Source organism: Leptodactylus fuscus, chromosome 3 (assembly GCF_031893055.1).
Source record: "Leptodactylus fuscus isolate aLepFus1 chromosome 3, aLepFus1.hap2, whole genome shotgun sequence".
NCBI lineage: Eukaryota > Metazoa > Chordata > Amphibia > Anura > Leptodactylidae > Leptodactylus > Leptodactylus fuscus.
Window position 1 is genome coordinate 49,391,859 of NC_134267.1, and position 230,198 is coordinate 49,622,056.

The 230,198-nt window shown below is 43.4% G+C and overlaps 3 protein-coding genes across 11 annotated transcripts; 1 reads left to right on the forward strand and 2 right to left on the reverse strand.

Annotated features, from left to right (window-relative positions):
- The first annotated feature begins 6,769 nt into the window (after positions 1 to 6,769).
- Positions 6,770 to 48,544, forward strand: RTN4 (reticulon 4). Of its 6 annotated transcripts, none has more exons than XM_075267549.1 (9): positions 6,770 to 7,290; positions 19,843 to 19,910; positions 21,264 to 23,394; positions 39,643 to 39,850; positions 44,487 to 44,625; positions 46,171 to 46,240; positions 46,893 to 46,939; positions 47,068 to 47,126; positions 47,407 to 48,544. In XM_075267549.1, the coding sequence occupies exons 1-9, from the start codon at positions 6,906 to 6,908 to the stop codon at positions 47,447 to 47,449; spliced, it is 3,150 nt and encodes a 1,049-aa protein (XP_075123650.1). In that variant the 5' UTR covers positions 6,770 to 6,905; the 3' UTR covers positions 47,450 to 48,544. The 6 variants fall into 6 exon arrangements, with proteins under 6 accessions (XP_075123650.1, XP_075123645.1, XP_075123646.1 ...); XM_075267544.1 differs by having other exon boundaries at positions 6,772 to 7,290; positions 19,843 to 19,899; positions 22,066 to 23,394; XM_075267545.1 differs by lacking the exon at positions 19,843 to 19,910 and having other exon boundaries at positions 6,773 to 7,290; positions 22,066 to 23,394.
- An 11,693-nt stretch (positions 48,545 to 60,237) lies between these two features.
- Positions 60,238 to 196,819, reverse strand: EML6 (EMAP like 6). 4 transcript variants are annotated; one of them, XM_075267531.1, is made up of 45 exons: positions 196,237 to 196,819; positions 172,941 to 173,100; positions 172,199 to 172,297; positions 169,630 to 169,698; positions 169,018 to 169,203; positions 168,754 to 168,889; positions 164,854 to 165,055; positions 163,591 to 163,728; positions 161,642 to 161,898; positions 159,901 to 160,113; positions 153,830 to 153,997; positions 145,837 to 145,943; positions 141,830 to 141,948; positions 140,187 to 140,373; positions 136,966 to 137,071; positions 122,143 to 122,236; positions 121,873 to 121,973; positions 120,833 to 121,035; positions 118,905 to 119,016; positions 117,451 to 117,578; positions 113,371 to 113,512; positions 112,556 to 112,708; positions 107,634 to 107,765; positions 105,549 to 105,637; positions 105,179 to 105,355; positions 102,816 to 103,017; positions 101,160 to 101,286; positions 100,093 to 100,200; positions 90,751 to 90,765; positions 82,286 to 82,294; positions 78,865 to 78,943; positions 77,858 to 77,987; positions 77,536 to 77,634; positions 75,797 to 75,817; positions 71,961 to 72,134; positions 70,331 to 70,539; positions 67,995 to 68,152; positions 66,670 to 66,784; positions 66,396 to 66,584; positions 66,129 to 66,301; positions 64,948 to 65,110; positions 64,521 to 64,624; positions 63,962 to 64,115; positions 62,052 to 62,152; positions 60,238 to 61,217 (listed from the first exon to the last, which is right to left on the reverse strand). In XM_075267531.1, exons 1-45 carry the CDS (start codon positions 196,431 to 196,433, stop codon positions 61,193 to 61,195), a joined length of 6,030 nt encoding a protein of 2,009 aa, XP_075123632.1. In that variant the 5' UTR covers positions 196,434 to 196,819; the 3' UTR covers positions 60,238 to 61,192. The 4 variants fall into 4 exon arrangements, with proteins under 4 accessions (XP_075123632.1, XP_075123629.1, XP_075123630.1 ...); XM_075267528.1 differs by lacking the exons at positions 82,286 to 82,294; positions 90,751 to 90,765; positions 100,093 to 100,200; XM_075267529.1 differs by lacking the exons at positions 75,797 to 75,817; positions 82,286 to 82,294; positions 90,751 to 90,765; positions 100,093 to 100,200.
- Positions 196,820 to 216,788: 19,969 nt separating this feature from the next.
- LOC142196603 (uncharacterized) lies at positions 216,789 to 218,646 on the reverse strand. Its single transcript, XM_075266575.1, has one exon. It carries the CDS (start codon positions 218,574 to 218,576, stop codon positions 217,035 to 217,037), a length of 1,542 nt encoding a protein of 513 aa, XP_075122676.1. The 5' UTR covers positions 218,577 to 218,646; the 3' UTR covers positions 216,789 to 217,034.
- Between the last annotated feature and the right edge of the window lie 11,552 nt (positions 218,647 to 230,198).

The window sequence follows — 230,198 nt, forward strand, 5'->3', positions numbered from 1 at the left end:
CTCTGTTCGGCGAACTTCGCCGAACATACTGCGCATGCCCGCAGACATAGTGCCAACACCGCAATTTTGCGCATGCGCAGTACGTTCGGCGAAGTTCGCCGAACAGAGCGTACTGCGCAGGCGTCCGACGTCAAGCCAAAGAAGGAAGGTGCGGATGCAGAAGAAGACAGAGGTGGCGCTGGAGTCGGTTTTCGAGCAGCAATGGGGACGCCCCCATCGCATCTCCTGCGCTGGGGGACGCCCCCATCGCTGCAAGAGAACTAATAAAGACTATTCCGACGTGTTACCTAGAAAAAAAGTTTTTTAATGGTAGAATCCCTTTAAGGAGAAAAATGGGGTCTGACAATGGGAAAGACTGACCAAAGAGTCACTGGGCCATTCTATGTATCTAGAAGCAACAGGTATGTGAACTGGTCCACCGAATATGGAAAGTAGTACCTAAGGCGTTGCATTCCCTGAACCATAGGAGGGAAACTGTAGGATAAATGCTACATAAACAATGAGGGGCTAAGTAAGTCTTACAGAGGATTTTCAGAGAGGATTTCATGAGGGCGACCTGCCAAATGCCCATGTAGAACAGTCAGACCACTGGGCTGGGGTTTAAGTAGAAATGAGTCCTCGCTCCCAAGCTTCCATAAAATCAAGATTAATATCGCAAGGCTATATATAAATAAATCACAGAACTGATAAATTGATCACAGAACTATACAGAGAGAGTCTTTCAAAGACATAACCGACACATTTAAATGTGACAAAACAAGTATTCATTGACTTCTCCATGTATAAGGACCATTACACTACGACTTAAGGCTAAGGCCCCCAAATAGCAGGCTGTAGCCAAAAAGCGCTGCAGGTAAACCATGGCAGAAATGCATCTGTAATGTGTGTATGGGATTCACTAGAAATAACACTTTGCAGGGACTGTAAAACATTGTAGTTTTTGCCGCTGTGTTTACACCACATGAGGCCCTGGCCTAAAGCTTGCACGTATCACATTGAAAGCAATAGGTAAAAAAGCCTCCCATTGAGTTCAATGGGTAGCGCGCGTAAGACGGCACCCATTGAAGTCAATGGGATTCTGTTTTACATCGCTCACTCTGACGCGTGTTTACGTGTCAGAATGAACGGCGCATTACTCCATGTGAACACAGCCGTTATCCTTATACAAGTCCTGAAAAACCCCATTAGGCTAAGTCCCTACGTTGTGGAAAGCTGTAGGTTTTTTTGCAGATTTTTCTGCATAATTTTAAGCTAAAGCAAAGCCTGGAGTGGCTACAAGATGAATGGGAAATATATAGCAAGCATTTATACTTCTCCCTTCTGATCAATACATTCCTGGACTTGGCTAACAAAAAAAATGCAGCAAATAAACAAGTGAGCAAAAGAAAAGCGGCGTTTATGCCCCCCTACACCCACATACAGCTTATTTATAAACTAGACCCTCACTATGAACAGACAGTATATAGCCGACATACATGTAAGCCGCAGCAGCCTCATTCCATCTGTATGATAGCAATGACATTCTTTCCATAGCGAACTGCTCATATCAAGAGCTCAGAATAATAACCTGACAGATATCCAAAAACAAATTACTCTTACTAGAAAACAATGAATGACTCTTTCGGTGTCAGTCACTGTGATAATGAAGGCTGCAGCATGACAGTAATCCACGTGGAAGAATACGGAAGGATTTACAATGTAATGAAACCTTCTAAAAGGCAAACAGCTAGAGATCTGATGTAATGAAGCTACTGTTTATATGGAGTCATTGTAGCCTGGGGACATTGTATCCAGGCAGCCAGCGAGGCCGAGAGATATTGGGATCAGTGATAAACATGACCCTATAGTGACATGATCAACCAATGAGTCCTGGATAAGTCATACATATACTAATCTCATGTTTGATAAATCTTTGTACATCACAGGAGTTTATTATATTTGTTTTATATGTTTTGCATACCGTATGTAAACCCTCCAATGTAAAGCACCATGGAATGAATGGTGCTATATACCGTAAATAAATTATGGGCACTTCATGGTATAAGTGGTCAGTGGCTTTACAAGGTCTCTGGGGTTTGCATCATAGTAATCAGAGATATTCTGTGCCTTCTAGTATGTGTTCTAAAAAGACATTTAAGGGCTAGTTCACACGGGGCAAAATGGTAAGGATTTTGATGCAGAATCCGTGTCAAAATCCTGCTCAAAAAAACGCCTCCCATTAAAATCAATGGGAGCCGGTCATTTCCTTTTTACACGAGTGGTTTGCTCCAGCTCGCGGAAAAAAAGAAACAAGCTGCCCTTTGTTCAGGCGGATTCCGTGGCTGATTCAGCTGTGGACGTCCGCCTCGCGACACCACCCTCCAGACTAGGCCCATTCATTTGGGCCTAATCTGGAGTGGAAAGCCGCAATTGTCAGAAGCCGCAGCAGGCGCATTTTGGTCTGGATTCTGACGCAGCTTCCCGCGTCAAAATCCAGACCAAAAAACTCACATGTGAACTAACCTTAAGGGGTTTTACAAGCTAAACAATTGACAACCTACCCATAGGATAGGTCATCAATTAAAGACTGGCATGGTTCTGACAGCTATGTGAAATGGATGTATTTGGATAAGCCTCTTCAATACTTACCTAGCCTAGCACCATTCATTTATACAGGAGCTATGCTTGGTGTTACTTGAATAGGACAGAGCTTTGATCAGGCCTTGTGACCAATGAACATGACTTCACATGACTTGTTAAGCAGAAGAAACACTGCTGTTGTTTCATATAGCTGATCGGCTGGGGTCCCAGGTGTAAGATGGTAATCAATTATGAAGTCTTGGAACATCCCTTTAATGAAATATATAGGCAAACTTTTCCTTTTCATTGCACTGCAAAGGCACCTTACCCTATATTTTTATTGTGCACACATCCTATCCATCCTTCTCAGTGGACACCCTTCTCATTCAAAGCTGTGGAGTGGAATTGATTATTGGGGCTTATGTCCAGTCATTTTAGGTAATCTCTATAAATGCCTCTTCAAGGGCATGTCTATACCTTGGGACTATAGACTACACAGAGCATGGTCTTGTTCCACTGACATTATTTATATAGCACCAATATATTCTGCAGATGTTTACAGGTGAGAAAGTGACGAGAAAATAACAAGTGATTGAAACTAATGAACAAACAATAAGAAAAGGAGAGCTGTCCCTGCCCCACAGAGCTTATGCTAAGTTCACACTAGTGTCCAGCTTTCTTCTCCTCACGTGTGCTTGGGGACCTGAAAAGTGGAAAGCTAACCTGCTTAAAAAGCAGTTATCTGCAGACTGCATAGACAGTAATGGGGTCCGTCTGAAAAATGCAGAGAAAAGTCCGGCTTGCAGTACTTTTCTCTCTGCATTTTTCAAGTGGATTCGGGGATGAAAACCCCGAACATAGTATAAACGCTGGTGTGAACCCAGCCTTACAATCTAAATGTAAGAGGAGCATGGTGCAATAGTTATGGCATTAGTTTTGTCCAGGGAACGAGTCCCTTACAGTGGGTACGGAAAGTATTTAGATCCCTTTAAATTTTTCATTCTTTGTTTCATTGCAGCCATTTGCTAAAATCAAAAGGGTTCATTTTATTTCTCATTAATGTTCACTCAGCACCCCATCTTGACAGAACCCCCCCCCCATAAATGTAGGTATTTTTGCAAATTTATTAAAAAAGAAAAACCGAAATATCACATGATCAAAAGTCTTCAGACCCTTTGCAGTGACACTCATATTTAACTCACATGGTGTCCATTTCCTTCTGATCCTCCTTGAGATGGTTCTACTCCTTCATTGGGTCCAGTTGTGTTTAATTAACCTGATTGGACTTGATTAGGAAAGGCGCACACCTGTCTATATAAGACCTCACAGCTCACAGTGCATGGCAGAGCAAATGAGAATCATGAGGTCAAAGAGATCTGGCCAAGGTTACAAAAGAATTTCTGCAGCACTCAAGGTTCCTAAGAGCACAGTGGCCTCCATAATCCTTAAATGGAAGAAGTTTGGGACGACCAGAACTCTTCCTAGACCTGGCCGTCCAGCCAAACTGAGCAATCGTGGGAGAAGAGCCCTGGTGAGAGAGGTAAAGAAGAACCCGAAGATCACTGTGGATGAGCTTCAGAGATGCAGTAGGGAGATGGGAGAGAGTTCCACAAAGTCAACTATCACTGCAGCCCTCCACCAGTTGGGGCTTTATGGCAGAGTGGCCCGAAGGAAGCCGCTCCTCAGCGCAAGACATATGATAGCCCGCATAGAGTTTATCAAAAAAACACATTCCCAGACTACGAGAAATAAGATTCTCTGGTATAATGAGACGAAGATTGAACTTTTTGGCGTTAATTGTAAGCAGTATGTGTGGAGAAAACCAGGCACTGCTCATCACCTGCCCAATACAATCCCAACAGTGAAACATGGTGGTGGCAGCATCATGCTATGGGGTGTTTTTCAGCTGCAGGGACAGGACCACTGGTTGCAATTGAAAGAAAGATGAATGCGACTATGTACAGAGATATCCTGAAGAAAGTCTCTTCCAGAGTGCGCTGGGCCTTAGACTGGGCCGAAGGTTCATCTTCCAGCAAGACAATGACCCTAAGCACAAGGCTAAAATAACAAGGGAGTGGCTTCGGAACAGCTCTGTGACCATTCTTGACTGGCCCAGCCAGAGCCCTGACCTGTACCCAATTGAGCATCTCTGTAGAGACCTGAATATGGCCGTCCACCAATGTTCACCATCCAACCTGACGGAACTGCAAGGAAGAATGGCAGAGGATCCCCAAATCCAGATGTGAAAAAATTCCCAAGAAGACTTATGGCTGTACTAGCTCGAAAGGGCGCAAATGCTCAATACTGAGCAAAGGGTAGGAATACTTATGACCATGTGATATTTTAGTTTTTCATTTTTTAATAAATTTGCAAAAATATCTACATTTGTTTTTTTCTGTCAGGATGGGGAGCTGATTGTACATCTATCCCCTATAAAATGAGCGGGACAGGAGCAGATATTTCTGCAACAAATTGGCTGTGTGGACTTTACCCTGTACAGAGATAACATACTTGATTTTAGCAAAAATGAAATAAATAAAAACTCATAAAAAAATTGTAAAATCAATTTTGTACATTTATTACCATGGCCAAAACTGGAGTTACATCACAAATAAGGTATGTGACCTTTATGTCTCCTGAACCCATCCCCTAACCACACCTTCTCACAAAAATATGTAGCAGAAGTCCTTGTTTTACAGAGCAGAATCTAGGACTCGTACTCCGCACATCTCACAACTTCCTAATAAAGGAAAATCTGTGCAAGGAAGATGTGCAAGGAAAACAACCACCTCAGACTCAGCTACTTAAGCCTGGCTGGCTGGTGTTATACCTAGCATTCTGAGCAGTCTGTGTATATTGTCATAAGGAAATGTTAATGGCGGTCTTCAATCTTCTATTTGGCGGTGATATGTATATTCAGATATGGTAATATCCAAGATGCCGTATCCTTATTAGACCAGCTTGTTTCCTAGGTGTCTGGACGTAGCCGGGCCGCCCTGATACACATTGGACCTAGTCACCCATTATCGTTACGTATGGCTAGATGCCCCATCTACTAATGTGACTGAAGACGCACTCGCCCCGTCATACAGAAGGGATCACTTTCAGATGACAGCCGCTCCTTTTATTAACGCGTTTCACATGTGCTGTTATTTTATACAACAGGTAAATCTGCTGCAATACATCTTTGATACAGATTTAGACTCTTTGCATTGATAGACATCTGATGGTCCCTCCTTAGAAGATAATGGCTTCCTTCAGGTACTGACTTTTCTGGCGTAACATTACATTATGTGTGAATCAATCCTTAGGATGAAGATCGCTGGAAAGCTTCACCATTGTGATCCTCTGCCTACATGTGGCCACTTACCTCTCTACTAACATGACCTGGCCACAGTACAAGCCACTTACAGAATAGAGCTACGACCCCTCCGCTACATTCACATGGAGGAATCTGGCGCTGATTTTGAGGTGTATTCTGCCCGCTGCTCCGCCTAACGTTTGTCCCCATTGTTTTCCTGTCTGAATCTGCTGTTGTGTCTACGACTGCAGGAACCGCGCGGCGCGCCCGCACACCTGATCACCCCCATGGCTGATTAGTACGTGAAACCCCATCTGAAGGCTTTGGATCAACTGCCCAGAGGGATGTGTGTGAACAGGTCCTTAGTGTTTACATGACAAGGGAGTATTTTAGCATATGGGCACCGGGGATATAAATAGATGGTCCCTCTCCAGTCCTGAAGGGAGCACAAAGGACCCCAGTACACGACCCCAGTACACTACAAGACACCCCGCCGGTGGAGGGCGCTGTTACAGACTTGCTTGTCATGGACACCATGTCACCATCCTCCCTGCACATGAAGCCTCGGCCTGCACACGCTCGCTCCTTCCCTCGCCCTCACTCAGTTCCGGAGTGTCTGCTATTTGCCCGTGTCCTTCCAAAGCGCTGAGGCGTAGCCGTTCCTGTCGGTTACCATGACAACCACCATCCTTGGCTAAATTGCGACCCCTCATTAGCTAGCTGAGCCCGCAGGCCACACCCACTCGACCATCCGAACTTTCTATTGGTAGAACAGAACGTCAGTCAAGCTGTGGTAGTCCCGCCCCCTGCGCGGCTGGTTGGCTCCTTGTAGTCAAGGTGGGGACAGCAGCATCCCCGCCATGATGCCTGCTCCTGGCAGAGTCTGAGTCACCAGGGCGTGGCGCAGTCCTCCTCCTCCCTCCCCTCTCTGTATTGTTATCGCTCCGTTCCCTCTGCCGCTCAGACGGGTGGCGCACTTCTCTCCAGCCGGCATCGCAGGCAGCTCATAGTGTCCAGCCGGTCATAGCCCCGTCCCTCACCCGCCATGGAGGACCAATCCCCGTATGTAACATCCAGCAGCTTTGGGAACGATGCTGTGGAGACGGCTGAGGATCAGTACCGGGCACCTGGGGAGGCCAAGCCCCGTGTGCAGCCCTGGGATGATATGGACGATGTCCTGGATCTGACCGGGGGAGCGGGGCAGCTCGCGCATCCCTCATTCTCCGTCAACTTCCCCGGTAAACCCGCCGCACATGAGGAAGAAGAGGAGGAGGAGAGGAAGAGTTACTCCGACAGCCTGGAGCCTTCACCCGAGGACGAGGAGCCCAGCAGCATCGGCAGCGACGTGCCCAGGGCGCCAGTCATCCCTAGCGCGCCCGAGGAGGAGCACGACAGGCCGTACAGCGCCCCCTCCAAGTCCGGCTCAGTGGGTAAGTGACACATGGCAGGCACATGTATCCATCCTGGTGAAGGTCACCCCTCTGCCCCCGACCTGGACTGCCACATGTAGGCTGCTGCCTTGTTCAGTGGGTGGCCACCCTGGCCTAGATACTGCCCATATATATTCTGCTACATCTCAGTCTGAGCCTTCTGTCATACACTTATCCTATATAGTGCCCCTCATGGCCAGTAGGGAACACTGCAAGAATGGTCACCAGCTACAGTATCCATCTGATGAAGTTCTGGTACTTGTAGTCCATTGTTTATAGGAGCTAGTTATGGGGGTGCTAGTTATGGACACCCTATATGTTTCCCTTCCCGTTTTTCATGTGGTCCTGACTATACACCCGCACAGGTAGGTGCACCTTCTCCGGAGTTGGCCTCACCTTAAGCATTGGAAGTCAATTACGTTCCAGATTTCTGTATGCCAGTAGATGCGTCCATTGCATGCCCATGTCTTGGCACACAGCATGCTGCCACCCCTTTTGCCCAGTATATAATGATTAACTCTTGCTGTCCTGCTTGGCTGCCCATGCGTCTTGCTTTGACGGGTGGAGTGTGGGCAGTGAGTGTGCATAATAGAGATGCTGGGGTGGGGTCTGATGTGTGCCAGCTGCTGGAAGAATCCTGATTCCTAGCTGAAGATGACCTGGGGGTGTGCCCGGTGTCAGGCGGCCCCGTCACATCATTATCTGCTGTCATCTCCTTCTTTGTATGCAGCAGACGGCTGCGTCACTCTCACTTTCTAGTAACAACACCAGTACAATGTCTGGCCTTCTGTATGCCTGGATGCTATAACTTGTATTTATTCCTTTTACCTTTTATACAGTGAGTAAACCGTAAGAGGGTGATTTTATTTGGGCTTTTAGAGCTTATATGAAGTAGTGGGTTTCAGCCAGGTGGGCAATATTCCAAATTACCTTTATACTACTAGATGATTTGGGGGGGGGGGCAATCTTTGGGACTCTTGCCACCTGCTACTACAGGGTAGGGGAATAAGTGTCTAATTCTGACCTCAGGAAATCCATCAGTCACAAGGTTGGGGGGGACTCAAGACCCCTGTTTGGATGGAGTGACAGTCGCACCTATAGGCTGCTTCATTCAGTTCTATTCTGGAGATAGCCGAGTGCTATACTTGGTTTCTTTTGGACAGTCCCATATAGATGAAAGGAGCAGTGTAGTGCATGTGCGGACTGTGGATAGGGGATCATTTGTGGTACAGGTCCTTTAACTGTTTAGGGTGTTAGGCCCCTACAGCCTTTAAGTCATTGAATATCCTTGTAGTGTATTGGAGAATAAAGATCCAAGATGCGGGCTGCTTTTCCTTGGGGGTCCTCACTTTAGAGCCCATTTTTCTGTAGACTTGCTGAGAAGAAGGTCATTTCTTCCATGGTCAGCGCTGGTTTACACCAAACCTATATCTGTCCTCTGTTTGCTGCCCAGTTGGGTTCAATCATTGGGAGTGACTGTTTTAGGTTGTAAACTGGTGAATTGTACCATTCTCAGTCGGTGCCCACAGAAAAGAGCCCCATGCCTTGGCTCCTTGAAACTTAGGGCCATTTACACATTGAAAAGTGAAGGGGAATTTGAGGCGGTTTTCACTGACCACAATGGGTGGTAGATTGTAGGCAGGATTTGCTGCCGATTTTTGAGGTGCGAAACACTTCAAAATCCTCACCAAATTCCACTGTGTGAATTTACCCTTATGAGGGTGCCCTTGCTTAGGCCTCATTCATATGTTTTGAGTTTTTCATAGACGTGTACAGTAGACACTGTCATGCACATGTGGCCTAGCTAAAAGTCCATATGCTATAGAATGTTTTTTCTTCCATGTCTGAACTTGCCCTAAGCTACATACTTATTCACTTTATAAGTGGCTTATGTCATGAAGATATCCCAAATGTAAACTGCAGGCACTACAGCCAGGTCCTCTGAATACAGCGGCTCCAGCTAAAGGTGGCATGGCCACCCATATAATACATGGACTAAGTCCGTCACTGCAGATGTTCTCTGCTTTGGCTCATAGAAGGGGGTTCCTCAGCTTGATACTGTCATTGGGAATGTGGAAGGTGTTGTCCTGACCCCCTCGTGTACACTTCCACCAACAGGTGAGGAGGAAGGAGAGATTTGGGACCTCAGCAATCGCTTGAAGCGGAGACCAAGTAGTAGATCTGTATGTGTTAAAGACAATAGCTTGCCCAAATTGCACTGACCGTGGGGCGTTTACCTTGGCAGCTATGTATATTTGTACACAGTCTATTGATGGCCATTGGATTACCTCCCATTGCCCGCGCTCTCTGTGCCCTCCGTCTGATGCAGGACAATCTTGCTCCTGTGTTTTTGGCTTGGCAGCCGAGTCTCACTGCAGATCAGACTGTCAGATGTGAATACAGCTGCTCCATCACAAGACCTCGGGGCACAAATGGAGAAATACAAGGAGTGCTTGTCCCTACCAGATTTTTGCAGTTTAGCATATCATGTTGTCAGATACGCATTCCTAATTCTTCCAAAGTGTCGGCTATACACAAGAGGGTACTCCGCTGTGCTGAGCGCTGTATACCTTCATGTATATTTTGACAATTCACTTTGCCATGTAGTTTAATCCTGGGGTATAATAGAGTAAGTTTAAGGATACTTAAGGACTCACTCAGGAGTTGTCACACGTGGGTGGGTGGCCATGTGCTGCCAGACCCTATACTTATCTTTAGGTATGATTGGTTGAGGCCGTATATATTGTTCCTTCATGTCCAACATTGCAGCTTTCCATGCTTGTGCAGACATCCACCAATAACAATAACACTAATCAACTGAATTGGCTTTACAGTTGACTATGGAGTTGGATTATAATGGAGAAAATTGACAATTACTTGCCGTTGGGCCCTGGGTTGCAACCTATTCTGGCATGGCTTTGTAAAACTGTTATGGCCTTAAGTAATCCTCATTAATAGTAATTGAGGTAATATGTCCAATTAATCGTGACTTTGATTTGGATCATAATCATCCCGACCTAGTCTAAAGGGTGTATAGTGTATATGTCTAAAGCTGGAGCTATACAGAAGTAGCAGAATTAACCCGAACTGCTGCAGCCTTATCTCTTATCACAGAAGACAAGAAAGAATAATTGTCATTGAAAAATGTTTTTACAATGACTTTTTATGGTTTTTGGTTGTCTCCTGTGATAAGATATCACGCTGCATGAGTTTGACAAATGGCTTTGCAAATTCCAGGAGGCAGGTAGCCTCTGTAACTAGGTCAGCAATTCCCAATTTTCTTGCCATGAAACGTTTTTACCCCTGAAAGGTGCAGTAGGTTGCAGAGAGTCGCACTAGAACCATAGTGGTCTAACCAAAGATTACTGTGGGCCTACTGCGTTATGCGAGGGATTGAGTTGGGGCATCGAAATGACTAAGGCCGGGGCACCACGGGACATTAACGCCGCAAGATGCTGCGGGAAAAATCGCGGCGTTTTAGAGTGCAAGCAAAGGGGATAGGATTCATGCGAATCCGATCCCCACTTTGCGGAAGAAATCACAGCGCGGACACGCAGCGATTTGCAAAGCCGTTGCAGCTTTTCAAATTGCAGCATGTCAATTATATCGACGGAAACATCGGCGGCTTTCCTGTAGATATAATAGGAAGAGAAAGTCCGCAGTGGAAAACTCTGTAAACTTACTCTTAAAAGCGCTGCGGAAAGAACCGCTGTGCGTTCACGCCGCGGTTCTTTCCGCAGCGCTTTAGCGCTGTGATTATGGCCCATGGGGCCTTAGCCTAAAGTGGTTTTCCTACTAGTAACATGTATTCCTTATCCACAGTATATATAAGGGTCTGATCACAAAGGACCCGACTTCTGGGAATTCCAGGGGTCTCCATGTGCCCTATTTACAATGTAAGCAGTGTCTGCCGATCCTATAGAAGTGATTTGGGTGATGGCTGTGCATATGTATTATACACAAGAAACTTGACTACAATGGGGTCCGTGTGCTTTTACAGCAATTCGATTGTATTCCGTCTGGGAGGGGGTCTCCGTATGGACTCTAACTGGACGGAATACATACGCAGATGTGAACCCACCTTTAGGTGTATTGCCAAGTTAAAGAATTGACCTCAGATTTTGGGAGGCAGATTGAGCACACCAGGAGACAATTTTACATTAGACACTATAAAATAAGAATAAAACAATGGCGGCGGATGCCCTGACCACCCCTCCCTGGCTGAGGTGTCAGTCTACGGGTGATTAAACACTGCAGTCCTTTTCTTACGGTTCGCCTGTAACTGAATATGACGTCTCGCCACCAAATTCCTTCTGATACAGTTTCCGAGTAAACATTTTAGCTAATGACTTGGCAAGTGGCGGAGCGCTGTTTGCCGCACGTGACTAATGCTGGCTGAACTTTCCAAGGCCCGCATCCTCTGGTTACTCTAGGGTGTTTCTGACATTAATCCCATAAGGGACAGCCTGTCATCATAGTCATATAAACAATATAAAGAAGTTCTCACATGTTACAAGGCTCAGGAAATCTCCAGTAAAGTGCGGTGGTTTTCCTTATCGGTCTAGTTATATTTCTATTGTATTGGGGTCAGTTGTAGGTGGAGTTGGGGTAAAGGTGACAGATTCTGGCTGGAATATAGAAAAAGATGCTCTTTGATTCTATTATGCAATAATTAATATTGTATAATTAGATGTATAGTTTGTTGCATTTTTACCTCCATAGGCGTTGTATAAAGGTGTTGGAAGTCAAAGGTCTGACATATGATGGTGAGGGTCCTGCTTACCCTGCCCATACATTGACAGCTCTCCAGCTCCCTGTATATAGGTGGGGCAAGCAGGACCCCGTCTCCTCTAGGAGTCCCGTCAGGATTTTACTCTGCTTCTTACTCAGAAATTCTCCTCCAAATCATATAAAGATATGTAATACTGAGCTCTCTGTCATATCCTACTCTCAGGTATATCAGTAGGCTGTAGGCGTCTCCACTTTTTCTCTTGTCTAAAGGTGGTCATTTCGTGGCCATATAGACAACTAAACTCTGGCCTTGGGTCTCACTTGCGTTCCCCATATTGAACACATCTCCCCAGCAATGGCAGGTATTTGGAGTGTAGTAAGAAAGTGAAGGGTCTATTTTGGAGCAGTTACGGCTTGGCTTATACATTCATGTTTTAGGTTACACCTCTGGTTTCACGTTTCCAGCACACGCGTACAGACATTATATGCATTAGCCGACCTTGCGTCCATAGTAAATCATGGCCTCAGTGTCTTCTTCCAGCCTTATTTGGTTCTTGTCTCACTTGCATCTTCTATTTTATTTACAGGCTATACATTTTTAGCACAATATCTTCAAGGAGAAGGTAAAGTAATGTCAATGATGAATAGCCGATGATCACCCACAATTCCACTAATATGTAATAATCTCTAATGATTCACCGGCCATTATACTGAAATACAAGTCACTTTCTGTTGCTGCTGTTTGAGTTACGCTGGGTTCACACCAGCGCCCAAACTCCGTTTGCATGTAGAAGACGGAAACCTGTCATGCCGAGTCCGGCTGTGAGCGTTTTATGCGCTCCACAGCTAAACCGTTTTTTTTAAAAACCGGACACAAAGTACTGCATGACTCTGTGTCCGGTTAAAAAAAAAAAAAAACTGTTTCGCCGCGGAGAGCATAAAACTCTCACTGGCGCACACGACCGGAGACTTTTCAAGCCCATTTAAATGAATGGGATTGAAAGATGCCGTCAGGTTTCCGTCTCCTGCCCCTGTTTTGTGCAGGAAACGGAAACTTGCAGAACGGACTCCCAGGCGCAGATGTGAACGAGCCCTTACCTGCACATGTTAGAGTACGTTCACATTTGCGCCAGAGACCCCCTTGCAGTATCTGCTGAAAATTGATGCCACCTCTGTATGCTCACCCATAGACCCCGCTCTCTGACTCAAATACTTTAGAAAATGCAAAGATATAAATGACAGATTATACTGAATCTTTTCCCATAAATCTATATATCAATCTGCTTGGCTCCAACTTGTCTATAACATACTGCCTGCAGATTTCACTGCATTTTCGTGATAGGTTCCCTGTAAGCAGCTGCCACACACCTCTGGTGGTGGCTTATGTCCCATGAGACCAAGGATTGGGCCTGCTAATATCCTTCTTTACCATCGGGGAAAGTCGGACCACCCCCATACAAATTAGATGGTTGTACCGTCCCACTGAGACTTGTGGGTTCATCTAATGTGTGTGGCCTCCTTTACAATAAGTTTCTGCAGACCCATCTGAGATCGATAAGTAGTATATGCTTTTATCCTTCTACTGGTAGGCCCGGGCACTTACTCATGGCTTGTATTTTAGGAATAGTGGCCTTTCTTAATTTAATTTCTGCAGAAGAATCATAGTACGGATGTTCTGTGGATAATTGAATATGGAAAATCTGTAGAAGCGCGTGTAGCACAGGCATTCGTGAAACGTGTGGGTGTTAATTACTGGCGGTCGGAGCGATAGATAATGTTTGAGATGTGATTTTACTCTGCTTTTTCCCCATTGTTTATAATTTGTGATCTGAAAAAGCAAATCTGATCCTATCTTGAGAGGGGGGTACAATAGTGTTTGTCCTGAATTGCATGATTATTGAATTTAATATTAAAGAAGTTTTCTCACTATCAAACATTATATATTGTATAGATCTTAAAAACTGACACTTTGCCCTTTAATGTTGTTAGAAGGATGATCCAGTGAGTGTTCTGGCGTCTTCTTGGCGTCATGTATATAGTACAAAGTGTTTCTCTCTGCACATCCAGATCTTGTGATCCCATGCTCTCTGCAGAATAGTCAGTAGAGCTTTCTCTCTCAGGAAACAGCAGATCCTCTGCAGTAATACAAAGGAAGTTTGTCAGCTGCCAGAGGGGGAAGAAGTCTGATTCTGCCCAGAATTTCCTCTTGACACCCCACAGGGAAAAAATAGGTAGGGTTATTAAGCTAGTGGTTACTTTACAACTGCCAGTAACGGCCATTCAAACATTTTTGTATGAAAATGATTCATTCCTTTAATAAGCAGAAATGAGTAGATGGCGCGCATTGACTTTACCAAGTTTTTATTGGAGCCCATCTTATACTCTACATTTGCACCATGGTTAACACAACACCCTGCCAATTCGTTCTCACAATGGCCGCCAGTGGTGTCCTATGGACCCATTTGACTTCTAACAGGGCCGATTGAGCCCTACTGAGAATAACATGTAATTGTGTCCCTGAGCCTAAGGCACAAATGTGAACACTGCCTGAACTTTAGCTTGATATCTTATCCTGTTATTCACTTCCTCTAAAGGCCGGGTATTTTCAGCTTGTAGGTTTAGCAGTGGGGTTGAGGATTGCTCCATTGTAGGGATTGTGGTGAATTGAGTTCTTGTGTAAGACCATTCACTAAGGGCTATACCCTAAATCATGGCCACCTACCAGGCTCTCCTGTCTGTCAGCACCTCCCTTAGTTCCCCTATTGTAGTCATTTAATGTGTGATGTCATGGTGTGACTGTCCAGTCTTTACAGGTGACTTTTTCAGTCATCTTGAGAAAGCAATGTAATCCCCCCCACCTCCCCCAACTGTACAACCACTATAATACAGCGCTATATGTGTGTCACACACTGCTCCTAGTGCTATTGGGTAACACCATTGTCCTTTCTGATGTTCTCCACATTATACTGGACAGTGGCCTTGGAAGGAGCAGTCCCAAAACTAAGTGTAGTGCTGGCCTATAGTACGATAAAAAGTCTCCCTGTCTCTCTATCCTGCTGATAAAATATGAGAAACTTTTTAATGTCTTATGCGGACCTTAAGACCAGGGCTCCACAATACAAATATGCTGAGTAGGCGAAAAAACACACAACTTTTTTTTTTTTTTGCTGCAGCTATCTATGCGCCCCTGTACTTTATGCATTTCTCTTACTCCTATAGCACCAACTTATTCTGCAGTGCTGTATAAACATGCAGTCTCTGTCCCATATGGGGATCACAATCTAAATTCCCTATCAGCATGGAAGGAAATCAGAGTCACGGGGACAACACGCAAACTCCTTTCAGATTATGTCCTTGGTCAGATTTGAACCCAGGACCCTTGTGCTGCAAGACAACAGTGCTAACCACTGAGCCACCCTGCTGCCTAACACCTGCCGCATCGGTGACTTTGCGCTGGGAGTTTTAGTTGCAGCATGTGGTTGCTACTGTATATTACAGCTTATGGGAGCCTTCACACGGAGTAAACACGCGTGTATTTTTGCAAAATACACGTGTAAAAATAAGACTCCCATTGACTTCAATGACATTTTACAGGCGTATTTTTACACGTGTAAAAAATATCATTGAAGTCAATGGGAGTCTTATTTTTACACGTGTATTTTGCAAAAATACACGCGCGTTTACTCCATGTGAAGGCTCCCTAATAGAGAAGATTTCTAAGAGCATATTCTCACAGCATTTTGTTGATGTGGATTTGGCTGTGTCTTTGCAGCAATCCACATAAATAGAAGCTTAAAATACTTGTCCATTTGATCGTAATGGGAACCTTCTCTACTGCTGTGTATGGCGTGTATTTTTTTTTCCCTGTGTTGCGTGGGCAGGGTTTCCCTACATATACAGTGTAAATAAGAGGTGGCAAGTAGCCATGATATGGGGCTAATCTGTGTAAGGATCTGCCTCAGTACAAAACCACAGCAGAGATCTGAGGGGGAGCCTTGGATTTCACTGCACATATTTCCAACTAAGGCTGTGTGACTGTAATGTCATCCTTCTATGATGGCTGCTGTCATTGGTGTGTGTGCCTTTAGCCGTAAATCTTCTGATAATCTGCTGGTGTTCTTTTAGGCCTCCATCTGGCTGGTGTACATTGGTATAATGCAAATAAGTGATGGATAAAAGACTGCCATTCCATACACAGTTAAAAATAAATATATACGTTTGTCTTGCTTGTATATCGCCAACATATTCCACCGTACTTCAGACTGTCCCAAGTGGATCACAGTCTGAACTCCCCACGTCCCCCCATACAACCTCCATGCAGATGTTGCCCTTTGTTGAATTGAATCCCAGGACCATAGTGCTGCAAAGCAACCATGTGACCGCTGTGCTTCCCCCTTCAGTATACCCATATCGCTGCCTTCCCTTGGACCTGAATGTTGGGAGAATTTCCCAGTTTATACATCAGATTGCGGCCTTTCTAGCCATTGTCTGTAGTCTGCATTGCAGGCATTGGGATACTGTATTTTGTTCTTCTTCTCTCTCAGTGACGGTCTAAGGCACTGTTCACACCAAGTTTGGTGTATGTATGGGAAATATACATAGAGTATTTCATTATGTATATCTCTGAAATATATACCACTGCATAGCCACACAGGAGCACACAGCCACATGGTTTGCTGTATTATTCAGTGCACTTTCCTATACAGTGGGCCAATGCAAAAACGGAGGCCATACATTAAACATCTCAACACAGTGTGAATGTAGCCTTAGCTGTATGAATCATTTCTAACTATGTAAATCAAGCCGGATCAGAACAGTAGAGAGCCATCCATAGGAAATTTTGGAGATGGACCTAGCCGAGTCCAAGAAAGCACATTCTCTTATAGAAATGCCCAGGGAGTCCATGCTACGATGTGGATAGTATATACAGATGTAGACAAGGTTAAAGTGTTAACTGAATTCTTTTGCTAGGTTTTCAATGACTTTTTATGTCTTATGAGCGAGGATATCCCGCTGCAAGTATACTCCAAGTATATTGTCTTGTTTTTGTTTTTTTTTCTGCAAGTTCTTTATTTCCCATTTTGATGGCTCTTGGTGTGACGCAGCAAACTTCTTGCAAAATGGCCGTTCAGGTTTCTCTCGGTTTCCAGATATTATACATCCTTTTATCTTTGTGGTCATGCTAAAAGAGAAGTGGAAATGAGACAAGTTGTCATTTCTGTAATAGGAAGCTGCTCATCTGGGTAAATCTACTGTCACAATAGGAAAAAATTCACGTTGTAGGTGCACACATGACTAGATGAAGATGGATAAATGACTGTAGTGTGAACAAGTGTCTGTGTAGTGTGAGCATGTGTTTGTGTAATAGCTTCATACAGTAGGCAGAGATTTTCTACATTTAGAATATTTCTATTTCGATGTAAAGCATACCTCCAGTTGTAAGCTTTCATAAATTAATAGTACATTTTTTTATATATAAAGTGTATGTGTGTATATATATATATATATATATATATATAATATATATGCCGACCCGAATATAAGCCGAGACCCTAACTGGGAAAACTTATTGACTCGAGTATAAGCCGAGGAGGGCGGGGGTAGGGAAATCCACCATTGCAGATAATGTCTGGTCATGTGCATTGCAGCTTAGTAACTCCATGGGGATCATAGTAATAGCAGTTAACCCCATCATGTCCCTCACATTAACCCCCTGTGTGCCTCATATAAGTTACTGATATATGGGACATATGGAGGTAATAATTAGGTATCTTCATAATTAAGGTCCTTCATTAGTACCCTCATGTGTCTCCCATATTAGTAACCCTTATATGGGGCACACGGGTTAATATGAGGGACATGATGGGGTAACTGTTATTAATGTGAGGCACATGGAGTTACTGAAACTAAATTAATAACCCCAAATGCCTGACAGTAATAGGCGGAGTAACTAAAGGAAGGTCCCTGTGTGTGTCACGTTACTGGAGCTTCCTCTCCTCCATACAACAGACATCTTCCATAAGACACAATGAGTCCTGGCCACTCAGCTACAGGGTAGATGCTAAATCCTAGTGTGCTAAAGGACCTCTGATGACGTCATGACCATATAAACCTCCTGTAGTAGATTAAGGAGCTTTGTTTCCTTCACCACCTAAGCTTCATTCTTCTGTTTATATTATATCGTCTCTGTATTCAGCCTCACACATAGAGCTCTATGGAGAAGGGGTAGTAGGATACATCTGCTGGATGGTTAATTGATTTATTGCCTTATTCTGTGCACTGGCAGCCTCTTATTTACAACATAGCAGTGTTAAACGTGCACACAGTAGCAGAGTGAAGAAACGGCAATTATTTGAGTGTCTTTTCCATCTCTCCTCCCCTCTTCATAGATTGTAGAAAGTAACTCTGCCTAAAAGTGGAGAAGAAAACATATTTCATGAATAAGATATATTACAAAGCTTTTTCTATTGAGCTGCACTATTCATTTATAATAAACAGTGACAAGCATGGAGCCTTGAAGCATACCTCGTTACCAACATTCACTTGATATTGTCTTCTCTGGATCACTAGTCTAGGAGAGAATGTTTCAGGATGCTGCCTGAGGATCCTGGAAGAAGATGGCAGCTCCTAGACAGATCTTAGCTACACGTAACCTGGAAATGAAATCCTATCGCTAGGGGAGATGGCAGACCACAGTACACAACACTACTACATATATTTACCTCTATAAATGTATAAAAAATCTGTACATATATCCATTGCTAGAAGAACAAGAAAGCTTCCTGCATTTTATTACCAATACAAATCTGCATGTAGCAGCAGCGCACCCTTAGATACCCAGAGAACAAAGCTGGCTCTTAGCATAGGAAGGGCTGCAAAGAAATGCAGGCCATACATTAGGGATTTCACATGGCTGTCTGCTAGATGACTTGTCGCTCTTGGTTGCTGAGGCTTGTAGTCTTCCATAGACGGCAATATCATAAGTTATTACAATATCACCGATCAATCTCTGCCATAGTCTGTGGCCTGGTCTGGAAAGGGCTGCAGATCTGTGCACTACAGCTCCCAACATTAACCAAAAACCATCCAGTGTAGCAGATCATCTATTCAGCAGATATCTGCCATCCGTCAGCCTCTGTTATGCTTGTTTAGCATAAAATGGTGTAAGCCTAAGGCCCCACGTAGCTTATATTTTCTGGAGTGGTTTGTCACTTAGTTTTTTTTGTTACTTTCTGCATCGAATATGAACATGCTGTGCATTTTGTAAGGCTAGCTTCCTGCAATGTGTGAATAAGATGGAACAGGTACTGTAAAACGCAGCATTTTCACTGTATTTCTACAACGTGGGGCCTTAGCCTAATCCAGCCTTTTTGGAAGCCCTCAATCTCCAGTGTATTTCCACATTACATACCAGTCTAACTTCCACGTATTACATCTGCTAGTAACATTGATGTCACATAAAGGAATTCCTACCATATCCACAAGACCCATGAGCAAGAATGTCCAATGTGAGATCTCAGATGCTGAAAATGCAGGGGTGGCCACAGCTTACAGGAATCCTGTGAAGGTAACCATAGTTCTATTGCTGATCTCACAAGCCTGTATCTATCTATGATGGCTCCTTCATAGACCTATATTAAGGCTTGTCTACAGTCATATCTGAATCTTCAGATCATATGCTGGGCTACATTTTGACAGGTATCTATTGGGTTTTACTATCCAGAAGATTTGTTACTCCGCACCCAAACTAACACAAGTATGACGTGTGCTGCATGTACTGATCTGTACCGGTGCTGAGGTCTTGTTGTATTTGTTTTTCAGATGTGAATCTCTTTCCTATTCCTGCTTCATCTGCACCTCTGATGCACTCCTCTTCAGGCAAGTTCTGTGCTCTCATCGCTCTAACACTCTCGCTCTATAGCTAAAGGTCTAGACCAGCTTTCTATTCACTTCTAACTAACCTCGTTCACAGCAAAGCCGCTCGTGTGTACAGTCACCACAGGTACTCCGGTTACATCGGATATGCTTCATACCAATACTAATCCACTCCGTAGTCTGCTCTTCTGTACATAGGGGTTCTCTAGCTGGAGTATGGTTTTTAACACAGGATCGAATGGCATAAAGAACAAAGATGCCTATCTTTTGGTTTCCTGTCATGGGGGGGTGGGGGGTCTTCCTTTTTCCCTCTCATCACTATGGCCAGTAGAGACCAGAAAGTGTTAACTGTAAATTGATTTCATGGTCGTCTTCGTTTATCTCCAAGAAAATTCTAGGATTATTCTGAAACCCCTCCCCCCCCCCAAAAAAAAACAAAAACAAGAAAACAAAAAACTGGCTTATAAAATTGGACTGTATCATAGTGTTCAATAATGGCACAATGCTACAGTGCCCACAGCTGCCACTAACAAGAATATGGCGAGTGAACAGCACATATCCTATGGGAAAGTAGCTAATCTGGAGGGGAAGCGTCCTCAACAGTCAAATCCCCCCCCCCCCCTTCCAGTTAATGAATACCGATGGAGCTACACGTGCTATGCTGTTTCCTCCCATTCACCTCTATGGGTTATAGAAACGGCATAAAGCGACACTGCTGAACATTTCCTGTAAATCCTGTCCTAGGGATCCAGACTTAACAGCAGTTATTGAAACCTGAGTGCTGACATGGCCGTCTGCTGATCATTTTTCCCTGGAAAGTCATATGTTAGACAGACCTCTCTTTATGGCATCTGCAGGAGGAATGTAGTGTTAAATTGCTGGTCAGTCTGATAAATGGCTGCTGAAGTCCTCCAGATGGTTCCTGCTCAGATAGGGGTCTACCCACCCTGATAGCCATATTCCATATCTATGCTACATGGACAGACTTTGTGGGTCTTTAATACAAGGTCCCATATGCTGCATATTCTTGTAAACATTGACCTTCACCCCCATTGCAAGCCTTACACTTTAGATTGTTGCCATGCTAGAGTTATACACCAGTGTGTTAGGAGAGTGGTAAAGGTGGGTTTAGGTCTTTGCCAAGTTAGGACAAGCCCCCAGAAGAAAAGAAGGGGGGAAACAAAGCATTTCTGACCAGTTCATAAAACCTCTGTGGTGACTGGAACCGCTTTGTAATGAACGTGAAATCTTGGTCTTTTCTCTTGAGTAACTTTGTGTTGTGTGTTCTATGACGTAATTTGCTTCTTTCTGCTACTGACATCTTCCCTTTTCTGTTCGTCGTCACAGACCTTGTCATGGATTTGCAGCAGCCTTCTAGCACTTTGCCTGCTGGCCGAGAAGAGCTTTCATCTTTGCTGCTTGAGTCTGCTACTTCCCTTCATTCTTTGTCTCCTCTATCTGCCGATTCTTCTAAAGAGCAGCTTGTAGCCTTTCCTGCTGATTCCACCACACCACAAGCTATTAAAGATCCCATTAGAGATGACCATGCTGTGTCAAGGACCATAGATGATTTTCCTATAGTAGATAAGTTAGGTAGCCGCCTGGAATCTAGTTTTCCTGAAGTAACAGATCACAAAAGCACTTCTGTTGTGCCAGAGAAAGCAGAAGACCTGTTCTTTTCCGAGAGAGGTCATGCTATCGAGCACCCGACATCTTTTGCTGAATCTTCTTCTGGAGACCACACTAAATTATATGCGCAGTCTGCTAAGGAGATGTTTTCGGGAATGCTTAAATCTGTCGGACCACCTCACGAGGAGTTTTCAGAGGGTCTTGATGAACAGTATGTGGATTTCAAGCCTTTTGCAAGCACAGGGGGCCATGGTGTTGAACTTGAACCAAAAGATGTTTCTGTAGACCTTAAAAGCAGCATTATGAAGGTGAATTTTGAACCCACAGTAAAGTTTGAGGAAAAGTTTATTGAAGAAAAGGATGTAGATCTTTCTGATGATATATCTCCAGCCTCGCCTGAGGCCACCTCAGACTATGAAATATTTGCTCCCTTACAGCAGACCAATCCTTTTGCATTTGGTGGAAATCAAGTGTCTGACAATGTAACCGATGAGAAAAAAATGGAAGAACTGAAATCTCATGTTGCTTCTTCCCGTCTAGGTCCAAATGTTGCAACGGTTAACCCATTCCTTGTTGACCAGGAAGGAGATTATGTCACGACTGATACTGTACATGGAAGTGGTGCAAGCAAACCAGAAGGGCTTACTCCAGATATTGTGCAAGAAGCATATGAAAGTGAAGTCCACGACACGGGTGTATCAAAACTCGGCTATGAACCGAAAATCGATTTGGTTCAAACTGCGGCTAAAGTTTCACAGGAAGGTGTCAGTCCTTCAGTGCAGAATGTGGCGCTGTTTGAAGACTCCGAGTCGGTCTCCTCACCAGTTTTACCTGACATTGTGATGGAAGCTCCCGTCACGTCTGCCCCAGTTGGTCTTAATGCTGTGGCCCCTCAACCTGATGTTTCCCCAGTTGGTCACGTGGCCCCTGTAAGTGAAGAGAAACTAACGTTTGAATCTGAGAAGCCTCCATCTTATGAAGAAGCCACCAATAAGGCAAGCTCAAAGGAAGAACCACAAGTTCCTGTCCCTGTGGAGACTGTAAAGGAGTCTCCAGTCGAAGAACCTGAAGCATCATACATATCCATAGCATGTGATCTCGTAAAGGAAACTATACCAGAGCAGGTGGCAACTGATTTCTCCAAGGCATTAAAGAGTGAATTTGACTCTCAGTTTTCCTCACACTTTGAAGAAAGTTCTCCAGAGTCTGAACAAAGTGAACCTTCATACAAGCTCTGGGAAGCCGAGGTGATTCCAAAGGCAGCTGCTAGTACGGTGTTCGCTACCGAACGCAGCGTTACCCCAGAAAAGGAGCAGTTAAGTGATACAAAATGGAAGGAGCCTTCACCAGGCAAATCATACCTAGAGTCCTATGTTTCTGATATTGTAGTAGATGAGCCCGTTGTCCAAATATCTAAACCAGATAAGCTACTACAGATGGAAGAGTTTGGAAAGGCTGACTACTCTAAAGACTTTGAAATACCTTCTACTATTGCACCTAAAAAGGAGATTTCCGCCCCTTCTAGAGATGAACAAGTAGACCTTAAGGCACCTAAATGGCTTGAAGACCAGATCCCGAAAGAACAACCTAAGGTGAAGGAAGACGTGTTTGTGAAAGACAAAACCAAAGAAAGTTTGGACAAGGTAGTTGACTTGAGCAAAGGAGGGTTTGAGCCTTTGATCATCGAAGAACCAGTTTCTAAGCCTCTCCCTCCTGCAAAGGAAACCGGTATCGGCACTCCAGCTAGTAAGGACAAGAAAGAGAGCGCTCCAGCCAGTAAGGACAAAGAGAGCGCTCCAGCCAGTAAGGAGAAGAAAGAGGGCACTCCAGCGACCGTTCCTTTGGCCCCTTGCCACTTCACCAGTTCAGGTAATGACTTGCATGCACAGCCGCTCTTGCATATTGCTAGTGAAGCATCTACTATACTTGCCGCAAGTGTTTTCTTGGTCTTTATTCCTCTCCACCATACTCTCTGCTTGCTTGGAGACCTCTGCTGATCTACCAAGCCATGTCATTGTCCAGGGTCGCTTGGGCTTTTGTTCTATTTTCATGCAGGTCTCCAGGGAGAACAGTTGTCTCTGTTGATGTAGTGTTGTTTCTAAGAAGGCCATCTCTATAAACAGGGATGATGTGTTGCGTTGTTATGGCTGTCCGGTTAAGCAATGTTATTTGCTTCCTTTTTCAATTGGTGCAAAACAAAATAAGGCAAAAAAAAAACCTTTTTGCTTCTGATTTTTATCACTTGGCCACGTCCCTTCTCGGGTGCGTCCATGCCCACAGTCACAGGAAGAAAATGTTACATAAATGTAGTGAAGCTTATGTCCTTTGTAGAATTTTGCTATGGTAAAAACAATGTATCAAGTTTTTTTTTTTTTTTTTTTTTTTTCCACCAGTGAAATATACCAATTTTTTTTTAAATTCTGTTGTCTGCATAATTCCCATTGCAATGAATAGTAGAGCTGGGAAGCATTTCTGAGCTGGATTCCGCCTGTGAAATCCACCTGCGAAAAACAAACAAAAAAACTGTGTGAGCTTTGGCCTTATGGAAGGCTAGATGCCAGAGACACAGGTCAGCTTTGTAAACATTTGGATTCAGATACACTTGATGCTGGAGACAGCTGACATTTGTTTGTAGTAGTGTAGAGACCATGTCATAGAAGGAGATTTATAATTTGGGGGGGGGGGGGGGGTCATATGTTAAGGACTGAGGCCTTCTGGTGTGTGGGAGATGACTTCTGATGTCTCTTTGCAGTAGTTTCCTTACCCATCTCTTTAAGGATCTGAGACACGCAGAAAAAGTCTTGCATCTTGAGAATGTTGGGGAAGTCTTCAGGGATTAGATTGCCTCACCAAGGATGTTACTGTGTAGTGCAGTCACATAGTATTGCAACGTTGTCCTGTTTGTGTGAACAGGGTATAGCTGCAATACCTTGCTCCACTGCTGCTAAGTAGGGGTATGGTCACACGGGGGAAAAGGTCGCAGAAACCTTTTCCATCGTGTGAACTTTCCACATGGCTTCCCGCGAGGGGATGCCGATGCAGTATTGGCATTCTGTCGCGGCATCCTGCTCCTGAATGGGCCTAAATAGGAGCGTGTCTTGAGCTGCGGAATAGGGCATCTTGCTTTTTTTTTTTTTTTTTTTTTTTTCTGCTACTAGGTAGCGGGGGAAAAAAAGCGAGTTGCTCCTATTGAAGTCAATGGGAGCCATTTTTACAGGCGGATTTTCAGTCCTGGTGTTCAAATCCCGCCAAGGGCAAAAAAAAACAAAAAAACACCACATCTGTAAGGAGTTTGTATGTTCTCCCCGTGTTTGCATGGATTTCCATCCCATATTCCAAAGACATACTGATAGGGAAAAATGTGCATTGTGAGCTCTATGTGGGGCTTCCAATCTACATAAAAAAAAAAAAAAAAAAAAAAAATCCACCTGCAAAAGTCTGTGATCTATCCCTAGATGGTGCACATGTAGATGGACCACAGTAAACATTAAAAACGATGCCACACTTAGAAGACTTTTCCCAATCCAAGTTCTTAGCATTTAATAACCGATCCTCCGCTGATTCCAGCACAGATGGAATATATTCTCTAGCCCCCACCATTCCCAAGCAACAAGCAGTTAGTTTTAGTGTCTGTGCTGTTTAAGTTCTGTAAAGTAAAAAAAACGCTTGTGTATTTTTCTATTGGAAGAGAAAATTGTACATGCAGAAAAGCAAACTGAGAAGATGGAAGAAAGATTGTCTATATTGTTTCATTACAGTTCTGCAGGTGAGGGTGCGCGGTCTGTCAGTCATTCTATCACCATTGAAGTTTGTTGCTCTGATTCTATGATAGATGAAAGCAATGGCCTTCAATAATGCTATTGTGACAGTAATTTTACATGGAGTCAAAGAACATCAAGCAAACCTCTGGGGCCTACATTTACTAAATACACTGTAAATATAACAGGCGGTCTGAAAATGTGCCCGATTTATCACAGTGGCTGAAGTTGTATGATAGATCACATAGGCTACCTATCTCACAGGTTACACCACCAGTTGGAGGGCGACATAAATTGGGAGAAATTTGGAAGGTGACATTAAACCAGGGACAGCTGTCCCCCTCTAGTTTCTTCATACTGTGGGGCCATTGGAGGGGAACATTTATAATGTGGAGGCATGTAATATTAGGGTGAACAGAGGAGGATTATACTGTGTGGGGGCACATAGGAAAATGACTGAGAATGGACGGGGTCAATGTAGAAGTGGGTGGAGCTAAACTTGTATAGCATGCCGCACATTCTGTCCGTCTTTCTATTTTATTTTTTGGAAAGTTGGGAGGTATGTTATAAATATTAGCCCCCTTTTATATGCAATAGTCCCCTCTTAAATAAATAAGGGGGGGGGGGTATTACTGATAATGGGGACTATTATTAGAGGGAACTGTTTAGAGGGGAGAGCTATTAAAGGGGACCTTTCATAGTTTGGGGCACAGGCAATTTTATTTACTGCTGGAAAGCCGACAGTGCGCTGAATTTACAGAACGGGAATTCACAGAACGGGAAAGCTGAATTCAGCGCACTGTCGGCTTTCCTGATCTGTGACCCGGGTAAAGAGCTATCAGTCCCAGTACTGTAGATCTTTACTGTCAGAAGGGCATTTCTTTTTTTTTTTTTCTTTTTTTTAAATGTAGACTGTGAGCCCCACGTAGAGCTCACAATGTACATTTTTCCCTATCAGTATGTCTTTGGAATATGGGATGGAAATCCACACAAACACGGGGAGAACATACAAACTCCTTGCAGATGGTTTTATGCCCTTGGCGGGATTTGAACACCAGGACTCCAGCGCTGCAAGGCTGCAGTGCTAACCACTGAGCCACCGTGTGGCCCCTAGAAGGGCATTTCTGACACTCTGTCAGGTACGTCCTTCTGTACAAGCAGCACCAATAGCGCTGTACTGTGTGAGACGAGTATTATCAGGAGGGGAGGGGGCGTTCCTCCCCGCTCACACAGTACAGCGCTATTTGTGCTGCTTGTACAGAAGGACGTACCTGACTCACTGTCGGAAACGCCCTTCTGACTGTGAAGCGCTACGGTATCGAGACCGATAGCGCTTTACCTGGGGCACAGATCGGGAAAGCCGATAGTAAGCTGAATTCAGCACACTGTTAGCTTTCCAGCAGTATACAGAACTGCCTGTGCCACAAACCATGAAAGGTCCTATTTAATAAGGGGGGCTATTATTTATAAGGAGGCACAATTACTGAGAAGGGGTTCTATTTATAAGCTGGGACCCTTATTTATAAGGGGGCATTATTATTTCTAACCCAGGAATCTTTGGCCTCCTTTTAAATAATAATCCGTGCTTATAAGTAATGGCCGCCTTATAATTATTGATAAGGGTGCAGTTAGCTGTGAACAGGACATATTAGTTATAAGGGGGGACTACTATCTATAAGTGCAGGGCCATGGCCACTTATATTGTATGGGCCCGTACGCAGAAGTTATAGTATGTGGGGGGCCATTTTACTTTCAGTGGGACAGGTATATAAGTGGTGGGGATGAATCCTTTGCACTGGGCCCACCAATATGTTACAACGGCCCTGCATATACTGTGGGTGACTAGCTTGAACAGTAGGTTATATTACACTTTCTATAAGTGCCATAGGAAACTCTATATTTAGAGAAACAGTATAGATTTAGTTATAATTTACTTGGCATCTTGGTGTCACCCATCACCCATGTCGTTCTCTTAGGCTGGGCAACAGCCGGATCTATTTTGAGTGGCATCTCCTTATGGGATTTGACTTATAGGATTTTGGTGTGTGAATATAGCGCCACCTGCTGTTCAGTAAGTAGTACTACAGTTTCTTTTCAAGCAAACTGCAAAAGGTAGAACATAATTTTTGTTTTTTTATTTTGTTTTTGGCCACTTTTTAATTTTTTTTAATTTAATCATATAAAACTACTAAGCTTTATAGTTGTGTCCTAGTTTGTTTTTTTTTTTTTTATCTAACCATTAACCCATATAACACCTGTGCTGTGGCTTACTTTCTGTTTTTTGGCATTTTAGATTTTAGTACTGTGGGAAAAGTAAAATGACATGTCAGGAGTTATAAACTACATTGGAGTGCATTGATAAATCCGTTTATTCTGCACATATGTGCATGATCCCTAATGTGTCCACCTCATCCATTACTAATGCCTTCCTCTGGGGCTATGCCTATCCTGGTAAATCTTCCCTAACATTATTCCCCCCCCCCAACCCCAAAGATTCATATTAAATGTAAACATGTATCCTAAAGGAACTGTAAGGTCTCGTATGGGTGAGGGGAGTCCACTATTTTGTACTGTGGAGCTATACACATTCATCCATGGATTCCCTAGCCATTTTATAGTGACTAAAGTGAATTTAATACACAGGAAAAAAAAAAATCTGCTTGACTTGTATCGAGGTCTATGGAAATTCTTATTGCTGAATATTAAAACTTGGTAAACGGATCTTAGAATGATCTTCTTGGGCCCTGCTTTTAACCATCAGTTCAGATATTTCTTACCAATGTCAGTCTGATCTCCCCCCTTCCTCCCAGCTTTTCCTATAATTCTTATGCTGGCGATTTGTATATCTATAGAGATGAGCAAGTACTGTTGGGATCAGCCGATCCGAACAGCACGTTCCATAGAAATGAATGGATGCACCTGGTACTTCCGCTTTGACGGCGGCCGGCCGCTTAACCCCCCGCGTGCCTGCTACGTCCATTTATTTCTATGCGAGCGTGCTGTTCAGATTCTATACAGATTTATCATGTAGTCATCAGACTAAATCCATAATATCTTCTTCTAAGCTCCTTATCAGTTTTGTGGTCCAGCTTTATACCTTTCTAACAACCTCTAGGAGCCCAGAACTGAACTGCATAATCCAGATGGGCTGCACTAATGGCTAATAATACTAGAATATCCTCAGCCGTCCCTCTGCCCAGACTCCTACTTCCCGCTTCATAAAAACAAACCAGGTTAGTCTGTCTCCTTAGTAAAACTGTGCTGTCTGTAATATTATAGGATTATATACAGTTAATAATAAGAGACCGTCAACCAGACTCACCACCTTGGATCTGAATCTTACTAGTTTGACGTTACCTAGAGCCATGTTGGCAAACCTTTGACACGCATGCCAGAGAGGGCATGCAGAACCCACTCCTCAGGTACGTGCTCCGTCTCAGTCTCCTGTATCGCCCACTAACTGGGAATTTGGTTCAGGCGTTAGTGAGCGATTGCTTCTTTCAGCTGTATGTGCTGGCTATGATCCGCCGGACGGCAGAGTGTGGCCTCTGCCCCGACACGGGCATGATGAAACAAGTCATCAGCGCTTGCAGTCAGAAGGAGGAGGAGGATGCGCGACTGCTCTACATGGGACTTCAGGTAAGTATAATAGCCTGGGGGGGCTACTTTGGAGCATATAATACTGTGTAGGGGCCACTGTGGAATGTATAACTCTGTGTGGGGACTGCTGTGAAGTACATTGTACAGTCTGGGGACCACTGTAGGGCTGATTGTATGGTATGGGGGCCCCTTCACTATTTATATCACACAGTATCTATTTTATAGCAGATATGATATTAGTAACGGCTGTATTAACATTGCATGGTCACTCAAAAAAAAAAACAGATCATGCGCATTGAAAATAGTGGACATTAATTGTTCAAAAGTACCAAATGCAAATGTCTACCTTTCAGTACAAAGTTGTTTGTATTATTGAAAGCTCTGTAGTGCCCCATTCACATGACTGTAATTTGTGGGTCCGTAATTATCTGCAGTTGTGCATCCACAGAGGTTAAATTGCCATGTTGGCACTTGGGTTACAGATTGGGCACTCGGCCTCTAAAAGGTTCGCAATGACTGACCTAGAGTCTAGCACTGTGATGGCGAATCTTTTAGAGACCGAGGGCCCAAACTACAACCCAAAACCCACTAAATTAATGCAAAGTGCCAACATAAAAATTTAACTTAATACTGTGTGGATCCACAATTGCGGACAGTTACAGACCCACAAAATACAGTCATGTCAATGGGGCTTTACTGAGCTTTCCCTAATACAAACCACTTTGTACTGTAAGGTAATAGTTTGCACTTGGTACTTTTGAACAATGAATGTTCCCTATTTACATCGCACAGGATCTGTTTTATAGTGACTGTGCAATGTTATTACGGCCTGTACTAAAATCACATCTGCTATAAAACAGATAAATAGTGAAAGGGCCCCCACACAGTATTATATGCTCCACAGAGGCCCCCAGTCAGTACGATGCGCTCCACAGAGGCCCCCAGTCAGTACGATGCGCTTCAGTGAGGCCCCCAGTCAGTACGATGCGCTCCAGAGAGGCCCCCAGTCAGTACGATGCGCTCCACAGAGGCCCCCCAGACAGTACGATGTGCTCCAGAGAGGCCCCCCAGCCAGTACGATGTGCTCCAGAGAGGCCCCCCAGACAGTACGATGTGCTCCAGAGAGGCCCCCAGTCAGTACGATGTGCTCCAGAGAGGCCCCCCAGTCAGTACGATGTGCTCCAGAGAGGCCCCCCAGCCAGTACGATGTGCTCCAGAGAGGCCCCCAGACAGTACGATGTGCTCCAGAGAGGCCCCCAGTCAGTACGATGCGCTCCAGAGAGGCCCCCAGTCAGTACGATGTGCTCCAGAGAGGCCCCCAGTCAGTACGATGTGCTCCAGAGAGGCCCCCCAGACAGTACGATGTGCTCCAGAGAGGCCCCCCAGCCAGTACGATGTGCTCCAGAGAGGCCCCCAGTCAGTACGATACGCTCCAGAGAGGCCCCCAGTCAGTACGATACGCTCCAGAGAGGTCCCCCAGTCAGTACAATGTGCTCCAGAGAGGCCCCCAGACAGTACGATGCGCTCCAGAGAGGCCCCCCAGTCAGTACGATGCGCTCCAGAGAGGCCCCCCAGTCAGTACGATGCGCTCCAGAGAGGCCCCCCAGACAGTACAATGCGCTCCAGAGAGGCCCCCCAGACAGTACAATGCGCTCCAGAGAGGCCCCCCAGACAGTACAATGCGCTCCAGAGAAGGCCCCCCAGACAGTACAATGCGCTCCATAGTGGGCTGCCACACAGTAGCATATGCTACTTACCTTCCCTCCCACAAAGAGCAACCAGGTGTCGACCTTCTTCTGACTGCAGGCGCTGATGAGTGACATCATAGTGCCTGCATCAGGGCAGAGGTCACACTGCTGTCTGCATCTGCACATACAACTGAAAGAAGTGATCACTGACTAACTTGGAATAAGGTACTGGATTCCCCGTTGGTGGGTGACGGCACTAGTCTAGTAGAACTGATATACAATGTACAGCACTGGCCAGGTATACAGTGAACAGGCTACAGTTCTCACCTGGGGGCCTGGGACCCGACCACACAGATCTGCTGTTGATTCTTTTATCTAGGATAGGTCCTCAGTAGTAAAATCTCAGATAACCCTTTTAACGTGAAACCATCAAACTCTTGACTGCAAGTGCCACAAAAAAACAGCAAAAACAAAAGTTGTAAATCCTCAGTTTGCAAAAATCCATTGCATTGGACATATCGGTGTCGTTCGTCTTCCTGGGCGAGCTCTTGCGTATTCTCTCTCCGAGTTTACTGTGTATGGGCTTGTCAGCAGGGGGCATATGACATAATGAGATTTTGGCAATTGATTATGGTGCAAGGCTCCTGTTTACATCACATGCTGCACGCCCATGTGGCAGTCAGGTGACCCTTGAGCAGTCGAGCAGAGGGTAATCTGTCTGTTAGCCAGTCCACAGTCCATGTCTTAGGCTTGCAGGCTGGCTCGCTCGGCTCTCATATAGGGGCATGCTGCTCTTCTGATTTATCCAGCACGGAGTTATTCTTCCTCTGAGATGGCAGGCGAGCTGAGTAACTGGAAACAAAAAGGTAATTTCCTCCCTTTTTGTACCCCCCACCCCACGAACACTGGTAAATGACGCAGGAAAGTTCGGCACCTTGTTGCTTTACTGCCGTCTCTTGGAAAAGGTTTAGCTTAAGAGGTGATAATCAGCTTTTCCCTGTAAGACTCTGCATTTAATTGCAAGCATCTGGTTTATTTCTTGTACCATGGTCATACTGCAGTGTGTTGTCTTATCTCTGAATTTTTAGTTGTTTTTAGGGTTTTCATTCACCACCCTTTACAGAACTTTACCATATTTTGTGTGTTTTGCTGACACTTGGGCATGAAGCGAGAAATCATCCAGTGTAATGTGTTCCCTGCTGGCACTCTCCTGCTTGGCAGGGATGCGACCGTCATGTGGTCGTTCTCTACAGATATTTGGACAGATATTGCCTGCTTAAAATATGCAGTGCCGCACCAGGTACTATAGTGTGGGGCTAAGTTCTAAGTTAACCCTTGAAGTGTTGTCTGGGACATTTGATTATGACGGTCCATCTCGGAGTGATGTATGAAATATTTACAATGTGGATGGTTGGTGATGGGTGCAATCATGGCCTCACGCTGTGGTTCAGCTGCAAGGAATATGAAGACTCTTGTCTTTGCAATAAGGAAGAATAAATGTACAGCGCAAAGGTCAATCACACTCAAGTCTTCGGCATTTCCCCATCCCCTCCCGTTACTCCTAATCTTATCAAGTCATCCTGAGCTGAGCACAAATACTTGGTCGCATGGCAAGGAGCAGTGCAGGGAGCATATATAGTGTGGGCTAGTTGTGTGCTGGGATCAGAAATGGCTCCAATCTTGGCCCATAAAGCTGAGGCCATGGGTTGTGAAAATTGAGGGGTATTTTTTTTTAAAAAAAAAGCAAACAAACAAAAAAACAGCCTGGAGTAGATTTTGCAGAAGTGAGAAGTAAAACTGCTTGTTATATTTCCCTTTCCCCTTCAAGCCACTCTTGGATTTTGGCTCAAAAATTCGCAAGAAGATCTGCAACAAAATCACAGATTTTCTGCAACGTTCGGCCTAAAGGGGTATTCTGGGCCTCAACAGGGCTCCTATTCAGGTAATGAGCATAGAGCTGCAGTAAGTTGGCACCACCACTAGGGTGGATGGGGCTGCTCTGCACCAATTACTTGAATAGTAGCAGAGATGCTGCAGCCGGGACAGCTGATCGGTGCATGGTCAGGGTGTTAGGACAGGTATCAGTATCTGATCGGTGGTGGTCTGTTAGGATTTTTCATGGCAGCTAGAAACTTTGTAACTGCGTCAGGTCTGCTTAGTATTCCTATTAAGCCCTGTAGAGTAAGGCTGATGTAGGATAGGAAATGCTTAATAAAATGCAATATGAAAGAACCATGTGTAGGTAAAATTGTCTTGTTTCAGGGCAATGAGACTTTTTTTTTTTTTTTTTTTTCAGGATGTCCTTGCAATTTTTCTGGAAAACGCAGACTAAGGCAGCCTTTACATGATGTAACGCTGCGCTCATGCTGATTACGCGCGTAATACATTGAAAGCAATAGGGAAAAAAGCCTCCCATTGATTTCAATGGGGAGCGCACGTATGCTGGCTCCCATTCAAGTCAATGGGAGCCGCTTTTTACGCACTCATTCTGAACGTGTTTTTACGATCAGAATGAGAGCAGCGTTACATCGTGTGAAGGCTCCCTAATAGGATATTTGTTAGGTGGATATTTAACTGTCCATAGAGCAAATAATTGACAGTGAATTCAGAGGGTTTTCTGGAACTAAAGTTTTGATGACCCTTAGATCGGCATTGCAGACCCCTGCCGATCAGTCATATAATGTGTCCCCTGTGCTCTTGTGAGCACTAGATTGCTTGCACCTTTATCTGTCACATGGCCTGTTTGCTGCTTGGTTCGGGAGCTCCTAGCTGGCGTAATTTTATTTATTGCCTGCGTGGAGGCCAAGAGATGGCATGTCGGGTAATAAACTGGGTGCAGATCACTCCAGTGCAGAGTATAGCAAGACAGAGTATGAAACACATCCTAATGTATCCCCCCCCCCCCCCCCCATTCACACTAAAGGGGTTCTCTGGAATGAAGTGATTTAACACGAAAATATGATTCACTAATATAACCTGATGTAACACTAAACGCCCTCATGTGACTGCCCCAGGCACGTTTTCTCCCCCCGCCAAAGTGCCGTTCCATTTCCAGAAACTGAATGTAACCAGTGCCACCCCATCAGACTTATCTGTCTCCATGCTCTGACCTTCTGGGCACCATGCATCACATCCTTCACTTGTGCCTGCACAATGCAGCTGGCAGACATGAAGAGGAGAAGGAGCTCTATTATACAGTCACTGTCAGAAGAGAAGGACAAAAGAATCTCCTGTGCCCAGGAGATCCAGACAGGAAGAAATTCAAGTATGATGTGGTGGGGGTGGGCTGAGTTAGGTAGGTACGGATAGTAGTCCACAGGCTGGCTAGCTAAGGAAACTGGGAGGGAGTGAGAGGGATCTGAGTGAAAAGCAATGTATCATGTTAGTTGTAGGATAAGAGAGCAGGAAGCTACCCATGTATACAAATGCAGAGGATACCAGGAGCTCCCAGAAAATCACTCTAAACACTGCTAAAGGTATTTAGGTGCATTTATTAACCCATTCGTGTTATTAATGGACATTTTTTAAGGAAAGTGTTTTTTGTTTTTTTTTTGCATAGAAAACTGTGAAAGAGGGGCAGGATGTGAACTAAATAGACCATGAAAATGCAGTTTTATTTATGGATAGTGCCATGGAAATAAATAGAATATATATATATATATATATATATATATATATATATATATATATATATCTCATAAAAGCTTGAAGAATAGGTCATGTATCTGATGATATATTTTAAGGTAATGTATAGATGTGATATGTCCATATACAGTACTGTATACAGTCAGTACCCTATAATACCACATACAGAAGTGAAAGATTATATACGTGCCCTAGATCACCTTTCCTCTGGTAACTTCCTCAGCAGATTTTATGTAACGTCCTGTCTGCTCTTGCTTCTCCATTTCTCAATGTGTAGATCTTGATGCCAGTAAGATCTGACGGATGAAAGTTTACATAGACAAAAGTGATCCTTCCTTACATGCAGTTTTCTATTTTACATGAGCTGTCCGTTCCTGTTTCCTTGGAGTCACTAGTTATGTACCATCCTGTGACATGGTGTATTCGTATAGAAGGACTAGTCTCTGCCCACAACTTCATCTGTGTGTTTGTTGGTGTCGATGATCCGACTATATTCAGTAAATTGTTGCCTTCGATGGTTCGCCTGCAGTGTAATATAGTATATATAACAATCATGAAGCCATGTCATTTGACGGGATAAAGAGTAGCCTATGTGTTGATCCTGGTTAAAAACTATCTATGTGCCAAATTTCATTCAAATTCCGGTCAGCCGTTTTTCGTGATCGAGGAACAAACCTACTAGTAGGATAGGATAAGATAGGATAGGAGGATATATGCCTTGTGCCTCATATCGAACTAGCATGTAGGTGGGAAGCCTGAGCTCTGTTAGACAGAACTCAGTCATAAATGGTCCTTGCTAAGTGAGGTCCTAAAGCAGAACCGCACTGGTACTGAAATGACTTGGTTAAGGGACAGGAAAGAAAATTCAGGAATTTGCAGCACCATAAATCACTATACGAGTACACTTCAGACAGGGCATGTGATAGCACTGATGTAGGACATGAGGTGGTGGAGGCTCTTGTGCCATAAGTTTGATGAAAGATCTCATCTCTCTTCTGGATCCAGACTCCACCTGATGTCACAACCACATATAGAGGAGGTTGCACAATGCCCTCATATTTAAATAAATATATATTGAAAATTCCCAGGGTGCATTTACGTACAGATGTTTGGTCCATATAAAAAGTTCCCTCACCTTGCTTTGGGATTTGCCTCCTTATTTCTAGCCAAAAAAATTACACATGTAACAGACTGAAAAGTGCCCTTGGAGTAAGTATGTCGGCATGGGGCGGTGTAGTTGTGTAAAGCTACATAATGGCCTATATGATTAGAATAGTGCCATATTTGGGTTAGTGAGCACAGCTATGTGCAGGGGGCAGAAGGCCAATTTCACATGAGTGTAATATGGCCGCAAGTCCTGGCCCGACCAGACGTCTGATGGATTCTTAGTAATGTGCCAGTATTATGCTTGTGTGGAATTGGCCTGAAGAAGAGAGGTGAGAGCAACGGACATTAAATGACAGATGCGGACCGAGACTCTTCTGGTGGGTGTCCATCTGCATCTACCACCATGTAAAGAAAGCTTCCTTCCATCTTGTGTGTTGTTCTGATGTAAGGAAAAGTCATACCTGCAGGACTTTCTTCTGTTACAAAAGTAAGAAAGCGTCTGTGATGTCTTACGGGCTCTATCAGTGTCTGTTACTCTGCTATAGTCAATGTCTGTTGCTTTCATCCGTTCTAGGGTAACAGTAACGGCCATTAACAATGGCATTGTGAACATAGCCTTATTTTGTGGTTTTTCTGTTTGGTGTGGGGTACTGAGGACGCCTTCCGTTACGTACCTTTTTGTAGCCTGATGCTTACAGTCTATATTCCCGTGTTTTTGTGGATCCACCGAGGGGTGTAATGTATTTTATTATAGTACATTTCCACCTGGAGTTTTCAAAGTCTGCTGAAATTGTCTAGATATTTTCTTTTGAGCCCACGGTAGCCATGTCCTCTCTTGAAACAAGTCCCGATTGTACTGTGTAGTGTATGAGGTGTTTAACCCTTAATGTGTGCACAGGCAAGATCTTGCTATTTTTTCTCTGCAGAGAGACAAGACGTTCCTAGAAGTGTCCACATATCTTATTCATACAGAGATGTTCCCTGACCCTCTTGCTTTTGGGCATGGCCAGCACTTTTATGATATACACTACTAGTATTGTGGTAATGCTGGGTGGACTCTGTGGTAATGCGGTCATGCATGGTCTTCTTAGTATGGCTATTGTTTGGTTTCCAGCTTAGTCCTAAACCCCAATAACAACCTCTTTTGTGGAGTTTGCCCTATTTGACCCTACTATAAGCCCCTTGTGTGATCTCCCAGGGACACCAAACAATGGGCGCTGCGGGGCTGGTGCAGGCAGTCTTGGTTTTTGTCCCCCTCCCCCTGTGTGTCCATCTTGTGAGTGAATGCTGTGGCTCAGCAGCATGTTAGTCTGGGGTCTGGGGGTGTGTTCTGCCCATGGCTGAGTCACAGCAGGCACTTGCGTGTTCATTGTGACCTCCTGCACGCTCCAGCAGGAAGTGATAGGAGTTCCAGTTCGTCAGCTGTGGACGGTCCCAGTGCCTGCAACGCTGCTCCAAGATGGATTCCAAGACGGGTCAGTGCTTTGTGCGGGCTCACATGTGTGCATGAACCCCTTCTCCCTGCAGTCTTCTCCTTCTGCCTGTGTTACTGGGGATTTGGCATCTACACATTAGTTCCCCCCATGCCCTGCAGTGTAGTTCTCAGACTTTTATCTATTATCCCACTTTTTGTCCTTTTCTTGTTTTTGCATGTTGATCTGGTAAAAGCTGGGCGATTTCTAGCGTATTCCTGACTAGTATAAAGTGGACTCTGTGTTCCCGCTGTGTGAGCTGTACATGGAAGGCAGATAGATGCAGGCGGCTATTTTTAGTGCTAGCAGATGCCACTTCTCTTACATCCCTCCTTACCAAATGTCGCCAGCTGCAGCCGCTTTATTTAAGTTCTCCTTTTTGATCCTTCATATTTTGTCGATTTGCTCTTAAGAACTGTGTTTATAAAGGGTTAACGGTGACGTCTGATCTGGAATGAATGTTCTTATTGTGGCTGAGGTTGGTCGGGTACATAGAGGATCATTATAATGTTATAGACCTGTCTGCCTGTGGCTACCTGAATATTTCCATGTGCGGAAGTCTATAAGTACTGTCAACATCCTTCCCCTTTACCTATTAATAAAATGGTGCGAACATAGATTTTCCTTTTTTTTTTTTTTTTTTTTTTTTTAAATCCATTAAAAATTTAAATTTTTATTTTACTGCTTTAATATTTCGTATCAATTCCTAAGTAGGCTTTTGTGATTTGATCAGGTTTTGCATGTTACATATATGTGCGGGCTCCTTTTTCTTGCGTTGCTTGGTTGGCAGCTGTCAAGATACTTCAATGAATGAGACATCTGGTGACCCAATCGCCAGCGCTCCTGTCACTTGCCCTCTTGTATTCAAAAGTGTTTGGGGCTTTATATCGTAGACATTGGTGAATTTAATGCTGGCCCTGACATCAGGACTTGTCTCTGCAATGTTATTGATCTCTGCCCCGGTGGGGCTTTATAGGATTGCCATGTCTATGGTCCCAATATTCTTCTAGTGTGTCTTTACTCTCATGGTTACATAATTTAGTCCCTAGAGTAATGGCCGCCGCTGAGACACTAGGTGTGGGTGGGATATTGTCATTGCCTTCTATGTTCGGAGCTGCAGACCTTTCCTGGCCTCAGTATTTTGTGGATTAAAGATTACCGGAGTCAGCATGGTGTCATTTTCATGCTGCCATGTGTTCTCTTACATTCAGTTCTCACTGCCCCGTGGATCTGACTATTCCTCAGTCTCATTAGATTTGCTCCAAGCCGACCATCAGGCTTTTATTAACACTGTGCGAGGAGAACAAATGGCGGCAGCCCAGCCAGCCATCTTCTCTCCACCATTAGCCTGGCTGCATGGGGACAGCTCATTGTCTTGGGAATTTACATTAAATCCATTGAGTTGTACTTTGTGTATCTGTTGCATGTCTTAAGAGATGTCTAGAAAGACATTTTGGATTTGGAGGTAATGGCCTCCAGGTGCTGGGCAGATCGGGTCTTCTATCTGTAGAGGTCCTTCTGTACCATCTCTGTCAATCCCTTTAACTATCACTGAGGGTATCATCTGCTAATAGCAGGTTTTGCCTATTAGACTGTACACTAGGTGGCAGCATGGGCTGGAAGTAAAGAGCTCGGCCGCTCCATGGGATTGTCTTAGTTGTGGTCTTTACTGTTGGCATTTTGGGACGTATTACATGCATTACTTTAATCCACCTAGGTAATGTTATTTAATACCCACTTATAGCACGGTACACTGTACAACTATACAGGGCAGATAATTGGCATATTACTGTATGTAAGCCTGTCTCATCTATAGGCCCTTACATGAGACCCATGCCTATAGCCATGACCCTGTATCAGCAGGAAGAGTCCAGTATAGAAGATGGCGGCTTCCTGCTGTTGGCCACGGCCTCTTGGAGATGTGTAGTATTTAGGGGATATGAGAGCACGTGTTCATACTATGTTTCAACCCCATTTTTGGCACATGACTGGTGAAGCTCTTGGCCTATTTGTCAAGCCTGCCTTCATTCCCCCTGGTGGGCGGCAGCCTCCGAGCGCCATTGGAGTGGTAGGTTATGTGTTAGTATTATATATTTCCTGTACAGAGGGCCACATCAGAATATTCTTCACTGTATAGTAGGTGACATATGTTGGGGCTCTTATATCTTCGTTGAAGGGTTTGAACTTAGTGTGCAGAGAGCCTTACAATTTGGTAGTGTCCTAGTCTGTGACTACTGGTGGCCGTCTATTACTAGCCGCTCTTATATTGTGTATGATGGCGCAGTTTCCCTTTGGGTAATATAGATGAATGCTTGTCTATTGTATAGATGAATGGGATGACACGCACGCTGTCCTCTGTATTTCGGGAAATACTAGTACTTGGTGGAAATGAGCGTTCACTTGTGGCTTTCTGGCCTTTTGCTCATGTTTGGCATTTTCCCTGTGCATTATTGAGCACTGAGTCTTTGCCATGTTTATCTTACTGTGAACTAAACCATATTTAGAAGCGAGTGAAAGCCATTGTCAGACGCCCTGTGTAATCCTGGTAGGGATTTTCTACATGTGCATCTGATGCTCTCCAGTTAACACTATTTGTGCCCAGTGCCCTCTGATTCTGAATATGTTGCATTGCTTAATACTGCGCCAGGTACATAGGTTGGTTTATGCCACATCACCTTTAGGGAAGCCATCGACATCCAATGGAGTAGCGAAAGCCATAGAATAGGAAAAAGGGGGTGATGATGTACTCCATTACTCTCAATGGGACCAGCTGAATTGTTCTGTATGGACTTTGTGTCTTCCAGACTGTATGTAACTTTTTTTGTTTTTTTTCTCTCTTCCCTTTAGCTGTTGACCTCCTGTACTGGCGGGACATTAAGAAGTCGGGAGCAGTGTTTGGTGCCAGCCTGTTCCTCCTGCTGTCTCTGACCGTCTTTAGCATTGTCAGCGTGGCCGCATATATCGCCTTGGGCCTGCTCTCTGTCTCTATCAGCTTTAGAATATACAAAGGGGTTTTGCAAGCCATTCAGAAATCTGATGAAGGACATCCATTTAAGTAAGTCGTATTTTTTTTTTCCCTTGTCCCCATTATGCCATGAAATACATTTACCTTTTATTCACTGGACAGGAGATAAATTGACTTCTTTGACCCCACCTCTCACTAGAAAAGAGGTCTTGGTCTCCTCTTCACCACACAAGGTTTACAGCAGTATTGGAGCATTTGTTCTGCTTCATCAGTCAGTGGCTCATAGCAATGACATGGAGTGGCGGGGTACTTCATTCAGGCTCCTCGTTGTATTTGTGCTGCCCCCTACCCATCATTCAGACATTTATCACCTATATTGTCGATAGATGGTGACTATTTATAGCCCTTTAAAGTACTTCCAGCTATAAGAGAACTCTTCATAAATAGTGTACTTGCTTATAAGAAACTTTAACACATCTTAGCTACTCTATGTATTAAGTTGTTACTTCTTATATAGAAGTCTATGGAGAGGGGAGGTGGAGATTGCTGGAAGTGAGTCAGATAACTGCAGCTGCTAAACTCTGCTACACTGAATACTTTTCCAGCATTGCTTTATGTTCAAGATAAGACTCTACCACTGCATAGGATGAGGAAATAAATCTACCAGCAGCCGTCACCTCCCCTCCATAGACTTCTGTGTTTGAGACTAAAGACAGTATGGATGTTACATAGATAGTCTGAGTGACAGTAAGGAGGAAGAAAGTGGCCAAATAGGTGGAGAAGGAGGTGATTCCTTAATATGATTTTTAATAAAGTTTGTTATTCATCTGTATATTCTTATGAAAGGTGGTATGCATGAAGTACCATAGGGAGCCATCCTAGTATATTGTTACCACCTAGCCGACTACCCCACCCCCACCCTGTAGTTTCTTAGAGGAAATGATGTAGACAAGAGTGACTTCCACTAAGGTTTACAACTGTAGCAAATACTATTACTGTATCCGTGTCGCCATAAAGTAGTAGCCGGTGTGGTCGGGGCCACGACAGTCCAGTAATGGGGCAGAAAAGGCTCCTAAGTGGAATCTATTAAACTTTGCCTGTAAGAGGTTTTCCATTGTGCTATAAATGTGTATTTATCTGGTAGATAAGCGACAATTCAATGACGGCTTAACCTTCAGTCTTGTAGATCGCTGTCTAGATAGTGCTGGCTTTAAAAGAAGAGAAAATCTTATTCTGTAATGTAGACGTTGTATGTACAGGCAGACATTGGGATGTATTAAGGGAAAATGTATAAAGGTGGGTAACAGAGCGGCTTATTGCCTGCAGTAGCCTTTTTTAGGAGCATTAGCCTCCTGGTCTTTGTTCAGCCCTGATGTAAAGGATCATGGTGTAGAATATACTCGATAGGAATTGATAGTTACAGAGACAGAGGGATATTTGCTTATGGTTTGTGTTCTGTCCTGCTTACATACACACCCTTGTAGCACCAATGGATCGAAGTTGTGTCTACTTGGTTTGCAGCGAGGGTGGCTGAGGATGGCGAACCTGCTACAGATTTTACCCTTGTTTATTATGTTCTATCGTTCAAGTATCAAGACATCCATACACATAAGAGCAATGTCCACCGAACGCACGGATTTCTGCAGGACTGGACAATGACCTGTGTGCATAAGAGTGCGCCCAATCCTTTATTCCCAAGGAGATGGAGATCTGATTATACTCTGAGGTTGTTAGGTCAGATGATAGGAGTGTGCATGTTTCTGGGCGAGTCTGGAGGATTACTGATCATCCAAGATAAAGGGTCTTAGCCGCCATCATTTAGTTTCAGAATACAAGGTGTTACAGTCCACCAAAGTCTACCGTACAAGCGCAGAGTTTCCCAGTGAGCTGCCATACCTATATACTGACAGCTTGTGGCATACATTGGTGCACCTCTGGGGATTGCCAGACAGTTGCAAGACAGCAGTGACAATTCTTCCCTGATGGCAACTTTAAATGCCCAATCTTTTTGATCTCGAGGATATAAGGCAGTGCCAGAGGAGCCTGGAAAGAGCTTTCTCCTCTGTACCAGTTCGGTACATGTCATTCTTGGCTGAGCCAAGTGTGCATGTGTCCAGGGGAATCTCAGATTGCTGGACCACAGTATTGTGTATGTCCGTATAACCCATAGTGTGGTAAGAGCTTCTGTCCATGGTCATAACAAGGTTGTGCCCATCTGTAACTTTTTTTGACTAGAAGACTAACAGCGTTTTGCTTGCGAGGCTCCAGACTCTTAAAGCGACCACACGCCCAATCTCCGCTGCGGTTAGCTATTAATATTATGCAACGATCCAAAAGCCATTGCTCATGTTACATAAGATGTCATACACTAAACCCCTCGCATATTTATATACGGTGGGAATGACCGGCACAGCTGGTGATCTTTCACTTCCAGCAATGAAATACATATATTTAGGTCACAGGGTTAGTTTCGCCATACTGTACACTTGCATCATTTTTTATTTCAGCAGCAAGTGTTGAAATATCAGAAGTGTCGGGGTCGGAGTCCTCTACAATATAGTCGTGCAAGTCTTGGATCACCTTTCCTCCACATTACCCCCCCCACCCCCACCCTTTCTGAATCCCTCCGAGTAAGAAATATTGTATTTCCTGCCAAATGAGAGAGCGACGTGCAGCCAATTCTCATTTACTTTAGATATTTTTCTTGCTGTGGCAAAGCTCGTGATCGCTGGGACTACATGGTGACCTGTAACAGCGAGTCCTAAAATCACAATGTTACATCACAACAGATAGTGTGGTCATTTTGTGACTCAATCCCAGTTTTTAGGAACAACTCGCAGCGTGACCTTTGTGATCTTCTTGTCGCACCGCCGCAAATCACCGTGTAGGCCTAGCGTCATATAGGGAGCAAACAGGAGAGCCTTTATTAACCTGGTTCATGGAGACCTTGTATATTACTCATCCAGAGCTTCCCTATACATGACCTCTGAGCAGTAGGAGGATATCAAGCTGGCGATATACAAAGGGTGGTCACTGGCAACTACTATCAATTTTGGTGGGAAATGCCAGAAAAGGCTTCCCCTAACCCACATGGTGAGGTGTCCAAAGGAACTAGGTGGTGGATGGATTGGTGACCCGGTGTATGTTTTATTGATCTAGCTTACTTGTATAGCGCCATCATATTCTGCAGCGCTTTACAGACATTCAATCACATATAGGACTTACAATCTACATTACCTATCAGTATGTCTTAGAGGTAAAGGGACAAAGCAGCGCATACTCCAATGGGAGGTATAGAAATAGACAAGTGGTATGGGTCACTACATTATGAATCCCAGAAGTGACGCCTGCATCTGTCAGACATTACCTTTTAGTTATATTGTTAGGAATATCCCACTGACTCTGCTTCACATTACTGGGGACCCTCTAGGTCTATGGCTTCCCCACAATAAACCGCACTACAATGCGCCATTGGTAGCTTGCTTCCATTCACCAAGAAATCACAAGACTTCCATACTTGGAAAATTAGCAGATCCCTCCCCCCCTCCTAATCTTGGACAAACCCTTCAGGCGGACTATGAGCCTTGAGGTCACATCCGTTACGCATGTGGTACAGTCTGATCGCGTTTACATGGCGGCTTTATGCTCAGGAGCTGACGCTGCAGGCTGTTCCATTGATGCCCTTTTTTTAGGTGCCCTACAGTACATCTCCAGCGAATTCCCCTTACGCAGACATGCTCCACATACCGGACAGTTTAGGGTAAGCCTGCATGAATACTCAAGGTCACTAGAGGAGGAATGCCTTAACAGCCTGACCCATCTTCACCCCTTGTGCCGAAAATATCATCCCCCTTAGCACACCATTGCGATTATGTATCCTATCCTACAGTCCTGCGTTGGCACTTCAGCCTACCCTGTGCTAGTAATGTGTAACCCCCAAATCCCCCAGCACCCAGTCCTGTTAGTTGAGGGGGAACCTGGTGTTATCGAGGCTTTATTACAGAACCACTGTAGGCGCCGGGGACCAAAAACTGTGTTATCTGGACTGTTCCCTGTTCATGCTGTACTGAGTATATGTATCTGAGCGAGCACTGGGCGTCCCACGGGGCGCTCTCATTTTACAGAGGGCAGTTATTTTTGGTAACCTACTTCACAGCTCGGGCTTGATGGTGGTGGAGAGAAAAACTTGTGATGTTATATTACAGTTTAATAGCTTGACACGGGTTTGATAGGAGGACATGGAGGAGAGCAGGTTACCAGAAAAGCTCAGATGAGAACTAAATCCTACAAAGATATAAGGAGTCACAGAATGTGGACACAAGGAAAGTGAGCCGAACCTGCCAATATCCTTAGGATCCACAGACTGCTTAATGTCCCCACCATGGCAGTTGTGGGGTTAAATAGAAGTGGTCATGTTGGCTCTCCGCATGTCCAATTTCCAACAGCCCTTAGTGTGAAGGTGTCACAGAAGGGAAGATGGCGGCTGGTGGTGTCAGGTGCTGGGAAATATATTTTACATCTGTGGTCTTATGGACCCCAACCATGAGTGACTGACACAGTATTGATATACATGAATCATATATATATATATATATATATATATATATATATATATATATATATATATATATACACATTGTAGATGCATTGAAATGTGTAAAGTGCATTCACATTGCTGGTTACTTCTATTTCTTCTATTAACCCTGTCCTCTCTACTTTTGTTTAGAGCCTATTTAGATTCCAATATCGCAGTGTCTGAAGATCTGGTTCAGAAGTATTGTAATGTCGCCCTATCACACGTTAACTGCACCATCAAGGAGCTGAGGCGTCTCTTCCTGGTGGAGGATCTGGTGGACTCTCTGAAGGTAAGTGTATGGCGGGTTACATCATTATAGTGTTATTGTAGACGGCTGACCAGACATCTTTGGCTTAGATCACAACTGGTTAACAATGTTTCTTCTACTATCGGTATTCGTTTTAGATAGTTTTGCTTATATAGTGCCAACATATGCCACAGCCCTGTATAGAGGTGGTTTGTTACTTGCTGTACTCACAGGTTAAAGGGGTTATCCGGCTTTAAGAGGAGTAGCTCTGTTTGCTCACCTTGCAGGGGGTTCTGGTAATTCTGATTCTAGGTCTGAGGAGACCCCGGAGTATAACGAAACTTTAGGCAAAGGCTCGCAAATAATGAAATGACTAATGATCACAAAATCACATTGGTTAACTGGATTGGCGGTTGGTTTTGGCAACACCCGGCACATGTGAACCTTGTCTTGACCCATCATTATGTTTTTGGAGTGTTCACCCCTGGGGAAGTAAAGTTTGCCTAATGCACATTGACGTTGTTGGACAAATACGCCAGTTTGGTGGTGGGTGGGACGACGACGACGACAATTTAAGGCGAGGGTCATTTCATGTTCTTACAATACATTGCACACACAGACGTCAATGATTAAAATACCTTTATTCGCCCCCCCCCCAAAAAAAAACAAAAAAAAAACAAACAAAACAAAAACAAAAAAAAACTGAGGCCTGTATGCTGCTGTATAACCATGATGTGATCCTAGCCTTATGTGTATGGCGCTGTCCCCACTCTCCTCCAATAGATGTTATAAGGGGTTGTGGATGAATTTAGACATCCTCCAATTGTTTTGTTAAGGACACATGCATGCTGAGCCATAACCAGGTTCATGTGCTTGGAGCATCCTAAGGAATAGCTGTTGGCCAAATCAGCATCTTGCATATTTTTCAGTCTCAGAACTTCTCTCTCCTCCTGTCGCTGCAGTCTTGGCAAACCCTTTATGTTTACTGAGGGTGAAGAGGCCAACAATGGGCAAACCCTATGTCCTCCAACAAATCCTGATGCATAACGTAATGTAACAATGTATAATATCTCCACATCAAACATGCCGGTATTGACTCACGGGTGCAAATTGCTCCCCCTGCTGTCTGTCACTGGGTATAGCAGTGAGTGCGGTACATGCACCGCCCTAGCACTAGACATAGCAGCACTAACAAATGTAATGTCATAATTTAGAGAATAGAAATGAGGTTTGTCTGCGGCATTTGTGAGCGGAGCAGCCATGATATGGTTTCCGTCTGCCTTCGTCTGTAACCTGAGGACATGTTGGCAGTCTCCAGACTACACAGCCTATTCCTAGCAGCTCCTGTGTAACCCTATGCAGCCATGGCCTATGCAGGTCACTGGAAGTGACAGCGCAGACTGTCCAATGTCTTCAATCATCTTCTCGCGTCCTACTTAAAGGTCACTAAACTTTCTGCCTTATCAGCAGAGAATGTCTCACAGATGAGGCTTTGTGGCCTTTGTCACAATACAGCCCTTATCATTGTACTTGCTATATGAGGATGTTTTATTATTTGTTCGTTGTTAACCCTATCCTGCTCTTCAGTTTGCAGTGCTGATGTGGGTGTTCACCTATATTGGTGCCTTGTTCAACGGATTGACCTTACTGATCCTGGGTGAGTAGGACTGGGGGTGCTCCCATGATAATCCTGTTGTGAAGCCCCAATATATATGTTATAGACATCATACACAATAATATTGCTTTGTCCTGGAGTGTCTTGCGTTGCTCAGCCCCTGATTCCCTGGATACAGCAGCAGATGCCGGACTCTATAGATAGGGGGCCCTGTAGTCCAGAGTGCTGGGAGTCTCCGAGGCATAACCTGTCACCAGTGGTTATAACGTCAAGTATCGCTGCCTCTTATGTCAGGGGATTGAGAGAGTTCTGGGAGTTGTAGCCCTACCAATCTGCTATTGACTACCTGTTCTCTGGATAGGTCATCAATAGCAAAATAGTAGAAAACCACTTTAAGTGCATTCTGTCTGCTGCACAGGGTGACTATTGTCTGTGCCTAGTCCTATAGGTTGTACATGTGCAGACACTGACCGCAGCTACAGATGACATTATCCTGGCTTGGTCATTGTAGACAGATGGGAAGAGCCATTACAGGAGTCAGTGACTCCGCTAAAGGTTACATGTATCAGACGATAGCCCGGGGAATGCTCTATAGGTCAGCCACTGTCTGTACAGAACCAGACTCTAGTACTAGATAAGAGACAGACCCTGATCTCCTTCAGCCATTAATCCGCTTCCTTCTCTTCTTTTTCAGCACTGATTTCTTTGTTCAGTATTCCAGTAGTATACGAAAGACATCAGGTAAGCGGGCGCAGCGCCTCCTAGTGACCGGAAGTATCTGCATACACCCCTGCTATAGGTTCTGATATTATGTAGGTTTCGCCCTAAACGAAATTGAGTGAAATAATTTTTCTTTGTTTTTTTCTTAGACTCAGATCGATCACTACTTATCGCTCATAAACAAGAATGTTAAAAACACTTCAGACTTGTAAGTGTCCCCTGTATCATGTATTACTGTATATGTGGTAACCTCATAGTGTGCTATCTCAGTACTCTAGTAAATGTAAGGTGAGCCAGCAGGTACCAATGTAAAAGTCTTTCAACATTTGGAACCATATACGTTATCTAAGGAGCAGAGTATTGGTCCCTGTATCTGCAGTATACAGCCATGTTTATTGTAGCCTGTATTCTGTGAGCCCTGGCCCTTCAGCAGGTCACATAGCTCACACCCAACACATCCTGACTTCCCTTTTCTTCCTTTCCTATAGGATCCTGAATAAAATCCCTGGACTGAAACGCAAAGCCGATTAACCGCTACTAAAAAATCCAGTTTGCCGCAGATACCAATAGGAGCCTCGGAATTTGAGCGCTGTGTATTTGGATTACACGGGGTGGGCCAGCCTTGACATTGCGGTGCAATTTTCCCGATTTATTTTTCTTTTTTTTTCCTTTTTATCTTTTTCCCCCCTCCCTCCCCATTTTTTTTTGCAACGCAGTGTTACGGAAGAAACAATTGTTTTACTGCCATGTGTTTCATTCTAAGTATTGTAAGCTGCTATGTAAGGGTTTGAAACTATTTTTCTGTTTCTCCTGTGTGAAGCACCGTTTAATACAGAACTCTTTGTTTTCTAGCATGCTGTATATTGTGCTTCAGAAGTAGACTTACTGAGCTTTCATGGGCATAATGTTTAACAAGTTCTTGCACTGTGTATGAACAGCAAGTCGAGATTTGCTTCAGTGTAGACTGGGCGCCCGATGCATAGCCCTTCTGCATTTTAAGCCCTCCCAGCACTGAACCCGCTACAAAGCAAAACCCCCTTGTGATCATACCTAAAGAAACAACACGGCTTCTGTTCGGTATGATGGTAGCTCGATCTCGTGATTTTATTGTTTTATCAATTGCCAATATCTATAGTGTTTTCAGAGCGCATAGCTCCGTCAGTCGCTCTCACAGTGCTTTCCATTTTTTTTTGTTTTTTTTCTTAATTTTTAGAAGAAAAAAAAAAATCAAATGACATTCTAACTTGTAGCTCAATAGCACATACACTTAAAGGAAACCCTTCTCCTAGAAACACTAGTGTCTGTTTAATGAACAAATAAGTCATGTATACCAGTTTAGGAACTTACACGTTTTACGCTCGGTAGTTGAGTCTTTTGCGCAAACACATTTACAGTGACTTGAAACTTTTTGTGGACCGAGTGCTAAACGCTGCAAATTTGTTTGGGGGAAAAGTCAAAACTCGTTGCAAAAAAAAAAAAAAACACAAAAAAACTAAAAAAGTGAAGTGTTTCACAGCTACAGGAATGTGCTGAAGCAATCTTTGGAATGCATTGTGATACTGTATGTAAAAACAAAAGAAAAACAAGTATCAATAAAGCTTGTAGACCTTAACTTGTTTAAACTTACTACACGGGTTTTGTCTGTTTTTGATGAACTATTACAAGTAGCCCAATGGGGTTGTTGTATTCTTAGGGTCCATTTACATAGGTGGTACTTCCAGCAAGGTGCCGAAAAAGCAGAAAACTGATCCCAGGACCAATGGGTTCCCTCAGTTGTTGCACTGGATGGTATATCAGTTGTTGGCACTGGATGACACCAGATCCAAAAAAAAAAAAAAAAGTGTCTGGAACATTGGATGGACATCGTGTACCTTCATACTGACCTCAGCTTCCCTCTAGCTTTCCTGCACTACTTTATCAGGAAGCAATATATTGTGTATGTGAATTCACCGTTCTACAAATGGGCCCTTTATTTCACATGTATTATGGTAGCCTTCATTTCTCTTGTGATGGCACCACAGGGCAGGGCAGAACTGCTGGTTAGTCAGATGAATTAGTCGCTGGGACTCCAAACAGCAGGATGGTCAGGACCTGCCAACAAACCATCTTTATCACCTGTTCACCACTTAGGGCAGGTTCACACCAGCACCCGATCCGTTTTGCAGATTCCCGTTTTCTGTCGGCAGAAGATGGAAACCCGGCATTCAGTGGGTGCCCGTGAGTGTCTTCTGCTGTCCGGCGAGTTTTTTTTTTTTTTTTTTTTTTTTTTATACCAGACACAAAGTCCTGCATGTCCGACTTTGTGTCCTGTTAAAAAAAAAAAAAAAAAAAAAAAGAACAAAAACCCCCCAAAAAACACTGGTTTCACTGCGAAGAGCAGAAGATGCTCAAATGAATGGGTTTGAAAACTGACTGCCTGTTTCTGTCTCCTGTCCAGTTTCTCGGGCAGGAAACTGAAACCTGCAAAATGGAGATCAGGCGCAGGTGTGGACCCGCCCTAAGGTAGTGAGTGTATGATAAAAGTGCAACTACTGGGGCCCCCACTGATCATGGGAAAAGGGGGCTCTGAACTTTCACTTCTGTGGGACTGATGCAGTGCTAGGGGGACAATTGTAAGTTGAAAACCTTGTATCTTGCAACCGTAACTATGTTCAAAAGTTATTGGTACTGAAATGTCACTCAAAAAAATACCATGGAGCTGCTCTTACCTGGTGTCCAAAGCATCAGCGCATCGTGGCTAAGGTATGAAGCCATCCAGAACATACAGGACTGCACTATAGTCTAGAGCAGGGGTAGGGAACGTACGGCTCTCCAGCTGTTGCAAAACTACAACTCCCAGCATGCATACTTGCTCTGCTGTTCTTGGAACACCCATGGAAGTGAATGGAGCATGCTGGGAGTTGTAGTTTCACAGCAGCTGGAGAGCCGAAGGTTCCCTATCCCTGGTCTAGAGCAATGGTTCTTGTACCTGTGGTATGTGCTCCCTGGTAAGAGACTGTGTCCACCCAGTGATATTCAGTCTCCCCAGGTAGCTAATGGTAAGCTGTGCTCAGTACTCCCTACTTCTGTCTGTTTCGGGGCCTGCTATTACGTCAGCACTTGGCGGTCCGAGTACTAAATGCAGCTGGTATTACTCCAGCAAAAGTGAAGCCCCTTTACTCTAGCACAGGGGTAGGGAACGTACGGCTCTCCAGCTGTTGCAAAACTACAACTCCCAGCATGCATACTGGCTCTGCTGTTCATGGAACTCCCATGGAAGTGAATGGAGCATGCTGGGAGTTGTAGTTTCACAGCAGCTGGAGAGCCAAAAGTTCCCTACCCCTGCTCTAGCATGTCTCCACCTTGCCAACATCCATTATTGTTTTGTATAATAAACAGTAGGCACCTATCAATAATGCTGAAGTAAAGGCTCAGCTGCCCATTTATGATGTTGACATACTTCACATTACGAGATCTTTTTAGCCCAAAGATAAAGGATGGCAAGTGCAGCTTTGATCGAAACTTTGGTGTGAGACTTGCCATCTGCTGTGACTGTGGCAAAAAAACGAATGCAACTAACTGATCACTGCGAGGTTCTGCAAATTTCTTCCTCAATTGTAGCATTTTTGGCTGCCCTCCACTTCTTGCACTTGCTACAACGGAACTCTTCGTAATCTTTGTGACACATACACTTGGATCGCCTGCTGACTGTTCTGGTGCAACGAGGGGTGTCAAGAAAATACTGTTCTTGTGGTGGTTGTTGCTCAGAAAGAAGTCAGCCATTTTGACAAGCGGCGTACTTAGAAGCTGGTTACTCAGTGGATATTGGAGCACAAAGCTCCAACATACTAGGCTCAAGCTTTGTCCTAGGATCTTGCAACGCCATTTCGGCTGCTTCACAAAACTTTTAGGCTTCGCGCGCAAAAAATATAGTAAATAAAGTAAAATATTATAAAGTAAAGTTTTCAGTGTCGCACAGTATTACTCTGACCTGAAGAAGCTGACATCTCAGTAATGAAAACCGCCTCACAGACAGACTTGTGGAGTTGCCCATAGCAACCAGAGCTCAGCTTTCACTTTACCTCAGCAGGGGGACGCTAGCGAGATGTCATGTGATACATTTTTGTGAAGATGGAGACATGCTAGGGTAATGGGGCTTCACTTTTAGGTCCTGCCATTCATGTGGATGTTACTTTGACACGTCCCATGTGCCTAAACATTCAAGCAGGATAACTCTACCTCGTCATAAGTCTGATAGCTGTTTTATTGTGTTCCACTAGTGTTAGTTTTAGTGTTAGAGTTTTGAGCACTGGGAACTCCGGAGTTATTGTGCCGTCATCGATGGTGTCACATTGAGTACTAAAGTACATAGAGCATGTGATGACACCGGGAGAATTATTACATCTTATATGATGGATATAGGTGCGGTAACGCCAGTGCGGTGCTTTAGGAGAGTCGTGGGTTGCCAGGATGGAGGATTAACCATAAATCAAATCTTCCCTTTTACACAGAATTGGGACATGGCCAGATCATTTTAGGGAGGGTTAGACTATGAAGAAGGAGGCCAGAATACTTATACTGTAGGCTTTTACATAAGACGTGTGCACAGGTCTCTGACCCTTCTCACATTTGTGGATTTTGAGGTTTTCTGATCTTAATTCTTCCCCATGAATTGGTAACTATTGTTCTCTGAACCCCGAGGTTCCTTTAGTGGATATTTAGTAGGTATATACAGTATTTCAGTCCTATATAGTTATCTCCAGGTAGTCCATAACAAATGCTAGAAAGGTTTTGTGTGGGGTAGAGACAATGCTGGATTCCCATAGATCAGTGGGGGGGTCTTGAAGACTGCCCAGGGGTTTGCAAGCCCTCCGTTGTAATTATGCTGTACAACGCTGCAGTTGCAATATGGCTGCTGATAAAAATCTGTATTTGTAGCAGGCCTTCAGCGAGCAGTAACAGCAGGCCCAGGGGAGGCGAGTAAAAATAACACAGTTATTCTCATCCATTCTGTGCATCCATCATTGTCCATCCTTTTCAGACCTCTGGCTGATGTCATGTGGCCTGGGGTCACAACCTGTGACTGGGCCTCAGTGATCATGTGGGCTGCACAGTCGTCATAACATACAGTAAACTCACCGCATGTGACACCTGAGGCCCAATCACAGGCTGAATGGGTCTTAGCGATGATGTGTGACGTCAGCAAGACTACTGAAGAGGATACCGGGTGACCGCTGGACGCTGTGAATATGCCTAGGAGAGGAGAAGCAAAGCAAGTATGTGTTTGTCATGTTTCCTCATGAGCCTCCACTTATATGCTGGATTCTGGGGGTACCCTAGAATACAATAATTCAGCAAACCTTGAATATTTGTCTAAATGAGTCTTGTGAGGATTTGCCCATTTCTACTAATGTAGCGGCTTCAGATGTCCAGTCACTGGGAAGCATTTTATAGTGTGTGGATCCTCTGGGGAGCAGATTAGACTGTGTGGAACTGTTGTGAAGCATTATACTTTGGGGATGGGGGTTATGGGGAGCAGATTATACCATGTGGAACTGTTGTGAAGCATTATACTTGGGGGATGGACCCTCTGGGGAGCAGATTATACCGTGTGGGGCTGTTGTGGAGCATTATACTTGGGGGATGGGGAGCAGATTATACCGTGTGGGGCTGTTGTGGAGCATTATACTTGGGGGATGGGGGCTATGGGGAGCAGATTATACTGTGTGGGGCTGTTGTGGAGCATTATACTTGGGGGAGGAGCCCTCTGGGGAGCAGATTAGACTGTGTGGAGCCATTGTGGGCCAGTTCTGGTGCTTTATAGTTTGACGGAGGAGCATATTGTACAGTGTGGGTCCACTGTGGAGCATTATATTGTGGGAACTTCACAGCATTTTATACTGTGGGGGCCACAGGACAGGAAACTGTAAGATATATCATGTAGGAGGGAACCTCAAAATACATGACGGCAGAATTGAAAAAGAGTAGAATACACTGCTAAAAGGCAGAATACATATAGAGAGCTTTGTTTCCTATGTATGGTAGAGGGGTCCCCAGCAAAATTCCCACCTTCAGAAGACTTGGGGACCACTGCTGTAGATCATGCAACAACTTTTCCATAGTTGTCAGGGCCAGTTTTTACTTTAGTATTTGTGATGTTGACACCACCCAACTACCTATCCAGATACAGGATCTAAGTGGAATCTCTGTGTCTTCAGATTCATTGGCTGGAAATTCAAGGGAAACCAATTGGACTTTGAGGTTTATTCATCACACAATGGCTTGAGCCAATGGAGTCATCCTCTCAATAGTAGATAAAGCCATACCTCTGGATGACTACCTGGCTCTCTGGACCATTTGCCTCATAAGGATAGGCCATTAATAATATAGTCCTGGAAAACCCCTTTAAATTCATTTAATATATCACCTTTAGACATTCTTCAATAGACTTATTTCCCAACTGAAGAAGCTAAGATCTAAGTCTTTGCAACGACTTGGATGTAACCACCACTTTTTATTGTGCAGCTATATAGCCTCTTCCTAGGGAGCAATCTGCTTGTTATTCCATAAGGACTGTGAGGCCTGAACCCTAATTTTGTCAAATTACTAACCATTCCACCAAGGCTACCTGCTTTGCAACTTTTCATCCATCAAATGTAAATGCACACACTCCCCCAGCTACACTTGTACCAGGGATGTTTAAGGCTGGTCTTACACGACCGTAGTTTAAGACCGCAAATGGTCCGCAATTGTGGGTTTTAAATTGCGGACCCACTGTTTTCTATGCGGCCTCTTACACCACCGTAGATTTTGTCCGTGGTGCGGACAGTATACCGCATGTCCGTAATGGCCGTGTTTTTACGGCACGGACTGTCCCATACAAGTCTATTGGCGCGTGCAGTTATGCGGATATACACTGAACATACATCAGTGTATATCCGCAATTGTGAATGTCAACGTGTGTTTTGTGGTGTTTTTTGTGGATCCGTATAATACTGATACACACGTCTGCGGAATGAGTTTTTAGAGGGAAATTTGTGTTGCGAATCCGCAAATTGCAGACCGCAAAAACCACTACGGTCGTGTAAGACCAGTCTAACTGTCTCTGGATATCCCCTTTATTAAGAGGGCAAGAAAAAAAAAAGCCCCCAAACCCCCTTCAACAATAACCCAGTATGCAGCAAGCACTTAGGCTCCCTCTAGTGGTGGCAGCGGGTACATTTTATTTACACTTGGTAATGTTGGAATATATAATCCTAGGAGATTTTTATATATATATATATATATATATATATATATATATATATATATATATAATGTATTCACCAATGAGAGCGAATATCTATAAAGAAAAAACGTTACACAATAAAAAATGCAACACAGATTTTATTCACCACAAAATTGGATTGCACAAAGAATGATTCAAAAATAATTTTATACATGAATATATCAATTTACAGTATTGTACAGATCTTAGGAATAAAGCCTCTTTACATATAGTAAGGGGAATTCACTGAACAGCACCTTAGCTGAGATCATAAAAGTGCCATGGCTACTAATGCTAGAAATCTGATCAACTGCCCAACACACCTATTTATATATATCATTCTATCCATATATATTTCACTCTCTCTGTATATATATCATCACAGCTGTCTACGTTACAGATCCATAGATACAATCAGTATGGTTTACATTGAGACATAGGCAAGCATGGTGACCGGCATAGATATTGACAGTTCTATCTACAATCGGCCTATGTGCCTGTCCGGCACTAGGTGTTGTCTAAAGCTGGCCGTAGACATAAGGGATGGCGGGGTCAGGCCATTGTTTTGCTTGCTCGGTAGAATCCATACAAAATACATGTGAGACTATATGTAACATTTTATAGGGAAGATGGATGATCTTATTGGTTACTATCATAAGAAATGAGACGCTCAATATGTGTTTTAGGCAACGTTCACATGGCCATAATACACCTGCATCTCAGGGTCTGTATTTTGGCTGCAACGCTCCTAAAATGTGGATGTATTAGGTGAATGGGAAAGTCTTTAGTTATGATTGTAAGTACATACATATACTTTACCGTAACACATGTACCTGTCATAGTCCTTATGTATGGGCACATAAGTGGGGTAGAGCGGCTGCCATATATATGATGAGCATTTACCTCCTATTGACTTCTGCCTCTCCCAGTTGGCACTTAGAGACGTCACTCAATGGGCGCAGTTGTGCCCACTTATTCAGCTGTGAGATGTAAGGGCTTAACGCTACACTCGAGGTACTATAGCAAGAAAGATGTCGCTGTGTACACGGAACTACCATAACATTAAACCCAGGAGAGGTGAATAACATTCATTATCTTATGATGGCGTCAGTCAAGGGGTGATCTATAATAGGCAGCAAGTGAACAGTCAGCTCCAGAAATTAATGGAGAAGATTTACTAATGGAAATATCCCAGAATTCTGCAAAATCTGCACCAAAAACTGGCTTACATGCCATATTTTACATGTTTTAGACACTTGTTGCGCTTTATCTGTCAAAAGGGTGGGTCTAAGTGGGAAGAGTGAAGGAAATTGTGGCACAGTTCGAGAAATAAAAAAGCACAAACATTTTTTGACATAAACTAAGCCACCATTCTAAAAATATGACAGATTTTCCAGCATCAGTCACTAGACTAGACAGCCTAAGGCTCAGACTCCGAGGGCCCCCCTGCCATTCTGCAGAACACGTGTGCACCCATTTTATCTGCATTGTAATCATTATAAGACATGTCATTGTCACATATACGATATATCATCAAAGAGGGCTAATAAAATATTATTTGTCAATTAACCCTTGATAGACCCTAGCTCCTAAGCTATATTGTAAATGAGGTTTTCTTCTGCTAGACCTTTGGGACCCTGTTTTATAAGAGAACCCACTGGAGTCCAGTGGTGGACCAGTCTCGACCCTGGAAGAAGGCAAGTAGCAGAGGTTGGGCGATGTTCTGGACAATGTTCTGTTTGTTGGTTTTAACATTGTGACTAATCAATGCACATGCTAATAATGCTACAATAGTCACAATTGCCATTGTTCCACCCCCTTGCCACTTTTCCTGTGCTAAATTCATCAACTTTTATGCCACAAAAGTGAGATCAATGTCAATAAAGAAGCCCTTGGGTTATAACATACTCGTCTTGATGGATCCCACCCTAAGGGGGCATTCACACGGAGTAACGCGGCGCTGTTTCTTGCACAATAACTCACGAAAGAATCGGCGCTGCAAAACAGAATCCCATTCAGTTCAATGGGTTCCGTTTAATGTGCTTAACACATTGAAAGCAATGGGTTAAAAAGCCTCCCATTGCTTTCAATGTGTTACGCGCGATAAACTGAACCCATTGAACTCAATGGGATTCTGTTTGGCAGTGCTGATTCTTACACGAGTTATCGTGCAAGAAACAGCGCCGCATTACTCCGTGTGAATGCCCCCTTAGTCTTGTTGGATCCCACCCTAAGTCTTGAACTGGTTTTGATGATCCCACCCTACGTCTTGATGGTTCCCACCCTCCTAAGTCTTGAATCTGTTTACAAAAAATGTGACTTGTGTGGATTCTTTTCTAGGTTGTGGGAAAGAAGTCTCTAATATTCTCTCACTGTCTTACGTGCCTGTTATAGAAAAGAAATCGGCACAGATGGCAGTGCGGGGGAACGCAACAAAAACTAAGCAAGTGAACTGCTTAGAACAAAATTAGAGCAGCCATGATAGAGGAGGGAATTTGTAGATCTTATCTAATGCAGATAGCAAAACAAGCGAATCACTCCAGGCTAAACCTATGCACAGTATTCTGTGTGGTGTAAGGCCTAAGAGGGTGTGTACTCAGTATTTCTGTATTCTCTGGATACCCGTGTCATGCCCCCTCTGACCCTGCACTAGACATAACACGTTGTCAGTTTCCCACCATGAAGCCTATCCCGACCTATGCACTGATATAAGGCTTGATCAGACTCACTATATATAAACATTACCATACAGACTCCATGCTCTTTGGGACTATAACACACCCATTAAACTCTACGTTATGAGCACACATTGTAAAATGAGATGTAAACTGTAAACCTCCATATAGCAGAGTACAAAAAATAAAAACCGCCCTATAGTTATACACTGTCAAATACCAGACACATCATATTATGTCAAAAATCTGCATTTCAATGAAATTATATTGAATGGCATTCAGATATCTTTATACAATGCTAGATCACATCTGCAGACATTACTATTGCACATTTCCTTAGATATAAGCAGGTATAAGATTATTTTGGTCTAAACTTCATGCTCGAAGAGTAATATGCCCCTGTAGGAGGGAAAAACATGGCACATTTCATGGTCATAGTGCTTTTATTATTTCCCCTTATACACAGTATAAGACTTGTATCATGTACAAATGCTTTAGTTCACATAAATTTGGTCCCGTGGGTAGTAATGTAACTCTAAGGCCTTGTTGACGTGTCCATACAACTACCACCCCTACATAGACTCTATCACAGGCCAATGCTAGATAGCTGACCGCTATATGACGTCGCACCACATGTAGCAGCTACGCTGGTGGTTTCTGCAGGCACATTTTGATGGTGGTTGTTACCTTAACTGAGAGGTGAATAGATCAATAACAGGGCAGGGATCAGGTAAGTTTCTTTAAAAAATGCAGCTTGCCAAGAAACGGTGCCGATCAGTACCGCATACATGGGATTCTGGTAAACTCAGGTCCTAAACAAGGCCTTAGAGTGAAAAACCTTTAGAGATTTATCCTCCTTCTTATATATTGTTAGATATACTTGGGCAGCATGGACTCCCTACAGGAACCCTCAAGACTGGTCCCTGGTTGCAAACTTTGCTATTTTTGGAGCCAAAGTCATCAGTGGAGTACAGAAAAGTATAAGGGGTACTTTGTGTTTTCCATACCACTATGAAGCCACTTTTGGCTTTGGCTTTAAGGACAGAGCAAAATCTCCCTGAAAAGCCCACCCAGCTTTTCTGTAATGTATTGCCTAAGCCTAAAAGGCTCTTCTGAGATTTAAAGGGGTTCTCCAGGATTAGACAACATGGCTGATTTCTGTTTCTCAGTAAGTGACACCACATCAGTTGATCACATGGCTACGCTGCAGATCACTCTAATTTATTTTAGAGGGCTTATGCAGGACTTCAAAAACATGGCTGCTTTTTTATTCTTAGGAAGTGACATCATGTCCACAGGTGACATGGCCAAGCTGCAGCTCAGTCTCATTCATTTTAATAAGATGGAGATGTGGCGTTGCTGTGTAACCAATGGAGAGGTTGCTGAGAAGAAGAAAGCAGCCATGTTTTCAAAGTCCTGCACAACCTCAGTCCCATAACGTCAGTATTGCCATGTGACTAACACATGTGAGCTCTACTCCTGCACAACCCCTTTAAATACTGAGGAACATTAATGTCTGATCAGTGAGGTCTGACACCCCAGTGATCAGCTGCTTCTTTACTGCATGCCAAGCACAGTGCTGTACATTGTGCAGGAACTATGTTTGGTATTGCAGTTTAGCCCCATTCACTTGAATAGGACTGATCTGCTGCTGTACTGTGACAGACGCACATGAGGTCACAGTATTTCAGAGAGCTGCAGCCTTTTTAAGCAGCTGATCAGCAGGGGTCCTGGGTGTAGGACCTCCACTCACCTGATACCTATCCTAAGGACAGTCCATCAATATTTCAGTCCCAGAAAACCCCTTTAAAATTGAGCTAGGATAAGGCAAAGGAGTCTGCTTGTGCGGCTTCTCATCTAACTGCTTGGCTTGATTGACAGACTTCTCCCCCATACACAATGAAGTTAAACAAGTAGGGGAAAGGTACACATAGGATTAACCCCCACATGCCCAGATTGCAGCTTTCCAAAGTCAAACATCTGTCTTTGTCATGAGGGACCCTTGTCAGCAAAACATTTGGCAATCTGACAAGTTGTGAATATCGCACGGTTAGGCACACAATGAACATATTAGTTATTGATTTCCAGTCATTGATGAAGTATAAAGCAAACGTTCACATTGCTACATTGATGGGGGACTTGTTTGGTTCATAGTCCTATGGATTTCAATGTATCAACAAGAATGTGTCTACGGAAATGCCTCCTGCTGGGACGAATGCAGTAGTGATGGCACAGGTTGGATTCTGTCTGTCCAATCCTATTTGTTGTCAGGGGTTTGTCTATACTTTAAGGGGTTAGCCAGGAATTTAGGCCATATATCTGAAATCCATTGCCCATCCATGGATCAGAGCTGGAAACTGTGATAGAGACCAGGAGCCAGTACTACAACTCAGCTACCACTGCAATCAATGGGAGCAGTACAGGCGCTCAGCCACTATACAGGGCATGGCCATACAAAAAAATCCAACCCCTTTAACTTAAGCCATGATCTTTTTTGTATTAGATTACTTGCCTGGTTTGCCAAATTGTGAGCAAATAAGGTCTTGGAACCTGAAGTAAAATCACAACATAATATGATCAGATGAGATCCTATAAGATAGTCATGTACAAATGAACATTACTAGCCATTTGTATCTAGTCACACATCAGTCAGGGTATAATAATATATTACATACAAAAACATAGATTAGATATGAATAATTCTCTCAATATATTTAATATAGGGCTCAAGAGTGCAATTTGTATCTGAATGTAGGCACACTATATTGGGGTGCAGTAGCCAGGGCCTAATGTAAAAGGGAACCCAGGTCTCAGTGTTAGCATAAGAGATAATGGAGCAGATGTACTAATATTGTCTAAAAGTCAGGCTAAATGCACATGAAGGTGTCTGTCCGTCATGGAAGGCACACCATTAATATCTGTCAGCCGTCCATGGAACCATTCATTGTTGTAGTGAGCCCGGGCCGCAAAACCTGTCCTGAGGTTATCATAGACCCGTGATAATACATGGGTGTCTGTATGGGGCCATAGGATATAAGGGGTCAGTATGCTCTTTGAAATACAGATAGCACACTGACACAGAACACATTTGTGTGCATGGAGCTGTAGACGGTGTAAAGTTATACAAGACAGTCTTAAAGTGCACAAGATTTATTATAGTGTTTGATGCTGGATGAGAAATCTGTCGAATTATTAGACTTCCTAGTTCACCTTTATACTTATTTATTGACCACAGTGACTAAAATGTGGCAAAATTCTTGTGCACAGTATTGCAACGTAAGTCATGCCCTTTGTACAAATGTCCATGAAATGTTTTTTCTTGTTTTTTTAATGCCAATGTATTTGGGTTTTTAATCCTTTTAGCCACCCCTTTTTTTAGATGGATGCATGATCAGTCTAGTAAAAGTGCCAAGGTTTAGCTAAGTAAATCTCGCCTAATGTGATGTGTTTCATGTTCGGGTGGTATTAGATATCCATATTAACTTACGATAGTACGTGAGGCTATATCTATCTACCAGGACGGTATACAGCAGTTTGAAGACCTTCATAGATACCATGTACACAATGGGCACACATCATAGTACTTTGTGTGACGGCTATTTTCATTACACTTGATATGATCTATTACAGCTTACTGGCACAGTCTAAGATACCAGTGGAAGACTTGACTTAGGCTACACTCAACAGATAAACATACCCTACTTTTACACAGTGATCGCATATGTCATATAGAAAGTCACATGGAATAAGAACGAATGACGGAGCATCACTCCATATAAAGCCACCATCGCTGAGGATGTCATAGCACCAATGCCACGCACTGCGCTGAGCCCGGACGCCAACATATAGTTTAAGGCACTTAATGAGTCTAAAAAAAACAAAAACATAAGCAACTAAAAAGTCCAAGTGCTTGAAACATGGCTTATGTAAAATAGAAAATGTAAAAATAGCATGATCATTCTCCGATTTCTATACAAAATGTGCAATTATCATAATCACTAAGGATGCAGCTCTATTAAATCCATCAATAAAATAAATTCACATTTCACATATCAATGGCCTGCAAAGTGTACACTGATTCATACACCTCTAAAAACTCAAAAGCGTAGTGAAAGGCTAAAAAAAAATCGTGTTTGGATGGATAAGTTTCTTTGTAAGCTCAGTCTTCAGGGAAGTAAAATGCTGCGTTGTACAAAAACATTGCTTTACGGCACTCTGGAATGACACGTCCCGTCTCTAAATGGTCTTCATAGTCCAGTTGACACAAAAAACCCATGCAGCATTTTACATGGATGTGTGCAGCAGCTGACACCACGCGTTTCAAGTCACTGTGATGTAAGCAATCCTCTGCGCTTAAAGGCATCGCCATACAAACACGCTGCAACAAAAAGACAGAGATTTTATTAGCTTTCAAGATCTAACAATGACTATAGATATAGGAATACAAAGCATAACCGTACAACAAAAATATACGCACAAACACAATGCTGCAACCCCATCACTTAACAGTGTCGTCATAGGGCATATAAGCAATACACAGAGGGGAGATTTATTAAGACTAGTACATCATGTGAGGATCACATCTTTGGTGCAAGGCCCTTTCTTGAACCAAAGACACACTATATCCACCATTTTGGGCTGCGCACGCCACATTCTGGCAGAGCAGGGTGGGCCCGACAGTTCTCTGGCGTGAGTTATATAGAACATCTACGCTAGTTCCTGACTGGTGAATATTTCCATTCTGGTGCACGGGTGTGCGCCTGATTTATTAAGTCTGGGGCCCCACAGGCTGGAAATTCATGAGAATCCCATGCCCACTTTGCGTTTAAAACCACAGCGCGGACAAGCTGAGATTTCCAAAACTGGCGCAGTTTTGGAAATCACAGCCTGTCAATTATATCTACGGAAACACCGGCGGCTTTCCTGTAGATATAATGGTAACAGAAAGTCCGTGGAGGAAAACTCAGTGAACTTTCAGCTCAAAGCGCTGCAGGAAGAACCGCAATGCATTCCCGCCACTGTTTTTCCTGCAGCGCTTTAGCGCTGGTCTCGTCTTGTGGGGGCCTTAGCCTAAGAGTCTGAATTTTCTAATAATTTAGGGGCGCCTTGCACCAGTTGGGGCCTTTATTAAGACTGGTGCACAGAATGCTAGTCTTAATAAATCTTCCACATTGTAAATTTCATTCATTCCTTTTTATACTATTGATTTTACCTGCAGTCATCCCCTCCAGTGCTTATGACATACTTGTCATCATGCGAAAAGCGTACATTAGTCACATGTGCTGAATGACCAAAGTATCGCTTGTGTTTGGCCTATAAGAAACACAAAGTTATGAGCAGTATACAATATCAGGACATCTGATATACTGTAAAAGGCTTATTACTGTATGTAAGGCCACAGGAGACTGTAACATTACAGGATGCTCCATTTTTATACATAGAAACCATAATCACTATATTAATGCTAGTGTATACAACTTTCTACTATACTCAGCTCCTCACCAGTCGGCTTCCGGTGTATCAGAACACTTTTGTTTCCATTCAAAGACCAAGGAGCTGTACATAGCTGGTCCTGCTGTCAGATACGAGGACAATACAATGCAATCTAGGCAATGTTCTGTGATCTAAACAGCCTGTACTCTGGACTAATACATTGTAAGAAGCTAGCAGAGAGATTTGTGGAGCTGTTGTGCATTTAGCATTGTATAGAGCTTTGTCTACAGCAGGGGTAGGCAACCTTTTCTGTTCGGCGTGCCAATTTAAAAGAAAAAAAAATAAAAATCAAGGATGAGGTCCTCGGAGTGCCAGTGCCAGTAAGGTTGACGAACGACGAACCCTATATTAAAGTCATACACCACATAACATAACACATAGGTGCTGCCACCAGATGCTTCATGTCCAGGAGAACTGTATGGCAACAGCCTTATAGTGGAAACACACTATGTATCTGGATGCAGCTATATCCTTAGGCCACTGGAACTTTTACTTTGATGTAAAAGTGCGTTCACATGGTGCATTTTGCACACAAAATAAAAATGCCTGTGGTTTTTGTGCAAAAACACACTTTTATACAGAATAAAGTCCCATAGTGTCCCCTGCACACGGTATTATGTCTCATAGCAGCCATTGCACACGGTATTATGTCTCATAGCAGCCATTGCACACGGTATTATGTCTCATAGCAGCCATTGCACACGGTATTATGTCCCATAGCATCTCCTGAATGCAGTGTTATGTCTCATAGCAGCCCCTGCACACGGTATTATGTCTCATAGCAGCCCCTGCACACGGTGTTATGTCCCATAGCAGCCACTGCACACAGTATTATGTCTCATAGCATCCCCTGCACACAGTATTATGTCTCATAGCAGCCCCTGCACACGGTATTATGTCTCATAGTGGCCCCTGCACATGGTATTATATCCCATAATGGCCCCTGCACACAGTATTATGTCCCATAGCGGCCCCTGTACACAGTATTATGTCCAATAGTAGCCCTTGTATGCAGTATTATGTCCAATAGTGGTGCCTCCAGACAGTATAATATTCTAGCTTTAGTAAAATCCCAATTGGTTCCACTCACTAGCTATTATTATACTCTCTTCAGACCCCAGAGTATAACAAGCGGAGGGCCAAGAGATAAACATTATAATAATGTTGCTCACCTTCCCTGCGCTCTGGAGCTACTCTTGGCACGCATGCTGGGGTTGCCAACCCCTGATCTAGACTATGGCAGGAGAACCTAAGCCTTGGTGCCTAGTGCTAGCAATACTACTAGTCTCATATTGATGGTACATTGATATATAGCAGTTCTGAATATAGAATGTGTTGCCAAATACATTTCAGTGATGGCCTAAGACTATCCACTGAAGTCTATATATTCTGTTGGTCTCTATGGCAGTCAGGCAGCTGTATACTGCCTAATCTGAAACCAGCATATAACGGCGGTGGATCCTGAATCCAGCAGTTTATCACTTTTTTTTTTTACTGTATGTTTCAGAAAATCACAACTTATTTGCTGCTTGTATTGATACACTTGTGTACATTTTTTGAAGTGTTGAGAAAATGAGAAAAATAAGATTTTACAGCAGTACAGTCACACTTTACTACATCTACACTTACAAATTTTTCAGTGCAAGGAAAGTCAAAGAGTTTAACGAGGCCGAAGTCGTCTCCTGTTACCACGTTGAGTCCGGCGTGTGACACACATGCACAGTTCACATCAGCTTTATCCGCATTACGGGGCCAGATACCGATCACTTCATCTCCCAGGATGCTGATAAATATATACACATTATGCATGACTGGTTATAGATAAGACATCTTACAACTCCTGTCCTAATCTCTGAAGTATGTGCAATACTGATCGCTAATTTTCTTCCTTTGTATTTGTATCACATAATAAGATTTATCCCAATTTTAGGTGGTTCTGTCCTCAGATGACACCACCCTATATAAGGACTGCATAATAGGAGGTCAGGTCCACTCTCCTATTACTCAAGAAGACACAAAAAGCAATTGTGGAATACACTGGACACATAGTTTATGAGTCTGGTGTATTCACAAGGCAGGAGCGTGCCTTGACTCTCCCTCCCAAACATACACAGCAGACCATAAACCACTGTGAGGAGGGTGAGGGAAAGCTGAAAATATATACTAAATACAATATATACAGAATTACCTTGTCCAAGTAGCCCAGGTGATCTTCTCTATGAAGGTACCATCTATTATTTGCTTTCCAGATGGTACTTCGTGTACTTGTCTCTTATAAGCACCAGTTGCTACCTGTAGAGCCATAGAGGCAATGGAGAATACATTTACACACTAATATTCTAAATTTCACTTTTTAACAAAGTTGACTGAGGTACTGTCATGGCGTCACCACCAGGGAGCACAGACAAGAAATAGCTTACCCATAATAACCAACCAAGAATCCCATGTTATGACAGATCCTATCAATATGGCACATATGTATGTGGTTGAAAAATGTTTACAATCATGAATACTCTATGAGTACCATATTCTCATACTGAGCCATCAGTATATATAATAAACCCACTTACATATAATATTGCCTGCAGTGCTGTATCAATGCAAGGCCTATGTACCTGAATGTATTTACTATCAGCAGAGAAGTCCATTTGTATCACAAAACTGGGAATGTCCTTGCAGTAGCCAATCCTGTTCAGTGAAGAACCTTGAGTGATATCATAAAAATCTACCGTGTTTTCTGCAGAGCCCACAGCCAGGTATTTGTTATCAGGACTGATCCTATGAAAAAAGGAACCATAATGTTGAAGTTAGTTGTGTGTGATATCTTCTTTCTCCGGCGAGCCTGCGTTCGGAATCCAAATTCTGTGCCAGTTTGCTCTGCCATTGGGCAGAGCCAACTGCACATGTCTGTTTGGCCAATTTTCTGTGGCCGATTACAGGAACAGTAAGCTTGTGTAAGTGGCCACAGTGAAACGGAAGAAGACTACACGGAGGACGCGGTGGAGAGGCGTGGCTGTAGAAGATGGAGGCATTGCTGGAGTCTTCAGACAGCACAGGGAATGCCCCCTGTGCTGTCTGGAGACTCATTTGCATACTGGGAAAAACTGGTATATCAACAGAATGGCAGTGCGGAGCAGAGATATAGAGGTAGGGGACGAATAGCCTTTCTTAAGGCTATCCCGACATGATATTACCTGAAAAAAAGGGATTCCAATGATAGAATCCCTTTAAGGCCAAGATTTCTTTGATGCATTTCTATTATCCAGGACTTTACAAGTAATGGCCTATCTTTAGGATAGACAATATTGGATCTGTAGGGGTCTGGCTAGTTGCACGTCTGCTAATCTGTGTATAGTGGGGTACCCTTCTTTGTATACCAGGCACAGTTTTTGGTAGAAATTGTGCCTGGTATTAGACATCAGTCCATTTCACTTTCACATTCATGCCTGGTAAACAATGAGGGGCACCAGACACTTGCTGCAGTGCTGTGGCCCTTCAATCAGCTCATTGGCAATCATGGATGAGTCGGACCCCACTCTTAAGAGCAGTCCATAAATTAAAAGTTATATTTTAATTTTTTTATGATGCTGGAATTTTATGCCATTTTTTCCATAAATTTTGTAGCCTTGGCTAACATAGCATCAAGCATGTTGAAATCAGGATGGTAGCCCACACATTAGACTGCCATCATCAATAGGTTTGGACAACATTTATGCAATGTCTATGGTCTGCTTGACTTTGCAAGTCCCTTAGACCTTATATCAAGATCACAAGAGAAGAGGCATGTCATATATACCTGATATCCTGAATAGCTCCTTTGCGGTCTCTCTTCTTCCCCCATATCTTCAGAGAATTTACAAGTAATACAACAAACTCTCCATTTCTCATTCCAATTGTTACCATTTCTCCATTGGGGCTGTAAGCTGCACAACACGCTGCATAACCCAAACTCACTTTATTCAGAAGTTTCTGCGGAACATAAGATTTCCAATCAGATTATAAATCCCAGAGTCCCAGGGCTCTTCATCTTCACTTCCATATGACTTGTACCCTGTACACTTACTTTATCAGCAAGGTCCCATATCCTCGCTGTGCCATCATTACTTGCAGTGAGGAACATGTCTTTGGATGGATGTGTTGCAAGACCCCAGATCTCTCCCTCCACATGGCCATTAATTAGGATATTGGAAGCCGCATTTTTTTCTCCCACTTCTATTATTTCTCCATCTTTGGTCCCCACCAAAATTTTGCCCTGTAGAAAAACATATAGGATTTTCAATAATATAAGTTCAGGGCTATTGACGAAGACCGGATTTCCCAAAGTCCAATCCTCTTACCTTGCCTCTGCATACTGATCGCACACAGTCCAGGGATTGGCCTGTCTCTAGCTGGAATGCCCGGCAACGTTTCATTTCCTGATCCCATAGCTTAACAGCGCCTCCTTCTTTTGTCCTAAAATTGACAGTATTACAAGACTGGAATGACATAGCTGGCACATTATATGAAAAACCTAAATCTTAAGAAACCTTACTAACCCTAGGAATATTAAGGGATATTAGATATTAACTCATGACCACCCTGGACTACCATATATGATGGTTATCAACAATAACCCCTTCATCACCGGAGATATTACACCAGACTTAATCCAGTCCCAGTGCTGTAAACAGCCATATCTTTTGCAGAGCTATATTGTTTAGCAATGATCATTTTGGCTGTAGTATCCAATGAGATATTAATATATACAGTTTATATTAAAAGGAGTCTGTCAGATCAAAAATATCTACCAAGCCAAAAATATTGCATATATGGTGGTCGTCAATAAGGGTAGAAATATACCTCTGTAGCGAGAAATCAATAAAGTAATGCAGACATATTCATCTTTTTATGCCTATGCAACTCAGCCTAGAGATGCATGAGGAGCGGATCATATCTGCTTGTTCTATGTTGCGAGGTCAAGGGGGCGGTCCTATCAGTGGTTCACAGCTATCTCTGTAAGCATAGTAGTAGAGCGGAGGCTGACAGTCACTGATAGGACCACATCCTTAACTTCTCAACATAGGAAGAGCAGAGAATTCAATGGATAAATGAGTTTTACTGAATTCTTTTCCATAAATCTTTGTGCTCTCTGCAGCAAAACTGTTTTTTTTTTTAACTGGACACATAGTACTGCATGTTCGACTCTGTGTCCGGTTAAAAAAAAGGGTTTCGCGCAGAGAGCATAAAACGCTCACCGGTGCTCACGGCTGCACAATTTTCAAACCCATTCAAATGAATGGGTTTGAAAAATGCCTGCAGGTTTCCGTCTCCTGCCCAGTTTCGGGCAGGAAATGGAAACCTGCAGAACGGAGGCCAGAACGCAGATGTGAATGAGCCCTAAGGGGAGCGCTATGAGCCCTACTTTAGTTCAGTGCACTACCCCTATGGCAAGTGCACTACCAGGGATTTTCTGGGATATGGATAGGTCACCAATATCAGAAGGGTGAGGGAGCGAGCTAAGCTGAAGAGCTGTCTGTTTTCTGCTCCTTTCCCAATCCGATATTGCTGACCTTCCCTTAGGATAGGTCATCAATAATGTTAACACAGAAAACCTCTTTAATAATGAATCATTTCATAAAGGTGAAGGGGCCTTCATAGTTATATTGGTTTAAGATATACTTACGGTCGTTCCTTTCCACCAGTTACAATGAGTCCGTCACGTAGTGTAGTATACATTGTAAAGACTGGGCCTGTATGTGCTTTAGCCACCAGTCGGATTAGAAAGTGATCTTTCCAGACATAGACATCTCCATTTATGGCACCAGTGAAAGTGAGGCTATTCTGCAACAAGTACATATGTACAAAGTGTAAATGATATTTTCTCATCTCTGAAAACTGATAGTAGCCTTCACATCTCACAAATCTATAACATATTCAACCCGAGATGTCAACCTAGGACAGCCCTTAAAGGGGTGATTTGAGAATGGCAGATCATGGCAAAAGTGGGAACGGCCATTTCACGAGGTGGGGCGTTTAGAAAAGTGGATAGCTACGTACTAGTATATTTAGACCCCATATAATAATAGTAGACCCCAAATAAAATAAACAATTGCACTATATATATATATATATATATATATATATATTTATATTGTAAGCCGATGGCTGGTCAGGTAATGGAGGGGGTGTGCATCTCTCTCAGACTACTCAGGTAGGTGAGATGAGAAAACTCCAGGAATGTTTGTTCCCAGCAGACAACTTTCATCTGCTGAGCATTTTAGTAAATGCTCAGTATTGGGCTGGATTTTTAGGAATGGCAGGTAGGATTGGTAGTGGGACCTGTCATTCCACCCCCCTCCAGTCCACACTTTGGGAATGTTCCAGCAGCGACTCAGCTGCAGAGAGTCTGCTCATCAAGATGGCTTAAGAAGTTGCTCCAGCAGCAACACTTTGGCAGTTTGCAGCTAATATGTGAAAAATATATAGCTTTAGACTCACCCATAAATACGAGTCCAGAAGGGTGCACGATCAAATAATCCCCGGGTCCCAAGGGGATAGGCTCGGCACTGAAAAAACTTTAAATAAAGTTGATCCGCAGTCCTTGTGTCTCGCTTTTCATAAATTAACTTTTAATGGTTCGTTTTAAAAAGAAAACATGCAATCAACAAAAAAATGACAGACTCCACAAAGTGACAAAGAATAGAAAAAAACTTAAGTGCCCATAGCAATAAAAAACGCCATTATTGCTATGGGCACTTAAGTTTTTTTCTATTCTTTGTCACTTTGTGGAGTCTGTCATTTTTTTGTTGATTGCATGTTTTCTTTTTAAAACGAACCATTAAAAGTAAATTTTTAATAAAAGCGAAACACAAGGACTGTGGATCAACTTTATTTAAAGTTTTTTCACTTTGGCAGTTTGGCTGGAGAGCTGACAGAGAGGTCATATTTGTGGAGCTGTGTCCTGAATGATCCTACTGGCTTTTTGATTTCTGTTATTCTAGGTGAGGTAACCTATTATATGTTTAGTTAGAGCCTAGCCGGGCAGGGATTTATTTTTGTATGGTTTCGTTTTGTTGCTGCACTACCTTTTTGAGTGAAAATAAACTCTACCTTTGTATTGGACTAAAAGAAACTGGACTTGCATGTCTATGCCACCCCACCTAGCAACCCCAGACCCTCGCAATATATATAATATTATATTAATTTTGAGTGATTTGTAACAGTCACAATGATACTGTGTTACTTAGGGGGCGATCACACTTGTGCCCGTGTTCACCCACCGAGTCTCTGTCCTATTACCCGGGGAAACAGGACAGGTGACGGCTTTCCGGCAGTCATTTTTACAACTTATTCATTTGAATGGGTTTTTAAAAGAAAACTGCTAGTATATGCGGTATATATATGCGGCCTCTCCGGTGTCTTGGCCGGACACAAAGTCCTGCATGTCCGACTGTGTGTCCGGCCAAAAAAAAACAGTTTTCCCACGGAGAGGCTGCATACGGACACCGGCTGTTGTTAGATGTGTGTTTTACAAGGCATCACCTGCACCCACGCTATAATATACCGGCTCATATACTGTAATACTGTGAGATTTGCATTAATATTGTGTTAGCTCAAAGTTTCTCATTCTGTGGGTCATGTATCCTAGTGGGTGTGAGACACTACTCTATGGACGACATGCGGTGTCCTCAGGCCATGGTTCTGTCTTTAGTTGCCTGTGCACATTAGATTTTCTATTGTGGGGTTGGTCAGCTATCTGATGTGTTTGTGAATGTTCCAACTCCTGACATGATCTGGGGAGAAGGCTCAGACATGTTGCATTTTACATGCCTGATCCTTTTACGCTCTCAATTCAGAACAAATTCATCAAGAAACACTTAACTAACAGACTTTAACATAATGCAATGGCTGCAAGAGAGATTCCTCCGTCAAAATGCAGAGAAAAGAATAATAAAAAAAAAGTTTCAAAGCTGATTTAAGGTAGAAAATCTAATAAATGTACAGTAATATGAAACTCACAGCACCAAAGGCAACAGAAAGCATTGTTTGCATTTTGGCATTGTCTACAGATCCGACAATCCCTTTCTTATAGAGTAAAGCGCTCCCAGCCAGAGTCCAGAATTTTATGTGTTTTACTCCAACAGATACAAACTGAGTGTCCGAGTCTGGACGAAACTCTGCCACAAATATTCGCTCCACATGATTTCCTTTACTGGCAACTTTAGCACCTGTAAAAGGTAACAAAGTATGTTATAATGTGATATAGTATACAAAAGTGCAATATGACTACACTATGTGAATATTGGCATAAAAGAACAGGTTTTACATATAATGTGTCAAGGCTGTAGTCTAGGACTTGCACATGAAAGCATTCCCACTGGCCACACCATAGTCAATTTTTAAGTGTAAATGTGTTTTTAACATCAGTGAATTGGATTCTTTAAGGCGTTGTACATACTGGCTCCAGATGATAAACCACTGATTCATAAGCTGTAGGAATACTCTTTCTCAGGTGAAGGTGCTGCCATGTGAGCAGCTGAAGTTACAAATGGTGATTTATGTGCATAGATTCTGCTGCAGATTCTTTGAAGAATCACTGTGGGATGTGCCTATAGCAAATCTGACATTGATTAAAGGGGTTCTTCAAGACCTATAAATAACCTATCCCTAACATAGGTCATTAATATGAGACTGCTAGTGGTCCAATACCCAGGACCCCCACCGATCAGCATACATCACGCAGACATTAATGGCACCATATACTGTGCAATGGCCATGTTGTACTATTGCAGCTCAGCTCCAATTCACATGTTCAATGGCACATATACATAAGTATATTCTGGACCAGTTCTGTACGGATTCTGAATAGACAGTCCATAATATTGTATGAGCCTATGATGGGGCAGTCAGTAAGAAAAAAAATGAGCCTACCTTAAACATTTCTTTTAGGTGAGCACAAATACTAAGGCAAGTACAGAGAAACCTCTCCACAGGACCAGCTCTTTCATAAAACCATATCTGTCTCATATCTGTCTATATACAGTGACATTTCTGGAAAAGACCCAACTCTTAAGAGAACTACACCCCCTTGTCCAGCAGACATTTTCTATAACAGATATTTGATTTTCCATATCAACTATCTTCTTTGAGACCAACCCTAGAAAACCACTTAAGCCTGGGGCCCCACGGGACAGAAACACCATGATTTGCCCGTGGCAGAAACGCTGCAGGGAAAAATCGCGGTGTTTTACAGTAAGTGCAAAGTGAATGGGTTTCTAGTGAATCCCATGCCCAGAATGCAGTAAAAACCGCGGTGTGGACATGCCACCATTTCCAAAACCAGCGCAGTTATTCACCATAGATATACTTGCAACAGAAAGTTCACGGAAGAAAACTCCGCTAAATTTCTGTTTTAAAGCTCTGTGGGAAGAACTGCAATTCGTTGCCACAGTGGGTTTTCTTGCAACGCTTTTTTTTTTTGCTGTGGGACGTCCCGTGGGGCCTTAGCCTAAAGTGGTCATATATATATAGCCTGCAATACTGCTTCATACTGAGAACACACACGGCAGTCCGTATGGCTCTGCACGATGTGGACCATAAAAATTAGGTTGTACAAATGACAGAATGGACTGCCACCTTATATACTTACCTTCCTGCCAACGCCACACAGTTATGGTATGTTCTGGATCAACGCCTACAGACAATAATAACTTTCCTGTTGCACTAAAATTAATGTATCCAACTCCCTTAGCATGAAAGCATCGCAGTATGGACAGTGTCTGTTTGCTCATAGCATCCCAGATGTGAATGGAGGGAGTAGCTCCTGCAGTGAGAAGAAAGAATCCATAGTCAAGTGATTAACGCCAAATGTGACCGACTACAATATCTGCTAACTCCACAAACTTACAGGTTCTGAAGATTGAAACACATATCTGTCACAAGCTAAGACTACACAGAATGTGTCTGCAGTAAGATGTGCGTGGCAGACATCCCACCGTAGACCCAGCCATGGAAAAAAAAATGCTGATATCAGCTGTATTCACCTTGTCTCAGCTTTCAGCATTTGCATTGCAAAACCGAGGCCAAACCCGCAGCAATAATAGACAAGCTGTGGGTTTAAAACCCAAATCGTGAGACACTTTGTGCTGTGTGTTTTGGCGGATGAGATTTGTTTAAATCCCTTCTACTACACTGTACTACGGTATATGGCAACAGGACTAAAAACCTGCCTAGTGTGTTCCTGGTCTTGAAAGTGAATTTCCACCATTTAACTCTATTTTGTGATTTTTTCAATTTATAATTTTTTTTTTTTAAATCAACATTCTGTGCTGATTACATTCTTAACTTATGTAGAAAACACATTTTTCAGGGAGCTCCAACTCAAAGCATACATATATATTTGTAGCATTACATGCTGACTACCTGAAGGCACCACCAGGGGGAGTTTAAAGGCTTGCCAAATACTGTTACATTGAACTCAAGGATAAGGTTGTGTTCACATTTGCAGTGGTTGCTCAGTAGAAGCCTCCACTGTAGATTCTATTGAAAAGCCAAACAAAAAAGTGCACAATGCTAAGCTATAAAGACTGGTAAAATGGCAGACTCCTTCACAGAAACCTAATCTACAACACAGTTAAAGGGGTCTGTCGAGTGCTGTTCGTATCCATCATTTGATAGAATACGCTCTTCTGTATTTTTGTTATTTTGCTCAGATAATGGAGCAGAGCAAAGAAATAGGTGCCGGCATATGCGCGTATCACGTTGAAAGCAATAGATAAAAAAGCCTCCCATTGATTTCATTTCGTATGATTTCATATGCCGGCACCCATTCAAGTCAATGGGATCTGTTTTACGCCGCTCACTCTGATTGAGTTTACGTTCAGATGAGTGGAGCGTAAACTCCATGTGAAGGCTCCCTAAGACAGTAAGCAATAACTTCCCCCGCTCTCTTTAGTGGTGGTGACACATAGCCAAGATGTTCTGAAGCGAAGTTTTCAGGATCTTATAAATGTAAGTATATGAAGCCAATGAGAATATTGGAGCTCAGTATCAGAAAAACGGATTTACGACTTCTATAAAGATATAATAACATAATATAATAATTAATGAAAAGGGTTTTCCCGCATGCCAAACAATATATAAATGTGTAAGTAATTAAAAGTTCAAATTTTTTGCAAAAGCAAATGATTAAAAATTTTGCAGTTTTAAAGATTTTCTCTAGTCATCTTAGTGGTGACATTTGTTGTTTTGATCGGTTACCAGTGGATATGACCATGAAAGCAGGAACTTTCTACACTCAGAATCTCTCAGCCATGATTTCTTATTGTGGTCAGGTTATCTTGTGTTGACTGATACATGTCCACGATAAGGATCATGAGCTTCTGATCGAGACAAAAGGTGATTAGTGAAAATCTTTAAAACTCTTCAAAATGTTTAATAACTTATATTTGTACAAATGTTTCACTTTTAATTGTCTAGAAATCTACATATGGCCATGTTCATGGGAAAATCCCTTTAAGTAGAACAGGATTATGGACCTAAAATAACATGATGATGATGACGATAATAATTATAATAATAATAATATTAATAATAATAATAATAGGTGGAAATTCACTTTAACTTAAAAAAAATCATTAAAGGGTTCTACCGGGATCAGGATATTGATGGGCTATCATTAGGATTCAGGATTAGACATGTGGGAGTCTGACTCTGACCTCCTGTCAATCTGCTGTACAAAGAGGCTGCGAAACTTCTGTGAACACAATGACGTCTTCAGTGACTTCCTTTGTTTGTCTACAAGGAGGCTACTAAGGGTTGGAGATGTATGTAGATGGACAGAGGGAAACACTGCAGCACTCACACATGGGTTGTGGCCTCTCTAAAGAGAATCTGCCACCAGAACCCAGCATATCAATCCAGCCCTGCAGATAGATAGGTTAGGATCACATGAGTCAAACTGTGTTTTCACCTTGTGAATGGGGGCCTCTGTTGTCTATGTCTTTGCCAATATGCAAATGAACTCTTTGGAGCAATGAGGGCGTTACTGTTGTTCAAAGAAGTAAGAAGCAATGTATTCATTGTTCCAAAGAGAAATGGAGATAGTGATTCACAAGGAAATACAGAGTTTGATTCAGGTTACTCTAACCTATCTATCTGCAGGGCTGGGTTGATATGCTGTGGTCAGATTAGACACTGGAGGTGCTAACAGTTGGACCCATCAATATCAATATCCCAAATCCAGTAACCCCCTTTAATTCCTTCAATTGTTTCCTTCTGTCAATTCTATTCTCAGTTTTCTGTTTTAGGAAAGCTGAGTGACAACTAATTTGGACTCCTTTGAAGTTTCCAACTTTCCAAGATTTGTGAATAGCAAATCTGCAACAATAAAAGGCAGATTTACGTCTGAAAACCCACAGTAAGGCCCGGTTCACATCTGTGTTTGGTATTCCGTTCGGGGAGTTCGCTTGTGGCCCGCTCAAATGGAATACCGAACACATTAAAAAGCGGTGAGCAATGAAAGCACACAGACCCCACAGACTATAATGGGGTACATGTGCTTTCCACATGGTGTCCGCAAGAGTCATGCGGAGAGAAAAGTACTTCATGAACTACTTTCCTCTCCGCATGACTCATGTGGAGACCGTGCAGAAAACACACAGACCCCATTATATCTATGGGGTCCATGTGCTTTCATTGCTCACCGCTTTTTAAAGCATTCGGTATTCCATTTGGGCGGTCCCTAAGCGTACTCCCTGAACGGAATACTGAACGTAGATGTGAACCAGGATTGAGGAGGCATTCACATGGAGCAAAGTGGTGCTGATTCTTCCATAACTCGCAGCAGAATCAGCGCTGACAAAAAGACTCCCATTGAGTTCAATGGGTTCTGTCTTCCGCATGAAACACATTTAAATCAATGGGAGGCTTTTTATCACCACTGATTCCGCTGTGAGTTATCGTGGCAGAATCAGCGCCGCTTTACTCCGTGTGAATGCCCCCTTAGAGAGAAAACCTGTGTGAGGGCTATAGTGGTGGCCATATTGGTTATCACTCAGCACTCCCAAAAACAGTGTGATAAGGATTTTACCATCTTGACAGCCAACTAGTGATTCCTAGTGACCTCTTCTATTATTTGGCAATGTACTTTATGGAAGCCAGCTAAATAGAGGAACTTCCAGCCTTAGTGTGAACGTAGACCTACACAGACATGTACAATTTATATACAACATATAAACGAATACTAAAACAACATCTACAATTCGGAAATGTACTTTGCAAAGCTAGATTACATACTAGAAGCTCGTGATAACAGGAGTACTGTGATTTATGGAGAATGACTAAAAGTTATGAGCGGGATGGAGGTAGCCATGCAAAAAGTGGATCATGGCTGATATGTATCTGAGCCCAGTAGAGGAGCAGACATAATGACTGGACCAGAGAGGACCTGGAGCTACACACATGAAAGTTGTGGGTAAGCCTTACCTGAATATTCAGCAATTTCGCCTGCGTTGTGAGAGCAATGGCAAATGGGGAAGCGTCAGGGCTACCAACAACTTAAAGAAGTAATACTGCTAATGCTGAGGCAAGATCAGTCAGCATTAGGGGCATGCAAAAACAAAATGTTTAAAGTATGGAAATGATTGGAAAAGAAATAAATATAGAACTGTTGTTAAGTATATAATGGCATCGGCCTTAATAGAGCCGACAATACTGCATCAAGTAGTCATCATTGTGAGCTTGGCACTGACGTGGTCATAGAGCTAATGCTTTATATGGGATTTCAAGTGGAGTATGGCCACGCAAATATAGTTATAGAAAATTGCATTTACAGCAAAAGAGCTTTTTGGGGAGTAAGAATCCCATCAACAATACAGGCTTATGAAGAATGTGTACACAATACGAAAAGCCTGTCTGCTGCCTGGAACAGTGCCACACATGTCTACAGGTGGCGTGGGGTACTGCAGATCATTACCATTTACTTCAATGGAGACTAACTGCAATATTAAATGCAACTCATAGACAGGTGTGGGGTGTTTTGGGGTTTTAAAAGAATCCCTCACATTAAAAAATCCAATCCAATCTGCAGGCAGCAGGAGGGATGGACAATGAAGAAGAATCTGCCTCAGTTCCTGTTCATTTTCCACCATGTGAATAGCACGAACACCTATATTCTTTTAGCATAGACATAGTATTGAGAAGGATAATACCATGTAACCATGTTCCTGTATTACTGTGGATGAGTGTGGATCCAACTTTGCTCCTCTTGCATCTAATAGAGATGTGAAGTGGCTAATGGGAGAATGATGCAAGATGCTGCGGCAAAGTTAGTGCTATGTGCACAGTTATGTACTTATATCAAATGTTTATATTAATTCCTGCCGTTGTTACCCAATGAGATTCTATATTCCTAGAGATGAGATCCATAGTGCATATAAACATGTCAAGTTAGAAGAAAACATCCGTAGTGGCTACGAGCGCCAGTCAGCGGAAATGGCACAACACTCTAAAGAAAGGGTCACTCAGATCCATATGAATTCAGGTACTGATACTCCTTATGGAGATGCACCTATTGTAAGGAGTCAGGCAATGCAGCCTGGGAAGAATATGCAAATTAAAGTTGAAAACTGTCTCTCTAGCAGCACCTATAGGTCACACCCTGTAAGGGTACGTTCAAACGGCACAATCATTTCTCTTGAATGGTCAACTCTTTTTAGTTGATATCTCTACTCATTCTTCAAGGCCCTTTAATGGCCTGGACTTCAAGGATGGCTACCGACAGAGACAGTTTTCGTCCTGTTGAAGGACAGCTAATTTGCATGTCCGAGTAATGGGAATGCCATTGTGGTGGGTCCCTCATAGGGCACCATAGCTCCTTCATTGTGTCTTCTGACAAGTATTTATGACCAAACATTGCTTTTAGCTGGACTTCTTAGCCAGAATCACATGGTTAATGTGGCCAATAATAAATCAGGGCAGTAGAATACCATTTTCTAGAAACTCTTTTCACTATCCCTGCTATACCACTTCTTGACCTTGGCTTGGCATATACATCTTGTTATTACATTTATTTCTCATATAAATCTGTCAGGTATATTATGTGTCTTTACACAAAAACTCCTTTTGACTATACAACTGAGTGTAATACAAAGGTTTGCCATGTAGTATAAATAGGTCTAAGCCTTGGATGACAGACACGTGACCGCCATATTTGTACTTCTTACCAATTTGTCCAGTTGCTACAACATTCTTGTATTTTGGGTGTTGATTGATAGTCAGGCAAAGTATATCATCGGTGTGCTCCAGATAAAAGCTCTGACTTCCTAGAAGGAATCCCAAATAAAAGGTTCATATAGTAAGCACCATAGGAAGAAATAAAGGACACTGCAAAATATAATGTGTATGCTTTTTTTTAGCTTCTGTTTGATCTACTAACAAAACTGGGATTGAAGTTGCTGTCATTTCCCTAAATGGCGTTCAATGGATTGTCTACGTTCAGTAAAACATAAATACTCCAGATATTTAGTGAAGCTATGATAACCGTACCTGCAGAAAGGCTCTGGACAATGGCAGCGGCAGCTGTGTGATAGATGATATCAGCACCGTCATTGAGGTAATGGAGGTTATTACGACAATCAAAGCCTCGGTATCCAAATACATGCTCCAAAGAGAGTTCCTGCAACACAGCACAACATAATGGTGGTCTAAATCCAAATGCCTGTATGTGATAAGGGCAGATAATAAAGAATAAAGCCCCTATAGTAAGAGTTAAAGGGGTTGTCCAATCTGGGCTACTCCTTTGCTCTATTGGGGCATCATAGAGGATGGTTCTCCATTCACAATCCCCTCTTTGACCTAGAGTAGACAGCCATGGTAAGGAGTGGCTGCTGCTCAAGAAGAATGAAAGTGACAATGTATTGTATGGCTGCCCACCTGGAGGGTAATATGCAGTCATATGGAGCAATAAAAGCTGATAATCTGGGGCTATAGAAAAGTCAGGGCAGCTGCATACTGTACACTAACTCCCCCCACCGAGGAGGGGCTGACAAGCAACAGAGCTCCTCATATCAGGGAGGGGGAGGTGAGAGCTCTGGGATTATTGTGCTGTCTATCTTCAGCTTTTCCACTTATCAGCCAGTTTAATTGAATTTGGCTCTGTATGTAATGCAAGCTGACTCAAATCCAGCTCTGCTACATCAGTTTTCACATCAGTTTCATACTGTGGATCACAGCAGATAGCAGAGCAAGTGAAACCCCGCCCACCAATGTGCGAGAAATCCAGGAAGTGAAGAGAGTACAGAACCTTCAGGCTGCAGAACAAGAGTTATGGGAAGACCCCTTTAATAGATCCATCAAAGTCTTTGGGGTCATGTGGTGGCCTTTAATACACTGGCTAGCACATGGCCGATAAATCCTGCCATGTGAATAAGCCCTAAGACGTATTCTAGCAATGTACCATAACTTTCTGTAGTGGGCAAACCTACTTTCCAGTGTAAGTCTTATATCACTGAGGAATTCACAAGGCACAGGCAGAACGTTAGCTTTAAGTTTACCTCAATGATTTTCTTTTTCTTATTGATGTTATTCTTCTGCAGCTTTTCTGGCTGAGGAGCCGCTCGGCTAACTGATGGTCTGAAAACGGGTAAAAGGGAAACGCATCAAAAAAGTGAAGCAAATAAGAGAACAGTATGATTTCTTCCTATTATTATACCCTTCTTCACAATTACAGTGGACCCGTCTTCCCACCAGTATACCATGTGTACACTTCACATACAAGCTATGCAATGTGTAATAATACGTGTGCTGAAGTGAAACCCCCAGGACCCTCCACCCCAGCATCGCAATGAATCAGTCATGGCACTGCTGCGGGTGCTGAGACCCCTTCATGGTTAACATGTACAGCAGCTCTACCTGGTTCTCCAGCTCAGCCCATTCACCTGAACAACTTGGCCCAAGTAAATATTGAAAAGGTCGCAATATGCGCAAAAGCACTGCGGCACATTTATTGTGCTGATCGGTGGAGGTTTCCAGAGGTTACACCCTACACTGATGAAGTATGTTCTATTCTATGGATCCAATACTGCAGGAGAACCCCTTTAGGTTAAGGCCCTACGTTGCACAATGCAGCTTAAAAAACACTGTGGAAAAAAAAGTTTTTCCATTTTTGCTGCAGTTTTCTCTACATTTGGATGTGTGGATGGGATTAGTCAGAATCTCATTCACTTTTCTGGTACTATAAAATGTTCCTGCAATGTGGAGCCTTAGGGCTCATTCACACGGGGCAAGAGGGGGCGGATTCTGACGCCGAATTCATCTCAGAATCTGCCCCCTCACAATTGAGGTCTATGTAGACCACTAGCTTACATTTTCCCGTGAGCGGTATGTTCGAAAAGAGCTGCCCTTTCTTCAGGCGGATTCCGCAGCTGAGTCAGCCCCGGCGTCCGAATCGCGACAGCACCCTCCAGACTAGGGCCATTCATTTGTGCCTACTCTGGAGTGGGAAGCCGCGACAGTTGTGTCAGGCGCATTTTGGTCCAATTCTGATGTGGCTTCCCGAAGCAGAATCAGGACCAAAATACGCGGTCCCGTGCCCCGTGTGAACGAGGCTAAGGATGCAGAGTTTTCGCCTTTTCCATAGTGTAAAATCAGGTGACCTGCAATGGTCATACTCACAGCAAATTAGCTGACACATCATCATTATCAGATAACCCTCTGCCATATACAGTGGCTGCATAGTACTGCCATAACGTAAAATAACCTGCACTGAGGGTTTTACACCTTACAGATTTTAGACAGTTTTGATAAATGTGCCCCATAGCCTTTAATATTTGCTACATAAATAAGAAAAATGTAGCTTCCCTACCCTTCATCCTACTGTATTCAGTGAGGACGTGTTGCAATTACTGTGTAAAGTGCTAAACTAGTGGGCATAATTATACCGCCCTATTGAATTAAAGTGTGGTACCAAGTCCACGTATTGGCTCAGACAGCCTCCAGGTGCCACATTCTGTGGATATCCCCATCTTCTGCAGTTTTTGGAAAATCAACATCAAAGACAGTACACTGGCCCTTGGTGATTCACCAACATGGTCTAGCTGTGGGTAGAATAAATCTAACACTTACATAGTGGATGCAGATATTACCTACAAGCTGCATTATGTTTACTGCACAGAAGGCTAGGGGGTCCACCGTCACCTTAAAGTGTTTCTATATCTCCATTTTATTTATTATAAGAGGTTATAATAGTCCAAAAGGCCCCATAATCAGGAGGTACATGAAGTCAATACTAGCAGTACAAATCGGTATGCAGCTCCCTCTAGTGGAGACTACAGGTAGTCAACATTTCATCACTTAAAGGGATTTTCCAAAAATTCTGTCACATTACTATAGCATGCCTTAACTCACTAAACAATGGGAAGCTGAACACTCAGACAACCAGAGATCCCTGGAATAAAAGGGAAAGCTGTCAAAGCAGCTGTTGGGAAGAAGCCTTATATAAACTTCTTCTGCAGTCAGAGTCCTCCCTTGCCCACTAGTTTAACACTTTAGACAAAATCTTACATTTTATAACAAATATTCCCATCTGAGAAAAACATTTAGTTATTGTCTGTATTTGTTATAGTTTCTGAAAGATCCCTAAAACCATTTTCACATGTTCCAGATTATGTCAGGTCTACAATGCCTACCAAACCAATAACAAGGGCATGTAAGGGTCATTCACAGGAACAAAAACATACCTTTGTGGCCAGAAACAGATATACCCCGATTCCCTGAAAATAAGGCATCCCCCGAAAGTAAGACATAGCAGAGGTTTTGTTGAATTGTCTAATATAAGGCACCCTCCGAAAGTAAGACATCCCACAATAATAATAATCCTTCTGTGCAAAGATTGAAGAAAAACATTGCAGCCGGCTGAACAATGTGCGCAACGTTCTGTGTGCACAGGTATGCTGGCTGCTGACGTTGGTGCAATATGTTGTATCCACTGTTCCTGCTGCTGTAGGATGAGCTGGGAGATGCCCATGGACATATATTAAGCATTGTATGCGGCGGGGGGTCCACTCTCCCAGCTCATCCCACAGCAGCAGGAACAGTGGATACAACGTACGGTATCACAGCAGCGGCAGCAGCCGTCTTTCCTGTGCACACGGAACATCACACACAGCGTTCAGCCGGCTGCAATGTTTTTCGTCATACAGTCTTTGCGCAGCAAGCACATCTCAGTGTAGCGCAGTGGTGACAGCAGCACACACAAAACATAAAATAAGACATCCCCTGAAAATAAGACATAGCCTATCTTTAGTATTAAAATTTAATATAAGACACTGTCTTATTTTCAGGGAAACACAGTAGCAATGCAGAGATAAAATTTTTTATAGACATGCAAATCAGCCTGTAAGTACATTAGGGATGGGGCTGGTTTGCCAGATTTGCCCACAGACCAACATAACTCAGGTAGAGAATGGGAATGTCAAAGGACAACTTTGGGTATCAATTCTGGAACACATTCAGCACTTTGGCAAATTTGGTAATATCAGGGCCGCCCCTGATGCACTTGCACACTAATATTTGTAAAGACGGTTATCTCTGCATTGCTTCACCTGTTTGTGGCCACACAGGTATATTTCTGTTCTTATTAAAGGCCCCTATGCATCATTATTCTTGGTTTCAGTGGCATTTTAGACCTGACAGGGTCCCTTTAAGTGTGGATTGTCAGATCAAATTCTGAAAGAATCCACTAACATTCCAACAGGGGATGTGAATGGGGTGATGTACACCATGTTCACATGCTCCAAAAAAAGATCTGTGCGGGAAAACCTGTGGATTAACCCCACTGGATCCACCGGGTAATCCACAGCACAAATTTGATTTTCAGCTTTAGAATTCTACCACCAATTTTTTGATCTGTGGCGGGTTTGTAAATTTTATCTACATCATATCTGCAACAATAATTACCAGAATATTCAACGTTACCTTGATCCCCTTGTAAGCAGCAAATAAAACCAAGTGAAAAACTTAGTAAAACTTTGCTGAAGATACCCGAGCATGCGTTACATGCACAAGCGAGGGTCGGATGAGCTTTGATTTGCTGAACAAATCAAATGAACGCATGCCAGCAATTGTAAGGATACATATCATAGAGTGCACTGGTCTGGGAGGGGGGTAAGGAGGCTCACACTAGCTGAGAGATCGCAGCATTATCAATCACAATCTATGTGATAAAAGCCCAAGGGAACAGGAGAGCATTCAGACAATGGGGCCTATTTACTAAGCTGGAGATCCAATGGAAACTTTCAATTGACAATGGTACGAAATTCAATATATAGTGTAAAGGTTTCTTCTCGGGTCAGTAAAATCAGTTGGGTTATGTAGGTGATCTTTTTATTTGTCTGAAAACATGCCATGATCGTATGCATATATCTATGATGAATATTTCACCCATGAGCATGGTATCGTAATAAGATACTGAATAAGCTTCATATTCCTTATGTGTTGCACCATCTAATGAATATCAATTATTTTCCTGATGGTCTATAGATAGTAAAACGTTGGTGTGCTGCCTCTGGACTCCAGGAAGTAAAAAATTTTGGTAGGCAAATTGCATCTTTTCTAAAATACTGACCCAATCACAAGACATAGAAGGGCAAATATACTATATATTCATTATTAGACATTTTTATTATAAATTGAAAGCGTTTAAGAGCAGCTATTGAATAAAAGTCTACCATTTTTGCACATGGCTAATAATATTTGGGGTCAGAAGTGTTAAAAAATTTTTTTGTCAACTCTGAGTACACCCGCGTATATTCTCAGTGGCCATTTTATTAGTTATTTCTATACATCTGTCCATTATCTACCCAGTCAATAGTGGCAGTAACACAATACAAAGACATACAGACATGGGCAACAGGGCAAGTTATTGTTCAGACCAAGCACAATGGAAAGAAATACCATTCAAGTGACTTTGGCCTTAAGGATTCTTGATCAGACAGGGAAGGAAGGAGAGGGGTATGTATCCCAGGAATAGCTGATATCCCAGGGTTTTCAAGCCTCAAAAAGGTTACAAAGAATGGTGCACATCCAGTTGACCAATAGTCAGGTTTAGGTCAAGATGTTTGGAAGTTTACAGAAAGAGCATGTTCACACAGCTGGTTTTTCATGCAGAAAAATGAGCCACTCGTATGAAAAAGTCTGCAGCAGAAATCTTAGGTTAGTCCTTAGATCTGTAGAGTTGGAAGCAGAATGGACACATAATGGAAAAAAGCAACATGACCGATCTTCAAGTAGATTCCGCATTGAAAAAACCCACTTAAATGAATGGGAGGCAGAAAAAATGCAACACAGTTTTCTTAAGGCTCGTTCACATCTGCGCCCGATCTCCGTCTGCAGACAGAAGACGGAAACCCGACAAACAGTGTGTGGCCCTGAGCTCCGGGGAGCATTTTGTGCTGTCCGCGGCGAAATATATATATATTTTTTTAACTGGACACAAAGTCCTGCATGTCCGACTATGTGTCAGGTTAAAAAAAAAACGGTTTCGCCACGGGGAGCACAAAACAGTCACCGGCGCTCACGGCCGGACAATTTCCAAACCCATTCAAATGAATGGATTTGGAAATAACTGCAGGTTTCCGTCTCCTGTCCAGTTTGGGGTAGGAAACGGAAACCTGCATAATGGAGGCCGGGACGCAGATGTAAACCCGGCCTTACTCTGTTTTGGCAGAAACCACTCGGGTTTTTTTGGGAGTGTCTTTTCAGATCCATACAGTGTGCTGGGGTAAAACGCATCAAAAACAGTTTCATGTTAAAAAAATGCTTCTGCTCCTGCAGACTTTGGCTCAAAAAACTGCAGCAAAATCTGCAACAAAAAACAGTTTCCACAATGTGGGGCCTTAGTCTAAGGCTGGATTCACACTAGTGTTGGAGTCTCCATAGGAATCTGTGGAGAGAAAAGTCCTTCTACAAGGATTTTTATCTCCACCAGATTCAGTATAAAACTGGTAGAAATCAGGTGGAAACTTGGCAGACCGCATTGTAGTCTATGGGATCTGCGGGTTTCCGCATGTAACCGCTTTTTAAGCAGACAGAGTCTTTGTCTTTTGGAAGGACCGAAACCCGAACACTAGTGTGAACCTACCGTATTGCTGCCAGTGTGGATCACTATCTGGAAATTTCCAGGGCCTTGCTGAAATCTTAATACAAAGTATTCAGGCTGTTTTTAGAGTAGGGTACTAGACAAATGTACCCAATAAAGTGGACACATGGTTGGTACTACACAAATGTACCCAATAAAGTGGTCACTGAGGGTATATCACGGTTCCATCAACTGCAAAACAATCCAGTTTCACTGGTCTCTTCTACACTGTATTCTAGGTCGCATTAACTATAAGGAAGACATTATGCATAGTGATCAAGAAGGAGCTCGATTCTTCTTAAAGGGGGCCATTTTTCTAGAGCATACTGCTCAATTTCGACTTGGCCAACAGCAGACACACTCAGGAAAGTGCTTGTCAAGGGTCAAGTATGCCTGTAGTAAGAGAACAAACAAGCACTTGTCTGGAAGTCTACTGTCTTGGGAGACTGCTTATTACATGTATCTACAATACTGGAGTATAATGTTATGTAATAAGATGTCCACTGGCAGATCTGAGTATTTAGTAAAGGATTATTGTATTATTTTCTTGCCATCAACTTCAGAACTGTATAAAGCTTTGGTTGCTTAGTATATAGGCCCCAAGGTGCAGGCTGCTTGTAAAATATAAATCAAGACCACAGGGAAGCAGAATTTTGGGAGCATGGGGGATGCTGGCTACATATACAAGCCCTGGTCTGCTGTATACTAAACACAATGATGTCTGTTCAATATGTATTGAAGAAAACAGTAATAAAAAAAAAAAGGTAAGAAGGGAATTTTTGGATTACATTCATTTCGATGGACTATCATGTACTACATGGATGGGTCAGATTGGTCAGAGCAGAGGGGCTCTTGGGACCATCCTCTATCACATCCATGTGCCCTATTATCCTATTACCTATTGACATCTTGAGAGAACCCATTTTTACTTGAAATCTACATAATGCAATTCTGCTCTGAGAATGGGGCTTTCAATATCAGATAAAAGCAGATCAGACTTCAAGGGGTTGTCCAAAAGGGAATTTTTTTAACCCCCAAAAAACTGAGTTAAAAGCATAAAAAAGAAGTAATATTGCATCATCGCTCCCATGCTGCTCTCATTTCGCTGCTCACTGTGGTTCCTGTTGGTTTCTACTTGCCAGAAAAAGTCCGCTCAACCAGTCACCGGGTCATTTCTTTTATGTTGAGAGGGACTACTAAGTAGTGACCAGCAGGGGCCCTGGGCAGTGTTAGAACAGGAGCAGCAGGGAATCAGTGAGGAGAGTACTGCTTTTTCATCTTTTTAACCCATTCTGAGTCTGATCTGAAACTCATTTAAGGGCACGCTACACTGCAAAAGCTAAAGTCCGCAGAATAGCTACAGCAAAGTACACGTTTTACTGCGAATCTGCAGCAAAATCAATGGTTGAAAAAACAGCTGCATGACTATGTACCCTAAAGTGCCTTGAGGATGATCTGTGATGGTAGGGATTTACTGAGATTTTAAAAACATAGGCCAAAAAATCAGCTAAATCCAAAAACTCACAAAGCATACCAGGATACCTCTGTAAGGCTCTATTCACACAGAGTAACGCCAGGCGTTATTTGTGTGTAATTTGTGTGTCTTTTACGGCCGTTATAAAACGTTTACATAGAGTTCTATAGGAAAAGACGTCCGTAAATTACGGACGTCTTTTCCTATAGAACTCTATGTAAACGTTTTATGACGGCCGTAAAAGACACACAAATTACACACAAATGACGCCTGGCGTTACTCTGTGTGAATAGAGCCTAAGAATACACAGCCATGATGGTATATTATATCTCATATAAGCCTAACAATGGCACCGCAAGATTAAAATCTATTATTTTAGTTTCTACCCTTTATACTTTCTAAACCTTTCATAAACTAAAGTTAATATATATATATATATATATATATATATATATATATATATATATATATATATAATGTAAAAAATAATAAAAGGTCAGTAAAATATTCTCTCACGACAGATACACCTACAGCTCTGATATAGTGTATAATACCGTATAATACCACTACACAACATCCTCTCTATAACCTCAGCTATGTACTATGACAACTTTGCCAATTTTTACACTCTCCTCCATATTCTATAAGTTATAGAAATGTTCTAGGCTAAATAAAGCAAGCACTTCAAATGAGAAGATACAAAAGAGAAATAATAATAATACAGTAAGTGAAAGGTTATGTCCTGTCTTATGTAAGTGACGCTTAATAATAAATAACAATTGTGCAAATTATCATAACGTTTCTATTTCTTACTATTTACAAGTGTGCTGTCTTAGTTACATACTCTGAACACATACAGGGGCATTTACCAATATCGATGTATTGTACATCGGTTTTCATGGAGAACTTAATTCATGATGAGGCTACAACCTTATCATGAATTAGGCATATCCTCCCGGCGTCCTTACTCCTAGGCACAAATCTACGCCAGCCCCTTGTTGATGGAGATTTTGTTGTTATGGCATAAGTGATGATAAATGTGTTGCAGGTGGTACCCACACCCACTTTTGTAAAGGTGTCACCCCCCCACCCGAGATTATATACTGATGACCTATCAGTATGAAAAATCCATCTGAAACCAGAAAAACCCTTTAAGGTGTTGGTAATTTTCTATTTGTGCTACTATGTATGAGCCTTTACCCACTGGGAGCAGGATGTACTGGCATACAGATTGGTAGCCTCAGTATGTACCTCATGTATTCAGGTTACCGCTGAGGCCAGCAACTGACTGCAATGGCAACTTGAATAGCGGGAACATCACAAGAAGACGTCATCAGGCACTGACCAACAAGGCTGACCAGGCGGCATGGCGGGACTATAAATGTTTAGTTATGGTAGTGTTTATTTAAAAAAAAAAAAAAAAGACTATATTTCTTCTATATGTATATTTTTGAGCTGAACAACACCTTTCATACAGATGATGGGGGTAGAAGCTTATGTAAATATACAAGTCATCCCAACCTGCCAATTTCAGCAAGACTGCTCATCTGTTTTAGGGCCTCAAAATTATCACCTCAAAGTTGATGTTGACGTAAGAGTCAGTAAGTCTTCCATGATGGAAAGTGTGGGAAGTTGCTCTAGCACCACCTTATGAAAAGCAGCTCCTTATAGACCAAGCCAGAATATCTCCTCCAAAAGGAAGAGAGGACCATCCTTAGACAACTGTTTCGAGGTTACTGGCTCTCAGTACCCCTGTATGCTGCAAGGTGGCCTGAAAATGCAGTAGTCTCCTAAAGGAGAATAAAGATCTTCTGACCCTCATGTATGTTTTCTCACCCACCCTGCTTTGTACTGATGAAAGGCAATACCCTTGAAACTGAAGTCTTCCGATGGGTCTCTCTTCCTTTTGGCTTTAATCCCAATTTATGATACTAGTTTTTAGAAAAACCAGGCATTGATCTATAGGGAGCTACATTACAAAAGGTGGCGCTACAGCAAGTTTCTCCTTCTTCCACCAAAGAGGACTTATTTACATATTCATTTTGAAAGAATTCTTAGCCTCTATCTCTTCTGATAATATCCATATGCACGCATAACTGGCTCAGCCGAGCAGGCATATGTTATGAATGGGGAGAGGGGAAGAGGACTCTGCTTTGTCAGCGGTGGCTTAAAACAAAATGACATTGAAATCTTAACAGTCCAATCCTTCTCTCCCGAAATCCGCCAGCAACATCTAAATGAGAAGGTTCAGCTGACAGCATGTAATGTGTATGGCCAGCTTTACTGTCCTCTCCCCATTAAAAACAAATGCCTGCTTGCTGCTTAGCTGAGTATGTACAGTATGTGTATGGGGAAGGGGTCAGAAGGAATAGCTTTTAGCCGAACAAGCAAACAGCTATTGAAGCTACAGGGAGAAGAGGAGGATCTATATTGGGAGTTTATGTACACTGTCTATAAACAGACTGTCATAAATGGGAGAAACAAATCCGACAACTGAATTAGCAAAATAGTAATATCAGCAATGTGTGACCGGACTGTACAAACTACAAAACCCCTCTGGTAAGAAGAATGGAAATAAGCAATAACCTTTACCAGCTAAAATGTCACATTGGATCGCTTGTTCTAGTAATGGACCAACAAGGCTAGCTATTTCCAACTGATTGTTACACCACAACTTCAACTCACCCCTTGCCTTCACCTGCCTGGCACCACCTACCTGACAGTACAGAACCTAAATAGCATACGGGGAACCAAACTTAACTCCAACTATGTCAGAATCAGAGGGGCAGTGCCTAATATGAGTGATGAAGAGAGCTGGACTTGGCTGAGTTAAAGGGATTCTACCATTAAAAAAAAAAATTTTCTAGTTAACACATCGGCATAGCCTTTAGAAAGGCTATTCGTCTCTTACCCTTAGAAGTCGTCTCCGGCCCGCCGTTTGGTAGAAATACTGTTTTTTACCAGTATGCAAATTAGTTCTCTCGCAGCACTGGGGGCAGGCCCCAGCGCTCAAACAGCACTGGGGGCGTCCCCAATGCTGCCAGAGAATTCTCTCCAGCGACACCTCCATCTTCAACAGCAGCCGCGTCTTCTTCTGACTGGGGTCACACTCCACTCTTGCGCGCATGCGCAGTACGATCTTGTAGTTCTCCATAGAACTACAGGAGCGTACTGCGCATTCGCGCATGAATGCAGTGTGACTCCAGCCGGAAGAAGAAGTGGCTGCTGATGAAGATGGAGGCGTCGCTGAAGAGGGTCCTCTTGCAGCATTGGGGACGCCCCTAGTGCTGTTTGAGCGCTGGAGCCCGCCGGAGAACTACAGGAGTGTACTGCGCATGCGCGCAAGATCGGCGTGTGACCGCAGCCGGAAGAAGACGCGGCTGCTGTTGAAGATAGAGGCGTCGCTGGAGAGAGTTCTCTGGCAGCATTGGGGATGCCCCCAGTGCTGTTTGAGCGCTGGGGCCCACCCCCAGTGCTGCGAGAGAACTCATTTGCATACCGGTAAAAACTGGTATTTCTACCGAACGGCGGGTCGGAGACGACTTCTAAAGATAAGAGACGAATAGCCTTTCTAAAGGCTATTCCAACGTGTTAACAAGAAAAAAAAGATTTTTAATGGTAGAATCCCTTTACGTTCTTGGTTTTGCTAGTACATCATGGCATCCTGTTGAAACTGAGTCACATCATGCCATATTTTTGGCCCTAATGTAAAAATTAGACAGGTTTTCACTTTCTCTAGATGAGTACTTTAGAATTGTAGGTTAGACTCGATAAATCTGTATCAGTTCTTAACATTGTCATCTATATAACTAGCAGACACTCTTAATATTAGATCAAAGCCTGTGCATGGCCCCTGTACTGAGTGACCAGAAGACATGCTTCTAGGGAAGAAATATTTCATAAAATAAGGAACATTATAGTAGGCAAAGTTTTTTTTTCTCTGGCATATAGTGGCACACAACAAGGTACTGTATGTCCATTATATTGGATACCCATCGGAACTTCTGATGCCAATATTTGAGGTCTCCATTAGGAGATGTACGGAGCTATAGCTGAGTCTATACTAAACTAGTAGTGTAGTTTTACAAATCTGCAATATATTGTCATTCATAGGCCTCTGCCACGCAGTACTCTTAGCATTATGTTGGCTGACACCTCCAGTTTGGCTGCACCAGACCACCATCTAACTGCAAAAGTAAGGTGAGAGAAGGATTGGACAGTGGGATCTCAATATCCCTGACCCATTCGTTTTCAGGGGGTATAACACACGGCCAGAGGTTTACTTCCCTCTACCAATTCAAAACTGAGCTCAGCGTGCATGTGTATGGAGGCGGACTATGGGGTTACGAGGTAGAGCTGTTGGCCGGACAAGTGTTTTAAGTTTATGGCTAGCTCTAGCCCAATACTCTTGAGTGTGCTCATCCCAATGAAAGGAGGTGCCCTCTAATCCTCCAAAGGTTTCCCCAAAAATGATCATCTCATTTGCGATATCAGAAGAACTAGCAACACGGCACACTAAAAATAAAGCAATAAATACCAGATACAGACATATTTACTACATTATATTATATGTAACAGTCAAGCCTAGACGTGCAGTAACGTGGAACAGCTCTGTGCGATATTCATCTAGTGATAATGATACAATGAATATACATTTGTATGGCTAACACTATTGGAGATGCTGGTGGACTACACACACTTGATGGCTGTCATACTGAGAAATAGTCAATGACAATAATATGACATCAGATTGCAGTGTGATGTATGATTGTGTCGGCACATCTCTACTTTATATGTAAGTAAAATCACATTTTCTGTGTGGATACTTACTTGACAATGCCCTGCCTCCAAAGGAAAGCAGATTAAAACACAATACAAATATTAACCGTTTTCTTTCTTGTCGGCACAACACAAAAGGGCCGTACATTTTCATTCATACAGAAGCAGGCCAGACATGAGAGGATGAAATCAGAAGTCATTTTATAAAATATCACATAATTTGCTGGTTATTTGTATTGTGCCTACATATCAATACATTACTTATCCATTTGTCGTGTGTCGCCTAGCTACACAATATGTGAAGCATCGCTCCATTTCATATTCTATGCATCGTGTTCACCTCTCATATTCACAAAATAATAGTAGAAAGGATGAATCCTATATAGAGTTCAGTCCACATGCAAGGAGATGTTGCCGACTCATGGGACAGTGATCATTCAGAGATCTTCTGGTTTTACTTTCATTGTCTATTTAGGTCACATAATGAATTTTGAAAGGGACAACTTAGTTTCAGCCTTACGTCTCTGCTGGGAAAATCGTGACCATGATATTAAAGGGGTTTTCCAGTGCATTACATTTACAAAAGGGATATACTTAAAGGCATTGACATAACATCACTGGCAGTTGTGGTCCAGATGCTGCCCAGGTCCCCTGCTGTCTCCCAATACCCAGGCAATGCTTAGGGATGCTCAATGAACCAATCTCTGGCCAAGGTAGTAATCCTCCTTAGGTTCACACCAGCATTCAGCTTTTTATTCTTCGGGTCCATTCCATTAAGCTGGGAATATGCATTAGATTAAGGTTGGTAACACTTGACAATTTCTGCAAGATAGGCCAACCAGCTAATGTGAATTAGATGCTCCACCAGTGTTGCTCAGCAGATGTTTGGTTATAAAAAGATTGCGCATGTTGAATTTCAACATGCCCAATTGTTTGTTCTCACATTAGATATGTAAGAGAGATGAGTCTGGCTCCACCGTTGAGAATACACATGGTCAGCCAAACTGAAGGTTCATGTGTAAGGGCGGCTGGAAAGAGCAGCTAACAAGCATTCACTTACGGGATCTATTACTAAGGGAATGATATCTGCACTATACCAACAGTTATTAATGGCTTACTTGGAGGATTTCCCGGACAAGATTAAGGAAAGGTGGGAGGGGGATGTTGGTATCGTGGATGAGGTAACATGGGGAGAAGTGTTAGCCCTGACCCCTATACTGTCCGCTAGTGAAGCGCAAAGATTGTCTCATATTTATCTCTTGCATAGGGTCTATAAGACTCCACGAGACTGTTCCGTATGTAATTCCGTTCTGATGCCAAATGCCCCCGCTGTAGTATGGAACCCGCACATCTCCTGCATATGACGTGGGAGTGTCGGGAGTTTACGATTACTGGAATCAGGTACGGTCCTTGCTTGGCCGGGTGTATTCTATTGCCCTTCTGCGCTCGCTGTTAGTTTACCTCCTAGGTCATTTGGGGGAGGGTATGGACCCGGAAAGCCCAGAATTTATAGGGTTGTCTATGAGGGTATTGTACCAGGCAAGAATATTGATTGCTTACCATTGGTTGGACCAGAGCCCTCCTTCTCTGGTGGAATCGATATTTAGATTTAATAATACTATTAGGCTGGAGAGGGAAGAATATACACAAAGAAAGGCCCAAACTAAATTTGAAAAAATTTGAGGGGCATGGTAGGATACACCTGGTCTTCCCTCCCCGTCTCTGATTAGGGATAGATCTCTCACTTCTACTTTATCTGTATCCCTGATCCCCTGAGCGCTATTATTTGCTGATGTTTGGGAAATTAATGGACTACCCCCCCCCCCCCTTCATATGTCGGATTGTGTCTCCATATTTACTTTGAATTGTTGTGTTGCTGATGTTTTCTCGATCATCTGAAGTTATGTACAGAAAAATTTGTTAATACAAATTACCTGATTAAAAAAAAAAAAGCATTCGCTTAACAGCTATTGGAGGTGTAATGCCTCGTCTATTCATTTGCTCTCCATGATCATTATATCATTGTACATATCTCCAGTTATAAGATCCACCAGAAATTTTTACGTACTAGTGGCTGATACGGGAAGTTCTTTCTTCAGGCTGATCTTTTCTGAGCTGGTCATTTTACATATGGTGTTAATTTAAAGGGATGAGCAACCTATAAAAACCTTTAACCTTTTTTAAATTAAACCAGCCTGGCAATTCCTGGAATGGCGTATAAAACCCCTGTCAATCTGGCCATATAATACAAAAACCCCAAGGCAGAATTCGCTATCTACTTTAATTTATAGAGGGGGTCCTTCCTCTACAACATCCATATTCCCTAATAAGCATGTGTAAGGAGGTTATATCAAAGAAACAGCCCTTTTATGGGTCAGTGCACACAGAGTTTTCTGGTGCTGATTTTAACGCTGAATCCGCCTCAAAATCAGCCTCCAAAATAAGCCTCCCAATAGAGTTCTATTGGGAGGGTTTTTTGGAGGCTGATTTTGAGGCAGATTCAGCGTTAAAATCAACACCAAAAAACTCTGTGTGCACTGACCTTAACAGCTTTTGTCCATTCCCCATGCAACAAAGTATAGAATAAAATCCAGCAGGTATGCCGCCTCAGGATCAGGACCTTACAGAGCATTGTATAGAGTTTCTTATATATATTCGTATATACTCGAGTAAAAGCCTAGTTTTTCAGCACAGTTTTTGTGCTCAATAAGCCCCCCTCGGCTTATACTTGAGTCAAGCAAAAAAAAATAAAAAATAGTAATGTATAGAATCTCCCATAAAATAGTGAGATAAAAAAGCTTTAAAAAAAAAAAAAAAAAATACCGTATATACTCGAGTATAAGCCGAATTTTTCAGCCCAGTTTTTCTGCTGAATAAGCCCCCCCTCGGCTTATACTCGAGTCAGCAAAAAAAAAAAAAAAAAACATTTTAGGAGGGGGGGGGGGGGGGGGTCTATGACCAGCCACAATATTAATGTATGTCTCCCATAAAATAGTGCAAAAAAATAAAAAGATTTTTTTAAAAATAAATAAAAGTTCTAAATCCCTCCTTTCCCTGGAATACATAAAAAAGTAGAAAATGACTGTGAAACACAAACACATTAGGTATCCCTGTGTCTGACAGTGCCTGGTCTACTGAATATAGGGGATCTGCAGTGCTCCTGTTCCATCGGGAAGGGGTTAATAGGAGCACTGCAGTACCCTATATTCAGCCAGACTGAATTCCAAGTGTGTGTGTGGGGGGGAAACAGTCCTCAAGTTCAGGAAAGGGGCAGACAGACAACCAAAACACCACCTTCCCCTTTCCCAGCACTCAGCAACTACTGCATTTCCCCCCTAGGCTTATACTCGAGTCAATAAGTTTTCCCAGTTTTTTGTGGTAAAATTAGGGGCCTCGGCTTATATTCGGGTCGGCTTATACTTGAGTATATATGGTAATAAAAAAATAAACTAAATGAAAGTTCTAAATCCCTCCTTTCCCTAGAATACATATAAAAGTAGAAAATTACTGTGAAACACATACACATTAGGTATCCCTGTGTCTGAAAGTGCCTGGTCTACTAAATATAGGGTATCTGCTCCTATTCCGTCAGGAAGGGGTTAATCGCAGCACTGTAGATACCCTATATTCAGGCAGGCTGAATTCCAAGTGGGGGAAAAAAAAACAGTCCTCAAGCTCAGTGAAGGGGCAGACAGACAAACAAAACACCCCCTCCCCTTCCCCAGCACCCAGCATCTACTGCACCCAAAAACTCTGACCATTTTAATTTTTGAAATTTTCCAGTAGCTGCTGCATGACTCCCCCCCCCCCCCCCCTCGGCTTATACTCGAGTCAATAAGTTTTCCCAGTTTGTTGTGGTAAAATTAGAGGCCTCGGCTTATACTCGAGTATTTCCTGGATGCTTTTAGCATCAGATAATCATGTCATAAAAAGTGCTTTGCCGAGAGATATAGAGCTGAGACCAAAGCTGAGACCAGGCGTAGGCCCTATTTACATCTGTGTTCGGGTTTCCGTTTGGGAAGCCCACTTGGGGACCCCCGAAACCTATACGCATTAAAAAGCGGTTACCTGGAAAGCCTGCAGACTATAATGGCGTCCGTGTGGTTTTTGCAAGCAGCACTTTTCTCTCTGCATGTGTCATGCGGAAAATGAGCGGGAAACACACGGACCCCACAGGGCGTCCACAGATTTCCTGAAGGTAACCGCTTTTTTTTAAATGAGTAAAGATTTCCGTTTGGTGGGGGTCCCCAAGCGAACTCCATGAACGGAAAGCCGAACGCAGATATAAACTGGGCCTGGGTGTGTCCCCAAATAACTACATCCCCCCCTTCCAATTCAAAGTCATATTTGGAAACTGTAAAATCACTTCTACATGGTGGAATGGACAGGTGTATAGCCAATTTACTGCTGACAGACTCCCTTTAAAATGCTGAGGGTGGAATTACAAGAATTTCATTCGTGTTCTGTAGTAGTCAGTGCGTGAGGTGGTCATTGAGACCCTTGGGTGCTTTCACATGAGCAGGTAAATTTTATGTAACAAATGCTGATCGACAATATAACAAAAGTGGCCTTTTATCTCTGTGCAACATCCACAATAGAGAAGTGCCTATTCAAGCACAGCTCTACAAGATAAGTGACAGAGATGAGATACATTTTATACAGCCTCTCCTGTTCTTGTGTTAAGTGATTGTACCTGAGTGCGCCTCCACTTTGCTCCATTTTGTTTTCTCCTTTAGTTCCATTACATTTAGCTCTTGGCTGCTCTCGGGGTCTAAGACTGCATTTAGGATTTGGGTAGTGAAAGTGGGAGATGTCCCTAGTGAGCTATTTCCAAATACTAGCATAAGGACTAGAAGCAGACAATTGTAAAAAGTCTCTCTGTCCATCCCATACATATATTGGAAATAATGTATATATTCTGAATGCAATAACAATGAGAAAAAGATATTCTTCTCTAAGGTCTTTCCATTCAGTACACCCAGGGAAATAAGAGATCATTTAAGGCCTAGAGGGAATATTTAGCGATAGGGGTTGTTGCTCAGGTCTTCTATGCCAATATGTGCAAGTTAATCCGTGATAGCAAATTGTAAAAAATCATTGTAGAAGTTATAATCGATATTAAGGGAAAAGAGTCCTTTAATAGGGTATATACACAGATGTGTAGTTTACAGTCCAGAGTAGAAAAAGCAATTGTCAGACTACACAGTCCAGTCATATTAATGTGACCATCGCCTACTTTTGACGTCAACGTTAAATAACCAATTGCAGGCAGCACGTGTCATCAACCATCTGGGTGCACTCATCATTGTGGAAGGCACGATGGATCAACACAAGTATGCATCTATGCTTGCGGACCATGTTCACCCCTACATGCGAATTGTTTTTCCTCAGGATGATGGCATCTGCCAGCAGGACAATGCAACCTGTCATAAAGTTTCGCATTGTACGTGCGCGGTTCGAGGAGCACCAGGATGAGTCTACCGTACTCCCTTGGCCAGCAATTCCCCGGACTTGAACCCAATAAAGAATCTGTGGGACCACCTCGACCGGGTTGTTCGCGCCATGGATGCTCATAACCGCATAACCTAGCACAGCTTGCCATGGCACTGGAGTTGGCATGGCTCAACATCCCAGTGAACATCATCACAACATCCCCTCTCTTCCGGTACGTCTCGCTGCAGTCCGCTCTGAGAAAGGTGGTTATTCTGGATTTTGACAGGTGGTCACATTAATGTGACTGGACTGTGTATTACTAGATAGCTGTAGGTTTATCCATAGCTGAGAGGGGTTGTCTAAGGGAGCATATAGATAGCTTATCCTCAGAAGAGGTCAACATGATGAGATTGGTGGGGGTCCAACACCTGGCATCAACTGATATCATCACAGTGTACAGAGCCAGGAGCAGACAGCCCTATATATTGTGTAGGGGCTATGCTTCACCACTGTAGCACAGCTGAACTGCAATTGTATGTCACAGGTACTACACAGTGTACACAGACATCTGCTTCTGGCTACTTATACTGAGCAGATATCAATGATATCAGACCCTCAGCAATTTTATATTGATGACCTATTTTAAGGAGAGGCCACAAATATCTAGTTTTGGAAACCCCTTTAAAATGCTTGTGGAAGGGAAGGGCCAACGAAATATCTCATATCCTATGGATCTCGCATAGGCTCACATATCTATAGGTTATAACTTCATAGAAATGATTATCAAGCAATTGTTAACAATATGGTAAACACAAATAGAGTTTTTCTTGGACAGCGACACCTTTGGCCACCCACTGCGCAGGGAACTACACCATGCAGGTCCCTTCACAATGACTGTGCCTTTATACAGGAAAAAAAACGGGACTAGTGCCCTCCAATCTATATGCCACAAGATGCTCAGATATCTTCTTCAGCTGCTCCTGAAGCAGTACATCTCAGAGATCTGTTGTAGGTTTCCGGTGATACACGTCACACTCACATAGTGTTCCATCAACCTTCTACAGTTTTCTCCCCAAGACTAAGGGTCCATTCACACTGAGTAACGTGCCACGTGACCTGGCACGTATATGGCGTGTGAGATTTTGAGTGTCGTAAAAGCTCCCATTGATTTCAATGGGAGCCTGGATCGTATGCGCCGCGTTATTTTGTGGCCATGATTTTGCGGCGCTCAAAATCTCACACGCCGTATATGTGCCAGCTCATGCGGCACGTTACTCCGTGTGAATGGACCCTAAGGCCGGTTTGCAGACAACCATGCGGGAACCGGTTTGCCATGAATTAAAAGCACGGGTGGCACAGGGGAACATGGGATGTGCCCCGTGTGCCGCCCATGCATGGGCCATGCTTCTGCGCCTCCTTTCATTAAATGAATAGGAACCACAGAAGTACGGGCCGCAAAAAAGACAGGAATAGGACAGCACAAGGGACCGTGAAATGCATGGTCATGTTTATGAGCCCATAGAAAACAATGGGCCAGTGTGCTATCCATGACCACGGCCACGGTTGTCTGCAAGGGGCCTAAGACCCCACATTGAAGTGGCTTGAAAAGGAATGGAAAATATAAAGAAAACTCTTATAGCGATCCCTTCTGTTAAATCCACTTCTGATTCAAAAACTTGCAGCAAAATTTGCAACAAAAAACACTGTGTTTCCTAACATATGGCTCGCCAGCTTCTGTAAAATCCCAACTCCCAGCATTCCCTGACAGTCTATGGCATATTGGGAAGGGGAATTTTGTAAAAATTGAAGATCTGCTGGTTGGAGACCACTGTAATACACAAACAAAAACACACATGCATCATAAACCACATCCTTATAACTATTATAATAGACAAAACTAGTAAGTACATAAAATAAAATTCTATCTAGCATATAAAAAAGTATGCTAAATATTGTACTTAGGACTTAATAGTGTATTGTGATATACAATGGTTATATAAGGCTATGTTCACACTGAGTTTTTTGCAGGCATATTTTGACGTGGCATCCGCCTCAAAAATGGCTTCCATAGACTTCAATGGGAGCCGCTCACTTTTTTTTCCCGTTAGCTAGTAGCGGAAAAAAGAAGTGACATGAGCTATCTTGCTGCGGATTCCATAGCTGAGTCAGCTGTGGCATCCGCGACTTGAGACACGCTCCTGTTTAGGCCCATTCATTCGGGCCTAATCAGAAATGAGATGCCGCGACAGAATGCCTATGCTGCATTGGCATCCCATCACGGCTAGCCGCACGGAAAGTTCACAAGGCGGAAAAGGTTTTCGCCACCTTTTCCTCCATGTGAACATACCCTTAGGGGCGCTAAAGTTTAATTATTCTTGAGTACAGCACTCAGTTAGTAAGCCATCATGTTCTCAAAACTGGTCCACCAGAGTATATGCCCCACATTTACAGTATGGGACTGCTACAGTGGGTGTATGCTGTTCAGCTTCAGGAATTCTTCTGCTCCACCAAATTTGCTAATTTCGCTTCTGCCATGTGGTATTTTTTGACCTCCCATTCACTTGAATCTGTTATCAGGTGGAATCCTCCAGGGGCTCGAACATGACGGTTATATTTCAGAAACCGTTTGACACCCATTAAAATCAAATGAGGCTGGTATCAGGCAAAATTTGTTTCATATTTTGATGTGGAATCTGCCTCAAATTCAGTTCCAAATTTTTGCCATGTGAACATACCCTAACGTTAAGTCCCCACATTGTAGAAAAGGAGCTTTTTTGTGCAGATTTTGCTGCAGTACTTTGAGCCAGGAGTGGATTTAACAGAAGGGATAACTTTATATTTCCAATAGCTTTTCAAGCCACACTTAAAGGGGCTCTATCATTCGAAAAAGTCATTTTTAACTAATCACATGCTTGCATCGCCTTTAGAAAGGCTATTCCACACCTACCTTCTGTATGTAAATCGCCTCAGTAGTTTTTGAATGAGACCAATTTTTTTTATTCATATGCTAATTAGCCTTCTCCGTGCACCCCGGAAGTCTCTTCGTGCACTGTCTTCTGTATATACAGCACAGGCTGCTGCTGCTGACTCCTCCTCCTTGCTGTCACACACAACACACAGCACACAGCAGGGAGAGGAGTGCTGGCTGACAACTTCTTGTGCACAGAGGAGCCTAATTAGCATATGAATAAAAACGGACTTATTCAAACACTACTAAGGCGATTTACAAACAAAAGGTAGGTGTGGAATAGCCTTTCTAAAGGCTATACAAGTATGTGATTAGTTAAAAATGACTTTTGTCAATTATAGAGCCCCTTTAACTTTGGTTCACAAAATTCAGCAAAATTTGCAACAAAAAAAGTTTCTTTTCCGCAATGTGGGATCTCAGTCTAGTACAGCAGAGTCGCACGCATAGAAACCTATGCAACCCCTATATATATTTAAACATACATACATTTCATGTAACAAATCCTGAGGTCTCTCCTTTTGGGGCGCTCATAAAATTTAGAGCACTTTAACTGCACAGCCCATTAATCTTTAGTCCCATTAAACTACAGTACCCTATAGTACCCCCTAAACTATAGTCTAACAATCCCAAATTTCATCAGGCGAGATGATCTCTGTAAAAATGTAAAGCATATTTTATGTATTAGTCTTTATTAGTCTACTACTCTAAATATCTAAGAAAGCAGGAATTATGCTGAAGATGTCTTAGTAAATACAGCCTAATGACTCAATGTACGTCTTCCCAAGTGTTGCGTAGGAAAGCCACAAGTAAAACAACATGAAAAAAGGAAGAGTTGGTGGTTAGCTCAGGGGGTGGTGGATATGCATGTATTGGTGAAATGCAACATCTTGCAGTCATATTGCATTCTAGAATTCAAAGCTCTGCATCTTGTCGGATGCCACGTGCAAAGGAGGCACATGATTCACAAGAGTGAATCCATGCAGAATACTTACCTTCTCAGAAATTGCATGATCATAGAGATTAGAGATGAGCAGGGGTCAAAATACTCGCAAACACCAAAATTATCACCTGATTTTGGCAGGTTACATTGGTATCTGAACCTAATGCCCATAGAAAGGACAGAAAAATAGACGGGAAGAAGACAGAAAAAGAGAAAAGAAGACAAGATATAGAGGGAGACAGAAGAAAGAAGTACACAACTTTTCTTCTGTTCTTTTTCATTCATTTAATTAACAAAAAAGATGAAATTTGGACTAAAAAATATTTTAGCACTAATGCAGAATGAAACGATAGGGACAGTGAACCCCCAGCCGCATCACAATATTTAACGCCAGTCGCTCGCACTCGGCCACTTGGACTTGCCCTCAAGGTTTTCCAGGAACATGAAAAGTGAAACATATCCTTGGAAAGCCCAAATGGTGAAAATATTTTCCACTATTTCTGGTTGGCCAGAGAACTTGCGCTAAATAATGCAAGGTTGACAACAACTACTATGGCAAGGCATTTGCAATCTTTATGTAAGACATCTGCTTCCTAATCGATATGAAGCGAGCGTGAAATGATCCATGTGCGCTATCAGAATGATAATGATCTGCTCACTATTGTACTGAGAGACAATATCGAGGCCTCTGATATATTGCAAATAATTCTAATCATTGAGTATGAGATTCCTGAGGATGAGGTGTTGGCGTCAGATCTATGATGATGCTTATGGTTCTGGAAAGGTTAGTCGGGTGCTACAGGAACCACATCATTCTGCAAAGCATGGTTCATCATTTCCATGCACAACGATGGCCACGAGGAAGGAGTTAATTAGAACATGACCCTAATGAACTGGTAATAGATTTTGATTGCTCCGCCTGGGATTACAACATGGACTGGAAATGAATATACAAAATATAATGGTCATGGTAACAACTGACACTGGTGTATAGCACAACCAAAGGCAGTATATGGCTTCGGCGGACGCAGCTAACTACCAGATCAATCTTCTGTAAGTGTGAGCTTTACATATGTGAGACAGAGGTCACCCACACCTGGTGTCTGCACATGAATGTACCTTTCCTCCACAGAAGCTTCCTTTATCTGCTGATGTGGCTTTGTTCCTTCCATCTCTCGTATGCTCACAGCATAGATTTTCGTGGTGTAGTCAATTGATTTCTCCCTTGCAACATCACTGTCATAGCCTAGGTTAAATGAGGACATTTTCAGCTGATGAAAAAGTAATGATGTAATGAAAAAGTGAAGAAAGGGATGTTCAGGATTTTAAGACAGAACAAAATGGTATAATTATTTAAAAATAACCCATTGAATCCCCCCCACTAATGTGCTACCACTCTGGTTGTTCTGCTAGTGCTGCAGGGATGGAGTCGCATGAAACGGAGCCTCCATTGCCGAGATCTCACTGTTTTTGTCCATACACAAATGAGCTTGTTTGAGTAATGATGGGATTGCCGCTTACCTTTTTGGAACAATGGCGATGTCTCATTGCTCCAAGGAGCTCATTTGCATATTAACAAAAAATGGCAACATCTCAGCAGCAGAGGCACCAATTCATAATGGGAAAACCCAGATCAACTCAAGTGACCCTAACCTGTCTAGCTTAGGGACTGGGTTGATATGCTGACTCATATCCTCAAAAATGTGTGGTATGATATACAGCTGAATTTAGCTTTCCCAGTATGAGCCCCAGTCTTGAAGATATTGATGCTGTTAGTTATGGCACCAATATCCCTCCACTGTCAGGAGTGCAGGTCTTACAGCTCAGCGTCATCACTTCCATAGCCTTGTACTGTCAAGGGGCATTCTTCATAGCCCAGTGACAGTGAAGAGATACTGGTGCCGAAACTCAAGGCACCGATACCTCCAGCACCAGGGTGCATAATGGGAAAGCTGACAGTGCGCTGAATTTGGCTTTCTAGTAGTATATAATACTTACACAGTAAGTAAGCAGCCATTTTCTTGTGGCCTGTGGGCATGTGCAGTTGGCTCTGCCCGAGGCCTACAAGTTTCACCGAAGAAAATGCGTGAAGAGGACGTTCCTGAAGAAGATGGAGGCGTAATGGAGAGTTCTCTTGCAGCATTGGGGACGCCCCCAGTGCTGTTTGAGCGCTGGGGACCGCCCCCAGTGCTGCAAGAGAACTCATTTGCATACCGACGAAAACCGGGATGTTTACGGAACGGCGCTTGCGGAGAAGACATCTAAAGGTAGGAGAAGAATAGCCTTTCTTAAGACTATTCTGACGAGTCAACCAGAAAAAAAAAGTGTTTTAATGGTAGAAGCCCTTTAATTGGTGAGTAATGATTATTTTTTATTTAATATTATTTCTTGCTTTTAGACAACACTGTTTAAACTGTGACCTATAAAATAAAGTAAATTAAAATGGTTATCCACTTTGGACTGTCTTTTTGTTAGGAGAGTCCTATGAATAAGCTGCTCCTGCTGCTGGTATCTTATCATGTGTTGGGGAAATGTTCAATTTGTGAACTGTTGTGAACTATGGTAAAATTTGCTGTAATGCCGAGACCTGAGACTTTCTCTATAAGGAAGAAGATGTTTTAGCTGCTCTTCCCTGTGGATAAAAGATGAGGGTCCTGAATGGAGGGGGAAGGGGGTCTTCTTATTTACTCAGAATTCCAAAAAAAAGTACTGGTAATGGGTTTTTTCAAAACCAGACATCATTTTGTAAATCTATCTTTCCATCTACTTTCCTACCTCCATCTTCCTCTGCATCAGTATCAGACTCTTCACTGTCCACGGGTTTGCTCTCTAAATTGCCAAATGCTTCTCGTGTCCAGATCATCAGGGCCGTATCTGCCCCACCTACAGTCAGCAGTGTTGAGTCATCATATAACCATCTGACATTGGTCACATGAGCGCTATGGCCAACGTATTTTTTGAATTTTGCATCACGACCCTGTAGAAGACAAATAAAGCCTCATGTAGTCAACTGACCAAACTGTATTGCACATAGCATATATATAAGTATATACACATATACCATTTTATGCTGCAACAAAATTGTTATACTAATACAACTAATACTTAGGACACCCCACGACCCTGTCCGCCACCCTCCTGCTCTGGGAGACTCCTTACTTAGAGGAATCAGAAACTGTGTCTGGGTCCCTAACATCAAGTATAAGTTGCAAAAAACAACATTATGAATATAAAAATGCTCACTGAAATTCTTATTTAAAGGACTCTGACGGACTATATAAGGACTCTGATGGACTAGCAAAAAGGATCTGCTTGTGTCAAAAAAGAACCATCGTTTTCCTTAACTGTGTCCAGTATGGCAGACACAGCCCATAGACAAGGGTGGCACTGTTTCAGAAAACAAATTAGATGCTTTCACGTGACTGCAGTTCCCCAGTGACACCTACAATAGGGACCCCTAGTCCCCAGTTCTTGCTCCCTGTGCTACCAGGAAAAGAAGGGATGTTAATGTGAACGTGAACACTCCTGTTCCATTTTTCTGTGCATAAGAGACTGAATGAGATTGTAGTGCCAAGAGGAACACTTGGCTATCTCATCGAGTCCCATAGACTTTAGCAGGAGTGCAGGAACACAGCTCCATGTAAACTGCAGTCATATGGTGAGGAAGAATGTAGTGCTGGGATCTAATGGTCAGTAAGGTCACCATCAATTAGACATTCTGGCACAGTTGGAATTCTTTCTCTAGCCCCGTCGTTGCTGAGCAATCAATGCTGTTAGTTTTGGTGCCTGATATATTATTTAATCTCTGTACTGTCAGGTGTCAGGCAGGAGAAGACAAGGGGTGTTAGTCTAAGTTTTGACACTGGCTCTGAATCATGTCCCCTGCCTGACACTGCCCTTCTGACATTACAGAGCTTAGCACATCAGACATCAAAACTAACTGCTAGGGTTTGGTGGGGACTAATGAGAATCGAAAAACTAGCTTTTAATAATCCCAATTAAAAGGCATATAAGCCCAAGACAAATGTAAATAAAGTGCACACTCAATCTAAAATGCCACAAATTATGTTTAATGGATAATAGATAGGGGATATTCAGTGTGTATCATGCTTCTTGGAACACACATCCATTATTATCCGAAATAGGTTCTCAGGAGTCGGCTAGGAGACAAATGTACTTTTACTCCAAATTGCTCCTTAGATAGTAAATGTTGCAGATCTATCATGGAAAGGATCTGATATAAAACAACCGCATCAGAGCTTTAGCTTTATCAGAGGTAAGTAGAACTATTCTATAGGTATTATGCATTACCTGGGTATTTTAGAACCTCCCCGCATAGCCCCCGGTACTATTATGAGGCTGTTATAATTCTCCTATCTATTTCAGAAGAATAGTCTTATTTGTGGATAATAATGGGTGTGTTTTTACATGTGTGTTCCAAGAAGTACGATACACACCGAATATCCCTATTCTTCTATTATACACTACACATTATTGGCTGCATTTTAGACTGAGTGCGAACTTTATTTAATTACGTTTATCTTGAGTTTATACGCCTTTTACGGTAATTGGGATTATTAAAAGTTACTCTTAAGTGTACATATTCTTTTTTGAGATTGTCTATTCAGTTTAGTAAGGTCACATATCTATTTATATATCTACCCTATTTGGGAATTATTTGTGGACTAAAGAGAAAATTCCAACTGCATTAGAATCAGTGGAGCGGAGCCTATTATCAGATACAAGAGGAAAGTTGGTCCGCACTCCTTTATATTTTATAAAACTTCTTCTTTATTTCATAATTTAAAAATAAATGATTACAAGTACAAAAACGTGCCAGTGAACAAACTCCCCAAAAGTGTCTAATAAATAATCATCGCCATGGGATGGGAATGGGAAGCAGCCCATTCATTTCAATGGGGAGCGCTCGTATGCCGGCTCCCCATTGAAATGAATGGGATCTACTTTATATGCGCTGATTCTGACCGTGTTTTAACGTTCAGAATCAGGCAGCGTATTAGTAGTGTGAAGGGGCCCTAACAATGATACCAATTATTTACCAGGAACACCACACAAAGTAACAGTAGCACCAACTTCCCCTATGTACCTATTGACTTTACTTATTTTTGCACATTTACCTTTACTGGATATGAAAAGAGTTTCACAAAGCCAAAATCATCTCCTGTAGCTAAGGATTTTCTGTCTTTGGTAAGAGAGGCAGCATTTACGTCAGTCACATCACTATGAGCCGGCCAGATTCCTTCACATGTGGGGCCAAGGACACAGGTCCAGGAGTGCCATTCAATCCTTTCCATCTGCAACAAAGCACCTTACTTAAGAAAACAGACTAACAAATGTTACCAAACACAAAGGCAAGAGATGACAAAGCAATGCTTCTGATGGGAAAATTACTTGAGGTATATGGAAGAATCTGGTACCAAGGTCCTGGAGAAATAGCACTACTAATATTAATATTAAAATATTCAGTAAAATGGGGTCAGCTAATACCTCCGCAGATTTAATGACGTATCTTTTCCCCCTTGGAGCTTCGAAAAACAATTGTTCTTTGGCACCTGTATTAACTTGCAGCAGTTTACCTGTTTATAAGAGAAAAAAAAATATATATATATACTTTCTGCTTCTAAAACTCTGAAAACAAAAGGATCAACAAGACCAATTCTTCCTCCTTCCTAACATATAGAAGGCTACCACACGGTAAGATACTCTGCTGTTTCTGCTGAACTCAGCAGGTACAAATGACTTACGGTATATACTCGAGTATAAGCCGACCCGAATATAAGCCGAGGCCCCTAATTTTACAACAAAAAACTGGGAAAACTTATTGACTTCTGTATAGGCTGAGGGGGGAAATGCAGCAGCTACTGGAAAATTTCAAAAATTAAAATGGTCGGAGTTTTTGGGTGCAGAAGTTGCTGGGGAAGGGGAGGGGGTGTTTTGGTTGTCTGTCTGCCCCTTCCCTGAGCTTGAGGACTGGGATTTTTTTCCCCCACTTGGAATTCAGTCTGGCTGAATATAGGGTATCTACGATGCTATTAACCTCTTCCCAACGGAGTAGGAGCAGTGCAGATACCCTATATTCAGTAGACCAGGCACTTTCAGACACAGGGATACCTAATGTGTTTGTGTTTCACAGTCATTTTCTTTTGCATGTATTCTAGGGAAAGGAGGGATTTAGAACTTTTATTTTTTTATTTTTTTGAAAGCTTCTTTTTTCCCCACTAGTTTATGGGAGAATCTATACATTGATATTGCAGCTGGTCAGACTCCCCCCCCCCCAAAAAAAAGGGGGGCTTTTTCAGCACAAAAACTGTACTAAAAAATTCAGCTTATACTCGAGTATATACGGTATCTATTAAGTACTTGTATTGGTCCCTTTTATTTTGGACAGAGGTGGGAGTGCATTGCAGCTTTGTGTGGCATATTACAGTAATTTGCATTCTTTTTTTCAGCATTTTTGTCAAAATCAGTGGTGGAAGACACTTACAGAGCCTCCATTAAGTACTTAATAGCAAATAACAGGGTAAGACTACTACTGAAAAAGACTTGGGAATTTTGGTGGACAGTATGCAGTTGGCATCAGCCTCATGGGTGTTTTTTGCATTCCTCTGTGGGGTTATAGGTTGGACTTGAAGGACATGTGTCATTATCCAACCTCATCTACTATGTAACAATACAGATCTAAACCCAGCTTGAAGCCAGTACCCAATGTAGTATAATCACTTTATAAATATATTTAGAACAATAATGCTTGACAAAAACTGTATTATTATTGCTGCTATTATTATTATTTATAATAATAAAAACTAAGCTTTTTGTGTTTTATTTACATGTTTCTTACAATAACTAACCTTGAGGGGCTAATCCATTCATTGTTAGGGTATGCCGTCATTTGTTGATCATGTAAAATAAATTTTAATGGCAAACCACCCCTGCAGTGAGCTAGTGTGTATGTACTGCACCTCATTTACTTCTTCTATGCTGTCATACCTGTTCAGCAAGTGATAGCACATCCTAATAAATAGACCCCTTTAACACCATGACAATATGGCATCCTTACAACCGATTGTAAACTGTGCAATTGAGGCCTCCTTCACATCTGCGTCGGTAATGAATTCAGGGGAGTCCGCATGGGGACCCCTCAAATGGACTACCGAATGCATTGGCAAGCGGTGTGCACTTAAAGCACACGGACCCTGTTGTCTGTAATGGGGTCCGTGTGCTTTCCACACAGTCTCCGCACGTGTCATGCAGACAGGAAAGCAGATCGTGAATTACAGTTCTGTCCGCATGTTCCGTGTGGAGACCATGCAGAAAGCACACGGACCCTGTTATAGTCTATGGGGTCCATGTGCTTTCACTGCACACCACTTGCCAATGCGTTCAGTAGTCTGTACAGGGGGTCCCCAAACAGATTACAGACGTAGATGTGAACAAGGCCTAAGTGCTCAGCTTTATAAGAGAAAGAAACTAATAACATAAAAAAAATGTCCATAAAGTTATTGAGATGATGTTTTATCATAGTATCAAATACAGCAGTATCAAATAGTATGAAATACTACAATGACATTTTACCTCTAGAGTCCCAGTCAATATGGGTTATATAGCTGGATGCTCCTTTGCAGATACCAACTCTCTTGCTTGTAAGTACATTATAGATATCAACAAAATTATCATGGGAGGCCACAGCTAAATATTTTCCGGCATCTATGAAAGATAAAAATATGAAATTATGATACAATATCTCTTACCACATAGGCATTCCTGTAATGATAGGAGGAACCAATGATCCAAGTAACTGCACTTCTTATACATAAATCATACTACAACAACTATTGAAAGCCTATACGTAACGCACAGGCAGATTGATAAATGTTCACATGTACAACCTAATAGAAAATTATGCAGAAAATAATGATTTTTAGTTGGTAGTAGAAATACATTAAATGAAAAATCCAATTTAGCTAATTGTGCTATTTCTAAATAACAATATGGCAGATGTGGTGAATGTAAGCATAAAATACAATGTAAAGCATCCCCAGCTGATAACTTGGTAATTTTATTGTTATATGGTACTGTGATTATCCATATAGAATGACCTATTGCTTTCTTACGTTACCCTTCATTTATCTGTGGGATCATACACAATTTTGTTCAGATTTTCAAATACTAACATAACTATTCACCCCTTTCTTAACATCTTCCTCTCCTTTGATACTATTATGTCTTGTATTGCAATAAGAACTAAAATAAATACACATTAAAAATCTCCTCTATATATATCTGGGGATCCGCTATTCTGTAAGGCACTCAGAAGCTCTGCCCCACTACTTTTCCTGGGTTAGAAAATCACAGCACTGTCTGCGCCATCTGTACGATTTCTACAAAACAGCAACGGTTTTTACAACTGCAGCTGCACAAGTTTTAATGTCTATTTCTATTTACGCTAGGTTCACACCTGCGTTCGGATCTCCGTTCTGTGGTTTCTGTCTTCTGCATGCAAGAAGATGGAAAGCACAGACCAGGTCCAGCGGTAAGCGTTTTATGCTCTCCGCCGCAAAACCGTTTTTTTTTAAATCCGGACACAGAATACTGCATGTCCGACTCTGTGTCCGGATTAAAAAAAACTATTTCGCGGCGGAGAGCATAAAACGCTCACCGCCGCTCACGGCCGGACATCTTTCAAACCCATTCAAATGAATGGGTGAGAAAGAGTCCTGCAGGTTTCCGTCTCCTGCCTCTGTTTTGTGCAGGAAACGGAAACCTGCAGAACGGACGCCGGGTGCAGATGTGAACGAGTAGAGATGAGCGAACAGTGTTCTATCGAACACATGTTCGATCGGATATCAGGGTGTTCGCCATGTTCGAATCGAATCGAACACCGCGTGGTAAAGTGCGCCAAAATTCGATTCCCCTCCCACCTTCCCTGGCGCCTTTTTTGCACCAATAACAGCGCAGGGGAGGTGGGACAGGAACTACGACACCGGGGGCATTGAAAAAAATTGGAAAAAGTCATTGGCTGCCGAAATCAGGTGACCTCCATTTTAGACGAATAGTGGATTTCAAATCCGGGTCATATGAGAATGTGAACTTTGTGACTAAGAGACAGGGATAGCTGTACAGGCAGGGATAGCTAGGGATAACCTTTATTTAGGGGGGAATGTTATTAAAAATAACTTTTTGGGGCTCTATCGGGTGTGTAATTGTGATTTTTGTGAGATAAACTTTTTCCCATAGGGATGCATTGGCCAGCGCTGATTGGCCGAATTCCGTACTCTGGCCAATCAGCGCTGGCCAATGCATTCTATTAGCTTGATGAAGCAGAGTGTGCACAAGGGTTCAAGCGCACCCTCGGCTCTGATGTAGCAGAGCCGAGGCTGCACAAGGGTTCAAGCGCACCCTCGGCTCTGATGTAGGAGAGCCGAGGGTGCACTTGAACCCTTGTGCACCCTCAGCTCTGCTACATCAAAGCCGAGGGTGCGCTTGAACCCTTGTGCACACTCTGCTTCATCAAGCTAATAGAATGCATTGGCCAGCGCTGATTGGCCAATGTATTCTATTAGCCTGATGAAGTAGAGCTGAATGTGTGTGCTAAGCACACTCATTCAGCACTGCTTCATCACGCCAATACAATGCATTAGCCAGTGCTGATTGGCCAGAGTACGGAATTCGGCCAATCAGCGCTGGCCAATGCATTCTATTAGCCCAATGAAGTAGAGCTGAATGTGTGTGCTAAGCACACACATTCAGCACTGCTTCATCACGCCAATACAATGCATTAGCCAGTGCTGATTGGCCAGAGTACGGAATTCGGCCAATCAGCGCTGGCCAATGCATTCTATTAGCCCGATGAAGTAGAGCTGAATGTGTGTGCTAAGCACACACATTCAGCACTGCTTCATCACGCCAATACAATGCATTAGCCAGTGCTGATTGGCCAGAGTACGGAATTCGGCCAATCAGCGCTGGCTCTGCTGGAGGAGGCGGAGTCTAAGGTCGGACCTGAATGGAGACTGGTGTGGAGCGATCTTAGACTCCGCCTCCTCCAGAAGAGCCAGCGCTGATTGGCCGAATTCCGTACTCTGGCCAATCAGCACTGGCTAATGCATTGTATTGGCGTGATGAAGCAGTGCTGAATGTGTGTGCTTAGCACACACATTCAGCTCTACTTCATCGGGCTAATAGAATGCATTGGCCAGCGCTGATTGGCCAGAGTACGGAATTCGGCCAATCAGCGCTGGCTCTGCTGGAGGAGGCGGAGTCTAAGATCGCTCCACACCAGTCTCCATTCAGGTCCGACCTTAGACTCCGCCTCCTCCAGCAGAGCCAGCGCTGATTGGCCGAATTCCGTACTCTGGCCAATCAGCACTGGCTAATGCATTGTATTGGCGTGATGAAGCAGTGCTGAATGTGTGTGCTTAGCACACACATTCAGCTCTACTTCATCGGGCTAATAGAATGCATTGGCCAGTGCTGATTGGCCAGAGTACGGAATTCGGCCAATCAGCGCTGGCCAATGCATTCTATTAGCCCGATGAAGCAGTGCTGAATGTGTGTGCTTAGCACACACATTCAGCTCTACTTCATCGGGCTAATAGAATGCATTGGCCAGCGCTGATTGGCCAGAGTACGGAATTCGGCCAATCAGCGCTGGCTCTGCTGGAGGAGGCGGAGTCTAAGATCGCTCCACACCAGTCTCCATTCAGGTCCGACCTTAGACTCCGCCTCCTCCAGCAGAGCCAGCGCTGATTGGCCGAATTCCGTACTCTGGCCAATCAGCACTGGCTAATGCATTGTATTGGCGTGATGAAGCAGTGCTGAATGTGTGTGCTTAGCACACACATTCAGCTCTACTTCATCGGGCTAATAGAATGCATTGGCCAGCGCTGATTGGCCGAATTCCGTACTCTGGCCAATCAGCACTGGCTAATGCATTGTATTGGCGTGATGAAGCAGTGCTGAATGAGTGTGCTTAGCACACACATTCAGCTCTACTTCATCGGGCTAATAGAATGCATTGGCCAATCAGCGCTGGCCAATGCATTCTATTAGCGTGAACTGAGTTTGCACAGGGGTTCTAGTGCACCCTCGGCTCTGCTACATCAGATTGCTACATCTGATGTAGCAGTGCCGAGTGTGCATCAGATGTGTAGTTGAGCAAAACTGACTCAGCACTACTAAGTCTCTGCATTCGCATAGGAATGCATTGGCCAGCCTTCGGCCAATCAGCGCTGGCTCTGCCGGAGGAGGCGGAGTCTAAGGTCGGACCTGAATGGAGACTGGTGTGGAGCGATCTTAGACTCCGCCTCCTCCAGCAGAGCCAGCGCTGATTGGCCGAATTCCGTACTCTGGCCAATCAGCACTGGCTAATGCATTGTATTGGCGTGATGAAGCAGTGCTGAATGTGTGTGCTTAGCACACACATTCAGCTCTACTTCATCGGGCTAATAGAATGCATTGGCCAGTGCTGATTGGCCAGAGTACGGAATTCGGCCAATCAGCGCTGGCTCTGCTGGAGGAGGCGGAGTCTAAGGTCGGACCTGAATGGAGACTGGTGTGGAGCGATCTTAGACTCCGCCTCCTCCAGCAGAGCCAGCGCTGATTGGTCGAGTTCCGTACTCTGGCCAATCAGCACTGGCCAATGCATTTCTATGGGGAAAAGTTAGCTTGCGAAAATCGCAAACTGACAGGGATTTCCATGAAATAAAGTGACTTTTATGCCCCCAGACATGCTGTCCCAGTGTCATTCCAGGGTGTTGGTATCATTTCCTGGGGTGTCATAGTGGACTTGGTGACCCTCCAGACACGAATTTGGGTTTCCCCCTTAACGAGTTTATGTTCCCCATAGACTATAATGGGGTTCGAAACCCATTCGAACACTCGAACAGTGAGCGGCTGTTCGAATCGAATTTCGAACCTCGAACATTTTAGTGTTCGCTCATCTCTATGAACGAGCCCTTATCATTATTTTCCAGGTATAGCGCCTTTAACACAAATACAGTTTAGTAAAGAAAGGGCCTCCTTTAAGTGCTCAAAAAATAAGCTACATTATAATTACGGTATTTTACTTTGACAACTTTCTCAAAATTCTTATGTATTATGCTTACTTCTACAGAACCATCATATTCAGTGAGTTACAGATATCGTCGGTCACTGTCCCATATAGGACTTACAGTTTACATTCCCTATCAGTATGTCTTTGGAGTGTGGAAGGAAACCAGAGTGAACCCACACAAACACAGAGAGAACATACAAACCCCTTGCAGATGTTGTCCTTGGCAAGATTCAAACCCAGGACTCCAGGGCTGCAATGCTAACCACTGAGGCACCATGCTACCCACAGGGATAAAGAGAATCTTTTTCAAAGAAAATACTGGATAGGCAACAGAGCATCAGCACGTGGAGTAAGAATATACTAAAAGGTATATGGTAAAAAAGAAAAATAACATTCAATAAATAAAGACAACAAAACCTGAAAGCACTGGAATGATTCCTACCTGGTGAAAATTTAATATCAGATATCATCTCCTTCCTGTGGTGAAAAGACACCATGTCTTCAAGAGTGTCGCCATTTACCACTATGAAGCTGCCATCATTGAGGCCTACAGCTAAGGCTTTCCCATCTGGAGAGAAGGCACAGCATCGTCCGCCTTAAACACAAAAAGATAACTTGTCTGATTTCTGAAGAACAGATTTAAAGTACTAAACAATACGCTTATATTGTATAAAAATTAGAAATGACATTATTTTTCTTAAAAAATCTCCTATTCATTGAAACTAAAACTGCCCTTACATATCAGACCAAAGTCAGCTGAAGCAAAGTTTGCAGCACCTTTGCCACGTTTCCAAAAGCGCTGTGTCATGTGCAGTGTCATTTTATGATCATATACACCAGAAATTAGGCTGAAATGACGCAGGAAATACAATATACTTGTATACACCAACTATGAGCTGGCATACATTTTTCTGTCGGTGAGCGGCCCAGTGGAGGATATGCCTCATTTATGAGGAGACGTCTGTGTTGTCATACAATGGGTGCACCCTCCACCAACACCGGTATTCACAAATCTGTTCCATAGTTTTTAGGCCACATTTATTAGGGAGAAAATAAATGAAAACCATCTGGTTCCCTTAAACTGGCCTAAGATACACCAGTTTTAGAAAATGTGGACCAATGCCTCCTACATTACCAAACATTATGATTTTTTTCTCACCCCTGATACTTAGTGCCGGCCGCTTCCATTCATTCCTATGGGTGCGTGCTATTCGAAACGGCTGTTTCGAATAGTACTCGCTCATCTCTAATACTTACCCTTTTTCAGCTTCCGCACAGCCAGCATGCGGTGTTGGGAGGAGAGTTCCCATATCCGGAGTGTTTTGTCATCACTCACTGTGGCACTTATAGGTAGCTGTGGATGGGTTGCCAGACCCCAGACTTCTCCTTCCATATGGCCCTGTCAGAGATATCAATTAAAACAAAGAAAAAGCATATAATTATTTATGTATATTGCTTGCTTACTTACATAGCGCCATCATATTCCGCAGCATTTACAGAGATATTGTCAATGCTGTCACATGTAGGGTTCACAATCTAAGTTCCCTATCAGTATGTCTTTGGGGGTGTGGGAGGAAACCCATGTAAACAGCGGGAGAACATACAAACTCCTTGCAGATGTTATTCTTGGATGGATTCAAACTTAGGACTCCAGCCCTACAAGGCCAGTGCTACCCCTCCTGCCTTATCCAATGTTTTATCCACAGTTGTCCGGCTCCTCCTGCCTCAGGCTTCATTCACATACGATATGCGTTGGGGTCTCCGTAACAGACACCATTGCAGATTCGACAAAGAAAATCGACAAAGAGAAAAGTCTTGCACGGAGAACTTTTTTCTCCGCTGGTTTCATTATAAAACTTGCGGAAACCTGACGGACACCTGACAGACTCTATTACAGTCTATTGGCCTACGGGATCCGCTGATTTAGCAGGTGGGCTCTCTGTCAGCCAGGTTCCACGGGGACTATGAACAACATGGCACCAGTGTGAATCTAGCCTCAGGATCTTATTGAGGGCATGTGCACACAGCGGAATTTGCATTCCATGTGTGAACACTTCCAGGCGGCTAGCTGCGACGTGATGTTGGTGCAGTGCACCTGCATCCAGTCGTGGAATTCTGCTCCAATTTAGGCGTGAAGAATGGGCTTAATCGGGGAGAGCCTCGTGCCACGGACGTCGCAGCTGAGTCAGCCACGGAATCCGCGGCAAGATAGGATATGTTGCTTCATTTTTCCGATAGCTAGCGGAAAAAAGAAGTGAGTGGCTGCCACTGAAGTCAATGAGAGACGTTTTTGGAGGCGGATTTTGAGGCGGATTCTGCCTCAAAATCCGCTCCAAAAAACTCTGTGTGAACATACCTTTATCAGCAATTATTGTTTCTGGAGATATGACAATTGCACAATACCAACTGAAAACTGATGGGTGTCCACTCAACTTGACTCTCACTAATACAAGCTAGTCCTGTCAATTCTGCGTGTCATAGTAGAATGTAAAAAATGCCTTGTCTGAACAGAAGAGGACAGACTTGCGCTAAGTTAACACTAGCATTCGGGTTTCCGTTTTTGGGTTCGCTTTTGGACGCGAAAAACGGAAACCCTACCCACTTAAAAAGCGGTTACCAGTGGACTCTATACTATAATGGGGTCAACAAGGTTTCCGCTAACTTTCTGCCGATTTTATGCTGAAATTGGCAGAAAGTAAATCCTGCTTAGGGGGCCACACGGTGGCTCAGTGGTTAGCACTGCAGCCTTGCAGCCCTGGAGTCCTGGTGTTGAAATCCCGCCAAGGGCAAAAAAAAACAAAACCCCATCTGCAAGGAGTTTGTATGTTCTCCCCGTGTTTGCATGGATTTCCATCCCATATTCCAAAAGACATACTGATAGGGAAAAATGTACATTGTGAGCTCTATGTGGGGCTCACAATCTACATTTATAAAAAAAAAAAAAAAAAAAAAAAAAAGTAAATCCTGCTTGAAGGATTTTTCTTTCCGACTACTTTAAGCTGAATCAGGGCGCAGAGTCCCTGAAGTCTATGTGAACCAACCCTTACAAGCGAATTTGATCACTTGTATCCCTCCTTTTATCATATACTTTATATTATTTTTGGATCACAACCCCATTGACACTCTTTTGGCCTCTGATAATATAATGGGATACAATGGGTATGTTCAACTTAAGCACTGAGAGTTCCAATAAATGAGAAATGGAGATGCAGTATGGAAGGAGCCCAAACCGCATGGTTTGTATATAAGGAGGATGCACAGGAAGGCTTCATAACTAAGATGAGCTGCTATATACCCGGTAATGTATTCTGTAATTATAAGCCTTTCCAGAACATCCTAATTACATCTAATAGCATCTTCATTTTATGCACCAGTCAATGCATGTTCCCATTGATCCAATCAATCTACAATATAATGCTATTTGCCTCCCCCTAATCGTATTATTGTAGCTGCTTCATCTACATTTGGTTTGTTTTTGCTCACAAAGCAGATATACAATTATATTACGAAGATCTAACAACAGCATCTTCAGAATCCAGACTTAAAGACGTACAGTACTGTCTGCTATAAAACATGCCACATACTGGATTCAAGAGCCGGGTGTAGCTATGCTCATGAATAAGAGGACTGGTTACATGTGTTATGTGTATTCTGTTGTCCTGATAGTCTCCGAGACACTGATTTATCATGGATTGGCCTCATTCTGGCAGGTTCATGCAGTACAATATAACACGTTGTCATGCTAGGTCTCTTCAGTGTCAAATCCTAGGGGAGCTCTGTCTCATGAGTGTGCCTGCGCTCACATCAAACTTCTAGCTGTCTTTACGTATTAGGAAGTCAAAGTGATCCCTGCAGATATAAGTATACTTGCTAATATAAAGTCTGGGATATAGAAATAAATATATAAATATGACTGAGCATTGCACTTATAAATAAGCATGTCGGTAAAGGCCCGAGGACATGCACACCGCATGAAGCAGTACAGGCTCTATTGGCTGCTGCATGTATGGAGATGTTGTCCCCTACAAGCAGTGCTTCTATAGGAAAAAATCTCAATATGTAATGTGTCGTATAAGAGCAGAATTTTAAAAATTTACTATAGCCTCTTCAATTTAACCCTGTAAAAGATATATTAAGGATTTGTCTCTAAAGACCTAATAGAACAGTGAATGTAGCTCTGGGCTATAATAGACACTCATGATCAATACAAAAGGAGTAAAGCAGTGTCCTCCTGAATCTTGCTAAAGGGGTTTTTATGGGGCTTTAATACAGATTACCTACTCTTGGGATTATGATGGATTCCAGGTGTCCAACTCCTGGAATGGAAGCAAAGCGCAACGTATTCTGTAGTGGCCAAGGATAGTACTGCAGCTTTCTCCCATTCACTGAGACATCTAAAGTACCTTTCATCTCCATGAGACACAACTGAACCGCCACTGATGGTCACTGCATGGAGTGCAAGAGCACCCTTGAGGGTGTTCACAGTTGGACCCCAATACTTCAATCCTGGTGACAACAGCACTAACTCTTTTGTGTAACCATATCAGCAATGTTTCAGGTTATAGTATTAAGCTGTACCAGTGCACTCTAGTGAGAGTCTGGAGTGGGTACTGAGTTGGAACCCCACCAATCTGATACTTATGTCCTAATGATTGGTCATCAATATCAAAGTTTCCTGTTTATGTAGATTAAATCTATATACACAGTCCAGTCATATTAATGTGCCCACCGCCTACTTTTGATATCAACGTTAAATAACCAATCGCAGAAGGCACGTGTCATCAGCCATCTGTGTGCACTCATCATTGTGGAAGGCACGATGGATCAACACAAGTATGCATCTATCCTTGCGGACCATGTTCACCCCTACATGCGAATTGTTTTTCCTCAGGATGATGGCATTTACCAGTAGGACAATGTGACGTGTCATAAAGCTCGCAGTGTATGTGTGTGGTTCGAGCAGTACCAGGATGAGTTTACCGTACTCCCTAGGCCAGCAAATTCCCCAGACTTGAGCCCAATCAAGAATCTGTGGGACCTCAATCGGGTTTGTTCGCGTCATGGATGCTCAACCGCGTAACTAGCGCAGCTGACCACAACACTGGAGTCGGCATGGCTCAACATCCCAGTGAACATCATCACAACATCCCCTCTCTTTTTGCACATCTCGCAGCGGTCCACTCTGCCAAAGGTGGTTATTCTGGATTTTGACAGGTGGTCCCATTAATGTGACTGGACTGTGTATAAAACTCTAAATCCTGGGCACACCCTTTTATTAAACACACAACCCTATGAAACTCTATGAACAATAACCTGTCATTAGGAAAAATATTTTACCTGAACAAGCAATGTTATTGGACCACTTTTATCAATTTCTAGAACTTCTCCATTCTTGGTTCCAACCAATATGTGTCCATGTCCCAAAGTGATGGCACGAATTGAAGGATTATCTTCTAAAAGTAATCCTAAAACACATATTAAAGAGATGATAAATCAGTGGGTTCAGATGGCATACATTTAATGTGTATGGGCTGCTTAAGAAGGACCTTTGGCCACCTCCGGTTCATTGCGTCCTTTACTAGGTACTGCTTTACTGATTCCACAGCGAAGTTGTTATTTTTTTCTGTAGCCCCAGAATTATCAAGAAAGCATCTCTGACAGTTTCGGTACAATTATGATCTCTACTGTCAGAATAATAGTGCTGGAACTAACAGCAATAACTGGTCAAGAAGAATGGAGGCTAGAGAAAACGTTCCAGTTGCTCTGAAACGGTTCCTAATGAAGGATGGAAAGAGTTGGAGGTGGCAATAGGTCCTCTTTAGAGATGAGCGAGTACTGTTCGGATCAGCCGATCCGAACAGCACGCTCCATAGAAATGAATGGATGCACCTGGTACTTCCGCTTTGACGTCGGCCAGCCACTTAACCCCCCGCGTGCCGGCTACGTCCATTCATTTCTATGCGAGCGTGCTGTTCGGATCGGTTGATCCGAACAGTACTCGCTCATCTCTAGTCCTCTTTTTTCTTTAAATCCAATCATGTTTAATAAAACCACCAACCAAACACATTTCTCAGTTTTTGAACAAAAAGAAGATACAATGCAAGTAACCAAGAAAGTTAACCAAAAGCTGTCAGGGTAAATCATGACAATAAAACATGGACACAACATTAGAGTAGGACATAACATTCATAGTACCCACTACCCACCCACCTGCAGCAAAAGCAGCTAAAATAATCCAGTGGTGTAGAATTAAGGACACATATATGTTAGAAGTACACATAGATGATACCACACCTGAATTGTAATCTGTTAAGTACCTAAATTCTCACTGTTCTCCATAGACAGAATAGGAAACAAGACTCTAGGTGTGAGGCAGTGATACAAGTCCTGGGACAAACACCCTGACCAGCGATAGGGTTGCTGGTCCTTTCGTTTCATGTAGATACCATGTTCTAGCTGAATGATTCCGTTTGGCTTTCAAGTCATGGATGTGGATGTAGCGTCTAACCCATGAAATACCAATAGTTTTCTAGCATGAAACAATATTCGTAAGATCCCTAGGGCCAAAGAGGATTCCAAGTCCACTCTTTCCCACAACAGACCCAGGAGACAAACCTGGGGTTCCATCTGTGAAAGGTCTCTTTATGAGTGAATTAATATTTAATTCAATATGAATATTAACTTTGTATATTGCTGCTCCAGTACAGATTGTAAGTAAATGAAACACCTCATCAAGAGATAAGGAAATGCCTGTGTTATGAATCTAGATCTGTGATGTCCAGATACTTTACCTTTCGAACTAGAAGAAATTGCTGATCTTTTAATGGCATATGTCTTGAGGCACCTTTCGAACATATCATCCCAGAGCTCCACCACTCCATCCTTTCCCCCAGTTACAAAGCCCTGTCACATAAATTACCAAAGATTAGACATGTATTATAGATACTAAACTTAAAATTTATAAGTCACGTTTGTTGAACCAGGTAACTTGTACATAAACAAGAGACTGTTGTCTATTTTAGACCAATATGAAGTTAAAAAATCATATATTAAATTTATATTTGTTTAATCAGTACTTATTGAAAATTTTTAGTATAACAGGAAAAGAAGAAGATCATAACATACCACATAGAGCCATGTGGGCAGACAGGGACAGTAAGAAAATTGATAAACTAAGAGTTGCACAAAAAGGGGAAGAACAAGGGACTGAGGTTTGTCAGTGGCAGGAGATAGGTATCCCAGAGGGGGATGAAAGGGACATCGCCAGTAAATGTATACTTATATTTTATATTTAGTATCTTTTATACTTAAAGAGGTTTTCCAGGCAAAAAATGTTTTTTTTTAGCAGTGTTTGGAGTGATTTCTGGGTGTCTCTGGTTGCTGCTTGGCATCCTATGTGTTTGTTTACATTGTGTAACTTCCTGCCTTGCAGCTTCCTGTGGCTTCTACACTAGTTCCTTCTCACACAGCCCCCCTCACTTCGTTACACTCCCCCTCCCTCACTAACTAAACTATCCCGCCCATTATTTGCCCCTCCCCCCTCTGTCTCACTAGCCTAGTTATCCCTCCCATTACTAGCCCCTCCCACTTCACTGTCTCACTAAGCCTAGCCCTTCCCATCTCAATGACTATCGATTCCGCCCATTACTAGCCCCTCCCATACTCCCCCCGTGTCCCTGGCTAACCTAATCTGCCCACTGCTGGAAGACAGGGAGGAGCCATCCCCGTACACAGGAAGGCTTGAAAAGTATTGATGGGGATAGGGGAGGGGGAAGAGTGATGTGACGTCCCATTTCGGAAGCAGTGAAACAGAACATCACCGGATTATCAGAAAGTGTCCCTGGAGCGGTCATGTGGCATATGGGTAATTATGGATTTTTTTAATTGAAGTAAATTAGAAGTTAGGTGGAAGGACACTCTCTTTCCTCCTTGTCTCCTGTCTCTAGTCTTGTGTCTTCCGTCTCTTTCCGTTGTCTGTCAATTATTTTTTGACCTTTTGCCCTACCGTAGCAGTGGTTTAATTGCATTATTGCTTGTCTTGACTGCCTTTTGTTGTTCTAGTGGCTGATTCTTGTATATGGTTCTTTGTTCTCTACTTTGAAAATTTTTTATAAAAATCACAGTTGACTAAAATAAAAGAAGTTAGGTGGGAGGAGGGAGTTTAGTTTAGGGGTTAATTATCAGTTTATCCTGGACAATCCCTTTAATATCCAAAGATTCATTATGTTCACTATGGCTTTTCGTACTAGACCACAGTAGAGTTATACTGTAGTAATGTATCCAGACGATTATCATAAGGCTAAGGCCACATCATGCAAATGTTGCAGAAAAATGTACAGAACCATATGTCGCAGTTGTCAAATTGATTGTCAATGGCTGATGGTTTTGTGGGTATAGAGGCTATAATATTGTACATCTATTATAGAAGGATTTATTCAGTAATGGTGGCACTATTGTGCAGATAAAAGCACTTCTACCCAAGTTTTTTTTTTATTACACATTTTGTAAAAAATCCTGGACAACACCTTTAATATAGACACACAGGGATTTATTACCACCATACTGGGCCTGTGCAATAAGTGAAATACCAATACAAAACCAATAATCGCATAACACAAAGTGATGTGTATTTGTTTTCTGGTAAGAACCTCACTTTCCATTCTCTCTGCTTGCACACAACCACAACCAGATGACACCATACGTATAAAGATGTTATCACCTTATCCAATGCGTACATGGCAAATACAGGTCCATCATGGGCTTTAATGGTTTTAAGTAGAAGGATGTCTTTCCAAACATAGATATCTCCTGTTGCTGCTCCCGAATACACTAAATCTTCTGACCGTCCATATGAAACACACATCATTGTCTCCAGTTTTCCAACATTTCCAAAGGTTCCTCGTTTTGAGGTGAATCCACCCCCTGCCAAAATATATTTAATAGTCTTAAATAATTATATCTGATATGATGGCAGATGATATGTATTAACATAACTGTACAATAAAAATGACCATCACATGTATAGGCCATCCCACCCTTCTGATAGAATGGAGCTCTGCAGATATACTGTGCATGGCTGCCACAGTTCAAGGGGTCTCCTGAAAACTTGGAGGTCACTCTTAGCTGGACAAGAAAGCTGCCAATGTTAATAGGTTAAATTTAGAAAATAGACTACATTCTTCTATATATAAACTCACAAAGAGACAATCTTAAGCACAGACTCCATGGCAGAAATCCAAGGATGAGAAGGTTGACGTGCCAAAGACCTACATGAGGATCAGTTCCACTGAATGGGGCTACTCTAGGAATAGATAATCTATTGGATTCATCCATACAAATTCCAATGGAATAAGCAGCCACACTACTTACTATTAAAGATTTTTTTTCCAAATGGAAATTTTCTGCAGTATGTCAAAAAGACTGCATAAACCCAATCACATACATGGGACATAAAATGCTTGAATGCATAAAAATGCATTAAATTCTGAATGTGTGAATGGACACTAAGAAGGTGCAGTAACAATTTCTATGGCTCTATGAACCAGCAGATTCCACCAGAAAAACTGTTAGACCATGTAAGTGAACTACAAGAAAAGGCTTAAAGGGGTCGTCCTGTTATGGCCGCTTATCCGCTATCCACAGGGCAGGGAATAAGAGTCCGATCACTGGGGACCTGATTTTGGGGTTCCCCAGTGATCAGGAGGAGGGGAGATACTTTCCCTAAGGCCTACTAGTATGCATAAAGTTAAAGACCATTACCTGTTTGTTGCCAGAACTTGATGTGCTTTATGCCGACGGTAACCAGCTTATCTGTATGATGTGGGTTACATTTCACAACAAATATTTTATCTTTGTGTCCCCTGCAGTGAATAAAACAGCGCAACACAATGAAACGGTGAGCTGCTCAAACCTTATGTCTTACACATATAAAGCCAAAGCGACAAGAGACATTGTACATACATTCTACCACAAATAAGTGAAATACAGCACAATACATTACAGCAGGGCACAACAGGACAACCAACTTACCGCGTTGTTGCAACTTTTTCTCCTTTTTTCCAGTCCCAGAAGACGATTGTGTGGTTATCATCCAGGCCAACAGATACCAGGCATTTTCCATCAGCTGCAAGGCAGAAACCCATTACTGGGGTACTAACAATACATCATACATGACACATATGGCTTAGGACAGTGATAACCCTCGGAAATAACCAGTGGGGATAGCTGGAAATCACAAGTGAGCAGCCTGACCTGGTGAGTCAATATGAAGGCAGTGCAAAAAGATAACCTGCGTTTTTCAGCATAGGGAACAGTTCACAACAAATGATGGTAACCACTTTTTTAGCAGACGAGCTCTCCGTCTGTCAAGTCTCCTTGCGGACCCAAACAAGGAGGAGACAAATGTTAGTGTGAACCTGCAGTCATAAAGTAGATGAAACCACAATTTTGCTTCTCTTGGATTTCTTATGAACACAGTGAACGGGGGAAATTACTATGGTGGCCAACATAGCCATATTGTGTGTAATACTTTTTTTTAACTCGTTTTATTGAGAAAGTATATTAAGTATAACAAATTACACTACAAGAAAAAACAAGACATAAGAGACGGCAAAGGGTACACAATCCAAAGCAAACTTGGACCAAAAAATCTTGTCAAACAGAACAAGAACCAAAAACTATGCTGCAAAGTCCATATTAGTAATTGAAGGCTTGCAAAAATCATCCAGTAGAAAGTTCAAATCCAGAAAGTCGAGAGAGGTATCAATCTCCATTGTTTGTAATACTTATGGTTTACTCAGGATGCAGGCTGTAATGCCAGTCACCTAGATATTCACCAGTAAGGCTAAGACCCCACTGGTGTGAACACATTGCGGTTCTTTCCGCAGCGCTTTTACGAGAAAGTTCACAGAGTTTTCCTCTGCAGACTTTTTCTTAACATTATATCTACGGGAAAGCTGCCAGCGTTTCCATATATACAGTCCTATGAAAAAGTTTGGGCACCCCTATTAATCTTAATCATTTTTAGTTCTAAATATTTTGGTGTTTGCAGCAGCCATTTCAGTTTGCTATATCTAATAACTGATGGACACAGTAATATTTCAGGATTGAAATGAGGTTTATTGTACTAACAGAAAATGCGCAATATGCATTAAACCAAAATTTGACCGGTGCAAAAATATGGGCACCTCAACAGAAAAGTGACATTAATATTTAGTAGATCCTCCTTTTGCAAAGATAACAGCCTCTAGTCGCTTCCTGTAGCTTTTAATCAGTTCCTGGATCCTGGATGAAGGTATTTTGGACCATTTCTTTCTACAAAACAATTAAAGTTCAGTTAAGTTTGATGGTCGCCGAACATGGACAGCCCGCTCTCAAATGATCTGAAAACAAAGATTGTTCAACATAGTTGTTCAGGGGAAGGATACAAAACGTTGTCTCCGAGATTTAACCTGTCAGTTTCCACTGTGAGGAACATAGTAAGGAAATGGAAGACCACAGGGACAGTTCTTGTTAAGCCCAGAAGTGGCAGGCCAAGAAAAATATCAGAAAGGCAGAGAAGAAGAATGGAGAGAACAGTCAAGGACAATCCACAGACCACCTTCAAAGAGCTGCAGCATCATCTTGCTGCAGATGGTGTCACTGTGCATCGGTCAACTATACAGCGCACTTTGCACAAATAGAAGCTGTATGGGAGAGTGATGAGAAAGAAGCCGTTTCTGCACGTACGCCACAAATAGAGTTGCCTGAGGTATGAAAAAGCACATTTGGACAAGGCAGCTTCATTTTGGAAACAAAAATTGAGTTGTTTGGTTATAAAAAAAGGCGTTATGCATGGCGTCCAAAAAGAAACAGCATTCCAAGAAAAACACATGCTACCCACTGTAAAATTTGGTGGAGGTTTCATCATGCTTTGGGGCTGTGTGGCCAATGCCGGCATCGGGAATCTTGTTAAAGTTGAGAGTCGCATGGATTCCACTCAGTATCAGCAGATTCTTGAGAATAATGTTCAAGAATCAGTGACGAAGTTGAAGTTACGCCGGGGATGGATATTTCAGCAAGACAATGATCCAAAACACCGCTCCAAATCCTCAGGCATTCATGCAGAGGAACAATTACAATGTTCTGGAATGGCCATCCCAGTCCCCAGACCTGAATATCATTGAACATCTGTGGGATGATTTGAAGCGGGCTGTCCATGCTCGGCGACCATCTAACTTAACTGAACTTGAATTGTTTGTCCAAAATACCTTTATCCAGGATCCAGGAACTGATTAAAAGCTACAGGAAGCGACTAGAGGCTGTTATCTTTGCAAAAGGAGGATCTACTAAATATTAATGTCACTTTTCTCTTGAGGTGCCCATACTTTTGCACCGGTCAAATTTTGGTTTAATGCATATTGCACATTTTCTGTTAGTACAATAAACCTCATTTCAATCCTGAAATATTACTGTGTCCATCAGTTATTAGATATATCAAACTGAAATGGCTGTTGCAAATACCAAAATATTTAGAACTAAAAATGATTAAGATTAATAGGGGTGCCCAAACTTTTTCATAGGACTGTATAATTGACATGCTGTGATTTGCAAAGCCGCAACGGCTTTGCAAATCGCAGCGTGTCCGCACTGCGATTTCTTCCAGAAAGTGGGGATGGGATTCACATGAATCCCATCCACTTTGCCTGCACTGTACAACACCGCAATTTTTCCCACAGCGTCTCCGGCGTTTATGTCCCGTGGGATCCCAGCCTAAAGCAGGAAAACCTAGGACCGTAGTTCTGGTTTCATTTTAAAGTGGAGAATATCAGCTTTAAAATACAAAAGGTTGCTCTATGTGCTACAGAAGTGGAGTTATCAATAGTTAAAGATACAATAGAGAATGGGAGCTACAGATAGACAGAGCCCAACAGACTAGTATCTGAATTGGGTACTCCCTCCAATCTCTAAGGCTCCCTTCCCACAGAGTAACGCGCCGCTCATTCTGACACGTAAACACGTGTCAGAGTGAGCGCTGTAAAACAGAATCCCATTGATTTCAATGGGTGCCATCTTACACACACTACACATTGAAATCAATGAGTTAAAAAGCCTCCCACTGATTTCAATGTGTAGCGTGCGTAAGAAGGCACCCAGTGAAGTCAATGGGATTCTGTTTTACAGTGCCCACTCTGACACATGATTACATGTCAGAATGAGCAGCACGTTACTCCGTAGGAACGGAGCCTAAATGCAATTCTTCTCCTCAGAAAACAGGCCAGGGTATTTTTTTATTTCAATTATTTGTATAGCGCCATCATCTTCCGCAGCACTTTACAGATATTGTCAGTCACTGTCCCATATATAGGGCTCATCATCTACATTACCAATCACTATGTCTTTGGAGTGTGGGAGGAAATCAGGGGAAACCCACGCAAACACTGGGAGAACACACAAACTCCTTGCAGATTTTAACCCCTCCTCAGAAAACAGGCCGATATGACTCATCGATGTGACAATGTGATTTTCAACATAACTGAAGCTAAAAACGATAATTCATACCCAAACTGACAATATTCTGGGTTTAGGAGTGAATATCCCGGTGAGAGGTTCCCATTATGATAACAGGTGGCCAGACACTGTTGCGGTTGACAGCCATTTCACCCAAATCCCATGAGTACTGAACAAGGAGAGGGGAGAAAGCTGCTGACAGCCCTGGAGGCTTATCTAGAGAACTAAAGGCTCGGGTGACATCTACTGCTGGGGTCGGAAGGACCCCATACACATCAGATGGTCAACGGATCTGCTTGGTAGATTAATTTGCTAGAGATCTCATAGTAGTTCAGCAAATACACAAATACATTATGAAGTATAAGATAAATATTAGTAGGTTGAAACGCATGGCTATTACTAGAGATGAGCGAACACTAAAATGTTCGAGGTTCGAAATTCGATTCGAACAGCCGCTCAATGTTCGTGTGTTCGAACGGGTTTCGAACCCCATTATAGTCTATGGGGAACAGATACTCGTTAAGGGGGAAACCCAAATCCGTGTCTGGAGGGTCACCAAGTCCACTATGACACCCCAGGAAATGATGCCAACACCTCTGGAATGACACTGGGACAGCAGGGGAAGCATGTCTGGGGGCATCTAACACACCAAAGACCCTCTATTACCCCAACATCACAGCCTAACAACTACACACTTTACACACTCAATACCACCTCTCTGACAGTAGGAAAACACCTTGAAACATGTGTATTTGGCACTTGCAGTGAGGAGAGCTTGTCACCAGCAGTGAATTTGGCCCTTGTAGTAAGTTGAGGTTGGCACCAACATTTGTTTTGAAAATCAGGGTGGATTGAGCCTCTAACCAGCAGAGTTTGGGCAAATTCATGGTGGAGGGAGCCTCTAAAAACCCCAGTTTGGACCAATTCATGGTGGAGGGAGACTCTAAAAACCCCAGTTTGGACCAATTCATGGTGGAGGGAGACTCTAAAAACCCCAGTTTGGACCAATTCATGGTGGAGGGAGCCTCTAAAAACCCCAGTTTGGACCAATTCATGGTGGAGGGAGCCTCTAACCAGCCCAGTTTGGACCAATTAATGGTGGAGGGAGCCTCTAAACAGCCAAGTTTTGGGAAATTCATGGTGGAGGGAGCCTCTAACCAGCCCAGTTTGGACCAATTCATGGTGGAGGGAGCCTCTAAACAGCCCAGTTTGGGCAAATTCATGGTGGAGGGAGCCTCTAACCAGCCCAGTTTGGACCAATTAATGGTGGAGGGAGCCTCTAAACAGCCCAGTTTGGACCAATTAATGGTGGAGGGAGCCTCTAACCAGCCCAGTTTGGACCAATTAATGGTGGAGGGAGCCTCTAACCAGCCCAGTTTGGACCAATTAATGGTGGAGGGAGCCTCTAACCAGCCCAGTTTGGACCAATTAATGGTGGAGGGAGCCTCTAAACAGCCAAGTTTTGGGAAATTCATGGTGGAGGGAGCCTCTAACCAGCCCAGTTTGGACCAATTCATGGTGGAGGGAGCCTCTAAACAGCCCAGTTTGGGCAAATTCATGGTGGAGGGAGCCTCTAAAAAACCCAGTTTGGACCAATTCATGGTGGAGGGAGCCTCTAATTAGCCCAGTTTGGACCAATTAATTGTGGAGGGAGCCTCTAACCAGCCCAGTTTGGACCAATTAATGGTGGAGGGAGCCTCTAACCACCCCAGTTTGGGCAAATTCATGGTGGAGGGAGCCTCTAACCAGCCCAGTTTGGACCAATTAATGGTGGAGGGAGCCTCTAACCAGCCCAGTTTGGACCAATTAATGGTGGAGGGAGCCTCTAACCACCCCAGTTTGGACCAATTCATGGTGGAGGGAGCCTCTAACCAGCCCAGTTTGGACCAATTCATGGTGGAGGGAGCCTCTAAACAGCCAAGTTTTGGGAAATTCATGGTGGAGGGAGCCTCTAACCAGCCCAGTTTGGACCAATTCATGGTGGAGGGAGCCTCTAAAAAACCCAGTTTGGACCAATTCATGGTGGAGGGAGCCTCTAATTAGCCCAGTTTGGACCAATTAATTGTGGAGGGAGCCTCTAACCAGCCCAGTTTGGACCAATTAATGGTGGAGGGAGCCTCTAACCACCCCAGTTTGGGCAAATTCATGGTGGAGGGAGCCTCTAACCAGCCCAGTTTGGACCAATTAATGGTGGAGGGAGCCTCTAACCACCCCAGTTTGGGCAAATTCATGGTGGAGGGAGCCTCTAACCAGCCCAGTTTGGACCAATTAATGGTGGAGGGAGCCTCTAACCAGCCCAGTTTGGACCAATTAATGGTGGAGGGAGCCTCTAACCACCCCAGTTTGGACCAATTCATGGTGGAGGGAGCCTCTAACCAGCCCAGTTTGGACCAATTCATGGTGGAGGGAGCCTCTAAACAGCCAAGTTTTGGGAAATTCATGGTGGAGGGAGCCTCTAACCAGCCCAGTTTGGACCAATTCATGGTGGAGGGAGCCTCTAAACAGCCCAGTTTGGGCAAATTCATGGTGGAGGGAGCCTCTAAACAGCCAAGTTTTGGGAAATTCATGGTGGAGGGAGCCTCTAACCAGCCCAGTTTGGACCAATTCATGGTGGAGGGAGCCTCTAAACAGCCCAGTTTGGGCAAATTCATGGTGGAGGGAGCCTCTAAAAAACCCAGTTTGGACCAATTCATGGTGGAGGGAGCCTCTAATTAGCCCAGTTTGGACCAATTAATTGTGGAGGGAGCCTCTAACCAGCCCAGTTTGGACCAATTAATGGTGGAGGGAGCCTCTAAAAAACCCAGTTTGGACCAATTCATGGTGGAGGGAGCCTCTAATTAGCCCAGTTTGGACCAATTAATTGTGGAGGGAGCCTCTAACCAGCCCAGTTTGGACCAATTAATGGTGGAGGGAGCCTCTAAAAAACCCAGTTTGGACCAATTCATGGTGGAGGGAGCCTCTAATTAGCCCAGTTTGGACCAATTAATTGTGGAGGGAGCCTCTAACCAGCCCAGTTTGGACCAATTAATGGTGGAGGGAGCCTCTAACCACCCCAGTTTGGACCAATTCATGGTGGAGGGAGCCTCTAACCACCCCAGTTTGGACCAATTCATGGTGGAGGGAGCCTCTAAACAGCCCAGTTTGGGCAAATTCATGGTGGAGGGAGCCTCTAACCAGCAGAGTTGGGGGAAATCAGGGTGGAGGGAGCCTAGTATTAGCAGAATTGTGCAACGCTTATGGTGGATGAGTATGAGGATGCGGAGGAATTGGAGAGGTTGAGTACAGACATGGAGTTTCATGTTGGGGTGCTTTACACAGGTGGGCACAAAAATGACGGCTCTACCCAGTGGTGGTTCATTTTTATCAAAGTGAGCCGGTCGGCACTCTCAGCTGACAGACGGGTGCGCTTGTCAGTGATGATGCCACCGGCTGCACTGAACACCCTCTCAGATAGGACGCTGGCGGCAGGACAGGACAGCACCTCCAAGGCATATAGGGCAAGTTCAAGCCACAGGTCCAACTTCGACACCCAATACGTGTAGGGCGCAGAGGGGTCGGAGAGGACAGGGCTGTGGTCGGAAAGGTATTCCCGCAACATGCGCCTATACTTCTCACGCCTGGTGACACTAGGACCCTCCGTGGCGGCACTTTGGCGAGGGGGTGCCATCAAGGTGTCCCAGACCTTAGACAGTGTGCCCCTCGTTTGTGTGGACCGGTGAGAACTTGGTTGCCTACTGGAGGAACTGCCCTCCCTGCCGCCAACGTCACATGCTGGAAACATCTCCATCATATTCTGCACCAATTGCCTGTGGCAAGCATTGATGCGATTGGCCCTCCCCTCTACCGGAATAAAAGACGAGATGTTGTTTTTATACCGGGGGTCAAGGATAGCAAAGATCCAGTACTGGTTGTCCTCCATGATTTTGACAATACGCTTGTCGGTTGTAAAGCACCCCAACATGAACTCAGCCATGTCTGCCACAGTGTTAGTTGGCATGACTCCTCTGGCCCCACCGGAAAGTTCAATCTCCATTTCCTCCTCATCCTCCATGTCTACCCATCCGCGCTGCAACAATGGGACGATTCGAAGTTGCCCGGAAGCCTCCTGTATCACCATCACATCATCGGACAACTCTTCTTCCTCCTCCTCCTCCTCCTCCTCCTCCATTAAACGCAGTGAAGCGGACAGATGTGTGGACCTACTCTCCAGCTGTGACGGATCGGATGCTATCCCTAACTCCTCTGTGTGATCTGAGTTATCCCTGATGTCAATCAGGGATTCTCTCAGAACACACAAGAGCGGGATTGTAAGGCTCACCATCGCATCCTCAGAGCTCACCCTCCTTGTGGACTCCTCAAAGACCCGTAGGATGTCACAAAGGTCTCTCATCCATGGCCACTCATGGATGTGAAACTGAGGCAGCTGACTTTGTGGCACCCTAGGGTTTTGTAGCTGGTATTCCATCAAAGGTCTCTGCTGCTCAACCACTCTATTCAACATCTGAAACGTTGAGTTCCAGCGTGTGGGGACGTCGCACAAAAGCCGGTGTTGTGGCACATGCAGGCGTTGCTGGAGAGATTTTAAGCTAGCAGCGGCTACTGTCGACTTGCGAAAGTGGGCGCACATGCGCCGCACTTTCACCAGTAGCTCTGGAACATTGGGGTAGCTCTTTAGGAAACGTTGCACCACTAGGTTGAAGACGTGGGCCAGGCATGGAACATGTTGGAGTCCGGCAAGCTCCAGAGCTGCTACCAGGTTCCGGCCGTTATCACAAACGACCATGCCTGGGCCCAGGTGCAGCGGCTCAAACCATATTGCCGTCTCATCGAGGAGGGCATCCCTCACCTCGGAGGCAGTGTGCTGTCTGTCCCCCAAGCTGATCAGCTTCAGCACAGCCTGCTGACGTCTACCAACGCCAGTGCTGCAACATTTCCAACTCGTAGCTGGGGTCAATCTAACAGCGGAGGAGGAGGCGGTGGCGGAGGAGGAGGCGGTAGAGGAGGAGGAGGGGGGTGTTCTTCTCGTGTCCCTGCCAGGAATGTTAGGCGGGGAGACGAGGTACACCGGGCCAGTTTGGGAAGCAGTCCCAGCCTCAACTACATTCACCCAGTGTGCCGTCAGTGAAATGTAGCGTCCCTGTCCGCATGCACTTGTCCACGCGTCGGTGGTCAAGTGGACCTTTGTGCAAAGCGCGGAACTAAGGGCCCGCCTGATGTTGAGTGACACGTGCTGGTGCAAGGCGGGGACGGCACACCGGGAGAAGTAGTGACGGCTAGGGACGGCATAGCGAGGTGCCGCAGTTGCCATCAGGTCCAGGAAGGCGGGAGTTTCAACAAGCCGGAACGCCAACATCTCCTGGGCCAGCAGTTTAGCGATGTTGGCGTTCAAGGCTTGCGCATGTGGGTGGTTAGCAGTGTATTTCTGCCGCCGCTCCAATGTCTGAGAGATGGTGGGTTGTTGTAAAGAAACGCCTGATGGTGCCTTTGATGGTGCAGGAGAAGGAGATAAGACAGGACCAGGGGAGGATGAGGTAGAAGTCAACAAAGTGGCGGAGGCAGATGAAGTGGTGTCCTGGCTCGTCCTCTGGAGTGCATCGCCAGCACAGTCAGCAGTGGCAGTGGCAGAGGCAGAGGCAGAGGCAGTGGCAGTGGCGTGAACGGCAGTCGGCCTTTGTCCTGCCGTTGCTGCCTGCCACTGATTCCAGTGCTTGGATTCCAAATGACGGCGCATTGAAGTGGTGGACAGGTTGCTCTTCTCAGAGCCCCTAATCAATTTCGAGAGGCAAATTGTGCAGACAACACTATATCTGTCCTCGGCGCATTCCTTGAAAAAACTCCACACCTTCGAGAAACGTGCCCTCGAGGTGGGAGTTTTTCGGGGCTGGGTACGAACTGGAACATCTTGGGAGATTCCGGGTGTGGCCTGGCTTCGCCTAAGCTGCTGACCTCTGCCTCTGCCTCTAGCTACCCTTTTTGGTGCTGCACCTGCCTCAACATCCACACTACTTTCCCCGCTTGACATCCCCCCTGTCCAGGTCGGGTCAGTGTCCTCATCATCCACCACTTCCTCTTCCAACTCCTGTCTCATCTCCTCCTCCCGCACAATGCGCCGGTCAACTGGATGCCCTGACGGCAACTGCGTCACATCATCGTCGATGAGGGTGGGTTGCTGGTCATCCACCACCAAATCGAACGGAGATGGAGGAGACTCTAGTGTTTGAGCATCTGGATACAGATGCTCCTCTGTTAGGTTCGTGGAATCGTGACGTGGAGAGGCAGGTTGAGGGACAATGAAAGGAGCGGAGAACAGCTCTGGGGAGCAGGGACAGTTTGGGTTATTGTTCTGTAAAGCTTCGGAATTTTGGGAGGAAGGAAGACAAGACTGTTGGGTAATAGGAGGAGAGGAGGCAGAGTCTGACTGGCTGCTGGACAATGTGCTGTAAGCGTTCTCTGACAGCCATTGCAAGACCTGTTCCTGGTTCTCGGGCCTACTAAGGTTTGTACCCTGCAGTTTAGTTAATGTGGCAAGCAACCCTGGCACTGTGGAGTGGCGCAATGCTTGCTGCCCCACAGGAGTAGGCACGGGACGCCCTGTGGCTTCACTGCTACCTTGCTCCCCAGAACCATTCCCCCGACCTCGCCCACGGCCTCGTCCACGTCCCTTTCCGGGAGCCTTGCGCATTTTGAATTCCTAGTTAGAAATTGGCACTGTATACCAGTAGTAAAAATTGTGGGTGCACGTAACCCCAATATATTCTTTGAATTCCCAGTCAGAAACTGGCACTATATGGCAGTAGCAAGAAATGAGGGTATTTGTATTCCCAATATACTCTTTGAATTCCCAGTCAGACAATGGCACTGTATACCAGTAGTAAAAATTGTGGGTGCACGTAACCCCAATATATTCTTTGAATTACCAGTCAGAAACTGGCACTATATGGCAGTAGCAAGAAATGAGGGTATTTATAACCCCAATATATTCTTTGAATTCCCAGTCAGACAATGGCACTGTATACCAGTAGTAAAAATTGTGGGTGCACGTAACCCCAATATATTCTTTGAATTCCCAGTCAGAAACTGGCACTATATGGCAGTAGCAAGAAATGAGGGTATTTGTATTCCCAATATACTCTTTGAATTCCCAGTCAGACAATGGCACTGTATACCAGTAGTAAAAATTGTGGGTGCACGTAACCCCAATATATTCTTTGAATTCCCAGTCAGACACTGGCACTATATGGCAGTAGCAAGAAATGAGGGTATTTGTATTCCCAATATACTCTTTGAATTCCCAGTCAGACAATGGCACTGTATACCAGTAGTAAAAATTGTGGGTGCACGTAACCCCAATATATTCTTTGAATTACCAGTCAGAAACTGGCACTATATGGCAGTAGCAAGAAATGAGGGTATTTATAACCCCAATATATTCTTTGAATTCCCAGTCAGACAATGGCACTGTATACCAGTAGTAAAAATTGTGGGTGCACGTAACCCCAATATATTCTTTGAATTCCCAGTCAGAAACTGGCACTATATGGCAGTAGCAAGAAATGAGGGTATTTGTATTCCCAATATACTCTTTGAATTCCCAGTCAGACAATGGCACTGTATACCAGTAGTAAAAATTGTGGGTGCACGTAACCCCAATATATTCTTTGAATTCCCAGTCAGACACTGGCACTATATGGCAGTAGCAAGAAATGAGGGTATTTGTATTCCCAATATATTCTTTGAATTCCCAGTCAGACAATGGCACTGTATACCAGTAGTAAAAATTGTGGGTGCACGTAACCCCAATATATTCTTTGAATTCCCAGTCAGACACTGGCACTATATGGCAGTAGCAAGAAATGAGGGTATTTGTATTCCCAATATACTCTTTGAATTCCCAGTCAGACAATGGCACTGTATACCAGTAGTAAAAATTGTGGGTGCACGTAACCCCAATATATTCTTTGAATTACCAGTCAGAAACTGGCACTATATGGCAGTAGCAAGAAATGAGGGTATTTATAACCCCAATATATTCTTTGAATTCCCAGTCAGACAATGGCACTGTATACCAGTAGTAAAAATTGTGGGTGCACGTAACCCCAATATATTCTTTGAATTCCCAGTCAGAAACTGGCACTATATGGCAGTAGCAAGAAATGAGGGTATTTATAACCCCAATATATTCTTTGAATTCCCAGTCAGACAATGGCACTGTATACCAGTAGTAAAAATTGTGGGTGCACGTAACCCCAATATATTCTTTGAATTCCCAGTCAGAAACTGGCACTATATGGCAGTAGCAAGAAATGAGGGTATTTGTATTCCCAATATACTCTTTGAATTCCCAGTCAGACAATGGCACTGTATACCAGTAGTAAAAATTGTGGGTGCACGTAACCCCAATATATTCTTTGAATTCCCAGTCAGAAACTGGCACTATATGGCAGTAGCAAGAAATGAGGGTATTTGTATTCCCAATATACTCTTTGAATTCCCAGTCAGACAATGGCACTGTATACCAGTAGTAAAAATTGTGGGTGCACGTAACCCCAATATATTCTTTGAATTCCCAGTCAGACACTGGCACTATATGGCAGTAGCAAGAAATGAGGGTATTTGTATTCCCAATATACTCTTTGAATTCCCAGTCAGACAATGGCACTGTATACCAGTAGTAAAAATTGTGGGTGCACGTAACCCCAATATATTCTTTGAATTACCAGTCAGAAACTGGCACTATATGGCAGTAGCAAGAAATGAGGGTATTTATAACCCCAATATATTCTTTGAATTCCCAGTCAGACAATGGCACTGTATACCAGTAGTAAAAATTGTGGGTGCACGTAACCCCAATATATTCTTTGAATTCCCAGTCAGAAACTGGCACTATATGGCAGTAGCAAGAAATGAGGGTATTTGTATTCCCAATATACTCTTTGAATTCCCAGTCAGACAATGGCACTGTATACCAGTAGTAAAAATTGTGGGTGCACGTAACCCCAATATATTCTTTGAATTCCCAGTCAGACACTGGCACTATATGGCAGTAGCAAGAAATGAGGGTATTTGTATTCCCAATATATTCTTTGAATTCCCAGTCAGACAATGGCACTGTATACCAGTAGTAAAAATTGTGGGTGCACGTAACCCCAATATATTCTTTGAATTACCAGTCAGAAACTGGCACTATATGGCAGTAGCAAGAAATGAGGGTATTTGTATTCCCAATATATTCTTTGAATTCCCAGTCAGACAATGGCACTGTATACCAGTAGTAAAAATTGTGGGTGTATATAGCCCCAATTCTATTGCTAGGGGACTTGCAGGGTATTTCTGGGGTGAAGGTGGGGGGGCACACCGTTGGAACGGGTATCGGGGTATATATCGGGTATACGGGAATACACTGACAGTGTATTCCATTCAGGATCCTGGGAAAGCTGGGTTGCGGCGATTGAGCCCGTCAGTGCCACGTTACACTGACAAGCTTCTCCCTGGAATTTAGCTCTTACAAGAGCTGTTGGTTGTCTTCTCCTTCCTATCCTAGCCTGTCCCTGCCTACCCAGAATCTAAGCCCTAGCTAGCTGGACGGAAACCTCCGTCCTCGGTGAATTGCAAGCTCAGAATGACGCGAAGCTGGGCGTCGCTGTTCTTTTAAATTAGAGGTCACATGTTTTCGGCAGCCAATGGGTTTTGCCTACTTTTTTCAACGTCACCGGTGTCGTAGTTCCTGTCCCACCTACCCAGCGCTGTTATTGGAGCAAAAAAGGCGCCAGGGAAGGTGGGAGGGGAATCGAGTAATGGCGCACTTTACCACGCGGTGTTCGATTCGATTCGAACATGCCGAACAGCCTAATATCCGATCGAACATGAGTTCGATAGAACACTGTTCGCTCATCTCTAGCTATTACCATATAGATCAAGCAGTTTCATAAGGATGTAAAGTGTAACAAGAAAATGTATGACGCAGTACATCAGAATATAGAATACTTTTACTTCACCAGATTTAGATCTTCCATGAGCCACTGACTCACAGTATACAGCTGTAAACCATCATATACGCCAGGACCGTATAATCTACTTAATTATAGTATCTGCCTTTCTTTAAGATACAAGACTTATCATTAGGGAAGTTATTGTACATGACGGCAAGCACTGGTGCGTAATCTCTCACCAGAAATATCTCTAGGGGTTAACCATGTATATGTAATTAGTAATATATGTGATATAAAGCTGGGATACACAGTGAATTCCTGCCAACCGGCAACGCCACATGACGGCCGTAGTCTTTTCCTCACCACGATGTGCAACTCAATATATTTCAATGGGCTGTAACATTGTAATTTGCCTGCTGTTGCATGAAAAGGTAAAATAATGGAGTACAGATCACAGAGGAGCATCTAATAACAATGACGGAAAATGATTAAGACTGGCGTTCTGTATGCCAGTCTTAAACAAGCAAGATGTGCCTGAATTCTGCACGCCAGAATTGAAATGTGTTGAATAAATGTAGTTTACTTGTAAAATAATGGAACTTCACAAAAAAACAGTATGAAAACTACATGCAGTTTTTTTTCCCCAATGCTGTTTTGATATGGTCCATCTGATTTTCCCCCCACCCCAGTACAGATTTTAGGGAAGAAAAGGATCAGGCAATTGGATTTCAACTTAATTTATTCCCATTTTCTCTCCCCCCTCCTATGCAGAACATATGCACTGCTAAATTTAGCCAAGTGTGTATGGGGTTGTCGGGCAAGGTGGTTGCTGGGACAAAAGGTAGATCATACCTATGGCTAGCTTTAGACTAATACGAATTACAGAAGTAAATACAAGAAAATAGAAGAGAGAGCACCGCGCGGCACCTTGTGCATTACCCTTTTAAAGTGATTCCACAAAATATTATTCAACATATAATCACCTTTAAGCGCTGTGAAGTGATCACAGCACTCAAATATCACTTCATAGACAAAATGGCTAGTAGCTGGCAGATCTTAACCGTGAAAACACGTATGCATGGTACTATACAGAAAAGGACCTATCCAACCAACTTCTACAGAAGTATCAAATGGATAAAAGGATCCGCGCTTACCAACCGTAGTTCTTGTTGCATTCGTTTATTAAAGCCTCACACACAACGCGTTTCGAAACCGGAAGCTGGTTTCTTCTTCAGGTGCACAAAGGACATCCTTTGTGCACCTGAAGAAGAAACCAGCTTCCGGTTTCGAAACTCGTTGTGTGTGAGGCTTTAATAAACGAATGCAACAAGAACTACGGTTGGTAAGCGCGGATCCTTTTATCCATTTGATACTTCTGTAGAAGTTGGTTGGATAGGTCCTTTTCTGTATATTACAGAAGTAAATGATACAGTACCTGAAAAATCCAACGCGCAGACCCCTCTTTGGTGTTGCCCTTTCAACAATGATAAACACTTCAATGTCTGTGTGTCCCACACATGAATTGCGGCATCCCGTCCAATCTAAATCACAATTAAATATGTAATATTATCAAAACCTGTACAGGAACATGACTACAAACCCATAATCCCAGATTTATGTAAATTATCAAATTCTAATTCTGCACAATGGGTACATCCTAAATACCAGTACCGGACTGGGGCCAACATGCTGATCAACAGCTGATATGCACGCATAAGTCAAATAGCAACAACATAATGTTCAGGTTAAGGCCTGGTTCACATCTGTGTCGGTAATCCGTTCAGGGAGTCTGCATGGGAACTACTGAACGCATTGGTGTACAGTGAAAGCACACAGACCCCATAGAGTATAATGGGGTCCGTGTGCTTTCTGCACAGCCTCCGCACAGGTCATGCGGACAGGAAAGTAGATCGTGAACCACTTTTCTGTCTGCATGTTCCATGTGGAAAGTACATGGACCCCATTATAGTCTATGGGGTCCGTGCGTTTTAACTGCACAGTACTTGCAGTTGCGCTGATATTCCGTTCGGGCGGGGATGGGGGGGTCCTCCTGCGGACTTCTTCCAGACGGGAGGCAAGCGCTAATGTGAACTGGCCCTTACTCATCCTGCAGAACCAGCATTGATTGGCCAAATGCTATACACTGTCGGGAGAGCTGGCAGATTGCAGTTACGCGGGAGCGGACTTTTTCTCATAGGAATGCATTCACCAGCGTTGTTTGGTCGAATACTATACAGTGTACAGCATTCAGCCAATCAACGCTGCTTCTGCCGGAGGCTCGTCTGTTAAGGAGGCAGAGTCTAAGATCGGACCACAGCATTCTCCATTTTGGTCTGATCTTAGACTACGCCTCCTCACAGACGAACCTCCGGCAGAACCAGCGTTGATTGATTGATACTGTACACTGTATAGCATTCGGCCAATCAACGTTGGTCAATGCATTCCTATGAGAAAAAGTCAGCTCCCGCATAACACAAGCTGCCAGCTCTCCCGACTAGCAAAGACGAGCCTGCTGCAGAACCAGCGTTGATTCGGCCAATGCTGGTTCTGAATCAAATCTTTACTGCGAATAGCGAATAGTATTCGAATGAGTATTTTGAATACCGTAGTATTCTTTCGAATACCTACTCGATCGAATACTACTCGCTCATCTCTACTCGTGACCACCAATAGTAAATTGCAGTTTTTTATAATCTCTTTACCAATTTCACTGTCTGAAGCATGATGATTTAAGTAATTAGACATTTCTCTCATGTTAGGAAATATTTTACACAAGGCTGTATACAGAATGTCCCATTTGTATGGCATATTGATGCGTATTTCCGTGCCTTTGGGCGTAATCTGAAATTAGGCCATTTCAATACTGTGAGTGAAGATAAAAGGAAATAAAATCACAGACCAATTTTTTTTGCTTAGTCTCCGCACTGTAGACAGAACATATAGCTTAGCCCAGATGAGATGACACATCAGTCACAGTCTGCTCTCACGTCCATTGTTTTACAGTACAGTAACGTTACTGGTTTACGGTGCCCAGGGCTCAGACGCAAGTCTCAAGTGAAGGACCTGTCCCTTTTCAGTTTTTACCTACAAGTAAGAGTTTTTTGTCTTTGCTTTCATGCCATTGCCATGTAATGTTGCATTATTTATATGTGTAGGACAGGTGTCCCTATCTCTATAGTTCCTTCCCACAATGGATTATTGTATGTTAAGGTAACCCAAGGCTATCCAAGGCTGGGGGCTGCAGTTCCATATTAGTCACGTATAGAATCACCATACATCATATGATGTACACAACACTCTATACTCATATTATTCTAATTGGTAACCAAAACAGTATAGATGGGTCACCGCTCATTGGCTGATATGGATAAAACTCGACATGTGAAGTGCTAGTCTGCAGAAAATAAACCTTTCTTGTAAGGTAATGGACGGATCACATTGGTGTGCTGGATATGTCACACAAAGGGAATCTACCACTGCCAAAATCTCTTCTAAATCACTTACCGGTATATCCTGTTGTAGGGATGGTTAATAGCATAGTGATCATAGTTAGAAAATAAACCGACGCTAGGTTCACGCTTGGGCCGGGTTCACACGGAGTATTTTGGCTTGTGATTTGGTACGTAGACGCCACGGGATCTTTTGCGGGCCATATATGCTCCCATTGTTTTCAATGGGAGCTGGTACCGTATACGCGGCACTATTTTGCGGTGGCCGCAAAATAGCGCCGCGTATACAGTACCGGCTCCCATTGAAAACAATGGGAGTGTATACGGCCCGCAAAAGATCCCGTGGCGTCTACGTACCAAATCACGAGCCAAAATACTCCGTGTGAACCCGGCCTTGTATTTGGGTTGCACAAGAAAAAACACAGTCCACAGCTCACCATAAATCTTAAAGAGAATCAGCTAGACCAAGAGTGCACGAAAAAATACACCCCCGGCTGGGGTGGAACAATGCAAGAACCCAGTAGAAAAATATTCCTTCAGCACAAGAGGTCTATAGTAAAACTTGACTTTTATTGGAAAAATATAAAAAATAGGTACCAGACATAGGAAAAAAAGATGTAGAAAAACTTACATGGTCAATTCTAAGTATGCATGTATGGTTGAAGACAGACAAGCCAGGCTTGGAAATGGAAACCCACGGAGTCCATAGAGTATAATGTGGTCCACCCGTCCACCCAGGACTTTTCTATATGCATTTTTCAAGAGTATTCAGGGATGGAATATCTGAACGGATACTGGGCTCAGATGTGAACCTAGCCTGAGGAACATGGCAGATGCCCAAGCATCTGGGGTAGCTGCAAATTGGACCTATCAATCTTCATATTAGGAGGTGACGCTGGGTGGCAACCACAGGTGAAAATGGGTTCTCTGACACATGCAGTCACACCCTAGGTACACAGAATAAGGTATTTGCATGGAATTGCTAGTTAAGGCTATGAACCCACGTAGCAAAACGATGTGGAAAAAAATCCAAATCTAAAATCCAAATCTACAAAAGTGACATATAAAAGATGTAAGTAATGTGCTCTGCACTTCATTGGTGATAGCAGAATTTGCTTGGACAAAGGTGGCAGACTCCATTAAACGAAAAATAGAAGGTAAAATATTGTATATACCTTACATTGGCATGGTGAAGCTATGTTCTTACCTGGCCAGTTGCTACATAATCTTTCACCGGATGAATGGCCAGACTGAGGATGTCATCATCGTGACCCAGGTACAGTCTTTGGGAATGCTGCAGCCTGTTATATACCACTGCCACTGCTGCCACATGGTAGACCACCTCACCAGTCTGAGTGTAGAACAGGTTGTTCCTACAGTCATAGCCTCTGTACCTGGAGCAGAAAGAAGAAACTCGACAGTCAATACTAGATATTACCAATATATAATAGGTAGTACAATGTTCTAGCCAGACATAGTAAGTTATACCGCTACATTCTGGAGATAAGAAACCCAGCCAAACTCATAAGATAACAGAAGATTGGTGCTCATGTTCCAGAGGGCTGACTAAAATGGGGACAGGACAAACATTATCACTTACTATAGTGATGCAACATTTCAATGCCTGAAAAAGGCTTTACAAGCCAAATCCTTGCATCACCGAAGTACATGATACATTAATATTATCTTCTAACCGAGTGCTGTCTTTATTTTATGTATAAGGAAATAGCAGAGCCAGTCTGTCACAATACATAAGGTATCCCGTAACAAGGATCCCATAACAGGATATTGTCAAGGAGCAGATTTATTGCAGAAATTTCTGCATCTGAAAATCAGTTCCATGCATCCAAATGGGGTTGCTGTCGTGGTAAGCAAATAGATGAATAGTCACAGAAATTTCTGCAACAAACCTGCAAAACCGTGTCGGTTTTGGAAATCGCGCTGTGGTTTTAAACTGTATCCACTTTGCAGTTAAGGCCCGTTCACATGGAATAAACGCTCGTGTATTTTGGCAAAATACACGTGTAAAAATAAGACTCCCATTGACTTCAATGACATTTTTTTTACACATGTAAAAAAAACACGTCAAAATACACGTCAAAATACACATGTAAAATGTCATTGAAGTCAATGGGAGTCTTATTTTTACACGTGTATTTTGCCAAAATAAGCGCGTGTTTACTCCGTGTGAACTAGCCCTTACTGTAAAACTCAGCAATTTTTCCAACCCATTGGGCCCCGGACAAAGGCTAAGGTCCCATGCTGCAGAAATTATTTTAAACTATATAGCCTGGAGGAGGTGAAAAAAAACCAAAAACTTAATTCAAAAATATTTTTTTCTGTCCAGACAACCTCTTTAACCTGTGGATATAGGCCATCAATATGAAAAATCCATTTGGGTCTGGGAAACCCCATAAGGCCAGGGTCCCACATTGCGCAAATGCTGCATTTTACAGTGCCTGCAAAGTGTATAGGATTCTGGCTAATCCCATTCACACATTGAAGAAAAAAATCTGCATCGGAAATGTCGTAATTTTAAACACACTTTCGTTTTTGAAAATCGCAGCATGTCAACTATACCTACGGAAACACTGGCGTTTCCCATATTGGTATAATAGGAGCATAAAGTCTACAGAGGAAAATTCTGCAGACTTTCTGTGAAAAATGCTGTAGAAAAAAATGCAATGCGTTTGCACAGTGTTTTTTGGCTGCGGCTCGCTACGTGGGTCCTTAGCCTTAATATTTAGCTTTGCAAAGTTCCAAATGTACAATTTCACTGCTATGGTCCAAGTCACATGTACAATACGATACACTATAAACCACACAATGACAACGCAGGAACAAACTTACCCATGTACAAATTTTAACTTCAGACTTTCTTCTGGGGCTTTTTCTCGTTTAAGGGAAGGCAATGAATTTTGCTTTTCTTTATTTTGCTGCTTGAGCTGAGGTAGATCTTCTTTGTAAACCTGAAAATGAGGGAGCGATACTACTCAATTTTGGAAACTTTTAAAAGAGCCCTTTGGGGGACATGGTTATAGGTCATCCTATAAAGAAGTAACCACAGCAGTCAATGACTGGTCCATAGCCACAAGGCTGTAGTGTGCAGACATCATTGCTTCACGATAAGATGTGACACAAGACCACTAAGGTAAGTAAGTATATTAATTTTTTACCAATTTGAGCCTGTTGTCTCATATGTTGAAAGACTCTAATAAAATCTGTTAAAGCGTAACTAAGGTTTCGGACAACTTTTGATTATCTGGTAGTATTTATGTCATTAAAAATCTGTAATATACTTTATTAGCAGATTTTTGTCTCCTTTCTGTGAAATCCTGCATTTTTTCACTCTTCCCCTTGCTTCTGTATTGAAAGCTGTTTCGTTATGCTTAAAAGGGAACCTGACAAGTTTATTTGGGACACTAAACCACTTATGCTGGAGCAGGACACTTAGGCTTCAGACGCCAAACTTCCGGAGCACTAGAAATGAGTCCAATGAGACTCTAAGCAAGTATAAGGGTAAAGCCCCACATTGCGGAAACGCAGCTTTTTTTTGTTGCAGATTTTGTTGCGTTTTTTGGAGCCAAAGCCAGGAGAGGATTGAGCAGAAGAGAGAAGTATAAGAGCTTCCTATATATTTCCTTTTCCTTTTGTAGACATTCTTGGCTTTGGCATAGAAAACCACAACAAAAAAAAGCTGCACTTCCGTAACGTCAGGCCTCCGCCTAAGGGTGCATTCACACGGAGGAAAATGGCACTGAATTTGGTGTGGAATCCGCATCAGATTCAGTGCTGAAAAAAAGCCTCCCTTTGACTTCAATGGGTTCCTTTTTCTGCTAGGCTTTTGTTTCTGCGCTGAATCTGACGCAGATTCCACACCAAACTCAGCGCAATTTTCCTCCGTGTGAATGCAATCTTAAGGTTTGTTTGTTTTTCACTGCAGGCATGGACAGGCTTACAGTAGGACTATTTATGACACTTAACCACTGGACCCGACAGGTTCCTTTTAACTTCTAAAATAAAAGATGATAAAGCAGACTAAGGGTGGGGCCCCATGTGGCGTAAATGCCGTGGAAAAAAAATGTTGCGTTTTACAGTCACTGCAAAATGGATGGGATTCTTCCAAATCCCATCTACATATCACGTAAAAATAGGCTGCAATTTCCAGAATTGCGGTTTTGGAATTTGCAGCATGTCAATTATACCTATGGGAATATCAGGGGTTTTCCTACAGGTATAATAGAAGTAGAAAGTCCGCAGAGGAAACCTCTGCGAACTTTCTGCCCAAAGAGCTTTGGGAAAATCTGGGATGCGTTTTTCCACAGCGATTTTGTGCTGTAGCCCGGTACGTGGGGCCTCATCCTAAGGCTAAGGCCCCACGGCCGTATCCGCAGCACTAAAGCGCTGCGGGAAGAACCGCTGTGTGAATGCATTGCGGTTCTTTCCGCAGCGCTTTTAAGAGAAAGTTCACAGAGTTTTCCTCTGCAGACTTTCTCTTAACATTATATCTACGGGAAAGCCGCCGGCCTTTTCATAGATATAATTGACATGCTTAACGTCACACAAAAAATATAGGGCAATAATGGGTAGTACTATCAAAATCAACCACTTTTGGCCAACAGGCCAACTACCACATAAAAGACAACAAAATTATAAAAATATATAAATTTATTAGAAAGATACATAAATAAATCATAAATAAATTTTGAGGTAATAAATGCAACCAACATTGGATGCAATGACACACATAGTAATAGGCTTCTGTGAGGCAATATGCTTTCACATTTCAGTCAATACAATATTCAATGAAAAAATTTTTTTTAGCCCCATGAAAATGGGTATCATTCCCTATATATAAATGTTTGAAGGTTATAGAACATTAGTGACTCTTACTAGAGAAACAGTGCATTTACACTTGATATTGTAGACATAAAAGAAGCATGTAAGCTGCAATGAACATTACCTGTATGTGTATCATGCATCAGAACGCGCCCCGACGCGCGTTTCACCACGCAAGTGGCTTCGTCAGGGGGAATTAACTAATTCCCCCTGACGAAGCCACTTGCGTGGTGAAACGCGCGTCGGGGCGCGTTCTGATGCATGATACACATACAGGTAATGTTCATTGCAGCTTACATGCTTCTTTTATGTCTACAATATCAAGTGTAAATGCACTGTTTCTCTAGTAAGAGTCACTAATGTTCTATAACCTTCAAACATTTATATATAGGGAATGATACCCATTTTCATGGGGCTAAAAAAATTTTTTCATTGAATATTGTATTGACTGAAATGTGAAAGCATATTGCCTCACAGAAGCCTATTACTATGTGTGTCATTGCATCCAATGTTGGTTGCATTTATTACCTCAAAATTTATTTATGATTTATTTATGTATCTTTCTAATAAATTTATATATTTTTATAATTTTGTTGTCTTTTATGTGGTAGTTGGCCTGTTGGCCAAAAGTGGTTGATAATTGACATGCTGCGATTTGCAAAGCCGCAACGGCTTTGCAAATCGCAGCGTGTCCGCGCAGTGATCTTTTCTGCAAAGTGGGGATGGGATTCGCATGAATCCCATCCCCTTTGCTTGCACTGTAAAACGCCACGATTTTTCCTGCAGCGTTTCCACCGCGGGAAAATTGTGGCGGTTACGTCCAGTGGGGCGCCGGCCAAAAGCAGTCTTTTATTCTGAAGACTCCAGGGAAGTAAATTTGTTGAAAATAAAGTAAAAAGCATCAGTTCCAGTCCAGGTAAGCATCTGCTTGGAAGCAGTCAATTACTCCATTAGTACGCACTGTACGATCTTGCTGTCAGTTTAAGGCAGCGCATACATTAAAGGGCTGACATCGCTGTTATGAATGGCTGCTTTCTGCAGCGTATAAGAAAACTAAGCTTTCACTCTAATTAAAATGCTGAATGTTTCCATCAGTTATTGCCAGAAATACAGACGCAGGCTCCGAATATATAAAGAATGACGTGCCGGCAGGGGAGAGAAAATAAAAGTCATTATCGAAAGTCTCTGTTATTCCGGGTACAGTTATTCTTTTGTCCTTCACACAAATGAGTTTGTGTTAAATAATTACTAAACCATTGAGAAAATGAAATGTTTAGATTCTTCCAGTAGTTATAGGAGGCAGCGTATCATCTTGTAATGAATTACAATTTATAAACTGTGATAAAAAAAAATACAAGGTCATCAATTACTGCCAACTTAAAGCGACAAGCCAGCTTTTTTTTTTTTTTTTAGCTACGCACAGACTAAAAACCTGCTATTGTTGGGGTTTTCATCCATGTCTAGTACCTGCACCCAGGCTAGTTCCTTTTTCTGCAAAACACTGCTACAATCTGGCATAGATTTCAGAGTAGGCACGTGGCCTAGTGCAGGACGCATCTGATCTATGATGTGGTGTGCGCTTTCTACCGATGCAGGGAATATGAGGACTGGCTCTTCATATGTCTGCCCCAATGGATGAAGAACAAAAAAATCATTGGCGTGATCCTTAGGCCCAGTTCACATCTGCGTTCGGAATTCTGTTCGAGGAGTCTGCTTGGACTATGGGGTCCGTGTGCTTTCACTGCTCACCGCCTCTTAATGCGTTCGGTATTCCCTTCGGAGGTCACCAAGCAGATTCCCCAAACGGAATACCAAATGCCATCGCATTAATACAATGTACTAAGTCTTCTATATATTTATTATGGCAGAACTAAAAACAAAACAAAAAAAACTTCAATGAAATCTGTATTTCTGGACATGCCAATTCCACTGTGAAACAATGCACAGATTGGTACACATCAATGTGAAAATTCCCAAACTCCTGTAAACTACACATTTCTTTGCCCTTTGGTACTGACCTGGCGATCGTAATTGATTTGTGTCTCCTGCTCGATATCAGAGTCTAGTTCGGGGACATCTGATACATCTGAATCCGACTCTTCACTGCAGGAATCAATAATCCCTTCTAACAAAGCAAGAAACACAAACTATTACATATACACAGTATATAACACTCTAGTATTATGTATATATACGCTACACTATTAGGTATGTACTCTATGTAACGCTCTACACAGTCTATATAACACTCTATACTATTTATATGTACACTATATAGAAAGCTATAGTACCCTGTTTCCCCCAAAATAAGACATCCCCCGAAAGTAAGGCATGGGGGAAGTTTTGTTAAATTGTCTAATATAAGGCACCCTCGAAAATAAGACATCCCCAAAAAACACTGCAGCCAGCTGAACACTGTGCACGATGTTCTGTGTGCACAGGTATGCCGGCTACTGCCTCTGCTGTGATACCACTGTTCCTGCTGCTGTAGGATGAGCTGGGAAAGCATCGTATGCTGCGGGGTGTTCACTCTCCCAGCTCACTCCATAGCAGCCGGAACAGTGGTATCACAGCAGAGGAGGCAGCCAGCTTTCCTGTGCACACGGAGCACAGCGTTCAGCCGGCTGCAATGCCCACTAAGCGAGGCTCTCCGGCACAACTGCCGGAAGCCTCGCTAATCTCTGCTAAGTCCCGCCCACCACTTCCGCCACCGTGACCAACAGCAGCACCAGCGCTGCTACGAAGATGGGGAAGGTAACTAGCATACCTCCCCCACCACCACCACCTCTTGCACCACCTAAACCGGCAGTCATGCCGACACTCCGCTAAGAAAGTGCCGGCATGACTGCCGATTGTCCTCCGCTCCAGCCGCTCCATAAGACATCCCCCGAAAATAAGACAGGTCGTATATTTTGGAAGAGAATTTAATATAAGACACTGTCTTATTTTCGGGGAAACACGGTATTACATATACATTCTATACTGTATAGCATTTTATACTATCATGTATACACTCAATATAGTCTATAGTCTATGATACTAAGTATACATGGTATATAATGATGTACACTATTACATACTCTAGATTCTACGTATACTCTATTGAACATATCAATTCTACTCTATGTAACACTCTATACCCAGGTTTTCCAAATTTGGGGTCATGTGAAGACCACTGGGAAGGGTGGTGGGTAGTCATGACCGTTGAGCGATGTAAAGCACTGATGAGGTCGCTGATAGACCAGAAGTTTCCCTTTTCTCTCAATCAAAATTACATGGAGTGAAACACAGTTTAAGATTGGGCAAGGTAGTCAGGCAGGGTGAGTGGATGAGAGGACACACAGATGGACGGATGAGCGATTTTGCAGGTGGACTCAAGTTAAGTTGGAGTAGAGTGACACAAGGATAGGTGGGCAGATGGATGAGCAGGTGGTTGCAGAGTCCCCAGAAAAAAAAACACATAGGTAGGCAGCAATTGTTTGAGTAAACATATCAGGACTTTGAGCGTGCTTATTGGCTCTTGCTAGCGCCCCATATTTGGGTGCTCTGGGAAATGTAGTCCAGATTGTGATGCTTAATAATGGATCCCCTGCTGAATTGAACTACATTTCCCAGAGGGCTTCTGCAATGTCTGTGCAGGAAGCCTTGTCCTGCAGCCATGGGAGTGTCCATTATCACCAATTTATGTGCAAGCAGAAGCGGTGCACCACTGTGAGAGGCAGAACACAATGGTGAAAAAGATGCAGAATACAGCAGAATAAGAGGCAGTATATGGTGGAATAAGAGGCAATATAGCGTTATATAAGAAAGAGAGTACAGCATAATAAGGAGTAGTATGTGGCAGATTAAGAGGCAGAATACAGCAGAATAAGGAGTTGTATATAGAAGAATAAGAGGCAGAATACAGCAGAATAAGGAGTTGTATATAGAAGAATAAGAGGCAGAATACATGTGTTCTTTTCAATTCTACCGGGACTTTTGTTTTTCAAATGGGGATAAATACAGTAGAGGAGGGTCCAGTGGTTCTCAACCTGTGGTACATCTACCCCAGAGGATAGGCCCTGCAGGTTTAGGCCGCTATTTTGCGGCGGACGCATAATAGCACTGCGTATAAGGTCCCGGCTCCCACTGAAAACAATGGGAGAGTATACGGCCCGCAAAAGTTCCCGCGGCATCTACGTGCCACATTACATCGTGTGAATGCACCCTTAGGAGAAAAAACAGCACTGCTGCTCCCCATTACCATCACTTGGCCCTATTGTGCATCCGTAGAGGAGATTGAGTGTAAAGCTGCCCTCAGTGCCCTGTAATGTTGGTTGGAATATTTTGTTGCTAGAAGGCACTTGTCTTGGAAAGGTTGAGAAACAATGCTCTGACACTTTATGCTATGACATACATACTCTATGAAACACGTTAAATATACTTCATAATAGAAAAGGTGAATGTTAGTAAAAAGTACATTTCAGATCTCATGCACCATTTTTCAAGTTCCAATGACACCGTATTTGTGGGACTCATTGCACACATTTAGTATTTGTTCAGTATGAGTTGTCTTGCTTAGGTGTACTATATTAAAGCAGGCAGAGAAAACTACTAGCGCATCTCAATAAATAAGAATATCATGAAAAATTTATGGACTGTTGCTCAGTGGCCAAAGGTGTTTTCGGATAAAAGTAAATTTAGCATTTCACTTGGAAGGTCTGGAGGAAGAGTGGAGAGGCCGCTGTACACAATCCAAGCTGCTTGAGGTCTAGTGTGAAGTTTCCACAGTCAATGATGGCACCCATTGAAGTATAAATAGATAAATTCAGCGCCATTTAAAGCGCCATTTTCCTCCGTGTGAATGGACCCTAAGTGTTATCGTCAAGAAGATGAGAGACCCCAGACCCAACAATGCAGACGAGCTAAAGGCTGCTGTCATACAACTTGGGCTTCCATAACACCTCTGCAGTGCCACAGACTGATCACCTCCATGCCACATTGCCACATTGATGCCGTCATTCATGCAAAAGCAGCCCCCACCAAGTATTGAGGGCATTTACTGGGCAGACTTTTCATTTGGCCAACATTTATGTGTTACTAATTTATTTACAGTTGTTCTTATATAATATTCTAATTTTCTGAGATAATGACTTTTGGGTTTCCTGGGCTGTAAGCCATATCATCAACATTAACAGAAAGAAAAACTTGAAAACATTCACTTTGTTTGGAATAACTCAATATATGAGGTTCACTTTGTCAATTGAACTACTGAAAAAACATTTTTTAAAATATTTCTAATTTATTGAGATGCACTAATATGTTCTCCAAGATGTTTTTCCCATTGTTGCACCACTGGAATGAAAACAGTACCATTAACAGTCTCCATTGTCTACTAGTGGCAACATCAGGATCTACTCAAAGTTACAGAACGTATAATAAAATATTTCATCATCACAGAGAAGTACAGAAACCCCTATCGGATAATTTTAGCACCAAATTACAGGACTTGTATTATGGTCGGGTGTATGAGCTCTAATACATAATTGTATATGTTTTGCAATTAGTTATGAATACGGCTGAGGACAAATATAGCTCCCTAAGGTATAAATTCCAGTTTATTTCCCATTAGAAGAAGTCATGTAAAAAAACATAAAGCCAAGGTTGAAACCAAACCAAGTTAAATTATCATTCAATTGATATATAGTATATATACAGAAAAATACACAAAAATTTTGTGAGAAGGTGACAGCTGAAGAGCCATAAAAGGTTGTGATCCTGCAGACCAGGGAAGAACCTCGGAGTGAGAGGAGGTGGTGACTGCCCTGACATTTTGAGTCTGGTGAGACCAAGTTGGACTGGTGTGTTTTTTTTGTTCATGTGCCTGACAGTAAGCCACATGTATAGTGAGGTATTTTTTGTTATTGTTTAGTTAGATCTCGGATGAGCAGAGATTTGATTTATTCTTGCCTGAAGTTAAGGCTTTATTTTGTTTTGTATTTTTTTTTTATGCCTGAAGCCGAGGTTTATTTGTTTTGTCTTTTTTTGTAAATAAACCAGTTTGCTGCAAATTTTGTGTCCCTGTTTTGACTGTTTGGGTCTGCACAACCGCTGCTACCGAGCTAACGCGCTAACTCTCGCTATCTCTCTCTCTCTCTATATATATATATATATACACATACATACATATACAGTACACACGCACATACACAGTAAATGTTGATGGGTAAGTAAACTTTTAATTATTTTTTCATGTATCAATCGTATAGGTGAAGGAAACAAACTTTGCTGTATATGTCACTGAAACAACTTTAATACTTTTTATTGTTTTTTGGATTGTACTTGATACACAAGCAGTAACAGTTTACAATGAAGTCTATAGAAAAGTAGAGAAGGAGAGAGAGAGTGGTACGAGTAATTTCTGCCAGGAGAAGGCAGTGCAGTTGTTGACAGGCCCTCCTCTTCCTCCCTCTCTATTCTCCCTAGATTTCTATTGTACAGATTTAATCAGCAGCAAAATGAGGCAAATAAGTGAAGAAACAGGCATATTTTTAAGGTATGTTACAAAGTTTCTTATCTTTACCTGCACTAACAATTTATGTAAAAACTAGGGTTGAGCCGATCTTGAGATTTCAGGATCGTTTTTAAAATCTGATTTCTGATCATTTTCCATTCGAACCCGATCCAAATCCCAATTCCGATCCCAATGCAAGTCAATGGGATTTTTTTTAATAATTGAAAATCAGATTTTAAAAATGATCCTATTCACTACACAGCATGGAGTCTAAAAAGTGAACACTTTAATTGTTAGACTCCACGCTGTGTAGTGATTAAAAAAAATCCTCTGGCTACTTACTCTCCCCTGGTGTCCACTTACCTGCACAGAAGTGCCGCCGCTGGTCTGGCCCCCGCTGTTCTCGCTCCTCTTCTCGCCTCACTGCCCCCGCCTCCCAGGTTAGTGTTACAGACCTAAGAAGAAGGCAGGGCTTGTAGCTTAGGAGAGTGTGGGCGGGTACAGGGCAGGGCGATGTGAGTGCTCCCCTCCCAGTACACTCTCCTAAGCCACAAGCCCCGTCTTCTTCCTAGTTCTGTAACACTAACCTGGGAGGCGGGGGCAGCGAGGCGAGAAGAGGAGCGAGAACAGCGGGGAGCGGACCAGCGGCAGCGCTTTTGTGCAGGTAACCTGGGAAGCGGGGCAGCTAGGCGAGAAGAGGCGCAAGAACAGCGGGGACCGGACCAGCGATCTGTGCAGGTAAGTGTTAGCTACTAGAGATGTTAGCTAGTCTCCCATTAGAATGAATGGACGCAGCCGACGCGCATGGCGTTAAGCGGCCGGACACCTGCACAGGCTGTGTGCCGGCTGCATCCATTCATTCTTATGGGACCTAGGCTAGCATTGTTAGCTTTTCCCACAATGCTTGGCCAGTAGCAAAGCATTGTGGGAAATAACCTCCAACCTCAGAATTCCGATCGCGATCATGAAATTTACTCAATTGCCGATCGGAATCCTATCTTTTCCGATCCCGATCGCTTAACCCTAGTAAAAACATTTAGTTAACACTTGAAACATAGTGAAGAAGACTGATGTACAAAATAATGAAAACATACATTCTACATGCAAGAATGTAGTGCCCATGTGCACATTTATGTGTAGTTTTGGTAGATTTATATGCAACAGATTAAACAATTTACACCGTTGATACTGTACCTGACCCTCCAAGGACAACAAGACTGTTCTAGTCTAAATTTATCGTTAACTAGCACCATTCTATACGTCAATTCTTGCAGTAACTCTATGTTATTATCCTGCTGCCTTTTCACATCAACTTCTTGACTTGTCAGCATAAAAACATTTTAATATACACCCTTCATCATATATACCCTAACCATGTTATTTGCTATTTTAAGCCAGAGAAATGGCAGGATTCTTAGAAAATAGAATAATCACAGAAACCTAAGTCTTCTGTTTTGTGCTATTTGATGGTGTTGTGAGCTGTGAATAATGAATATGGCATACACAAAGGTTACACGGCTCCTGTGAATTTAATCAGTTTTAAACTGAAAGGCAAAAAAAAAAAAAGAGAGAAAAAAGAAAACCTTATTGCCCAAATAACAGGAAACACTTTACGTTGTGGACACATTTAGGCTAAGGCCCCATGTAGCGGACCACAGCAAAAAAGTGCTGCAGGAAAAACCACAGCGGAAACACATTGTGGGTTTTCTCGCAGCGCTTTTCACAAAAAGTTTGCCAGTGTTTCCGTAGGTATAATTGACATACTGTGTAACAGTTTTGGAAATCGCAGCATATTCCACTGCTTGTATTTTACCACAATGTGTGGATGGGATTCACTAGAATCCATTCCACTTTTGCAGGGACTGTAAAACGCTGAGTTTATGCCACATGGGGCCCCAGCTTAAAAGGGTTTTCTGAGACTGTAATATTAATGATCTAAACTCAGGACCAACTCTTGGAACCTTCACTGACCAGCTGATAGAAGGGGCGACACCAAACCAGGCACAGCTCCCTAAACTGTGTAGTCACCATGAATTGTACTTCAGCTCTTTTCCATGTAAGTGAATCAGAGAAAGCTGCAATACCAATTACACCCAGTAAACCATGGCTCAGATTTACTATTAGTTAGACAGGGCAAATTTAGATAGGTAGTCTGAAAATACACCAGATTTATCACAGTGACTGATCCTGGATGATAAATCTGGCATACCTTTAGGGAGGGTTCACACGGTGGATCGTATGCGCCGCGTTATTTTGCGGCCGTGATTTTGCGGCCGCAAAATAGCGCGGCGCATACAATACCGCTCCCATTTAAATCAATGGGAGCGTGTAAGGCCCGCAAAAGCTCCCGCGACGTAGACATGTCACATCACGCGGCACGTTACACCGTGTGAACCCTCCCTTAGGCTGACTAGACTGCATTTAAACTTTGTGGAAGAATTTTTTGACACTATTTTGGAACATTTCTCACAACCTAGATATGACAAGTTGCGCCATATTACACCATAGATGTGCCATGTCTATGCCAGTTTCTAGTTGAAACCACAGTAATAAATTAGGGCCCATGTATGGAGCTGTACCTGTTCCAATATCTGTCCTGTTCAATGCAGTGCTAGGAGTCAGACCCCCAACTTTTTGATATTGGTGACTTATCATAAGGATAAGCCATAAATCTTAAAGTCATGGAAAATCTCTTTAACTTTCAGGCTTTCCATGTTCTTTGATGTAAGCATATGAAGATTAACTGTGGGTGAAAGTACTGTGCAATATTTTGTGTGTAAGTTTGTAATACAGTAGTGAACCCTAGCGTATTAGCATATGCTCTATTTTGCACAGCCTGACTCCGAACATTGACCCCTTCTCTATTTTTTTTTAATGTAGATTGTGAGCCCACATGGAGCTCACAAAGTAAATTTTTTCCCTATCAGTATGTCTTTTTTTTGGGGGGAATATGGGATGCATGCAAACACGGGGAGAACATACAAACTCCTTGCAGATGGTTATTGGCCCTTGGTGGGATTTGAACACTAGGACCCCAGCGCTGCAAGGCTACAGTGCTAACCACTGAGCCACCGTGTGGCCCCCCCAAATTGACCCCTTCTCTGACTCACACTCCTTCATAAATGGCTTGATAAATCATAAGTAGTAAACATCTTCAAATTCATTAAAAAAAATAAAAAAAATCAGTGATTGAATAACTATGAAAGTAAACAAACGATGCACCTCATTAATTATACATCATTATTAATTATATAATATAATTAAAAATAAAAATTATATTTTGAAGTCAATATCTTTCACCCAAAATTTGCCCTGACTCCATCTCAGAAAAGTTGATATATTCTCCATTTACTTCTGACAATAAGTAACAATCCAAGATCACACATTTTACCAAACTGTTCTATATCAGATGGTCCTTTTCCTCTTGAAACCTTTTCTATCCATACAAGATTCAGGCCTCAAGATAATATCATTTAGTCTTGGTCAATGTTAAAAAAAAACCAAAACTTTGCACTTACCTTGAGGTGGAGTTTCGATGATACCATTTGCCATTCCTTCAGGAATGAATCTCCACTGAAAAACAGAGTGGTCGGCTCCCCCGGTGCTCAAAACCCACTGGAAGTCATGAGACCATCGTACATTAGTCACGTGTGCAGAATGGCCGACATATTTCCGAAACTTGGCTCCTTAAATGACAGCGAGAACATTCATTAAACAATAGTCAACTCAAAGCAGGTCCCAAGTTATCCCACCAACTCAAAAACACAATGCGAAGTCGGAATTTCTGGTCTCTGGTTGTATGGATTTGTCATTAAAGGTGTTGCCCCATCATTTTGGCCTCAAGAATATCATGTGATTGTCCCGGGTCCCAGGCACGACATCTTTGAGAAACAGCTCATTCTGCTGAAAAAGCTGTGGTCAGCAAAACATTTCCCCCAAGAACTGAGTCTGCCAGAACGACTTCTATAGAGCGGCTCCCCGTTCTGAGTTGTTCTGGCTCAGAATGGGGCCACAAGCTCTCCTCACCCATGACGTCCATATTCCCTAATAGGACACATGAACAAGGGTTATCTTCATGGGACACTCCCTTTAACTTCATGCTACCAAACTTCTACTCTACTTGTCCGGACACTATAGTGAATTCTGGAGTGAATTCAGTATTTCTTTTGCCTAGGTTTTCCTAGGATTATTAGGCACTGCTGGTCTAATATACATATATACCATATATATATATATATATATATATATATATATATATATATATATATATATATATATATGGTATATATGTATATTAGACCAACAGATTTATATATGTATATATGTATACTATTATTATACTACTATTATTATACTATTATGTATATATGTATACTACTGCAGACAAATGCAAAATGCAAAAATGCAAAAATGCAAAATGCAAAAATGGGAGGACTAGCCCATATTAACCAACCAGGTGGCTTATTTTATTTTCTAACCAGGCTGTGCAGTCAGTAGGCCAAACCACTGACTCCGACTCCTATTTTTCCACACTTCGACTCCAACCCCTTGATAAATGGCTGACAGCCACGGTCAATCAGAAGGAGTAAAGATCCTCTAATTTATTATAAAAACTAATGATGGAGTTCCTATCAATAACGTAATTAAAAATAATTCATCATCAGTAACATTTTTCCAAAATTGGCCCAGACTCTGACGTCTTCTACTGCACAGCATTACTTGCCAGCCAATATATATGAGTATTAGTCTAACCAGGTCTGGACCCCCTCTCGCCAAGGGCCCCATAGCAGATGCATAAAGTGCCCCTATACATGGGATCATCTGATTGATAATTTTTTCGAGGCTCGTGTGTAAAGTTTTACCACCATGAGGCAACTTGTGAGCGTTTTTGATTTGTACATGGGTTTGGTTGTTCCGCAATCGTGGCACGCAACCAAAACACAACGTGTGTCAACATTCATAAATCGGATGCAAAAGATCTGGTGCATTATTTAACAGACCCAAAACACAACTGCTATTTTATTCATTGACGGTTTCATCTGTAGGAATAGAAATAACGGTACTATTCCGTTATCGGGCCAGCAGCAGCGCATTTCAGCACCAGCTTTCGGGACAGCAGTTCAGTTCAGCAGCGGGAATTACAATGACATCCGAGGACTGCTGGCCCGATGCTTGTGCCCAGTAGCCAGTACATCAATGACCCCCCCTCCATCTCCTCCTCCTTCCAGTGCTGCCCCCCAGCTCTCCTTACATCTACCCCGTACCCTCTCCCCGCCACATGACTAAGCCGATGCTGGCCCGATGATAGAGGCCGTGCTTGTGTGTAGTAGGCAGTACATCGATCGATGCCCTCATCCTCCTCTTCCTTCCAGTGCTGCCCCCCAGCTCTTCTTACATCTGCCCCGTACCCTCTCCCTGTAATAGGCCTCACCGTAAATCTTGAGCAATGAATGCTACTAGATAGCCGCCGGACGCTGCAGAAAGTTTGTCCCTCCGGCTCGCTGTAGCTCACCGTTCCTATAGTCGGCGTGTTTCTTGTCAGGGCCTGGATTGAGCCCCGGTGTCTTTCCTTTCGGTCTCGGTACTAGCGCTGAGGTGAGGCCTAGTCGTGTGGCGGGGAGAGGGTACGGGGAAGATGTAAGGAGAGCTGGGGGGCAGCACTGGCAGGAGGAGAAGGATGGGGGAGGGGGGTCATCGATGTACTGGTTACTGGGCACAAGCATCGGGCCAGCAGTCCTCGGATGTCATTGTAATTCCCGCTGCTGAACTGCTGTCCCGAAAGCTGCTGCTGAAATGCGCTGCTGCTGGCCCGATAACGGAATAGTACCGAAATAACTATACTCTAGAAAGGCACAAATTTCCATTCTATCCCTATTATAAATATTTAAAGCTTGTATGCCAAATTTAGATCAAGGAATCCGAACTCAAGTGGCAAAATGTCTTACATTCAGCGTAAAAAAAAATGTTACATGTATGGATCTCACAGATCTAATGCTAGTATACCCTGACTGGTAAATAGTAAGTGCTGTGTGAACACCATCTATTATACATCACCCTTAAGGTGGAGGAGGATACAGCCCACGCTCTCTAAATCAGTCTAATCCATATCATTGCACACAGAAATCCATTGATCTTACATAATTCTTTCATATGCCTAAGGGAAGTTGAAGGGGATTTTACAATTACGGATTTAAAAAATGCATGACGTAAACTATAGGTGGATTGTCGGCACTAAGAAGGTGATGTATTAATAACGAACACTCTTGTCGCCGCCATTTCTGCGCAATTTCCATTTGCAAAGGATTTATAAAGGATAAAGTCATCCTCTAAATACAATCCTATGAAAAAGTTTGGGCACCCCTATTAATCTTAATCATTTTAGTTCTAAATATTTTGGTGTTTGCAACAGCCATTTCAGTTTGATATATCTAATAACTGATGGACACAGTAATATTTCAGGATTGAAATGACGTTTATTGTACTAACAGAAAATGTGCAATATGCATTAAACCAAAATTTGACCGATGCAAAAATGTTGGTACCCTTATCATTTTATTGATTTGAATACTCCTAACTACTTTTTACTGACTTACTGAAGCACAAAATTGGTTTTGTAACCTCACTGAGCTTTGAACTTCATAGCCAGGTGTATCCAATCATGAGAAAAGGTATTTAAGGTGGCCAATTGCAAGTTGTTCTCCTATTTGAATCTCCTCTGAAGAGTGGCATCATGGGCTACTCAAAACAACTCAAATGATCTGAAAACAAAGATTTTTCAACATAGTTGTTCAGGGGAAGGATACAAAAAGTTGTCTCAGAGATTTAACCTGTCAGTTTCCACTGTGAGGAACATAGTAAGGAAATGGAAGACCACAGGGACAGTTCTTGTTAAGCCCAGAAGTGGCAGGCCAAGAAAAATATCAGAAAGGCAGAGAAGAAGAATGGTGAGAAGAGTCAAGGACAATCCACAGACCACCTCCGAAGAGCTGCAGCATCATCTTGCTGCAGATAGTGTCACTGTGCATCGGTCAACAATACAGCGCACTTTGCACAAGGAGAAGCTGTATAGGAGAGTGATGAGAAAGAAACCGTTTCTACAAGCATGCCACAAACAGAGTCACCTGAGGTATGCAAAAGCACATTTAGACAAGCCAGCTTCATTTTGGAAGAAGGTCCTGTGGACTGATGAAACAAAGATTGAGTTGTTTGTTCATACAAAAAGGCGTTATGCATGGCGTCCAAAAAAAAACAGCATTCCAAGAAAAACACTTGCTACCCACTGTAAAATTTGGTGGAGGTTCCATCATGCTTTGGGGCTGTGTGGCCAATGCCGGCATCGGCAATCTTGTTAAAGTTGAGGGTCGCAAGGATTCCACTCAGTATCAGCAGATTCTTGAGAATAATGTTCAAGAATCAGTGATGAAGTTGAAGTTACGCCGAGGATGGATATTTCAGCAAGACAATGATCCAAAACACCGCTCCAAATCCTCAGGCATTCATGCAGAGGAACAATTACAATGTTCTGGAATGGCCATCCCAGTCCCCAGACCTGAATATCATTGAACATCTGTGGAATAATTTGAACTGGGCTGTCCATGCTCGGCGACCATCTAACTTAACTGAACTTGAATTGTTTTGTAAAGAGGAAAGGTCCAAAATCCCTTCATCCAGCATCCAGGAACTGATTAAAAGCTACAGGAAGTGACTAGAGGCTGTTATCTTTGCAAAAGGAGGATCTACTAAATATTAATGTCACTTTTCTGTTGAGGTGCCCATACTTTTGCACCGGTCAAATTTTGGTTTAATGCATATTGCACATTTTCTATTAGTACAATAAACCTCATTTCAATCCTGAAATATTACAGTGTCCATCAGTTATTAGATATATCAAACTGAAATGGCTGCTGCAAACACCAAAATATTTAGAACTAAAAATGATTAAGATTAATAGGGGTGCCCAAACTTTTTCATAGGACTGTAGATGCAACATACTACTGAATTCACAGCTATGAATAACCTGGAAAAGTGAAGTGAAAAGTATCCCATTAGCGATTGGTATATTGCTAAAGGGTATATACACTATTACACCCTGCAATGCATTTCAAATAAAACTAATTCTTGTAAATATTCAGCATGATTAAAATACTGTTTGTGCATACTGCTCATATACAGATCTATGTTTCCATAGTTACAGACTACAAACAACCCATGTGTAGTCTAGTCCTACACTTGCTTCCCTTTAGTCCCTCTCCATTTGTCTGGCAAACCAAACAGTTTTCTTTTAAGCTGAATTTTGCATCAAAGTTTGTAGAAGATGCAGAAAAATTCATGCTTACAAGTTAGACCTATGCAGAGCCTTACGCCGTAAACCTGCTAATTTTGGTGAGACCAATTGACTATCTTATGTGTAAGCATATTCCCCATACACAATTATGTCTGATCCTTTGTGCTAAGGGGGCGTTCCCACTACAGTCGGTGTCTGACAGGTAGTGTCCGCTCCTAGTGTCCGCTCAAAATCTGGCACGGACATTAGGAGCGGACACTAGCTGTGTCCATGACACCTGTTCTTCTGTCCGCTTGAGAAGTCGGACATCTTTACATGCGGACAGGGAAGGAAGGGCACGGAGTGCAAAAGAACGCACCCGATGCCCATTTAAATAAATGACAGGTGTCACGGACACAGCTAGTGTCCGCTTCTAATGTCCGTGCCAGATTTTGAGCGGACACTAGGAGTGGACACTACCTGTCGGACACCGACGGTAGTGTGAACGCCCCCTAATATGATATATCTGTCCCAGAGCTGTACTGTATGGCAGCAGTTTACTCCTCTCACCACAATGAGCAGACTTGCACACTTGGCTCTTGGCTACTTAAGATACACACAAGTACCTTCAGTACTAAATATATTGTCAGGGTCTGGGGTTGCTAGGTGGGGTGGCATAGACACAAAAGTCCAGTTTCTTTAGTCCAAAACAAAGGTAGAGTTTATTTTCACTCAAAAAGGTAGTGCAGCAACAAAAGGAAACAATACAAAAATAAATACCTGCCCGGCTAGGCTCTAACTAAACAGAGAATAGGTTACCTCACCTAGAATCACAGAAATCCAAAAGCCAGTAGAATCATTCTGGACACAGCTTCAGAAATATGATCTCTCTGCTGACTCTTCAGCCAAATGCAGAGTGCCCAAGTGCAAAATGCAGAATGCCCAAGTGTTGCTGCTGGAGCTGGCTTCTTAAGCCTCCTTGACGAGGAGACTCTCGCTGCCGGAACATCCCCAAAGTGTGGACTGGAGGGGGGTGGAATGACAGGTCCCACTACCAACCTACCTGCCATTCCTAAAAATCCAGCCCAATACTGAGCATTTACCAAAATGCTCAGCAGATGAAAGTTGTCTGCTGAGAACAAACATTCCTGGAATTTTCTCATCTCACCCACCTGAGTAGTCTGGGTGAGATGTACACCCCCTCCATTACCTGACCAGCCATCGGCTTACAATACATATGTCAACCACATATCTTTACTAAATCATTAAAACTGAATTTGAATATGGATCATTCCTATACATGAAAACATGAAGGATTCAGCTTACCTTTTTTTAGGCTTGGGAACCTGAATAGTTTTACTAGCCCAAAATCGTCTCCAGTCACCAATGCTGTGCTATTAAAATTGGCATCTACTGAATTGATATCAGTAAGGTCTGTATATTTTGGCCATATTCCATTGACTTCTGGTCCAACCACACATGTCCAAGAAAACCAATGTATGCCTTTTACTTCGTCTTTACTTGTGAGATGTTTCCCAGCTGTAATGCATAAATAATTTATCAGTGGATAGAACACTGTACACACTGCTCATATGTCTGATAATCCTGAAAACACATTTATTTATTTATTTATTATGCTTACTTATATAGCGCCATCATATTCTGCCCAGACATTGACAGTCACTGTCCCATATAGGGCTCACAATCTACATTCCCTATCAGTATGTCTTTGGTATGTGGGAGGAAACTGGAGTACCCGGAGGAAACCCACGCAAACACAGGGAGAACATACAAACTCCTTGCAGATGTTGCCCTTGGCAGGATTTGAACCTAGGACTCCAGTGCTGCAAGGCTAACCACTGAGCCACCGTGCTGCCCATTACTGTCAGCACAACATCTAATGTGTATAGTGGTCTACTAACTCTCTCCCAATGGTACATGTCAGGACATCTTAAAGATTGGGCATTTGGATTTCAACATGCCCGATTATTTGGTTCTCTATGACACGATGTTGCAGAAAAGCAGCTTTTTTGTTGCTGATTTAGCTGCAATTTTTGAGCCAAACCCACAAGTGGCCACAAGAGGAATGGAAAGTAAGAAAGGTCTCATACTTTTAAGGCCCCACGTAGAGGGCTGCAGCGAAAAATCACTGCAGGAAAACCTGCGCCTGAAATTCATTGTGGCTTTTCCCACAACGCTTTTCACAGAAAGTCTGCAGTTTTCCTCTGCGAAGTTCCTGTTTCAATTAAACCTGTAGGGAAACTGCCGGCGTTTCCATAGGTATAACTGACATGTTGGGATTTCCAAAAACTCAACAGTTTTGGAAACTGTAGCATTTCTTCTGCACATTGTTATGTCCTCCCCTGTTCGAATTCCTGCGCCATCCTCTGACTGCATTGTACGGACAGGAGGCGTCTGCTGATGATTACCTGCTCTGAACTCTGGTCATTCTGTGTTGGCACTGTTAGGGTTAACTGTTATGTGCTTGTGATTGACAGCTTATCTGCCATTGAAGTCTGGGGCGGGTTCTGGACTTCCTATAAACAGGTCATCTGCCAACACATGATTGCTGGATATTGTGTCTCTGAACTTGTTAAGTGTTTGTCCTTGCTCTTGCTTTGTATTACCACCTCTGCTTTTTGGCTTTTTGACTACTCTTTTGGACTGCGATTTGGTACCGTTTGTCTCTCTGGCTTGACCTCAGTTTGCTGACTCCTCTTCTGAGTTGTTTTGTCTTGTCCTGTTCTGTGTAACACTTATTTAGAGAAGGGACTGTTGCCCAGTTGTTGTCTACCACCTTGGGTAGTTGAGGCAAATAGATAAGGACAAGGGCTGGGTCAAGTTTAGGACTCACTGTCTCTGATATTCCCTTCCTTCCAGGTTTCAGCAGCAGCTACTTGGGATTTGCGCAACAGGCACTTCCCTAACACACATATTTTTCTGCAATTTGTGGATGGGATTTGCTAGAAGGGACTGTAAAATGCCACATGGGGCCTTAGCCTTACTCGGCAGCTGTACTGTAATGCTTTGTATCCAATAGTTATTAGGAGTTTGGTGGATTACTTACATGGCATCTTGTAAAACAATCTTTCTCCGGCTCCATCATTAGTTTGCAGGTATTTGCTATCCACTGACCAGTCAAGGTGAGTTATGAAACTGGAAGATTTATTGCATTCCCCAATTTTTTTGTATCGCTGTGCAACTGCATATACGTCTACTAAGCCATCATTCGATCCCACGGCGAGATACGAGCCATCTGGTGAAAACTTCATTTCGTGAATTACTTCTTTCCTGTCCTTAATGTGAACCACTTCTGTCATATCACTGCAACAAAACACACTCAAATTCATTTCGGAAGTCAAGTAAGACATTTCAGTAATGTTGCCCTTCAGAAAGAACAATTTAGAGATGCCATAATACATAATTAATATTTCACACAAAGTGATACGGCACATAATAAAAAAAAACTTTCCAGATTGAATATGAAATATATTAAATATTAAATAGCTTTTAAAACACTTTTATGCTGTTGTAGGGGCGGCTTGTGGCATAGTGAATATATCTTTTTTTGTCAAAATACTTACTGCTGAGAAAATCAACTTTTAATTTACCGAATATACTCGAGTATAAGCCGACACGAATATAAGCCAAGGCCCCTAATTTTACCACAAAAAACTGGGAAAACTTATTGACTCGAGTATAAGCCGAGGGGGGGAAATGCAGCAGCTACTGGAAAATTGTCAAAAATTAAAATGGTCGGAGTTTTTGGGTGCAGCAGTTGCTGGGTGCTGGGGAAGGGGAGGCGATGTTTTGGTTGTCTGTCTGCCCCTTCCCTGAGCCTGAGGCCTGGCTGAATATAGGGTATCTACAGTGCTCCTATTAACTCCTTCCCGATGGAATAGGAGCACTGCAGATACCCTATATTCAGTAGACTGGGCACTGTCAGACACAGGGATACCTAATGTGTTTGTGTTTCACAGTCATTTTCTACTTTTATATGTATTCTAGGGAAAGGAGGGATTTAGAACTTTTATTTATTTCATTTTTTTATTATATTTTTTAAAGCTTCTTTTTCTCACTATTTTATGGGACACTCTATACATTTGGAAAGAGTTATACATTACTATTGCGGCTGGTCATAGACCCCCCCCCCCCCCTTCACTCGAGTATAAGCTGACGGGGGGCTTTTTCAGCACAAAAACTGTGCTGAAAAATTCAGCTTATACGCGAGTATATACAGTATAATGGCTGTTCGGTGTACCAGGGGCGTGACCATGCGAGTCAGTGGAACCACTGTCACCTATGGCCGCTGTACATTAGAACTTGTCAATCTTTATGTTAGGGGATGGCACTGGATGGCAACACTAAAGAAAATGGGTAATCTTGCAGGCACCTACCTAGGGTACCACTCATCAGCATACAAATTAAAAACTGATTTTCTCATATTACATTGTAGGCTGTGTTGGTTATGCGTGCCCCGTAGAATACAGTACAGCTTCTGTGGCATCCTCAGTGAAAGAAGCAGGGGTGTCATTCAGGCTTTCTTTCTACTTCTCAAAGAGAAAACCCAGAATGGGCAGCAGCATTTATGCATGACTAACCGAATTAGAATGACACACATAGACCTGTAGATTTTGAACGCTAGGGGGTGCTATTACAACTGTAATATTTCTGCAAGGAAATATTTTCTTTCAATAAGATAAGATAAGATAATCCTTTAATAGTCCCACAGTGGGGAAATTTCAGTATGTTACAGCAGCAGAGTAATACAGATACAGGATAATACACAGTAAGGGTCCATTCACACAGAGTAACGTAATTGTCAAACAGGTTAGTAAAGTTTATATTACTTTGTGCAACACACAGTCCTAGTCGCCCTTGTATAGAGCACAATCCTTCACAATATTAATAAATTCCTACTTAAAATAACATGAACGATAACTATGTATGATACATAAGATGACATCTTTTATAACTTTGTCATATCAGTAAAATAAGTATTGAAACAACTCTTACCGGACCCTGAGTACAGTGAATGAACCATCCTTCATTCCAAGGGCAAGCTGAGATCCATCTGGACTAAAAGCCACACTCCGTACAGCCTCCTCCATGTTACAGCGAGCGATCAAAGCATGATCTGCAAGACTCCATAGTCTAGAGCCAACAGAAATGTTCTATTATCATACTGTATAAATCACAACCAAAAAAGCATCAATATATTACCCCAATACGTAGGTGTAAACTAAACCTAAATACAAGCTGAACCTGAGCAATTCCTATTAATAGACACAAACTAAACAGGAATCAAAAAAAAGAAAGTACAGGCAGACATTGGCGCAAACTCCTGAAATATGGTGGGTCTATGATCCCCGTAGAAAAATACTATTGTAATAAGATCCCTTGGAATTTAGACTTTACCAGTACCTGTAACCTCACTATAGACATTTTTTGTTCCTGGGTCTATTTTTTTTTTTTTTCTTTTCATTTTTTGATTTCTTCACTGTTGCCCATTGCTGGTCCTCTTATAGTTTCAGGGGAGTCTTGGATTTATTACATCATTCACTTTTACACATCTTGTGACATATCTATGCCGTTATGATACTGAACCTGGTAAAATCCCAGCATCATTGCAAACACAAGGCCTCTGGAAGGTCAGGCATGATGTTAAAGGGAGCGCCCCCTATAGGGGTGCATGGCTGAGGTTCTGTCTTCCTAATTACATCATGGAAGACAGACTTGCACATCCTCAGCTAGCGCCCTCTATTGGTGTGCACATACTGAGGTTCTGTCTTCCTAATTACATCATGGAAGACAGATTTGCATATTCTTCCCATGTTACTCCGATATTCATACACTCATTTCCTTCATTTATATATATTCTTCATCACCATTCCACTCATTCTGTATTTATTTCATTTCACTATTCTTTTTTCTTTTCCTTTGTTCTCTACTGTATACTTAGCTCCTTTGTTTATCCCACTCACTATCACTTATTATTTGGTGCTTTTCCCTTCTATCATGTTTGTTGTATATACTTTACCAGTAAAGTAAAACCATATCAGATTTCTAAGTTCAGATCAGATGAACGGACCCATGACCATTGACAAATTAATATGGGGAATATGCAAATCTGTTTTCCCAGCATCCCCCAGTGGAACAAAAATGGCTTGTAAGTCTCCATACGCCTGCAAAGTCACTCTCCTTAAGGAGTTTTCTTAGTCCTTGACCATAAATTAATATATGATATATAAATAAATAGATGTCAAGCTTCCCACTTACCTTACAGATCGATCATCACTGCCGGTAACAGCTAAAGGTTTCTTCGGGTGCATAGCAAGAGCCCAGAGCTCTCCTTCACAATGTCCCTGCATTATCAGCATCGGCTTGTCCCGTTCCCGCACCATCACTTCAAAGATTTCACTATCCTGGGTCCCAGCTAGAATTCGGTCTCCTTTCCAGCACACACTCCTGATGGAGAGGCCTGTATACGCAGAATAGGTAAAAAACTAGGTATCAGCTGTGCGATGTGTGCCATTAATACATTTTATAATATACTTTATTAACACATTTTGTCTCCCTTCTATGAAATCTTTTATCCCTTTATCCTTCCTCTTGCCTCTGTATTGAGAGCTGTTTTGTGTCTCACTGAATGTCACTGTGTATGGGCTTGTAGAGTAAACGAGGGTAATGGGAGGATCACTGCAAACAGTCATATCGGGGGTGTTATAAAACGTAAAAACTTGCTCTTGGTGTCATATGACACTAAGGCGTTACCTATATTATTTACAGAGATATAATTGGTTGAAAACACATTGAGATTAGGATATTTATATGCAGCTGTATATGATAGAATTAATAAAAATAAAGTCGTTCTTTACTCCTTAAGGCTGAGGCCCCACACTGCGGAAACAAAGCTTTTTTTCTTGCAGATTTTGCTGCAGTTTTTTGAGTCAAAGCCAAGAATGTCTGCAATAAGAGCAGGAAATATATAGGAAGCTCTTAGGCCGGGTGCACACTGGGTTTTTTGGTCCAGAACCTGAGACGGAGGCCGCCTCAGGTTCCGGTCTAAAATACGGGTAGCTGCGACTGGATGCCGATGCTGTGCACCGGCATCCAGTCGCGCACTCCGCTCCAGATTAGGCCCAAATGAATGGGCCTAGTCAGGAGGAGGGCCCGCGCATCCGCCTGAAGAATGAGCATGTCCATTATGTTTTCCGGGAGCTGAAACAAACCACTCCCGGGAAAAAGAACTGACTGGCTCCCATTGATTTCAATGGGAGCCGTCTTTTTGGTCAGGATTTTGAGGCGGATACGGCCTCAAAATCTTGCCCAAAAAACCCAGTGCGAACCCGACCTCACACTTATACCTTCTGCTCAATCCACTCCTGACTTTGGCTCAAAAAAGTGCATTTCCGCAACATGGGGTTCAGTCTAAGCTTTTACTGTTCTGAGAAAAGCTGAATGGCACCGCACCTACACGTCAGCAACTTCTTCCTCTTACAAGCCATCAGAACCCCCCTGATCAATATCCACTCATGATCAGGGTCTTACAACAGGATCTATAATTGTATTTGGTACAATTCAGTTTTGTCTCTGCAGTCACTTATATATTAGATTTTCACAATTCTCATTTATTAGATCTACACCGCTATATACTGCAGGATAAGCCTGGATACGCTATACTACATATAAGGTTGGGGGAAGGACCATGTGGCCCACAAGAAGAAAAGAATATTGAATTTTCTTGAACGCTTTAAACACATTATGAGGTTATCTATTGGGTGCGATGAATAATAGAAAGTGTGTGTGTATAGCATGAAAGAATCTGTCAAAAGTCATAATAGAGAACATTAACCAAAACGTAATGCACATGGCAGAGCTACGGATTTTTCCTGAAGCATGCACACCCATGTAATCTTCAGCACCGTATATTAACAAAGGAGCACATTTAGACAAACACTAAAGAGATACATCATATTTAGTGGGTTATTTTTTAACCAGCCACCTGCTCTATCACTTAACAGATGGTAACAAGAATAATAATTGCAAGGCCGGGCTTGTGAATAGTAAACCGTACTGTATGATATAGGTGTTGTTCGCTATCTAGCATGTTTTGTGGAGGGGGTGTCAAATGCAGACAGTATAAAGTGGTATTGAAATATAACATGTATAGTAAAATATGACATAAAGAGAGCAACCTGACACCTAACAAGTTAAGTGAACAGCCTTAGCAAACTTTAACTTGACTGTTTTGACATTTTGTTAGGAGACATCATACAAGTTATCTGTAAACTTAGCTCCATCTATATTTAAAGGGATTCTACAATTAAAACCTCTTTTTTCTGTAGATAAGACGTCGGAATAGCCTTTAGAAAGGCTAGTCGTCTCTTACCTTTAGATGTGATCTCCGCCGCGCCGTTCCTTAGAAATACCGCTTTTTACTGGTATGCAAATTGGTTCTCTCACAGCGATGGGGGCGGCCCCCAGCGCTGGAAATGTGATGGGGGCGTCCCCACTGCAGCTCGAGAACACGATCCTGTGACGCCTCTATCTTCGGCTGGATCCTCCCCTTCTCTGTCGTCTTTCTCCTGCGTCACCTCCGACACCTGCACAGTTGGCTCTGCCAGTGAGACACCAGCAGAGCCGAGTGCGAATGCCGGCCGGTGGCCATTTTTGGGTGGCTGCTCCTGCATTGAACTACAAGAGCAAGAGTGGCCTCCCAAAAATGGCCGCCGTCTGGCGTGCGCAGTCGGCTCTACTAGTATCTCACTGGCAGAGACAACTGCGCGGGCGTCGGAGGAACACGACAGAGAAGGGGAGGATCCAACCGAACATAGAGGCGTCGCAGGATCGTGTCCTCGAGCTGCAGTGGGGACGCCCCCATCACATTTTCAGCTCTGGGGCCCGCCCCCATCGCTGTGAGAGAACTAATTTGCATAATGGTAAAAAACGGTATTTCTAAGGAACGGCGTAGCAGAGATCACATCTAAAGGTAGAGATAAATAGCCTTTCTAAAGGCTATTCCGATGTCTTATCCACAAAAAAGAGGTTTTAATAGTAGAATCCCTTTAAACCCGGGTATCCCATGATTGTATCCCACCATACAGAATTATACCTGGACAAGCAAAATACCGGTAATTGATCCACATATCCTTATTCAGGGATAGTAGACGACTGATGTAGAGATCAGTATCATAGCTCTAATAGTAAAAGGCTACAATATTGTGACCAGATCATGACCACATACTGAGCAACACATGGAGTCCCTACTTCTCCACAGTGCCAACTTATGGTGTTTCAATGCACATAACTTCAACTTAATATAACAACACATAAAGACAACATATGACAATTGTTTTTTCTTCCAAAATCATTCTTATGTACAGAAGTACAATACGGACCTAAAGACACCAATAAGTAGGGTTATGCTGTAGTTCCCTGCAAAGCCGCATAGCAATGGGCTCCACTGAGCAGGGAAAACTTAGCAAAAAAAAAGGAGTTACATTGTTATATCAGTGCTATCTCTTCATTTGTGGGGTCCCAGAGGTCACAGCCGCACCAATGATAAAACATATACTAAGTATAATATACACATTCTTACTTTATATGGCTAAACAAATGGATTTCAGGCACAGAAAATGTAATATATTTTATTAAAAAAGTCTCAGGCTATAGATGGATCAGGGGAGCATCTGTATCTCTTGAGACTGGGTTAGTGACACTGTCAGTGGGCACACTGTTCTAGAATAATCCATAGTCAGCTCTACAGTATGAAGACAAAAGCACTTCGCCCCTTTCACATTAGATCAAAATTGTGGCCACTAGCCTCTGTAGTCCCAGTAGTCGCATTACTAGCATAGGTGTGACTGTATCTGTAAAAATGTTATTGTTCATAAATTAACAATCCTCTGTTATTCCTCCATGAATATATTGACAACTGGGTGTTATCAGTTGTCCATGTAAAGTCTGAATTGTTGAATCAGTGCTGATAGGGCTATACTGTCAAGGTGAATGGTAACACCTAGTTGACAATGTATGAAATTCAGGAGAAATAAAGGAATAGCCCAAATTCGCCCAGATATTTGGAAAGATGCTTCTTTTTTACGCTGCCTGATTTTTTCAGCTACTGGAAAAAGAAGAGCCTCCCATTAAACCGAAGGATAAGAGCATATCACCTACCCTTATAACCTTGCTCACTTTCACGGAGATCAATTTTAGTGATTGGTTTGAAGTCATTGTCCCATAGACGAATGCATCCATCTCTACCGCCAGTAGAAAAGCCTTCTTCACAGGCATACATACTGAATATCCCAGCCTGTAATGTAAAGAGGAGAACCAGCTATAATAAGATTCATTAAAAATCCCTCAAAAAAACACACACTTTTACAGTATTGTCTAGCACATGGTATGGTATTCCTACCAGCCTACACCATTAATACTTACGCTGTGAGCTCCTTGAATGGTACGGACCAGCGTCAGACCTTTCCACACATAGATGTCTCCATTTAATGCACCTGAGTAAGTGACGTCATCTCTTGCACACGATAAGCACAAGATGGTCTGTAAATCTCCAGTTTTCCCAAAGATCCCTCGCTTTGCTGTGAGAGCATTTCCACATAAAGTCCAAAACTATGAAAATAATACAAGAAATAACCATAGTAAATATAATAAAATAACTACTATATATATATATATATATATATATATATATATATATATATACTGTATATATATATATATATATATATATATATATATTTACCACCATATTTATACAGCCCCTCTGCCATTTTCAACAAAAAACAGAGAACATTTCTTAGGATTTCCTTCCTTGGGAACCTGAAAGACGGAAACCCTTCCCGCTTAAAAAGTGATTTCACGCGGAAACCCACGGACCCCATAGGCAGTGGCTGATGGCTGGCTGCTATGTGTGCAGTCCCTTAAAGAGGGTGAGCAAAATAGGAAGAGTGCAATGGACTTCTGACTAAGTGCCCAATGTATTCTTCTCACTTTCAAGAGAACCTTTTATCCAAAGACAACGGTCTAATGTCTCACCTTGATATGTTTGACCCCACAACTGACCAATCTGTTTTGCTGATATGGATCCCATGAGATATCAAAGATCTGTAATAAAATAAAATGATACTTATTGAAATTATTAGATATATTGGGTTCATAAAACCTTAGCATTTTTCAAGCTGTACATTTATATCATACAGCAGCTCTCTGAAAAGGTTAAAGTCATAGTTTGCCATATGGTCCAAAATCCAATATCCGCTCCATGAAATAAATCTCCGTCCATTATTATACCCTTTACATGTGCAAATGATTTAATGGATGACAAGAAGCGCAAGAAGATCAAGCAGAACGTATGTCTGGACTATTGGTGACTCCGGCTCGCATTGCAATTAAATTGTATTGTTCTTGCAAACATATACTGTCTTCAAGCCCTATAGCGCCAATCTGATGACAGCTTGGGTTTCCTTTAAGGAGTGATCATCTGCCTCCCATGTTCTCATTCTTGCCAGGAATGACATTTTTGCCTTGAAAGCAGCAAGTACAAGAGTGTGACACGGCCATTACTCAGGGAGAGATGAATTACGTAGTGAGAGGAAACTCCTGGCGTGACAGTGAAGCATGATGGAACTGAATGTGCAGAGCGTGACTGAGTGTTACAGAGAGGATTGTCTATGGACAGTTCTGGGCTATGCCCTTTATATAACTGAGATGTTTAATAACGTCTGCTTGTTTGCAAATGGGCCGTCCTTCTAAAAATTTCAACACCATATTATCCCCTAAGGGAGGATGAGCAACTACTCGAGAGGTGAAAAGAAAGTTTATCTACAAAACTATGGGAAGGATTGTCATGATGGCCACCAGGACACTGCAAAAGCCCCTCTCCTCTCCATTAAAAAACAGAAATGCTTTGTTCTATTATCTTCCTGCTATTAAATGGAGTAATTTGGTTAAAAGAAGCATTAGAATGCATGGCCATTACTAGTGTTCTGCTTCTAACTTCCCCTGTGAATCACTCCGAGAAGAACATTGAGGGAATGCAATCCTCTATGTTCCAAACTTTCCTTTATGTCATGCAGTTTATACTCCACTTCATGTATATAGCAGATGTGTGCGGGCATTGTGATCAATGAGAGCCCACAATACTTTATTTTAGGAGAAGCCTAATTGTATTACTTTCCATTTGGAGCACAGTGTGTTGTACTTGTATCAAGAGGCAAATAGTCCAACAAAATGTTAAAGTGTAGCTTTCCTCTGAATGCATTCAAAAATAAAGATATTTCATCTGCCATATGTAGAAACATAGTCTATTCATAGACAGTCTGGCCCAGTGTACATTACATGTCTTGTCAATGGGAAAGAAAACCACCTAATACATCTGCCATTTGGTTACCACATATACATTAGATGGACTGCTGGTCCTACCAAAATTGGATGGTTTCCCCAACAATAATCTAATGTGTAGGTCAGCATCATATGACTTTCAGCTCACCTCTGCCAAACTCAGCATAGTGCCTATAACTAGGGTATGTATTAAAGTGGTTATATAAAGTGGATAGTGGTTCCAGAGAAGTGCAGCACCGTTCCTATTTCTTGTATAGGAAAAGTGCTGTATGTGTCTCCCCTTCACTAGCAGTTTCCAAGACCCAGAGGCTGCTAGAATAGATAATCTGTGCGGGGTCCATGTGTCGGACCCTAACATATCATTGTTGATAAGTCATCAGTATGAAAATTCAATTTGGGGCCAAATATTCCCATTTAGGCTAGGGCCCTACGTAGCGTAAATGCTGCAGTTTAGTCACGGAAGAAACACCATGGCAAATACCACTGCGTTTTGCAGTCACTGAAAAGTGGATGAGATTTTGGCAAATCCCATGCACATACTGTATTGCAGACAAAGATGTGCAACGGAAACTAACTGCGCTTGTTACTTGGGAATGCACTGGGATGAGTGGAGTGGTATCTATTCACAGATGCTAGAAACATGAATTTGTGGAGTTGGTGAAAGGTCCTCTTTAAGTGACTTATAGTACAGGACAGGCATTGGATATGTCCATCGGGACCTTAGTACCCAACTTTCATGCATAAGGACACAAACGTTTCACCCCTCCTGCAGCCACAGTTCACTGTATCGCTGATGATTAAAGCTATATTCACATCTATGTCAAGGTTTCCATTCCTAATGGAATGTATCAGGGTACCATTGTGGCTTTCAGTGTTTTGATGGCAAGAATATTGCCTTATGCTGCACTATTATTACCGACAAATCTTTTGGAACTGCAGACAAAGGCTCTGAATAAAGCCTTCAGCAAAAGTGTAAGAGAGTATAAAATCTGTATCAAATATTGATAAACTGCGTTCTTTTTCAGCTACATGATCTTTTCTTTTCCATTCACATCCAAGGCTAGATTCAGACTTCACAAGTGAACTCAATGTTACACTTCTAAGTTCTAAGAGATGAAGCTGGTAAGTTGTCTTATAATTTCACCTTGTAAGCAAACACAAATCGTAAGAATTCTGGATTATATAGTACATATGCAGCTCTAAAGCACGTAAACACAAGTATATTCTACAATATAAGTACGAGTATATGGGAAACTTGTAATACCCTGTCTGAGTGGCCAGTAGCAGTCGCCAAAACTTTGCCCTTCTGCCAGTCCCAAATGCAAACAGTGTTTTTGGCATCCAGTCCTACTGAGGCAAGGCGCTATAGAGAGAGAAAGACAACAATATATTGGTATTTTAACATAGATTCAATATCTACTAGACAATTACAGTTCATTTCATTCATATGTAATGCATAAAAAGGCCCAAAAAATAACATCAAAACTGTCTAGTATTTTATCTATGGTATAGAGACAGTATACTACAATTTGCTGTACAGGATGCTGGCCATAGGCCAATGGTTCTCCAAACTAGTCAAGGGAAAAAAGCTTCATCTAGTCATGAAGTAATTGTACTGAATCACACCTTGATAGACCTGACACGTTTCCTTTAATTCTCTTCAGACATAATATCAGATCTGGGTCCTACTTTTGCTATTTAAGTAACCTCTACAATGATGATACACTGCAGCTACACCTTTCCATGCCCCATTCTTTACCATGTACCGGGCTAAAGTTAGACATCCCCCAAGTCCCCCATCTTTTGATCAGTCTGTCCATTAACTTAAGGCTTGGGGATCTTCCTGAGATATTTGAACAGTAAGTTGAAGGGAACATGGTGGTCATGGCTATGGCTGTGGCTTTACTGGTGTAGATACTGTAAGTGGCTCAGTCCATAAGCAAGCAGTATTATGCATATCCTTCTAAGGCAATGTAAAATATAGAAAACAGTCTATCCATACAAACCTGTCCTTCTGAATCAAATGCTAAGCCAGCTACTCCATGCGTGTGCACATCTTTCAGGATGGAAACTGTCTGTACGGTGTATGAATCCCATATACATATATAAGGGTCTTTTCCAACCTGTCCTGTGGCAACAAGGGTTCTGTCTGGATGTAAAGCAAGGCTGCAGGCAATAAAACACAATGGAAAATTAGAAATTTATGCTACATTTTGAACACTATCAAACTAAAAAACCATGTATATTCCATGTATATTCAATATATATATATATATATATATATATATATATATATATATATATATTAAATGGTTCATAGGGAACCAAGTCGTTCTTTTTCCCATCTTCCACCAGTCTTGAGCTATGTCCCGGCTTATACACCAGGCTGTGGCATTCTCAGTTCTGATAATTTGCCTAACGCAGGGGGCCCTTGTACCTGTCTTAATGGAGAGATGGTGCTCCATTCATAACTGGAGATCCAAATGGATCTTTATGGCCTTCCCTTAAAGATAAAAAGAATGGGTGTACACTTGTGTAACTGTTCTTCCATTCAGAGAGGGTACAAGTGCCCCAGCAGCCAGACCCCCACAGATTTACAACCCACACCCTATCCTGTTGTATTGGTGGACAAACTGCCTTAAACACTACTGCCAAGAACATTGCGGGGATTCTGTTACTGACCTACAAACCACATCCTTAGTAATGGTAAAGTAATGCATGCACAAGGTTGGCATGAGAGGGGGGCCTTTTGCCATTTCTAAGTAAGGTGCCAACATACTGAGAGCCCCACCTTGAACACATCATTGTCATAGAGGTGAAGGCTCACTATGACAATGACAAACATTTTTAATGCACTTTTTTCATGTAGACTCAAAGCACAAGGAGCTTTTGGGGGTAAGGACGTCAGTGTCTGCCAAACAGGCGCTCATCCCCAACACCCACAAGAGTCAGTTGTTTGTACAGGGAGCCCACTTACCTATCAGTATATTTTTGGCATGTCGGAGGAAACCAGACTACCCAGACCTGTGGAGAACATATAAACTTTATCGAGCCTAGTGCTAACCACTGAGCCACCGTGCTGCCTCTATGATGCTTGGTTCACATCTGTGTTTTCTATTCGGGGAGTCCACATACCGAACACAACCACAAGCAGTGTGCAGAGAAAGCACACGGACCCCATAGAGTATAATAGGGTCCATGTGCTTGCCGTGCGCTGCCAGCATGAATCATGCGGACAGGAAAGTAGATTGTGAACAACTTTCCTGCCCGCATAATCCCTGTGGGGATCTGGCGGCAAGCACACGGACCCCATTATAGTCTATGGGGTCCGTGTACTTTCACTGGCACACCGCTTGCGGTTGCGTTTGGTATTCCGTTCGGGAGAGGGTCCCTGAACAGAATACCGAACACAGATGTGAACGAGGCCTAAGAGGTACAGGAACAGAGTACAGCACCGGGTTCTGGTGATTGGGACTTGCAGCCAGTTAACCCTTTAACTCCATCTTAGACATAGCTAATTTATGTATAGTCATTTACTTTCTCATTTATTGAAAAATATTTTCAGACACATGAGATTACCAAAAAAATATCTATTTCGTACTAAGGGCAAGGCTTTAATGGTTATGTTCACACTGCCAAGTAAATTAGAAAATAAATGAGTGCCACGCGTTTCTCCAGAAATGAGATGATTATTATTCATAGATAGGGACTGACTAATGGAGGTCTATGTGTGCAGTGGGATGTATGCATGGGAAATTCTCACAGCTCCACACTGAATGTGTGAATACGGTGGCTGTATAATCAGCTCCGGGAATAGCAAAACTTTCAAGGTACAGTATCACACATCGCTGGGAAGAACCTGCGAAGAGACTGTTCCCAACAAGTTTCTAGAACTGTCATAAAGCAATACAAACAAGAAATTTTTATATCGAAATAAATCAGCCATTGTCTTAGATTAATTATTTAACCTTAGATTTGTCAGTTTTCTATGTCGACATTCCGGAAACTATTTTTTTTTCTGTACATTTTCCATCCACGTAAGTACATGAGGTTTTGTTTTTTACCAGGACTACTTGTACTTTTTTAGATGTACCATTTTCAGGTACAGATACATAAGTGGATAATTGTCATTCATTTACTGTTGGAGTATAATGGAAAAAATGCTCTTTGTACATTTTATCACAGTATGATACCAACATAAACTAAATATATTAATAGTACAGTTTTCTATGGCCATGGGAATAAAAGTAAGTAAGACTAATATGCTCGGATCCAAGGTTCTTTTTCAATTCCGAAGTTGTGGTTGGAGATGGGGGGAGATGAGTAGTGTATAGCAGATCTGATCTCATGGATAGAGCAGCAGTATACAAGAAATGCTATTATGGTATAATATAATAAAGGAAGGACAACTGTGTATTTGGAATACTTGTACTGACCACCAAGGTTGACGCTACAGAACAGCTCATTGTGGGTAAGATTGAACTTAATCTTCTAAGACTCCATGTATACGAACACGTGCTTTACCGACATGGTAACCAGGTGTTGTCACTATTATTTTCTATGGACCCATACACATGCCCAGGCTCACTGAAGGAAATCAATGAGGAATGTGAAGCCCATGGATATCAGCCCATTGTTGCACATGTTTATTTGTATTTAGCCTAAGGCCTCATTCACATCTGCATCGGTAATCCGTTCAGGGGAGTCTGCATGGGGACCCCCCAAACGGACTACTTTAAGCATTGGCAAGCGGTGTGCAGTGAAAGCACACGGACCCCATAGACTATAATGGGGTCTGTGTGCTTTCCACATGGTCTCTGCACGAGTCATGTGGACAGGAAAGTAGATCGTGAACTACTTTTCTGTCCGCATGTTCTGTGCAGAGACCGTGCGAAAAGGACGCGGACTCCATTATTGTCTATGGGGTCCGTGTGCTTTCACTGTACACTGCTTGCCAATGCGTTCGGTAGTCTGTTCAGTGGGACACAGATGCGAACGAGGCCTAGTGTGCCAGAAACCATGATTGTGGGAAATAACTTTATACAGCAACAAGAAAATGGTGGTCATCTAGGCAGGAAGTGAAATGGTTACTAGGTAAGTAGTAGTCAAATATATTATGTGAAGCTGTAGGGAAAATAAAGTCCCATAGTAACAAATCATAGAGCAGCTTAAAGGGAATTTCCAGGACTATGATACTGATCCCCTGTTCTTAGGATAGGTCATCAATATCAGACCGGTGAGGGTCCGACGTTCAGAACCCCTTCTGGTCCACTGATTGAAGGCGACGTGGCATCTGGACAAATGCTGCGGCCCCTACACTGCTTGCCCAGTCTGCACCATACATGGCATAGTGGCTGTAATTGGTATTGCAGTTCAGTACACATTCATTTGAAGCGGACTGAGCAGCAGTATGACCACGTGACTAATGGATATGAGCTCACTGGCCTGAGAATAGAAAATGGAGCTCACCCAAGTCTCATAAGCTTTTTGAACAGCTGATCACTGAGGGTCCCGGTTTTAGGACCTTGGAGATCTAATATTCAAGGATTGCTTATCGGTATCGTAGTCATAAAAACCCATTTCAGAAATGAAAGCTGAACCCTGGTAGCCCTGGCAACAGTGTCGATAAATGAGGCCCATATAAAGCTAGTGCCGAAGGGGTATAGTACGATATTTTGTAGAAAATGTTCTTTTTTGCCTCACCATAGACCTGTGCAATGTAACACTGAAAATTAGGAGAGGACGCAAGAGTTCAACACACACAATAGGCCTATAGATTTCTTATATAGCATCTCCCTTCATCATAATGTGTTCATCCATTTCATGGAGAAAAGATGCATGCTATACTCTATTTCAGGCAATATCCTAAGGCGCAACAGTACTACAAATCAGGCAAGGATGGGCTGGTCATCTGTGCTGTTAGGAACAAGGAGGGCACGGATGCCCCTGGCATCATTTACCAGTCAAGTAGAAAGACGATTTCTGGAATAGCTGAGTAGCCACGCAGTCTTCGGTATTCTCCCCTAGCTAAACCAGTAATTAATTGCTGTGGAATTCCCTGAACTTGTTTTTATTACATTTGCCATAATTAAAATAGCAGAACGCAGTTATCGTTATGGCCTCTAATTAATCACAGATATCATGTGTCTAACCTCTAATTTAGGATGTCAGGATCATGCTTGTTGTACAGGCAAACAGCAAATCTAGGGCAGGACTCGGAAAATAGAAGAATTATACATAGGGTGAGCGCCTGACATTACACATAATCATCCACAGTCACATCTACGGCTTGGGAGCAGCGTACCCTGAATTAAAGCGGTGAATTTACTGTCTGTCAGCCATCACCCTTGCCATAGCTGTATAACTGGTATCTACTAAGCGCTAGCATTCTCATAACTGCACTTATACTGTATGACGGCAGGCTTAGGCTAAGTTCACACACCGCAATTTCACAGTATTTTCTGAATGGACATTTTTAAGGGGAGAACCAAAAATCTATTCATGTAATAGAACATGTTTTATACGCAAATTATTCAGGTGTCCTCACGACTGTGACCAAGAGCTTTTGCGGTATAGGGGGACTATATGCGTCTGCCATGGGGCCCCTGGAGAGTGGGGGCTCAGCCCTGTTTTAACTAATACCCGTAGATAATGGCAGGCAAGCAAAGCTGTGGAGTTGGAGTCAGAACCAATTTTTGATCGAGTTGGAGTTGGGAACAAAAATTGCCAACTCAGGCTTCAAAATAAAATGATTATTTTTCATTATATTATACAAGTATTCATATTGTATAATTAAATACATGTATATTTGCTTTCATAAGAGTTCGATCACCAGCTTTTAGAAGGAATTGCATTGTTAGAAAAGAAGATGATAAAGAACCGACCTAATGGCCACCCTACCACCCTGAGCAAAATCCGAACTATACAGCAGGTTCATACATGGCACATCGGCTGCAGATGACAACAAGAAACCTAAAAGCATAAAATCATAGCCGGCCATGCCTCCTACGCTCTATCCTATGGCCGGAAGATAGTGCAGAAGTCAGAACAGATGCGGATGTTACATAATACATGTAGATTCACTGTGGTTTTACCATAGCAAAATGGTGGTGGAAGTTATCCAGATGGAAGCCTAATTTGATCTCTGTATGGGGCTCCATTCCATTATACGCCATTGACGGTAACGATGAAAGTGCTCTCATATCTGTGACACCAATAGCAGTAGTAGCCAGTATCCACATTAGCCAACATGTCCCACTGACCCTTATAACACTATTATAATGACCGCACCATAAATGGAAGGTTAACACGACAAATGAAATCGCTGCCAAACTGTCACTGACCCTTGAAGGATACTTTTTTGTAGAAATGTTTTCTAAGACGGGTACAGATCACTGGGACCTCTATAAAAGCTAAAGCACAGATTTTGCAGCAGTGCCGATAGAATATAATAGTCCAAACTGCACAGCCATGTGATGCCAAAGAATTTAGAAAGGTATAGCCCTCTGTACTATTAGGAGAACAGTATTGGGACACACCTTTTAATCAGTTTCATTCAGTCCCATTGTCACAGGTATATAAGATCCAACACTAGCAATGCAGTTGCACTTGAGACAGAATGGGACATTCTGAAGAGCTCACTTAATTCCAGCGAGGGTAGAGTAATAAGATGTCATCGCTGCAACAAGTCATTTTGGGAAATGTAGTAACTTCTAGATATTCCGCCATACAATGTAAGTGGTATTATTGATAAGTGGAAACATTTTGCATCCACAGCAAATTAGCCATAAAGTAGCACAGTTGGGCCCTCAGTGCAGCACATAGTGCATATTAGTTGTCAATGCTTTCATTAAAGGGGTTGGCCACTTTCAGACAAATATTGACAAACAAGTGTACAATAAAAAGATATACATAAAGTAGCACAGTTGGGCACTCAGTGCAGCACATAGTGCATATTAGTTGTCAATGCTGTCATTAAAGGGTTTGGCCACTTTCAGACCAATACTGAAAAACAAATGTACAATAAAAGATATACTATTTTCCAATATACTTTCTGTATCCATTCCTCGCGGTTTTCTAGATTTCGGCTTTCTGTCATTGATTCTGTTACTTCTAGTGGATAAAACTCTGACCATGGTCATGTGATTTACGGTCCATGGTCATGTGATGAGCACACAGGTGCTGCTCGTTATAGTCACGCACATTTTTGCGTCACTCCTGTAAAAGGGTGGACTACTCTACCGGTAGACAACTCTTATTGTTGTGGAGAATTCACTAGTGTCATCCTGTACAGATGGCTCCCTTAAGGACAATGTCCATTTTTTTGGGAGTGCCATTCTCTTGGAGTTGCATCTGCACTGCATTGCACCAACTGTACAATTTGGTAGAGAAGATACAATGCTATGGGGTTGAGCTTCAGGAGTTGGACTAAGCCCCTCAATTGGAGTGAAGATCATTCTGAAGGCTTCAGCATACCAAGACATTTTAGATAATTGTGTGCTTCCTATATTGTGGGAACAGTTTGGGGAAGGCCCTTTTCTCTTCCAGTATAGCTGTGCCCCTGTAACATCTCTGCCTGTTCGGTTAACTGCGCCACCCTCTGCTCGTATGCTGCGGTACAGGAGGTGTGTGCAGTTTAATTCCTTGCTTAGAGTTTTTGGTTGTGATGTGTGAATACGGCTCTAGTTCTGTAATTGAATTTCCACCACACCTGTCTTCTGCTCTTGTTTGCCTCTGTTCATGAAGTGGTTAAGAATAGCCTTGCGCTGTGATTGACAGCCTATCCACCTATCAACTCCAGGGTGGGTTTTTCCTCCCTATTTATTCTTGGCTCACATTCACATCGGTGCTTGTTATTGCCTTGTGCATGCTGGCTTTTCTCTAATTGTTTATTCTTGTATTCTGATTCTTGACCTCTGGATTTCCCTATTGACTACTCTTTTGGATATCGATTTTGACACTGCCTTGCTCGACTGTTACCGAACCCTTGGCTTACTGACCTCCCTTTGTTGTTGTTTGTCTTGTCTGCGTTTTGTGTTTCACATATATAGGAAGGAGCCGTCTCCAAGTTGCCGCCTATTACATAGGATAGGACTACGTAAGCAGGAAGGGACAGTGGGGGGCTTCAGACCAGGGCTCACTGTCTCTTGTGCCCCTTCCTCCAGGGTTTCTAGCAGCTACTGGCGAATTGCTCCTATTGCAATTTACTAACAGCCCCAGTGTACAAAGCAAAGTCCATAAATTAATAGTTGGGTGACTTTGGTGTGAAAGAACTTGACTGACCATCCAGAGCCCTGACCTCGACCTTCGGGATGAACTAGAATGGAGATTGTGAGCAAGGCCGTCTTCCAACATCGGTGTCTGACCTCACAAATAATCTCCTTATTGAATTGGCAAAAATTTCTATAGGTTCCCTCCAAAATCTTATAGACAGCCTTTTCAGAAGTAGAAGCTGCAATGTGGGAACCAATTCCACATTAATGCCATTGGATTTAGAATTCCTGGAGATGGGGGGGGGGGCACACAGTGGCTCAGTCTTGCAGTGCTGGGTCCTGGTGTTCAAATCCCGCCAAGGGCAAAAAACCATCTCCCCATGTTTGTATGGATTTCCATCCCATATTCCACAAAGACATACTGATAGGGAAAAATGTACATTGTGAGCTCTATGTGGGGCATAGATTTTTTTCCATATAGTGTATATAATAGGCTGCGATAAACAATATTATTATGTGGTCTTATTAACTACCGGTAGCTGTGAGAAATAAGCACACTTTACACATTACATAACAATTCTTAGAAAATTACAAGGTGTGAATTATCGCCAATAATACATTAGTTTCCTCTCTAGCAGAAAATACATATTTGACATTTTTATTACTTTCACTTGATATTTTTATTACTTTCACTCCTTCAGCCCTTGCCGGTTGTGGTTGTGTGGTAGCGGACCTGTCACCATAGGTCATGTTTATGTAGAACCATGACTACCGCTACAGATAAGAAGCTAATAGACTCGCACAATGATCCTCGCTGTCAGAAATAGAATTGAGAGGCATCTTCATAATAGACAAGCAAACAATGGCAGACAAACTGGATTTTCCGAGCTTAGATCTGAACGAATTCTAGCTGTAAGAACTTTGCCACACTAAATTTATGAGCGCTGTGTCAGACTAAATCACTGGCTGCTATTTATAGACATGTAGCTCTTCCCTACATTATAGCTGCTGCTCCGATAAAACCGATTGCTTTTATCCTCAATTATTCATCTTACACACAAAAAGAAATTTCAAAAATGGATGGAGAAATGTCACATAAATCACATCGGCCGCGCCGCGGTAATGACTTTCAATTATCTGCCTCACTAATAAACAAGGCATAAAACACGACGTGCAAGATGTTGAGGCTCCAATGATATTCTACTATTATGGAGATTTTCTGCTGGCAACAAAAATCAATGGTTTATCCATCATTTATATATAGTCAGTACGGGTATACACTACTCTACATATATATATTATTAATAGCATTTCTCCCTGGCAAACAACGGAATACCTGATAATGAACAATCCTCATATGTTGCATAGTAGCGTTAGACATTGTGGAAGACCTGACATTAGTGGATATATTCCTGGAGTTGGGGTGGTTCGGGTAGCGGGTCAGCGACGAATTATAAGCAGGGGTTTGGCTGTTAGTAGTTGTGTATGATGAAGTGGTTGGACTTGTCCATCCATAATATCTGTCACCCCTTTCCTTATCTCTATAGATTTTTTCTATGCCAGTTATATTTCGCGTTGCTTGCCCTGCTTTCTTTATTTCCTAAGATGTTGTAGCGGATTTTATTGTTTATTGGAATGGCATAATTTAAAAAAAAAAAAGACTCATATTTTTCTATTGTACTAAATATGTCTGTTCCCCATAATATAACAATTCTGGAGCATCTTCTCTTATAACTCTGCGTTGTGCTGTTTCTCCGTTATTTCTCCTTGGAAGTCACAAATAAATTACCATTCTCCTTGTCTATGGGATGTGCCCATACAAAGTCTGACATTGGCAGCACAGGATGGACGATGTTACACTGTGTAGGGGCACACACACAACCGGTAGCATCAAGTTGTCAATTTATTCCATACATGCCAATTTTCCCCAATATTCTAGAGGGCCACAATAAAAGAGAGACTTCCCGGGCTTTTGGGAGAGATGGAAAACATCCTGGATGAAGCTATACTGTGTAGGTGCACTAAAGGGACATTATGTGGGAGGCACTGAAGGGGCATTAATCCACATGGGAAACAATAAGGGGGCCTTGTACCACGTGTAGCACACTAAGGGTGCGTTCACACGATGTAACGTGCCGCGTGATGTGGCACGTATACGGCGTGTGAGAGTTTGCGCCCTGTATACGCTCCCATTGATTTCAATGGGAGTTAAGATCGTATATGCCGCGTTAGGGCGAACGCACCCTAATAAAGCTGACATTATACCGTAGTGGGCACTAAGGGGGCATTATCATTTCTGGGGCTCTAGGTGGTCACTACTTGTGTTAAAATACACAAGCAGCAAAAGCCCGAGCATACTACTGTAGCATAGCACAGCTTCTGGGTCCAGATGAAAAACCTGCACCAAGATACCCCTATGGTTTATTCATCTATCCCCACTGAAAACACTTGTCCACACGGTTTGTATATGTTTATGGGAAGTTAGGAATAAACAAGCATTCAAACCACACACAGACGTTATCTGTTTTTTTCACAGACCTATAGATTTTCAATGATGCGGTGCATTTTTTTTCCCTATCAGTATGTCTTTTAGAGTGTGCAAGGAAACCCATGCAAACACAAAACAAATATAGAAATTCTTTGCAGATGTTGTCCCTGGCATGATTTGAACCCAAGACTCCAGTGCTGCAAAGCTAACCACTGAGCCATCCTGCCACCGTGAAGTGATGCATTTGTGATGGTACAGCACCCGTGAAAAAATGGAGTTGCTTCCATTGGTCCAACCACCCCCTCCCCCCCAAAAAACTATTGTCTGAATAAAGTCATTGACTTGACATATAGTGTCCCTGAAAACATACATGCACGAAATGCGGATGTGTGGATAAGGCCATAGTAAAGAAAAAAAATGGCATACTTGGCTTACACCCTTTTTAACTGTTTTACACTCATTATGCAGCTTGCGTGGGTTAGGATACATCTTGCATCTAAAAATACACCAAAAGTTTGATGGGGTTATTTACATGGATCAGACTGGATCCACATAAATCCAAATATATTTGTTTTTAATGAAAGGTTTTTCCAAATTCCATATATCATCCAATTCCATTTTGGGAGGTGTATAGGGTCCAATACACCCAATGAGAAGTGGCTTGAGAACTAGCTGGCTGCAGAAAGATGTGTCAGAGAAGACAGCTGGTAATACTTTTATGAAATAATATGTTTAACATATTCACAAGCTGAAATATGGGACTGGTGCCAGAACAGCAAAAAATTAATAGACTTTCTCCAAAGAATATGAACAGCACAAGTCGAACACAAACATGTAAATTCCCTTTTTAAGCCATTCATAGGCTTATAAATATGATCTAATGCAGGCTTACATGATGTATGGCTCTCCGGATGTTACACGGTCCACCACTGCAAGTGGAGGTTCAGGGCCTGGCAATACCCGTCTGAACTAAAGGAGAACTGTCAGTGACCCAAACTGCTAACCATAGGTGATGGGTAAACGCCTAAACACCCCTATGTTGTTGATCATACCACTGTCATAACAGGGAAAATTAGGTTTTAATGACTCACACATTATATGCTATGGAGGAGTCAAGTGTCCGCTAGATGTCCATTAACCAAGGACGTGACCTGTACTGTAAACCCTCCCCAACCTTTCTCCAACAGGAACCCCTTTACAGAGGGCTTACAACCAAGAGTGGGCCTCAGTCTTGTCTATACAATACACAACTGGATAATACATGAGCTGCCTTGTAATGCCAGGGCTGCATGACTATTCCCAAAGCTAGGACCACCCACATGACTATTCAAGTAAAAATTGTATACTGTTGTAACATGTCTGCCTGTTCAGGTCTCTGCGCCACCCTCTGCTCGCGTACTGCAGTGCTGGAGGCATGTGCAGTTTGATAATTTGCTTAAAGTTTTTAGTTGCATGGTGTGAACTCGGCTCTAGTTCTGTGATTGTATTTGCACCACACCCCTCTTCTGCCCTTGTTGCCTCTGTCCAATAAGTGGTTAAATTTTGTCTGGCCCTGTGATTGACAGCCTGCCTTCCTGTCAGGTCCAGGGCGGGTTCATCCTCCCCTATTTAGTCTTGGCTCACATTCACACTGGTGCCTGTTATTGCCTCGTGCTTGCTGGCTTCTCTTGCTGTTTCTTTACTTGTATTCTAATCCTTGACCTCTGGCTTCCCTACTGACTATTCTTTTGGACTCCGATTTGGCAGTGCATTGCTCTACTGTTACCGAACCCTGGCTAGCTGACCTCCCTTTGTGGTTGTTCGTCTTGTCTGCGTTTTGTGTATCACTTATACAGGAAGTCTTCGTGGTTGCCACCTATTACGTGATAGGGCCTGGAAATAGGAAGGGACAGTTGGGGGCTTCAGCTTAGGGCTCACTGTCCCTTGTGCCCCTTCCTCCAGGGTTCGCTAGCAGCTTCTGGGGAATTATCATCTGGCTATTCCCTAACAACCGTGTAGGATACACTTTAATATGAATCTCCATGGATGATGGATGCCATAGTTAGGCATCAAAGGCACATGTTAAACATGGGAGAAAAGAGGGATTGTGGGTGAGGGTCACAATTAAGAAAAATTGTCATTTTTTTTTCTTTTCAGTTTTTTTCCGTTGAACAATAATCTGTGCACTATACTGTTTTATAAGAAGATACATGAACCTTTAGTGTCACAAGACTGTCAATGGACCATTTGTTAGAAGTATGTTTCCAAGGCATTTACAGCATGATAATTGATATATTCTACAATACATCCAGCCACTAGGTCCCTCAGGATCTATGAATGTCTTGGCATAGAAATAGCTCCTCCAGTGTAGTTTATGGGAGATATAAAAGCAACAGGGAGTCTTGGTATCCTTGTAAGTCCCATAATAGTAAATGAAGAGACGAAAATGGAGGGCATACTTTCCAATCACTGCAGATGCAAGACAGAAGTTGGGGATCCCCATTCTTAAAGAGGATCTTTCACCACCTCCAACAATTAAGGTCTGTGTACCATTCAATAGTCTCTGCTCTATTGATTCTGGTACAATTGGAATTTTTCCTCTAGCCCCCACCATTCCCGAGCAATCAGTGCTGTTAGTCTTGGTGCCTGATATGCTATTTACACTCTATGCAGTGTCAGATAGGAGCAGCCAAGGGGTGTGATTCTGAGCTCTGACACTGGCTCTGAATCACACCCCCTGCCTGACATCTGACAGTACAGAGCTTAAATGGGTTGTCCATGGTAAAATAAAATTTTTTAATTAGTCTGGGGAAGGTGATAAAAAAAATACTCACATCTCCCGCTACTCCACTTCCTCCTAGCATTGTTCGGTCCTGCAGCGCCATTGTTTTCTTCTGTCAGAAGTCCCCACCGCATGTGATCGTTGAGGCGGCTGATTGGCCTTAGGAGGAGCCTGGGACATCACAGGCGGTGAGGACTTTCGCAAAAGAGGACAGTAGGACTGGACTGCGCTGGGAGGACACTGAAGCACCAGGGACAGGTGAGTATGTGTTTTGTTTTGGTTTAGAAAAAAGTCACCTACCCCTGCCAAATTAATAAATAATATTTTAGCCTGGACAACCTTTAAATAGTACATCAAGTACCAAAACTACCTGAGATTGTTGCTTGGGAATGGTAGGAGCTAGAAAAAAAATTAAACTGTGCTGGAATCAGTGGAGCTGCGCCTATTAATAGATGCTAAGAACCTAAACTGGTGGAGGTGGTAAAAGGTCTTCTTTAAGACAGATGCAAGTCCCTGGAGTGGAACCAGCATCTATGGGACATTTATAGCATATCTTGTCAATATGCCATAAATGTCCTGAGTGGGAAAACACCTTAAACTCAGATTATCTAAGGGGACGTTCACAGTACCGTTATGAACATCTGCTGATCTCATCCGTCATAAGATGAGAGTAACGGACAATAACGAACAGTAGTAGAGTAAGTGGTGCAGATGGGGCCAACTCCATCTTATGCCCGGTTCACACATGCTGATGTGTTCCGTCTGGAAGGAGTCAGCATGAGGACCCTCCCGGACGTAATACAAGCGCTGTGCAGTTCAAGTGCACGGGCCCCATAGACTATAATGGGGTGAACTAATTGTTCAAGCGGGCAGTGCGCGGCAAGCCCATGGACCCCATTATAGTCTATGGGGCCGGTGCGCTTGAACTGCAAAGCGCTTGCAGTTGCGCTTGTATTCCATCCGGGAGGGTCCTCATGCGGACTCCTTCCGGACGGAACACATTAGCATGTGTGAACCGGCCCTAATATGACAGAAGCTTTCTTCCATCATGTTTGTTTAATTTTGTAACAGAAGAAAAAGTCCTGCACATACTGCTTCGTTTTCTTCCATAAAAAAGGAAAAACATGATGGAAAAAGTCTTCATATTTTTTTACATGAGGGTGAATGCAGATGGACACCAGAAAGTGGAGGGTCGCCCTGCGTCAGTCACTCTACTACCGTTAATGTCCGTTGCTCTCATCCTATGATGGTAGTGTAAACCCACCCTAAACTGTTACTGCCTCCTTTAGTACTACTACTAATGCTGAGTTTCTTTATTCCTTGTCCCCTGCCTTATTCCCACCCCCTTATGTCCGTTGCTCTCATCCTAAGATGGTAGTGTGAACCCATCCTAAACTGTTACCACTTCCGTTAGTACTACTACTGCTGAATTTCTTTATTCCTTGTCCCCTGCCTTCTTCCCACCCCATTATGTCCGTTGCTCTCATCCTAAGACGGTAGTGTGAACCCAACCTAAACTGTTACCGCTTCCTTTAGTACTACTACTGCTGAGTTTCTTTATTCCTTGTCCCCTGACTTCTTCCCAACACCTCTATATTTTTTTCTTCACCCACTCTCGCTGATGGGACTTACTCAGGGTTAATGATTATTGTCTAATGTGTTTTGTTCAAAAAATCCAAAAAATGTAATTGAAAACAAACAAATACATTTGGAAATGGAGAGGAAATAAATAGTAACAGATTGCAAATAAATAATTCAGATTGCAAATCTTCCATATTTCCTACTGAGTATACTTTATAATTGAATACATGGGCTGTGCATCTCATGGTGCAAAATTGTTCAGTGATGTAATGAGGTGCATCGGAGCCTAGCCATTTGTGGCAGCAGAAAGAAAGGAAGTCATACAGATGAAAGGTCAATTGGCAGACATTAAAGCGGCTTGACACAGAGGCTCGCTGAGGTATGTGCCGGGCTCACACTGGGTTTCCAGACTAGACCGTACTGCGTGCCACCATTAAGCTTTATTACACTACCAATTACTTTATCACTTGGTGAGCCCTAATAAATGTTACATAAAGGTCATGTGCGGACTGACATTGACTATTTGTGGATCAAATTCTGCTTACTTTTAGGTCATCAATATCGCACAATAATAGGGGCAACACGGTGGCTCAGTGGTTAGCACTGCAGTGCTGGAGTCCTGGGCTCGAATAACCCAGGAACAATATCTGCAAGTTTGTATGTTCTTCCCGTGTTTGCGTGGATTTTGTCCCATTCTACAAAGACATACTGATAGGAAAAACAATGTACATTGTGATCCCTATATGGGGCTCACAATCAACATAAAAGAAAATAAAAAAAAAATTGCACTATAATAATACATCCTATTGTGAATTCCCTTTATCCCCAATTACAGTCCAATCCTTATAGTATAGGACAGACCTGGGCAAAGCACGGCCCCCGGGCCATATCCGGCCCTCTGACTGATTCAGACCGGTCCGCACAGCTTGTCTAGGGAGGCGTGTCTAGGGGGCGTGTCTTAGTGCTGGCAGAACAGTGCAGGAAGATGGAGACATGTGGTGTGTGTCATAAGGTACTGGGGAATGTGAGATGCAGGGTGGAGAGTGTGTGTGTGTGTGAGTGTGTGTGTCTGTCTGTATGTGTGTGTATGTGTCTGTCTGTATGTGTGTGTATCTATGTGTGTCTGTCTGTATGTGTGTGTGTGTCTATATGTGTCTGTCTTTATGTGTGTGTGTCTATATGTGTCTGTCTGTCTGTGTCTCAGTAACCTAGGGTCAGAGATGGAAGGGGAATGTTATACTAGGGCAGAGATGGCAGATGGAGGGGGGGACATGAAACTGGGGCAAATGAAGGGGGATATGAAACTGAGGGAGACATGGAGGGGGGGACATAAAACTGGGGGTAGATGAAGAGGGCACTTAGACTTGGGGGACATTAAAATGGGGACAACTGGAGGGGGCATTAAACCGTGAAGGAAGCTGGAGGGGGACCTGTCTGCCTCTAGTTGCCCCCAGTTTAATGTCACCCTCCAGCTACACCTACAGTTTAATGTCTGCTTCCAGCCTCCCGATTTTAATGTCCCCCTCTAGTTGCCCCCAGTTTCATGTCCCGCTCCAGCTGTCAATTTATTGCCCCCTCCAACTACCCCCACTGTTTAGTGTCCCCCTCCAACTGCTCCAGCTTCATGTCCCCTCTAGTTTCCACCAGTTTAAACTGGGGCACCAGGAGAGGGACTTAATACTGTGGGGCAGTTGGAAGGGGACATTAAAATGTGGGGCATATAATGTACAGGAGACTGTAGGAGGATAATACTTTGTGGGGGCGCATGGAAAGATGATTGAGAATGGGCGTAGTCAACGTAGAAGTGGGTGGAGCTAAATTTGCCGTGGTGCGGCCCTCTAGCATAGTTTCAATTTTTTATGCGGCCCCATGGGAAAATTAATTGCCCACCCCTGGTATAGGATCTTCCTACTGGGTTGCACAACTCCAGTGCAGAGCTTTATTAGCGGATTTGAATTTCATAAGAAAGGTCCCTGTAATTTTTCCTTTTTGGACTTTCATTTTTTACTCCCTGCCTTCCATTTCTTGATTCTCGCAGCCATTTTTTAATTAACCCGGTTTTATTCACATGCAAATTAATCTTCAGGGAGCACCGGGGGCGTTATCCCTGTGCCTCGAGCACCCCTTCGTCATCCTCAGTTTCTCATCGCCCCCTTCTTGAAAGACAATCCCTCCTTCTACACCTCTTCACTGCTGTCAGAGCAGCTAGTCACGTACAGCGCATGTGCGAGATTTTAATCACGCTGTACGTAACTAGCTGCTCCGGAAGCAGTGAAGAGGTGTAGAAGGAGGGATTGTCTTTCAAGAAGTGGGCAGTGAGAAACGGAGGCGGTGGATGACACAGGGGTGCTTGGGGCACAGAGATAACGCCCCCGGCGCTCCCTGAAGATTAATTTGCATATGAAGAAAAGCAATTTAATTCAAAAACAGCTGCGAGGATCAAGAAATTACAGGTATGTCTAGAATAACCTTTCTAAAGCCTATGTAAAGATATACTTATTTAAAAAACGATCTAGGCAATGACAGACTCCCTTTAAAGGGATTGTCCCATCACAAGGATCCTATCTATACTGATAGTGTATGTGGATTTAAGACTTTTCCTGAATGCATTGCTTTATCAAAACTGCTTTGTTTGGCCGCTATCTTAATTTATTCACTTCATTGTTTACACTCCGTTTCTATGGCCCTTGGGATTATCTGCTCATTTGTCAAGTGATGTAGCTGCCTGCTCTCAGAGGGGAGGGAGGGGCTGGGAGCAGCTCTGAGCTGTTTGTGTCTTTTAAGTAGCGGAGCTTCTCAGAGAGCTCTGGGATTTTTGAGCTCTTATCAGTCGGTTTAATTGAATTTGGCTGATAAGGTCTGAGATAGGGCATCAGTTACCTCTGTATATAATGCAAACTGACTCAAATCCAGCTCTGCTACATCAGCTTCACACTGTGGTAATTCATATACAACCAATCCCGTGCAAGTGAAACCTCGCCCACCTATGTGCCTAGAAACGCAGGAAGTGAAGAGTGCACAACAGCCTACAGGTTAGTGAACAAGCGTCATTGGAATACCCCTTTAAGGAGAACTTTGCCTGTAGATGCGCCAGTGATATTTGCCTATATATAGACAGATACATCACTGGAGTTTCCAAATGCATACACTTAGAGGGGTTGTGCAGGGCTGGCAATGGATGGCTATTGACACATCGGTTAGGAACTTTCTCACTGTACACCCTAAATGTAAATGATAAGCAATGTTTTATATATAAAGTATGGAAACAACCATAAAATAATCACCTTCCTAACATATCGTAGGTCTACCAAGAATATATTACTGCATCAACATTGCATCAACCAGCCATAAGGGACAGGCCTCTGTTTTCCACAATAAGAAATTTGTTGCTCTGTTCAAGAAAGCTGCATAACAGCTAGTGTGTAGGGAACATATAGTACACGATGATTATAGTGTAATAATGGCCACCGCTATGTTACCACGTAATGCTCTATTATTACTAATACACAGCTATTACTCACATTGCTGTATTTTACATTTCCTGGGGTTGCTCTTCTGGTGTCATCTGCAGAATACATTCCTGTATTCTGTGCATAGAAATAGCCATGATATTGCCCATCATTTAAAGGGGCTCTATCAGCAAAATTTTGCTGTATGAGCCCCACATATGCGTGAATAGCCTTTAAAAAGGCTATTCAGGCACCGCTAATCTTATTTTAAACCCCCCTCCCGTTTCAAAATAAAACTATAAAATCATATAGGTAAATCATACCTGAACGTGCACCCTGGGCGGTGATGCCCGATCTGACGTCATCTTCTGGCACGCCTACCTCTTCTTTCTTCTTCTTTCGGCGACGCCCTCCGATCCTGGCTCTTCCCCGGCTCCATCTTCATCTTCTTCCGGTGGTTCAAATCCGATTGGTTCCCTTTGGAACTACTTTGGAGCTACTGCGCACACTCCGGTGCCATTTTTCTCAATGGCAGTGCTGCCGGAGTGTGCGCAGTAGCTCCGGAGGGAGCGCTACTGATAACGCGCCCTGGATTTCAACCAATAGGATTTGAACCGCTGCAAGAAGATGAAGATGAAGCCGGGGAAGAGCCAGGACCGGAGGGCGTCGCCGAAAGAAGAAGAAAGAAGTACAATCACAGTGATACAAAATTTATACAGTTTTTGTTGTGTTTTACAAAAATCCCAAACTTAGAAAAATGCAAAAAAAATATTTTAGTTGGCTCAAAAAAACTTTGTATGGTTACCTTTGGAGAGCAAAGCACTGCGGTATACAGAATCATATACCGGTACTTTGTATTGGACCATACTGAATACTGAATGATACTGAATGCTGCTTGCACTACTAAGGAAACTGGGTAGGAAAACTGTCCCTAACGCTACATTGGCTATCTAGGCCCTGCCTGAGGGTGTTGGTCAGCTGTACCCGAGCTAAGCTTGGCCGCGACAACTACTGGCTCTCTAAACATGAAGACCTACAGACAGGTAGGATGAGAGCTGAAAGAGGCTAGGGACTGGGAAACTAGAAGCGGTCACCCCCTAGCAAAAAGATAAGTGCAGCTGCAAACAGTACAACCAAGGATAGGACGTGCTGGAGGTACAGCACAACCACTAACCACTAAACAAGAACTGAGATGAGAAAGAGAGGAGAAGTGAGGAAAAGGTATAACAGGACAGGGGCCAAACAAGCCTGGAACCCAAAACACAAACTCACTTATACCAAACTATGACAGGTAGCCAGAAATGCAGGACAGGGGTTGAGTAGGAGTGTAAGGGCTCGTTCACACGGAGTAAACGCGGCACGCAATTTTGACGGTGCATGTTTGCGGTCACGTTAACGCGCGTTTACACGGCGATAACGCGACCGCAAACATGCACCATCAAAATCGCGGCGCAAACGACTCGTATACGCGGCGCATTGCGTGCCGCGTTTACTCCGTGTGAACGAGCCCTAAGAGGGAAAACAGACTCTCACACAGAACACAACTCACATCACTTCCAATTCAGCTCCAGAAGCCGTACTAGTCCAACAAAACTCTCCTTCAGACTGGTCCAAGAATCCTAGCTGGTAACCATGAAAACCAGCGAAGACTGAAGCCAGCAGTCAGCCTAATACAGACCCCGGAAAAACCTGATCGTTGATGACAATTACACAGACCTGAGCCCGCATCCAGCAAGACACAAAGCAAGCTCAAGCAGACACTGAGGCCGAGACCCAGCCACTATTCCAATAGCTCAGTGGCCAATAGAATCAACCAAAGAACCACAGGACACTAGGTCAAATCCCCAGACGACTACCACTCAAAAACACAACCATTTGATAAATAACTCAGATCCTGACAGTCTGTTAGAGCTATTAATGGTTCAATAAGTGCACGCAAATACCTTTAACAGGGATTTCTGGGAGCTCCTGGCATCTTCTGCATTTGTTTACTTAGGTAGCTTCCTGTGTAGCTTCCACACTACCTCCCTCTCACTGCCCCCCCCCCCTCACTCAGCTACACCCTGCTCCCTGTCTCCCTAGCTATCCCACCACTACTAGCCCTTCCCAACTAACTTACCTATCTTCCTCCCTCGGAGACAGCTCCTCCTTTTCACTGTGCGCAGGCTGAAGATGCTTCTCTTCCACTCTCTAGCGCATTTACAGACTGGAAGTACCTGTGAGGCCTGCGCAGTAGAGATGGAGTGTCATCCCTACTGCGCATGTGTCGCTGGCACCTCCAGACTGCACAAACACTTGCCGAGAAGAAGAGAGGAGCCGTTACCAGACAGGAAGGCACGTAAGTATTGATGAGGTTGGGGGGAAGAGAGTAATAGTACCGTTCCATTTCGGAAGCGGTGAAACAGAACGTCACTGAATTATCAGAAAATGTCCCTGGGCTGTTCACGTTATAGATTTTATATATATATATATATATATATATATATATATATATATATAAGTAAATTAGAAGATAGGCTTGGGGAGGGAGTTTAGTTTAGGGGTTAATTCTTACTTTATACCAGACAACCCCTTTAAGCTGTTCTGAGGAGAAAGAAGGTACAAAACTACCAACCAAGGCTACAAAACTGTACCTGAAGGAAATGTGACCACAGTTTATTCAAAAAGATGTAATGGTGACAGGCTGAACATCTGCACATATCCTGTTCTCCGGTGCCAAATGCTGAATCCTCCAGAATGTAGCCTAATGAGTTGGCAGAGTAGGCATCTGCTGAGGGCACACTTAGCACAGTCTCCTCTGGCTTCTGAGACTGTCACGTACTGTCACAAACAGGTGGGAGCACTGCAATCCGCTCCTAATTAGAGGACCTTCAGTCTAGGAAGGGGTTATTCATTTTGGCAATCACTGAAACTTCCAAAGCAATCACTGGCTAGAAGTTTCCGGATCTGCAATTACGAACTATAGATATAACTAATAGAATAAGTGCATCGGTTATGCCAATTAGATAATGTCATTTCTTCTTCCAGCAGGAAGAAGTACAAGTCCTTCCTTTTCAATTCCCTTTCCTATTGAATACATTTCTGGCTTTGGCTCAAAAAAGTGCAGCGAAGACCACATCCCAGATTTACTAGTGTGGTTATCATTTATATCTCGCGCTTGTATAGTGCCAACATATCCTGTAGCGCAGTACAGACATTGTCCTTTCTAGGGCTCACAGGATAAATTTCCTTTCAGTATGTCTTAGTGGGTATAGGAGGAAACCAGAAGAAATCTGTGCAAACACTGGGAGAACATACAAACTCCATGCAGATATTGTCCTTCATTGGATTAGAACCGAGGACTCAAGTGCTGCCAGGAAACGGCACTAACCAAGGTGCTGCTATGACCAGACTACGGCCAGAGCTGGGGAATACAACATAGATTAGACAGTCTAAGGGCTAGTTCACACGGGGCCAAAGGGGCGGATTTTGACAGCGGAATCCACGTCATAATCCGCCCCTTTACAATGGTGGTCTATGGAGACAACTAGCGTTCTTTTTTCCGCTATCGGCAACTGCTGATAGCAGAAAAAAAGAAGCGAGCTGCCCTTTCTTCAGGCGGAAGCCGCGACTCGCTGAGCCTGGCAGCCGCAACCTCCGGCGTCGACCCATTCATTTGAAGCCGCGACCGCGACATCATAGCAGGCGGGTATTGACGATATTTTGACTTGGCTCCCCGAGTCAAAATATGGTCAAAATCCGCCCCCCCGTGTGAACGAGCCCTAAAGAAGCCCTCTTCTTCTCTAGGCTAGGACCGCCCACTTGACAGTAACTCTACTGAAACTAAAAGTACTTTGTTCAGCTATGTTGGGGATAGAGAAGAAATTCCAAATGTGATGGAATTGAAGGACCAACTACTGATGGATGAAATAAACTGAAGTTAGTGGAGTTGGTGAAAGGTTTTCTAACATCTAAGATCCGGTTCACATCTGCGCGTGGGTTTCGGTTCGGGGAGTCCACTTGGAGAGCCCCAGAATGGAAACCTACACCGCATGTAAAAGCGGTTAGCTAAAGAAACTTGCAGACCCCATAAACTATAATGGGGTCCGTGTGGTTTCCGCTCAGTTTCCACATGACAAATCGGGAGAGAAAAGTGCTGCTTTCCCGAATCAAGAGGTGAACCGGGCCTAAGATCAGCCACTGTGATAAATGTGGTACAAGTTTACACTCTCTATTAGTAAATCTGGAACTTTGTGTGACAAAAGCCACTGATGTGCCAGATTTGCGGTACTTCCAATACAAATGGCCCACCAGGTCCCCTTATCGTACATCCTGCAATATCCCTGTAAAAACAGTACGGTACACTATTCTGTCTGCCCATTTTAACTGAATCGTAAAGGAGCCTTTTGTGCAGATGTGAATATAACCTTACTTTACTAGCATAAAAATATTGTACAGTACTGCAACACTATTGTTTAGATTGGCTTTAAAGAGATTGTCAAGTCCTTTTAATTTAATGGGAAAACCTCTGAATTCTAAAATAACAAATTGAGTAATATTCACACTACTGATTCTCTGTGCAGCTTCCAAGATGCCTAATCCTGGGTCCCCCACTGGTATTGCACCCTAACTGCCAATGATGATGTTTTCACATGGTAAAGTGACCTCAGTCTTGTCTGCTAGTCACTGGTTACAGTGGTCACGTGTCCGTATTGTAACATCATTGCTGGACCCAGGAGGCACAAATGAGCGGTTAGTTTAGACCACCTCTTTGAGGAATTGTCCATTAGCCCTGGACATCATAGAGGGGACCACAGCTCCGCACACACGTATCCAGTCCATAAAACATAATAACAATACAGGACAGTAATCTATGGGGGCGCACTATGATAACTATGATACTTGGACTCTGGATCCCAGCTTAGTGTTTGGTCTTGGAAATATTGCCAACATCAAGTTTGTATTTCTTTACCAAAATTTCTCTTGTGAAGTGCCACATATAACAGTATTAGTTCTGGAGCACGTGGTGCAACCACGTAGTATACAGACAGTGATGTACGCTGCCCATGGAAAGGTGATTCCTAAGGGTAAAAAGTATTTAATAACACACAGGTGGAAAAATCCCATAAAGCTAAAACTACTTCCAAAGAATAAATCATTTAGATGTTGGCAGATGGGATGTGATAGCTGAGCCTTGGTCCCACATCAAGCAGATTGGGTTGTCATGACCCAGACCCACGATGCCTGTCTATGGAGGGAGTGAATGTAGACATCCCCTCCAATCTTTGTGCAAGATGCAATTTTTTTAATAGAATTGTTTTATATATTCCCTTACTGTGTAAAAAAAACAAAGCAATAAAGAATTTAGAAATCCCCCACACAGTGCAATGACAAAATCCTGATAGTAGTCATAGATTTGACTACTCTGTGACAGTCCCTTAGAGATGAATGGAGTGGCAATGTGTTTGCTCCATTAACAAGAGGGGGCACAAAACCTCCAATTTTGTGATCATCAGGGGTAAAACTTGATATAAACACATAGCTACAGATGTCTTAATAGAAAATTCTGTGTCTTGAAGTTGTGGGAACAAGGTGTCTGACAACTGACAATAAGTTGTGACACAGAACAAGTGACAATGATTCTAAATTTCAATGAAACATTGTGCAACATAATAAACACCCTGGCTATTGGCCCTGATTTTGGGTGTGTGCCAATGATGGGCACCCAGGTGCCCTGATATTATGCATCTCAGTCATCAGTTAGCTAAATCTCTGCAGGGTGACTATGGGTACCACTGATGCCCATCAGTATGCATGGTGCCAGCTGCTTACCTGATAATATCATCGTTGTGGCCAAGGAAGAATTTCTGGCTGTGCTCCCGGGTGTTGTAGACCACCCCTACCCCGGCTACAAAGTACACCACTTCCTTGCCGGCTGTGTAATACAGGTTGTTGCGGCACTGGTGCCCCCTGTAGCCATATACCCACTCCAGGCGCAGCTGGCATCCAGGAGCAGTCCTATCCGCCATGATATAAGAAGGACACTGTTGTGTGTGCACAGGGGGGAGAGAGGAAGGGTGGCACAAGGTCTTCTCCTGGCAGGGTGTCCTCTCCCGGGCTCTGCTCCTCCTCCACAAGGGAAGCCTCTGCTGTCAGCAGCACCTGATGTCCCTATGGCAGAGCAGAGCTGATGACAGCACAGCAGCTATCTAGTGCCACCATAATCCCCTAGCTGCCAGATAGCCCTTGCAGGGAGAGGAGGGCTGGCAGTGCAGCCGAGGATTCCTTCATGGCCACATAGCTGCAAATGTCTCCCTGTGCCAGTGCATGCCCTGCCCGGCACTGCTGCTCCAAGTTTATGCCACAAACAGGTGGGATGCAGGAGGAAGGGCTGACTGATGGAGGGATGACTGGCTGGGTGGTGACTGGTTAAGCAGCAAGGTCCAGCCTGCAGCAGCAGCAGAGATTCCTCATTGCAGCAGAATCAATGCTGCACAGAGCAGGCAGGGAGCGTGCACTATACACAGCACACAGCGCTAAGGATCATCTGCATGCAGACAGTTGCTCCTAGGACAAATGGCTAAAGAATAATATACAACTAATGATCCGCAGCCTCAGCACTCATGACAGGCACAGCGCGGCCAATAATCTTCGCATGAACCACTGGGGGTGAAATAATACACTCTCCTCAATCACAGACAGTAGGCGGAGGCTCCGTAGCGTAGGCGCTTTCATCTTATCACTGGACACGCCAACATTCTGACGTAGTCAAGTTCTAGCATACTGGCGAGCGTAGTAACCAGGGGAGACATTGCATGGAAACGACGACGCCAAGCGGGCGGGAACCAGCTGCTCGCCTGCAAATCTGGAAGTAACGACCTGAGCGAAAGGCATGCTGGGAGATGTAGTGTCAGCTGTGGGCTCCAGGGGGCGTCATTAGTGTGTGAGGAGGGACAGGGGACTCTTATTTCCCAGGGTGCCCTGCGATCTAATCCTCTCTTCATGCTTTATTTTTGCCGTTGCAAATGCAAACACAATGTTAGTGGATTTCTATTGTTAGTGGTTGTCAGGCAACAGTCAGGTGTAGCTGCCATGTCTGTGTATGGATACCTGGGAGGCTAGGTCAATATTTGATGTAAATATAGCAGGTGGCTGCACAGCGTAGACAGTATAAGGCCGTGTTCACATTACATGCAAGAAATGATGGTGTAAAAAACTCATAGACACATATATATAAGGGTAGCCGTGTGCTTAGGTTTTATGTAGGGATGCTGGGTTGTGGGAACCTTGGCCCCCAGAAGGTGAGCCATGGCATTACTGTCATCTGTGCTCATCTTCCTGAGGTAATTTTAGCGGGAAAGTTTTCCTATTGGTAGCGGGGCAGATGGTGATAAGATCAAAACTGGTAAGAAAATGGCGGTACATCATTTTTTTATTCAATTCCACACCATTCTCAATGGCATAACTAAAGTCTTGTGGGCCCCGGTGCAATCTTATGTCCGGGGGCCCTACCTCATCCCTAGAGCAAATTCTTGATAGTGATGTACCTGATGCTACGGAGTTTAATCCAATTTAGTGTGGTTAGGGTAATCTGTGGGTCTCCTGGGTTTATGGGCCAGATGGAAGACGCAATCTCAATACTAATGCCAGTGCTTATGGGCTCCTAAGGCTCCGGTGCGACTGCACCCCCCTGTTACGCCCCTGCATTGTACAGAATAATAAATGGTACCATTTGGAAATACAAAAATCAAGCCCTCGTAGGACTATGTACAGGAGTGAACCTACCCCTTTTGCCGCCTGAGGCGAACTACAGAAAGCCGCCCCCCCCCCCGGGAGGAGGGGGCGGAGCGAAGGGGGCGGGGCTTAGCGCTGTTCGCAGGCACGGAGAAGACCTGCTCTCTGCCTGAGCGTGAGGGGAGGCTGCCGGAGCAGCGCTGCTTCAGTGGCCTCCCCAAACCACCGCTCGGTGCTAAGCCAGTCCAGGACAGCTTGTCCTGGACTGGCTTAGATAATCAAAAATGCCGCCCTCCCTGGGGTCCTGACATAGCGCCGCCTGAAGCGCTCGCTTCAGGTCGCCTCATGGGAGGTGCGGCGCTGACTATGCAAATGGAAAAGGTACTATTCCGTTATCGGGCCAGCAGCAGCGCAGTTCAGCAGCAGCTTTCGGGACAGCAGTTCAGCAGCGGGAATTACAATGACATCCGAGGACTGCTGGCCCGATGCTTGTGCCCAGTAACCAGTACATCGATGACCCCCCTCCCCCATCCTTCTCCTCCTGCCAGTGCTGCCCCCCAGCTCTCCTTACATCTTCCCCGTACCCTCTCCCCGCCACACGACTAGGCCTCACCTCAGCGCTAGTACCGAGACCGAAAGGAAAGACACCGGGGCTCAATCCAGGCCCTGACAAGAAACACGCCGACTATAGGAACGGTGAGCTACAGCGAGCCGGAGGGACAAACTTTCTGCAGCGTCCGGCGGCTATCTAGTAGCATTCATTGCTCAAGATTTACGGTGAGGCCTATTACAGGGAGAGGGTACGGGGCAGATGTAAGAAGAGCTGGGGGGCAGCACTGGAAGGAAGAGGAGGATGAGGGCATCGATCGATGTACTGCCTACTACACACAAGCACGGCCTCTATCATCGGGCCAGCATCGGCTTAGTCATGTGGCGGGGAGAGGGTACGGGGTAGATGTAAGGAGAGCTGGGGGGCAGCACTGGAAGGAGGAGGAGATGGAAGGGGGGTCATTGATGTACTGGCTACTGGGCACAAGCATCGGGCCAGCAGTCCTCGGATGTCATTGTAATTCCCGCTGCTGAACTGAACTGCTGTCCCGAAAGCTGGTGCTGAAATGCGCTGCTGCTGGCCCGATAACGGAATAGTACCATGGAAAAATAAGAAAGTTATGGTTTTTGGAATATAGGGAGAGAAAAACGAAGACACAAAAATTAAAAATGTGTCACGTAAAGAGATGAGCGAGTACTATTCGCCTGTCCGGCTGCTTAAAGGGGTATTCCCACGTCTCATACTCACCAGTCTTCGCTGCTGTAAAATCTTCTGTCTTCCTGCTTTGTTGCGTCATTGGTGGGCGGGGTTACATATGCAAAGCCAGCGGCAAGATGCGCTCATAGATGGTGAGACCAGTCAGTTCTCCAGCCTTCACAATGCCAATACAGACAAAAGTCAAGTGATGCATCTGCCTGCTGCCAGGGAGGAGGGGCTAAGTGCACGGGAGCGAGCCTGGTGGGGTAGTTTACACTTTGGGGGAAGGGGCCGCCAATACAAACCCGGCATCCGCTGTAATAGAGAGGCGGATGCCGGGGAGGGTTAGATGCCAGCACTGTTGCCTGCGACATCGCTACGCTCCTGCCCTGCATGAAGCCAGCAGCGGCAGGAGCGATGCTGCTATTCCGGAGGGGGGGGTCGGAGGAGCGGAATAGCAGCATCGCTCCTGCCGCTGCTGGCTTCATGCAGGGCAAGAGCGTAGCGATGTCGCAGGCAACTGTGCTGGCATCTAACCCTCCCCGGCATCCGCCTCTCTATTACAGTGGATGCTGGGTCTGTATTGGCGGCCCCTTCCCCCAAAGTGTAAACTACCCCCTCCCCTTCCTCCAGGCTCGCTCCCATGCACTTAGCCCCTCCTCCCTCTCCCCTGGCAGCAGGCAGATACAGCACTTGACTTTTGACCAGATAAGTCAAGGGATGTGTCAACAAAGAAATGAATAAAGTGATACAGCGGCCAAACAAAGCAGTTTTGCTGAAGCAGTGTATTTAGGAAAAGTCTTACATTCACATTAACAAGCAGTATAGATAGGATCCTTGTGATGGGACAACCGCTTTAACCTCCTGGGCGCTGGCCATTCCCATTCATTCCTATGAGAGCGTGCTATTCGAAACGGCAGTTTCGAATAGTACTCGGTCATCTCTAGTCACGTAAGGGATAATAGTCGATAAAATGTAAACAAAAAAAGGAAGGGAAATGTTTGTGTTTTTTCACATTATGCATTTTTTAATAGCAGAAAGATTTTTTAAAAATAGTTTCTAATCTCCCTTATGGTAATTTTTAAAGCTCACACATATTGTTGTGTCACTGGGAGCAGTACGAGCGCCTGTGACATGTCATGGTAGTTTCATTTTTTTTTGTGTCCCTCAATTTATGTATTTTTATATATTGTGCCCCCCACAAGGTAAAAATAGAGCTTTGGGGTTAGGGGGACATTTTAAGTTTCATTTTTTACTTCCCCGTTATGGTGCTTATACAGTAGCACCAGTTACAGGAAGAATACATCATACAGCTCCTGATCCTTGGCGGTCATGTGAGCATCAGAAGTAGAACTGTATAATGACGGCTTCCATAGCTGTGCACACAGTGGTGTGAAGAGCATGGCCAGTAACAAACCTTTCCTGCCTTTACTATGGGAGGATCAGCTGTATTAATAGCTGGCACCCCACTCCTACAACTGTACAATTTTTTGCAGCTTGTTAACTTGGCAAGGGTGTATATACATGTCATTTTGAGGTTAAAAGGTTTATTTTTTATTTTAGGCTAGGGAAAGTGAAAAAAAAACAAAACATCCTCACTTGTCCTCAGTGCTCCGTTGTCTCCCAGCGCGGTCCGATCCTGCTGCTCTGCTGTTTTGTTCCGGCGGAACTTCCCACTGCACGTGACATCTGAAGCCAATCAACAGCCTAAGGAAAGGGTCAGGGGATGTCATAGCTAATAAGGACTTCCGGCAAAAGAAAACAGCCGAGGAATAGGACCAGACTGCACTGGGAGACTCCGGAGCATCCAGGGACAGGCAAGTATGGTTTTGTTAAAGGGGTTGTCCCATCACAAGGATCCTATCTATACTGCTAGTTTATGTGGATTTAAGACTTTTCCTAAATGCATTGCTTTATCAAAACTGCTTTGTTTGGCCGCTATCTTAATTTATTCACTTCATTGTTTACACTCCGTTTCTATGGTGCTTGGGATTATCTGCTCATTTGTCAAGTGATGTAACTGCCTCCTCTCAGGGGGGAGGGAGGGCTGGGAGCAGCTCTGAGCTGTTTGAGAAGCTCTGCTACTTAAATGACACAGATAAGGGGGTGAGATCTCTGGGATTTCTGAGCTCTTATCAGTCGGTTTAATTGAATTTGGCTGATAAGGGCTGAGATAGGGAGTCCGTTACCTCTGTATGTAATGCAAGCTGACTCAAATCCAGCTCTGCTACATCAGCTTCACACTGTGGTAATTCATTTGCAACCAATCCTGTGCAAGTGAAACCCCGCCCACCTATGTGCCAAGAGAAGCAGGAAATGAAGAGTGCACAACAGCCTGCAGGTTAGTGAACAAGCGTCATGGGAATACCCCTTTAAATAAGCAAGGATGCCCAGGAGAGTGGAGGTGAGTATACAGTAAGTGTTTGTTATTTTTAATCATCTCCCCTGGGCCTCTCTGAGGAGACCCCAGAGTCTAATAATAGGAATGAAGCAGAGGGTCTAACCTCTCAAATATTTGTCGAATTTCGTAAGGTCTAGGGAGCATTTCATACTTAACACTGCTTGACACAAATCAAAGTAATATTTACTGTACACGGGTCAATGACAACTCCACAAACACCTTTCATTTGGCTAAAACTGTCAAATTGGATTTTCATTGGTCTGAATGTGTAATTTCAGAAATGAAGTCATGCCATCAGTAGCAGACAAGATCAGCCCCATTTGTTCTCTTTGGTAAACAAGTCCTCGCAGCTCCTCATGTGGTGTTACCATGCACACTGTTGTAGGCTAAAGCCTTTATAGACTTATTCTTGCCCCCACCCATCATTGTTGTGACACAGTGTTTGGATCAGTGTCATGCTCTTCCACATTGCCATTGGCACCTTGTCTTGTAAGGCAGCTTTCGCTATTTTGACAGGATACCTCAGCTTGCCAGCTCATCACACCAGATCAGAATGTACACGGTTATGGTAAAATACTGTCTGATATGTGAAAGCTAGAAAAAAAATGAAAAAACAATCAAAACAATATTCAGCTTTTCATCTAGAGGGAAGATGGAAACATATCTTATGGAGAGTCCCAGACAAGACTTGCTTGGCCTATGGTCAGGGCTGGGTATTTGTGTAATGGCATACGGCCAGTGGATTGAAAGTTGACTTTGTAGTTCCAGTTCTGTTTTTGTTCATCTATATTTTGTGTTCTCCTGGCAAGAAATACGTTTTCACACAGTCATTAAAATAAATATTACTTTTTTATTGTTCAATCATTCATGGTCTGATTCGAGATATTCAGACAGGAATAAATATTGATATAAGAGTATTTCTCTTGGTTACACATGGAGGCTGCAGGACTGTCACAGAACACTCACATGCTCAGACACTGCCTATGAACTTACATAGACATAAACATAGGGAGACTGGCATGCCACCCAAGTGGTGCCAGACTATGAAAGTAGAGCGGTGGGGCATGTGCAGTGACGAAAATGGCAAATATATCAACAATTCCCTGTGTCACCCTACGGTGATGAAGCCTTAGGCACAGTCTAGATGTGCCAAACATATTTAGCAGAAAGGAACTTGAGATATATTACATTTGGGCCAAATGCCCCCATTTATCACAATCTATATTACTACAAAATGCACAGTGCTCCATGACATGTTTCTATCATAGCCTGAATTAATATTGTTCAGCAACTTTGTGCTCCATTAGCTCTGCTGTGGGAGGAGACCAGGCAGGCCTTAGCCTTCACTCCCAATGTGCATCCATAAGCATGTTCTTCCTTTGACACTCTCAGTAGGTACTAATGACCTCATACTGATTTACTCCACATAATCTACCATTTTGGAAATGCTCTGACCCAGTTCAATGGTCTACACAATTCAGAAGCCATATTGCTCAGATCTTTACACTTTTTACTTTCACAATTTACTTTATTAATTTTAAAGTATTGTAAGCCGATGGCTGGTAAAGTGATGGAGGGGGTGTACATCTCACCCAGACTGCTCAGGTGGGTAAGATGAGAAAGTCCAGTAGTAGTTGTTCTCAGCAGACAGCTTTTGTCTGCTGAGCATTTTGGTTAAGTGCTGTGTATTGGGCTGTTTTTTTTTTAGGAATGGTAGGTAGGTTGGTAGTAGGACCCGTCATTCCACCCCCCTCCAGTCCACAATGTTTTGCACACTCCTGCAGCGTCTCAGCTGTTGAGAGTTTTCCTCATCAGCAAGGCTTAAGAAGTCAGCTCCAACAACAGACTTTGGGCAGAGCTTGGCTGGAGAGCCTCCAAGACAGTTGATTTCTGTTGGAGCTGCTCCTGACTGTTCATACTGGTATAGGTTATAGGTGAGGAAACCTACACTTTGTGTTAGTTAGTCCCTCGATGGGCAGGTATTTGTTTTTGTTTTGTATTTCTTTTTCTGCTGCATGTTTTTAAGAGTGAATAAAATTCTACCTTTTCATGGACATTTCGGAGTCTTTTGTGTCTGTGCCAACCACATAGTAACCCCAGACCCTGACAATATAAACAGGATAAAATATATAAAAACAAGCCTCCCAAATGGACATGAACCAAGTCAAACAACAGAAGGACGGGGAGGGGGAAAGAGTGCATTGTAGAGAGAGCTAAGGGGATAAGAACAAAAGAGAGCATCAATTGACATTCTGTGGTAGAAAAGCGCATATGTCCACGAGGTGGTGACGACACAGTATAGACCAATACCCAGGTCCCGATAGGAGACAAACCTCCGGAGAAGAGATCCAAGTATTCAGGCAGTCCACACAGAGCAACGGTAGGCATACAAATACTGGAAGGCAATCTAAGGGCTCCAAGTATGACTGAAGCGCTCCTGGAGTATGAGCAATGAGGTCTTCAATTCTGCAAAGAAAGACGACCTCTGCAAACCACTTCTCTACCATCAGCTCTGATTGACTTTTCCAGTGCCTTGAAAGTACATTTTTTTGCTGCCTACAGGAGAAAGCTGGTTATGGGGGACTATATTTGTATTGGGGAGCTTGTATAAGGAAAGGGTATTGGGGAGCCCCACAAAAGTGGACGTGTATGAATCTACCTGGGAACAAAAGCCCAGTAGGAGTGGACAACCCTACTCAATATGAGACATCATCTCCTCCTCACAACCACATTGTCCACAAGAGTCTGAACTAGGTAATATTTGTGTAAAAGGGCAGGGCCCTGTACCAAAGAGAAAGAAGTTTCCTGTGCCTTTGTCGCAACCTGAGATTTATGAGTAAAACACAATGCTGTACCACTGAGTCTCATTTTTTCCTAGCGTCACCTCTCAGCCATGACAATATGAAGGTAGTTCTGAATTGTTGGCAGAAAGTAAATAAGTATACAGTGTTGGCCAAAAGTGTTGGCCAAAAGCACCCCTGCAATTCTGTCAGATAATACTAATTTTTTTCCAGAAAATGATTACAATCACAAATTCTTTTGTATTATTATCTTCATTTAATTTGTCTTCAATGGAAAACCACAAAAAGAATTGTCAAAAAGCCAAATTGGATATAATTCCACAGCAAACATAAAAAAGGGGGTGGACAAAAGTATTGGCACTGTTTGAAAAATCATGTGATGCTTCTCTAATTTGTGTAATTAAGGCACCTAACAGGTGGTGGCAATAACTAAATCACACTTGCAGCCAGTTGAAATGGATTAAAGTTGACTCAACCTCTGTCCTGTGTCCTTGTGTGTACCACATTGAGCAAGGAGAAAAGAAAGAAGACCAAAGAACTGTCTGAGGACTTGAGAAGCAAAATTGTGAGGAAGCATGAGCAATCTCAAAGCTACAATTCCATCTCCAAAGACCTGAATGTTCCTGTGTCTACCGTGCGCAGTGTCAACAAGAAGTTTAAAGCCCATGGCACTGTGGCTAACCTCCATAGATGTGAAAGGAAAAGAAAAATTGACGAGAGAGTTCAACGCAAAATTGTGCGGATGGTGAATAAAGAACCTCAACTAACATCCAAACAAGTTCAAGCTGCCCTGCAGTCCGAGGATACAACAGTGTCAACCCGTACTATCCGTCGGCGTCTGAATGAAAAGGGACTGTATGGTAAGATACCCAGGAAGACCCCACTTCTCACCCAGAGACATAAAAAAGACAGGCTGGGGTTTGCCAAAACTTACCTGAGAAAGCCAAAAACGTTTTGGAAGAATGTTCTCTGGTCAGATGAGACAAAAGTAGAGCTTTTTGGGAAAAGGCATCAACCTCGAGTTTACAGGGAAAAAAAAAGAGGCCTTCAAAGAAAAGAACACGGTCCCTACAGTCAAACATGGCGGAGGTTCCCTGATGTTTTGGGGTTGCTTTGCTGCCTCTGGCACTGGACTGCTTGACTGTGTGTGTGGCATTATGAAGTCTGAAGACTACCAACAAATTTTACAGCATAATGTAGGGCCCAGTGTGAGAAAGCTGGGTCTCCCTCAGAGGTTATGGGTCTTCCAGCAGGACAATGACCCAAAACACACTTCAAAAAGCACTAGAAAATGGTTTGAGAGAAAGCACTGGAGACTTCTAAAGTGGCCAGCAATGAGTCCAGACCTGAATCCCATAGAACACCTGTGGAGAGATCTCAAAATGGCAGTTTGGAGAAGGCCTCCTTCACATCTCAGGGACCTGGAGCAGTTTGCCAAAGAAGAATGGTCTAAAATTCCAGCAGAGCCTTGTAAGAAACTCATTGCTGGTTACCGGAAGCAGGGGCGTAACTACCATAGAGGCAGCAGAGGCGGCTGCCACAGGGCCTGGCACATTAGGGGGCCCGGTGACAGCCGCTACCGCTGCATTGTTTTTGTTTTTTTTTTAAATAGGCCGTTAGGGCCCCTATTCACTTACCGATCCTGGCTGGGCCGGGATTGGCAAGTGACACCGCGGGCCCCACAAATACTATCATTATACTCGGGGGTCTTTGCAGACCCCCGAGTATAATGATCGGCAGATCTGGAGAGGTAAGGGAACATAACAAACAGTATTACTTACCTCTCCACGATCCTGCCAGGCTTCCTTTCTGACGTCTCTGACGTCACATGAACCCGGCCTGCGTCCCGGGTCATGTGATGTCTGACGTCATTTCATAAGGACGCCAGCGGAGAAGACCGCGTAGGAGCCGGGTATAGGTAAGAAAAAGTAATTTTTTATTTTTTTATGGGTGTCCACTATGGGGGATAATACTGTGTGCAGGGGCCACTATGGGGGATAATACTGTGTGCAGGGGCCACTATGGGGGATAATACTGTGTGCAGGCTTACTAAGGGACATAATAGACTGCGGAGGAGGGGGTCGGTCGAGGTCTTTGATGTCGGTGTCGGTTGCAGGGGGATGATGTCAAAAGTTTGCCACAGGGCCCCGCCATTCCTAGTTATGCCACTGACCGGAAGCGTTTCTTCACAGTTATTTTGTCTAAAGATTGTGCTACCAAGTATTAGGCTGAGGGGGCCAATACTTTTGTCCGGCCCATTTTTGGAGTTTTGTGTAAAATGATCAATGATTTGACTTTTTTTTCATTCTCTTTTGTGTTTTTTCATTGCAAGCAAAATAAATGAAGATATTAATACCAAAGAGTTTGTGCTTGCAATCATTTTCTGGAAGAAACTGAGTATTATCTGACAGAATTGCAGGAGTGCAAATACTTTTGGTCAACACTGTAAATCAAGGAGATGGCATGGAGGGGAGTAAGCCAAACATAGACTCTTAAACTCAGTGAGATCTCAATAAACCTTGTAGGAAGAGTCCAGGAGCGATAAAAGTGGGATAATTACGTATAGTCATAAGAGGCCCTGGGGAGCAATCGGCCAGGGAGCACAAGACTCGACGGACACCAGAAACAAGTCTAATAAAACCCATTTAAATAGCGGGGAACATTTAGACCTACCGAGAAAGTGATTAGAGGACGTACCTGGAGGGAAAGAAGAGTTGTCAGAAACCGGACTTAAGCTTCCCTTGGGATCTATGAGGGAGGTGACAATGTGCGCATAACATAGAGACACTAGAGTAGAGTATGTGCTGAAGGACAAAGACTGCTGCAAGAGGTCTGCCACACTCCAGGTCCAGGGGAGATTGGAAAGGGCCTTTGGACAAATTGTCTGATTTGCTGATTTTATTGCTTCCTTGCACTTGGCCATTTTCTACATCTTCTTCCTTGCACTTGTTAAACAATAGGGGGAGGGGGGCTGTTCCCTCATTTTGGCGTTGTCTGTCCTCGCTGAGCATGGTGCATCATGTTTTTTGGGATTGTCCTGGTATTCGTCCTTTTTGGTGCAACTCCTTACAGAAGACCTGCCCAAGATCCCATGACTTACCTGCTTAACTTGCCTCCCAGACATCTGGGCAAGAAGACTTCTCGCTCGTTTCTTTACCTATGTACTGCAGTGAAAACTCTTATTGCCCATCACTGGAGGGATGTGCTCCCCCCAACGCGTTCTGAATTGATCGTTCGCATGAATGATTCGCGCAGCTTTGAATATCTGACTGCTACTCTGAACCACACGGTTGAGTCTTTTAACTCTATTTTGTCACACTGGGACACCTACTGCACTATTTAAGGTTTTTGACTTGGTCAGGACCGTCCATTCCTGTTTTTCTAGCTTTCTCCTTCCCTCCTTCCTTTTTTTTTATCCTTTGTCTAGTCCTGTGTTTTTTTTTTCCTATTCTTTATCCGTAGTGCATTGATTTTGGATTATTTTGTGCTCTCCATGCTCATTCTGCCAAATGTTGTGGTTATTGTTTTGGTACATAATTTTTGTTATTGAAAAATTTTAATAAAGATTACACTTTAAACAATAAGAGGGCTCACTGTTTCCAATCATGATTAGAAAACTGTCAGACACAGGCAGCGGAGGGCCCATATACAAGCACAGTTATCAACCCTTTGTTTTCCAATATTTCTATATAGAGCACCCCCTTTATGCCTCTCTAATGATCCACCAGTAACCATTAGCCATGAAGATCATTAGTTTAGGCATTTAATCCACAATATGCTGCTGTTAACATGGCAGGGCTCCCTGACCTACTGTGCAGCTGCAGAGCTTGTATCAGTAGTGATAGGCAAACCTTGCAAAATAACATTCCCACAGTTTGCGAGAAACTGTGGTTTCAGAACCAGATGTGCCAGAAAAAGTTGTTTATTATAATCTGGGATCTCTACAGGCCTTTATAAATGGAGTCAGTCAGCAGGAAAATCTTAGTTAAACTAATCACAGCACCTTAAAGGACCGGTGACAACTTCTTATTCAGCACAGCAGCTCTATTCTTAAAAAATTCAGTCCAATATTCCAATGCAAATTAGCAGAATAGTACAATAATGCAAACTAAGGTACCGTGATTAGTGCAACTCTAATTTTGAAGAATGAAGAATCAATTAAATATCTTTGTAACAAATCAAACTTCTGGACTACAATAGCAAGAAAAAATTATTACATGTTATTTTTTTACATCTTATTTTTCCTTTGAACAAAATGAAAAAAATGTTTGTGCTTAGAGCACCTTGCAAAAAATGAAGAGGCGACAGCAGAAGCGGCTCTGTGCAGCAGAAGATCCCTGGTCTGTGCAGCAGGAGATCCCTGGTCTGTGCAGCAGGAGATCCCTGGCAGGTGAGTATAAATCTTCTTTTTTGTAAGGCAGTTGATGGCATTCTTATTATATGTGGCATATAATTGCATAAACAGCTCAATAGGGGGCATAATGACTATAGGGGGATCCTTTATATAAGGGGCATAAAGAATATAAGGGAAATTAATTATATAAAGGGGGCATTATGGCTATGGGTGGATGATTTACATGAGGGCACGCAAAGAAAATATGAAGTCACTAACCTCTGCCCGTGACTTCGTCTGCATGTTGTTGGCGTCGATGATCTGCCTATATTCAGCAAATTGCCGTCGATGGTTTGCCTGCTCCGGTGTTTCGTCAGGTCTTAAGCTGTCCTGCTACTGAACTTGTTCCTCATGCCATGCCTGTAATTGCTCTGGCATTTCAGCAGCTGTCTGGGACACCATATAATGAGCGTGTTGTTGGTGCTGATGATCTGCCTGCTCCAGCATTTCGTCAGCTTTCAAGCTGCCTGCCGCTGAACTCATTCCTCGCGCTGTGTCCATGATTGTTCCGGCATCTCAGCAGCTCGCTGGGATGCCATATAATGAGTGTGTGGTTGGTGTAGATCAGGGGTGCCCGATACGTCGATCGCGATCTACTGGTAGATCGCAAAGGACGTATGGGTCGATCGCGGGATGCAGGGATCCCCGGTGTCTGCTTGTTCACAGGGCAGGCTGAGAGTTATCTCCGGACACTGAGTGTGTTGTTGGCATTGATAATCCACCTCAGCTCCGCCTGAGGAGAACTAAAAGACCCCAGAGTATAATAATTGTTCATGGTTGGTCCACTATGGGGTCTAATACTGTGTGCAGGGTCCACCATAATAGTGTGTACAGGGGCCACTATGGGGCATAATAGTGTGTGCAGGGGACACTATGGCGCATAATACTTTGTGCAGGGGCCACTATGGGGAATAATAGTGTGTACAGGGGCTACTATGGGGCATAATAGTGTGTAGGGGCGATGATGAGACATTATACTGTGTGCAGGGGCCACGGTGGGACATTATACTGTCTGGAGGACACTTTGTGACTTTATAGTGTGTGTAAATGGGGTGCTATACTGTGTGGGGACCAGGAAAGGGGTTGCTATGCCGAGTGTGTGTGTGGAGGGCCCATATCGAAAGTTTGCTGGTCGGCCCAGTCTTTGCTAGTTATTCTACTGCTAAGATTTCATATGTGCTGAGGTTTCCTAATATTACCCTACAATACGTTAGATTCTCTGCAGAAATCCATCTGTCTGATCGTCCATGTAATTGATTCACGCCTAAATGTATTCCAAGCTTTGAACCTTTAAGTGAGATATGGCGCATTGCCAATAGCAGTCATTCCTCTTATTCTTACCGGGATTGTTGCAGCAGCGGGGACAACTAAATGGGTTCCATTAGTGAATTAATAGGCCAGAGATATTCCCATATGAACCATATTCTAGTTCAGTGCAATGAATCATGTGTGTTGGCATAAAGGGAGGGAATGGTCATGTTCTCCATCTAAAAGGATTCATTATTGTGGGTACGGCGTGAGATGTTTGTGGTGAGTAGTGAGAAATACCAGGACTGAGCTCTGAAAATGCACCTACCTATATTCCAGTTTATTACATATCTGTTCAATGGGTCTGTGCTGTAACCTTCAGTGTTTATTGGTTTAGTGTCTTAAAGGTAATGTGTCATGAGAAAATAACCTATTGTGTAAATCATATTTTTTATATTAAGCATACTTTTAAGAATGTTTGGTGACGTCTTTAATTTTCCATATTATTATTTATATTTTAAAAAATCTTGGAATTCCAACTTTTCTTTTGTTTGCCTATGATCTTGATCTAGTCCAGGCAGACACATTAGATGTACCCAAGTCGCCCTCTCAATAATAAGATGTACCATAATCCATTTTGTTCCTATTTTTTCAGTGCACACAGAACCTCATTTGTTGTATAATCTTCTGTTTGTTTAATACTCCATTTTCTAAGAAGGAAGTATTTTCAGGCAGACATATATAGCCGCTATGTGTAGGTTTGTTGTTTTTTTCCCACTTTCTTTACAGTGTTGGTGTATGATTGACATAGAGCTAACGTGACAGCTCAAGCAGTGAGTTGCCACTGTTTATTTACAGAGAAGACGGTATTATTAATATGACAGGGAATGATGGTTATCACTGTAGAGCTTGTAATAGCAGAGTCTGACTCAGGTAAAGATGTAAAGATGTCAACTCAGGGCTGATGAGGGCCAATTTAACACATTGGTGGGCCCAATGCAAAGGTTTCATAAGTGACCCCCTCCATCACTACCCACCATTATAGCCATCTGAATCGTACCAAAAAATGGGATTTTATATGGTAATATTTAAAGGGAGACAATGTTTTATCTAGCTGATGGAACTTTTCTACCTATCAGAAACGTCTCATATGTTCATCTCTAGTAATAATCATTATTGCTATTATTTTAGCGTATAACGGATATCACTAGAGAGGCGATCAGCGTATTTTACTCTATAAAGATCAGGTATAGACAGGACAAGGTCAAATGTAAACTTTATTGGTGACTTTGTGCATGTGTTATGTAAGTGTTTGGTGAAGCTCTTTTGGGGCTGAGAGCTGGACAATCATAAACATCTGGGTCACAGCGCCAATAACTCTCTAGTTATGTAAAGACAGGTATTACATAAGAATACCCTTGGCAACACGGTGGCTCAGTGGTTAGCACTGCAGCCTTACAGCACTTGCGTCCTGGGTTCAAATCCCACCAGGAGCAACATCTGCAAGGAGTTTGTATGTTCTCCCCGTGTTTGCATGGATTTCCTATGGGGCTCACAATCTACATAAAAAATAAAATAAAAGAATACCCTTGGGATTAGGTGCAGGAGTATTACATTATTCTCAATGTGATAATCAGTGTACAAAAGTATAGTATGCTCTGTGATAGGAGAGGGGATAACATGGACAGAAGTCAATGCTACCCCCCCATAACATACAGTTTAGGCACAGACAATGGTGATTTCTCATCATCTCTGCCGTCTTCAGCTCTGCTCCTTCCCCCTCCTTCCCATAGCTATAAGATGCTGCCTGAGGCTCAAGGGGAGGGCAGTTTAGAGATCCATATCTCAGGATCCCTTAGGGCTATGAAGATGAAATTGACAATCTCTTCTTTAAAATGATACCAGGATCATCATAATAGTCCTTACAGGTTCGGAGCGATTTGCTGTTAAAAATGCTGTTGGGCATTGGGATCTCAATGCTAAAATTCGTTTTTACCAGCGAATCGCTCTGAATGTGTAAGGGTTATCATGATGGTTATCATTTTAAAGATGAGATTTTCTTCTTTAAAGTGAATCCAAGGACATCTTCATAGCCCCAACAGATCCTGAAAAATCGTCATTAGTAGCAAGAACATGTTGCATATGTCCTCTGCAACTAAAGTGCCACCCTGACCGACAGCAAGGAAAGGGTTAAAGTCCTCCTGAAGTTGTCCCCACAGTTTAATGACCCTCTCCTATCACACAAAAATAAAAAATAAAAAACACTAATATTCTCCTCTCCTCTCTCCCCTGCTGTTTGGGTCCCTGCCGCAGGTGCTATGTAAGTGACATCATCACATTGCGCCTGCAGCTCTCGGGGATGAGAGAATGAATAGTGAAGCAGGGAGCAGTGCTCTTCCTGATTCATCATTGTATGCAACTGGGTTAGGCCAAACAGGTCAGTGCACGCGATGTCACTACATGCATACCAACCAACTTTTGAAAAGCCGAAAGAGGGACAAAATATGCGGCGCACGTGCGCGCTGCGGCAAACTTAGCTCCACCCACTTTTATGTTGACTCCACCCATTCTCATTCATTTTTCATGTGCCCCCACACATTATAATCCTCCTATAGTCACCTGTAAATTATATTCCCCCCTCCATCTCTCCCAGTTTCATATAACCCCTTTATCTGCCCCCAGTTTCATGTCCCCCCTCCATCTCTGCCTCCAGTTTCATGTCCCCCTATCTCTGCCCCCAGATTCATGTCCCCCTATCTCTGCCCCCAGATTCATGTACCCCATCTCTGCCCCCAGATTCATGTCCCTCTCCTGGTGCCCTAGTTTAAACTGGGGCTAGTTTCCCCCAGGGGACACGAAACTGGGGCAGATGGAGGGGACATTAAACAGTGGGGGTAGTTGGAGGGAGGCAATAAATTAATGGCAGCTGAAGTGGGACATTAAACTGGGGGCAACTAGAGGGGGACATTAAACTTGGGCAGCTAGAAGCAGACATTAAACCGTAGAGGTAGCTGGACGATGACATTAAACTGGGGGCAACTAGAGGCAGACAAGTCCCCCTACAGCTACTCCCATGGTTTAATGCTCCCTCCAGTTTTCCCCAGTTTAAGTGTCTCCCTTCATCTACCCCCAGTTTCATCTCCCCCCCATTTCTCCCCCAGTTTCATATCCCCCTTCATCTGCCCCATTTTATGTCTCCCCTCCATCTGCCCCAGTTTCATGTCGTGCCCCCTTCATCTGCCCCGTTTCATGTCCCCTTATTCTGCCCCCAGTTTCATGTCTCTGCAGTCTTTTATGGGCCAGTAATGAGATTATGAGCCATACTGGGCTGAGGCCTACTCTAGACCCGCACTGGACCACACATATGTCAGAAACTTGGAGAAGATATACTGGGACTCCAGCACTCTGCCTGTCACCTTCTCACAGAAGCCAAACCTTTTTAATCCTTTACAAGTGTTTAGTGCGTCACCTACTGGTATAAACATTTATCTACAAATATTACATGATGACAATATCTCTATAAAGCACTGCAGAATACAATCTCACTATATAAGTCATCAAAATAAATAAATAAAAATTACAGTTTACAGTTTATCAGTTCTGGACATGGGAGACACTGTTATACTTTATTATGTAATAAAAAATGGCCCTACAATTTGTTCTGTTTTCTGGTAATAAGAAACTCCTCCCTGACATTACCTTTATATGAGCTGCAATGTACTCACAGCAGGACTGCAATGCGCACTATAAATGCTGCAGTGAAATACAAGCGGTGCAATGCTCATAACATCTTATAAAGAAAAAGAAAGAAAACTATATATGGAATATACTATAGAAGAAGAATTAGCTGTGACCAAGAGAATAGGAACTGAGGTACTGTCCACCGGTGCCGCTGCTATACAGGGAATGGGGCAGGGGCGTAACTACCGTAGAGGCAGCGGAGGCGACTGCCACAGGGCCCGGGCCATTAGGGGGCCCGGTGACAGCCGCTACCGCTGCGTTTTTTTTTTTTTTTTTTTTTTAATAGGCTGTTACGGGTCCAATTCACTTGCCGATCCTGGCTGGGCCGGGATCGGTAACTGACATCGCGGGCCCCACAAATCTTTGCAGACCCCCGATGTACAATGATCGGCGGACCGGGAGAGGTAAGGGAACGTAACAAACACTGTTACTTACCTCTCCACGATCCTGCCAGGCCTCCTTCCTGACGTCCTTTCTGACGTCTCTGTACAGGGGCTACTATGTGGCATAATAGTGTGTACAGGGGCTACTGTGGGGCATAATACTGTGTGTAGGAATGCGGGGGGGGGGGGGAATTGGTCGCTTGAGGTCTTCTGCGGGTGTCGGTTGGAGGGTGGGGGCATGTCAAAAGTTCGCCATTGGGCCCCGCCGTTCCTAGTTACACCACTGTCTCTAGGTCTCTATCACCATCTCTAATGGCTGCACTGTATTTCTCTATATCATTTAGAGACTAAATATTAAACTGTTGAAGTAAATGAAATCTTTTTTTTTTTTCATGTAAGAGATTTAAGGATACATGTACTGGGTCCAGGGCAGGGGTGGCACATGGATGATGAACCGTGTGCCACCATACCTCCATCAGCCCATTAATATGCTTCAGTGAGCCTGGACCTGTCCTGAGTTTTACACTTGGCTCATGATAATGTGTCTGTGGCCATTACAATATAATGGGTCTGTGTGCTAGCCATGAACATCCCACTGACAATGAACACGCCTTACACCACACTGACAATGCACACGCCTTACACCACACTGACAATGCACACGCCTTACACCACACTGACAATGCACACGCCTTACACCACACTGACAATGAACACGCCTTACATCACACTGGCAATGCACACGCCTTACATCACACTGACAATGCACACGCCTTACACCACACTGACAATGCACACGCCTTACACCACACTGGCAATGCACACGCCTTACATCACACTGGCAATGCACACGCCTTACACCACACTGACAATGCACACGCCTTACATCACACTGGCAATGCACACGCCTTACACCACACTGACAATGCACACGCCTTACACCACACTGACAATGCACACGCCTTACACCACACTGACAATGCACACGCCTTACACCACACTGGCAATGCACACGCCTTACACCACACTGACAATGCACACGCCTTACACCACACTGACAATGTACACGCCTTACACCACACTGACAATGCACACGCCTTACACCACACTGACAATGAACACGCCTTACACCACACTGACAATGCACACGCCTTACACCACACTGACAATGCACACGCCTTACATCACACTGGCAATGCACACACCTTACACCACACTGACAATGCACACGCCTTACATCACACTGGCAATGCACACGCCTTACACCACACTGACAATGCACACGCCTTACACCACACTGACAATGCACACGCCTTACACCACACTGACAATGCACACGCCTTACACCACACTGACAATGCACACGCCTTACACCACACTGACAATGCACACGCCTTACACCACACTGGCAATGCACACGCCTTACACCACACTGACAATGCACACGCCTTACACCACACTGACAATGCACACGCCTTACACCACACTGACAATGCACACGCCCAGTGGCGTAACTAGGAATGGCGGGGCCCCGTGGCGAACTTTTGACATGGGGCCCCCCCGACACCGAAGATCTCAACCGAGTCCCTCTTACGCATTCCTGCGCGCTCTATTATGTTCCATAGTGGCCCCTGCACACAGTATTATACCCAATAGTGGCCCCTGCACACAGTATTATACCCAATAGTGGCCCCTGCACACAGTATTATACCCAATAGTGGCCCCTGCACACAGTATTATACCCAATAGTGGCCACTGCACACAGTATTATACCCAATAGTGGCCACTGCACACAGTATTATGTCCCTTAGTGGCCCCTACAGGACTAAATACTGTCACGTCACCCGCTGACCGCTATACCAGGACAAATTGTGGATATAAAATCTGGTCATGTGCATTACAATTTAGTAACTCCATGTGCCTCATATTAATAGCAGTTAACCCTATCATGTCCCTCACATTAACCCCTGTGTGCCTCACCATAAGGGTTACTGATATGTGAGAGACATGGAGGTAATAATAAAGTATCTTCATTATTATTACCCCCATATGTCTCACATATCAGTAACTCTTATGGTGAGTGATAAGTTGGCTTTCCTAAAGAAGGCCAGCTGTTGTTGACTGTTTCCAAATTAGTTGGAGTCTAGGGTCTGGATCCCTACTCCCTCACCATATACTTAAAATGAAGACACAGACAACTGTATCTGCACATAAGATGGCGTGTGCGCGCCTAAGAAAAGGTTCATGCTTTATTTATACACAGTTTCTTAAGCGTTATCTAAAATATGCAATAAGTGATTGATTATACAAAAATATATTCAAGGTAACGAGCCATCTGCACTTGGTGGTTCAAAGCCAAAAAACTATTAATCAGTCCTTGCCCTACGTGGGTGACCTTCTTCTATAGCAAAAAGCAGATAAGACAAAAATGTTCTCCTTGAGTTCTTCATCTTTGGTTAACTCTTTCCTCTCAGTCCCCCCTTTGGCGCTGATGGAGAAGTCTGGATCCTGGCAAAGGATTGATAGCCGATGTGAACCTCAGATACTATCTGAACCGCGGGTTGTCCAGGGCTGTGGATGCTTCTGGGTCCTACAACCATCCTCCGAGGACACACAGGCATATCCCCCACCAAGAGACTTCTTCATTTGAGCGCCAACACTAGAGGGAATAAGACACAAAGAGTTAGATAGGAGTTGATCTTGGACTTCTACACACCTGCTGACAGATACATCTTAAACATTTCCATACTACATATATAGCAAAGAGGATTAGTATAATTTGCAAAAAACCTTGGAGTATCCCAACCAACCATCCGCCTACGCCTTTAAACCAATTGGCTGGGTTAAGGCTAGAAAGTACTCCTGACCACCAGGTGTCTTGTTCGGCTAGGACCATTTTATCATGTTTTTCCCTTAACTGTGCAAGTTTATCCAGACCAGCTGTGATTTGCACTACTCCTTCTGTATCCACATAATGGCAACAGGTGGGGCCTACTATCTGGCACATGCCCCCCTGTGCAGCAGTAATGTAATCAAGCACTATAGTATGTTGGTTAGTAACTGTTATGAGTTGTTTCTGTACAGCTACTGAAGCATTGAGTAGGTTGAGTATTTCGAATATCTGATCATCCAAATAATCGGTAGCTTCTACCAATTTATCCCAAGTTTGCATTACCATGGGATAAAGAAACAATGTACTAAAAATCTTATTAGTTGAAGACATTTGTACCAGATGGGGTCTTCCACTGGGTCGTGGCTTGTTGTCTGTCGCTCTTTTTGTGAGCAAATGTCTGGGGATCTTATTCACAGGGAGGTCATCAGTATTAACTATAAAAGTGGCAGGTGTTAGTCTAACAGCCGTACAGGTACCATTAACTCCTACTGGGAGCCACTTGTAGGCGTTCTTTCCACAAGCCCAGTACACCCCCCTTGGAAGATCCCAGAGATGAGAGTGTTGCAAAATTAGACGATGTGCAAGATCAATTAATTTAGTGATATTTTGTATAACACACCAACCAGGATACTGTCCTAGTGGACTACAGTATCCTACATCTGGATTACCACATGTAGCCTCACCTGGTTTATACTCAGCAGATTCATTGCACCACAAATTATATGCTTCCTTATTACAGGTATCATTGTTACCATTTTTAAATAGGAATGCCCACTCCCAGTTAGGGTCTATGATCTTTCTTTCAAGCAGGGAAGGTTTCCATGCATCGGGAGTTCCTATACTGTTTACAGTTCTGTTAAACATTATTTTTAGTTCTTCTAGGGGCACATCCCCCAACTGTACAACTTGTGTATAGTTCCTCCTCACCCAATTGCCTCCCTTGAATGCTAGATACTGGTTGTGATCTTTCGATGTCGATGCCATGACCCCCGCCCACCATGGAGGGGACGTCCATCCTGCTAATGGGATTGGTACACTAACATTCCATTGGCTGCTAAATTGTGCATTACTGTTAGCCCTTTGATCCCAACATGAGCCTGAATTGAAAAACTCTTCAAATGGGACAGGTATAGCTAGATATGCCATGGAGGAGGCAGTTACCGGGGAATGGGTGCATATCCAACAATCAGACACATTCAAATATTGGTTTAGTATTCTGTGATGTGTTAGTAACATGTTTTCTCTAGAATCAGATTCTTTCAAAAAGGATATGCTTGATCCGATCATGATCAGGATCAAGAGGCAAGTTTGCAGTGGCTGGCATGGATCCATGTTTCTCTTCCTTCTAGCTTTACAGATGTGGGAGTCGTCAGAAGGACTTGGAATGGACCATCAAATCTTGGTTCAAAACTCTTTCGGGTGTGCTTCTTGACGTAGACCAGGTCACCAGGCTGCAGTTTATGTGCTCCTGCATCAGCTTCAGAGTCTGGGAGGGAAGAGAATACTCGAGAATGGTTAACATTCAGCAATTTCTGCAGACTTATGACATATGCGGTCAGGCTGTCACAATTTAGTTCTAGCTGTTGTGGAAAGTAACATCCCAGCTGTGGCGCCCTCCCAAACAATATCTCATATGGTGATAACCTGGTTCTGCCCGAGGGCGCGGTTCTCACAGAGTATAAAGCAATTGGTAAACATTGTGTCCAAGGTTTACGTGTTTCTTGCATTGCCTTTTGGATTTTCAGTTTGAGAGTACCATTTAGCCTTTCCACCTTGCCTGAGGCTTGTGGCCTGTAAGGGGTATGCAGAGCCGAGTCAATGCCTAGGGCCAAGCATATGTTTTGGAACACCTGACCAGTAAAATGAGTTCCTCGGTCTGACTCAATGACTTCGGGCAGACCAAATCTCGGGACTAGTTCTGTGGCAATTTTTGCCGCAGTACTCTTTGCGGTAGCCGCTTTTACGGGGTACCCTTCCGGCCACCCCGAGAATAAGTCCACACAGACAAGCACGTACTCGTATTGGCCACTTTTTGGCATCTGTATATAATCAATCTGAAGCCTCTGGAACGGATAGTGGGCCTTAGGTAAGTGCTTTGGTGGAACTTTAACAGTCTGTCCAGGATTATTGGCCTGACAGATGTGGCAGGCCCTGATCCGATCGTTTGCGTACTGTCTGAATCCTGGTGCATGCCAGGTTTGTTTAGCTTGTTGCACCATCACATTTGCACTAGTATGACTGGGAAGATGTAAAGCAGAATAAATGGCTGGGAACCAAACTCTTGGTAGGACTGGTAGTCCATTAACATGCCATGTTTCTTCCATCAAGATCCCTTTTCTAGTGCATTCATCAAGTTCTTCCTCAGTTAAAGCCTGAGTGGCTTGTTTTAACAGTTCCATGGAAGACAGGTCTGTGACTGCTTTTACCTCCTCGTAATGGGAGGAGTGCAGCCCTTTTGGCTGCTTTGTCAGCCAAGTCATTTCCTCTTGCTTCCTTGGTACCTGCACGTGTGTGAGCGGCTACTTTCACCACTGCAAGATCCTTGCTTTTTGCAGCCGCCTCCACAAGTTGTTTAATCAAATCTCCATGCTTGATGGGATTTCCTGCTGCTGTAAGGAATCCCCTTACTGCCCAAATATGACCTGAGTCATGTATAACGCCATGTGCATATGCTGAATCGGTATAGATGTTGGTTGTGGCATCACCTGCTCTTTCTATGGCCTCTTTTAGTGCCGTTAGTTCTGCAACTTGGGCAGACTGGCTTGGTGGCAGAGGACCACATGTCACTGTCTCATGCAGGGTGACCACAGCATATCCAGTATGGAATTTTCCTTTTTCATCAGCATATCTACTGCCATCGATAAAAAATTCATGTACTGGATTGGGCAATGGGGTCCTCGAGATGGTATGAAAAGGTTGTGATTCTGCTTCTATCAGTTCGGTGCAGTCATGCTCAAAAATCATAGGTGATTCTGTTGCCTCATCACTCTCAGTCTCAGTGTCTCCCACATCACTCCCCCCTTCTAAATCTGCGAAGATTAGGAGTTCCGCTAGATTTAGACTTGTGAGTTTTTGAAAAGTGAGGTTGGGAGGGAGGAGGAGCGCGCATTGCATGCGCACCTGTCTGGCCATAGGCAGATGTTTTGTCTGTACTTGTGACAGTATGGCATAGACATCATGGGTAGTCAAGATAGTGGTAGGATAATCCAGAGACACGTCGGATGCTTTGTCAAGGATGGCTTGAACTGAAGCAACAGTTCTTAGACAGGTGGGGGCAGCTTTCACAACTGGGTCCAGCTGCGCTGAATAATATCCTAGAGGTCTGTGCTTGCCATCAAATTTTTGAGTGAGTATGCCAAGAGCAAATCCATTCAGTTCTCTAATGAAGAGAAAAAAAGGATGTTGGTAATTAGGCAAACTGAGGGCAGGAGCCCTCAACAACTCCTGTTTCAAAGTTTGGAATGCAGCGACGCCTTCTGATGAGAGGGAGAAAGGAATTTTGCTGCGTTTGGGATCCATTGTCTGCAATAGGAGACAAGGCCCAAGAAGGCTCGGAGTTGTTTCACGTTAGTTGGGAGTTTTGCCTGTTGAATGGTTTGGATCCGTGATGGGCTCAGGTGTTTTTGCCCAGCTGATAGGCAGTGACCCAGAAAGATAACTTTTCTTTGTACAAACTGTAGTTTGTCTTTAGAAACTTTACAGTGTGCTGCGGCCAGAAAATGTAACAGCTCCAAGCTGGCTTGTATGCAGACTTCCTTGTTCGGACAACAAAGAAGGAGGTCATCAACATATTGCAAAAGTACACACCCATGAGGTAATTGAAAGGCTGAGAGGACAGACGCCATTGCTGAAGAATACAGGGTAGGAGAATGGACCATTCCCTGTGGCAGTCTTGTCCACGCATATTGAACACCTTTGTGCGTGAACGCAAAAAGGTGATAACAGTCAGGGTGTAATGGTACAGAAAAAAATGCGTTCGCTATATCTATAGCCGTGTAGAACTCTGTCTCTGGTGGTACTTGGTTCAATAGAGTATGCGGATTCGGCACAACCGGAGTAAGGGGTTCTAATATCGAGTTTATTGCTCGAAGATCATGAACCATGCGATACGTTGTCGGTTGTCCTTTACCGGTCTTCTTCTTGACTGGGAATAAAGGGGTGTTCGCGGGTGACTTAAGTCGAATAAGTACACCTCTTTCCAGTAGCGGGTCGATTTGTTCAGATAAGGATTTCTCCTGAGATGGATTAAGAGGATACTGTTGAAGTTGAGGCAGTTTAATGTCCTTTTTCCATAGTACTTTCACTGGGGCAACTGACATGTTGCCTATATCAGTTTTATCCTTTGCCCAGAGTTGAGTGGGCAGAGAGTCAAGAAGAGTAGAAAGGGGGGAGGTAGGCACTGTCTCATCCTCTGTCTCCAAGCTGAGTATCTGACACAAAGCTTCTGGTTCTAGATCCGAAGGGACCCGTAAGATGGCACTACCATCTTCCATATACTGTATGCTCCCCTGTAAACGGGATAGCAAATCCGCACCCAGGAGGGCCATTGTTCCTGAGCCTCCCACTAGGAATCTGGATACAAGTATATGTGGGCCTATCTTTGTTTTAAGAGGATGGGTAAGAGAGATTTGTTGAAGGCGGCCATCGAAGCCTGATACATTAACTCTGTCACTTGATATTTCTTCGAGGGACAATTGATCAGAGGGTATCATAGATCTTGAAGCCCCGGTATCCACTAGAGCTTGGGTTTGGAGTCCAGAGACTTGTATGGGGACCTGAATGAATGGACCCCTGGCGTCTTGGCTCCTAACCGGGCATAGTCAATCTTTTTTTTCTATCTCTTTATCACCCTCTTTTTCCTCTTTCTTTTTCTTCCGACACTCTTTGATAACGTGTCCTATTTTTCCACAATAGTAGCAGGTGGGACCCTTTCGCGGTCTCTGGTTGGGCTTTTCAGTAGCCACTGCTACCATGACCTTCTTTTGTTTCCCCTCTTGTAAATCCAACTGTATTCCACATGCTTTGGTTACCATCTCATCCACATTCTCTGCCTGTCTCCAATCAGGACAACATAGCTTTAGTTTATCTGAGATCTGTGATCTCAGTCCATCCATGAATGCCCTGGTTAACAGTCGTCTGACTGCTGGTTCTCCTAAGTCGAGTCCTTCATCTTGGTACGATTGGGTTAATCTGTGGTGGTAATCTGTCACTGGCTCTTGGGAACCCTGGATTACTGGTCCTGAGGCTCCCTTCTGCCTTTGTTGGTTTTGGCAGAAGGTATCCAAATGCTCCATGAATTGAGCTCCTGATGCAACGGATCTGATTTCCCCGCCATTAGGTAAATGGGGAGTAATATGAGTTTGAAGTTGAGAGAATTGCACCGGGCTCATCTTCATTCTACAAAGGTCCATCATATCAATCCAGGTGGCTCTGTATGTCCCTTGAATCTGTTGTAAGTATCTACAGAAACTGACAGGAGCCGTCCCAGGATTTGGGGCGTTTTGTAGCAGGGACATCTGATCCCCAGGTTGCCAGGGCTTGTATTCGTCATATGTCCTCGTTACCGCTTCTCTTGGGGCATTTGGGTTAGCCGGGTCTTGTGGTGGTCTAATGAGAGTTCTTCTCTCCACCACTGGGTACAAGGACTCAGTGTGGGGCTTAGGAGTGCCACAGGCTAGGCAATTGTTTCTCCAGCCTGGATTTTGTTGACCGCAGTTGGAGCAAGTCCATACTTGAGGGTCACTAACTGTCTTAGCATACGAAGGGGGCGCACTTGGGACCGGGATCTGGCCCCCAGGTGTTGGTCGGGTATCAGTGATATCCCATATCTTTTTGTTTCTATCGTATGTCCATCCTTGATCTTTTGCTTTTTGGGATAGATTTCTCATGTTAGTTACTGTTGTGTCCCATCCATTGTCTGTAACTATCCCTCCCCTTGTTTCCTGGACTTTTGTCCAGGTACTGGGGTCAAAAACATCTTCATGTTGGATCTTGAAGCATTTTAGCATTGCTTTAGCCCTTTTTCCTTGTTCCTTGCCATATTGGCAGATTACTATGTGGGTTGCCGTAACCCCTTTTGATTCTGTGTGTCCCATTTTTTACTTCGTAGTTACCCGGAAGCGCCCGGAGGATCAATTGTGATCTCCTTTCCTGCGTTCCTTAACCTGTAACTACGGATTACTACCAAAAATCGGGACCGAGAATGCTCCACGGTTCAGGGCTTCCTTTCTTTACGTTAAGATAAATCCTAACTGCTATATATGCTCCAAAACAGATCACACCAGCAATACAGAGGATGGTTAGCATGTCACTGCTATTCCCTAGGAAACAACCAGACTACGGTCCAGCGTCCTTGTACAGGCAGGCTACTAGGCTCGTTCCAAAGTGATTTTAGCACTGGCACTGTTCCCACTGCACAACGCTCCGTGTCTGTGAAGCCACGGCCAGGCTCTGGGTAACAGTTTTAGCCCGAACGAACAATACTTCGCCTCTGTACTCTATCCCTTTCAGGTTAGGACATACAAACAAAAAACAGTCAACAAGAGAAAAAAAACAGAGTTCAAATTGACCTGCGGGGGGGCACGCTTATGTCCTTACCTCCGCGCCGATCTTGAGACAGCGAGAGAGAGGAGACAGCAAGACAGAAAGGAGCACAGAAGAGTGTAAGTTCAGCTCCTTACCTGGCCAGGTTTTGTGTTGCCGTATCCGCAGTCCCTCTGGCTCAGTTGATCGCCACGTCGGTTCAGAGCGGTCCCCGTTATGCAGGTCCCTGTTCGGGCGCCAGTAATGATAAGTTGGCTTTCCTAAAGAAGGCCAGCTGTTGTTGACTGTTTCCAAATTAGTTGGAGTCTAGGGTCCGGATCCCTACTCCCTCACCATATACTTAAAATGAAGACACAGACAACTGTATCTGCACATAAGATGGCGTGTGCGCGCCTAAGAAAAGGTTCATGCTTTATTTATACACAGTTTCTTAAGCGTTATCTAAAATATGCAATAAGTGATTGATTATACAAAAATATATTCAAGGTAACGAGCCATCTGCACTTGGTGGTTCAAAGCCAAAAAACTATTAATCAGTCCTTGCCCTACGTGGGTGACCTTCTTCTATAGCAAAAAGCAGATAAGACAAAAATGTTCTCCTTGAGTTCTTCATCTTTGGTTAACTCTTTCCTCTCAGTGAGGCACACAGGGGTTAATGTCAGGGAGATGATGGGGTTAACTGCTATTAATATGAGGCACATGGAGTTACTAAAACACAAGTAATCCCCCCATATGCCTGATATTAATAAGTAACCCCAGTACGTACCTGTGTAGCTTTAGTTTCATTTTCCTTCTTCCTCCAGTGCAGGACGGATGGCAGGAGCTCGGCAGGGATAAGCCCCGCCTCCTCCTCTCATTGGTGGGCAGAGGACAGCAGAGAAAGGGAGGGGGGAGAGAGGGGGAGCGTCCTGCAGCCCTGACAGGAGCCAGAGCTGCAGCTCCTGTGTCTCAGCCGTTGCTGCAGCTTCGGGGCCCCCTGTTGGTGGAAAGTATTCCACCAACAGGGGGCCCCGATCATTATACTCGGGGGTCCGAAAAGACCTCAGAGAATAATGATAGCAGCGGTAGCAGCTGTCACCGGGCCCCTAATGTCCCGGGCCCTGTGGCAGCTGCTACGGTGGTAGTTACGCCACTGCACACGCCTTACACCACACTGACAATGCACACGCCTTACACCACACTGACAATGCACACGCCTTACACCACACTGACAATGAACACGCCTTACACCACACTGACAATGCACACGCCTTACATCACACTGACAATGCACACGCCTTACACCACACTGACAATGCACACGCCTTACACCACACTGACAATGCACACGCCTTACACCACACTGACAATGCACACGCCTTACACCACACTGACAATGCACACGCCTTACATCACACTGACAATGCACACGCCTTACACCACACTGACAATGCACACGCCTTACACCACACTGACAATGCACACGCCTTACATGTATTTCCACCTTTCAATCCTTATCTGAGTATCTGAGTGTTCTCAGACTTTTCAGCAGAGAATACTTCCCTCTAGTGGCTAATATGGGAAGTGCTTTGTCCATGTTCACAGGCTAAGCTCATGCTGCTTTATTTAATAATGAATCCTACTAATATTTGGATGTTTGTGTGTTTCTGTGTTTGGATGTTTGTTCTTCAATCACACCTACACGGGCGAACAGATTTGTCTGAAAATGCGCACATACATACCTTGGGTCCCGGATTGAACGATAGGCTACATCAGGGGTGCCCAATACGTCGATCGCGATCTACCGGTCGATCGCGATGGACGTATGGGTCGATCGCAGGATGAAGCCAGGCATCCCCGCTGTCTGCTTCTTCACAGCACAGGCTGAGAGTTATCCCTGGACACTGGCAGGCTGGGGCTGCGGCAACCTCACCTGCCAGTGTCCGTAGATGACTCTCAGCCTGCACTGTGAACAAGCACTTGCAGGCCGCTCTTAGGGATGGAGGGGGCCGGGGTGCTGCTTGTTCACAGCGCAGGCTGAGAGTCATCTACGGACACTGGCAGGTGAGGTTTCCGCAGCCCCAGCCTGCCAGTGTCCAGGGATAACTCTCAGCATGCGCTGTGAAGAAGCAGACAGCGGGGATGCCTGGGCGGCCACCTCTCACGATCTGCAAGCCCACATGCACAGCCCCGCCCATAGACACACCCCACCCATAGACACGCCCACCCATGGGCCAGCCCCGCCCACAGGCCCGCCTCAGCCCCGCCCACAAGAAGTGGGTAGTAGATCTTAGGGCTTGCTCATGTTAAGAAGTAGCTCACATGCTGACAAAGTGTGAGCACTAGAGATGAGCGAACACTGTTCGGATCAGCCGATCCGAACAGCACGCTCCCATAGAAATGAATGGAAGCACCTGTGATGCTGACTTTGCCGCCGGCCGGCATCACAGGTGCTTCCATTCATTTCTATGGGTGTGTGCTGTTCGGATCGGCTGATCCGAACAGTGTTCGCTCATCTCTAGTGAGCACCCCTGGGCTACATGGAATTCCCATACACCACCGCAATTCACTCCTGTGCCCGGTGCGTCTCACGGTTCAATTTGCTGCAGGACCTGGCACGCTGTAGGACCTCGGATGACGTCATCCCAGCCCTTTCAGCAGATCACCTGATTGGGTGCCGCTTTTCTATGTGGGCGGAGTTATTGTCCGGCCGCCGTCCACACCAACATGGCGTCTCTGAGAGGTCGGGAGCGTCCTGCACAAGGGCCTCTACTCTGGGGCAGCGACAAGTCCATACACTGCCCCACCTGTGTGGCCTCACCACGGGACTGCTGTACTCTGCCACGGCCGGACAGGGGGTCGCTTGCGCCCCGCTCTGGAACGCCAGTTCGGCCAGCTGTCCCGCAGTGTCAGCCGTCTCTGGACACTACAAGTTGTAACATCGGTGCACGGGAAGCCCAGGGTGTGGTGAGGATGGGGCCACAGGTTGGTAGGGGGAAAGGGGACACACGGTTGGCATGGTCTGGTGGGGGGAAAAGGGGGCATGAGGTAGATCAGACGGAGGAATGGGGCATGGGGTAGGAGGAAGGAGTGACCACATGGGGAAGCGGGTAGGGATAAAGTGGGGTGGCGGGCGCCAGGAGGGAGTGGAGGTAAAGAGTTCCAGCGGGCCGCAGGGTGGGGGGGCACGGGGTAGGTAAGACGGGGGAAGGGGGCATGGAAAAGCTAGTATAACATATACGGCTACCATTACGCCTTTTATGTTTCTTTAATATTTCCCTGTAGTCTGTCTGTCACTGGCGTGCCATATGTATGTATAATTCATATATGGCTTATATTTAGTCAGCACATTTACGCGTCTTATTCCTTTCTGTTTTGTCAGTCTCTTTACATTTCTACATGTCTTATCTTTACCGTATTACAGCCTGTGTAATGGCAGATCACATTGGATTTCATCTCTGTCATCAGTTTTGTAATCCATTTTAATCTATGGCCCCATAGACTTTACTGTAAATACTCCAAATTATTGGAAAAACAGATTAACTAAAAGATGTATATTTGATAGAATTCTCCAGAGATGAGAAATCCTGCCTGCGGAGGACGGCCTGTTTGTGAGAGAGCAATATGCTATAAACATGGCCTACTACTGTGTATACAAAGCAAACATGGCATCACCTTTATCAAAATATGTCTAATTATTAACAAACACCCCAAGGACAAGCCCACAATGCAAATATTTACACAGTACTGGCTTGTGAATGTCACCGCTATATGGTTAGAAGCCTGGTGGAGATGGTGGCCTCTATATGACAATGACATAGTAATCCACAGCATTGCATTGCCAGGAGTATATTAAGCCAATGTCTGTTGTGCAACCCTTGGTGTTTGGCCTAGCAACAGTCGCTACAACACTAAACCGGTTGCAGACAGTGAGGACTGAACACAGGATGAGAACAAGGCTCCAGGGTGAAGGCGACTACTCCAAGCAGGGGCTGCTGACGGTAAGTTATGAGAGATGGGGTACAAGATTGACAGGTTTGTATTCACCTGCTTGTTGTTGCTGTTTTTGCATTTGATAGTACGTACATAGGACTGTTTTATGGCTGACTGTTGTTGCTGTTTTTGCATTGTGTTGTACATACATAGGACTGTTTTATTGCTATTGTTGCTGTTTTTGCATTTGATGGTACATACATAGTACTGCTTTATGGCTGATGTACTCACAGACTATCTATAGATAATGATGAACAAATCTCAGATCTTAGATGAAAACGTATTGGGTTGCAGAGAATGTACACAGTATAATGCACAAGTAATAACACCGATCAGAATTACAACCATCTCTACTTACATAAGGGATTCTGAGGTTAGTAAAAACAGATCTGCTTTTTTATACCCAGGGAAATACAACATCTTTATTTATAAACTGTCGTTGGTATTGCTGTTGAATCTCTATTCACTTGAATGCGGCTGAGCTGCAATACTAGAGACACCCACAAGTGAGAGGGGCGCTATTCATTTGAAGAAAAAAAACCTGATCCCTATTTCACTAATCTTGTACAACTCATTTAAATTCTATTTTTACCCTCATAAAAATACTAACCTATCCCTTCCCAAGTTATAAAGGTACAGTCATGTAACTACACCATTGGCCATGCAATTGGTGTTGTGGCGCTAGTAAATATGCCAAGTGTGTTACTGGTGGACAAATAAATGACATCAGCTAAATAGTGTACCTTACAGAGTATTATCAGTATGTGTCTGTGCTTTAGATTCCTTGCTATGGTCCCGACCCTGGACAGTGTCTGTGTCTGATCATCTGTTCTCTGGTGAGGGTCCAGTCTGTACAATGAAGGGGCTGCACTCCCTAATGTATTGTATGCTGGCTGTACTTAGTACTGGTTCTAGTGTATGGACTGAGCTGTAGCGAGAACCATATTGCTTTTACAGACAAGTCTAATGTAACCAAAGAAGGGATTTATTGTGCTAATCCACCCGGGGAGGGGGCAGGAGTCAGATCTACATTGATGACATATTGATGGGCTATCCTAAATATAGACCAGCAATGTTTAAATGGGTTTTCTGGAGTCCAAAAATTATCTGCAAATACATCCACAGCAATGCTAAATCCACACTGTTCGCTTGTGCACCCTTTGCTTGGCTTTCTTTTACTTGCTACTCCTTGTATCACAATTATTTACATGGAGTGAATCTGTGGATAAACTACATTTCCGATGACGCCTCTGCCTGCTTTCATTCTTTGTTTGCTGCTCACTCAGACCCCCCTCTCTGAGCAGCAAAGAAACCTCACAGCATCATGTGACCTCAGATGGGGGTGTGATTTATTCCATCTTATTTCATTGCAAGGGAGAGTGGAGAAGGGAGGGGTACACAGAGAGTGATACAAGGAGCAGCAAGTATAATAAAGCCAGGCAAAGGCTGCACCGGCGGACAGCATCTATGTAGCACTGCTGTGGATGTATTTTTCAGATAATTTTTGGAAGCTGGATAACCCCCTTAATTAAGCCTTTAGGCTAAGGCCCCACGGGATGATTCGCAGCTATAAAAACCATGGCAGGAGCACATCGCGGTTCTTCCCGCAGCGCTTTCAACAGAATGATCACGGAGTTTTCCTCCACGGACTTTCTGTTACGGTACCATTATATCTATAGGAAAGCCGCCGGCATTTCCGTAGATATTATTGACATGCTGCAATTTTCAAAACAGCGCCGGTATTGGAAATCACAGCGTCTCCGCGCTGCGGTTTTACCGCAAAGTGGGCATGGGATTTGCATGAATCCCATCCACTTTGCAAGTACTGTAAAACACCGCGGGCAAATTGGAGCGTTTCACCACGCATCACATCTGGATACTGAATGGCCGTGTCCCGAGTGTGTTCAGTGTGTAGCTGTAATATGCGGTCATACCTGGAGCGAAGGAGGAGACGGATCTATGGAGGATCAGAGATTGGTAAAATATTACCCATTGGAATAAAACAATAGGTAGCGATCGCTTACAAATATTTGCTGGGTCAGTCCTAGCAAATTCAGGTCTGTTGGCAACTATTCGCCCACACAAAGCACTTGCCATGCCTGTACCCTACTGCTTACCAGCATTCATTAAAGGCGTTTCCTCTCGCCCTTCCCCCACTAGACGATTAATCTGCTGTGATTTAGGATAATAAAGATATATGACCCTCATGTTCACATTCATGATAGTCCCTAAAAAAGAGAGTTTTGTGACATCCTTCAGAAATGGTCAGCAGTGGAGAACTTGGAGTTTGGATTTCCACTTAATACCATGAGTGGTCCATGGCCAGAGAACTACATATCAGGCAAAGCCTCCATAATGTGCACAAATTAGCAAAACATAGGGGAAAGGTCAAAGCTGCGGTCACATCCGGTATTTGGTGGGTGAAAGGAATTCATCAAC

What these genes read in the sequence shown, in the direction of transcription:
- EML6 (XM_075267531.1), bottom strand. Translation starts at nt 196,433, where the DNA reads ATGGCGGATAGGACTGCTCCTGGATGCCAGCTGCGCCTGGAGTGGGTA. An exon ending in GGAGCTATTCAGGATATCAG is followed by an intron (nt 65,111 to 66,128) that starts GTATATATGACA and finishes CTTTTTTCATAG; the next exon opens with GATCAGTCCTGATAACAAAT. An exon ending in CTGATAGTAAATACATTCAG is followed by an intron (nt 64,625 to 64,947) that starts GTACATAGGCCT and finishes ATGGCTCTACAG; the next exon opens with GTAGCAACTGGTGCTTATAA.
- LOC142196603 (XM_075266575.1), bottom strand. Translation starts at nt 218,576, where the DNA reads ATGGATCCATGCCAGCCACTGCAAACTTGCCTCTTGATCCTGATCATG.
- RTN4 (XM_075267549.1), top strand. Translation starts at nt 6,906, where the DNA reads ATGGAGGACCAATCCCCGTATGTAACATCCAGCAGCTTTGGGAACGAT. An exon ending in GATGAAGGACATCCATTTAA is followed by an intron (nt 39,851 to 44,486) that starts GTAAGTCGTATT and finishes ACTTTTGTTTAG; the next exon opens with AGCCTATTTAGATTCCAATA. An exon ending in ATTGACCTTACTGATCCTGG is followed by an intron (nt 46,241 to 46,892) that starts GTGAGTAGGACT and finishes CTTCTTTTTCAG; the next exon opens with CACTGATTTCTTTGTTCAGT.